At 43.4% G+C, this 213,909-nt stretch overlaps 7 protein-coding genes, 1 long non-coding RNA gene, 1 other non-coding gene and 7 pseudogenes across 12 annotated transcripts; 5 read left to right on the top strand and 11 right to left on the bottom strand.

Annotated features, from left to right (window-relative positions):
* Nucleotides 1-3,006: 3,006 nt before the first annotated feature.
* On the bottom strand, nt 3,007-3,542 carry LOC136488624 (uncharacterized). The gene is made up of 3 exons (XR_010767400.1): nt 3,484-3,542; nt 3,293-3,403; nt 3,007-3,200 (listed from the first exon to the last, which is right to left on the bottom strand). It is a non-coding gene; the product is annotated as an uncharacterized lncRNA (long non-coding RNA).
* Nucleotides 3,543-4,082: 540 nt separating this feature from the next.
* LOC136488246 (uncharacterized) lies at nt 4,083-6,487 on the bottom strand (annotated as a pseudogene).
* Nucleotides 6,488-11,461: 4,974 nt separating this feature from the next.
* On the top strand, nt 11,462-13,223 carry LOC136488247 (uncharacterized; annotated as a pseudogene).
* Nucleotides 13,224-13,266: 43 nt separating this feature from the next.
* Nucleotides 13,267-16,718, top strand: LOC136488248 (uncharacterized; annotated as a pseudogene).
* Nucleotides 16,719-31,739: 15,021 nt separating this feature from the next.
* On the bottom strand, nt 31,740-32,303 carry LOC136488249 (vacuolar iron transporter homolog 4-like). The gene has a single exon (XM_066485246.1). It carries the CDS (start codon nt 32,301-32,303, stop codon nt 31,740-31,742), a length of 564 nt encoding a protein of 187 aa, XP_066341343.1.
* A 1,553-nt stretch (nt 32,304-33,856) lies between these two features.
* On the bottom strand, nt 33,857-40,315 carry LOC136486380 (serine/threonine-protein kinase STY46-like). 2 transcript variants are annotated; one of them, XM_066483257.1, is made up of 15 exons: nt 39,875-40,315; nt 38,854-38,968; nt 38,447-38,529; nt 37,494-37,563; nt 37,022-37,132; nt 36,544-36,594; nt 36,271-36,404; nt 36,073-36,180; nt 35,775-35,848; nt 35,332-35,507; nt 35,058-35,153; nt 34,714-34,794; nt 34,542-34,592; nt 34,191-34,331; nt 33,857-34,104 (listed from the first exon to the last, which is right to left on the bottom strand). In XM_066483257.1, exons 1-15 carry the CDS (start codon nt 40,117-40,119, stop codon nt 34,042-34,044), a joined length of 1,599 nt encoding a protein of 532 aa, XP_066339354.1. In that variant the 5' UTR covers nt 40,120-40,315; the 3' UTR covers nt 33,857-34,041. The 2 variants fall into 2 exon arrangements, with proteins under 2 accessions (XP_066339354.1, XP_066339355.1); XM_066483258.1 differs by having other exon boundaries at nt 33,857-34,094; nt 39,875-40,311.
* A 6,194-nt stretch (nt 40,316-46,509) lies between these two features.
* LOC136486383 (disease resistance protein RGA2-like) lies at nt 46,510-49,246 on the bottom strand (annotated as a pseudogene).
* Nucleotides 49,247-70,239: 20,993 nt separating this feature from the next.
* Nucleotides 70,240-70,683, bottom strand: LOC136488250 (uncharacterized). The gene has a single exon (XM_066485248.1). It carries the CDS (start codon nt 70,681-70,683, stop codon nt 70,240-70,242), a length of 444 nt encoding a protein of 147 aa, XP_066341345.1.
* A 5,207-nt stretch (nt 70,684-75,890) lies between these two features.
* Nucleotides 75,891-81,667, bottom strand: LOC136486381 (scarecrow-like protein 23). 3 transcript variants are annotated; one of them, XM_066483261.1, is made up of 5 exons: nt 81,205-81,326; nt 79,263-79,325; nt 79,069-79,152; nt 78,370-78,540; nt 75,891-77,691 (listed from the first exon to the last, which is right to left on the bottom strand). In XM_066483261.1, the coding sequence occupies exons 4-5, from the start codon at nt 78,411-78,413 to the stop codon at nt 76,017-76,019; spliced, it is 1,719 nt and encodes a 572-aa protein (XP_066339358.1). In that variant the 5' UTR covers nt 78,414-78,540; nt 79,069-79,152; nt 79,263-79,325; nt 81,205-81,326; the 3' UTR covers nt 75,891-76,016. The 3 variants fall into 3 exon arrangements, with proteins under 3 accessions (XP_066339358.1, XP_066339356.1, XP_066339357.1); XM_066483259.1 differs by lacking the exons at nt 79,069-79,152; nt 79,263-79,325 and adding an exon at nt 81,450-81,667 and having other exon boundaries at nt 81,205-81,371; XM_066483260.1 differs by having other exon boundaries at nt 79,069-79,325.
* Nucleotides 81,668-83,783: 2,116 nt separating this feature from the next.
* Nucleotides 83,784-88,907, bottom strand: LOC136486384 (transcription factor VIP1-like; annotated as a pseudogene).
* Nucleotides 88,908-100,786: 11,879 nt separating this feature from the next.
* On the bottom strand, nt 100,787-116,750 carry LOC136488251 (protein NRT1/ PTR FAMILY 5.7-like; annotated as a pseudogene).
* A 7,176-nt stretch (nt 116,751-123,926) lies between these two features.
* LOC136490451 (small nucleolar RNA Z247) lies at nt 123,927-124,065 on the bottom strand. The gene has a single exon (XR_010767732.1). It is a non-coding gene; the product is annotated as a small nucleolar RNA Z247 (small nucleolar RNA).
* Nucleotides 124,066-128,250: 4,185 nt separating this feature from the next.
* Nucleotides 128,251-132,420, bottom strand: LOC136488252 (probable potassium transporter 9; annotated as a pseudogene).
* Nucleotides 132,421-157,011: 24,591 nt separating this feature from the next.
* LOC136488253 (MADS-box transcription factor 23-like) lies at nt 157,012-167,152 on the top strand (the record flags this gene model as incomplete). The annotated part of the gene is made up of 7 exons (XM_066485249.1): nt 157,012-157,193; nt 160,623-160,698; nt 165,500-165,561; nt 166,414-166,513; nt 166,580-166,621; nt 166,699-166,782; nt 167,057-167,152. Coding segments are annotated over exons 1-7 (642 nt in total), but the record flags the coding sequence as incomplete, so codon positions are not given.
* Nucleotides 167,153-170,409: 3,257 nt separating this feature from the next.
* LOC136488254 (uncharacterized) lies at nt 170,410-170,931 on the top strand. The gene has a single exon (XM_066485250.1). It carries the CDS (start codon nt 170,410-170,412, stop codon nt 170,929-170,931), a length of 522 nt encoding a protein of 173 aa, XP_066341347.1.
* Nucleotides 170,932-183,789: 12,858 nt separating this feature from the next.
* Nucleotides 183,790-208,672, top strand: LOC136488256 (MADS-box transcription factor 23-like). Its single transcript, XM_066485251.1, has 7 exons — nt 183,790-183,971; nt 186,030-186,105; nt 190,702-190,763; nt 203,710-203,809; nt 203,876-203,917; nt 204,359-204,510; nt 208,507-208,672. The coding sequence occupies exons 1-7, from the start codon at nt 183,790-183,792 to the stop codon at nt 208,670-208,672; spliced, it is 780 nt and encodes a 259-aa protein (XP_066341348.1).
* The last annotated feature ends 5,237 nt before the right edge of the window (nt 208,673-213,909 follow it).

The raw sequence follows: 213,909 nt of genomic DNA on the forward strand, positions 1-213,909 counted from the left end.
GCCGTGGTCGTGGAACCGCCAGTACATGGGCGATAAGGTCGTTCCCGTCGGCGACAGGTTGCTGTGCTGGGTCGCCTACAGCCACGGCTACGTCTTCCTTTGCGACATGGCGGAGGAGCGTCCCAGCAGGCTCCGTTACGTGCGGCTGCCCGTGGTGCCCCCTCCATGGACGGACCACTACGAGGACGGCAGGCGCCCGGAGACCGAGTATTCTCGAGACATATGCGGCGTCGTCGGCGATGCCGTCGGCGTCGGCGCGTTGAAGTACGTCAGCATTGACCTCCGCTGCTGTTGCTGCGCGCGGTCCAGCAATGCCTTCTTGGTGACCACCTGGACTCTGGCGCTCAGGACGGACGACGGGCCAATGGCGTGGGTCAAGGACGCCGCGCTCGACTGTGAGGAGCTCTGGGCGCTGCCGGGCTACGACGGACTCCCGCGCGTGCATCCGGCTTGCCCTGTCGTGAGCTTGGACAACCCAGACGTCGTCTGTTTCAGCGTCGGTGAGATCGAGTTCGAAAGCTTCGAGGAAAGGAAGGTATGGATGGTCGAGGTCGACATGAGGAAGAAGGCGTTGCTGTCCCTGTCCGTTGTCCGCTGCACCCACTTTGGTCCACACTACATAAACCCTCATTTGCCGGTAAAGCTTCAGTACTAAGCGGTCAGCTAGCGCCTAGTAGAAAATAAATTCGAATAAGAAATTTGTGCTGGTTTCTAGCAATTTTTTTTTTGAATTTGGTTCACGGAATTACGTCAGATCTAATAAACATCTTCATCTAGCATCCTGAACCTGAACTAGTACGCTTATATTGCTTGATATTTGGAATTTCAGTTGGTTACAAGTTAATTTGGAATTTCAGGAACCGCACAGGTTCTAGCAATGCTGTAGCTTAATAAACAGATCGAGCACACTACCTTTGTCCCTAAATATTTAACGTTTTAGGTTTGGACACAGGGATTAAGAAATAGTGAAAAGGTGCAGTGCACACAAAATAGAAAAGTAGAGAGACGGAGAGGAATACATATAGAGATGTATTGGAAAAAGAAAAAAAGATGTACTCCCTCCATCCATAAAAGAATAGAATTCTTGTTTTTCGAGAAGTCAAAAAGTTTGAACTTTGACTAAATTTATATAAAAAAGCGCAAACATTTATGATACGAAGTAAGTACTATTAGATTAGTTATAGAATATATTTTTATAATAAATTTATTTAGAGGTATAAATGCTAATAATATTTGCTACAAACTTGGTCCAACTTGAACTTCTTTGACCGGCACACGTCCCATAATTACATTCTTTTGCGAATGAGGTAGTATTTTGAGAAGAGAAAGGTTGTATTGGAAAATGAGAATGACTACAATTTTGAGAGAAAAAAAAATTAAATGCTACTCTCTCTGCACTTTGATTTTTTTGTACATCCATTTTGTTATGCATCTAGATAAATAATATGTCAAGATACATAGTAAAATGGATAAATCAAAAATATTAAAACGATTTGTAATTTAAAATGGAGGGAGTATAAGGTTAAGTATTTTGGGAAGGAGGGAGGAAGAGCCGGATGATTGGCCTCTACTATTGCCGCGTTCGACTCTCAAATGGAGGGAGTATAAGGTTAAGTATTTTGGGAAGGAGTGAGGAGCGTGTTGTGGCGACTAGGATTTAAGTGTTGTGGTGACTGGGATTTAAAGGTGGGCAGTCATGTGTGAACGTGTGTGGGCCTGGAGAGGGCGTGAGGCCCACATGTCAGCGCAAAAGAAAGTCACATGTTGAGGCATGGGGCGCGCCGGGCGCGTCACCAAGGTGGTGGTGGTAGATGGCCGGGTCCTGGTCGATCTTTTTACTACAAGTAGTACATATATATATGGAAGATCGAAGAAAGATGGGTCCTTCGTGTACAGTGCCGGCGGTGCCACGAGGCCGCGCCGGCGCTGACCCAGCTCCCCGCCCGCGATGTTTTTACGACGGAGGAGCGGCTGCTTGGGCCGTCGCAGGTTGTACCATGAGAACACCGGCCTCAGCTCCTGCGGCGCGGCGAGGACGAGCGAACTCCTTTGTGGATCAGCTCGAGTTGACGCCCGGTCGTGATGGGGACCATCATATGGCGGCCCAGCTGTGCGTGCTGCACGTTGGCAGTGGCATTCTACTACAGCGCAGGGATATAGTAACACCAGCTTGTGTTACTGTATATATGGAAAAAGTGTTACTAGCTCACTTAATAACATATTTTCTTTTGTGTTCCAATTGGCTATGTTACAATAGACTGGTTTATTGTAACACAACTACTTGTCTACAGGAACACTTGTCTAGTGTTACAATGATTTTTGTTGTAACACTTTTTTTTTCTCTAGTAACACTTAACAATATGGTAGAATGCATAGTGTGGAACATATTTATTTATCTATCGTAACATTTGCATAGTGTTACAAGAATGTCTATTGTAACACTTTTTTTAGTTCTAGTAACACTTCCACATTATGGTAGAGCACAATATATGAAACAAAGCAACACATGGTTTGTAACACTTTTTTATATCTATTGCAACATATTCGGATTATGAAACACATATTTATTTCTCCAATACATATGGCACAAGGATTATTATATAATCGCACAAATATGACACACTGTAAAATCACATAAACCACAAATTTCCATAATCATAGCATGATCCACATATTGTGGAATGATCTCAAACATAGTGCTTGTTTAGAACAAATCGTAGTATATGTACATAACGATATGGCTCAAGAGAGCAAACACACGTAGTCCATACTAGAAAGAAAAATTAAAGAACTAGCTATGATTCCTAAAGTCCACTGCTTCTTCCAATGCGCATTGATGTAGGAATTCAACCATTAATCATTTCAACCTGCAAAGAAAATTTAAGTTGTAACATTACAAATTAAGGCACATATATACATTGATGTAAAGTTAGGAAAGCTAGTTTTGAACATACAAACATCAAAGGCCAAGAAATTTGGACTCCTTTGGCATGAGCATCACCAATATTGTCGCACCCAAGCATAGGCCTCACTAATGGCTCATCTTTTGTTATAGGATGATTGATACGCACTTTGTAGAATTGACTTCCTATCTTAACTCCACCAACAAGGGCTTCTGGATTAGTGCTCAAGAGAGTTGCATATGCCACATTAGCCTTATTAGGATATTTCGAAGTCATTAGTAGCACTGTGGACCCAACCTACATTAATTTGACATAATCTCTTAGTGACCAGCAACCCTTTAGTTGTACATCATGATCATGCATTTAGAACAAGTGATATGTTCAACTACCTTCATTAGAGAAAGTCGTTTAGGTGTTTGGCGCCTGTAGCTTGTAGCCTTGTCATGAGCCACCTCCTGGTGTGCAATGGTTCTAGTATCTACAAGCCCTCCGTGATGTCCCTTACACATGTCAAATGAAAGTACAAAATAATAAGACACAAAATCTACTATAATTATAGCAAAGTGTGGTTCATAGATACCTTTTGTTTCTTTGGTATTATTCTACTTGTGGCGGAACTCCTTTGACAAGAATCAAACTGAACTGAAGAGAAAGGCAATTGTATTTATACACTGCTATAGACATCTTAAATAACTAGCATTACAAGTCTAATATATTTTATTCAATGGTACATTGAAATAGTGTACCTCTGTTGGTGCATAATTATTATGGAGGTGTCGTTCAAATATTGCCTGTGCTTCTGCTTCTTCTACTTCCTTGTCATTATTATCACTTTGGCACTGATTCCAATTCAAAATCGTTCAAATGATAATTAGTAGGTAAAATATTAACATGTACTAAACTAAGAGTATATTGTTGTTCTTAAATACAAGAAACCAGTTGATAACCTTTTCTCCAGATAAAAGTACATTGTCATCATCACTAAATTCAAACTCACATGTTTCTTTATTCTAGTAAACAGAAAAGACAGTAGCATTAGCTGTTATAAAAATCCTTTATGGATGCATAAGCATTAAATTCACAAGCAAGGGTGACTTTACCAATTCATCCCTATGTTTGAGGAATCCCTCATTCTGGTTGGGTGCACCACACTGGACTCTCCAAAATTTTGAAAGGATATTAAAGCCAAAATACTAGTTTAGGTGAAAACATGGAAAATAGTGCAAATACCTTTCTTTTAGAATTCAGTACTTGATTCTGAGAATTGTTGTGATCACTCCTAGCACAATTTCCCTAGAAAAGATATAAAGTTTGAATAACGCATTTCAATACAGAGTTACAAAATTAAGCTGTACATTCTTACCATTGTTGCTTCTTGGTTCTCATTGTGCCTCTGATTGTTTTTTAGTTCTTCGATAACTTTGTCTTACATTCTAGAATGCTCTTTAAGTTGGCTTATTTCCTCCAACATGTGAACCTCTACATCAGATGATGAGCCATCTAGTGAAACTATATTAATGTCCTTAAAATGGTGTGTTTTTCGACCATAAACTTGTTTAGGAACCGGAAACAATCCCATGCCGTGCACTTGTCCAGCTTTTTCTTCTCCCAACACCTGATGTAATGCATCACCTTCCCATGCAACTCCGCCCTCACTATTTTGTGCTAACTCTGGTTGTGTGTCTAGGAGATTTTCCAATTGAACCTACAACAATGAAATCCAGACATCAGAAAACAGAAATAATTATATATTGCAAAAAAGTTCCCATGTGCATGTAGCATACCACTGGCTCATTTATCCCTTTTCCCCTTTTCCTGTGAGTGGCTAGATAAACCTTTGCTCTATGTGGCTGTTTTTTTTCAGGATCAGCTTGCCTCTGCAAAAATAGTAGTAAAGGAAAAGCAAGAAGAATCATATATAATTTTTTTACGAGAAGATGTACTCACCATGTCCTCAGACCAACGAGCATAACTCTTTGTACTTGCTGTATGAGTTGTCTTCCTCATTTCACGACTTATTTTGTTCTTTTCACTAAGGGTCTACAAGAAAAGTAAATTATTAAATAATGAACCATTATACATGTAGAAATCAACAATAGTAGATGATGATAGTAAAAAATACCAAACAGTGTAAATAGTGGTGCCTTACTTTTCCTTCTTTGGACTTCCAGTATCCTACTAGGGCCTTCCATTCAGCTTCAACAATATCATCTGGACAACGCTTGTTCAAAACAGACCTTTTCTTCTTTGGATTAAATAGTGTCTTTTTTAATGTTGCCTTGTATTTTCTCCAATCTCTTCCAATCGATTTGAATATCCATTTCTCACATGGATGAGGATACAAGAACTTTGTCTAAAATAAGAAAGTCACTAAAGAATGAATTTGACTTCATGACATGATAACAATCATATCTTTTAAACAAAGAAATCTGCACCAAACACTCTTGTCTATCATCTGGCCACGTGGGCTCACAATATTATATGAGCTAAACGCTACTGCACTCAACACTTAAGATGTAATTCACTTCACAAATTCAATTACACTTGAATAAAAAGACCAAATCATCATCCCAAATAACCTCTCATCTATTCAAGATATATCAGGTTTATTTTCGAACTGAAACAAAAACAAAGATGGCTAGAGACAAACTGATGTAGGTGCTAAGAGCGAAGAAAGAGCTAACCTGTACAAATTGAATGATGGTTTCTCCGTAGTCTTTCTTAACTTTTCTCCAATCTTTGGCACCAACCGGACAGTAACCACCATTTCTTGCTATGGTGCCAAAAATTGGCCTAAAAGGCCACCTTCTTTTCCAATGGGCTGTCCAAGCTTATTACATTTTACTACTATACTATCTCCGTCAAGTAGATCCCAAACATGTGTTAAAACAGTCCCCTTTCGCTTTTTAGGTTCTTTGTCGCCATCAGCTATTAAAAATAGAATGACAGTGATAGTAACTAGTTAAGATACAATCCATATGAATGAGATTGATCTAACTACATTTGTACCTGATGTGTTCTGGTTCTCATCATCGCGCTGCTCAACCTCGTTAGCATATAGTGCTTTAGTATGCATTAAATTTAATGCTTTCTTTTTCTTTGTACCTCCTCTTCCTGCTAAACAAATTTTGAATAGGCTAATCTTGGATGAAAATAAATCATTGATAACTACCATGATATGGAATAGTTAAGTTGTACTTGAATAATCAGATATACATACAGAAGAGTAAAATTATATGTTCATTCTAATACCTTTATTTTTTTGGTTTAGATTTGGATGGTTCTTTGTTGGACTTGGTAGGCGCTAAAGTGGCCAGTCTGTCCTTTGTCACAAACAAGCTAACCATCTTTTTGCTCTCACACTGGTTAAGCATTTTCATCACTTCAGGATCTTGTTCTAGTACAACCAAGCTATCTTTTCGCTTGTAGTATAGATAGTCAACTGATGAGTATCCATGATCCTTGATCAAATCAATCAGGTTCCAGTAGCATATCACATCTCTGTCCATTTCCGTTTTCACATGTCTCTCTCCTTCAGGTGCCCCATCACATTCAAGATTTATGGTCCAATTATCCACCGCCATGGTTGCACAATCTAAATAAAATATAGTACCAATAGAAAATTAAGAATAAAGATAACAGAAGAGTAGCAATTAGATTAAAGTGCATATATGTAATGTTATTTGAACTTGGAGCTTGAGAACAAGTGAAGTGCTACGGTTCAGATAGAATGGTCAAAAGGATGGCATATTAGCTTTATATATAATACTTGTGTTTTTGCTCAGGTATGTAAAGATTTGATGCCACTAGGCAATAGAATTTTGAAACCTTATATCAGCACATAGCAATATCAGATTGCTAAATTTCCAACCATTGCAAAATATGACAATTAATCTTTGCAGGCACCAACAACTAATTTTACATGCAGGAAAACAGAACTAGCCAAAATTTTTAATCTTTGCAGGCACCAACAAAATATTTTTACATGAAGAGAAATAAATTAGACCCTGCACACATATCAAGATGTAAGAAAGAACAATCTTTTTATTCATCTACAGGTCTAGACCAGACATGCAAGATTTTTTTTGAGTTGTAAAATAGACATCCACAGTCAAAATAAATTGTCATAATGATCAATCAGTTCACAACCTATATGAGGCAAATACCACTTGTGAGGTTGAGGAAAACAGAGCAGAACTACATACAGCTGCAGACTTTTGTCACCCAGCGTATCTGGCATATTCAAGTCATTGCCTTCAGTACTACTACCCCAACTTGACTCCAGTAGTTAAAATCTTGTGAAAAGTGATTCTGAAATATCTTTTGTGTGAAAAGCGGTGCATTTAAGTATTCTGAAGGTGGAGGCACAACTTTAGTTTCTAGTTTTACAGAACCAAAATCATTGATCTGTGCAGACTAAATTTACAAGGGCAGGGACAGAGCGGCTGCGACGAACTTTGCCAGCGGGTTCAAGGTGGCCGGGAACTGCTTGGGCTCGGACACGCAAGCAGCTGCGTGGAAGCGTGCGCGAGCGCGGCACCGGCATCGGGTACCTCGAGCGGCACAGGGTTCCGTTCGCTGACTGGCCCGCTTGTGAAGAGGGCCGATGATTTGGGAATTGTGGGAGCGGACGAGGAGTTGAAGAGAAGCATACCTAGCGATCTGGGCTGGACGGACGAACTGATCCGGCCGCCACGAGCATGGATCAGCTGCCGGCGGTCGGTCCTCTGCTTGACCGAGATTCTCTTTTCTGATGGGGTCGGGGAACTCGACGACGCGCTCGCTCGGCCGGCAATTGGCCACTTCGCCTCCGTCGAGCCCGTTCGCCACCGCCGGCCTTGGAGCTGCGGTCAGTTACTCAGTTCGTGGTAATGAGGAGGGAGTTGGAGTTTTTTCAGCTAGATTCAATTATTCGATACGATTGAGTCACCGAGAGGGGCATCTGTTTGGTAGCAGATGTATTGTTCGGAGGGAAAATTTGGTGGGAAATACTTTGTCTATTTTTTTGGAGGGAAACTAATGTTCCATGTCTCTTGATTCTAGATTGGTTTTGTGATAATATTAATAATGACACGTATATTAGTTTTGTGATAATATTAATAATATGTACCAAATTAGTGTATTTTAAACTAATGTCTAATAATAATTTTAATTTTTACATTAACACATAAATGAATTTTTATATAACTAATGGCACCAAATTAATGTGACCAATTATATTACTATTATTAATATGATAAATATTAATGAAAAATAGTTTCTTGAAACGAGTATTATTAACTACCACTACACTTTCACTTATGGCTATAGAGCATATGGTTTCATCCAGGATAATGCCTACGCGTGCAGGTGAAAGTTGCTCGGTCTGCACACCTTTCCCCCTCGTCTTCTCCTCCTCACGTCTTCCCCCACCACTGGCGCCATGTCGTTCCCCTTCCACCTTCTCGCCCCGTTCGGCTCCATACATTCTGCACACCTTCCGTCTCGTCTTCTCCTCCTCGCGTCTTCCCCGCCACTGGCGTCACATCGTTCTCCATCCACCTCCTCACCTCGTCCGACTCCATATTTTTTTTGAGATCTCAACTCTTCATGTGCAAATTGTAGTATCCGGGACTCACGCAGCAACTCACACCACAACAAACGCACACACACACACACTCACAAACACACCTAGTGCGCAAATTAGATCTACACCTATACGAAGAGACTGGACGTGGCTAAGAGGTATATGAAGTTGTCACCTTGTCTTCGAACGTGACGAGCACGTCACCCTGACGACGAATGTGGCATATCCACGTCTAAGGTAGCTAAGCCAGGACCAACCACGGGCTCTTGCCATCCAAGCTATGCTCGGTTCTCTCCAGCTCTATATCTAGTGCCCCTAAGCTCGCCCCCGTCTCCACCACCTCCGACCGCTGGTGACGACCACCTTCTTCCCCTTCCCCCTCTCTTGATGCGGCCATGGCAAACTAAGGCGACCTCCTCAACAAAATCCTATGCGGTGACAATGCTTCTTCTCCGGCGGCGGCAACAGTGCTTCTTCTCTGGGGGCGGCGGTGTTTCTTGTCCGGTGGCACCAGCGAATCGATGGCCAAGGAAAGCAGCAGTGAGCATCGCGCGATGGATCGGGTGTGCGCGCCGAGCGGCGAATTTGTACGCGCTTAGAAGCTAGCATTTCCCAAAATCTTGAGTTCCATATTTGACATCCGAAAGTTCTCAAATAATGGGATCAGATGAAAACAAAGTTTGGAATAAAAAGCTATAAATTTTAAAATTTGAGGGATTTAAAATAAAATTTCAATATGTATTTTTCAGAAATAATTATGCACTTAAAAACATTTTTTCTGATGTCAGCATAACCGGTTGTTTTGGGCTTTCAAAACAACCGGATTCTCGGCCATCGGATCTATACTTGCTGCCATCTGAGGCGTAGTTTGCTTCCCATTCCCTCTGGCTTTGTCGCAGAACGGCCGCCGCCGCCGCCCAAGTCCAGGCCGGTTTGCTCCGCTCGTCGTCGCATAGGTCCTAGGCCGCCACCGCCCAGGCGCAGGCTTCTCCCCGCTCCCTCCTTCGTCGTAGCTCCCAGGACGCCGCCGCCCAGGCCCAGGTGCGGGTGCAGCCATCCATGGTCGTCGTCCCCGGCGCGGACGCCGTCGTTCCCTGCCGGCGTCCCGGTGCAGGCGGGGGCGCGACTGTCCCTGGCTGGCGTCCACGGCGCGGTGGCCGTCCACGGTGCGGAAGTTACCGTCCCCCGGCGGCGTCCCCGGTGGTCGTTCCTGGCGCGGACGCAGGTCGGGCCCCTCCTGTCCACCATTTTTTTTTGAAAATTCTGAAGAATATGAAGAATCTGTGGAATATAATAGCCTACTTAAAAGCGAATGCAAGAGGTAGTAAAGATACAGTTACTGTAGCCTATCGTGTCTGCTCACTATCAGGTAGATATGGTGGAAGAGCTTCTTTCTGAATGCAAATCATGTATTTTCAGTGTACAAAGATTTAAAAAGTGGTCAATGCACATCTCTCGGCAGATGATCTTCTTACTAACAGATGTGTTAGTAGTTGCTAGAATTAGCATGCTAAAATATTAATTGGACTGAAACAGGCCATGGAGATCAGAAACAAAAAACAACATTAGAGAAAAAGAATCACATATATCTTGGTCTTCATAGCTCCGAAGAAAACACATAAAAGAACTAATTTGGCCAAACACTAAGCCACTCAAGTCTCAAACTTTAGATACAAACTCAGATTATCCAGCTGACCAGAAATAGCAAGCAATCAAAATAGGTTGAATTCCATGTTCAGAAGTGAATAACGGCTCACTGAATTATTGGGGTGGTCTAGCAGAGCTTTCAACAGGCAGTAGGTACCCAGAGCTCTGTTTTATTGGAGATCAGCAGCCAAAGCTAGCAGCTGCACAATTGTAGCTACTCACTGTTTGTTCAGTGATCTGTACAGGCTGCCATATATCCAACATCCTTTGTTTTTTGTGGAATTATCCAATTTTCTTATTGCCCTAGGCATACATCATGAGGCAATAATTAGCAGGCTGTACACTTTCTCATTTATCATCAAAGGAAAAAGAAGCAAAAGTTCATGGATTTTTTTACAATTAATTTCAGCATTGTCCATCAGCACACAGCACCTTGACTACAGCTCCTTCAGGCAACACTATACTACTTCAGATAGGATTCATTATAGTATCATGGAAAACATAGCTGAATTGTTTTAAAAGAAATCATAGCTGAATGCATATAGTGATGCATCCTGCAACTCTGAGCCATATATTTTCATACTGACAACTAGAGCACATTTTATTTCAGTGAACCAAATCCAGAGGTCCAAGTTCAGAGAACTAAATTTGTAGAAACTATTATGAACATTTTGCAAGAGCATTGCCAAGTGAGTGAAATCTGAAGTCTTTCCTGTACATGCTATATTGGCAAAGTATTCTGATTCATTGTAATTCTCCTCCCAAACTTTTTTCTTTTAGCAGTCCTCTGAAGAAATAGTCAAATTGTTTCATCATCACAGTGGTTATATTTCGAGGAGGCTATTAGAATCATAGCAGACAGTCCCATCGGAAGGCTATTGTGGTTCCTGTGAAGTTAAAACAAGGTGGACGATCCAAATCTACTTTCTTTATTGCTACTATTATAGATTTTTCATCGCTCGTAACAAGGATAAATAAACTAATGCAGTGATAGTATTTCTTGTTTTCAGTGAATTAATGGACTTAAATGCTATTAAGAGGTTGTTGCAATCTAAAAGACCAAGTGATGAGTACATAGCTGGAATAAAAGGTTTTATTAAGTTTGCCTACAGTGGAAAAAGGTCCGATGCAAAGATTCAGTGCCCATGTGTCAAATGTGTCAACAGACGGTTACAAACGCAAGAAACAGTGTATGAGCACTTACTGTGTAATGGAATGCTGCGTGGATACACTATATGGGGTTGTCATGGGGAAACATCTTATATCTCTGCTAACAAAGATTTAGAGCCATGTTCAAAGAAAAAACAAAGATTCAGAGCCAGCACGTCCAAGTTTCAACACTAATATGCGGCAAGTAGTTCAAGAAACCTTTGGATATATAGATACTGAACATCACACAAATGGACCTCATGCATCTGGTTCCCCTGAAGATGGACTAGATGCGGAAACAGAAGCTTTCTTTGATTTGCTTAGGGCTGCTGATGAACCTTTATGGGAAGGATGTGAGCTGTCAAAACTTTCTTTCCTTGTCTTATTGTTTCATGTGAAATCAACCAACAAGTGGAGCAATAAATCAATTAATGATCTACTTCAAATCTTACAGCTAGCTCTCCCAAAAGGTTCAAATATTCCTGCAACATTCGTGGAGGCTCAAAAGATCGTTGCAAAGCTTGGCCTTAAATATGAGAAGATTCATGTATGCCCAAATAATTGTCAGCTCTATTGGAAAGACAAGAAAGATGATGACTTCTGTTCAAAATGCAAAGCTTCAAGATGGAAAAATAAGCCAGATGAAACATCATTGACAAAAAAGGAAAGAAGAAAGGCAACCCCAAACAAGGTATTGCGTTACTTTCCAATCAAACCTAGACTTAAAAGGCTTTTTATGAACAAGGAAACAACCAAGTTAACTAGATAGCATGATGAGGAGCGTACAAAGGATGGTGCTTTGCGCCATCCTGCTGATTCAGAGGTTTGGAAAATGACTAATTCCCTCCACCCTCACATCGCATCAGATTCTTGAAACATGAGGTTTGGACTAGCAACAGATGGTTTTAACCCATTTGGGAAGTGCAATTCTACCCATAGTTGTTGGCCAGTTGTATTAGTACCATACAACCTTCCACCATGGTTATGCATGAAAGCTTCTTCTCTTATGCTCACTCTAATAATTCCTGGTTACTCTGGAAAGAACTTCCATATATTTATGCAGCTAGTTTATGACGAGCTAAATGAGTTGTTCGACACTGGTATGTCTACATATGATGCATCTCGACATGAGAGATTTCAACTTTATGCTACAGTATTGCATACTGTGAGTGATTACCTTGGGATAGGGATACTGGCACAGTACAGTGTTCTGGGACAGCTGGGTTGTGTGTCCTGTGATGATGAAACAAGTTCAAGGCGCTTGAAACATGGTGTCAAGCAATGTTTCATGGCACACCGACGATTTCTACCCACTGACCATGAGTTCTGTTATGATGCTAGTTCATTTGATGGAACCGAAGAGCATCGGTCCAGACCTATTTCTTATTCTGGAGAATCTCTTTTGGAAAAGATAAAATCAATTAGTGACTTTGAGAAGTCTAAAACCTGGAAGGGTGTTAGTGGCCTATTTTCTTTGTCTTACTGGAAGTATAATTTGCTACGGCACAATCTTGACTTTATGCACATAGAGAAGAATGTGTGTGAAAATATATTTGGGACACTTTTAGAAATGGATGCCAAATCAAAGGACAACCTACAGGCAAGGAAAGATTTGCAAGAAATGAACATCAGGCCAGATCTACATCCACAAAAAAGGCTAATGGTAAGTATTACTTGCCTCCTGCTTTGTACAGCATGTCTAAAGAGGAGAAGCAACAATTCCGTAAAGTCCTTCGTGACATAAAAGTTCCAGATGGTTATTCTAATAACATCTCTAGATGTGTAAATGTTGATCAACCAAAAGTTTCAGGCCTAAAAAGTCATGACTGCCACATACTAATGCAACAACTTATGCCACTTGCTTTGAGAGGTCTTCTTCCAGATGAAGTTACATCCATCTTATTTGATCTGTGTGGATATTTTAGAGAACTGAATGCAAAAGTTCTCCACATCAATGAACTTGAGAAGTTAGAAGAACGAATCATAATGACATTATGTCGGATGGAGATGATATTCCCGCCTGGGTTTTTCACTATCAATGTGCATCTTGTTCTTCACTTAGCAACAGAGGCAAAAATAGGTGGTCCTGTATGTTATCGGTCAATGTATTTTGTGGAAAGGTATGTTCTCCTTATAAAAATCTAAGAGCCATGTTTGGTTCCTTCTCTTTGCATGCTAAATTATCATTTTTATTAATTTATACTAGTTTGTGCAGGTACCTTGGTGTTTTGAAGTCAACCGTGAGAAATAAAGCTCATCCAGAGGGCAGCATTGCAGAATCAGTTCTGGCAAAAGAGGCTATGCACTTTTGTTCAACATTTCTTGATGGTTTTCAGACCCTGTCTAATAGGCTTTCACGGAATGACGAGAATGATGAGTCACTTGGATGTTCTACTAGACATGCATCAACTCTTTTTCCTCATCCTGGGAAACCACTTGGAAAGCCAAGTAGTTATGTCCTGAGAGGTTTGGCTAAAGTACAAGCACATAGATATGCGCTATTCAATTGTTCTGATGTCGATCCATACCTTAGGTAATATCTCAAAATTGTAAACATAATTTTTTTTGCCTCCCATAAATTTTCCTACATGTAAATTATAGAGCTCATGTTGAAGAGATCATCGGAAAAGGAACTGGACATAGAGCCAGCCATAGAAATGTTGAGAACATCCAAAATCAGAGGTTCCATCAATGGTTTAGAAGTCATGTAATTACCTTAACTCAAAATGCTTTACTTGTAGCACTAACATGCAGACTAAACTTGTGTATAATTGTACAGATAATGCAGTTAGAGAGTGAAAATAACATTCATGATGTTAAAGATGACATTAGGTGGCTAGCTCGTGGCCCAGTTGAAGCTGCAAAAAGGTACCGTGCTTTCAACAATCGTGGTTTCCGTTTTAGGCCTAAACGGTTGGATAAGGTGACACAAAACAGTGGTGTAGTGCTAACTGCAAAAACATCAAGTTATGCCAGTGCAAGTGATGGCAGGCCAGTTTTAGGTGATGTGACTTACTATGGGAGGATAATTGATATTATTGAGCTTAACTACCTGGGAAATTTTCTGTGGTACTTTTCAAATGTGAATGGGTTGATGTTATTTCCAAAAGAGGAATAAAGAAGGACAAGTATGGCTACACACTTGTTAATTTCTCACACTTGATACATACAGGAGAAAAGATTGATCATGAACCGTATATTTTTCCTAACCAAGCTGACCAAGTGTTTTATTCTGACGACAAAGAAAACCCTGGGTGGTCTGTAGTCACAAAGATGAAACCGAGAGATATATATGACACAGGTTGTGAACAATGGGAAGATGATGTAGAAAATGAGCCATTCCATGTCACACACCTTGAAGATATGTTCAATAATGCAACTGTAAGATATCAATGGGCAAGAAGAGACATTGAGGGAACCACGGTGGATGCTAGTGATGTTGCAGATGCTGGTGGCAATGGATTGAATGACCAATCATAGTTCATGAGGTGCAGTACGTGACTCTTATTGTGGATGCTCATTTGTTGAATTTATTGAATTCTTACTATAATGACAATTTGTTCAATGGATAAGACACTGAGACTGTACCTGTGAACTTAGAGCAAAACATCATTTCTTAATTTTTACGTAGGTGTACAATTATAAGACACTGCATGACAATATTGTTACCATACAATAATATTTTATAATATTTATCATACATCTAATTGTCGTACCATACTTATGTGCAACCGGCTTGTGTTCATACTAGAAGAGGGTATTCTTCACAAGCTGACACCAGTAGTCCTGCGGGGATGTCGTCTGCACCAAAGATGATGACACTAAAGGGAAGGCTACATATTGGATAAATGATTTTATCTGTGATGAGATGTATCTAGAATTTTATTTAATATGTGATGGAACTCGTTTAGAACAAAATTATGGTTATGTGAGATGAACTTGTTTATGCGAACTTCGGGGATTTGTGAGATCAACTCATGACTATTGTGTTTATTATTGTGTCATATGCCTAGAATTTTTATTGTATTTAATATTTTGGATTTTTTATTTGCTCATTATTCCATAAAAAAAATTTATGCTCGGCGGCTGTGGCGACGATTAGCTTACGAGCCTGCAGCGGCTAGCCGGCCTTAGCCTGCCTGCTTACCTGCTTGCCCTATATAGGACACGGTGCTACGCATCAGTACATAACATGCAAAAGAACAGATAGAAATATATGGAGAAATACTACAAAAGGGAGAAAATATACATAATAGCAAAAAAAGTAAGTGTCCAATGTTAGGCCTAGTTTTTGCAAAGTCTACGAATGGAGTCTGAGGTCTACAGACGATTGCAATCCCAAATATGCTATTTTCTCACGAAGAGGCAAAGCTTGCAAACAGGTGCGTGGTTCGTGTATGTCTGGGTCCGTCACGTGGGGACGCGCGTGCACAAGCGCGAGGAAGCGAGCGAAGCGCCTAAGGGACGATTGCTCTCCATTCTTTGTAACACTAGGACTGTAACACTATTTTATGTTACTACAGGGCATGTATTTGTAACACATTTTATATATATGTTCTATTCATGTGTTACAACGTAGCACACTTTTGTAACATTTTGCTTGTAACATTAATTTTGTGTTACTATAATTATTGTCAGTAACACATTTTATAAAAAATATGTTTTGTGTTACCATCGAATCCTGTAACGCACTATTTTGTGTTACAATATACTTTTACTGTAACACATTGACTAATATGTTACGAAAAAGTGATACAATATCCCTGTTGTGTAGTAGGAGGTCAGGCCGGTGGCGCCCGTCGTCTTCGACGAGGCCTGCAGCGAAGGGGAGGACACGGTCTTCGTCGACACGATGAGGTACTGGCACCACAGGGGCCACCAGGTCGTCCCCGTCGGCGACCGGTTCCTGTGCTGGGTCGACTACTGCGCCGGCATCGTCGTCTGGGACACGGTGGAGGAGTGTCGTCCCATCCAGTATTTCCTGTTCCGGAACCTATATATGCTGCACCGGCGACGGCAGCGGCGCGCGGCGGCGCGGCGGTGAGGTTCGTCACCATCGACCGGCGCTGCTGCTGCGGCGGCCACGGCACCACCTCGTGCCCGTGGTCCCGCTCCGCCTCTTCATTGTGACCACCTGGACCCTGACACTGAGGACGGACGACGAGGAGCCAATGGCGTGGGTGAAGGACGCCGTGGCCGTGCTCGACTGCGAGGAGCTATGGGCGCTGCTGGCCAGCGAGGGCCTCCCGCGTGTGCAACCGTGCTGCCCCGTCTTGAGCGTGGACAACCCCGGCGCCGTCTGCTTCAGGGTCAGTTACCCTGACATCTTGGAGGGGAATCAAGTATGGATGGTCGAGGTCTACATGAGGAAGAAGACGCTGCTGTCGGTCGTCAGCTGCACCGGCTATGTACACGACAGAGGCTATCATGTTCTGGTTAAACTGCACTACTAAACGGCCAACACGAGGTACAAAAGGAACTCGAATAAGAAAAATTAGGGTTAGTTACTATTTGTATTTTTTTTAATTTTTATTTTTATTTACGGAGTTAGAGCATCTTCAAGAGAGTACCCAAAACAGTCTCCCAATCTAGAAATTTTGGTAAGATTGAAAAAAAAATTCATCTCCAACAACTCCAAAATCCATCTCCCAATGTTTTGGCAGTTGAAAAAAACCTCCCCCACGCGCGTAAAATTACGCGTGCATATCGTGTGCCAATCTGGAGGTGGAAGTACGTGGGAAAAAAGTAGGGTTTCTGATGCAAATATACAAGAGAGAAATAAAATATAAAAGTGGCTATTATAATTTAGAAATAGTTTAGGATTCCTGATGTAAAATATAATTCCCTTCTATCTTTGAGATGCGAGATTTTAGAACTGTTAAGTTGTAGCTTTTTTTTTGTCTCCCAATATATTTTGCAAAGGTTGGAAAACCTGTTTTTGAGAGTATTTTTTTAATACTGTTGGAGATGCTCTTATGGCAGATCATACATCAACCTGAAGTCGTATTCGATATCTAGTATTGCTTTGGAAAACATTAAGGTTAAACTTTTAGAACTTTTGAAATATCTAGTTTCAAGAGACTAAATCACCATGTATAGATAATGCTTTATAGATAAACTTTAATAATTAAATATTTATTGAGTTGCATATACTGACCAATAACTTTTGAAATATCTAGTTTCAAGAGACCAAGTCACCATGTATAGATTAGGCTTATACAAACTTTAATAATCAAATAAGGCAGAACAGCCGTTTTGGTCCCTGAATTATTGCTCGAGGCTTAGTTTTATTTCTAAACTTTCAAACCGGCCGTTTTAGTCCTCAAACTTTATTTTAGGCTCAATTTCATCCCATAACTATGAAGATAACCTTTTCAATCCTCAAGCTTTGTATTTTGGGCTCAATTTCATCCATAAACTACCAAAGTGCATTTAGATCCTTAAATATTTTTTTCAACTCAATTTTATCTATCTAAAAAGAAAACTTTTATATTTTAGACACAATTTCATCCATGAATTATCAAAATGTATTTTGGCACAACTTCGTCCTTTGTCTGGCACCACTCACGATTTGAGATGGACAGTCATCGTTAGGTACTATTGTCCCTAGCTAGCGTCGTCCCAACTACCAAATCGGACAGCACACTTTCAACATTTGTATTCATATTCCAAAATCCACTAAAGGACTAGATGCACTTACAAATGGGTACTAAAGTGTTTTTGGATGAATATTATTTTTTTATCTCCAATTGCTGGTGGTGTTGAAGCTGACCAGGTGCAAACAACACAACGCTCCACATAGAGCGATAGACAAAGTTGAGTTTGAAAATAAAAGTTTAAAGACCGAAAATGCAAAGTTTGAAGCCTAAAATGATATCTTTATAGTTCTAGGATGAAATTGAGCCCAAAATGAAAAGTTTGAGGAATGAAATGATCATCTTCATAGTTCTAGGATGAAACTGAGCCTAACAGTAGAGTTTGAGGACTAAAATGACCGTTTTGATAGTTCAGGGACGAAATTGAGCCTTGAGTAATATTTCAGGGACCAAAATGACTATTGTGCCATCAAATAACTATTTAGTTGCATGCACTGACCAATTCAACATAAAACCTTATTGGCAATTCACTTATATTCCAACACTCCCCTTAGGCCTTATCAAACGTGAAATAGGAGCGAGCAACAATTATTTAATTTAATTGCACTAACTAGGATTCGAATTCGAACCGAGACCTCTAAATCTTGTACCATATTGAGTTGCATGCATCGACCAGTTTAACCCAAAAGATTAAGCTCATAGAAAGAGGTGGTCAATTCACTTGTATTCCAACAATAACATCCGGATGTTAATAACGTTGCTATCCTATTCTAAATGTGATCCTGTTGTGGCGATGGATATCAGCGGCTATGTGCACGTCTAGAGGTCTTTATATGGAGACTGTGGGAGCAATGTTCTTTATCAAAATCGTAGATTCTAAAGCGGACAAGGGTTTTTAAGTGAGATTGTAATCGTAGTAAACATAGAGGTCATAGAAATATAGACTCTACTCCCTCCGTTCCAAATTATAGAATGTTTTAGTTTTTTTTAGATATGAAGATTTATTTATACACTTAGATCTACACTATGTCTAAATATATAATAGACTAATGTATTTAGAAAAGTCAAAACACGTATTATAATTTAATCAAACCCGCTTAGTTAACATCACAAACATATAAATAGCATAGAGAATCACGGATTTTACAACTGTATGTGTGGGAGGCAAGCCAGCTTTGGCAGTGGCGGCATGCGCAGCACGGCAGTGGTGGCGAACATTCACTGGGGTGCTAAATCAGCGAAGTGAGATCCACTGATATTTCCGGCCCATCAAACTCCATGGATCCTGAACAGCTTCATGAGCCCATACGTGATCCCCATGGCCACCAGGCCTCCCACCACGGCTCTCAGCCCGGCCCATCCACCGGGTGCCCGGCCCAGCACGGCCCCTAGCCAGCCGAAGACCGCTAGCGTAGCGGCCGTCGTCGCCACGACCACCGCGGATTTTTTTTTAACATTTTTTGTAAACTAATTTTAAATCTAATACTATTTTTTCTTCAAAACTAACACTTTTGGCCGCGCCTATTGCCATGGCACGGCGAAACGTCTGTGCTGTGCTATGCATGGTGGCGCGGTGGGAGGCTGACGTGGCGACGACCAAAATGCTGACCGGTGACATGGCAGGGTCTCTCGCGCCACCGACCACGGAGCGGCAGTGACGCACCGTAGCCCATGGCGCGGCAGGACCTGGTCGCAGATAGAACATCGGCTGCTGTCGGTGAGGATCGGCAGCGACGCGACCATAGACTCTGGCTTCGCGTCGCAGCTGAACGGCACCTACAGCTCCGACCCCAACGCCTTCGCCTTCCTCGACCCCTCGCCGGTGGCTCCGAGCAGGTGCTCTAGGCTAGTCCGACATGAGGTCACGCATCACGGTCGACTACTGCACGTCCAACCAGGGTGCCTTCTTCGGCGATTTCTAGGTGGCGATGACCAAGTTCGGGAGGATTGGGATTAAGACGCCGACCACTGGCGGCGAGATACGCCAGGACTGTCGGTTTCCGAACTAGTTGCTAGTTAATCTCGTCGGCAGTGCTGCCGCAATGCATTGAAACGAATATGAAGCAAATAAATAAAGTCTGTGCGCAAGTTGACAAGCTGTCACATAACATTTTCATTGGTTCGACATAAGTTCGACATGACATAACCAACTAAGCCTGCAAGTTTCGGACTGAAAGGATCAAGATGCCCAAGAGGGGGTGAATTAGGCTAATTCTAAAATTCTTTACAATAATTAAACCCTACACTTAGCCCACTTCACCTCTTGTGCCAAGAAAGTAATTCTATTGATCTAGCGCACAAAAGTTTAGCACCCTGAGTTCCAATCATACTCTAGCATAACAATTCTAAGAATGTAAAGACAAGAATTGAATTGTTCAAATGTAAATACTTAAAGTAAAGAGAGGAGAAGGAACGCGACGATGTTTTGTTGAGGTATCGGAGAGTCGCCACTCCCCACTAGTCCTCGTTGGAGCACCCGTGCAAGGGTGTAGTTCCCCCTTGATCTGCGCAAGGATCAAGTGCTCTCTACGGGTTGATTCTTTGACACTCCGTCGCGGTGAATCATCCACAACCGCTCACAACTTGAGTTGGGTCATCCATAAGCTCCGCTGGATGATCACCAAACTCCCAATCACCACCAAGCCGTCTAGGTGATGGCGATCACTAAGAGTAACAAGCAAGAACTCTCACTTGACCACAACAAGCCTAATGAGAAGGGTGGATGCACACTTGCTACTCTCTTTTCACTAATGAGGTCTTAATCTTGGATTCTCAAATCTCAATCACCTCACTAGGCTCTTGCTCTCCTTGGCACTCTCAAGGGTGTTTTTTGGCTATTGAAATGGGCAACAGTACTCCCTTGAATGAATAGAGGAAGTATTTATACCCCCTCATTCAAAACGATCCATTATGTGTCTGAGTCAGCATTCTATGGGGTGATCGGACACTCCGATCAGTTCTCCCCGCCACTGAGCCATTAAGTTGTGACTGGACTCTGACCAGCGTTCGGTCAGCACTGACCGAACGTGTCCGGTAGTGAAAACTGCTCTCTAAAACCTTACTGATGTTGACCAGATGTTGGAGCCCAGAGTCCGGTCACTTCGCTGTTCAGCGTCCGGTCAGTAACCGGAACCCGACCAGCGTCCGATCAGCACTGACCGACACGTCCGATCAGGATTCTCCCTCTCTAGAACCTTACTGGAGTTGACCAGACTCTAGCACCCAGCGTCCGGTCACATTCCACTCAGCGTTTGGTCGCATCCAGATGACTTCACTTAATCAAATGAACTGACCAGACTCTACTGCCAGCGTCCGGTCACACCGGGACCAGCGTCCGGTCAATATTTGACCCTCCATTCACTTCCAACTTGAAATCATATGTGAATGAAGTTTTCTCGAATTGATCTAAAGGCTACTTCGGAGCTACCTAGTGCTAGATTTGATAAGTGTGCACCACACCTAACCCACTAGACTCACCTAGGTCAAGCTACTAGTCTATACCCCCCTTAATAGTACAGCCAAAGGAAAAACAAAGTCCTAAAACTACTTTAAGTGTCTCTTCAACACCAAATGACACTTAGAACTAGTCCATCCTTAACCTTGTCATCCATCCTTTGAAAGCCAAAATGATTTCCATCGTAGGGGCATGACAACCGTGATTGCCCAATCAATTGCCATTACCATGACCTAACTTAATTGCTTCTGCAAAACACACATTAGTCATAGTAATCTCGTATTGTCATTAATCACTAAAACCTAACTAGAGGCCTAGATGCTTTTAATCTCCCCATTTTTGGTGATTGATGACAATACAACCTCGAGTATGTAAAAGAGATGAGGTTTCCAACATGCTTGGTTCATATAAGCTTTTGATAATAAGAACAAAAGAGTTAGGCAAGCTTATATGACCCAAGCCAACATGATGTACTCAATAGATATGAAATAAGCATGAGTACAAGAAGTAAAGATCATTTGCATCGGAGTAAAATACGGAAGCAAAGCAAATGAGCATAAACAAGTGACATGACATATATAAAGATCAAAGTAGAGAGCACACATGTCACATATCACATAAATATCACTATCATATAAATATCACGATCACATAAATATCACGATCACACGTATATAGTTCAATGCATGAAAGTAAACATGAATGCATAATAATGTATCACACATAAAAAGCCAAATATAATAAATAAGCTCCCCCTAGATATATCGCTCCCCCTAAGTCTATCATACTCGATCCCTCTCCTCCTTTGGTGTTAAACACCAAAACCTAAGGGTCGGTCGGCGGGGCTGGAGCAGACGAGTCGGGCACTGAGTCGCGATGAGCGATCTGAAACTAGGTAGCATCATCATCTAATCCTAAGCTCTAAGTAGTCTGATCCTCTGTCGCTGGAAGTGACACTGAAGTAGTCTGGGTCGGATCTAGAATTGGTGCGACATGTGACTCTACAGGTATGACTGTAGCAGGTGGCTCTGATGATGCAACTGATGATGGGAGCGTCTCTATAGTCCTAGTAATAGGAGTAACTGTGGAAGGACTAGGGACATGTAGCTCTGGTGGTGTAGGCTACCCTGTCAACTCACTGAATGTAGCACCAAGGCTCCTGGAAACTAGGGTGTCTGTCACAAGCATCGATGAACTCTGAGTCGGTGTGAAGCCCATATGTAGAGGTGTGAAGGAAAGACCTAGGGCTGGCACTGGCGAAGCAAACCACTGGGACACCTGCTCTATAGGTGAGGCGAACATGGTAGCTGGTTGTCCCTAACTCTGAAGCCCACTGGGCTAAAAACTTAGAGTCATTGTAGTGGTGGCAGGCTGGCCGAGCTGAGGTGTAAGCTATGGCGGTGGAGCCCCAATAGTAGAGATGACATGCTGCATGAATCCAAGTAATTGTTGCTGCATGAGGAGTTGCTGCTGCTGCATGGCCTGCTGCTACTGCTAGATAGCCTACTACTATCGCTGGAACTCGTCCTGTCTAGCCTGAACCTATGCTAGAGTAGCTACGGTCTCCTAGGTCTAGCGAGCCTGATCCTGCCTCATCCTCTCAAGTATAGCAAGAAGAGTGGGGTCTATCTACGGTGCCTATGGAGCTGAGCTAGAGCCACTGGCCTCACCGTTATGTCGTCGTGGAGGCATCTAAGGGATATCCTAATAATCATCATCTGAGCTATCACTAGGATCACTCTCAACCATACCCTCTTGCTGTGCATCTAACTACTCCTCTGTCGCTGCAACGCCCCTAATAATCTCATCCTGCTGGGCTACAGACTCTAGCACCTCTAGGCGATGGCGTGGCTAGCTAGGTGTCCTTGTTGTACTGTGGCAGAGCATCTAAGTCATGTTATATGCTAGAAACTCTATAGTAGCTCCTGAATACTCTGCCAACATCTCAGGAGGCATCATTGTAACTGCCCTATGAATCATAAATGTGATCTAGTGAGCATATGGCAGCTGCCTATGACCTCTGAATCCCTCTGCAAGTGTATCCTCCATCTCAGAAAGAATAGCATCCCATATATCAAATATTGTTTGCTGGATCAAGGAGTTCAGTAGCCATAGCTGAATGCGAGTCAATCCTTCATGATATCCCATCCTCGGTAGAGGGTCCTCCTCATAATGGCATCAAGCAGTCTAGCTGTAGGAGTAAGATCTCTAGGTGTCCTGCTCGACCCCTCGCTGAATGGCTCTATGAAGCAAGGTCGGATGAGATCTGTGGGAGGCACAAGACCATCGTGAGGGCGTCTAGGAGGCTCTGTGTGTCCATAGCAAACCTCATGAAGGTGGATGGGTGACTCCTATAACCTGAGGATCTCTCTGACCCTGAAGCTCATCAGCCTATAGTCATAGCCTCTGAATGCAAAGTGTATGAACTATTGAGCTGGGTCAATCCAAAGTATAGCATAGAACTCATGGACCCAAGATGAAACATATCTGCCTGTCCGTCTAAGTAAATCTATCAGCCCTGGCAAGTAAGAGAGATGAGGGTGGATCTGCTGTCCAGCTGCTGCTATAATGGCCTCAATGGAACAAACCCTCTATGATCTAAAAGCTACATCACTGTTCATATAAGCATTATAGAAGTCCTCCTACAGTGGTGTATAGAAACCCTCTGAAGCACGCTCAACCCTCCTCGATGGGAACCAGTCCTCGAACTACACAAACCTGAGCTACTTCACCTACTTGGCCATAGTGGCCCTCAAATCTAGGTGAGTCACTGGAGGTGGACCCTGTGGTCTAGGAGGCAGACAAGAACCCCTCCTCTATGTCTCTAGCCTCGGTGTCACCTAGGTACGAGTATGACTAGAGCGATGTAACTGTGGCTGAGGTGCCTGCTCTGTCTCCTCTGCTGGCTGAGCCTGCTGCTATGGCTCCCCTAAGGCTGACTCTCCTTTTGTGCTCTCTTAGCAAACTTCTTAAAGCATGATGCAACCTTAGTCTTATCATGAAGGAAGAACGCCCATGTATATCTTGAGTAGTCATCAACAATCACAAGACAATAAAGATTTCCTCCCAAACTCTTGTAAGTTGTTGGTACAAATAAGTCCATGTGAAGGAGCTCTAGCACTCTTGTGGTTGACATGAAAGCTTTTATAGGATGAGTGTTTGCAACTTATTTGCTGGCTTGACATGACTACAAAGCTTGTCCTTCTTAAATTTCACATCCTTCAACCCTCTCACCAATTCATTCTTCATAAGCTTCTTGAGTGAACTCATCCCAACATGAGCAAGTCTTCTATGCCATAGCCACCTAAGTGATGTTTTGGTGAATAGGCATGTCTTCAAGTTAGTATCTTCGAAGGTGAAATCCACTAGATATAGGTTGTTGTATCTAAATCCCTTGAATATAACTTGATCATTATCTTTCTTAGATACAACCACTTCCTTCTCAGTAAACAAGCATTGGAAGCCAAGATCACACAATTGTCCAACGAATAGCAAGTTGAAACTCAAAGAAGCAACATATAGCACATTTGAGATAGAATGATCATTTGATATTGCCACTTTGCCCAATCCTTTGACTTTGCCCTTTGAATTATCTCCAAATGTAATTCTTTCTTGGCCGTCTACTTCTTCATCTAGTGAGGTGAACATACGAGGATCACTGGTCATATGTTGTGTGCAACCACTATCAATTACCCAATTACTTCCACTGGTCTTGTAGTTTACCTACACACAAGAGATCAAGCTTGTTTAGGGACCCAAACTTGTTGAGGGCCCTTGACTTTCTCTACAAGTGACTTTGTAACCCAAATTTTCTTAGACCTGTTCTTGTTGGGAGGTTCTAAGAACATGACTTTTATTTTACCACTAGAATCCTTTCTAAGCATGTAATGAGCATTGAAAGCAAAAGGTCTAGCATGCTTGGACAAGGGTTGTGGTGGTGGAGTTTGACACTCATGAGTAAATTGACCTTCTTATCCACACTCAAAACACCTCTTTGGCTTTGGCTTTTGACTTGTGTTGTTGTTGTTGTTGAGCTTGAGCCTTCTTCTCTTGATTTGCCAAGTATCCAATTCCCCTTCTATCCATCTTCATGATGGTGTTCATGAGTAGCTCACTTTGAAGATGTTGTCCTCTTGTAAACTTGCTCAACCCAGTCTTGAGATGCTCTTTTTCAAGCTTGAGCTTCTTGTTCTCTTCTTTGAGCTCATCATGATTCTTCTCCTTCTTGAGTCTCTTATTTTCTTCTTTAAGCTTCTTATTCTCAAGAGCTAGATCACTATTATGGTCAAGGTTCTCTATCATTATGGTGTTGGTGGTTGATAGCTTCTCAAAAATTTTCTTTAGCTTCTCATTCTCATTCTTGATCTTGACATACTCATTATAGTCATCGGACTCAACCGCTTGCTTGCCTTTGCTACTAGAACCATGCTCAATGCTCTCAATAATCAAATCATCACATGATGTAGCTATATCAATCTTAACAACATTGTTAGTAGCATCATGTGGCTCATTGGATAAAAACTCATGAGAGATAACAAGATTATCATGATTAACCTTGAGGTTGGTATACTCTTCTTTTAGCATGTTATAGCTAGTGATGAGCTCATTATGTATCCCCGTCAAGTTTATCATGTTTTTCTTTAAGCTCTTTCTTAGAAGATTTGAGCTCCTTGAGTTTGGATGACATAGCATCATTTGCTTCTCTAAGCTCAACACTAGTATTTTCTGCTATGTCATATTTAGCTAAAAGAGAGTCATTCTTAAGTTCTAGCTTTTCATTCTTAGCTCTTGACTTTCTAAGGATCTTAGTGTATTGATTTAGCAATTTAACAAGATCATCATATGAAGGTGATTCAAATTCATCATCATCACTATTACTATCATCATTGCAAGCATTTTCATCACCACTACTTTCATCATCATTTGATACCTTTTGTTCACCTTTGGCCATAAGGCATATGTGTGTAGAGGATAATGGCGGTGGTGTTAGTGAAGATGATGAAGAGTCAATCACAATAGCGGCCACCTTCTCATTCTCATCATCAGATGAGCAACTTGATGAATCAATATATGTAAGCCAATCACCGATGATGTATGCCTTGCCATTCTTCTTGTTGTGGAAGTTCTTCTTCTTGCCATCCTTCTTGTATGGCTTATTTTTCTTCTTCTCATCTTCATCTTCATTACTTGAGTCATCTTTCTTGCCCTTGTACTGCTTCTTGTACTTGTCTTTCTTGGGCTTGGGGCATTGATGTGCTAGATGACCAAGTTCTCCACAATTGTAGCAATCCATCTCCGAGATTGGCTTCCTTCTATTGCTAGTGAAGAACTTCTTTTTCTTGCCATCAAACTTGACGCCATTCTTATTGAGCTTCTTTAGCATCTTGGAGGTTCTTTTCACCATGAGAGCAAGACTTACATCGTCAATTTCATCATCACTTGAGCTCTCATACTCAATTCTTGCTTTGCCCTTCTCTTGGCTAGCCTTGAATGATAATTCCTTGTCTTTCTTCTTAGTAGAGGATGAGCCATCTTATGGTGTGATGTGCATATACATCTCATGAGCGTTGATCTTTCCCAAGATTTGAGTTGGTGTAGCGGTGAAAAGATCACCTTGATGAAGCACAGTCACAATATGCCCATATTTGTCGATAGGGAGGATACTCAAGATTTTTCTTACAATATCGGATGGTTGTATTTGAGTGAGTCCAAGCCCATTGACTTCCTCTACAAGAAAATTTAAGTGTGAGTACATTTTATTAGCACTTTCTTTTGAAAGCATCTCAAATAAATTAAGCTTTTTTATAACAAGATGGTATCGTTCCTCACGCTCGCTCTTAGTTCCCTCATAGAGCGCATAAATATTCGACCATAGTGCATGGGCGTCTTTGTGGTTCCTCACCCGGTTAAACACATCTTTGCAAAAGCCTCTAAAGATGGTGTTTCTAGCCTTTGCATTCTATTTTTCATAATTCACTTCATTGTCTTGAAGGTGTGTGGGATCCCTAGGTTTTGGAAAACCTTGAGAGGCGGCTCTAAGAATTTCAACATCTAGAGCTTCTAAATACGTCTCCATGCGGATTTTCCAATGAGGAAAATCATCTCCCTCAAAGATAGGAGTAGGTCCATCCCCGTGAGACATCTTTCTCTAGGTGGTTAAGCCTAAATACGTGAGCATGAGGCTCTGATACCAATTGAAAAGATCAAGATGCCCAAGAGGGGGGTGAATTGGGTTAATTCTAAAATTCTTTGCAATAATTAAACTCTACACTTAGCCCACTTCACCCCTTGTGTCTAGAAAGTAATTCTAATAATCTAGCGCACAAAAGTTTATCACCCTGAGTTCTAATCCTACTCTAGCATGACAATTCTAAGAATGTAAAGACAAGAATTGAATTGCTCAAATGTAAATGCTTAAAGTAAAGAGAGAAGAAGGAACACGGCGATATTTTGCCGAGGTATCAGAGAGTCGCCACTCCCCACTAGTCCTCATTGGAGCACCCGCGTAAGGGTGTAGCTCCCCCTTGATCCACGCAAGGATCAAGTGCTCTCTATGGGTTGATTCTTCGACACTCCGTCGCGGTGAATCACCCACAACCGCTCACAACTTGAGTTGGGTCATCCACAAGCTCCACCGAATGATCACCAAACTTCCAATCACCACCAAGCCATCTAGGTGATGGCGATCGCCAAGAGTAACAAGCAAGAACTCTCACTTGATCATAACAAGCCTAATGAGAAGGGTGGATGCACACTTGCTACTCTCTTTTCACTAATGAGGCCTTAATCTTGGATTCTCAAATCTTAATCACCTCACTAGGCTCTTGCTCTTCTTGGCACTCTCAAGGGTGTTTCTTGGCTGTTGAAATAGGCAAGAGTACTCCCTTGAATGAATAGAGGAAGTATTTATACTGCCTCATTCAAAACGAACCGTTATGTGCCTGAGTCAGCATTCTATGGGGTGACCGGACGCTTCAGTCAAGGTGACCGAACGCTCCGGTCAGTTCTCCCCGCCACTGAGCTGTTAAGTTGTGACCGGACTCTGACCAGCGTCCGGTCAGCACTGACCGAACGCGTCTGGTCGCGAAAATTGCTCTCTAGAACCTTACTGATGTTGACCAGACGCTAGAGCCCAGAGTCCGGTCACTTCGTTGTTCAGCGTCCGGTCAGTAACCAAAACTTGACCAGCATCCGGTCAGCACTGACCGGACATGTCCGATCAGGATTCTCCCTCTCTAGAACCTTACTGGAGTTGATCGGACTTTGGCACCCAGCATCCAGTCACATTTGACTCAGCGTCCGGTCGCATCCAAACGACTTTACTTGAACAAATGAACTGACCGCACTCTACTACCAGCGTCCGGTCACACCGGGACCAGCATCTTATCAACATTTGACCCTCCATTCACTTCTAACTCGAAATCATATGTGAATGAAGTTTTCTCCAATTGATCTAAGGGCTACTTTAGAGCTACCTAGTGCTAGATTTAATAAGTGTGCACCACAACTAACCCACTAGACTCACTTAGGTCAAGCTACTAGTCCATACCCCCCTTAATAGTACGGCCAATGGAAAAACAAAGTCCTAAAACTACTCTAACTGTCCATTCAACACCAAACAACACTTAGAACTAGTCCATCCTTAACCTTGTCGTCCATCCTTTGAAAACCAAAACGATTTCCATCGTAGGGGCATGACAACCGTGATTGCCCAATCAATTGTTATTACCATGACCTAACTTAATTGTTTCTGCAAAACACACGTTAGTCATAGTAATCTCGTATTATCATTAATCACTGAAACCCAACTAGGGGCCTAGATGCTTTCACGAACGACAATATTCGTTCGACCTAACAAACTAAGTTCCAGAAGTGTAAGGATCCCTCGGATGCCTATGTCTCTTTGGATTTGTTGGCAATACATTGGGAGTGTAGCCAACGTCAGTGTGGTCGCGTTGTCGGTGCGTACGGCTCGTACCCTGCAAGTATATGATATGCACGATTACTTATAATATTTATGATCGTTAGTTCATGGAGCCTACGTATTTAACTCTGCTTCCATCCAGATATACAGAGTTATAGGGAGTGTATCCTACCCGTTCCATTGCTGCATTGAACACGATAATGAATTAGTCATTAATAATTTATCATATGTAACTGCCTCGAAGAATATAGTGAACCGAAGTACTTATCAGTAAACCAGTATTAAGGGGGCCTCCCAACGGGCCATCGTTCCCAACTCCAAACCTGGAGTAGGTAGGAGCAGCCCTCAAGGTTCGCATACCCTGAGGTGCGATGGTAGGCAATGCATAGTTGTCGATATGTCCATGTCAGGACTGCGCTGCCCTAGTTGTACGCCGCTATGTTCTTCCACGGCTGGCATAGTATGTCAAGAAAGATCCAACTGATGATATTATCTTAGGCGTCTAGGAAGAGAAAAGCACCAAAGAAGTGCCAAAGCCACACTCTAGCGAACCTGTCAATCACAGCCTCATTAGTCTGTGGGTCCAAGTAATCAAAGCGCTCTATGATCTAGGATGACGAAACATCGGAACTTTTCCTGAAATTCACCAAAGAAAATGAGACCTGATGGCTGCAGGAAAGAAATGCAAGTATTAAATAGGCTTGAATTGCTCACTTATTTTTCTTAAAAACCTCGTCGTCCGGTGGAAGAAAGCCAGTGAACTGAGCCACCAGCTCCCTCCAGTGATCGTTGTCAACTATACCTGTCACTAGAAGTCCCCCCAACCGAAAGCCAAAGATAGCCTTCACGTCCTGCATGATCAAGGTCATCTCGCCGCAAGGTAGGTGGAACGTGTGGGTCTTAGGTCTCTACCTATTATAAGAATAGAACGACTGTTAGTTGTCTCAAATTTATTATAAAAATATTTACGTACAAAGAAGGCACTCGCACCTATCTACAGCTGCAGTAAGTAGTGCTGGATCAAGGGACAAAAGACCGTAGTTGACAACACGGACAAGCTTAAGAAAACCGGCACGCCGTATGTACGGCACGTAACGCTCGTCCCACTGATGCGCCCTGGTGTGCATGCGGGGCCTCAAAGGAGGCAAGGCCACCTGTGCGTCGGTGTCACTCAAGATGTGTGCTCGGTGCTGGTCGTCGTACTCCACCTCAAGAAGGGGGTACAACGGGTGCTGCATGAGAGGGGTCATCCTGTTACAAATTGATAGACAAAGGGTTAGAGTATTCAAATTAACAGTATTTAAATTAACATTATGTAGCATTGCAAAATTTAAACTACTTGTTATGCAATACGAACACAATATGAAAGCACATGTATATATTTAAAGTAACATTAACAGACATCTTAAACAACTTCACTAGAAAAAGAAGCAACTTCTACATAAGGACCTGCTGTCCACCATTGTTTCTTATTAAATTATTATAATAGCTTGTCTGTATCTGCTAGAGCAGCTCATTATAATTTTAACCTACGGATGAGTAACCCAATATAAGATGAATTGATTGAGAACTATCATGTGCGTTATACTTAGTCATATACTCTATACTAATATGTCTAAAAATACAAGTTGTCTACTTTTTTTGCACAATGCTATGATGGACTCATAGCAGTACGATATCGACGATGTTGTGCATGATTTTGGAGGTTATAGTGCTTTCAATATATGCTTGAGTAAAATGATCATTTGGATTAATGTTTTCACGTAAGAAAACAAGCATATAACAATTTAAATCATAAAAACTCAACCAACCAAATTTGTCGCTATATATATATATATATGTCTAGTGCACAAAAAACACATAAATAGATTTATATTCCACGTGCCTTTTAATTAGACATTTGTTTTTGCTATAATTAATAATACATTGTAAGAAAATTAACAATTAAAGTATATAAATAATAATACAATGTAAGATAAATTAACAGTGAAAGTATATTTTAAAAGAATCTCTCGATCTAATGGCTAACGATTAATATAAAGGGGTAGTGAAGGTATGAGAGTTTTGATTATGAAGAAATAGGTATCAAATTTCACCTCAGCGAGGGTTGAACTGTAGTGAGGACGTCCGCGTTGCGCCGGCATGCGTGGAGCGGCAGACGCGGCATTCGGCGTGCAGGCGCAGCGACGGCAAGCGCGGCGGGTGACGCTGAGGTGTGGCGGGCGGCGCTGCGGGCAGGGAGGGCGACTCGCGAGCGTTATTTATCTGATCCTGTCGCGCCGTGGGCTATGGCGCGTCATTGCTGCGTCAAGATCGGTGGCGCGGCAGACCCTGCCACGTCACTGGTCAGCGCTTTGGTCGTCGCCACGTTAGCCTCCCGCCGCGCCACCATGCATGGCGCGGCACAGGCGTTTCGCCGCGCTATGGCAATAGGCGCGGCCAAAAGTATTAGTTTTGGAGAGAGAAAACAGTGGTAGATTTAAAATTCGTTTAAAAAATGTTAAAAAAAATCACCACCGCCACCCGTGAACTGTATCCCGTGACGAACCAGGACGGCCGCCCCGGCCGCGAACGACACCGCGGAGGCCGCCGCCGCCTGGCCCGGGCTCGAGAGGCCCGCGGTCTGGTCCACTGGAGCTCCGTCACCCACCGCCGCCGCCTCCACCTCCTCCTCGGCCGCGCGCTTGAGCTCGGCCAGCTCGACGTCCAGCTGCGCGTGCACGGACACGTACTCGCCGATGGCCATGCTGCAGGCGCCACCGACGAGGCCCGCGAGCCCCGCGAGGAGGACCGCGCGCCCGCCGCGCAGGTCGTCGGCGTCGGCGTCGGCGTCGGCCGGACGCGCGGCGCCCACGCCCAGCATGAGCGCCGCCGTCGACACCAAGCCGTCGCTCGCGCCCAGCACCGCGGCGCGCAGCCACTGCACGTGCTGCGCCGCAGGCGGCGGAGGCTTGGTTGCGGCAGAAACTGCGCTGGCGGCGGCGGCAGCGGCGCCCACCGCGCCCGGGCCGAGGACGACAACGGTGAGCTTACTGGCGTCGTCGTTGGAAACGGCGGTGGCCATGGCCGATGGCCCCCGGGCCCGGCGGCAGACTGGACAGTGTGTGTGCATTGGATGGAAGGAGCACGCACGGTGCAACGGGAGTACGTACGGGACGCAGAAAAACGCTTGCGGCCACCACACGCCCGGACGCAGAGGAGTGTGGAGAACACAAGACCACCTGAGGCCGGAGGAGTACGGGAGCACTTGTTGATGTTTTTATATACTAGTATTGATTTGCTAGGTACTCCAGATCACACATCGTGCCTGCCGCCATGCTGATGGCTACTTTGATGTTACCGTTGATGTCAGCACCCTCATTGGCAACTTTGGAAGCGTAGGAATGGAGTGGTTTTCAGAGCTGAGAATGCAACGATTCCAAGTGTAATGTAATGTAATGTAATCAATCTATCTCTACTATACAAAGAAAACGGTGTAATTTGTAAAATCCAACGCCTTAAAGGCGGGTTATTATCAATAAATAGCCTGTTTGCTTGGTCGTATTCGGCTTATAAGCCATGGCTTATCAGCCAACAGATAATATTTTTCTCTCACACCAAATCAGCCAACAGTACTTTCAGTCATGGCTTGTAAGTCAAACAAGCCCAAACGAACAGGGCGAAAATTCAGATGGAGATCCTCTCACCGCGGTGGCCTTAAAAAAATGTAGTTGATCGCCAATTTGAATCTCGGTACCCCGGAGGGCGGAGCGTGGGTCTAGAAGATCGAACCATTGATGTCGTTGTATAGTACTCATGCTAAAAATCATGGAATCATTTCTTGCCAAAAAAAAATGTTTACCAAGTAATTAGTCCAAAGTGATTGTTGTTAACAATGCTTGAACACTGTGTGTTATGTTCTCCCATGCTGGCGAGCACCACTGAAAACATCCTAGCCTGGCCCCTTCTCCTTAGGCTCAACACTATTCAGGAAGATGCTGCTGCTACAAAGCCAACACCGGCTCCTGGTGGAATTTTCAATCCAATCCAAAACAGCCAGCACGATTTGGATTCCATTTTGTCCTTATCACTAACTACAAGTGTTCGACTGACGGACACAAGGAGGCAGATGCTCTAACAAACTAGAGGCAATCTCTCAGCCCTCGGTACAATCAGTATCTCTTGTTCCTCCCATTTTGTTTTTTGATTGAGAAATGAAGACGGAGAACATCATATGATACGGACCCATCGTCGTCAGGTTTCGAGCTCTTCTGAGGCATCTCCAATAGAGAGGAGTTATAAAACTCAACTGCTGTAAACACCGCCGCGCATTGCACTGCATTTGTTCTCGCAGGAATGATGCAACTGAGATGAACCAATCAGTGTGGTGGTTGCAGGAAGCCAGGAGACCCTGAGGATGGAGGCACCTCGCTTCCAGAACCAGTCACCTACAGGCATCCGTAACACCTGACATAATCATGAAAACCTCAATATGCAAACTCAAGAAACTCACAAGCCTCGACAAACATGCAGTTTTGCGTGACGACCAGCAGTAAGTTCTCATTCCAATATTCACATATATCAAGCCGCAACTCAAAGACATCCTCCTCCTATGCAAGAAAAATGGGACCTAGAGTGTGAAGCAAGGATAATACCAAGAGCTTGGCCGTTGGCCATTGGCCCCAAGAGTTGCAGACAAAACTAGAAATGACTCGCTACGTTCTTTTCTCTGGCATCAAAACTGATGATATGCTATTTTCTCAGCTGTTAGTGATCAGATGAGAGAATTTGCCAACATGTATGTGCAGAGGAACAATCAATCTTTACTGCTTGAGCAGTCGTCCTTCTGTTTCTGGCTCGTCTCCCCTGATGTTCTCTGTAACAGGCTAACAGCAGTGAGGCATGGCATGTTCTCAGAACCAACCAGAGTAGGATCCATTTGAAATTGACTGCGAGGGCTTTGGGGTGATACCTGCACTTGTGCTTGAATATCCTCTAGTTCAGGAATGATCTCCGCAAATGAAGGGCGATCAGACGGGATGGCTTCCCAACATCTCCGCATCAAGTTTATGAGCCTGGGATGCGCATTTTCTGGAACTTGTGGCCGTAATCCCTGGTACAGTCAGCATAATATTTAACACACTTGACACATCTCAAAATATACTGTTTCTAACAACTGTATTTTTCTCAAACAGCTGCTTGTGGCTGCATTGAAATCAAATCGGGAATTAATCTCTTGTTCCCCCTTCAAGTAGAGTAACTTCTGAAAGTGGGAAAGTGTATGAACAGATAAAATCTGCTACACAAGATTGTAAGAACCGACCTGCCTCACACCAACAGCTGCTTGGAGGGGGCTCATGGTATTATATGGAATCTGGAAAATTGGAAAACAACATTTTAATGGGCAAAAGCACAGGTATAGATAACTGATAACTTTGTTTAATTTTTTTTGTTCTGCAAGCCTGTAAATATCCCATATGAGATAGCATAGAAACCTTGGATGTCATGAGCTCCCAAAGTACAAGAGCAAAACTGTATACATCTGCTTTGTTGTCATAGGGCTGATGATTTATAACCTACACATGAAAAATGGAAGTGATTAAAGACTTTCCATTTCTTTTCCATATTATTAGTTGGAAATTATATGAATATGACAATTTTGTAAACCATTAATTAGTACACAACTGGTAGTAAATATTCATGCTGTGAATATACACTTTCAAATATATTATAAGTCCAGTTCGGAAAACATCAGCGCAGATAAAACAATGACACTATAAATTGTATTTTGAACTTTGGCTAGCTTTAACAGAAGTCAAATTGTTCCAGCGTCTAATACCTCAGGTGCCATCCATCTATAGGTCCCAGTTTCAGCAGTCATAGCACCCCCTCCATCCTGAAAACGAGCTAGACCAAAATCTGCTACTTTAACAACCTGGAGAAATGAGCATAAAATGACTTATATTGACATATTTAGTACTTTTAAATGCATATCCATGACCATAATATGGGCAAAGAAACGAAAAATATAATCCGTGTCCACAAATATTTTCCACAACTGCTTGCAAAATACTCAGCTCCAATAAAGAACTTAATAATCATTGGGTACATACATGATCTTTATCCAATAAAAGGTTGGCTGACTTTAAATCTCTGTGGATAATGCCTTTCTGATGCAAGTAGGACATCCCTCGGCATACATCTAGTGCGAACTTCAGAAGTGTTGGGAGGTCCAACACATTATGCTCATTGTGCAAGAAATCAAACAGACTTCCTCTAGACATGCACTCTGCAAGACAAAAAACAGATATTAAAGTTACTACCTCAAATGAACTCTCTAAGACATATATATACTTCAAAGGGGCAAACAATAACACGACCTCCATCACAGAGGAAAAATACAATTTCCCAAGGAAAGGCTATGGTATTTCAACAGTAGCTTCTTCTCACTTTAAGTCATGGTACCAAATACTTCTGGAAGTCTGATTATTGATGCAAAAGAAAATTCAGTTGTTATCCTTTCTAAAATTTTGCATTTGCTTGCATGAAGCCTCACCTGTAATTATGTAAAACTGAGGTGGCTTTGTGCATGAACCAATGAATCGGACAATATTCGGATGATCAACTTCCCTGAAAAGAAGTGTGGAAGGTGAAGGCTTAGGTATATATCTTTGTTTGTGCTTGCAACAGACAAGTTGGTGGAGGTAAAAGCATGCCTACTTATGCCGATTTTTAGAGATCGATTTCTGAACACAATATAATCAGGTGTACAACTTCAAGAGTGCACACAACAATGATAACCTCATGTTATAAAAAAACAATGGCACACAATTATTCATAGAAATGTGGAATACCTTAACATGTAGATTTCTTGCTTAAATTCACTCCATGCATTTTGATTCAAATTCTCAGGATTAAGAACTTTAACAGCAACCTCCTCACCACTGTAGGTCCCAAGAAACCTTCACACAAGAGCACATGCATCATATGAAGAAAACACTACTAGATATGACAAATCTGCCACTAAACTCAGCAGTGTAACAGTGACTCACATGTCCCCACAAGATCCAGAAGCAACCTTCTTTACAATCTTCAGAAGTCTTGTGTCAATATCTGTTTCACAATCCTGTGCTAGGAATGGCACCGATCTTTCGGAAGCTGAGGATTCAGAGCCAGACCATGAACCCTTATTTATTTTACAAAGATCCAGAAATATGATATTAGCTTGAGGATATTGAATCGCAGGATCAGTACATATTGAATATATCGAGTCCCAATTGAACAGCAAGAACGTCGTAAAGCTGTGAATGGATTATGCAGCATACCTCATTTCTCAAAATTGATGCTTCTAGTGCCTTATGCAAACCATCAGTTTCCTACTCACATGAAGCAGAATTAACATCTTGAGCAGTGAAAAAAATGTTCATACAGAAATAGGACAACAATACTCTTTTGTAACGATAAACATTGTAGTCATATATCATTGTTGTTCACATAGAAATAGGATCAATTGTTTTTCTGTGCATCCCAATAAGGACATCACGCTCATTCAAGCAAGACAACTCTAGAGATCCATTTGACTGCCATGTCAATAGAGGAAAGTAGTCGTCACATAACAGCATTAACCTAAAACTTATCCAAAGACTAAATCCTTTAGAATCTTGAATTTTCCTAAATAACCACAAGCACATTAGTTCAAAAGAAAATATCAAGTAAAACGTTACGAGATATCAGTATGCATCGTCACTACAATTTTGTCATCTAAGCAATTTGACACATAACATAATAAGAAACTAAAATTACCTCAATGGGCCAACCGTCAACAACAAAAACATCAAGAGAATAACCATCTGTTGTTGAGAACACATGTGCCTCCCTGATGTTCAGTCCGATGTCAGAAAGCAAAGCAGACAACTGTCAGAACAAGAAGATAAACATGGTTACATACGCCGTGGTGCCCAGGAAATCAAAAGGCGCACACAGTAACAATCATTGTTAGCATTTACACATAAGATAAATAAGAGACAGCTAATGTTATTAAAGGCATAGACAAGCTCATTTTTAAACAGAAACTACTCCCTCCATACCAAATTATAAGACGTTTTGGCTTTTCTCGATACATACCTTTTGCTATGCACTTACATATACACTAATCTAGATACATAGTAAAAGCAATGTATCTAGAAAAGCCAAAACGTCTTATAATTTGGAACAGAGGGAGTAGTAAATAGTAAAGATGTTTTAGGTTTCCATTCATAACTGTAGTATTGCTGACCTGACTCAGGAGCTTGGGTTTGTCCTTAGTGGAGAATAGTATCTCATGAATGTGTGTGTATGTCTTTGACCTGTGAAATATGCAGATAACCAGAGAGAAGGTTAGTCCAATCATAAGAGGCTTGAGCACTGGGACTTTATTAGACCAAAAGGTGGTAGTTCTGTGTGTATGGGTGCATGGTGTGAACGCGAACTAGTGCAAGTAAAAGTAGTTTCTAAATTTGATAAGAGTTAACTGTGAGGTGATGCACTCATGCACCTCTGTAGTGTACCATGTTTATTGTTCCATTCCACCTATGAAACAATAATATATAAAAAGTTGTACTTATGTATATACCTTAAGCTGTTAACATGTTAAGCCTCAGCCCAATTAGTGTGCAAAAACAATTAACAACAACAAAGCCTTTAAGTCCCAAACAAGTTGGGGTAGGCTAAATAAAAATGATTTGGATTCTCATGGAGCACTATGATTTCACATATAGCATGATATATAAAAGAGGGCAAACAAAGCACATGGATTTATGTGGTAAAATAAAATAGCTACTGTCAATCCAGAGTTGCATTAAGTAACTATGGTTCGGTGGTGTGTTGGTTCATGATCTCAACATCTAATAACACTTCTAACTTCAGTAACTCACCAGAAAAATAGTGAGATCAATAGCATATTTCTACAATTAGTCTAGAACATCAAGTACATTACTTACCAAATCCAAGGAAACTATGGAAAGCAACCAACAGTTACCATTTTGTTTAATTTGTGAATATTTTTTCCCCTTTGTTCTTATGCATGTTCTGCTGCTACACTGTATATCTCAGATCACAATCTAACAATAGGTTGTACCTTCAAACAGTCTGGAAGTAAATGCTGGGTTGGAAACAGCACACAACTTGTCGGTCAAGGTCACTCAAGAGTCAAAACTACAAAAGCACCACACTAGCACTGTGCATGAGTACCTGGTAGAAAGAGATTCACCAATATCAGCCCCTTCTTCATGTGCATCAGAGTTAGTTGTCTCGTCCACATTTACCTCTTCAAGCTTTGATCAAAGTTTTAATGTCAATAATTAACTCTACTTTTTGCTGGTGATACCAGATATAAACAGGCATCAATTAATAAAAAAAAGAATAAGCACGAAATGGTAAAATGGTTATTGCGCAATGATACACTGGTTCAAATTGCTTTCAATACGAAATTTTAGGAAGGAAAAAGAAAGATATCTAGTACTAGCTTGTTCTTGTAACTTCTACTTACAGTTTCCTCATAATACCCAGAATTTTACAGAGCCCTTAACTAATTGCTGAGTGTAAACAAAATCCAGCCCATAGGACACATAACGCAGAAAGAAAGAAAAAAAAGTTACCCTGAGGAAACGGACAGCGAACGCTGGGCGCCTATCAGGATCCTTTGCTTCTGCCAAAATTTTCTGATGGATTAACACGTCCTCTGCTTTGTCAATATTCACATCCAGCTTGTAGCTACGCGATAGTGAAGTAGAAGAATAACATTAAATAAAGTATTGGAGGTACCAATGAAATAATAGATGACCCTACTGAGAGAATTTGAAACATTAACTTGCAAGACAAAAATGTCTAAAATAAGATGTAACAAGAAGGCTTCCAAGGAACCAAATATTCTTCCTGGAAGTGGGAGTGTGGAACACACCCATCAGTGTCAAATAAAAAAAATGGCACTGCTGATCCCACAACAGTCTCTGAGTTAGTCCAAATCCAAAGATCAAATTACAAGGCTACAGCCATGGCAGGCATACTAGGCAAACACTTCAGAAGCACGTCCCTCGGACAAGCGGAGCACACCCATTCAAAGTCAAATAAACAAATGCTCGTTCTTAGTAGTTTAATCTGGAAACCGACCGTTCAAAGTCCACCGAGCAGAACTGAACAAGACCGGTCGTTGGACCAAGGCCCAGTTTAGATGCAAAATTTTTTGGCAAAATACACTGTAGCGCTTTTCGTTGTTATTTGGCAATTAGTGTCCAATCATAGTCTAATTAGGCCTAAAAGATTCGTCTCGTGGATTTCGTCTAAACTATGTAATTAGTTTTATTTTTTATTTATATTTAATGCTTCATACATGCGTCTAAAGATTCGATGTGATGGAGAATCTTGAAAAATTTGGCAAAATGAAGTGGAACTAAACAGGGCCCAAGTGATATTCCACTGGCATAAATCTAGTAAAGCTGAACGCCTAGATGAGTCCCTAAGCATACCAACTGACGCGGATTTCGTGAATCCGGCCACAAACTCCAGGGATTCCCCCAACCATTTACAACACCCAAATCGTTCCACCCGAACTCCGCAGGCTGGAGCATGGAAGGGGAAGGCGGAGACGAGACGAGACGAGCGAGTCTGCGAGGGGCTCACCTGATGGGGAGCCGATTGAAGTGGGCCTCGAGCTGGGCGAGGAGCTCGGAGCCCGCCGCGTGGCCATCGCTGACGAGGCGCTCGAACACCTCGCGGCAGATGTCGCGGAGGCCCCCGCCGCGGCAGCCGCCACCGCTCCCGCCGGAGGCAGCGGGCGCGGGCGCGGGCACGGGGTCGCGAGGCGGGGACGAGCTCTCTCCGACGCCCTCCTCGGGCCCACCACCGCCATCCCCCGCCGCCGCCATCGCTGGGGGCACCGCGCTGTCGCGCACCGTCCTCCTCCGGGGCTAGGGCTTCTCCCGCCGCGGCGCGCGCTCTACGGAACCAAGGGTCGGCACTGCAGTGGGGCCGCGCGCGGTCGTGGGAGTGTGTGTGCTCGAAGTGGAAGGAGGCGAGGCGGGGAAACAATGGAGCTTTAAGGGTCGTGCGGGCAGCGGGCGCTGGGGGCGAAGGACTCCTGTTGGAAATACGATGCGGCTCAGGGGGCATAATGGTAAAATGCGTACGCGCTGTCATGGTCGGGGTGAGACGTGGGACGGCAGGAATGTTTCGGGAGGTCCAGGGGTTTCCTGAGAAATGTTCCTGTGGGCTCCGTCCTTTGTGGACCAGTTGGTGTGGGCCAATCGAGTCAGTGGGCAGCTTCCGTGGACGCGGTGTACGGAGGAGGCCGGACAGGTGAGAAGTGAACAGGGTCAGGGTCAGACTGTCCAACAACCGTGACCCAAAATATAAGACACATTCGTCCTTTGTGTAACGCTACGAATAAAGAGTTCAATAACCATTTTTTATCTTCTCCAACAATATGACCCAAAAGACAACCGTTTCTGTAAATATGTCTTAAAGAGAGAGGATACTTATATTTGTGTTATGTCTCTCCTGATATCTCAAATAAGTTTTCTGTATAGGTATTCTGTTGAAGGCTATAGCTATTTTGTTAGAGATCCATTTTAGTTTGAATGTTGCAAGTCTTTGAGACAGCCTCACACACTCGCAAATGGAAAGCCTACCGTTTTGTGTCTGCTGGAACGATGCTGTTCCTCTTCCTCCCTGCTGCTCGACAGCTCGAGGAAAGAGGCAAGAGAAAACATCTCTTTGACAAGTGTTTAAGCTCCTCTAAAGATAGTAAAGCCAAAAAATCATGTTTTTTTTGCTTCGGTTTCTAGATAAAAATGGCTTCGGTTTTATGAGTTTTGGCTTCGCAAACCGTTCCCATGTGTGCACGTTTAGCTACCTAGATCTTTCTTTTTCTTTGGGTAATTTCAATCCTTTTTGGAGTTATAGATTATTTTTTGCAAATTACACCCTTCTGTCAAAAAAGAAGAAGCAAGTATCACTTCCCGAAAAGTTAAACAATTTTAAGTTGACCAAATCTGTACAAAAAATTACTAACATTTATAATATGGAATAAGCATCATCAAATTAGTTATGAACTATATTTCCGTAGTAAACCTATTTGAAGACATAAATGTTGATATTCTTTTTTTATAAACTTGATCATTTGACCTATCCAAAACCTAGAATTAGTTTTTTTTAGGAGAGGGCGCCAGAGGGAGTACAGTATGGACACTCATATATGTACGCACACTTAGATTTACGGTCAAAGAGATATAAATTTGCAGTCACGAGAAAGAAAAGGTATGTTGCGACTAGCAATAAGAATTTTGAACATTACATTGCATCTAGTATCACGCTACTGTCAGATTAAATGTCATAATAATCAGATTTTTCTGTCTGTGTGTTTCCGTTGTTGTAGCAAACATGTTAAGGTTTCTGTTTGTTTATCATGATAGTTATACTAACAACTTATGTGCATGAATCCAGAGAACATGTGGAACATTTGTCTTGTTGATCGATGTGGAGTGGAGAAAAAAAAGGCACGGAGCTTCACTGCTGGCTCAAAAAGCACGGCATTAGGTATGAAGTTGCTTTCATATGGCACACATGTATTGTAGTTAAAGTTAGTCACAAAGCCTGATGACATAGAGTATATGGCACCTTTGTGATATTAGGTTGTCGTCCTCGCCTTTTTCAAACTTTGTACTATATATTGTGATAAATTGCTAGTGATTTGTACGCGTGCAATAAGTTCCCTTAGAATTTGCATGAGAATTTTTCATGGAATATGCTTGCCAATAATTTGCTGGACGTTGCATCAAAGAAATAAAAAAGTTTCTTAAAAATTGACTTGATTTATCTATATATGTTTATAGAAAATTACTGCTAAACCATTTTTGCTCACAGAGATCGAAATCCTTAAATCACTAGTGACATGTGACTACGTGAGCTACCAGCAGGGAGCAGAATAGTTTGTTGAATTCGGGCACATTTTTATATAAGCAGATATATTCATCCTTTTTCTTTAGGGGATATATAGTCATCTATTCGTCTACTCCAATCAATTACATACATGGACTTCAACACTTTTGAAAGTGACTATGAAATTGCTAGGAAGATAGCTAGAATTTCTCCTACATGTTTCCAAATCCTTGTATAGACAAGGATCCAAATCCTTGAAAACAAGTTGCACTTGCACAGTTCCTTGTAACTTTGTGTTCCTGTCATTATCAATTTGTGGTTGCAATAGTATTGTACATCAATAATGGACGAAGGAGGTGCTGGGTGAACAAGAAAGGCCAAGATGCCCTCGATGTTGACTTCACTGACGACCTTCGTCATGGCTTCTATCTAAAATGCGGATTGAACCAATCCATATCCATACAAGTGCCCATTGGGAAAAAAGGTTTTTTTATTTTGCGAATAATTGGAAAAAGGTTGATATGATGTGAGTGAGGGAAGAACTTGGTGGGATATGTAATGAATCTCTGACTGGGTCCACCGGAACTGCAAGTGATGAGATTCCCTAGTAGGCATGTCGCTTGTCATGTCTTCCTTTTACTCTCTCTCGGTCTAAAAAAAATTTATAGGTAAAACTTTCTTAAATAATGTGATTAGATTTATATAAAATATTTATAACATTTATATCTTCAAATAAGTTTATTATAAAAATATATTCAATAATTAATCCAATGATACTTATTATGTACCATAAATATTAATAATCTATTATATATATTTGGAAAAGTAGAAAATATTTAACTTCTCTAGAACTGAGAATGACACTCTTTGAAGAACCGGTGTTGACGTTAAAGATAAACTTTCGAAGGAGCTTTTTTCCCCCTTTGTGATTCCTCACTACAATTTTTAAACAAAATGTTGTGATGGGTATCCATGATTCTGTGCTTCCGTTGGCACTAGTGTTCTTTTTCCCCCAATAATATATTAGAAATAATCTAATTATAATCTATCTACAAGCAGAAAGAAAATATAGGAATATGAAAATGAATTTGACACTGTTATCTTTTTTAATCGTCTGAATGGATTGGGATTACTTCTGTTGTTTGAACCTATAGCGACAGGTACTATGGTCAATCCGAATGTGGACCATGCTTGTCGAATAGTTATTGTTTCCTACGTTCTAGATTTTATAGAAAAATATAGCATGTAACACAAAATGAGTTTCATTAAATTTTCGATGGAATATGTCTCCATAGTATATTTATATGAACTCGTAAATGTTAATATTTTTTCTAAAACTTAGCCGAAGTTAAAAGAAGTTTGACGTATGATGAAGTACCTATAATTAGAATGGAAGGTGTAGTTTACATATATACCCATAGGTGAATGTCGTAGTCACACCCCTACCGGCCCTGAACATAATTTTGCATGAATTAAGGTCTGGCCTTACTAATAGTTTAGCTAATTGTTAATTGAATACTTAACTAATAACTATTTCACTAGTTGAACCAAAGTAGCTAATAGCAGCTAATAATAGTTGTGACCTTTTAGCTAGCTAACTATTATCAGCTAATGGATCAAATAGGCCCTAATTTTGTAGGCACAGTGCAAGCTTACGAGTATACATGAAGAAATATTATCTGAGTGAGCTAGGAAAAAGGTGAAAGGAGCAGGCTGATGTGTTAGCTCGCTCTACTGGATGAGAACTAAGGTTCAACGTCACTAAGACCTGCCCACAAAAGAAAATCTTTTGGATGTTGATGTGGGCACACGTAAGATTGAGACTGAAAGAGCACTATGGTTGGATAGTATTCTAGATATATAAACCACAAAGAGAGTTTCTTCATGAACCTATCTAGTCCATCCGTTAATAAACATGTTACTCAAGGACTTCCTTAGAAAGATCACATCAACTAGTAATACTCTATTTATGTAGCCTGTTCGCTTGGCTTATCAGTCATGATACAATATTTTTTCTCTCACAACAAACCAGCACTAGCCGAGCTTATCATCCCAAAAACCAACCAGCGAGCAAGCTAATGAACTATAAATCTGGCTCACTTGCTTGCTAGGGGTGTGTGGATTTACACCTCTACCATCATCTAAGGCTTTAAGATAACACATTTTTTCTTTGTTGAGCCTCCTTTAAGATAGCACATTAGGAGGTCGTTTTCTTCCTAGTATACAAAATCACATACATAGTTCCTCCCAAGCGCTGTAGTTTTATTGTCCAGATTTGGATGTTAAACCCAATTAGCTAGAACCATCGTATTATGAGTTAAGATAATTTGTTACTGCCTTTGTCAAAAATTGTAAGGGATTTTGTCTATGCACTTATATTTTTGGACGAAGGTAGCACTAATTTTTTTCTACAAAAGAAATATACTACTCCTAGTAAATTAGTAAAAGATTCAACTAACGAGATACATCCGCATCCTAGCACATCAAACACAAGCTGTGTTTCTTTTTTTTTTTTTTGGAAAAAAAGAAAATAAAATTCAAACCCTCCATTCGTTTCAAATTATTAGTGTCACATTGGCTTTGTCTTAAATCAGGTTCCTCTAATTTAACTAACTTAGACCAGCCTTAGTAGTGGGTTTCATTTTTCAGTTTCCAAGACTGTCATGTCAGCTCTTAGGGCCTTGTTTAGATTACAAATTTTTGCAATCCGGACACTATAGCACGTTTCGTTTGTATTTGACAAACTTTGTCCAATCATGGACTAACTAGGCTCAAAAGATTCGTCTCGTGATTTACAACCAAACTGTGTAATTAGTTATTTTTTTTACCTACATTTAATGCTCCATGCATACGTCCAAAAATTAATGTGATGGAGAGAGAGTGAAAAAACTTGGAATTTTGATGCTATCTAAACAAGGCCTAGATTGAGAAATGAAACTGGGTTTCTTAGTGGGAGGTTTCATTTCACTTTTTTCAAGACAAGCTGCAACAGTTAATGTATGCATGATGTTATGATCCTATGTGCTATGTAAACTAGGTAGCCATTTAAAAATATATCTAAACTAAATATAGTCACTTTAGAGCTACAGTATATCTCATGCCGACAAATAATCATATAAAATAAAATATATCTCATATTATATATGGACGTCAAGGAAGCTTTCACACTACAGTTAGCTTTCGTTCACACATACACCAGTAATAAGGACAACTACAGTTAGCTTTCACATCCAAATTTTTATCCATACGTGAGAGCACGTTCCCACACTAGAAATGTCAGGTTCACATGAGATTAACTGAAGATAGCACCAGGTTCACCCATGCGTCAGGAGAACAGTGTCCAGTGGGTTTCATTGTCCCGATGAAACTCTTTTTTTTTTCTCTCCTCATAAATACCTTGCCAACTCAGCAGATTTGATGATGTGGCATATCATTAATTGAAAATGAAACTCCAATGAGACAGGCCTTAGGGCAGTCCCAATAAAAGAAACTAGTAGTTTCTATAACATAAGATATCGCACAAAAAAAGTACTACTTTCCAACCCATGGTTTCTATGAGTAATAATTATTTTCTCTTTCTCTCTCCCAACTCTATCTTCTTCCTCCAATGGGAGCACGACACGAGCTCCATAGAAACTGGTGGTTTCTCCCCAATGGCGATTTCATGGTTTCTTGGTGCATTGGGTCAAGAGTAGACCTGATTTCTTCATGAAGAAACCATTTCTATGATTTTTGCTCTCTTTCTTCATTAATTACGCTGCCATGTCAGCATTTTGCCTACGTTGTAAGTCATTTAATGAGGATAGAAACCATCATCAATGCACCGTTGGGACTGCCCTTAGAAAAATGCGGCAACACATACAACATCAAAACAGTTTCACTTAATTCTTCATGAAATATCTTGAATTCTTGATGATGCATTTATTTGAAAACTAGAGAAGTTTGACTTGGTACAGAGTCTATAATTTTAAACAAAGGGTGGAATTATATATATTTAAAAAAGTTATCCACTGGTCACCACTTGCTCGGTAATCATGGCATCTTTATTTAATTTCATTTCCCGATATGCTCGTTGCTGACATGATCAAACACTATCAATCTCCCAGCACAAAGTTTAAACGTGGGTCTGACGTCACAGCCATCGCCGCACCACATTGCATCAACACCTGCTTTTAATCTTCTACTAGTATTTTTTTGCTTGGTTTGGTTGTCATGGTTAGATAACTTCATACGGATCAAGATGTTCATATATTCTGTTAACAATAGGTTTGTTGGTATAATACACTTCTATTGTTCTTCGCCGTAAGCATTACGTCTCCAGCAAAGCATTCGACGAGACCAGGAGCATAGACCGGTTGGGCCCGTTCCATGATGCGACATTGGGATCCCACAACTTTCCAATCCTGGCCCAAGTTGAAGTTACAGCTAGGCCGGTTTTGCAGTATTTGTGCACAGGTAGAGTCGAATACAAAAGTTGTACGTTGCTCAAAAAAAGAAAAAAAAACAACAAAAGATGTACAGACAACAGCAACAGCAAAAGGTTGGGAGAGGTTACATACTGCAACGTGTTCTTCGTACAAGGCATTGGAGTGTATTTTAGGCATCCAGAATGCTAACAACAAGAGCAGCCTAAGAGGCCACAGTGGGCACTGATACGCAGTTCACAATGCAGTTACAGTTACAGCAATATGTTTCTTCTCCAAACAAGATCATGCTTAGAGCTGGTTAACTACCAGGTGATTCTAGGCATACGCCTGATGACCAGAGCTTTGGCTTCACAGTCACAGAGGTAGAAAGGGGGGAACGTAGAGAGTACAAACTTCCATGCTGGCATATGAAGCCTCCTATCACAAGAAAACTTCCAATTCCAACCATTCACCAATGCCATTTTGATGTTAATCTGAGCAGCTCGCTATGGACATGCCTGGGCTACCCTTGAGATCATACAGCAGCAGACAGTCTCGATTACTAAAATGCCTGAGGATGCATGCAACATGCACCTTTCTGAGAAATCTGTTTGCCAGCGAACAACTACGATGATATTTCTGTCAGAGCCAGACGATTCTTCTTGCCAACTATGCGCTGGGGCGCCTTCTGTCTCTCATAGGTAACTATGTAGCTGCAGTAAGGTGGGATGCGAGATTTCCATACCAGCACATCAAACTTGTCCTCAGCAGGAACCTTGACACCCGTCAGTACTTCTCGCGACGTCGGCAATGGTAGCTCTTCTTGTCCAGGGCCAGCCTCCCTGAGATCATACACCAGACACCCCTGACTCTGAGCACCCACAAAGGAAACGTTAGAGAAACCAACAGGAACATTTCTCTCAAGGAGGTCTTCAGGGTGTACTCCAAGGGAAAACGTGTGTTCCTGTACCAGCGCTCTTACGCTTGACAGGATGGCGCGCCAGAACTGAGAGTTAGGATTGGACCTTAACATCTCACCAAGTATGTTTGCACCCAGGAATGAGCCTTTTAATTCAGCAGCCAGCTGCATGCCCAGAGATGCAAGTTTCGGATGCTCATCAGGATCCATGCTTCCGAAAGCAAGTGCCTTGAAGTAGTACCAGTACTCTTCCTGAGACAAACTCTTCATCCAGATTGGCATTGTTGTCCCAAATTTAGCAACTTCATGAGTTCTTCCTATCACAACAACTTTACTTCCATGACCCGCCACCTCCTGAAAAGAGGATTTGAGGTCTGCCCATGCTGCCTCATCCACATTCCAACTGAACTCAACAACAAACAAGCACTTCTTCCCGGAGGCAGCCTTTAAACTCGCTGCGAATTCTCCGTTCTCTAGATCATCCCCTTTGAAGAAGGATATCTCGGAGAAGAAATCGCGTACCCTATCATCCTTGCAAGCATGTTGCACAAGGGTTTTCTTCCCAACTCGGTGCGGACCGATGATCGGAAGGATGCCAAGATTTGGGCAGTCATCACGAGTATCATCATTGCACAGCAAGAAATTGATGACATGCTCTTTCTCGGCGTGGCGACCAAACATGCACTTGTCCATGAACAGATATGTACAGTATGGCTGACGAGGCAGGCGTGGGCAGCTGCCAAGTAGCATGACGAACTCCCTCATATCCTGAATCTTTGCTTCTAAACTGTCAAGAACTCCTTTCAGGCTTGCGGTGCTCCCGGTACCAAAAGTTATTGGTGTGCCCTTTGTGGTAGCAGAAGTAAAACGAAGGCGCTTGGCAGCGGTAAGAATAGATATGTCAAACTTTCGATTCTGATGGCTCACCTCACCTTCAGCAGACTGAATCTTGAACCTGTCAAGAACGTAGTGCCCTTCGTACATGCCCTCCATGAGCATCTTCAGCTGTAGCAGCATTCCTCTTGATTTGTGATGCACCGCCCCTCTGCTTCCTCAACGATGGTATGAGTCCTTAGCAGGACGTGCTCCAACCTTGTATGGTCATCCTCATTCAGCGTACGATCACAGAAGTTCTGTGCCACGAAAGAGATGAACCGGCTGACAAGTTCACCTGCAACTGCTGAAATCAGTGCCTCCATGATGAACCCTCCTTGGGAAGAAGTAACCAAATGGATCTGGAAACTGAGCCAGGACTTTTGAGATGACCAAAACCAAAATGACTATAAGCTCTTGTACAAGCTAGCTGAGTTTTCTAACTGCCCACGCGTAAAGAAGCTGCTATCAAAAAAAGCAGAGGTGTTTTTTACCGGACCCACATGTCAGCAAGTACACAGAGGGAAGGGGGATGGCAGCGGATCTGGCGGAGGCGGAGGCTGACCGAGCCAGTGTCGCCGCCGGCGCGGCGTCGAGAGGAGCTGGTCGCCCTGCGCGAGGCTAAGGGATGAGGGAGGAGCAGCAGGGCCCGTCCCTGCTCACCTGCTGCAGCTGGTAACCGTCGAAGCACGTCCTCGCGCGCAGCAGCAGCCTGGTCGACCTCGGCCTCGTCGTGGCAGGAACGTGGAGGCAGAGGGGGACGGCCGGCGCGGCCGTCGTGGCTGAGCAAGATGGCCTCGCCGTGCCCAGTTGTGAGGAGGGAGGCGCGGCTTGGGCAAGGTTCGCGGCGTACGGCATTTTTTATGCGGTGGCGAAGCAGCAGCCCCAAAAGCCGGTTGTCAATCAGGGCATAGTCAAACAAGTTGCAAGCTCTTTATCAAAAATAAATAAAAATAAAGTTGCAAGCTCGCTTAGATATACAGAAAAGCTATTTGCCTGTGTCACTCGAATTCTGGATCGTTTGATTTGTTTTTGACTTGATCTTGGCCTGCAGTTTTAGAAAAGCTATGCGTTAAATGAGTGTTTTGGTGCGTGCTATTTATTCTGTTTGGGTTGTATCTTTGATTCGGAAGGCCCACTTTATCGGTGCTGTTGATTCATTTCCCCATTGTTTTCCTCCTCGCGATGGTCTGCCCCGGTGAGAGGCAATTCGATTAGTCTCTCAGGTTTGCTTCCTTCCGTTTGCTTCCTTCGATTCCATGAAATCTTCGTTGTTGGGGTATGCTCATGTGTTCTGCCTCGTTCTAGAGGTTAGGGTTCGAGTTTATTCCAAGGATTTGGTCGGTATTGCGATTGGGAGTGGATGGAATTTCTGGCTTCCTTGTCTGTTCTAGGGTTCGAGCAGGCATTTGGCATTGATGTTTAGGTCGGATTTGTGTTGGATTTGAGGCTTTAGGTTGCAGTACTTGTCACCCTGGGCCGGCCATGCGCCGTCGCCTTGGCCGCCCGCACGCTACGCTCGGTGGGCAGCCCAAGTTGCGCCGCCCTGGCCAGGCGGCCGCTACCGTGGGCACTAAGCCAGTGGTTGCTACGCCCTGCCTCCAAGCCAAGCTGCTGCTGCCACGCCCCACCTCCCAACCAAGTTGCTGCTGCGTCGCTGCATTCATCTCTCCCTGCCCTGAGCACGATGTCGCACTTGATTTTAAGAACAAAACCAGATACACACCATATGTGAGCTTAGAAAGTCAAATCTCATATATAGCTACAAATAAAGGTAATATCGAAAGACAATGCTCAATATATAACGTACTTAGTATAAATGATATAACCTTAGATAGCAAACAGCGGAAAGACACTCCAATATTCGGGTGAAGACTCCAATTCCACAGGAACAACTGACTGGTTGAGCACAAGCCTAATTCCTCCAAACTCTAGCAATCTGGTACCCATCCGGGATTTTTACAAAGATTTAAAAAGTAAAGCAAGCGTAAGTACATGTCGTACTCAACAAATATAACATGTGGTTCATGAAGCTCAAAAGGCTAACACTGGTTTAACTGCGATTAGCTTTTAATGAGTCATCTTTTAGCAATTGGGTGGCAACAAGTTTATTCACAAGCCCATATAAACATGTGATCAGGTAAACATGAATAATGAATCGCATAAACAATAATCATTAGTGAGCATCTTTATCATCAATATCATCAGTGTTCATCATCTATTCCGTAAGGGTCCAAGGCCGCTCGTGACTGTGAGCATGGCTGATATAACATTTTTACACTCTATAGAGGTTGTATACTTTCACTGTGAGTCATGATTTACCCTTTCGCCTGAGGTGATCAACCTCTTGACCCACTACCAAGGAAGGTCGACAGAGTTCACTATGAAGCCTTTCAAAGGTTCGTCTAACAAGTTAGGGCCGCTAGGTTTCTGTGCCCTGCGAATGTAGGGCTCCCCTTCTGACAGGCACAATGACGCGCAGCCTATACACTGACGGACTAAGGTCGTACTATATCCAACCTGAAACACACCCCTCTTACGCCATAAAGGTAACCTCTTACAAGCTAGAAAATGTTCTTATACTGAGCTAAAGCCATAGCCATGTAGCCCTTACAGTTGTACTGTAAGTCTCGGATGATCACTTACAGATAAGTCCTTAGGAAGAGAAATCTAGAGCACAATAAAAATAGCTCAATGCTCTAGCCCCCTTATTCCATGTTGCTAAAAAACATCTTTTAGTGTTTATTGCATGTATCATTAGTCAAGTTACAAGATCATAGCTTTAGTTGAGCACTAGCATCATACTACCCAATACAATACCCCATACGTATCAAGGCACAAGATACAAAGTACTAGGAAATCTTTAGTGATAATCAAGGTAGACACATGCAGTATGAATTAAATGATTAAATGTGTATAGGTCAACAAGGAAGATCCCATGCTATACTTGCCTTAAACTCTGGTCTTCTTCTAGTGAATTATAACCTCTAAAGGACTTCTTCTGGATCACCAACTTCTTCTATGTCACCAACGCAAAGCTCACCTATTGAACATGATCATAAAGCACCACACAAGCATCCATGCAGTCATATACGAAGCAAACAATAGAACTAAATTAGAACAATACACCAAACATATGAAACAACAAGTAAAAAGGTTTTAAAGATGTTCTACACGTAGCTACGAACACATAGACACGAAAAGCACGCTAATCGGAACTACGGTTTGAAAGAAACGGCTACTGAAAGATCTACTCATTAGAGAAAATATAAAACTATAAGCTTCATGTGTTTTAACTATATAAAAGCTTATATAAATTGAATTAAGTCAAATTTAGATTTGAATTATAAAACTAAAGTAAAACAAATCATATTTTATTTATAAAATCTAGTTGTATAATTATTATCCAAATTAGAGTTTAAACCATGAAATAACAAAAATAGTGACATGATAAACATTGTTACTAACGCGTAGATCTCGTTGTAATGAATCTAACGCAACTTGAATAGGTCAAATCAGAGCTAAAACGTAGAAGTTATGGCCTACAGAAGATAGTGACAAAACTGTAAATAGATGAAAACGTATTTTGAATCTAAACCGAAAGAAAATACGCTTTTAAATAAAGAAGACGTATTTGGTAAATACGCTTTGGACTACGGATTAGATTAAGGAATAGGAGGGTGTCTCTTATGCAAATATTCTGTACGAACCGGTATTATCAATTGTAGGCCATTGCATTAGACTCAGGCGGTCGGGATTGATTCGGGAGGGGGAAGTGGCCAGCGGCGAGCTGGACTACGGTGGCGCCATGGCCGAATAACGATAGACCTCGCCGGAGTTCATCGATGTCAATGCTCCGGACACCGTTTGGCTCGGAAAAATAACGGGGAGCAAGAGGAGAACGAGGCGAACACGATGGAGGGGGCTAGGGCGGCGGCGATGGCTCAGGGGTGATGCGGTGCTCGACGGGGTGGCTTGAGCTCACCGGAGAAACATCGGCGGCGTGGCACCGGCGGTAGAAAGCGAGGGAGAGGACAAGAAGGGTACCCGAAACTCTCTTACCTACCGTAAAAGCTCGACAAGGGAGTTGCGACGGTGGAGGAGCAGCAGAATGGCGAACGTAGCAGTGGGGCTCTCCTATGGTGGCGGCGACTTCGTGGTGGCTCTAGGCGAGACGATGGCTGCGTTGGGGCGAGATAGGGAGAACAGCGTAGCGTCGTAGCTATTTAAGGGGAGGAGCAGCTTGCCATGCCAATTAGGGAGAGGAGCGGCGGGGAAGTGTCTGGCTCAGACACGAGCCGGAGGAAGGGGAGGTCCTAACATGTAGGCCCGGGCCATCGGCGAGATAGGAGACGCGGGGCTGGCTGCCAGAGATAGAGGAAGAGGAGTGGCTCGGCTGGGCTGCGGCTTGCTTTGCTGGGCCGCGCGAGGAAGCATGGGGAGCGATTGGGCTTGCTGGGCCGCGAAGAAAAAGGAGGCGCTGCGGCTCTGCTGGCCTTGCTAAGCCAGCCCAAGGCGCTCCATGCGGGGAGGAAAAGAGAGGCGGGCCGCGGGGAAAGAAAGGAAGCGATCCAGTGGTGCGAATGAGGCCGAGCGGGCCAGAACTGAGAGAGGGAGGAAGAGAGAGAGGTAAATTCATTTTTTTCTTCTAAATTCTATTTTCAAATCCATTTTCAAAAACATTTTAAATGAATTTGAATTTTGGATCAACCACTCATCACAATAAATCAAATGCATCGGCATGTATGCACATCCATGTTGCTACTCCTTATGATGAATTTTAATATAATGAAAAATATTCTTTTTCCTATAATTTATGAGCACAAAATACAAAATTAAATCAATTTATATCTTTTTTGAAAAGAGCAATTTTTAGGGTGTTACTCATGAGCAGCACCACTATCTCGACGAACTGTATGCACTCAGAGATAGGATCTCCACTCTGCTAGCTTCAGACTATTCTGAGAAACTTCAAATGCATCGATTGCAATTTGCAGATGAAGGGTGTGGCTAGACTGAATGCAAGGGAGCAAATTTCGTCCACTCGTGGCTTGAATTGTTCGCATACTGAATATTCTATTGGGGCTGTTGCAGTTCCTTGCATAGATTACTGTTGTTCCAGATTACTTTATTCATCTGTATTTGCTGCTGTTATTTTGGGGCTGTTCTACTGAATATTTTTTCAGATTAGTTTAGAGTATTTGTTTATATTAGTTTTAAAAGTGTATATTTCCTTTGGATCATTACTTTGCTTGTGAAATGTTTGTTCTGTTTGTCCAATAGTTAAAAGACATATGAGGTATTTATCATTTATTTAGTTCTCGAAATTAGTAGTTCACTATGTATGTGCTGATTCTTGTATTACTAGTGTTTTTCCCATTGGCTTTCTCTATGTGTAATCATGATAGAATTTTGATATTTCTGATAGATGGCTAGGAAGACGCGTCCTGGTTTTGACGTTTTGTTGAGATATCGAGCTCTAATGATTTAGAAGGCCAGGATGTTGAAGATGTTAAGTGCTCGTAGTTTCCAAGTGTTGATTCGGATCTCTATCACTCCATCTCTAACTCTAAAACTGATTATAAATGTGATGTAAGTGTACTGTATTTGTTCCTGATTTTTGTCCTTCTGTATGTTGGTGTACACAACATCTAGGCTTAAGTTGGTAATATTGAATTGATATCTTTGACTCAGCATGTTTTTTTCCCTCCCAGCATTGTTGGGCAATAGCCTTGTTTGACTTTATTTGGCATGCCTTTCTAACCTGTAGTAGAGAAGTACTGAGCTGTCAATTATGAATAGTTTAGTAGAGGGCAGTGATGCCATCGTTTATGTTATTTCTGTATGGAGCACGGAGTTGTCATACCAGTCTTTTCATTGTAGCACTTTAACCCCAACCCCAATCCTCTCGCTCTGTGTAGCTGATATTTTTTTTATCTCTAACATTAGTGTGACCTTGCTTTTTCTTCCAATTGTTTGTTAGTAATGATTTATGATATGTTTTAATTTTTTGATTAAAATTTCATACTGTAGGACTCTTCTTCAAGTGGCAACTCAAGTTTCAATAATACATTGTACCAGCAATGCTTGAGAGATGTACGTATTGTTATTATTCATGTACTGTACCAGCAACTCTGTGTTATTCTTTCTGTATATTTTAGATCACTCATGGAATCTATTATTTGTGTTTGTTTTGTGTAGTACAAAAAAAATTAAGGATCTAAAAAGGAGATTGACAATGTCATTGTAAATTGTAATTTGGTCCATCTGTTATTTAGTTTATAATTTGGCATCTTCAACTCATTCCACTACATTTCTAAATATATGGAACCCATAGAAAAAATTTGATTATTTGTTATATTTGGTATATAAGTTAGCTTAATTTCAATTTTGGTCCATCTGTTATTTGTTTTGCAATTTGCTTAGTTGTCCGTATCTACCTCATACGTCATTCTTGACTCTCATACTGACATGTTAGTTTGTACTCCAAAGATTCTGATAGCAAGATTCTGATAGCAAAGTGAGTTTAGGTTGCAATTTTTTGAGTACCTTCTTATTTTATTTACACTAATTAGTTCTGTGTATATAGCGTGATAGGTTTTTGTAAATTGTGTATACGGCTTGCTTTATATTAAACTTGTAGACAGTGATAGGCTTGCTTTATCCCTATTGTTTTCAGACTAGAGAATTATAATTGATTTAATCTGGTTCTGGAAATTTTGAGTGATTCTATACCTATTTTAGCTAATTTTGGCTCATGCAAATATTTTTGTGATGCAGATATGTATTATGAAGGGCCATGGTGGTTCTGATGATGAAAAAGTAAGTCGGTTTCTCTCTGAATGTATTCCAATTTTCTTCTATGTTTTTTGGTTATATTCTAGAATTTTGCTACTGCTCTAGCTCTAAATAATGGTTTTCTAGTTATTGTTATCCTAGTTATAGTGTAGTTCTACTTCAGTTATAGTTGTTCATCATGTGTAATTTATAGGTATTATTTATTTAAGTAGTACTAAGTGCTAAAACTTCATTACTTATATAGTACTAAGTTGTTTGTTTAATATAATGACTTCATTTTTTTTTGTTTAGCTATCTATATTAGAAATTTGGTTTTCCTTATGTTTGTTTGGGTGCAGTTCCCTCATTATATTTGTGATTTTGTCTTTCATAGAAAATTTATGGTTTATGATATTTGTTTTTTTTTGTTTTTTGGTATGTGTGTTCCAAGCAGTTCTCTCGGGTGAATTTACAATCCTTTTAAAAATTTTGCATTCTATTTTTTTTATTTTAATTATTTATTTTTCTAGTGTTTGTAGTGGTAAATTTGTTAAGGTTGTTGCTGTTTTTTTGGTCATTCGAGTTGAATTCAGGTATGTTTTGAATTTTTTTCCTTTGTTTTTTTATTCCTTGGTTGACCATTCAGGTGTTGTTTGTTTTGTTGGATGTAGGTTAAGGCAGAGGTGAAGTTGGAGGCGCAGTCGTTTTTGGCCTCCATTTTACTGTCTTGTTAGTCTAGTTAGAAGGTTTGGCTCCTCTTAATACTGCACTTACACTACAGTCTACTACACTACAGTGGTTAATCAGGTGTAATTCCTAGGTATTTTTTATGTAACTAGTATTAATTGAAAATTTTTTATTAGGCCTATATTTGGGTAATATATTTTGAATGGAGTATGTTTCCTTTTGCTTTATTTTTGGCCTATGATGCAAAACATAAGATTTAGATATGAGGTGGGTGCTTATTTGTTTTTTGTTGCTTCTGTTTCTCATGACTGTCATCAAAGCCATCTGACCCATCCATTCCCTAGCAGCAACAGTTTCATACTTGGCTGATGGCAGTGAATGGATGGGCAGAAGGGTTCCATGGCAGCCATGATCTTTACCTTGTTGTTCTTCTAAAATTTGTTGTTACATGTGCAGCCACCTATGATTCAACTTGTTTGAATTGCACTCCCAAGCATGGAATGCTGAGGCCATTCTTTTCATGATAATACACTTACACTAATTTTATGATATTATTATTATAACAACAACAGTAGCCTTTCAGTCTCAAGCAAGTTGGGGTAGGCTAGAGTTAAAACCCACCAAGAGCCCAAAGTCACGGTTCAGGCACTTTAATAGCTGCTTTCCAAGTACTTCCATTCAAACATAGATCTCTAGGTATATCCCAAGCTTTCAAATCTCTTTTTATTGTCTCCCCCTATGTCAATTTTGGTCTTCCTCTACCTCTTCTCATATTATTAGCTTGGCTTAAGACTCCACAATACACTGGTGTCTCTGGAGGTCTCATTTGGACATGGCCAAACCACCTCAATCGATGTTGGATAAGCTTTTCTTCAATTGGTGCTACCTCTAGGCGATCATGTATATCATTGTTCTGAACTCGATCCATTCTTGTATGATCGCAAATCCATCGCAACATACATATTTCTGCAACACTCAGTTGTTGAACATGTCGAATCTTTATAGGCCAATATTCTGCTCCATACAACATAGTCGGTCTAATCATCGTTCTATAGAACTTGCCTTTTAGCTTTTGTAGTATCCTCTTGTCACAGAGAATGCCAGAAGCTTGTCATCACTTGATCCACCCTGCTTTGATTCTGTGGCTAATGTCCGCATCAATATCTCCATCCCTCTATAGCATCGATCCTAGATACCGAAAGGTATCCTTCTTAGGCACTACTTGACCTTCCAAACTTACGTCTCTCTCCTCCTGTACAACTCCACCAAAGTTGCATCTTATGTATTCGGTTTTAGTTCTACTCAATCTAAAACCTTTAGACTCAAGGGTTTACCGCCATAACTCTAGTTTCCTATTTACTCCCGCCTGGCTTTCATCCACTAACACTACATCATCAGCGAACAACATACACCAAGGGATATTCCCTTGTATGTTCCTGGTAACCTCATCCATTACCAAGGCAAAGAGATATAAGCTTAAGGCTGACCCTTGATGAAGTCTAATTTTAATCGAGAAGTAATCTGTGTTACCATGGTTTGTTCGAACACTAGTCACAATATTGTTGTATATGTCCTTGATGAGGGTCATGTACTTTGATGGGACTTCATGTTTGTCCAAAGACCACGGCATGACATTTCTTGGTATCTTGTCATAAGCCTTCTCCAAGTCAATGAAAACCAAGTGGAGGTCCTTCTTCTGCTCTCTAAACCGCTCCATAACCTGCCTTATTAAGAAGATTGCTTCTATGGTTGACCTTCCGGGCATGAAACCAAATTGGTTTGTTGATATTTGCGTTGTTCCTCGCAGGCGCTGATCGATGACTCTCTCCCATAACTTCATAGTGTGGCTCATCAACTTAATTCCCTAATAATTAGTACAACTTTGGATATCTCCCTTGTTCTTGTAGATTGGTACCAATATGTTTCTTCTCCACTCTTTAGGCATCTCGTTTGATTGAAAGATATTGTTGAACATCTTGGTTAGCCATACTATAGCTATATCCTCGAGACATCTCCACACCTTGATTGAGATACCACCAAGGCCCATCGCTTTGCCCCCTTTCATCCTTTTCAAGGCTTCTCTGACCTCCGCTCCTTGAATCCTCCGCACAAAGCGCCTATTAGTGTCATCAAATGAGTCATCTAGTTGAACGGTGGTGTTCTTGTTCTCACCATTGAACAATTTATCAAAATACTCTTGCCATCTATGTCTGATCTCATCCTCCTTCACCAAGAGCTACTCCCTCTCATTCTTTATGCACTTGACTTGGTTGAAGTCTCTTGTCTTCCTATCGAGGGCCCTAGCCATCCTATAAATGTCCTTCTCTTCTTCCTTCGTACTCAAACGTCGGTAAAGGTCCTCATAGGCCCGTCCCTTTCCCTCACTCACCGCTCGTTTTGCAGTCTTCTTTGCCACCTTGTGTGTCCTTATTTGGTTTTGGTAATTGAGTGACAATTTAGGTGGACTAATTGTGTTTATGTGAGATACACAGGTGATTAGTCCATAGGTACATGTGTGTGAGCAACATATGCCATGAAGGTGAAAATGGCTTGGAGATGTTGCAAAGCTCACACATGTAATGATGAAGGAGCTTATTGCACATGAGACATGCCATTGAGTCATGTGATCAAGGTGGAGAAGATCAAGACAAGACTTGGCTTGATGGACCGGTTACAAGCATGAAGGGCAAGTCGAAGGCTTTGGAGTGATGGACCGCGTGGTGGTGAAGCTTGAGCAAGACTTGGCGCCGATGGACGATGGCAATGGTGAAGAGCAAATAAAGTCAAGATCGATGAACCAATATGATCATGTGATGATATGAAGTGGATCATATCATTGTTGATCGTGTTGGTGCATATGTTGCATCGACGTTGAAGGAGATGGAATGGAAATGAGCAAGGCAAAGGTATAACCTAGGGCATTTCATTTCATCGGTCATAGGTATGTAGAGAAGTTTATGACTGGGTTTAGGATTGATGGCCGTACTATCAAGAGGAGCAAACTTGTTTGCATATCAGTCATCTAGTGCCACTCGAGTAATCTAACTTTGCAGCGTCGCTAGGATCGAGTGGCATGGCAAGTTGAGTGGCTAACATCCTTTGGGAAATGATTGTGAAAAGCTAACATATATACACATGGTGATGTACACTTGGTGGTGTTGGCACATTTACAAAGGAGATAAAGTTGGAGTTGATGTGGATCAACTTGGTGAAGAAATGGAGATGAGAAAGGTCCCACAGAGTGGACCGGACTCTGGTCACGCAAGTGATCGGACGCTGAGGGCCAGCGTCCGGTCAGTTGTGGTTGACAGCACGCAGCGTCGGTCTTCGACTAGACGCTGACGCTGGAAGTGACCGAACGCTGGCAGGGTGCATCCGGTCAGGCTGACGTACGATGATGTAGAAGCTGGAGAGTGATCAGATGCTAGGCTATGTCCGATCACGTGCGATCGGACACGTCCGGTGGTACCTTACCGTAAATGACCAGACGCTGAGGGTCCAGCGTCCGGTCAGTTGAAGCTGCTGCGTCTGGTCAGAACATGACCATTGAGATAAGAAGAATGCCGTTGAACACAGGTGACACATGGCTGTCATCGGGTGACCGGATGCTGAGGTCCAGCATCCGGTCAACACGACCGAAGCGTCCGATCGACCCGACAGTTGCCCAGTGAAGAGATAACGGCTAGTTTAGCCCTTGGGGCTATAAATAGAAGTGGCCTTCGGCCATGGCTGGTGTTGAGCACCTAAGGGGACTTAGTGTCCATGCTTGTGAGTGCTTGGGAGCCCTCCATCACACATATACTTGATAGTGATCATTCGATTGTGTGAGTGAGCGATTCTAGTGCAATTGCATCGTGAGGTTGCATCGAGTGGCACTAGGTGATCGAGTTGCAAGCCTATGGTGCTTGTTACTCTTGGAGGTTGCCACCTCCTAGATGGCTTGGTGGTGGTCTTCGTCGAAGCCCGCAAGAAGCTTGTGCGGGGCTCTAGAGAAGAGCTTTGTGAGGGTGAAAGCTCTAGTTTGGTTTTGGTGAATTGATGAAACCCTAAGTGCTAACCTAGTTTATCAAGTGCTCATGACATAGGTAGCACACTTCAAGTAGAAGAAGCTAATGAAGATCATATCATGACAATGGTGATGGCATGGCGATGATCAAGGGCTTAAACTTGAAATGAAGAAAGAGAAAAACAAAAGGCTCAAGGTAAAGGTATAAACCATAGGAGCTATTTTGTTTTGGTGATCAAGACACTTAGAGAGTGTGATCACATTTAGGTTTGATAGCCGTACTATTAAGAGGGGGTGAAACTCGTATAGGAATGCGGTTATCAAAGTGCTACTAGATGCTCTAACTCATTGCATATGCATTTAGGATCTAGTGGAGTGCTAACACCCTTGATAACTTTTGTGAAAATATGCTAACTCATGTGCACAAGGTGTTTGCAGGGTTGAGATGGGTTTGGGTCCCTCTATTGTGCCGGATGCAAAATTCTTGGTGGTTGGCATATTTGAGCAAGGGTGAAGAAGTTAGAGTAGAAATGGAGTTGGTCGAAATGATGCTGGCGTCGGTCTACTGACCGAACGCTGGGTCACTCAGCGACCGGACACTGAAAGGCTACGTCCGGTTGAGCTGTCAGACGGCATAGTGGGTAGGGTTGAGCACCGGACGCTGGTCTGCGTCCGGTCAAGGTGGACCGGACGCGTCCGGTCGAAAAAACATGCCTCGGGGAGCTTACTGGAAACGACTGGACGCTGGGGCTTCAGCGTTCGGTTAGTTTTGACCGGAGCGTCCGGTCAGCTTCATAGCCGTTGAAATCTGACGAACAGCGTTTGAAGGCGATGACACATGGCGTCCATCAGACGACCGGACGCTGAGGGCCAGCGTCCGGTTAGTATGACCGGAGCGTTCGGTTAGAGTGCGTTTTGCCCAGTGAAGGGGTATAACGGCTCTATTTGATTGGGGCTCTATTTATAGCCCCATGGCCGGCTCAAGGGAAGATCTTTGGCCATTTTCATTGACATAGCAACCTTGTGAGCCTAGCCAAAGAACTCCCACTCATCTACATCATTGATTCATCATCATAGTGAGATTGAGAGTGATCCAAGTGCATTGCTTGAGTGATTGCATCTAGAGGCACTTAGTGATCATGTTTCGCTGCGGATTTCGCTTGTTACTCTTGGTGGTTGCCGCCACCTAGACGACTTGGAGCAGCGAGGATCGTCGAGCGGAGGTGGTGATTGTCTCCGGCTCCGATCGTGGTGATTGTGAGGGGTTCTTGACCTTTCCCCAGTGGAGCGCCAAAAGGTACTCTAGTGGATTGCTTGTGGCTTGTGTGATCCTCATCTTGTGTTGGTTGTGCGGCACCCTATTGAGGGTTTGGTGTGTGAAGCCAATTAGCGTGTGAACCTCCAAGTGAGTGAATCGCCACAACGAGGACTAGCTTGCCAGCAAGCAAGTGAACCTCGGTAAAAATCATTGTGTTCATCATTAATTCTGAGGTGATTGGTCATCATTGTTATTCATCTTCGTGATTGATTGGTTCATTCATCTACACGGCGGTATAACCCTCTTGATCACTCTCTTTACTTTACCGCAAATTAGTTGACAAGCTCTTTAGTGTAGCTAGTTGTGAGAGCTTGCATGCTTGGTTGGTGTGGCTCTTTAGTTAGCTTTTGAGAGCACACTAACATAGGGTAGTGTCATTGCTCTTATGTGAATTGACACTATCTAAACTAGAATTGTGGTAGGTGGCTTGCATTTTGAGTAGGCTAGCGCAACACTCGCTTTGCCTCATAATTGTCTAACCATTTGGTTAAGTGTTGTTGTAGAAATTTTTATTAGGCTATTCACCCCCCTCTAGCCATTAGGACCTTTCAGAGGGGTATTGTGCTCGCCCCGTGGGAGCCACAAAGAGCAACTCTAGTTGAGTGTGTCATTGAGCTACCCTCACTTTCGGGGTAGGTTCTTGCGGCGCTCGACGTGCAGGCTTAGCATGTGATGCTAATTAGCCGCCGAACTACCAAGTGAGCGGTCGACACAATGGGGACTAGCGTGTTGGCAAACACGTGAACCTCGAAAGAAAAATCACCGTGTCAACCTTGTTCTTCCCATTGGTTTGCATCCTCGTTACACAAGCTTATGCTTATATTTTATATACATTGTGCTTATGTAGTTGCTCTTGGAATTAGTTAGCTTGTGTAGCTTACTAGTTGCCTTCTTGCTTGTATAGCATAGAAGTAGCTCCCTTGCATGGCTAATTTGGTTTGTGTAACCTTGTTAGTCACATTGCTTAGTTTGTGTAGTTAAGTATTTGCGCTCTCTAATTTGACATTGGTTGCCTTGTTATTGAGCATTGCTAGTGAGCTTAGTTGGCTTTGTGCTTTTGCTTACTAGCATGTGTAGGAGCTCCCTTATTGCTTAAAGTACTAGTGGCATAGGTTTGTGTGACCTTGCTTCTAGAATTGGTTAGGAGAGCTTTAGCTAGCCTAGCACCTTATTGCTTAATTAGTATCTTTGCAAGGTGCTAGTGAACATAGATAGAGGGGTGTAGTCTTGGCCAGACCGATAGTCTTAATTTTGTACTTGTTTCGGTTAGCCAACGTGATTAAATTTTAAAAAAGGACTATTCACCCCCCTCTAGTCGCCATCTCGACCCTTCAATTGGTATCAGAGCCAGGTCTCTTATTTGTGGTCTTCACCGACCCGAGAGGATGACGTCTAATGGGCTAGATGATTGTCTATACATTTTTTATGGCACACACTTTGCACGATGGAAAAATTGGATGATATGTAATTTTAAGTATGTATGCCCTCAAATATGGTAGATGGTAGATGTAGGCTTTTCTCATGTGTTGGATGAAGATAATCTAACTCAAGCACAAGAGAAATGCCTAGATCACGACATCCATGCTACTAACATCATGTATAGATCTTTGCATGATTGCATATTTGGAGAGATCATGGAGTTGAAGACCGCCCATGAGATTTGGAGTTATCTCAATGAAAAGTATGGTGCGGTCTCCAATGATGATGATGAGCCCAAGAAGGAGGCACATGAGTGTGTTGAGCATGACCACAATTCGGTGATTGTGGAAGATTGCTCCACCTCATGGTCAAGTGATGATGATGATGATTGATCAACTACAAGTTCACTTAACAAGGTTGATGATGATGCCACAAGTGTTGCAAGTGATGATGCTACCCCATGCACACTTGATGGTGATGATGGTTCATGCTCAAGCCATGATGAATATGCTACTACATGCTCTCCAACTACACCACAGTGTCTCATGTCACAAGGTGACACCAAGGTATCAAATGATAATGTGGTTGATCATGTTGATTCATATGATGAGCTTGTTAGTAGACTTGCTAGCATAACCATGTCTTTAGAAAATGAGAAAGCTAAAACATTGAAATTAGAAAATGAAAACTCATTTCTAAAGAATTCTTGTGAAGAACATAAGAAATTACTTAATGCTTATAAATCTTCACATGATGAGCTAAAATTTAATCATGAGACACTACTTGCATCTCATGATGATTTATTAGAAAAACAAGCATCTCTCATTAAAGTGTTTACAAAGAAACTTAAAAATAATGAGAGCTCATCATATGGGTCAATTGATCAATCACATATTATTGCTAACCCTTGTGATGTAGGCAAGAAGCATGTATCCACCTCTTGTGATGATTTATTAGAAATGCCATGCTCTTCACATATAGATGCTTGTTCTACTTCTATGTTTTGTGAGACTATCCTTTTGAAGGAGAACAATGAGCTCAAAAATGAAGTGAAGAAATTGAGCAACAAGTTAGAGAGGTGCTACAACTCTCAAGTCACCTTTGAGCATATGTTGAAGACTCAAAGAAACTTTGGTGACAAGAGTGGAGTCGGCTTCAAGACTAGCAAAGTCAATCATCAAGAAAGCCGCAATGACATAAGTGGCATTGGTTTCAAAAAGAGCAAGATCAAGGGCAAAAGATGGGGCAAGAGAAGATATGAAAGAGAGACGAAGAAGCAAGAACAAGAGAAGCTCTCTCATTTCATGTGCTTCAAGTGTCATGAAATGGGACATCTTGCTAATGGTTGCCCCAATGAAGAAAAGCTCAAGTTGAAGAAAGAAGAAGAGAGGCTAAGGCATGTTAAGTGCTTCAAGTGCCGCACTTGGGGTCATCTTACCTCAATGTGCCCAACCACGCAATTGGTGAAGCAACAAGTGAAGCCTCAACCAAAGCCACAAGTTGAGCAAGAGAAGACACCCCAAGGGCAAATCAAGATCAACCATGAAGATGGTGGTGATTTGATGATCAAGAAGGAAACAAGAAGGGGTGGAAAGGCAAGGCATCCAATGCAAACACAAGATGCCAAGATGATGAGCAAGAATGAAGATGAGAAGAAAGATTATACTCACATCAAGTGCTTCAAGTGTGGAAGTATGGGACACTTTGCCTTTAAGTGTCCCACCAAGCTTGAGAAGAAGGCTCAAGAAATCCATGGGAGGCAAGGCAATGAGAAGCACCACATAAGCAAGGAAGAGAAGGCTCAATCAAAGAGAAAGTGCTACTCATGCCGGGAAAGGGGACACATGGCACATTCATGTCCCCTAGGTGATATTTCTAAGCCTATTTCAATTGTTGATAATAATGTGCTTAGAAAGGATAGTAATGATACCTCTATGATTGCTATTGCAAAACACCCCGCTACTCATACTAAGGCGTTGCCTAAGTATATTGCTCCTAACTTAAGAGGACTCAAACTAGTTTGGGTACCATCAAAAAGTGGATGAATGATTGTAGGTACCATTGGCATTGGAGGCTTGATTCAATTGATTTCATATTGATCATCAAATGTTGAATCAAGATATGAAGCCAAGTGCACATCCTAACCCAATGCCATGATAGTTGAATGAAGTCCAAACGCTACAACATACAAGTGTCATATTCAAGTTGTGGTGATTTATTGGATTATTTGATGGCTTGCAAATATTCGAGTTGAAGCTTGCTAAATGGATGATCATGAGTTAGCCAAGGTGTATCTCTTGTTGATCATTTCATTTGGGTGCATATGAGTTGATTGAATTAGATAAATATGCAATGTTGCTTGCTATGAGATGTTTGAATGGATAAATTGATTAGTAATCAAGTTTGGATTGATTTGTGTTGGATAAATTCATGAGATGACATTTAGTGAGTGGAATTGAATGGATATGTCTTGTGAAAGTATTCAAACAAGTTAGTTTCAAGTTTGATTCATATTTGATGAAGTATAGCTCAATTGTTGAAATATGTCCTATATTGCAAAATCTGAGCTAGCTGTGATCTTAGCCATGTTTGAGTGATCAAAACTTATTGGATTGACATAAAAATTGGTGTACATGCTCTAAACTTATGGTATAAGATGCTGAAATTTTTTCATGAGAATTGGATAAGAAATGCTTCAGTTTTGGAGTAGATCTTGTCAGCTATAGTGCAGTAGTTTTCATCATGTAGCAGTGGTGGAAGAATTGAAATCTGGTAGCAATCTAGAAGTCCAATGAATCTCAAATTTTTACAGCTACTATATAACTTAGTAATGCACACCTCCACCAAATTTCGTGGTATTTGGATTTGTACTTTGAGAGATATGCTTATTACTTTGAAGGGTATAGAATCTGTTAGAAAAGTAACAAATGTTGGATTGATCTAGAGTCACTTTGATTAAAAGGTCCTCAAGTTGGAAATATCTTTACAAGTGATTGAGGTACCTAAGTTTGGTTTTGAGATGATCTAGAAGCATGACAAACAAAGAGTACAAGGTCATTTGATTGAGAAGTGTATTTTGCACACTTTTAGTACTCAAGGTAAAGATCAAGATCAAACTCAAGTTGAAGATGAAGTTTAAGTTCTAGATATGATTGGAGATCATTTGGTAGAAAGAAAAGGACTTAAATAAGTAGAAAGAAAAGGACTTAAAGAAGGAATCAAGGTTACTCATCAAGTTAAGTCCATTACTTGGATCAATCAATTAAGTTATTTCAAGTGAGTATCAAGAATGGTTCTTGGAGAGAGACCACTTCTCCCTAGTATAGGGGCTTGCCGCCTATGAGTAGGTAAACCAAGTGTGGTATTTGGAAGGCTAACATGGAAGTGGTGATCCGAGGGACATTTAAGATGCTTAGTTGAAGAAATCAAAAGGATTGATCAAGAAAAGCAAGCAACACCCAAACAAGAGCTAGTTATTTCAAGTGGTATTCCAAATAGTTCTCTCATGCAAGCAAGAATCAAAAGATGAAGCAAGTCAACAACAACAAGAAAGTGCACTTGATCATAAGTGGTATTCATGTCATATGGGTGAAGAATGAAATTCAAATTGGTATCTATTGGTCTTCACCAAGCTTCAAATTGGACTTCACATTGCTATTGGAGTAATGAATTAGAATCTATGTGACTATCCTCTACTCCAACATAGCAAAGGTATCATTGTAATGTGCATGATCATTTCATCCCTTACTAGTATGCGGTTAGTGCATATAGTACATGCTTCATAGGATCATGCGTTACAAATAAAATATTTAAAATTCATAACCTACCACTATTGCTTGAATGATTATTTAATCTAGTGGTTAGTATGTGAATTTGTTCATGAGCTATTGAACCCAAGTACTTGATTTAAATTTGGATTGCTAAACAAGTAACAAGTACAACATTGGCAAGATAACCCTTACAAGAGGTGTGAAGAAGCTTGTCATTGGTTCAAACCGGACTTGAAAGCTTAAGCAAATCAATTTAGTTCAAGTCACATAAGAAGCTCATGATAATGATAAGAGTACAAGCACAAGACAACGATACAAATGGATATCTAATTTGTATATTTCAAGTGGTATCTAGACTTAACTATTTCATCAAGAATTCATAAGTGATGTCTAGATTAACTCACAATTGATATCCTATAAGTGGTACTCATAAAGATAACAAATGTTCAAGAAATGGTTTTATGGAAAAATCCAACAAATGGTTCCATACTATAAAATTATCTCAAATGATATCCCATCTACATATAGTATAAATCATACATGTGATATCAATCATGCAAAAGATGGTTCCACAAGTGATCCTCAATTTTAAGCGATCATCAAATAAAGAATGCATCCCTCACCTACAAGAGCTTAAGTGCAATAAAATGGATGACCCATACATAGAATGATAAGATACATGTAGTAAAAGTTACAAGTTCTAAATGGTATCTACAAGTGGTATCATTCCAACAATCAAGTGATGTCCATAAAAAATACAAGACTCAAGCCTCAACCATCTACCCCAAAGTGCATACCTTTTCATCAATAAGAAGCATACCTTTTATGGAAATTGATGACAAAGGGGGAGAAATTATACAAAGATATGAGGGGGAGAGATGATATGAAAGGTATGTGGGAGAGAAGATTGTACAAAGGGAAGAGATAAGACATGGACATGGACAAAGAGGGAGCAACATTGGAGAAAAGAAAAGGATCAAAATTATTGGACAAGAGAAGCACACAAATAGGGGGAGCAAGCTCATGAACTTTGATTGATTGCATTTGACATGTGCATATTCATGTGCTTGCTTGCATTGCATAAAACTTTCAAATTCAATATGCATGCTTGTGTGGTGTATGCTAGTTGTAGAACTTGAATGATGATTTGATAACTAGCATGCATAGGATAATAGCTAGACACTTGGTATGCTTTACAAGTAATGCTAGTACCTTGCTTTTAATGTTGATCTTACGAGGTATCTAGTGATTTTATTTCCAAGTGACATCTAGCTAACCATGGTGCTAAGGATGAACTTAAAGGTGCAACTCCGATTGGTATCACGCTTCAAAGGTTTATTCTATACACCTTAGCATCATTCGGTAGTAATTACTCTCCCACAATTTCAATCCATGCATATGCGCAAGCTTCAAATTAAATACTCTAGCACATATGTAGGGGGAGCTAATACTACCATTTCGGGTTTGTGGTACTTATCCAAAATCATTTACACATGGTAAAATTGCTTGGGCAAGCAACATGAATCCAAAAGAGCTTAATTTATATATCTTCGTAGAGTTGTCATCAATTACCAAAAGGGGGAGATTGAAAGGTCCTTGTTTAGTTTTGGTAATTGAGTGACAACTTAGGTGGACTAATTGTGTTTATGTGAGATACACATGTGATTAGTCCACAGGTACATGTGTGTGAGCAACATATGCCATAAAGGTGAAAATGGCTTGGAGATATTGCAAAGCTCACACATGTGATGATGAAGGAGCTTATTACACATGAAACATGACATTGAGTCATGTGATCAAGGTGGAGAAGATCAAGACAAGACTTGGCTTGATGGACCGGTTGCAAGCGTGAAGGGCAAGTCGAAGGCTTTGGAGTGATGGACCGCGTGGCGGTGAAGCTTGAGCAAGACTTGGCGTCGATGGACGATGGCAACGGTGAAGAGCAAGTAAAGTCAAGATTGATGAACCAATATGATCACGTAATGATATGAAGTGGATCATATCATTGTTGATCGTGTTGGTGCATATGTTGCATCGACGTTGAAGGAGATGGAATGGAAATGCACAAGGCAAAGGTATAACCTAGGGCATTTTATTTCACCGATCATAGGTGTGTAGAGAAGTTTATGACCGGGTTTAGGATAGATGGCCGTACTATCAAGAGGAGCAAACTTGTTTGCATATTGGTCATCTAGTGCCACTCGAGTAATCTAACTTTGCATCATCGCTAGGATCGAGTGGCGTGGCATGTTGAGTGGCTAACATCCTTTGGGAAATGATTGTGAAAAGCTAACACACATACACATGGTGATGTACACTTGGTGGTGTTGGCACATTTACAAAGGAGATGAAGTTGGAGTTGATGTGGATCAACTCGGTGAAGAAACGGAGATGAGAAAGGTCCCACAGAGTGGACTGGACTCTAGTCACACAAGTGACCAGATGCTGAGGGCTAGCGTCCGGTCAGTTGTAGCTGACAGCACGCAACGTCGGTCTTCGACCGGACGCTGACGCTGGAAGTGACCGAACGCTGGCAGGGCTGGTCAGGCTGATGTACGGTGACGCAGAAGCTGGAGAGTGACCGAATGCTGGGCTACGTCCGATCATGTGCGATCGAACACGTCCGGTCAAGGTCAGTACCTTACTGTAAATGACCGGACGCTGAGGGTCCAGCGTTCGGTCAGTTGAAGCTGCTGCATCTGGTCAGAAGATGACCGTTGAGATCGGAAGAATACCATTGAACGTAGGTGATATGTGGCTATCATCGGGCGACTGGACGCTGAGGTCCAGCGTCCGGTCAACACGACCGGAGCATCCGGTCGACCCGACAGTTGCCCAGTGAAGGGGTAACGGCTAGTTTAGCCCTTGGGGCTATAAATAGAAGTGGCCTTCGGCCATGGCTGGTGTTGAGCACCTAAAGGGACTTAGTGTCCATGCTTGTGAGTGCTTAGGAGCCCTCCATCACACATATACTTGATAGTGATCATTTGATTGTGTGAGTGAGCGATTCTAGTGTGATTGCATCATGAGGTTGCATCGAGTGGCACTAGGTGATCGAGTTGCAAGCCGGTGGTGCTTGTTACTCTTGGAGGTTGCCACCTCCTAGATAGCTTAGTGGTGGTCTCCATCGAAGCCCGCAAGAAGCTTGTGCGGGGCTCCGGAGAAGAGCTTTGTGAGGGGTATTGTGCTCGCCCCGCGGGAGCCATGAAGATCAACTCTAGTTGAGTGTGTCATTGAGCTACCCTCACTTTCGGGGTAGGTTCTTGCGGCGCCCAACATGCGGGCTTAGCAGGTGATGCTAATTAGCCGCTGAACCACCAAGTGAGCGGTTGACACAATGGGGACTAGCGTGTTGACAAGCACATGAACCTCAGGAGAAAAATCACCGTGTCAACCTTGTTCTTTCCATTGGTTTGCATCCTTGTTACACAAGCTTGTACTTATATTTCATATACATTGTGCTTGTGTAGTTGCTCTTGCAATTAGTTAGCTTGTGTAGCTTACTAGTTGCCTTCTTGCTTGTGTAGCATAGAAGTAGCTCCCTTGCGTGGCTAATTTGGTTTGTGTAACCTTGTTAGTCATATTGCTTAGTTTGTGTAGCTAAGTATTTACGCTCTCTAATTTGACATTGGTTGCCTTGTTATTGAGCATTGCTAGTGAGCTTAGTTGGCTTTGTGCTTTTGCTTACTAGCATGTGTAGGAGCTCTCTTATTGCTTAAAGTACTAGTGGCATAGGTTTGTGTGACTTTGCTTTTAGAATTGGTTAGGAGAGCTTTAGCTAGCCCGGCACCTTATTGCTTAATTAGTATCTTTACAAGGTGCTAGTGAACATAGATAGAGGGGTGTAGTCTTGGCTAGACCGATAGTCTTAATTCTACACTTGTTTTAGTTAACCAACATGATTAAGTTTTAAAAAAGGACTATTCACCCCCCTCTAGTCACCATCTCGACCCTTCACCTTGTACTTCTCTATGTTGTTTGCACACCTGTCATGATACAAGCGTTTATAGCACTTCTTTTCCTTAATAGCCTTTTGCACATCTTCATTCCACCACCAAGTGTCTTTTGAATCGCAGCCGCTCCCTTGGGTCACTCCAAGCACCTCGAAAGCAACCTTTCGAATGTATGTTGCCATCTTCTCCCACATGTTGTTTGCATCGCCTTCATTATTCCAAGGGCCCTCTTCAATGATCTTTTCTTTAAAGACCTTTGATGCCTCCCCTTCTAATTTCCACCATTTCGTTCTAGCAACCCTAGCTTGTTTGTTCCCATGAGCTTGCACTAGAAAGCGGAAGTCAGCCACCACCAGCTTGTGTTGAGCGACCACACATTCTCCAGGTGTCACCTTGCAGTCCACGCATGTTTGTTTATCCCTCATTCTTGTAAGGACAAAGTCGATTTGACTAGAGTACTGGCCGCTATTAAAGGTCACTAAATGGGACTGTCTCTTATGGAAGAAAGTGTTAGCTATCATCAGATCAAAAGCTATGGCAAAGTCTAAGAATTCCTCTCCCTCCTGGTTCCTACTACCATATCTGAAAGCCCCATGAACCGCCTTGAAACCTGCACTTGATGTACCTACATGGCCATTAAGATCACCTCCTATAAAGAGCTTCTCGCTACTAGGGACAGGTCTAACCAAGCGATCTAAGTCTTCCTAGAAAAGCCGCTTAGCACTCTTATCATGGCCTACTTGGGAGGGGGCATACGCACTAATTACGCTTAAGACCATATCACTAATGACAAGTTTAACTAAGATGATCCTACCCTCTTACATTCTCACCTCCACCACACCATCCTTGAGGCTCTTATCAATTAGAACTCCTACTCCATTTTTATTTGAAGTTGTCCCTATATACCAGAGCTTGAAGCGGTATTGTCCACCTCCTTCGTCTTCTACCCCTTCCATTTAGTCTCTTGGACGCATAAGATATTTACATGTCTCCTAACCGCTGTGTCCACTAACTCTCTTAACTTACATGTAAGGGATCCTACATTTCAGCTACCTAAACGGATCCTACTTGGCTCGACTAGCTTCCTTATCCTTCGCACTCGCCGAGGTAGGTGTGAAGACCCTTGCTAATTTTGCACCACACTCGGGCGCCGATGTGGCGCGCCACTAAGGATATGACGAACCGATCCTTGCTCACTTGACACCGTGTCTAGATCGTGACACGACGCGTCACAGGGGTGACGACCTGGCCCTAGCTCATTTAACACAATACCCGAGTTCCGAGATGGCGCGTCGCTAAGAGGGTTACGCCCCAACGGAAGAATTTTATGATATTATTGGTGTAACTAATTCGAGACTTCAATTTATACTTAAAGTTTTGTTTATCTGGCCTTTTTTTCTTTTTTTTTGTATTAGTAGTTGTAGATGTTTCTACTGTCGTTGTAATTTTTTATTTGTAATATTTCATGACTATTTTTTTTGTTTAGATTTTGTTCTCTTTGGTTTATCCTATTTTTTAGTTTTTCTTGTTTTTCTTCTTCTTGTGTTGATATTTGAGTTCTACAGATATTCATGTAGAGGCTGAGATTGGCCCGGTTGTTGATGTTCTTTCTTTGTCTTTGGCGATTTTTTAAAATCTGAGGTACTTCTCTACTCATAAAATCATCCCGTTTGTGTTCTTTGTATTACTAAAATTATTCCAATTTAGGTTAGATTTTTGTTAATCCAGCTGCCAGTTTTTTTATATTCCAGTATTTGTCCTAATGCTCTAGCTCTAAATAATGGTTTTCTGGTTATAAGTATACTAGTTACACTATAGTTTATCTACACTTAAAGTTGTTAATGATGTGTAATTCCTAACTATTATTGATGTAACTAGTACTATATGCATAAAGTGTATTATGCATTTCTTTGAATGTAACTCTTTTTGTATTATAATTGTTTCTGTTCTTCTGGTATGCTGAGGTTGAGCTGGATGCGGGGGGAGGCAGAGATGGAGTAGTTTCCTGTGCTGAATTTTTTGGTCGATGGATGTGGTTGCTGATGGTCATTTTGCGTTGTTCATGACATTTCAGAATTTGAGATACTACTCTACTCCTATATATTTGTGTTCTGGAGATGTTTGTTTGTTATCCTTTTCTTCTTTGCTGACTTAGTTTATCCTTTACAGTTGGTTTCATGCCTTCCGGGTTTTGAAATGTTGGATTACTAGCTTTTGGTATTATTTAAAATCTTGCTTCATTTATATGTTGGTACTTTTCAGGTCATGGCCCCTCTCCTATGTGTAGGCTGAGGTGCAGGTTGATGCGGAGGTCGAGGCAGAGGCGCAGCCATTTTTCAGCGTCAATTTGGTTTCATTGGTGAGTATTTCATTCATTTTTATTTTTTTAAAATTCTATTTTTTTGTATTTGTATTGTTTTTTTGGTTTTGTTTTTTTAAGGTTTTTTAGTTTTGTTTTGATGTCCTTCAGGACATATTTCTCTTTTATGCTTAATTTTGATCTCTTTAGATGCTCGGCATATTACGAAATTCTCTATGCATATTTTTCCTGTCCTGTGTTTATTTTTTTTTGTCCAGAGGTGTTGTTCTTGTTTGTTTGGTCGAGCCTAGAGATTATCGGTGTTGTTTTTCGTTTGTTTGGTGCCATCCAGTTTTTTAGCTCATTTGGATCCATTTGTTTTATATGAAATTCATCTCGATCCATTGGTATTGTGCATTTTTGCTTTAGTAAAATCTAGATGTTGCTGTGATCTCTCTTGGTTTGACCTCATGTGTTGTTCAGTCTTTAATCTGTCAATCTTTGATCAGTTTCTTGTACTAAGATTCCTTGTAGTAATTTATCAGTCTTTTATTTGATTGTTTCAATGTGCAATTAGGCCTTGTTTTTCATCATCCATCTGTCTATTTTCATAAGACAGCTGAAACAATTTTGGGCTCCATACATTTTATCTCCCATCTGTTGCCGTGCAGCAGTTATAATCTTCTACAGTAGGTGTCGTGCAGCAGTTATTTTGCCTTTCATAGAATGTTTTTTTGAAATTTTGTTTTTGGTTTGTTTGTTTCATGTAGTTCCCTCAGATTTTTTGTGATTTTGCATTTCATAGAAAATTTCTGGTTTTTGTTTTTTAATATTTTTGGTATGTTTGTTGTAGGCACTTCCCTCAGATTTTTTTGTTTTGCATTTCATAAAAAAATTAGGTTTTTGTTATTTGAAATTATGTTTTTTTTGTATGTTTGTTTATGGCAGTTCCCTCAGTATTTTTGTTTTTTTTTTCAATTCATAGAAAATTTCTGGTTTTTTATATTTGAAATATGTTGTTTGGTATGTTTGTTTATGGTAGTTCCCTCAGAATTTTTGTGATTTTGTATTTCATAGAAAATTTCTACTTTTTTGTTTTTATTTTAATTATTTTTTGTTCCAATGCTTGTAGTGGTGATTGCGTGAAGGTGTGGATGGTGTTCTCTCGTAATCCGAGTGAAGTTCTGCTATGTTTCACTCGAATTTTTCTATTTGGTTATTTGTCTGTTTTGTACTGGAGGATTAGGCCTTGTTTAGTTGGCGATTTTTTGGGGAAATGGTACTGTAGCACTTTCGTTGTTATTTGATAATTAGTGTCCAATCATAGTCTAATTAGGCTTAAAAGATTCGTCTCGTAAATTTCGTCTAAACTGTGTAATTAGTTTTATTTTTTATTTATATTTAATGCTTCATGCATGCGTCCAAAGATTCGATGTGACAGGGAATCTTGAAAAATTTTACAAAATTTTGGGAACTAAACACTACCTTACTCGTGTGAGCATCATGCTTCCATCACACAAATTTTGCTTTTTGTCTCATTTGTGTGATTTGTGCTTTGAAATTGCTTGAGTGTTTAAATAGGTCAAATCACCCAAGTTCCAAATAGACAGATCCTAGATATATATGTTTTTTCTGGGGGGAATATTTGTTTGGAGAACAAAAGAAAAATGCAAAACCAAAACACAAGCTACTCTGTAAACAGCAGCAGCAGCTGAAGCCAACAGGCCGGACTCATAGAGGCCTGTTTGGTTTGAGCCCAGGCTAATTTTGGAGACCTGATTGCTCTCTGGGCTGAGAGCTGCCTGGGAGGTCTCCAAACAAACAGTCCTTAATAGCCTATGAAGCCTGAAACTGAAAGTCTGAAAGGCAGGATAGAAGTTGATACCAGCAACCTGGCGACCTCGTCGTCTTGGTCGCTCCCATTCCTGGCGACCTGCAGTGCCTGCTGCAGATCCTTGACCTGTTCGCCGGAGCGTCGGGTCTCGTCACTAATGTCGATAAGTGTGTGGCTTCCCCAATCCGCTGCTTGGAGCAGATGATACTCGAGGTACAAGAGGTGTTCCCGTGTGTGGTGACCACTGGCGGCAAATGCAAACTTGCATGGACAAGGGTCTGCCGACCAACTTGCTACGGTGGTCTCGGTATCCTGACTTGCGCTTCTTCGGGTTTGCCCTGTGACTGCGTTGGGAATGGCTAAGCAGATCGGCGCCAGGAAGCTGCTGGGCCAGCCTGCCGGTTAGGCCAGAGCGCGCGGTCACTGCGATGGCCGCGGTGAGCATGTCCGTCGTTCTTGGGGATGGGTCCTCAGCCAGGCTATGGACCGACAACTGGTCGCCGTTCGGACCACTGTGCCGCTTCGCTCCTGACTTGTTCGCGGCGGTCTCCAGGACAGGGAAGAAGAGATCAGTGAGGGACGGACTTTTCCAGCACCGGTGGGCGAAGGACATTGTGGGGGCGCCAACGACTCAGGTGCTCTGCCAGTACCTGCTGGTCTGGCGTCTCCTCCGCGACGTCGACGTCGTGCTTGACCAGTTGCAGGTCGACCGCTTCGTCTGGAAGTGGTCACCAGACGGGAAATACTCAGCCTCGTCATCCTACCGTGCCTTCTTCAACGGTTGTACGTCGTTACTAGGCGCGGCTGAGCTCTGGAAGACGAAGGCGCCGCCTAAAGTAAAATTCTTCTTCTGGCTTGCGCTGCATCGCCTTCTTTGGATTGATGAACGTCGGAAAAGACACGGCCTTCAAGATGATGATGTTTGTGCCCTCTGTGGTCAAGCGCCCGAGACCGGGGAGCATTTGTTTCTGGGCTGTATGGTCGCACGGGAGCTCTGGTTCTCCCTCCTGGCGCCGCTGGGGTTGTCCTCGCTAGTCCCTGATGAACCGGATGAAATCACCTCCTGGTGGCTGCGACAACGGGATAGGATCGACTCGTCGGCGAATTCGACTTTCGACTCACTGTTGCTGCTGGTCTGTTGGAGCCTCTGGAAGGAACGGAACAATAGGACGTTCCAGAGAACGACGCGGCGAATGCATGAACTGCTCGGGGCGGGTGGTCGCGGAGGCGGACGACTGGGTGGCTGCTGGTTACCGAACGCTAGCCTCAGCTCACTCCATCTGGTCGCAAAATTCAGGAAACATGTAGCCGCAGTATTGTAATCCAGTAGCTAGGTTCCTTCCGTCACCTCTCATAATGGTTCCTCGCCGTTGTGACTGCGTGATTGTGGCTGTGTGACGTTTATTCAATCCTACTAATGAAAAACGGGTGAATGGCTCGATCGAGAAAAAAAGTTGATTCCAACCTGATAATAAAAGTCAGATGAATCGACCCAAACATCTAATATAATTCTGGCATTGAATAGTTGCATTCTACAATAATCTTCCAGGCAAAAAAAAAATCTCCACTGCAAACTATTACAAGAAAATTTACTCCTAATGAAACAATCACAAACTCATTTCCTTTCATACAGGAGTCCAAACAGACACAGAGATCAAAGGTCTGGACTTCCAGCACAGCTGAAGCCTGCCCTTCTCATGCGCAACCCCAAAGCTCCTATTGAACAGCCCAACCAGCATCCTAGCCTGAGCAATATTGCAAGCACTCAGCTCACAAGATGTAAACCCTTCCAAAGCCTTTGGAGCACCAGCAGCCTCCGGTGTCACGGACCCGTAGTGCCCCACGAAGTCCTGTATCTTTGGCCCCACCATATCCTTCTCCACAAGCCTCAGGCACGCCCTGTTGTTGCTACTACTGCTGAAACAGCTCGACAGGGACTCGAACACCGTGGTGAAATGGTGCAATGCCTCAAAGAAGAAATCCACAAAGGAGGCCTGGGATAAATAGGCCTCTTTTCCGATTCTGACCAGCTCCTCTTCTATGACCACCACTGACTTGGGTTGTAACTTCCTCACACAGCCAAGTAGTAGCATCTGTAACTTGCTACCTGATCTGTAACACAGATTGGTTGTGTCACATGAGACAACCACTGAGCCTCCACAGTTCCTGGAGAAGTCATCCAGGTCCTCCTCATGGCGTACACAGAGAGAGTTGTACTGGAAGGGAAGGTTCAAGGACTCGGCAAACTCCGAAAGACGCCGTGCAGCTGCCTGATGAGTGTCGTCGCGGTAAACAGCATCTGTTATGATTGCTGTAAGGTGGAGTGACTTGCCACCAAGGCGAGCAAGGTCTGACATGAGCGATGGCCACTGTATGCCCTCACCAAGGTTGAAGTCGATGACATGAATATCCGTGTCGCTTATGGTGGCATCTAGAATGGCTTGATTGGCGGTGAAGTGTGCAAACTTGACATATGGCGATAGCTCTTGTATCATCTGGTGCGCTGACATGATACCAGACTGCAATGGATCTGGCGGGTAGCATGGAGAGCATGCACCAGATATCCGGGATTGCAGGCCTTGGGCAAAGTGGTAGGCCAGGCGACCGAAAGAGCTGGTTGCAGCATTCTCACAGGTGCCAGCCAGGAGGCCATGAAGTTTTGAAAGCACTGCCAAGGCAAGGCTTGAATCCCCAGCCTCAACTGCATCTGCACCAGTGAGAAGGAGATCGCTTAAACTGTTCTCCTCCATGAGCTCATCTTGGATAGCTGCCAGGTTAGCACTCTCTTGGCACAGAAATCTCTCATCACAATGGGTAGACACATTAACATCAAAGGCATGTTGGTCATGGGAATCACTAGAATCAATAGCAGTGGTGTCAAAGAACTCACAATCTTCTCTTACATCAGGAGAAGGATCAGCAGGTATGGCGGCATTCTCATGGAGGGTGAGTTGAGGAGACCATAGTGAATAGCTACTCTCTTCATGTGTAGGAAAGAAGAGAAGAGGAGAACAAGGATATGAAATGGTCTCCATTCGCTTGCGACTACCATAAGAGTTGGTTTGGCCTATGTGATTTAGTTCACTTATATACAGAACAAGGAGGCAAAGTGGGGAGGCAAGGTTGGAAGAGAAAAGTGTGCGGACCCTCGTGCTAATGCAAGCTAAACTGTCTGCATCTGGTAGCCATAGTGTAACATGGATATGACCAAAGGTGTTTGGCTCTTTGTGTGCCTCTACCAACTTCAGGGCCGGTATACATACTCCCGAAAATAAACTGTGCTGTATCATTTTTGGTGGCCTGCCAGAAAGAAGCAGAAGAAACTCAGAAGGCGTGCTGGGGGCATATTCCTGTAGCGCTTCTTGCTACGTGTCAGCATTTTGTCATATAGTCCATATACGAATAAGAAATTCTATATATGCTGTGTTGCTATTTGCTGTGTGATCTTAGAATGTAGTCAAGTAGCAATTATAATTAAAAAAAAGCAATAAATGCAACACTAGATGCAGAGCATATGCTTCAAACTTCAACATTGTGCACAGTATGTATTCCAACAATATAATCTGATCCATAAAAAATGTGACGCTTAAACTTCATCTATGATGTGTCTTATATAAAAATAGTATACACACTTAAACTTTATATTTGATATGACCAGCTGAAACACAATTTACATATATCATACAATGTGTGTTCAATAACTACCAGTGAGTCAGTGACCAATGAGCTCATGACACCAACTTGCTTCCAGACTGAATTCTTTATTTCTTGTCAATCAGGCAATCATACAGCGCCGTTATTGTAGGATGATAATTAAGTAGTTATGTTTTGGCAGATTCTTAATATAGTCATTTCAGTCTTTTTCTCTCTTCATATTAATAATTACTAGATGTTGCTAATACAGTGGAATTGAATGAGGACAATCCAACAATGCTGCTTGTTTTAAAGAGTGGAGAGTTGTTGCAAAGAGGAACTTACAGAAAACAATATCGCCACACAGACTTCTTGGTTCCAAGCTGCATGTTCCTATTGATATGAACCTTTTGTCCTGGCAAGAAATATGATTGATTCCAGAGAACGGCAGTGGCACCAGCTTGGGGATGGAGTATAATGACGCACAGCAGAGCTTCAGCTGCAAACTTGCAAATGCTGATGTGTTGATCCCATCACCCCCCCCCCCCCCCCCAACAACCCCCCAACCCCAACAACAAATAAGCATTAGTCAGAAATGTTTTTGGTACACAAGGACAAGCTATAAGATGTTGGAACCAGCACATCGTAAGAGATTAAGTCTGCACTATGAATTCATTTAGCACTCTAATTCTCATGTTCAACATAGAAAGGATTTCAGAGCACAATTTAACAATACTAGGAAATAAAAACGAAAATTGAATACTTCTAAAATGAAATTGACAGATTGGGATAGTTACAGAACACAGTCACACAACTACCTTCAAAACCAAATATATAAAAATGTAACAGGTGCACAGGTTTTGACAGAAAAAATAAGTAACTGATCTGTTGCCAGAGTTATATGCTTTAGTGAATTCAAGTATCATATATATATATGTCCCAGGTTTCATCATGGAGGGCTCTAATTAATTGCCTGAAACTGATAGGGACAATAACTTTATGGTCCATTTAGTCAACCATGGCTTCAGGCACTTAGTAGCTTACCATGCTCATGGAACGCCTTCTGTCAATGACATCAGATGAGTTAAGGCCGGCAGGTGGAATGCCTCAGTATCATCCTAATCATAGCTAAGCAAGCAATGCAATTGGAAAAGGAAAGAAAGCATTTAAATTTAAGTATAATATACGTGAAACCTTCGTGATGATTTCAGGAGACATTGATGGAATTGGCCATTTACATAAATGTTTGTAACGAATTGGCCATTTCAGGAGTCATATATTGGGGGATCTGAAGATCATCACTGAGCATGAAAGAAAAAGTTGCAACAAGTGAGAGAAGACTTCGAGCATATGAGCTAAACTTATCAGCATTTTCATCAATGTGACATAACTTAACTTAGTGGACAAAGATCATTAGGAATTCCTCCAATCAAATGCCTTAATAAGTTGTTGTAAGCATCTCTAACGATAGCAGAAGACAACAGCAGCATACCAAACTGTTGTCTCGTATATTCTGAGCATCAGCTCAGTGTGGTCTCCTTATAACCAGCATGGCTGAAGGTTCCTTAAGTATACCTTTGATTACCATTATACACTTCCTAATACAGCATAAGTTACACGAAGAAGAAATGAAAAATGAAGAATCACCAAGTGGCCAATGAAGTAAAGATGACCACACCAATACCGCAGAGTCTCCTTTCGGTTTTTATGAAAAAAGATGCACGCTATTGGCTAACTAGTTGAAATAATGCAGACAGCCTGTCAGGCTGAGCATGGTGCCTGTATCTTTTGAAGATAAAAACATGGTTCTCGGTCAAGATGCTAGTCTTCCTCTAGGTCAAACAAAAGGCAAGTCTAGATTGGCACATGTTAAAGGCTATGCTATTTTCTATTTTGCTGCTTCAGTGGTTAGTTTATCAATCGGCTTGTGGTAAACGATCGTAAATTTCCAGCCGAAACATTATTTTTCTCTCACACAAACTAGCTAGCAGTACTTCTTCACGAACCAGCAACGATACGAACCAGCCAACCGAACAGGCTGACTAATGGTTATGTCAGCCTTTTTTTTTTCTGTCAGCACAAATTTTCTAGGGGGTACAAAACTAATACTACAGCATGGCCCCACCAATGACATAATGCAGTATGAGGTAGCTAAAGGTAAAGATTCCAGCATCAAGTCCAAAATGTAAGTGTGACAAAGCGGCAGTAGAAGACAACTGATATTTTGTCTATATAAAGAGCAAATTGGGCTTGTGTAGATATAAGTAAAATCAACTGGCAACTGTGGTGAATAGTTCATTTTCATCCTAGCACATAGAGAAACAAGAAGAATCAGGTTTGGTTATCCAAGCAGCACATCATGGAACAAGGGCGACAATGGATGGTCAACTGATTTCTCTTTCAGAAGACTGGGCTGTACCTGAAACTGAAAGATGAGACTAGCCATAAATAAATAAATAAAGTTTTCACAGCTGCGAATAAGCAGACGCATAGTGAACTTTGAAAAGGGACATAGTAACAAAAAAAAAGAACTTTGTCAAAGTCACTTGCATGACCTATCTGCCTAACTACTGAAAACAAAAGGACTACCAAGTTGCACTCGGTAGATTCCTGCTAACATGCTTAGCAAGCTAAGGTCCAAGGCAACAATCAGTCTCCAATGTTCAAATCGATATCTAATTCCTCCCAGAGCTGATGTTGCAATGACTCGTGACTTGGACTGGACATTTGTATTTGAGAGGTGGCATCATGTATGGTAGGTCCTCTTCAGGGGAAAAGAATAGCTTGGCTTTCTAAACAAGATTGGAATGATATTTCCACCAGGTAAGTTGTACCTCGTCACTCTTAACCAACACCCTTTGTTGTTTCTTACCCTCATCACCCCCCCTGGAGCAGTAGCAAAACAAAAGTGCCTAGAGCAGTGTGGCATGTGTTTCTCTGCTATTTCTAATCAAAACTCATATAGTTGAGAGCCCAAGAAATTTGTAAAGCATGTACGGTACTAGGCAGCACACCTACCCATGATTTGATCCGAGAATCCTATCACGGATAACGTGGTTAGAACAGCAAGAACACGAGGCGATGATCATGCGTGCGTGCGATTCGCTTACGTAGTGAATCCTTACGTAGGAGGTATAACGACAATCCCATGATTGTTCGTGCGATTCGCCTGATCCTCACCTGCAGCTGCAAATCGCGCACGACGAATCGCCTCGCCGATAGGCAGTAGGCACAGAAACCTCCCCGGCTCCTGCTTGATTGCTTCCCCCAATATGATGGCCCCCATGTGCGGACCACCAACCGTGTGAGCCACGCGACGCGCGCGCGCCGTGCCGCGACAACGAGCCCTGCACGCGGCGGGACAAGAGAACGCGGCGCGAGTCAGAGAATCTCCATGTGGAAAGCGTGGTTCGAAGTGCTGCTACCTGCATTGGGGTCGGAGCCTCGTCAGAGGTTGGACCGTCGTCGGAGCAGGCCAGGCCAAGTCGGGGGGCAGTTTGCTGTCGCTGGACGGCTCACTCGGCGCCGCATTGGTGGACGGAGAGGGTCAAGTCGGAGGTGGGACACCGGGACCCGTGATCTGGTCCGATCTCCAGCGCCGCCTCGGCGGGCGCCGGAGATGGGGGGGACTGGGGGAGGCGGCTTCGGCGCGTGACGGGTGGAGGGGCCGAGCTGGACACGTGTCGCCCTCACCAGGTGTGCGTGCGTTCGTGGGCTTACTTAGTTGGGCTTCATTTTCGTCTCTCATGTACGGGGTATGGGCTCCCCTCAAAAAAAAAATGTACGGGGTATGGGCTGGGCTGGTTTATAACTGGTTCCCTAGGCGAATTCTATTAAGAAAAAAGTCCACATTACCTCCTCAACTTTCGCGAAAGTCCGTTTTTCCTCCCTGAACTTCAAAATCGGGCAAAACACCTTCCTCAACTTTTAAAACCGTTCATCTTACTTCCCTGGTCCGGTTATAAGCGGTTTTGAAGGCGGTTTTGCCTTTTTTATTTATTTCGGCTGCATCTTTGAAAAATCATAGTAAATCACGAAAAAATCATAAAATGGAAAATCCAATTTTGTTGGACTCCACATGAGTAGATCTATATAGTAAATGTATAATATAGTATGTTTTAGTACAAAATTTTTATGGTAGCTTTAGATCTATGCTTTTCTATAATTAAATGGAATAATTCATAGCTGCAGTTCTATGGTCCAATTGTGATGAAATTTTTATGGTGGACTAATTATTGTATGATTGAACTGTAGTAAAATTTTAATATAAATAAATCTATAATTAAGCTATACATGATCCAATGAGTATGGAATTTTTACTATAATTCAATCATACAATAATTAGCTCACTATAAAAATTTCATCACAATTGGACTATAGAAACTACAGCTATGAATTATTTCAAGTAATTACAGAAAAGCATAGATCTAAAGACAGTAAAAACTTTATACTAAAGCATATCATATTATGTGTTCACTGTGTAGATCTACTCATGTGAAGTCCAACAAAATTGGATTTTCCATTTTATGATTTTTCTGTGATTTACTATGATTTTTCAAAGATCCAGCCAAAATAAATAAAAAAGAAAAAGACAAAACCGACTTGGGCCAGAGAGGTAAGATGAATGGTTTTAAAAGTTGAGGGAGGTGTTTTGTCCGGTTTTGGAGTTCAGGGAGGAAAAATGGACTTTCGCAAAAGTTGATGGAGGTAATGTGGACTTTTTCCTTCTGTTAATGGTCTAGGTTTGTTTCAGTGCACTGATAGGCTCGATACTCTAAAAATTCAAAATCATTTATCTAAAAAGATACCTCATCGACAGGTATGGACCAATTGTCTGAGAGATAAATGTTAGAAGAAAAAGTTTTACTAGAGCGGATTTCGTCTTTGAAGGACAAAAGTCAAATATCAACGCTCATATATTAGTAGAAGCTCTTTAAATTTATCGATAGGTAGACATGTTTAGTTTTTGAGTCTCCGGATAGAGTTTGTAACATCCTACTGAATAAATAAAGTCAGTGCACCCCTCAAAAATAAATCAAGGATATAAAATAAACTTGATCGGAATTAGACAATTTTGAATTAGAACATATCTAAAAAACTTATAATTTAACATAGAATGAGTAGAAATAATTCGACTAAATTTAAACCACCATCCACTTATACCAGACCTAAAGGCCCATGAGGCCATGACACTTTTCAGAAGCGTGTGACAACTTAAACCACCAACATCTCGTACAATTTTTGCGAAATCTTCGGTTCTTGGATCCTTTTCATCACCTCTTTTATTTATGGGCTCCTGTGCCTCAACTGATTGTGAGACTGTGACAAGAAAAATGACAATTCGCCTTTAAAAAATTGGTCCACATAAGAAATCCAAATGTTTTGGTTGAAGAAAATAGTGTTCGAACTAAGAAATTAAATAATGGTTTATGAAAAGAAATTCTGTCCAACTGGAAGCCATTAAAAGTATACTTGGCCTAGGAATATAGCATAGTTGTTCCTCATAAGCCATAAATTTTTTCCAAAACGATAAAAATATTCTAAAGAAGTATCACAACTATATTTGGTGCAAACTGAAGCATGTCTTGTCTTTAAGAGATTTATCGCTTAATATATAGTAACACATTTGCTTGGTTTTGCTCTAGATCCATAATAATGAATTAGTTGTGTACAAACTCTTAGAGACCAGAGTAAAAATTCCGTTTTCTTAAAAAAATGGGAAAAAATCAGTACAAAAGATAAAACAAAGAATAGAAGACTTCATAAACTGAATCTGATGATTTTTATGCCGATGGCTTTCAGCAGCCTGAGAACCACGAGTTTCGACCGGAAACCATTCCTTTACTATTACAGGGAAAACTTTACAGGGCAACAACGACACGCAACTCGTCAACCAGTCAAGCCATTTTACTTTAACCCCCAGAACAAAAGCGATGATAGGTTGTCATGCATGAATGAATTTTTGATTAATGGTACAGGGAACAGCTAGCTAACCTACAATGATTCATATCATACTGAATATGGTATACATCAGCTACCTTTACAGTACTTTAATTGAAGTTGGTATGTGATCTCAGGCAACTCCTGAGCTTCTCTCCTCAGTCCTCACATGAAATCCATGGAGTCACTCAAGGACTGGCCACCACCGTTTGAAGAGTTCTGGGGGTGATGGTTCGGATTGTGATGCTGGCCCTGGTGGCTGCCGAAGTATTGCATCTGCTGTGGTTGTGAGGAAATAGCTTGCCATCTGCTGCTGCTGTGGTAGTCCTCCATTGAAGGGATTCCCGTTCATATTAGGGACCTGCCCTACAGCTATCTTGAGCCGCTGGACTTCTTCTCTCAGGGCATCATTTAGAGCTGCATCAAACACAACCGGGGTTTCAACAAGTTGCTTGATAGGCTAGTTCAACTAATATCTACTTATCTGCTCAGAAGAAAACTATTTTTTTAGGGGAATAAAGTTTGGTCAGGAGATAACTGACTCGGTTGATATCATTTGTCCCATGATGTTCTTGAAACAGGAAAAGTGAGTCTCTTTCTGGGCCTCATATGACAGTGGCTTAACACCTTCCAAAGAAAGACTAGGACATACCATCTCGAAGTTTAGCTTGTTCTTCCATGGCCTGCAACCGGAGTTTCAGCTCCCTGTTCTCGGTGGTTAAACCAGAGGTGTCCCTCTGCATTATAAGTAAATTGCAGCATGATAAAGGAAACAATATTAGAATGTGCTGAACCATAAATATATTAAGGGCAACAAAACCAACAATTGCACGAGACGATGACTAACTAAAACAAAGAAATGCATAAGCTAATAATCCTGACAATAAACCACAGAGAGTTCTAAGGATGATTACCAGTGGAGCAATTAATTTGAATTCATTCCAATCCAAAAATATCAAAATAGCTAAAAAGGTAGTTTTACTCACCAACAAATTCTTAATCCAGTTTAACACTTCAGAATATGTTTTTACTCTGGTTCTTCTGCCGTTTAAATGACTGGCCAAATTTTGTATATAGAGAGATAAATAAAGGATAACTGTCCCCTACCACCAAAACCAAAGCTTCTGGCCTAACACCACCCCATCTGATTCCTCATCTCCAATCAATTCAGCCTTCAATCAGAACATCTATTTGTGACATGACCCTATCAACAAGTACAGAGGCATCTCCACTATGACCCTACTTTTAGGTGTAATAAATCCTTCAGCAGTCACATCAACTAAAACAATACTTGCAGGCAAGATTGTTAAATAGAGAACTTAAAATTTATTGCAATGTTTGAGCTGTGTTGGCCATGAAGTTTGGCCACGCATATAGAATTATTGTTGCTTGGCTGCAAAATAACATGGCAACTCTTAGTTCACACATCCACTGGCACATCATTCACAATCCATATAGGACAAGAAGTTCAAGATGCAACTACACTTGCATGAATCAGGTTATTCTGCATCAGAGCATGCAGCAAAAAGAAGTGTTCTAAGTATCCCCTGAACATACAGCTAGACATAGTATCTACTCTACATCCATGAGGACCATACAAAATGAAAAGAAAAACAGTATACACAATGTAATAAGGTTTATCCAATGCTACTATATGCCCATTTATTACTTACTAAGTTCCTAGTATATCTAGTAATAAAATATATCAGGAATGCTACTTTAAGAGCGTGCACGCTACCCTCCTCCTCGCCCACACACCCCTCGCGCACACCCCTGCGTCCCGCGCCCGCACTTGTCCCCTCCCCGCTCGTACTCTCTCGCTCTCTCTCTCCAGCCGCCGGTCTTTCTTCTCCCCGGCGCCCGGCGGCCTCCCCCCGCGCGCGACCATGGCGGATCTGGCCGCAGCGGCGGCGGCGGATCCGCCACTAGGAAGGCCCCTCGTCCTCCTCCTCCTCCAGCTGCTGTTGCTAGATCTGGATTTTAGGGTTCCGGCGAGCTCTCTCTCCCTTCCTCTCCAACTCCGGTGGGGTATAGAATGGCTGGCCAGCCGGGGGGAGGCATGTAGGCCAGGCGGTGGGGAAGGTCGAGGGGCGGTAGGAGCGGTTTGGCCAGTTCGGGGCGGGGGAGGCTCGCTGGAGCTGGAGAAGATGGTGGTGGTGGGGGTGGGGGGGGGGGGGGGGGGGGGGGGGGGGGGGGGGGTGCGGGCGCTAGGGTTCGCCGGAGCTCCGGCGAACCCTAGCGACCGTAGCGGGGTGGTGGCCGGCGGCGGGGGCGAGGGCGTCAGAGCCAGCAAACCCTAGATCTGGTCTGTTTTCCCCCCTTTTTTGGCAACCAAAATAGTTTCTTTCCTAAATTGGGGTGTGCAGTCGGATGATTCAAATACTGCACGCGCAGGCTGTAGTAAAATCCAAAATATATATATGTCTCGGGAGATACTTCATTTGACGTTTCTTTAGTATAAGACTCATAAGATAGTGTATCAAAATCTCAATCTTGTAGAGTGGATAGCTACATAAACTAATGTGTTATGCCTAAGAAATTTGGCAATCAAGGCAACTTGGAGGGCAACTTTTCTGCTGATAGCATAATACATTAATACTCATGATAGTTTCAGCAAAGACAGAACATAAAGCGGGTGAGTTTATCATCAAAATTATTCACCTACAATCCTACAATATAGAGAGAAAAAAGAAATGTAATGGCAGAAACATTTTAACTTCTCACGAGAAAAACAAGTTTGTGTGTACAGAAACATTGAGTACTAACAAGGAATGCTAGAACTCAACCAAATGACACTGACAATCGGTCATACTAACACCAAAAGGCACTAATAGCAACTCAAAACATGGAAAGAACTTGGTGGGTAGGAAATAGCATGCATTCACTAAGTATAATAAAACAGTTTCCAACATACACCATTTGTAATCAAAGGTTCAAAATCTCGAGTTCAAATATTCATAATAGAATGCCTATAAATTGGTTGTGACCTTATCGTTTACAAAATGGTCAAATAAAGGAAGGTACAATATCCCTGTGACGCAGGAGAAATTTATCCGAGAACTAGCCAGGAGAGAATTCAAATTGACCCTGAAGATCAAAGGTAGTTAAATTTGGAAGAAATCCTCAAGAAACAGCAAAACTCTAGTAAGGAGAAGATATAAAAGGTTTTAAACCCAAGTTAGCTGAGTGAAATTGATAAGCCAGAACAGAAAACCATTACTCTAGCCAATCATAAGGAGAGGATGTGAGTGATGGTAACATTTTGCTTTCTTTATATAGTTAATCGTATCAAGCCAAGGTTTGAGTCAGCTAAGTTCGTTTTCCCACTTGAGAGAGCAAAGGATTTCGAGCGGTGGGATAAAATAATAGCTGATCTCCTATTGTGGTACTTGTAGCACGAGACAAGTACGCCGAGACAAGCCCCAGTCAAATAATTAGCGCTGGCTGGAGCAATGATACGTTTCGTACACCCAACCACAAGATTATCATTTTTTTTCTGTCCAAGGATAAGCGGGACTTTGGAAGGGGTCACAATAAGCTATGATAGTGCCTGGTCAAAGCAACCAAGGAAATATTCGTTACCTGAAGAAGCGTGAGCTGTGCCGAAAGCGTGGTGGCCTCTGTCTGCAGCGTCTGCACCTTCCTCTCCAGCTCACTGGTGTACTTGATCTTCCTCTCCTTGGACCTCGCCGCGGACTGCCGGTTCGCCAGGATCCTGCACACCGAGGACCACCGCGGAACCAGAAAATTACACCTCAGTTCGACCACGAGAAATTCAACGCGCGACAAGGATACGGATCTTGAAACCAGGACAGGACTTGACCAGATACAGGACAAGGTAGCGCGTCCCAGCTACATCGAGCATCTCAAGCTGCGGGCGGGGGGAAGCAATTTCAAGGGGGGAAGACAGCTCGCGGACGCGGATGGCGTTTGCCCGCTCACCTCTTGGCGCGCTTGGGGTCGAGGAGCGCGAGCTTGTCGTCGGGGACGGCCTTCTTGGCGTAGTCCGGCAGCACGGACGACGTCGGCGCGGACTCGCCCTCGAACGACGAGGTGGACCCGTCCATGGAGCCGCTCCTCTTGTGCCCGGCCACGCCACCTCCGCCTCCCCCACTTCCCTGCAGCGAGAGGCCGTCGAAGAAGGCGGCGTCGAGGGAGAGGCTCCGCATGTGCGCCCCGCTCGGCGGCCTCGGCGGCGCCGCAGACGCCAGGGGAAGCCGCCTGCTGCTGCGGCAGCGGCTGCTGGGGCGGCGGGGCCTGCGGCTGCGGCTGCGGCGTCGGGTCGGACGCCGCGGGCGAGTCGTCGGAGAGCGAGGGGAAGTCGATGTCGGAGAAGCCGAAGTCCGCGTCCGGGTCCAGCAGCAGGTCCGCGTCGGGCAGCCGGATGAACGTCTCCGATTGCGCCCGCCGGTGGTGCCCCCGTCCCGGGAGCCCCCCGCCCCCGCCCCCGCCGAAGCAGGACGACGGCGCCGGCGGCGGGAAGCGCGGGTCCATGGCAGGCGGCTGGCCGGGCGGAGGTCAACTGCGGTCAACGCGACCCCAGCGGAGGCGGTGGTTGCGGTGGCGCGGCCGGTGGGGTGGGGACTGCGGGTAGCAGCAGCCTAGCGGGCGTTGCTCGGCGCGGGGCGGGAGGTGGGGGATGCCGGGATGTAGGTAGGTGCGCCTCGAGCGGTCGCGGTGGCCGGTGGGAGTAGTGCAGCGCAGTGCCGGGGGCTGCGCGGCTGACTTCTGCGTGGACGCGTCGTATGGACCAGGCCCGCGCCACACGAATCGCGACACGGAGCTGACGGTGGTTGGAGGCCACGGGCTCATGCGGAGGGTGCAGGGACGGGACGAGCCCGCGGCGGTCGAAACGGGCTGCCGGGCGCCGACTCCGCGTGGGGGGGGGGGGGCCGCCAAGGTCCCCGAGTGGACCAGGTGCGTGCGCCAGTCGCAGCGCGCGCGGATCGTGAGGTGGTCTGGGCGGTGGGATGTGGCCCATGTCCGTGCGCCGCGTGCACGGGATCGGGGGACGACAGGGAGGGGTGGAAGGGTAACTTGCCACGCGTGGAAAAACTGCCGCGTGGTTCCGGGGTAAAGAGAGCGGCGCGCGGCCTGTGTCCTGTCGCGGGGCCCGGCCACCGGCAACTCGTTGCCGCTCGGCGGTGGACCGGCGCGTTCGTGTGACAGGTGGGGTCATGGTAGGTGGGGCCATGTAGTCAGTGAATGGAGGACCCGTGTGGGGTGCCTCGCGGCGGGCTTGCCGGTTGCTGCGGGAGCCGGCGGGGCCCGTGCGTGGCGCGTCACCAGCATCTGTCGTACGGCGCCGAAAGCCACAGTAGCCTGCCCACGTGTATCTCTCGAAGACATTTTATAGAGATATAAGATTTTTTTTATGGTAACAGGAGGGATTGCCGACTACTGGATTATAGAGATAAGATGTGCATGATGCCTATGTTCGTAAAGGACGAGTATGCATGGTTAACGTGGGCGTTAGCATTTATACTAGTTTGGGAAAACAAAAGGCGTGTAGAATCGAGATAATCCTCATTTTGCTTGTGGTGTGTCTGCAGTTCCTGGGGTAGGCATGCTACTAAATGGAAACGTGACAGGGATGCTAATCAGCCTGTCTATCAAAACTTGTATTCTTATGAGAAATTCTCTGCGGTCCTTTTCCGCGCGTCACGTCAGGAGCTCTTCAAGTCATTCCGATTGGATCTCAGACGAAAAGAAGCCAAAAGAGTAGCAAACCTTTCCAATAGGTGCTACTAATTCCTAGTTATAGATATAGAGTAGAAATTATGGTCTAGGTCATAGATATAGAGTAGAAATTATGGCTCCACATCGTACACGTGTTTTCTTGCACACATCAAAAAAAATTGGAGTATTGTACATTTTAAACTACTCGTATATAAGTAGGTTATTTATTGTACAAAAACTTTCATCACCATTCTTCATAATCAGCCTGGGCATTCGGTTTTAACCGAGATTTCGGTTCGGTTTAATCGGTTTATAGAAAGTTCGGTTTTCAGAAAGTGACACCCGATCGGTTCTTCAGAGCAGCAAAAACCGACAACTTCGGTTTCGGTTTTTTAGTTCGGTTTTTTGGTTTTAACCAAAAAAACCGATGAAAACAGAGGCAAGCGCTCGAACCTCCATCAGTCCATCTCCATGGTCGCATGACCGTCCTGCTCGCGCACCGCGCCGCTCCCGCTCGCCCCTGCTCGCGCCGGCACCACCGTCGCGCCATGGAGCAGCCGCACGGTGTAGCCACCAAGCATGCCGCGCCCGCGCCCACGCCGTGGAGCAGCCGCGCGGCGCAGCCACCGAGCATGCCGCGCTCGCGCCCGCGCTACCGCAGCTCGCAGCACTCGCGTCACCGCGCCTCGCCTCGCCCGCTGCCGCTTCCCCATCCTGCTAGGCTGCCTTCCAGTCGCGCTGCCGCCGTCGCTAGGTTTTAGGGTTCGGATAGGCAGCTCCGCGGCCTCCAGAAGCGCGAGGCTCGCGGGCTCGACCGTCGATGTTGCATCTGGCACAGGGGGGGAGGAGGGCTCGGGGCTAGGGTTTGAGTGGAGAAGGGGAGGAGGCGGCCGGGGACCCGGGCGCGGGGGCTGGGGAGGCGAAGGGTGGAGCGGCGGGAGCGGGAGCGGAGAGGCCTCAGATCTGCCCAGAGCAGTGCATTGTGGGCCTTGGTGGGCTCTGGGTTGAAGCGGAGAATTACGGAGAAGCAGGCCTGCATAGCGGAGATTGCTGCTAACTTCGGTTCGGCGGTTGTTCGGTTCCATTCGACTCAAAAACCGACACCGTAGCCGAAGACTGAAGTTCCCAGGATCCAAAACCGAAGCCGAACCGAAAAACCGAAAAAACCGACACTTCGGTTTGGTTCGGTGCGGTGTTTGGTTTTCGGCTAAAATGTGCCCAGGCTGACTTCATAACATGTCAGTGACAACATACTCTTTTTTTTTAAAAAAAGATGGAAGCTAAGGTAGTCGGTGCTGTGGCACCACTCCTTTTAGCGTCCACGTTGTCAGCCTACGTGGTGAATCACAGTACAAGGCAGATATTCATATATGTGTACACTTATCTATGAACACAGAAACATACTTATTCTATTAGTATCTCTAAAGGACGATTTCGAGATTAACATCATTAAATCTTAAAATAAATTCAGAAAAATATGAGCACCCACATCGAGTCAATAACTTAAAGTCGGATTCACCAGTAAAAAACCCAATTGATTTCTATGCTAACGGCTGAGATATGCTAACGAGTGGACACAGTTGAGATATGCTTGATTTGCACGTCACCGTACTCTTCGAATGAGGTTTCTATGCTAACGGTGAAAGAATTTATTGTGGCAGAATCACCTATTCTAATGTCTTCTAGGAATACTTGCATTTCATTAGACACTAAGTACCTAAGGGAGGACACTAAATTACGTGGTTCCGTCGAGCACACCCCATAGGAGAACCTGAAAATTCATATTTTTCCATCAAGATCACAAATGAGAGAATAAAGCTTGCATTATTCTTAACCATTTCTTACATCTTTAATGTAACATCATAGTTTAATATTTATTGTTTATAATAGCGGAATATAATCGTGTTATTAGACTTATGAACAATTTAATTTAACAATGGAATATAAATATGTGATCAGAGTTACAGCGAAAATAAATATCTATTCATGACCTGATGAAGCATTGATATATAAACTATGACAACAGATTATAAAACTTCTATTTATTAAAATATTTAGTGAGAGTTATAAATAAAAACTATGATCGCAACGTAAAGTAATCCTTTTTTAGCCCACCAGGAGGGATCCACACACAAGAATCAGCTCTAGCATCCACCTGTCACTTGCAACAGAGGGGAAATAAAACCCTGAGTACTCAATTGTACTTAGCAAGACTTACCTGACAGGAGGAAAGAAAAGACTCCAAGAGTATGCAAGGCTATCTGGCTTGTGGGTTTATGGCATCTGCAGGAGCATTACTAAACGTGCGTCGTTATATTCAATTTTATTAGGAGTCATCATTAGTTCATTAACTAACCATTCTATGTAAATACATGTACTACTTTTAAGCAGGTGGTAAGCAATCAAAACCAGTTTTATATCTTTCATATTCCAGTTCTTACTATGGTGCTAGATTGTAAACAAGTCATACCGGATCACCCGACTATTCGCGAATCAATGTGCCCAGCTGGGTACCTCGAAACACACGCCCTGCTTGTACCCTAGGCATAAACAGGATCAACCCACCACTCTCCTGTCATGGGGTTCAGATTCCAATCTAAACTTGGACTCTAAGACCCCGCTCCTGAGTTCTAGACTCAGTGCGGTGCTTAGACCTCCATCATCACCGCCTCCAATCAGTCGGTCCGGAAAAAGTCAGAACCCATGACAAGAGAGCAATGAGTCTTTTCGCGCCCATACACAAGTATGTGTTCAGGATAATAAGTCTGCGGCCTGCCTAGAACCCAATGCAACGGTCAGCCCTTAACCGACACAGGCGAAACAAATGCAATCCGAGCCTTGCTCGAATGCCAAACTAAGTCCATATCCAAAGTACCATTCCGTCCGGTCTCCAATTATTATTCATATATATATATATATATATATATATATATATATATATTTATTTCAGGTGATAATAATATAGTAACAATAATAATATATTTCCTATCTCTCACGAGTGACAGGCAATCACTCGACTTCTACCAAAGTCCTAGAGCATAGCAAACTACATGTTCCTGTCATACTAGTAAGACTCATAGGATAAATATGTATATATGTAAGTGGGTTCCATTTGAAAGCATCTAGGCCCCTAGTTGGGTTTCGGTGATTAATGACAATACAAGATTACTATGACTAACGTATATTTTGCAGAGTCAATTAAGTTAGGTCATGGTAATGGAGATCAATTGGGCAATCAAGGTGGTCATGCCTCTATGATGAAAATCGTTTCGACTTTCAAAGGATGGACGACAAGGTTAAGGATGACTAGTTCTAAGTGTCGATTGGAGTTGGAGTGACACTTAGAGTAGTTTAGAACTTTGTTTTTTCTTTGGCCATACTATTAAGGGGGGTATGGATGGTTAGCTTGACCTAGATGAGTCTAGTGAGTTAGATGTGGTGCACACTTGTTAAAACTAGCACTAGGTAGCTCCACAACAACCCTATGATCCTATGGAGCAAACTTCATTCATATATGTTTGAGAGTTGGAAGTGAATAGAGGGTCAAATGCTGACCGGACGCTGGCTCCTGTGCGACCGGACGCTGGCCGCAGGGTCCGGTCAGTTCATTTGATCAAGGAGATTGCGTTTGGTGCGACCAGACGCTAAGTGGTCAAGTGACCAGACGCTGAGAGGCAGCGTCCGGTTGACTCCAGTAAGGTTTCAGAGAAGGAATTCTACGACCGGACGCGACCAGTCAATACTGACCGGACCCTGAGGATCCAGCGTCCGGTCAAGTACAGTAAGCATCCAGTGAGGGTTTCATGTGACCGGACGTGTCCGGTCAGTGGTGATCGGACCCTGCCAGTGTTCGGTCAACACTTAAACACTGGTGTGTGGGTTGAACTGACCGGAGCATCCGGTCAACATGACCAGAGCATCTGGTCACCCCGCAGAGGCACATAACGGTTCATTTTTCAGGCTGCCTTATAAATAGAAGCTCCACTCGTGTGTGGAGTCACTTTTGCTCATTCCAACAGCTGAGAAACACGTTTGTGAGTGCCAAGAAGAGCAAGGTCCTAGTGAGTGATTGAGATTCCTGAATCCAAGAGAGTAGCCTCATTAGTGAATCAAGAGTAGCAAAGTGTGCATCCACTGTTCTCATTAGGCTTCGAGTGGTCAAGTGAGAGTTCGTGCTTGTTACTCTTGGTGATCGCCATCACCTAGACGGCTTGGTGGTGATTGGGAGCTTGATGATCACCCGGCGGAGCTTGTGGGTGACCCAACTCGAGTTGTGAGCGGTTTTGGGTGATTCACCGTGACGAAGTATCAAAGAATCAACCCGTAGAGAGCACTTGATCCTTGCGTGGATCAAGGGGAAGCTACACCCTTGCGCGGGTGCTCCAACTAGGACTAGTGGGGAGTGGCGACTCTCTGATACCTCGGCAAAACATCACCGCGTTCCTCTCTCCCTATTTACTTTGAGCATTTACTTTAAGCAATTCAATACTTGTTCTTACATTCATAGAATTACTATGCTAGAATAAATTTGGAACATAGGTTGCAAGTCCTTTGTGCGTTAGATTGATAGAAACACTTTTCTAGGTACAAAGGGTTAATTGGGCTATCCGTAGGATTTAATTATTGCGAGAAAATTTAGAATTAGCCCAATTCACCCCCCTCTTGGGCATCTTGATCCTTTCAATTGGTATAAGAGCCTCGTGCTCACGTTTTTAAGCTTAATCGCTTAGAGCAAGATGTCTCACGGGGATAGACCTCCTCTTATCTTTGAGGGAGATGACTTTCCATATTGGAAAATCTGCATGGAGGTGTACTTAGAAGCTCTAGACGTTGGTATACTTAGAGCCGCCTCACAAGGCTTTCTAAAACCTCGGGATGCTACTAACTTACAAGGCGATGAGGTTAATTATGAAAAGTGGAATGCAAAGGTCCGGAACACCATCTTTAGAGGCCTTTGCAAAGATATGTTCAACCGTGTAAGAAACCACAAAGACGCCCATGCACTATGATCGGACGTTTGTGCGCTCCATGAGGGAACCAAGAGTGAGCATGAGGAACGCTATCATCTTATGATTAAAAAGCTAAATTCATTTGAGATGCTTCCCAAAGAATGTGCTAATGAGATGTATTCATGTTTGAATGTTCTTGTAGAGGAAGTCAATGGACTTGGACTTACTCAAATGTCACCATCCGATGTTGTAAAAAAGATCTTGAGTGTCCTCCTCATTGACAAATATAGGCATATTGTGACCGTGCTACACCAAGGTGATCTTTCCACCGCTACACCGATACAAATCTTGGGAAAGATCAATGCTCATAAGATGTACATGCACATCATGCCACAAGATGGCTCATCCTCTATCAAGAAGAAAGAGAAGGACATAGCATTCAAAGCTAGCCAAGATAAGGGCAAAGCAAGACTTGAGTATGAGAGCTCAAGTGATGAAGAAGATGAAGATGAAAATCTTGCTCCCATGGTGAAGAAAGCCACCAAGATGCTAAAGAAGCTAAACAAGAGTGGCATCAAGTTTGATGGCAAGAAGAAGAAGTTCTTCACAAGCTCTAGAAGGAAGCTAATCTCCGAAATGGATTGCTTCAATTGTGGTGAACTTGGTCATCTAGCACATCAATGCACCAAGCCTAAGAAAGACAAGTTTAAGAACAAGAACAAGGGCAAGAAAGATGACTCAAGCAACGAAGATGAAGATGAGAAGAAGAAGAACAAGCCATACAAGAAGAGAGATGGCAAAAAGAAGGACTTTCACAAGAAGAAGAAGAGTGGAAAGGCCTACATCGTCGATGATTGACTCACGGATATTGATTCATCTAGTGGATTATCCGATGATGATAGTGAAAATGAGAAGGTGGCCACCATTGCTATTGATCTTTCATCTTCACTACCACCATCGCCATCATCCTCTACACATCTATGCCTTATAGCCAAGGATGAACGCAAGGTAACTAATAATGATGATAGTAGTGATGATGAGCAAGCTAGTGATGATGATAGCGATAGCGATGATGATGATTCACCTTCATATGATGATCTTGTCAAAATACTAAGACAATACACTAAGATTATTAGAAAGAGTAGAGCTAAAAATGAAAAGCTCGATGCTAAAAATGATTCACTCTTAGCAAAATACGATACATTAGAAAAGGCTAATGTTGAGCTTAAAGAAACAAATGATGCTATATCATCCAAACTCAAGGAGCTCAAATATTCTAAGAAAGAGCTTAAAGATAAACATGATAAAATTGAGTGGGTGCACAATGAGCTCATCACTAGCCACAACAAGCTAAAAGATGAATATACAACTTTAAAGATCAATTATGACACTCTTGTTATTGCTCAAGAATTTTTACCAAATGAGCCACATGATGCTACTAACTATGTTGTTAAAATTGATATAGCTACATCATGTGATGATTTGATTGATGAGAGCATTGAGCAAGGATCTAGTGGCAAAGGTAAGAAAGTGGTTGGGTGCAATGACTATGATAAATATGTCAAGCTAAAGAATACAAATGAAAAGCTCATGAAAGATCTTGAAGAGATGAAAAGCCACAACACCATTGTGCTAGAAACTCTTGATCATGACAAAGAGTTGATCCTTGAGAATGAGAAGCTCAAAGAAGAAAACAAGAAGCTCAAGGAAGAGAAGAAAGATGATGTTCTAAAGGAAGAAAATAAGACGCTCAAGTTGGAGAAAGAGCATCTCAAGATTAGGTTGAGCAAGTTTGCTAGAGGCAAGCACCTCCAAAGCGAGCTACTCATGAACACCGTCATGAAGATGGATAGAAGTGGCATTGGATATGTGGCAAGTGTAGAGAAGAAGAAGGCTCAAGTTCAACAACAACAATCAAAGACAAAGCCAAAGCCAAAGAGATGTTTTGAGTGTGGACAAGAAGGCCACTTTGCTCATGAGTGCCAAACTCCACCGCCACAACCCTTGCCCAAGCATGCTAGACCCTTTATCTTTAATGCTCACTACATGCTTAGAAAGGATTCTAGTAGAAAGATAAAAGTCATGTTCTTAGGACCCCCTAACATGAATAGGCCTAAGAAGATTTGGGTGGCTAAGTCACTTGTTGAGAAGGTGAAGGGCCCTCAACAAGTTTGGGTTCCTAAAGCTTGAATCTTTTGTGTGTAGGTGAACTACAAGACTGGTGGAAGTCATTGGGTTATTGATAGTGGTTGCACTCAACATATGACCGGTGATCCTCGTATGTTCACCTCACTAGATGAAGAGATAGATGGACAAGAGAAAATAACATTTGGAGATAACTCAAAGGACAAGATTAAAGGATTGGGCAAAGTGGCAATATCAAATGATCATTCCATCTCCAATGTGCTATATGTTGCTTCATTGAGTTTCAACTTGATATCCGTTGGACAATTGTGTGATCTTAGCTTCCAATGCTTGTTCACTGAGAAGGAGGTTGTTGTATCCAAGGTAGATGATAATCAAGTGATATTCAATGGATTTAGATACAGCAACTTATATCTAGTGGACTTCACCTCCGAAGATGCAAATTTGAAGACTTGCCTATTCACCAAAACAATACTTGGGTGGCTATGGCATAGAAGACTTGCTCATGTTGGTATGAGTTCACTCAAGAAGCTAATGAAGAATGATTTGGTGAGAGGGTTGAAGGATGTGAAGTTTGAGAAGGATAAGCTTTGTAGTGCATGTCAAGCCGGCAAGCAAGTTGCAAATACCCATCCAACAAAAGCTTTTATGTCAACCATAAGAGTGCTAGAACTCCTACACATGGATTTATTTGTACCAACAACATATAAGAGTTTGGGAGAGAATCTCTATTGTCTTGTGATTGTTGATGACTATTCAAGGTATACATGGGTATTCTTCCTTCATGACAAATCCGAAGTTGCATCTTGTTTCAAGAAGTTTGCCAAGAGAGCTCAAAATGAATTTGAAGTGAAGCTCAAGAAGATAAGAAGTGACAATAGAAAAGAATTTGACAACAGAAACATTGAAGCTTATTATGATGAAGTTGGGATCAAGCATGAAGTCTCCGCAACTTATACTCCTCAACAAAATGGTGTAGTTGAGAGGAAGAACCGGACTTTGATCACTCTTGCAAAGACAATGCTAGATGAGTACAACACCCTCGAAGCTCTATGGGCGGAAGCAATCAACACCGCATGCTATGCATCAAACCGTCTATTCCTTCAAAAGTTCCTTGGCAAGACACCTTATGAGTTGCTCAATGGGAAAAAGCCAGACGTCTCCTTCTTTAGGGTGTTTGGTTGCAAATGCTACATCTATAAGAAGCGGCAACACCTAGAGAAGTTTCAAAGACGTTGTGATACTAGTTTTCTTGTTGGTTACTCATCAAAGTCCAAAGCATATAGAGTATTTAATCATGTAACCGGCTTGGTTGAAGAAACATATGATGTGGAATTTGATGAATCTAACAGCTCCTAAGGAGCACATGAGAATCTTGATGATGTAGGTGATGAACCATTGAGGGAGGCTATAAAGAATATTCCGGTGGGCGACATCAAGCCAAAAGATGATGAAGATGATGTACAAGTCATTGATCAACCTTCTTCATCAAGTGTGCCACAAGATGGTAAAAAAGATGGGAGAGTAGAAAATAAAGATACTCATATCTCTCATGAGCAAATGGTGGTACAAGCACAAGATGTTGATGCTCCACAACCACCGCCTCAAGTGGTCAATAGAAGAAATACACCTCTCCTACAAGATCATCCACAAAATCTCATCATAGGGAGTCCATCAAAGGGTGTAATGACTCGATCTCAAAAACTTACTTCATTTATTGCTCATCACTCTTTTGTCTCTTGCTATGAGCCTACTAAGGTAGAAGAAGCTCTTAAAGATCCAGATTGGATCAATGCCATGCATGAAGAGTTGAACAACTTCACTCGCAATGAAGTTTGGACTCTTAAAGAGCGACCAAAAGGTGCAAGAGTCATTAGAACAAAGTGGGTGTTCCGCAACAAGCAAGATGATCAAGGTATTGTTGTGAGGAACAAGGCAAGACTAGTTGCAAAGAGGTTCTCCCAAGTTGAAGGTTTGGATTTTGGAGAGACCTTTGCACCGGTTGTAAGATTAGAAGCCATCCGTATCCTACTTGCATATGCATCACATCATGAAATAAAAATATATCAAATGGATGTGAAAAATACATTTTTAAATGGCTTTATTAATAAACTAGTCTATGTTGATTAACCTCCCAGGTTTGAAGACCCTAGATATCCTAATAATGTTTATAGGTTGTCCAAGGCACTATATGGGCTTAAGCAAGATCCAAGAGCTTGGTATGAGCGCCTTCGGGACTTCCTCATTGAGAAGGGCTTCACCATTGGGAAGGTCGACACCACACTATTCACCAAGAAGCTTGATGGGCATATCTTCATTTGTCAAGTATATGTTGATGATATCATCTTTGGATCATCAAATGAAGACTTATGCAAAGAATTTGGTGAATTGATGTCGAAAGAGTTTGAGATGTCCATGATTGGTGAGCTTACATTCTTTCTTGGTTTTCAAGTCAAGCAAATGAAAGAAGGCATCTTCATCTCTCAAGAGAAATACACAAAAGATCTTCTCAAGAGATTCAAGATGGATGAATGTAAGCCAATCAAGACACCAATGTCTACCAATGGACATCTTGATCTAGATGAGGGAGGTAACCCGGTTGATCAAACTCTCTACCGTTCCATGATTGGTAGCTTGTTATATTTAACCGCATCTAGGCCCGACATCATGTTTAGTGTGTGTATGTGTGCTAGATTTCAAGCTAATTCTAAGGAAACACATTTAATTGCCATAAAAAAGGATCCTTAGGTATCTTAAGCACACACACCAAGCATTGGCCTTTGGTATCCCAAAGGAGCTATATTTGAATTAGTTGGCTATTCCGATTCAGATTATGTCGGTTGCAAAGTTGATAGAAAAAGCACATCCAGAGTGTGCCATTTGCTTGGTAGATCACTTGTGTCTTGGTCCTCCAAGAAACAAAATAGTGTGGCTTTGTCCACCGCCAAAGCGGAATATATTGTCGCGGGTGCTTGTTGTGCACAAATATTATACATGAAATAAACTTTGCTAGACTATGGTGTAGTTCTAAAAAAGATACCTCTTTTGTGCAACAATGAAAGTGTGGTAAAACTTGCAAATAATCCGGTTCAACACTCTCGCACCAATCACATAGATATCTGCCATCACTTTCTAAGAGATAATGTTGCTAAAAATGATATATCACTAGAAGGTGTAAGAACTGAAGATCAATTAGCGGATATCTTCACTAAACCGCTAGATGAGGCTACATTTTGTAGATTGCGGAATGAGCTCAATGTACTTGATTTTAGTAACTTCACTAAAAATTGAGCTTGTGTTGTCCCTTGCATTCATTGTAATATACAACATGTTTAATTTTTGGTAATGCATATAGGGCTTGTCTAACATGGTTAAGATAACCGCCGAAAAGCATGTGAAGAAGCTTAACCTTGGATCAAACTTGACAAGCAACTAGATTTACTTACAAGTATTGCATATGCATGGATGTTGTTTTGTCGTTTTGTTCTATTTGCCCTCTTATTGCCTATTTTCTTAAAAAGAATTATAGCCTAAGGCAAAATATTTTGAAAAATATGAGGGTTTGAGAGATGTCACTCACATCAGTCCCAATTGGTGTTTATTTGGATCTTAATCAAGTTGGGACTTGATTGGGAACAGGCAGCGTGGAGGAACATTGAAGATTTGCTAGAAAAGAGTGACCGGACGCTGCACCAGACTCTGCTGTCCAGCATCCGGTCAGTTCATAGGAGGTGAACAGAAGCTAAAGGAGTGAGTGGACTCTGCTTTGGAGCATCCGGTCAGGAAGGGTTCCAGCGTTCGGTCGATCTACATGGCGTTAAAGGCGACTAACCGGACTCTGGTTGCGTCTGGTCATGGACCACCAGACGCGTCTAGTCGCGATTCCAGAGGAATTGGACCTCTCTGGAATCGACCGGACACTGGGTGGTAGCGTTCGGTCGCTACCACCGGAGCGTCTGGTTAGTAGATATCGTGTGGCATCAAGTCTCTTTCTTGTTTTGCGTTTTTGATCCGCTAGGGGCCACTATATAATGTCGCGTGCTCTTGACCTAACCACCGTCATCGCCGTACGCCCGTGCCCCAAGCCGAATGCTGCCGCTGCCCGCATGCGCGCCGCCAAGCCCCACTCGCCTCTGCCCACGCTGCTGTGCCTCCACCGCCGCCGCACCCACACAACTCTTCCCCACACCAGCTCGCCACGCCAGCACCACCGCTCGCCCGCGCGCACACCGCTGAGATTCACTGCTAGTTCTCATCCATTGCTCCGCGTCGATAACCCTTACTCCAACGTCGTCGTGACCTAACTCGATCTGCTTCAGAGCTTTGACTTCAATTGCATCTAGGGCTATCAATTCATCGCAAACCCTAACCCTAGCGGTCCTGGTGTTCCCCTCACGTGTCACTTCTCTTTTCATTGGATCACCATTTCGTCAGGTAGCAAGCCAGTCGATTCAATTTCGTACCTACATTGCTTGCTCTCATAGGGTTTCGCATCTATTAGATATATTGTATTTACTTGTATATCCATCTATTCCATCGTGCAGCAAGTCGGTGCCGTTGAGGTGATAGGAGCAGTTGTCAGTTAACTCGAAGCCAAGCTCGCGAGTACGGATCGAGGCCAAGCCTCAAAAGTGTCTGTGGATAGTTGTTCTTGTCAGCGGCAATGATTCTAGTCAGATCAGATGGCTCGCACCAAGAATGTAGGTGGTGGTCCAGGAGATGATGATTGGAGGCCTCTGCCTTGCTTGCCCGTAGGAACTAAAGGCAAGGCGACGAAGCAGGTTGCATCAAAGAAGCGCAAGTACCCTAATGCAGAGACAGTGAGAGCAGCAGCAGTAGCTGAGGCTGCAGAGCATGCCGAGAGAGGAGGTGTCCGCAGTGGAGTTGTCACTGCAGATCATCTAGCACCAGACGTGTAGGGCAGACTTAAGGAGATTGAGTGACTTCATGGTAGTCCATCTAGGACTGTCATGATGGCAGGCCGATGTCTTCCCATTGTGGATTCTCAGCCTCAGGGGGAGTCATAGCAGGAGTCACAGTAGCAGCCCCCACCAGCAGAGCCTCAGCCAGCTCAGGAGACATAGGAGGGACAGCAGTCACAGTAGCCTCAGGAGGGTGAGGAGGGCCAGCAGGCCGAGGAGACCGAGTAGACACCCCAGCCATAGCTATGTCGCTCTGGTCGTACCCAGGTTCCAGTGTCACCGAGGCCGTCGACACAACGAAGGGGATCACGTCCACCACCTCGTCCATAGGGTCCGCCTCCAGTGACCCACCTTGACTTGAGGGCTGCCACGGCCAAGCAGGTTCAGCAGCTTCGCTTTATAGAGTTTGATGTGTGGTTTCCACCCAGGAGGGATGAGAGAGCTTCAGAGGGATTCTATACACCGCTCTAGGAAGACTTCTATAATGCATATCTGAACAGTGGAGCAGTTTTCAGATCCCAGCGGGTTTGTAGCATTGAGGCTATAGTCGCAGTAGCTGGAGAGCATATTCGCCCCTACCTTGCATATCTGCCGGGGCTGACAGATTTGATTAGATGGACTGGAGTATATGTTGAAGGGTCGAGATGGCGACTAGAGGGGGGGTGAATAGTCTTTTCTAAAACTTAGGACCTGTTTGGAGGAGCTCCGAGGTGCTCCGGCTCCGGTACTGTTCATGCACTGTAGCACAGAGCCGGTGGAGCTCGAAATCGTGGCTTCGCCGGCTCCTCCTCTTTTCGGCTTCTTTTCAGTTCATTTTGCGCCTCGATTTCCGAAATGGCTCCTGCTACAGTGTCACTATAGTACCCGAGGTGAGGAGCCAGAGCCGCCGGGAGCAACGCCAAACGCGTCCTTAATCGCGTCGGCTAACCGATACAAATGCGGAATTAAAACTATTGGTCTAGCCAAGACTATACCCCACTATATATGTTCACTAGCACCTTGCAAAGATAACAATTATGCAACAAAGGTGCCGAGCTAGCTAGAGCTCTCCTAAACAATTCTAGGAGCAAGGTTACACAAACCTATGCCACTAGTACTTTAAGCGACAAGGGAGCTCCTACATATGCTAGTAAGCAAAAACACAAAGCTAACGATGCTCACTAGCAATGCTCAATAACAAGGCAACCAATGCCTAATTAGAGAGCGCAAATACTTAGCTACACAAACTAAGCAATGTGACTAACAAGGTTACTAAAACCAAATTAGCCACGCAAGGGAGCTACTTCTATGCTACACAAGCAAGAAGGTAATTAGCAAGCTACACAAGCTATCTAATTACAAGAGCAACTACACAAGCTTAATATGTATAAAAGTAATTGCAAGCTTGTGTAATAGTGATGCAAACCAACAGGAAGAACAAGGTTGACATGATGATTTTTCTCCCGAGGTTTACTTGTTTACCAACACGCTAGTCCCTGTTGTGTCGACCGCTCACTTGGTGGTTCGGTGGCTAATTAGCATCACCCGCTAAGCCCGCATGTTGGGCGCCGCAAGAACCTACCCCTTGAGTGAGGATAGCTCAATGACACGCTTTACTAGAGTTGCTCTTCGTAGCTCCCGCGGGGTGAGCACAATGCCCCTCACAAGCACTTCTCCGGAGCGCCGCACAAGCTTCTTGCGCGCTTCGACGGAGACCACCACCAAGCTGTCTAGGAGGTGGCAACCTCCAAAAGTAACAAGCACCATCGGCTTGCAACTCGATCACCTAGTGCCACTCGATGCAACCTCATGATGCAATCGCACTAGAATCGCTCACTCACACAATCGAATGATCACTATCAAGTATATGTGTGATGGAGGGCTCCTAAGCACTCACAAGCATGGACACTAAGTCCCTTGAGGTGCTCCACACCGGCCATGGCCAAAGGCCACTTCTATTTATAGCCCTAAGGGCTAAACTAGCTGTTACCCCTTCACTGGGCAATGGTCGGGCCGACCAGATGCTCTGGTCGTGTTGACCGGACGCAGGACCTCAGCGTCCGGTCACCCACAGACTGCCATGTGTCCTGATTCCAATGGTCACTTGACTTGACCGGACACAGCAGCTTTCAACTGACTGGATGCTGAACCCCCATCGTTCGGTCGTTTCTAGTAAGGTACCGACCTCGACCGGACGCGTCTGGTCATACTTGATCGGACGCAGCCAGCGTCCGGTCACACTCCAGCTTCTGTGTCACTCCACGTCAGCACGACCGGACGCAGGCAGGTAGCATCCGGTGCTTTTGGATCCAGCATCCGGTCACTTGACCGACGCTGGCATCTCCTCCATTCTCTTCACCCTTGCTCAAGTGTGCTAACCACAAGAATTTGCATCCGGCGCAATAGAAAATAGGCATCCCATTTTCTCGAAAGCGCCGAATCTCGCCTCGCAAGCTCGGCGGGAGGGAGAGAGGGACCCAAACCCATCTTAACCCTGCAAACACCACCTCCTTTGTAAATGTGCCAACACCACCAAGTGTACACCATCATGTGTATGTGTGTTAGCATTTTCACAATCATTTCCCAAAGGATGTTAGCCACTCAACTTGCCACGCCACTCGATCCTAGCGACAATGCAAAGTTAGATCACTCGAGTGGCACTAGATGACCGATATGCAAACAAGTTTGCCCCTCTTGATAGTACGGCCATCTATCCTAAACCCGGTCATAAACTTCTCTACACACCTATGACTGGTGAAATGAAATGCCCTAGGTTATACCTTTGCCTTGCGCATTCCATTCCATCTCCTCCAATGTTGATGCAACACATGCACCAACACGATCAACAATGATATGATCCACTTCATATCATCACATGATCATATTGGTTCATCGATCTTGACTTCACTTGCTCTTCACCGTTGCCATCGTCCATCGGCGCCAAGTCTTGCTCAAGCTTCACCGCCACGCGGTCCATCACTCCAAAGCCTTCGACTTGCCCTTCACGCTTGCAACCGATCCATCAAGCCAAGTCTTGTCTTGATCTTCTCCACCTTGATCACATGACTCAATGTCATGTCTCATGTGCAATAAGCTCCTTCATCATCACATGTGTGAGCTTTGCAACATCTCCAAGCCATTTTCACCTCCATGGCATATGTTGCTCATACACATGTACCTATGGACTAATCACCTATGTATCTCACATAAACACAATTAGTCCACCTAGGTTGTCACTCAATTACCAAAACCAACAAGGACCTTTCATATGTTCCATCCTGGGTTTATCAGTTTTATGCTTCTCTCTATATTGACCCATAGCATAGATATATTCACTTTGCATTCAGTGGCAGAGACTACAAGATGATGAGTCAGAGGGCTAGGGAGATACTAAGGTTACAAGAGCAGCCTGTCAGGTTACATGAGGTATGTTATGGACAGCAACAACCTCCTAGGTGCCCTCATGGTGGTTTGGTGCCCCCTACAGATCTTGTGCGTCATTGCTTCAAAGAGCCTTTTGGTGAGGGGTCGAGGAGGAACCCCAGTGATCTTACCCCTACAGCTCGAGTGCTAGAGGCTATCATCAGGAGGACACTACTTCCTAGGATGGGATACAGAGAGGGTCTGACTCGCCTATAGTTTTGGCTCCTCAATGCCCTGATGCAGTAGACAGTGTTCGATATTTGGGATCTTCTTCTGTCTGAGATGGAGGACACGATAGCTGAGGGCTTCAAGGGTCGCAGGCAGCTTCCATATGCACATTGGATCACATTTCTTATGCTTAAGGCTATGCATGTTAGGACACCTGAGATGGTTGCAGAGTACAGAGGTGCCACTATAGAGTTTCTAGCTTATAACATGACACAGAGGATCAGGCATAGCACACCACAGGCACCCACTCAGCATCGCCGTCGTCCAGATGTTCTAGAGTCAGCAGCTCAGCAGGACGAGATTATCAGAGGCATAGCCGCTACTGAGGAGCAGCAGCTTGAGGCTCAGGAGGAGAGGAGCAAGTCCAGTGACAGTTCAGATGACGACTACCTGCCTATTCCTCAGATGCCTCCATGCAGACACGATGCAGAGGCCGACAGTTCTAGCTCAGCTCCACCTGCACCGCAGATGGACCCCGCTTTGATTGCTATTCTTAAGCGGATGCAGCAGGATCAGGCACGATAGGCTCAGGAGACCGCTGCCAACTTTGCACAGTTTTAGGCTCGTCAGGATGAGTTCCAGCGACAGCAGCATGTCCTCTAGCAGCAGCAGCAGATGCATCAGCAGCAGTTACTCATGCAGCAGCAGCTTATGGGATTTATGCAGTATGTAGTAATAACACTTGGGGCCCCACAGCCACATCTTTTGCCCCAGCTTGCTCAGCCTGCCACCACTACGATGACTCCAGCAGTACAGCCTAGTGGGCTTCAGAGTCAGGGATAGCCTCTAGCTTAGTTTGCCTCTCCCACAGTATAGGTGTCCCAGTGGTTATCCTCGCTAGTGTTAGCCCCGCGTTTCACACCACTTTAGACGGGCTTCACACCGGATCAGTCACCCTCGCTATTTGTGCCTGACACGTCAGTCTCTAGGAGTCTTGGAGCATCTTTTAGCGAGTTGATAGGGATGCCTACACCACCACATATATATGACCTCGGTCCCTCTACAGTAGCTCCTATCGACGTGACTACTCAGAGGCTCCCTTCTTCTGTTGCATCTTCCGATCCTACGATAGATATACCAGCAGCATCACAGGCAGCACCTGCCCCAGCTGAGACCCAGACCGCTTTAGAGACACTTCCGGTCATAGAGGGTCAGTCAGTACAGAGCTTAGGGTCAGATGACGATGGCGCCCAGTTTCAGCTTGCTCCTCGTACCTCAGCGCCCGGCTCGTCTATTGTAGCCCCGCCGACTGACCCTTAGGTTTTGGTGTTTGACGCCAAAGGGGGAGAGGGTTCGAGTATGTAGACTCAGGGGGAGCGAGTTTTAGGGGGAGTCTAGTTTGCTATTAGTATATTATATACATTTGGAGTTTTATTTATGTGATACACTATTACTATTATGCATTTGTGTGTTTACTTTCATACATACTATTATATCTATGTGATAGTGATATCTATGTGATTGTGATATATGACATGTGTGCTCTCTACTTTGAATTCCTTTTATGTCATATCATGCTCATTTGCCCTTGCTTCCGCGCTTAACTCTGATGCAAATGAGTTTTATTTCTTGTACTCAAGCCTATTTCATATCTTTTGAGTACATCGTGTTGGCTTAGGTCATATAAGCTTGCCTATCTACTTTGTTCTTATTGACAAAAGCTTATATGAACCAAGCATATCAAAAACCTCACTCTTTCACATACTCAATGTGGTATTGTCATCAATCACCAAAAAGGGAGAGATTGAAAACATCTAGGCCCCTAGTTGGGTTTCGATGATTAATGACAATACAAGATTACTATGACTAACGTGTGTTTTGTAGAGGCAATTAAGTTAGGTCATGGTAATGGAGATCAATTGGGCAATCAAGGTGGTCATGCCCCTACAATGGAAATCATTTTGGCTTTCAAAGGATGGACGACAAGAGTCAGCTCTAGCATCCACCTATCACTTGCAACAGAGGGGAAATAAAACCCTGAGTACTCAATTGTACTCAGCAAGACTTACCTAACAGGAGGAAAGAAAAGACTCCAAGAGTATGCAATGCTCTCTGGCTTGTGGGTTTATGGCATCTGCAGGAGCATTACTAAACGTGCGTCGTTATATTCAATTTTATTAGCAGTCATCATTAGTTCATTAACTAACCATTCTATGTAAATACATGTACTACTTTTAAGCAGGTGGTAAGCAATCAGAACTAGTTTTATATCTTTCATATTCTAGTTCTTACTACGGTGCTAGATTATAAACAAGTCATACCGGATCACCCGACTATTCACGAATCAATGTGCCCAGCTAGGTACCTCGAAACACACGCCCTGCTTGTACCCTAGGCATAAACAGGATCAACCCACCACTCTCTTATCATGGGGTCTAGATTCCAGTCCAAACTTGGACTCCAAGACCCCGCTCCTGAGTTCTAGAATCAGTGCGGTGCTTAGACCTCCACCATCCCCGCCTCCAATCAGTTGGTACAGAAAAAGTCAGAACCCATGACAAGAGAGCAATGAGTCTTTCCGCGCCCATACACAAGTATGTGTTTAGGATAATAAGTCTGTGACCTACCTAGAACCCAATGCAACGGTCGGTCCTTAACCGACATAGGCGAAACAAATGCAATTCGAGCCTCGCTCGAATGCCAAACTAAGTCCAGATCCAAAGTACCATTCCATCCGGTCTCCAATTATCATTCATATATATATATATATATTTATTTATTTCAGGTGATAATAATACAGTAACAACAATAATATATTTCCTATCTCTCATGAGTGACAGGCAATCACTCGACTTCTATCAAAGTCCTGTAGCATAGCAAACTACACGATCCTGTCATACTAGTAAGACTCATAGGATAAATATGTATATATGTAAGTGGGTTCCATTTGAAAGCATCTAGGCCCCTAGTTGGGTTTTGGTGATTAATGATAATACAAGATTACTATGACTAACATGTGTTTTACAGAGGCAATTAAGTTAGGTCATGGTAATGGAGATCAATTGGGCAATCAAGGTGGTCATGCCCCTACAATGAAAATCGTTTCGGCTTTCAAAGGATGGACGACAAGGTTAAGGATGACTAGTTCTAAGTGTCGATTGGAGTTGGAGTGACACTTAGAGTAGTTTAGAACTTTGTTTTTTCTGTGGCCGTACTATTAAGGGGGGTATGGACGGGTAGCTTGACCTAGATGAGTCTAGTGAGTTAGGTGTGGTGCACACTTGTTAAAACTAGCACTAGGTAGCTCCACAACAGCCCTATGATCCTATGGAGCAAACTTCATTCACATATGTTCGAGAGTTGGAAGTGAATGAAGGGTCAAATGCTGACTGGACGCTGGCTCCGGTGCGACCGGACGCTGGCCGCATGGTCCGGTCAGTTTATTTGATCAAGGAGATTGCGTTCGGTGCGACCGGACGCTGAGAGGCAGCGTCCGGTCGTCTCCAGTAAGGTTCCAGAGAAGGAATTCTACGACCGGACGCGACCGGTCAATACTGATCGGACCCTGAGGATCCAGCGTCCGGTCATGTACAGTAAGCATCCAGTGAGGGTTTTATGTGACCGAACGCGTACGGTCAGTGGTGATCGGACCCTGCCAGCGTCCGGTCAACACTTAAACACTGGTGTACAGGTTGAACTAACCGGAGCGTCCGGTCACCCCATAGAGGCACATAACGGTTCGTTTTTCAGGCTGCCTTATAAATAGAAGCTCCACTCATGTGTGGAGTCACTTTTGCTCATTCCAACAGCTAAGAAACACGTTTGTGAGTGCCAAGAAGAGTAAGGTCCTAGTGAGGTGATTGAGATTCGTGAATCCAAGAGAGTAGCCTCATTAGTGAATCAAGAGTAGCAAAGTGTGCATCCACCGTTTTCATTAGGCTTCGAGTGGTCAAGTGAGAGTTCGTGCTTGTTACTCTTGGTGATCGCCATCACCTAGACGACTTGGTGGTGATTGGGAGCTTGGTGATCACCTGACGGAGCTTGTGGGTGACCCAACTCAAGTTGTGAGCGGTTTTGGGTGATTTACCGCGACGGAGTGTCAAAAAATCAGCCCGTAGAGAGCACTTGATCCTTGCGCGGATCAAGGGGGAGCTACACCCTTGCGCGGGTGCTCCAACGAGGACTAGTGGGGAGTGGCGACTCTCCGATACCTCGGCAAAACATCGCCGCGTTCCTCTCTTCCTATTTACTTTGAGCATTTACTTTTAGCAATTCAATACTTATTCTTACATTTATAGAATTGCCAAGCTAGAGTAAATTTGGAACATAGGTTGCAAGTCCTTTGTGTGTTAGATTAATAGAAACACTTTTCTAGGTACAAGGGGTTAATTGGGCTATCCATATGATTTAATTATTGCGAGAAAATTTATAATTAGCCCAATTCATCCCCCTCTTGGACATCTTGATCCTTTCATCATTCAACTCCTTAAAACTTAATGCACAAACATAATATAAAGTGCAGAAAAGTAGGAGTTATTCACCGGAGCTTGCCTGGGTAACATATAACTAAAAGTTAGTATTCCATCTTGGTGACACGATCTCCAAAAGTACCATCTCACCAGTAACTCCCAATGACTCCGTGATTCATCGTCGTCCCTATTATGGTATGCAATGCGATGCAAAGATGATGCAACAGTTAATTAACAAGGCAACAACAACTCTTAAAACAGAGTACATACTACTAACTAACAAGCTAGCTCTAATGACTAACGTACTAATCTACATATCAACATCGTCGAGAAAGGTGTCATTTCCCAACAAGTGTTTCAGTTATATAAACCCAAGTTGTTTCTTTATTCCATTCTATAGATTTAATCTTTATTCAAAATAGAGCATCATTATCTATCTAGCAACTAATTATTCTGGAGCTATAAAAATTACAGTGAGCAGCTAATAATATTAGGAATTTACTGTAAAATTTTCAGAGTCAACACTATCACCATTTTCTCACAAAAATTACCACAAGTTCACATTTTAACAATATTGAACATTTTAAAATAATTAGAGCAACACTAAAACTAGATGAACCAAATACGCTAATCGATAGATCATGATTTTAGAAGACTAACAAAATTGGTTTTGTATTTTTGTGATTTTTCTATACTTTTTGGCGGATTTATGAAGTTTCTGCAAATAAGAAAAAGGAAATGAAATTTCCTCCGGGCACTGGGCTACGCGGCCAGCACGCAGCCGCGGTGGCCCACGCGGACGAGCGGCCCAGGTACACAGCGCGCGCACGCGGCCTAGGCGTGGGCGGCACAAGACCGGCCCAAACGGGGCGCGTGGCCGGCAACCCATGCCATGGCCCACGGTGCGGTGAGTGCGGCCCAACGCGGGGGCGGGGCGCGAGCGGCCCAGCAAGCTGGCCCACGCGTGGCGCAGGCGCGATGACAATAAGTATCTATAGTCATGCTATTGTTAACAGAATGATTAGTAGTAGGATTCAGGAATCAATTGGTTAGATTACTTGCAGCTGATATCGTATATCCAAGATTTAAGTACTAATTGATCTTTAAATCTACCAATTGTATCTCTCGAAGACATTTTATAGAGATATAAGATTTTTTTATGGTAACAGGAGGGATTGCCGACTACTGGATTGTAGAGATAAGATGTGCATGATGCCTATGTTCGTAAAGGACGAGTATGCATGGTTAACGTGGGCGTTAGCATTTATACTAGTTTGGGAAAACAAAAGGCGTGTAGAATCGAGATAATCCTCATTTTGCTTGTGGTGTGTCTGCAGTTCCTGGGGTAGGCATGCTACTAAATGGAAACGTGACAGGGACGCTAATCAGCCTGTCTATCAAAACTTGTATTCTTATGAGAAATTCTCTGCGGTCCTTTTCCGCGCGTCACGTCAGGAGCTCTTCAGTCATTCGGTTTGGATCTCAGACGAAAAGAAGCCAAAAGAGTACCAAACCTTTCCAATAGATGCTACTAATTCCTAGCTATTAGATCTTAAAAAGATGCTAATCCATAGTCTCGTCTAGGTCATAGATATAGAGTAGAAATTATGGCTCCACATCGTACACGTGTTTTCTTGCACACATCAAAAAAAATTTGGAGTATTGTACATTTTAAACTACTCGTATATAAGTAGGTTATTTATTGTACAAAAACCCAATTGATTTCTATGCTAACGGTTGAGATATGCTAACGTGTGAACACAGTTGAGATATGCTTGATTCGGACGTCACCATACTCTTCTGAGTGAGGTTTCTATGCTAACGGTGAAAGAATTTATATAACTGCAATATGTGATTGACATAAATCTGATAAGTTTCCACAACCAACACAATTGGGTTCTATGATTTGTTTATCTGTGTACGTTGAAACTGTCATGCGGTGCCCGAGGACAGATGAACGGATGGTTTGTGCGTTAGTCCGCTAGCACGCATGCTCGAGCTTCGAAGAGCTATTGGGAGTCCTAGAGACCTGGACTCCTAAATGTATGTTTATGTGAAAAGGTGCTACAATCGGGGGTAAAATATGTAGCAGAAATTACATACTAGGTCAAAACATGAAAACGAATTCAGAAAACATATTTTGGTCGCTAAAAGAGTTTTAAAATTTGGCACATCTATAATACATACAAATATGTACTCCATGTAAAAAGTTGGGATGCAAATTTTCTTTTGAGAAACTCATACAAAAAAAACAAATTTCAGATGTGCGTGCATTAGAAGATGAAATTTCTAGGATTACGTCTTCCAGTGCATATGCACCTCAAATTTGTTATTTTTATATATATATATATATTTTTTATTTTTTAGTTTGACTCTGTATCCAACTTTTACATGTGAGTAATATTTATATGCACCATAGATATGCCAAGTTTTTTAAAAAAAATAGGAACGAAAATAAATTTTTAAATTGATACTGTATTTCCATCTAATATGTAGTTTTCACTATATATTTTGCCACGATCGGGTGTGTCCACCAGAGGTCCAGAGGCGTTCCTGAAATCTTCAGCAGTTCGTTTCTCAGCAGCACTTACACGTGTCGAGTTGAGTTTTTTTTTTTTTTTTTGTGATACTACGCAGTCTACGCACGAAGGCTGGGCCAGTTTTTTTTTTTTTTTTTTTTTTTTTTTTTTTTTTTTTTTAGGGGAACATTGAAACACACTAGTCTCTGCCCATCAATGGATCATTCAGCTCAATAAACTCGGCTGCCTCTTTCCAGAAGTTTGTTTTAGCCCAACTAGACCGAACCCTGTCAAGTGTCAACCACCAGGCCACCCCAAGGCCCAAGGCCCAAGGCCCAAGGCCCCAAATCCCTGAAGGCCTGAACCCCGTCCCTGCTGATGGCTAAACGCTACAGCGATGTGGGAGTTGGGAACGCCGCTCGCCGCATCGCATTGCCTAGGCCACCGGAGTCGGAGACGAGTGCCCAGTGCCGACGCGCACGTTTGCCATTTGTTCTTTACAAATTAATTAAGCTCACGAATGTGAATATGTGATGATAGGTTGGTTTCATAACCACCAACGCGGCGAAGCCGGCGCACTCGACGTCGCCAGCGGCGGACTTGTCGTCACCGACCGACACTGTCGGCGGCCTTGACGACGACGGTCTGCTTGTACGAGTACTTGACGGCGACGAGAGCGTAGAAGGCCAGGTTGACGGCGCCGATGCAGGCGAGCAGCCAGTAGAAGAGGTCGTGCCTGCTGTGGTCGAGGTCCTTGGCGAACCAGCTGGCGCGGCCTCCCAAGGAGCTGGCGCGGTCGTCCGCCGTGATCACCAGGCTGCTGAGGAACGTCCCCGCGCCGAAGACGCTGAGGTAGAGCCCGATCGATGCCCAGGCTGCGCATGCCGTCGGGGACCTGCTCGTAGAAGTACTCCTGCAGGCCCGCTACCGCGAACGCGTCGCCCACGCCCATGATCACGAACTGCGGCACCAGCCACAGCACCGACACCGACACCGGTGCCGGCGACCGCAGGAAGCGCCGCCGCCACGCCGAGCGCCACGGTCGAGAACGCCATGCAGACGCCGACGCGCTTCAGGATGCTGAGCCCGCTCTCGCCCCCGCGGTGGCGCAGGCACGGCACCAGCGCCCTGTCGTAGAACGCCACCGTGGCGATCATGGCGACCGCGGACAGCGCGAAGATGGACGCCGCAGCGAGCTCGAACTCGAAGCCGTCACTACCGGAAACCGGCGATTTGCCGAGTGCCGAGGCTTTGCCGAGTGTATTTTATCGGGCACTCGGCAAATACCGTGTTTGCCGAGTGCCAAATAAAATACACTCGGCAAACAAAAACACACGGCAAAATACGTCTTTGCCGAGTGTTTTTTTCTGGCACTCGGCAAAGAAGCTTTTTGCCGTGTGCATTTTTTTTGCCCTCGGCAAATCATTTTTTCGAAGCAATTTTTGAGGCCCTAAATGAATTCAAATGAAAAACTTTTCAACTACAAAGTTGTATAACTTCTCAAGATCTACAAAGTTTATTTTGGTCATTTCTTCATTTGACAAAGCGACAATAACGTTGTTCATAAAATCTACATATCTCATATCTCTCATATTAATTTCATGAAAGTAGAAGATACATATATAAGATTTGTGAACAATGTTACTACCACTACGTAGGATGAACAAATGACCAAAATAAACTTTATAGATCTTGATAAGTTATGAAATTTTGTAGTTGGCAACATTTTGATTTGAAATCATCTGGTCATGCAAAAACGACGTTTGAATTTGAAAATTTTAAAATTTGAATTTTTCAAACGACCTCGGATGAAAAAACTTCCTAAATGAAAATTGTAGATCTCCAAAAGTTATGAAACTATGTAGTTGACAACTTTTTGATTTGAAATCATCTTATCATGCAAAACTATGTTTGAATCTCTCAAATTTAAAATTCAAATTTTTCAAACGACCTCGGATGGAAAAACTTACTAAATGAAAATTGTAGATCTCAAAAAGTTATGAAACTTTGTAGTTGACCACTTTTTGATTTGAATTCATTTAGGGCCTCAAACAAGCAATTTACTCTCAGTTTGCCGAGTGCCTTTTTTCTAGCACTCGGCAAAGCCGTATTTTGCCGAGTGCCTATATTTTGGCACTCGGCAAAGAGGTATTTTGCCGTGTGCATTTTTTTGGCCCTCGGCAAATCAGTTTTTCGAATCAATTTTTGAGGCCCTAAATGAATTCAAATGAAAAACTTTTCAACTACAAAGTTGTATAACTTCTCAAGATCTACAAAGTTTATTTTGGTCATTTCTTCATTTGACAAAGCGACAATAACGTTGTTCATAAAATATACATCTCTCATATTAATTTCATGAAAATAGAAGAGAGATATATATGATTTGTGAACAATGTTACTACCACTATGTCGGATGAACAAATGACCAAAATAAACTTTGTAGATCTTGAGAAGTTATGAAATTTTGTAGTTGGCAACATTTTGATTTGAAATCATTTTTCATGCAAAAACGACGTTTGAATTTGAAAATTTTAAAATTTGAATTTTTCAAACGACCTCGGATGAAAAAACTTCCTAAATGAAAATTGTAGATCTCCAAAAGTTATGAAACTATGTAGTTGACAACTTTTTGATTTGAAATCATCTTATCATGCAAAACTACGTTTGAATCTCTCAAATTTAAAATTCAAATTTTTCAAACGACCTCGGATGGAAAAACTTACTAAATGAAAATTGTAGATCTCAAAAAGTTATGAAACTTTGTAGTTGACCACTTTTTGATTTGAATTCATTTAGGGTCTCAAATAAGCAATTTACACTCGGTTTAGTATAATATATTGGGAACTAAAACGGAATCCAGACACAAGTGACAGTGTGGTGTAGTGGTAGAGGAGGTTTGTGCGCAGCGGGAGGTCTTGGGTTCGAATCCCGTCGGCCGCGTAGCCGTGAAATTTACGCGAAAAAAGCCGGAGATGGATGGGCGCTGACCGGTGGGGGCCTCCACCAATTAAAAAAAAATTTTCATTTTTTTTGGGTAAAAATTCCCATTTTTTCGGCTTTTTTTTCGGTTCCAACTTTGCCGAGTGTCGGCACTCGGCAAAGGCTTTGCCGAGTGCCCGACAAAAGACACTCGGCAAAGACGTCTTTGCCGACTGTTTTTTTGCCGAGTGCTCTTTGCCGAGTGCAGCACTCGGCAAAGCCTTTGCCGAGTGCAAATTGGGCTTTGCCGAGTGCCCCTGGCACTCGGCAAATTCACTGAGTCCAGTAGTGCGTGCGCGCCGCCGACGCCCAGGCGCTTGTCCATCACGCTGCCCTGCTTGATGAAGAAGGTGGAGCCCTGGCGCCCTGCGCCACCGTCATCCCGAAGTTGAGCGTCGCCACCAGCAGCTTCGTCTCCTTCACCTCCGTCACCGTCGCCAGCCGCCACGCCCCGCTCGCTCCCTCGCCGGCGCCGCCGTGCTCCACCATGGCCGCCCTGTCGAGGAACCTGCACGTACGTACGTACGAGCCACCGTTGCAGCACTTGTAGATTTCTAGGGAGCAAAGCATGCAATTGCATTTCGCGATCGCTTTAGTTTATTACCGTAGTCGGTCGGTGTGGCAAAGCAGCCTCTTGTTGCCACTCTGCGGCGGCCCGACCTCGTACAGGTCGGCGGTGTCGTCGGGCAGCCGGAGGCGCCTCTTCCTGAAGGCGGCGACGAGCACCCTTAGCCGAGGCGCTCCTGCGCGTAGACTGAAGAATCTGAATATAAGGGGCAGGGGGCGCGGCAGGAGACTGAAGAATCTGAATCTTTCTATGTACACACAAATAAACAAAAGGATATGGATCGATCTCCAGTCCTCGTCCGACGTCCAAGAGATCAGGTTATGACTCTGTGCCTTCAACTGTAGCTTCCACTGCGAGATCGGTTGTCAGCTACTACGGCCTTGTTTAGATTGCTTCAAAGTTCCAAGTTTTTTCACTCTCTTTCTATCGCATCGAATCTAGGGACACATGCATACAGCAGTAAATATAGATAAAAAAATAACTAATTACACAGTTTGATTGTAAATTACGAGACGAATCTTTTGAGCCTAGTTAGTTCATGATTAAACAATAATTGTCAAATACAAACGAAAGTGCTATAGTGCAGGATGTCAGAGGTGCAATGCAATGCAAGGGCCAGGGCGCCAGGCAAGGCATCCATCGCCCATCGGCAGCAGCCAGCATGCCAGCAACGCGCGGCCGCGGTGCCGTGTTGCAAACTTGCAATGCAATGCAATTCGCCGGGTGGCGGGTGCGTTTCGATCTCTTGCCGGTTGACACTTGACTGCGTGACCAACCTCCAACGTCGTCATCGTTTGTTTCGTACCCCTTTTGTTCCAAATTATTTTTTATACAAGGGGCGGCAGAAATTTTAAGGGGATTGCTATTATACAAGTGCCTGATTTTTTTGAAACGATCAGGCGACGTTGTCAGCCATCTATCAGGCTTCTCTTGTTCCCTACGTCAACTCAACAGCAAAGAGCAGCAGACAGTACATGAATACCCATCGCCTGAGATCTCAGGCGACTAAATTCTAGCATTTATGAAAATTTAATTACCTCAGTTTTACTAGACGATAGAAAAGAGTAGAAACAGAATTAGATATTCACAACTGGAGTTCCACTAGGGTCCACAGCTACCAACTATATACCGAGAAAACAACAACAACAAAATGCTGCGTATAAGGCGTCCGTACACCCGAACAGTGCCGATGGTGGGCCGCGGCGCAGCCCAACGACCGCTCATCCACTGGCCCTCGCCCCTAACCGTTCTAAAAAAAGAAAAAAACATTCTTAATGTAGGCGAACGTCGTAAGGTGTCCACCTCTGTTAATGGTCTCCCTAAGCAGCCCGCTCTGTTAATCGATTAACCGAGCCGGCCGCCTCAGTTTAAGGATTAAAGGAGGCAGCCGGTTATTATTTGCCCGTCTTCATTGATGATTTTTTTAGTTTTAAAAAATAATTTCCTGCAATTTAATTTGAATTTGACGTTTTGACGACTTAAACGTAAACAATGCACCTCAAATTTCTAGGGTTGCGCCTTCTAGACTTCTAGTGCATATGCAGCTCAAATTTGGTATGTTTTATATAATTTTTTAGTTTGAGTTTCAATCCAACTTTTACACGTCAGTATAAATTTATATGCACTATAGATTTGTTAAGTTGTTTTTTTAGAAAAACATAGAACTACTTGGTTTTTGTATTTGCATCCAATATGTAGTTTCCACTATATATTTTGCCACGATCCGGGGTGTCCACCACAAACACGTGTCTAGTTGAGTGTGCGTTTTTTTTTTTGAAAAGCAGTCGAGTGTTGATACCACGCAGTGTACGGACGAAGTCTGAGCCCCAGTTTTTTGGGCTTGCTAGCACCCACATGTTGGGATGGGCGGGGCGCCTGGACGTCCACGCCTGCAGTTTATTTCTCGCGCCCGAACTTCACCAGCATCGAGAAGAGGGAGAGGGAGCGGCGAAGGTCCAGCCGGCGCCGAAAGGAGGAGGAGACATTGAAACGAGACAACAAAAGGCGAGGAATTCCTTTGAAACACTCGATGCAACACTTGTAATCTAATTGCAACACCAGATCTACTTTCGAAGGAGATGCAACACTAGATCTATTTTTGAAACATCTAGATGCAGCACTTGTAATCTACGTCTGAAGATAGAAGAAACACTTGAAATATGCATCTGAAACATTTGTAAAAACACCTGAAAAACACTTGAAACCATTATAAAAAATATATGCAACATTCGGATAAAACATTTGCAACATATATGTGTAAAAGCATATACAACATCTAAATAAATACACTTGCAACGTACGTCTGAAAAAACATATAAAACATGGAACAGAAACTTGCAACATACGTGTGCAACAATTGCAATATATGCAACATTCCAATCTACTTTTATAATATCTATATAAAATATTTGCAACATATATTTGGAACATTTGAGACCTACATCTGAAACGCATGAAATATACGGAGTTCGACATCGGCATGGGGCTCGATGCCACGGAGTGGCATTGGGTCGCCGGTGCAGAGCTCATCGACGGCATGGCCAGACCTCAGCACTGGATCTCGCCAGTGGGGCCTTGACGCGGGGAAGGAGAACGCACTGGCAGGCGTGCGAGCCGCTTGACGCTGGGAAACCAGCGTCGGGCCGCGGGTGGGGATTGCTATTCACGGGCGGATGGGTTGGCGTCCGTGACCCGTTTTTTTAATTAGAAAGCCGGTTGTTCCCTCGTGTCACATTGAAACACACCAGCAATCAATGGATCGTTCAGCCCAACAACTCGGCTGCCTCTTTCCACCAGTTTGTTTTAGCCCAACTAGACTGAATCCTGCCTCATAGGCCCTGTTCGGCTTACCCCATATTCGGTTTGTTCGGCATCTTTTTTTAGCCGGAACAGTATTTTTCTCTCACAACAATTCAGCCGAAACAGTGTTTTTCAGCCAAGTTTCAGACCAGCGAACGGGGCCATAGTAAGCTTTTCTATAAAAGTTACCTCATACTTCTATCTTACCTTTAAGCCTACATACCATTGAAAGTCTTTTCTTTTAGTCGAATAAGATTTGTTTCAAGTATTCAGGGTTTGTTAACCCCTGTTGCAGGTTTTGACTTGTGCTTCTAGTTGAGGTCACGTTGGTGGGCTCAACATGGTCTGAACATCTCTTCTACCTTAGATGCTTTACCTTACCTAAGTCGCTTCCGCAATTTTATTCACATTTTGGAACTTAAGTCTTCCGCACTCCGATGTAAGTTAATTCTTGTAAGTGTTGTAATGTTGTGGTAAGTCCATATGAGTGGTAAAATGTGGATGATTCGAAGTTCCCTGAGGATACCCGACAGACTACCAAAGTTATCTCGCTCTTGTATGCAACTGTCGGAGGTCGAGGTCTTTCGGACAATGACATGTGAACCATATAATTAGGAGGTTCTGTGCCACACGGAGACTCTTCAATCTTCGAGATGATGACGCAGGCCAGGGCAAGAGGAGTGGCTGGGCGCACAGGGGTTGGGAGATCCTTGATGACGATCTTGGGGGCAGCAGGGCGCCCACCTGTAAGGATAGCACCGGAAACCACAGAAAAAGCAGAGGATATGAACGAGAACGACCAGAGAGGGATGGAGGGGTATAGGGGAACCCCTAGAGCAGAGCAGGTAGCATGGCTCCGTCCGCCGTGGCCAGCCGAGCCACGGAAGAGGCGACGGGCAACGGAGACAGAGCCCCCGCTGCTGAGGAAAGGCGCACCAGGCCCCCCCGTGTTGCTGTCCGGCTCCTGGGGAGTGAAAGAAAGGAGGGAACCAAGCCAACCTATCTTGGCGAGGCTTGGGCTTCGTGTTTATATATAGTCCAAAGGACAACAGATTACATCCAGGCGTTTACAACTTCAGGAGCAAGTCACGGTCTATCTCTACCATATTTGGTTCTACCATAATTAGGAGTCCTAACTCAACCATGACATGCATACCTGACGGTTCAACCGTGAGTACTACTCACGTGTTGTTACATGTTACAGCCATGCCATACTTTAGATAATTACATGTTTAACACCCTCCTGCAATCTTAACTTGGTTTCTTAACCAGATTTAGGCCCTGTTTGGTTGGGCTTTTGGCTTTGGCTTTTGGCCCTAAAAGTCAAAAGCCCAACCAAAGGGGTTACTTTTGGAGGGTGCTTTTTCAGAAGCAGCTGCTTTTCCGTAGTTCATTTTTGAAAGCTGGGTTGACCCTGCTTTTGGCTTTTGGCTTTCTGCTTTTCGAAATTGGTGGAATAAAAAGCTCTTCCATAATTGTTTCAAGAGAGATAAAGATAAAAGGTATATTTTATACTTGTTTAACCAAACAGCTTTCAGCTTTTCTACAGCTCACAGCCCACAGCAGCTTTTCCACAGCTCACAGCCCACAACAGCTTTTTCCCACAGCCACAGCTCAACCAAATAGGGCCTTAGATTGTTTCTAAATCTCTCAAACTCCCGACTAGGCAATGCTTTTGTAAATCCATCAGCGAGTTGATCTTTCGAAGGAATAAATCTGACCTCCAACTGACGCCTTGCAACTCTTTCTCTTACGAAGTGAAAATCAATCTCAATATGTTTTGCTCTAGCATGAAACACGGGATTTGCTGATAAATATGTCGCACCGAGATTGTCACACCACAGACACGGCAGCTCCTTCAGTCTTACGCCCAATTCAGTCAATAGTTTCTGAACCCACACGGTTTCAGCAGTGACATTGGCCAAGGCCTTGTATTCTGCTTCGGTACTGGACCGAGACACTGTTGGCTGTTTCTTTGCACTCCATGAGATCAAATTTGGACCGAAATAGACTGCAAATCCTCCTGTAGATCGCCTATCATCAATATCACCAGCCCAATCCGCATCGGAAAAAGCACTTAGCAAAGTTGAATGAGAACTCCAAATCTTAAATCCCGTATCAATAGTTCCTTTTACAAATCTTAAGATCCTTTTTACTGCCGACCAATGAGCTACGGTTGGAGCATGCAGAAACTGACACACCTTATTAACAACAAATGCTAAATCAGGACGTGTGAGTGTTAAATATTGTAATGCTCCAACAATACTACGATATTTTGTACTGTCTTCAAGTGATAGCAATGCCCCATCTCTGACAGATAGCTTCTCGGTTGCAGCTAAAGGAGTCGACACTGGTTTGCACTTCGTCATGTGAACCCATTTTAGGATATCCGACGCATACTTTGACTGCGATAGCACAATACCATGTTGTGTCGGCTTGACTTCAATTCCAAGAAAGTAATTCAGATTTCCCAAATCTTTCAGCGCAAAATCAGCTCGAAGATCCCTTAATAATGCGGAGATTGCTTCCATAGAAGACCCGGTAACAATTATGTCATCAACATATATGAGCATAAATATAACTGTATTTGACTTTGAATAAATAAAGAGTGATGTATCTGATTTAGACGCCACAAAACCGAGGCTAAGCAATTTTGAACTTAGCCTCGAGTACCATGCTCTTGGTGCTTGTTTTAATCCATAGATCGCTTTATCAAGCTTACAAACATAATTGGGAAACCTTGCATCTTCAAATCCTGGAGGTTGTCGCATATAGACTTCTTCCTCAAGAACGCCATGAAGAAACGCGTTCTGCACATCTAACTGCCGAAGGCACCATCCACGTGATACTGCAATTGATAGAACAAGACGAATCGTGGCAATTTTTACCACTGGGCTGAACGTGTCTTCATAATCAATACCGTATCGCTGCTTGAACCCTTTTGCGACCAACCTTGCTTTGTAGCGATCTATACTACCATCAGCCTTCCTTTTCAATTTATATACCCATTTGCAATCAATAAGATTGTTACCTTTGGAGGGAGGCACAAGATGCCACGTGTTATTTTTGTGAAGTGCTGTGATCTCATCCTGCATTGCATTTGCCCATCTTTGATTCCCAAGAGCTTCTTGTAATGTCTGTGGCTCTCCTGTAGAAGAGAAAAATGTATATCTGATAGTACCATCAGTAAAAATATTAGGCTTGCTAATACCGCTTTGAGAACGTGTCCTGGGTCGAGGTGCACTTGATTCGCCTACAGTTGTGTCCTCTGTGGCGGATCCGGCCTGGAGAATACCATGCCCAGTGCTGCGAGATGATCCTCCCGGGGGCTCGTGCGCCGTACTGACACGAGGCAGCCCTCCTGCACTTGGAGGCGAGGCGGACACAGGACTGGTGCTCGGCAAATTTGCGGTTGAAGAATGGGAGTCCAGGGCTGGTGCGCTGCTGTCGCTCACAAAATCCTCCGCGGAATCGAAGCCATTGCTGGCAGGCAAATCAGGCTCGATATCTGCACTAGTAGGAACCCCTTCTGCAGCGTGTTGTTCTAGAGTCAAATGAGCACCAAATTGAGCACGGTTTTCTTCAACAAGCTCCTGCACACATGGCGAATCACTGGAAGCATCATTGTGATTATGATCATTAGAAGCATCAGCATTACAACTTACATCCCCCATATTATTCAAAAGATGAGAAGGCAAAAGAAGGATCTCATTGCGAAGGCGAGCACCGGCATTTTTATGGAGGCTCTCAAACGGAAAAACTGATTCATCAAAGACCACATCCCTTGAGATGTAGACACGGCCAATCGAGATATCAAGGCATTTATATCCTTTATGCATAGAACTATATCCAAGAAAAGCACATCGCTGGGATCGAAAAGCAAGTTTTCTTGGATTGAAAGGTCGAAGGTTTGGCCAACACGCGCATCCAAAGACACGCAAGGAAGAATAATTCGGTTTCTCTTTGAACAGAAGCTCGACCGGTGTCTTGTAATTGATAACTCTGCTAGGCAAAAGATTAATCAAATATGTGGCAGTGAGAAAAGCCTCGTCCCAGAACTTGAGAGGCATGGAAGCGTTTGCTAAAAGAGCAAGGCCAATTTCTACAATATGCCGATGCTTTCTCTCAGACGAGCCATTTTGCTGATGGGCATGAGGACATGACACCCTATGGGCTATTCCAATTTGCTGGAAGAAGGAATTTAGGCTCTCATATTCTCCTCCCCAGTCGGTTTGCATGGACAAGATTTTCCTATTGAATTTGCGTTCAACGAGACTTTGGAAATTTCGGAAAACATGGAAAACATCAGACTTCTTGCGCAGGAGGTAGATCCAAGTATACTTGCTATAGTCATCTATAAAACTTACATAATAGGTGTGTCTACCAACGGACTCAGGAGCAGGCCCCCACACATCAGAGTGAATTAACTGGAGAGGATAGGTAGACATATTATTTGTATTCGCATAAGGCAATTGATGACTCTTAGCTCTTTGACACGGATCACAAACTGACTTCTCACTAGCATCATCTAAGAATGATAACTCATTATTCTTTAAAACATGCCTAACAATGGGAAAGGAAGGATGACCTAAACGACTATGCCATCTATACATAGACGGCTTATTGACTCCAAACACCACTCTGGATTTTTTTTCTTTGGTTGCGCCAGGAACAAGGGGATAAAGGCCGCCTTCACACTTTCCTCGATGAAGAGTTTTCTTCGTTGCCTTGTCCTTAATGAGAAAAAAATTGGGATGAAACTCCAGAAAAACATTATTATCGGAAGTAAAATGATGAACGGAGGCAAGGCTTTTATGAGCACTAGGCACATGCAAGATATTCTTAAGCAAAAAAATTGCGAGATGGGGTATGTAAAGTTGAATGACCAATGCCACTAATTTTCATACCTGAGCCGCTGGCGGTGTGAACTTGATCATGACCACCATATTTTTCTCGAATAGTCATCTTTTCCAATTTGCTTGTAACATGGTCGGATGCTCCACTATCCATATACCAATTGGTGTCAATGCCATAAGCAGCTGTGCTGAATTTGCTGCTATTATTGCTGTTGGGTGGCTGATAGTCCTCCTCAAATCTGTAGTAACAATCTATGGCCGAGTGGTTTGTTCTTCCACAAATCTGGCAAGGGGCACGGTTGGATTGATTTCCACCTTGTGAATTCCTGTTTCCTGAGAAATTTCCATTGCCTCTTCCTTGAAACCCGCGGCCTCCAGGGCGCCCACGGTTGCTGTTGTTGCCACGACCCCGTGGATTGAATGAGCCACGACCTCTTCCACGAGAAGCCGAGTTTGCTGATGATTGATACTTGCTGCCTGAACCTTGATCAAACATCTCAAGACGCATCTCAAATGCCATGATTTGGGCATACAGATCATTAATACTGATTGGATCTGTCCGACCAAGAATAGAAGATACAATGGGGTTATACTCAAAATCTAAACCATTCAGAATAAAGGATACCATCTCATCATTATCGATGGGTTTTCCAGCAGCAGCGATTTCATCTCCCAATGTCTTCATCTTGTCGAAATACGCAGCAACGTTCATGCTTCCCTTCTTGAGGCTTGCAAGTTGCATACGTAGGTTTGTCACTCGTGCACGAGATTGTGCCGAGTACATGTTCTCCAGAGCCGCCCAAACTTCAGATGATGTTGTCAAGGTTGCTACCTGCGCCAGAATTGTAGGTGACAGGGAGTTGACGAGGAAGGCAAGCACCTGCTGATCTTGTGCCAGCCATGTCGCATATGCTGGATTGGGGACTTCTTCTGTTTTGTCTCCCTTTTCTGCCTTAATGGTCTTTGCTGGTGGAGGCGTGGTACCATCGAGGATGCCGAGAAATTGTGCTCCCCTGATTGGCGGCAACACTTGAGCCTTCCACAAGATGTAGTTGTCCCTTGTCAACTTTTCAGAGACCGCCAGACCAAGATGGTTTGTCGACGATGATGAGGATGAAGCCATGGCAGATTAGATGTGTTTCTTGAGGGGTTTGGCTCTGATAACCATGAAAGAAAGGAGGGAACCAAGCCAACCTATCTTGGCGAGGCTTGGGCTTCGTGTTTATATATAGTCCAAAGGACAACAGATTACATCCAGGCGTTTACAACTTCAGGAGCAAGTCACGGTCTATCTCTACCATATTTGGTTCTACCATAATTAGGAGTCCTAACTCAACCGTGACATGCATACCTGACGGTTCAACCGTGAGTACTACTCACGTGTTGTTACATGTTACAGCCATGCCATACTTTAGATAATTACATGTTTAACAGGGAGGACCCTGGTCGGTGGCGGCGCATCGTCTGGGTGGGCCCAGAAATCGATGACACGAAGGCGAACCACCGCAGCAAAGCCGTCACCAAGGTTTGAGAGAAGGAGCCGAGTATGGACATCCTCCACGTCGTCCACCAGCAGCGGCACCCGAACAGTGGGGAAGTCGGTGCCGAGGAAGCAGTCCGGGTCCACGCCGATGGAGCAGAAGGCTAAGGTGGTGATGCGCTCCAGAGTCCAGTGTTCGAGGGGGAAGTCAAAGGCCACAACCTCCACCACCGTGCGGTAGCGGGCGACATAGCGGAAGTCCACCTCCTCGTGAGGCTCGATCACCAGCGGGTGCTCGCCAAGGCGGATGGGGGCCTGGCGCACGGTGGCTTCCCTGTAGTAGGGGTGCCTGAAGACCACGATCATCGCGCCCCAGGAGGAGGTAGCCAGGGGGGTCCCCCGCGGCACTCTAGAGCCTGGCAGATGAAGAGGCCAGGATCCGCAACAGTCGGCTCCACATAGGCGTAGGCGTAGCAGCGGCTTGTCTCCAGATCGATGAAGGGCATGTGGACTTCCGCATAGCCTGCGATGGAGGAGGAGGATTCTACCACGAGCAGAGGGGACGCCAGGCGCCCAGGGACAAAAGGGGTCGCGACCCACCAAGCAGGGTGGCGGGCCGAGCCGAGCTCCATGCGGCCATCGTCGAGGAAGTGCACCCTAGGAGAATGGCTCCGCTCTTGGCGAGCCAGGGGAGAGCGAAACCGGGAGCCCCTGGCCGATGGAGGCGAGGGGGCCTGAGCCCTGGCAGAGCGGAGGTCCAGGAGGGGGGAGCACCAGGCAGCGCGGTCCACGCCCGACTAGCGCGTCGCCGCAGTCGAGGAGGTCGGGGCCCTGGTCAGAGAGACAGGGCCGCGGCGTCGCCCGGACATCCTCTCCAACAGGAGGCGCGGGGAGGAGCTCGACATGGTGCACGCGAAGCTACGATGGCCGGATTGAAGGCAGTCCCGGCACTTGATCGGTGGAGAGACAACGAAAGCACTGGGAGCTGAGTGGAGGAAGAGAGTGAGTGCGTCTGCTCCGGCGGGTTGGGGGGGGGGGGGGGGGCTTCAAGGTAAGGCTGAGTTGAGCGGGAGCGGGGGGTGATGGCGGCCAGTCCTTGCCCGGGGGGCGCGGGGGCCCCGGGCGTTCCGGCGACACCCGTTGGGTCAGCAGGCGGCTCGGGGGTCGCGAAGCCCTGTGGAGAGCACTGCTGGGCAGCCGCGCCATGTTGAGGAGGACAGGCACGCTGTGTGACAGTGAGGGAGCCAGTGGAGGTGTTAACGGGAGGAGCGGTGGTTGCTTGAGTCGCCGGATTCGGGGGCGGCCTCGGGATTGCGCTGCTTTGAGTGGAGGGCTGCTGGGCGGCAGCACCGTGGGTTGGATATCGAGCTGGCTTGGCTCTCGTTCTGACTCATTAAGATAAGGGGCTAGCTTAGCTCGGCTCGTTATTCTAACGAGCCAGAAAGCCAGCTCAGTTCGGCTCGTTAAAAGCTCGAGCTGGCTCGTTAAGCTCGTGAGCCAGGTATAAAAAATACATAAAATATAATATTTGTATTTATCTAAAGTTTGAGAATAATAATAATATAAAAAATAGATTTAGACTAGTTATCAGTCAATTTATAGGGTCTAGACCAGTTACCAGTCAATTGTAAAGTGCAAGACATGAAGTAATACAAAAACTAATATAAGTTTTGATATTTTTTTTTCTTAGAAGCTTGGCTCGTTTAGCTCGCGAGCTGACTCGTTATAGCTAACGAGCTAAAATTTTGGCTCGGCTTAGCTCGTTATCATAACGAGCCGAGCCGAGCCGAGTTGAGCCAGCCACGAGCCAAGCGAGCTAACGACCTTCGAGTTTTTCGTCCGGCCTTAACCGTGAGGAGCAGGATAGCACCGCTGTGGGAGGGAGAGGGAACAGGTGATTGGGGTGTTACGGCGAGTAGGGAGAGTGACCGCAATCGCCGGATATGCGGGAGGCGCCAAGATCACGGCGACGTGCGGCGAGCACTGATGGGTGGCCTCCACCTGTTTGACAGGATCGCAGGCACGGTGAAGGGAGAGGGGGTGGGAGGCAGCGAGCTTTAGGGCCCGTTTGGCACGGCTCGCAGCGGCGCCGGCTTATCTGACAAAACGATGTAGAATCACTGTAGCAAAAGACGGTTTGCTCTCTCCTACTTTTCTGTCTCACTGTAGCAAAAACACTGTAGCGCGCGGGGGAAAGCCACGAAAACTGGCTTCTCCGGCTTCGATGAACAGCGCCGATGTCAGTGAGAGGGGAGGAGAGGAGAGAGAAAACCGGCTTTTGCTACAGTGATGCTACAGTGTTGTCAGGTAAGCCGGAGCCGCTGCGAGCCGTGCCAAACGGGCCCTTAAAGAGGAGGGGGCCCTGGATCGAGCAACTGGCCATTACTCCACTTTTCCCCCTTCCGTCCAGCTCATCATCAGCAGGGAAGCTGGCCCGCCGGGGGCCGTCATCAGGAGCATTCGGAGCAAGGTCACGGGGTGGAGAGGTTGGGAAGAGAGTTTGGGCTGGTCCACCTAAGCCATCAAGCCCATCCGGCCCATCCCGCGCAATGGACCCAGCGGAATTCAAATTTCCTGTGGACCCCACAGCGTCGTCCTCGGCGAGCTTGAGCTTGGCCATGGCGGTGGCCAGGTCCGAGAAAAGGGTCAGCTCCAAATCCCCAAGCTTGCAATGACCGCGGACCACCAGAAAATTGGCAACATTTTGGTTTGCAGCGGCAGAGCAGAAGATTCCCGGAAGGGGCATGGTTGCCGCAAAGAGGTGGGGTGGGGAGGAGAAGGAGAAGTTGAGAGCGTTCCGAACCATGGAAGAGGTCACACGACGTCGGGTATCTAAGGAGATGACCCAGAAAAGCCTGGCGTCTTTGGCATCCAGGGGGACAACAGCCGGGGAAGGCAGACGAAAATTAGTCGCGATGAGGTTCTTGAACAACACACCAGGCTGAAGATGGGGGCGTATTGGCGATGCAGCTTCCATCCGTGCGGGTGGCAGCTTGATGCCAACAGCAGCTCCCTTTTGTGCAGGGGCGGTCCATGGCAAGCGCCGAAGTCTCCGCGTGGGGCTCTGGCCCGTGCCCCAGGCCGGGAGCGACACCATGGCTCCAATCGGCAAGAAGACAGGGGTGGCAGAGGTTGGGATGGGGAGCAGGGGCGGGAGGGGTGAGAACAGCCTGGGAAACACAGGGGGGTTCGCCGGAGTGGGGTAGTTCGCCAGGCGGAGGTGAGGCGACTCGGGGTCGCCCCTGTCGGGGCCGAGCTCCGACCCGCGCCTCATCCCCGTGGCCTCCTAAAAGGGGGAGATCTAACTATTTGCCACTCTTACGGTGGCTGCCTCTCCGTTTGCCAACTTTATCGTGCCAATTACAAAATTGCCCGAGAAAACAGTAACCAGACTAATATTTTGCCATTTTCGCTGATGTGTCATGCCAGATCAGCGCGCCAGCGTGGAAGTTAACGCCTCCGTCTCCGCTGACCAACGGCGCCCGCAACTGTTCGCCAGCTCTCCATTTGTTCTGTTACAGATCGCAATCACCCATCCCCGCCATGTTCTGTTATAGCACGTACACCATGCCCACCTCGAGCAGCGACGCCGGCGGCACGCGCAGCGCCACGTCCGGGCCGCGGCAGTTCCGACGCAGGAAGTTGTAGCCGACGCAGACTACCAGCCTCTTGAGCAGCGATGACCCGGGCTTGGTCTTCACATGCGAGTGCCCCAGGATGAACGCCGTGCCAGCTTCCCGCGCCTCGCACAACTCGTGTAGCTCCTCCAGCACGCTCTCGTCCACGCCGGGGCTCTTGGGCGGCGCCACCGCGAATCTCACCTGCTTCTTCACGACCACCGGCTCCGCGGCGAGCTCTATGCCGTCCACGCGGTCAGAGGCAGACGACGTGCCGTCGTGGGAGTGGGATTCGTCGTAGCCCAGGCTCATGTGGCGCCGCAGTGGGTTGCTGCCGATGACTGTCAGCGCGTTCTCGCCCTCGTAGTAGCTGCTGTTGAAAGCTCTAGTTTGGTTTTGGTTAATTGATGAAACCCTAAGTGCTAACCTAGTTTATCAAGATGATTATGAGATAGGTAGCACTACTCCAAGTGATGAAGCAATGGTGAAGATCATGACAATGATGATGGCATGGTGATGGTCAAATGCTTAAACTTGGAAAAGAAGAAAGAGAAAAACAAAAGGCTCAAGGCAAAGGTATAAAATGTAGAAGCCATTTTGTTTTAGTGATCAAGACACTTAGTGAGTGTGATCACATTTAGGATAGATAGCCGTACTATTAAGAGGGGTGAAACTCGTATCGGAATGCGGTTATCAAAGTGCCACTAGATGCTCTAACTCAGTGCATATGCATTTAGGATCTAGTGGAGTGCTAACACCCTTGAAAATATTTGTGAAAATATGCTAACACATGTGCACAAGGTGTTTGCAGGGTTGAGATGGGTTTGGGTCCCTCTCTCCCTCCCACCGAGCTTGCGAGGCGGGATTCGGCGCTTTTGGAAAAATGAAATGTCTATTTTTTATTACGCCGGATGCAAAATTCTTGGTGGTTGGCACACTTGAGAAAGGGTGAAGAAGTTAGAGTTGAAATGGAGTTGGTCGAAATGATGCTGGCGTCGGTCTACTGACCGGACGCTGGGTCACTCAGCGACCGGACGCTGAAAGGCTGCGTCCGGTCGAGCTGGTAGAGAGGTCGCCAGTTTCGGTGTTGCACCGGACGCTGGACCTAAGATGCACCGGACGCTGGTTTCTACGTCCGGTCAAACTGACGGGTCTGCACAGTGGCTAAGGGTTGAGCACCGGACGCTGGCTGCGTCCGGTCAAGGTTGACCGGACGCGTCCGGTCAAGGTTGACCGGACGCGTCCGGTCGGAAAAATATGCCTCGGGGAGCTTACTGGAAACGACCGGACCCTGGGGCTTCAGCGTCCGGTCAGTTTTACCGGAGCGTCCGGTCAGCTTCGTAGCCGTTGAAATCTGACAAACAACGTTTGAAGCCGGTGACGCATGGTGTCCATCGGGCGACCGGACGCTGAGGGCCAGCGTCCGGTCAGTATGACCAGAGCGTCCGGTCAGAGCGCGTTTTGCCCAGTGAAGGGGTATAACGGCTCTATTTGATGGGGGCTCTATTTATAGCCCCATGGCCGGCTCAAAGGACAACTCTTGCACATTTTCATTGACATAACAACCTTGTGAGCTTAGCCAAAGCCCTCCCACTCATCTCCATCGTTGATTCATCATCTTTGTGAGATTAGGAGAGAATCCAAGTGCATTGCTTGAGTAATTGCATCTAGAGGCACTTGGTATTCGCGTTGCGCTGCGGATTTCGCTTGTTTCTCTTGGTGGTTGCCACCACCTAGACGGTTGGAGCAGCGGTGGAGGATCGGCATGAGTTGGTGATTGTTCGTGGCCGTCTCCGGTGATTGTAAGGGGAGTTGTACCTTCCCCGGCGGAGTGCCGAAAGGTAACTCTAGTAAATTGCTCGTGTCATTGAGTTACCTCACTTGTGGGTCGGTTCTTGCGGTGTCCAATCGTGTGGACGAGGTTTGTGAAACACCTCTTAGCCGCCGAACCACCAAGTGTTGGTCGACACAACGGAGACTAGCGTGTTGGCAAACACGTGAACCTCGGGAGAAAAATCGATTGTCTCTTATCATTTGCATTCTCCCGGTGATTGACTTGATCTTCATCTTGTGATTGGTTCATCCCCTACATGGCGGTATAATCACCCTACTTGCTTGTTTATATTCTTGCAAACTAGTTGATACAAGCTCTTTAGTGTAATTAGAATTGAGAGCTTGCTTTGTTATTTACATTCATCTAGTTGAGCTCTTTAGACTAGCAAGTGTGTGTGCCTAAGTAATCATTGCAACTAGAATTGTTGGATAGGTGACTTGCAACCCTTGTAGAGCTAGAGCAAGTTTGCATTACGCTATTTGTCATACTAATCAAATTGCTCTAGTTAATTTGTAGATTTTTAAATAGGCTATTCACCCCCCCTCTAGCCATATTAGGACCTTTCAGCTGTCCCGCTGCTCGCCACCGTCGGCGTTGCTGCAGCGGAACAGCGCGTCCAGCTTGATGAACGTGGCGAGGCTCTCGACGAGCTCCGTCTCGAAGGAGTCCACGTCCTGGTGCACGTCGCGGTAGCCATAGCACATGATGCAGCGGTAGGAGCGGTGGCCCGGCGGGCCGACGCGGCCGACGAGGTAGCGCTCGGCGGGGAGCATGTGCGGCACCGTCACGGACTTAATGCAGACAAAGACCAGCACCCGATGGAACGCCGGCAGGTTGGTCACGAAGCGGGAGAAGTTGGCTGGCACGCCGGAGGTGAGGTCGGTGTAGACGAGGCTGATGCCCGGGACGTGCACCATGCCCAGCTTGTCGTCCAGCGCCAGCAGCCACTCCAGGGTTACCTTGTTGTGCATGTTGTACTCGTACTTCTTGATCGTCGTGTGGTGCCACACGAACATGACGGCGAGCAGGATGAGCGCTAGGAGGATCGGCAGCCACGCGCCTTCCAGGAACTTGATTAGCGACGCCGAGAAGTAGAGCGCCTCGATGGAGCCGAAGAAGAGGAAGAAGGCGAGGGCCAGCCATGGAGACTGGTCCTAGCACAGCATGATCACCAGGGACATGAGGCACGTTGTCACCAGCACCACCGTGATCACGGCCAAGCCTGCACAACAATTCAGAAGCAAAAGTTCAGGTATATGGTTGGATCAGTTTTCTGCACATGATCATCAGTGCCAGGAAAGCAAGATACTCTACTCACCAGACGCGTTTCCCATGTGCTTGGTGTTACGGAAACCAACAGTGACAGCAATGCAGAGGACCATGAGGATCCAGTTGACCTCAGGGATGTATATCTGGCCATGAACTTTGTCAGACGTGTGCACGACTTTCACCCTGGGGAAGCAGCTCAGTGACTGGCTCTGGCTGATGATGGAGAACGTGCCGCTGATGGTGACCTGGCTGCCGACCACCGACGCCAAGATCGCCAGCACTAGCACTGGCCATCTTACACTCTCTGCATTCATCACAGAGGCAAAAGCCTGTGAATGTCTGAAACTCTGAAAGCGTAGTGTGATGTGAGAATAAACCAGCCATGTAGTAGTGTGGCGTACCAGGAACTGCAATGTAGAATCCAATTTGGTAGCTTGCGTCAAGGTTATGGTGCTGGGACAAATAAGCAACTTGGCCCATGTATCCCAGGATCAGTGAAGGGTACACCAAAGAAGTGAAAGCAAGCTGAAAAAAAAACGACAGACTTCATCAGTAGGAGGGATTGAGTGCCCTGTAGACCTGGGGGTTCCAGCGGATGATGTTGTACAGGCCGATCGTGCTCATGCAGAGCAGCCAGGCGAGGATGATCTGCGCGAAGAGGAACCCTACGCGGTGGGTGCCGTAGTGCGCGAACAGGAATACTAAAATGGCGCAGGTTATCGGAATGACGAACAGTTGCGGGCGCCGTTGGTCAGTGGAGACGGAGGCGTTAACTTCCACGTTGGCGCGCTGATCTGGCATGACACATCAGCGAAAATGGCAAAATATTAGTCTGGTTACTGTTTTCTCGGGCAATTTTGTAATTGGCACGATAAAGTTGGCAAACGGAGAGGCAGCCACCGTAAGAGTGGCAAATAGTTAGATCTCCCCCTAAAAGGTGGTATCTTATTACAACTAGTATTACAGAAAAAACCCGAAATAGAAATATTCTTCAACATGTTTTTAAAAGAACTTGAACTAGGGGAATGCTTCCCCTGAGATATTTCATTAAGGAAAAAATCTCAACCACAAGGTCAAGAAAAGGCCATGAACCCCATCTATTGAATAGCACGAGTGGCCTTTTTTTTTTTTTTTTTGGAAACGGAGAGTTGAGCTCCCAACCAGTAGGTCCAACACATTCTCAATATTCAGTTGCGAGTTTAATCCTATTTTGTTTGTTAGGTGAATGTACAGCAAGGAGTAGATGGGGGAGATAAAAGTTCTGCTACTGAGTACAACGTTGCTGGTCCAGATGAGGATTTAACTTCAGTTCGTCTGGAGCTAGGTCAGCCACAGCACGTAGCCAAAGAGCAACTGGAAGAACCAACATTGAGGTAAGTGTTTCATGCTAATCTGACAAACTATTTTTTTTGTTTGATATCAGTGCATATCAAATAATATGTTGACCAGTCACTGAAATTTCAGACGGCTTTGACTGCGTTGAATGGGAGAATCACGAGCGGGCTTACAAGCTGGAGTTACCTTACCATTACTACAGGCGTTTATCAACAGTCCTGCTACTGTTCAAGATCAAGTGCTGTGAAACCAATTGCATTAACTGTACTCATCACTCATCAGTATCATTTGAACACATTTGTCCATAGTATTCAGTATGATTGTTGGAAAGTCTATTTTGTATTGTCCGGTAAAAAGATGGCATACCTGTCAAATCATGGATGAAATTTGTAAAGTGAAGTCAGCAGGTGTAAGATTCATCTAGTAAAGTTTTACATCCACAAGTGTATTCATCATACACGCTTCTGGTGTAGAGTCTGCAGGTTACCCATCTACTCCTTGCTGTACATGCACCTAAGAAACAAAATAGGATTACAACTTGCATCAGAATATGGAGAACAAGTTCTGCTATACAATTTCTAATTTTTCATAACTTTATATACAACAAGATGTCAAATTTTAAATAGGACACTATAATTCTCTGTAGCCAATATATTGAACATGGGTTTTGGTGACAACCCAGCTGGACATTTTCTTAAGCATCCGGTCGTCTTTGGTGAAACAATCTTCATGAAGCAATGACAAATCAGCGCTCATGCATGCCGCCCCCTTTGCCAGTAATTCGCCATGGACTAGCAAGTTACTCTGCTTCCGTCCCTCATTGGATTGCTTGTGCACTCAAACCGGTTAAGCTATTTGTCACTATCCAGATCCTGTCATCTTACTCCCGGTGATCACCGCCAGTGAGATCTTGAATACACCAAAGAACACAACACATGTGAAGTTAGATACAGAAGAGTCATTTTGGTCCTGCGGGAAGAGACAATTTTCTGTTCTTCTTAATTATTTCATTTTTATTCACAATTACAACAGGCGCCTGATTGATTCGACGTCACGCGATGAGCGTATCCATCCCCACACAGCACAATACATTTACTCTACAAGCCCAGGCACGATGCGAGCGATTCTGGCCACGACATCCTATGTGTGCGTGGTGTCCACAAGCCCGGAGCTCACTCACATGCGACCAACAGGGAAGGTAAACATACAACTAACTAACATGCACAAGTTTTAGCTAACAAATATCCCCCTAAACCTTGCACATTTTCTTTGCTTTGATGAGTCCGATCTTGGAGCAATCATGCCCCAATTTCTTCGTCAGAATGTCTGCCAGTTGCTCAGTGGTGTCGATGGACTCGACCTTCACCCTTCCTTCCTCGATACACTCTCGAATGTAGTGTTATATCGTGTCAATATGTTTACTATGACCATGGAAGACAGGGTTCTTACTGAGTTTAATGTCATGATTGGTTGTCGATCTTTAGAGCAATTGCACCCACCTCCTCTCCTCTGAGATTAGCAAGGGCGGTGCTAGCCAGACACCTTGATTGGTTGCAGTCATCGCAGCAATGTACTTAGCCTTGAAGGATGACAGTGCCACGACCTTTTGCTTCTAGGACTGCCAATTGATCGAGTTGTCGCTGAGGAAGAAGAGCATTCCAATGATACTCCTCTTGTGGGTGTCAATGTCGCTAGCATGGTCACTATTATTGCACCCAACTAGTTGTGCTTTACCCTATTGTACTAATGGCCATAGTTGATGGTGCCGACAACTCCCTCAGAACCCTCTTCACAACTGCCATGTGCTTGGTGGTCGAATTCTCCATGAACCAACTGACATAGCCCACTGATAATCCTAGGTCCGGACTTGAATTTACCAAGTAATGGAGCAAACGACAATCCTTCTATATTGAGTAGAATCACCAATAGGAGCAATGCTCAACTTACTGTTTTAGACGGTGTTCCATCGGAATGTGGCTGGGGCACATGTGAAAAGCTTCAAAAGGCACAAGCTCAAGCCATTCTGGCTCCTTCAAGAATCTTTGCCACCTATGCACTCTGGTTTGCGGTAATGCCGGTTGTAGACCTAGTTCGTGGTAATGCCGATTGTAGACCATGTCACCTCTAGGCCGAGGTAATAGTGTAGTGGCCCCAAGTTGCTCGTCAGGAATGTGCCCTTCATATCCAACTTGAATTGGTCAATGTTGACTTGGTTGCCACTAGTGAACATGGGGTCATCGGCATACACTCCCACAACATGCTCGGAGTCACTTCGATGGAACCCAAGTGACAGTAGTGAAGCGTCTAGCTTGGCGTACCATGTGCATGGGACCTGACGGAGTCCATAGAGTGTCTTGCCGAGGTGGAGGACCTTCTGTTCATGGCCCTTCTGGACATAACTGAGTGGCTGCTTGACAAAGACCTCCTCTTGTAGCTTGCCATTGAGGAATGCCGACTCAACATCCATATGATGCACACACCAACCCTCAATACTCATGGCATGAGTGTTGATATTTCTTATGCTCAAGAAGATAATTCAGCAAGCATACATAATATCGTTCTAGTACTTCACCCAAGAATATTCCAGAGTATCATATTTATCCTTAGAGAAGCAATGGTTTAAGAGTATTGATAACTAACAAGGATGTATCTACTAATTAATATACCAAGTAAACTAAAGTGGGGGTAAGTGATATGATAGAAGCTATGATTAATGACACACAATAGAGAGTTTCACAATAAGGATAGAAGAGTAGTCTAGCTAGCTGAGAGGACAATGAGTGAATACTAAGATTCCTAGGATCTTCCCTATTACTAAGGACCAACACTATCATAGAACATAGAAGATACAACCACGATCAAGATGTTGTATAGTTGACCATCCATGGCACTTTGGGGCACGACCCAAACCAACAACGGAAAGGATGAGAAGGGTGTTTGGGCTAAGCCGCAAAGAGCCGTACGATTTATGAACCAGCCCTAACATGGTGGACTATGTAGGCCAGACAGGGTTGTCACGACGTGCTGACTACCACGCATCCGTGGGGCATTTCGTAAACCAAGGTACTAGATAGTAAAAACACCACGGTTACACTTTATAATACTATTCTAATCTCGTAGGATGAATCAGATTAGAGAATTCACTAAGGAATGATGAAACTTGTGATATGGAAGGATCCAACTATACCAACCAAGACTAAAGTTATACTGGTCTAACTAGATGTCAAGGCAACTACAACAAGTATGTAGCACACAATGAAGTACTAAATTAAAATAGAGAAGATATTAGGATAATTCAAATCTTACAAAAGAAAGATGCCAGAGCTATATCAGACTTTCGAAAGCTACTTATAGAAGAAACCTGAGACTAACTCAATTCAACGCTAACTCCCAATTAAGATATCCTACTTCTACATATTGAGAGTAATGGAGGCTTGCTCCCCTTGTAGTGTGTGTTGAGAGTGGCAACAACACCCCTATTTATAGTGTGGAGGAGTAACGGGTTACTTATAGTGGAGTGTGAGGTGATGGAACTGACATGTGGGTTCGTGCGAACTCCTATGAGTCTGGTCGAACCATGGAATCCACCTCCATCACATCCAACGCTTCATAGTGATCCTCTAATTCGGTTGACAGGTATCCAAGGTGGTTCTATAACTGATTGTGCTTTCTTGCATTTAGGGTGAGCACACGAATCCTTAGATGCCTTCATCTTGATCCTTGATACAATCAATATCAAACCAATGCTCCACATTACTTCCAAGTGTGTTTCTTGGCCATGTCATTTGGATCCCATGTCCTGCAGGCCTTGATTGGCATTGTGTATGTTAGCAAAACAGAATGTATTTATATTATTCTTCCTTTATAATTTATTTAGTGGCTTGAAAAATGTATTTTGTTCCTAAGTTTTCTAGAGTTAAGCGACCTCATCATAAGAATATCATATAACCTACTTTGAAATTAGTTTTGTTTTCAAAATATATAGTACTTGGCCTTGTGCAAGTCACTAAATCAAAATTTCGGGCAAAAAACATAGCAAAAAAAATTAATCCCTAGAGACCCCACTGGCCAGCCACACGCGCCCGCCGTCGCTAGTCACAAGTCACAAGATTATTCACGTGAAAAACGCGCGGTGCACGGGCTCTCGAACCCGCAACCTGTGTTTTTGTGTCTTCATCTCCTAACCACTCCACCCATACATCACTTATGTCTAGATGGGATATTCGTCCTCCTCCTTTTATCTTCATCCGGTTTTGAAATGAGTATTTGGGACTTCAAAAAAATTCAAATGAAAAAGTTGTCAACTACAAAGTTTTATAACTTTTCGAGATCTACAACTTTGGTTTTGGTCGTTTCTCCATCTGAGGTCATTTGAAACTTTTGAATTTCAAATGCGAGAAATTCAAATATACTTTTCCATACATAGATAAATTCAAATGAAAAAGTTGTCAACTACAAAGTTTCATAACTTTTTGAGATCTACAACTTTTGTTTTGGTCATTTCTCCATCAAGATCATTTCAAAAAATTGAATTTCAAATGTGAGGAAATTCAAACATAATTTTTCTTGCAAAGATAGTTTAAAGTAAAAAAGTTGTCAACTATAAAGTTTCGAGATCTACTCCTTTCAATTTGGCCGTTTCTCAATTCGAGGTCGTTTAAAAAATTTGAACTTCAAATGTGAGAAATTCAAACGTAATTTTCCATGCATAGATGATTTCAAATGAAAAAGTTGTCAACTACAAAGTTGCATAACTTTTTGAGATCTACAACTTTTGTTTTGGTTGTTTCTTCATTTAAGATCATTTGAAAAATTTGAATTTACTATGATGCTCCTGTTTTTGGAGGCGGCTAGAAATCGATTTTTAGAGGCAGCTGGAAATAGAGTCGCCTCTAGAAATCGATTTTTAGAGACGGTTGGAAATAGAGCCGCCTCTAAATAGAGGCATTTGTAGAGGCACTATGCATTTCTAGAGGCGGCTTGTTGTGGAGGCCATTATAGAGGTGGCTCAATTTCCAGCCACCTCTACAGTAAAAGGCCTCCCGTTGCTACAAATAGAATCTGTAGTAGTGTTTAGCAGAGAAGTCTGGGCAACCAAGCTAAGGAAGTTGCATCTGGATGTTGTCGTCCCTGTGCAAGAGGAGAGAGTTCTGCATTGGTGGCTACGCTATAGGAAGACGGTCCCAAAGCAAGTGTGCTGAGGGTTAATTTGATTCACTCTTCTCCCTAGTTGGTTGGATGATCTCGAAGGAAAGGAACTTTCTGTAACTCATCAACCTCAGCAGCTCAGTTAACTCTCCTGATTGTGTACGAGGCCAATTTGTGGTGTCTGGCGGGGTTCAGGCATCTGCGGTCGCTGCTGATGCTCCTCTGATGACTTAGCTATGTCTGTAGGTTGCAATAGTCTTGTTTGTAAGTACAACCGCGTGATGTCTGGGTGTTTGTGGCTCGGTAATCTTGGGATTACCGTGCAATCTTTGTAAGTTTAAAGCTCTGCTTATGCTTAATGAAAAAACATGTCAAGGCATAGTCGCGAAAAAATAGTCATCAATTTGCTACAACAAAGCCCAGAATCAAAGTCAGCGTGTCTCCCTGAAAAGTACCCGCACAAAAGTTTTTGTTTGTCCATTGTTAAATACAAAATACAAAATCATTCCTACTAACCAAATTGCTCAGCAAACTGCTTACTCATCTAGTAAAAGAAAGAAGGCGATGCTCCTCCCTCTACAATGATAAGGTGATGTTTAAAAATCTGTTTCAATCAAATTTTGTATCTACTGTAGTGGATGTCATTCAGAGAAAAGACATGTCGACATAATGTAGCCACATGCCATGTGCCAAACGTAATTGACCATTTAGATTTCGAGGCTGTGATCTTGCTCTACTAGATTTTTTGTCTTCGCATATGATGTCAGGTATCCGTACATTTGTTTCCGTGCAAACACATGAAAACAGTTCTGTTGCCATCATAGTTTACATAATCTATAGTGAATAAAAAAAAGGGTACTTGTTTTGAGAGGGGGCATCTTTCGGTTTGTGCGTACTGCCGTACATCATGTAGTAGGTATAAGTAGTTGATAATTAAGATCGATTACTATGTGAAATTAAAGCATCTAGTAGTACGGTTGCTCAGAAGATAAGCAGATCGAGCTAACTATAGTATGTTATTAAACCAGTAAGATGTGTCCTGGCGTGGCTGTAAACAGTATTATGTGTCATGTGCCAGCGATTATAATATAGGCCCGGCATCGGACTTCAACACTAAGTGCCAAATCAAGTTGACGGCAGACTTCTTGAGCATTCAAGTTGACTGCAGGCTCTAACCGAGACTAAAGGTCAGAAACCGGGACTAAAGAGGTTTTAGTCCGGTTTGTGGATTCAACGGGGACTAAAGTTTCCTAGCCTAAAACAGGCCATTGTTTTGAGAGGGGGCATCTTTCGGTTTGTGCGTACTGCCGTACATCATGTAGTTGGTATAAGTAGTTGATAAGATCGATTATATGTGAAAGCATCTAGTGGTTGCTGAGAAGATGGGCAGATCGAGCTAGCTATAGTATGTTATACCAGTAAAGATGTGTCCTGGCGTGGCTGCAAACAATAATTATGTGTCATGTGCCAACAATTATAATATATATTGGGCATCGGACTTTAACACTAAGTGCCAAATAAAGTTGACTGCAAACTTCTTGAGCATTTAATTGAATATGTTGAATTAACTAGTTGAAGAAGCTGAATGAATAAATAAAAAGCGGAATCGAATTCAAGTAGTTTCTAGTAAAAAAAGGAATTGAATATATTTTGAATTATCAAGAAATACAGTCATACACTTTATTTCATGAGCGGATCCCGTATTTAACAGTGAAAGCCATTTATTCTATCAAAAAATGCTACTACATAGGATTGAATAGATACAAGGCCCCTCAAAGCTCGGCGTCCATGGTAGTTAGCAGAGGGGTGGTCGAATGACTGACAATTCTAGGGGTCAGGATTCACAGTGAAAATCAAGGTATGGTGAGTGCCATACCGCGCCCTCAGCCCCAGGCTTCAAGTGTGTCCCCACAAAACCACAAGTCCTAGTCCCATCAGCGTGGCAAGAAGAAAAGGGTTACAAGAAAGAAGAGAAAATGATGATTCCCATTGAGGTCTTTATCATGTAAATGCTGCTCAACCATAGGAACAAACAATACGTCCTGAAGAATGTAAAAAATGGGAAGGTTGTTGCCCACAAGGCTGAGTGAAAGCAATAGATATGGAAACAACCCATTTTGGTGTCCAAGGATATCATCGCCACTAAGGATGAGCCTTAAAAACTTTGTGTTCCAACGGAATATATACGAAGCCCATGGCATGTATTCAGGGGATTTATTGGAGGCCGCCGTCGTCCCCGTCCCCATCCAGGTCTGTCACACCCAATTTTAAGGATAAAATGGGGTGCAAAACCTTATGTGCGCTCAGAGATCAGTCACACACATAAGCCGACAAATTATGAATAGTATCATCACCAATGTTTATTACATCACAAATAAGATAGAGTTATTACATAAGTATAGCGGAAAATAATAAAAAGATCTATCGCGGAAGCTCCAATTCACAGGGACGTCGACTGGTTGACCACAAGTCTAGTAGTCCTCAGAAAAATCCTTATTCTCAAGGTCATCTGTTACCCATCCGGGATTTTTATCCAAATAATGAAAATAAACAAGCGTAAGTACATGTCGTACTCAACAAGTGTAACACGGGGTTCATGAGGCTCAAAAGGCTAGACACAGGTTTAACAGCAGTCAGCTTTTAGTTGTCACAATTTTAGCTTATGAGTAGCATCAAGGTGTTTCAGTTCCCAAAGTAGAACAGATGATCAAATGTAAACATGAGTAATGAATAGCATAAACAGATATTACTTAGTGATCATCTATTCCATAAATGTTCCAAGGCCGCTCGTGACCGTGAGCACGACTGATATACCAGTTTTACACTCTGCAGAGGTTGTACACTTTCACTGTGAGTCGTGATTCCCATATGCCCGGGTTTATAACTCCCAAAACACTTCCAAGGTGAGTAGACAGGGGTCACTATCAAGCCTTTCAAAGGTTCGTCTAACAAGTTAGGGCCATTAGATTCACTCGGCAAACAGTTATAGGAACCCCCTATCAAATGGCACAATTCCTTCACGGCTATACACATAAGAGTAGAGGCTGTCCTATACCCGATTCGTCAAGCCATTCTTACACCAATAAAGGTAACCACTAACAAGCTAGAAAAGGTCCTCATACTGAGCTAAAGCTAGAGCCATGTAGCTCTCACAGCTGTACTGTAAGTCCCGGATGATCACTTACAGATAAGTCCTTAGGAAGAGAAATCCGAAGCATTTAGAAAGTAGCTAAACACTCCAGCCCCCTGTTTCCATGTTGCTAAAAAGTCACATTTTATGTTTATTGCATATACCATTAGTCAAGTTACAAGATCATGGTTTAACTGAGCTCTAGCAAAGCTACCCATATGCATAACCCATAGGTGATAAGGCAATAGTCCAATTCTAGGAAATTCCTAACAAAAAGACACATGCAACATGAATTTATTGAATTAAAGTGTATAGGAAACAAGGATGATCTCATGCTATACTTTCCTTGAGCAACGTACTCCTACTGGTCCTGCTTATCAAAGTCGTACCCTTGATCTTCTGAGAACTGCTCACCGTCTATACTCGATAACCACAGCAACATACAAGCATCCATGAACAATCATGCAAAGCAAACAAGGCTACAGATTAGAACAGTACACCAACAGCAAAGAATCAAGATGAAAAGTTTGGAAAACGAATCTACGTCTCGCTATGAACACACAGACGCGAAGATCACAAAAATCGGATCTAAAACAGAAAAGTTATGGATTAAACAAGCTTTAATTTAGCAAAATAATAGATTAAATCTACTCTCGAATTTTGAAAGTTGAAAATCCACTTTACAGTAACATAAACATGTAGATTACTTGATTACGAACCTAACGCAACTTGAACGGATCAAATTGGAGTTAAAACGGAGATTTTATGGCTAAAACAAGTTGAATGGCAAAACTGTGAATAACTGAAAACATATTTCAATAAAACCGAATCAAAATACAATTTTATAAAGAGAAAACGAAATCTGGAAACACGCTTTGGACTGCGGGTTAGATTAGGGAATAACTATAAGGGCGTATTTGAAAGATTGGCAGTGAAGGGGTATCATCTTTTATGGGCCGTCGGATCTCAACCGAACGGCTTAGATTAGAAGGGAAGGGGGAGAAGAAGGCTGGCCGGTCGGCAACAGGACCGAGCGCGGCGGCACCATGGCCGAAGAGCAGGGGAGCTCGCTGGAGTTCACGAATCCGATGATTTAGGCCACGGTTAGACTCGGGAGAAGTACGGGGAGTGATAGGAGATGATCGCGAACTCACCAACAGGCTTTTTGCGGGTGGAGAAGGAGTGACGACGACGGGCGGCTCAGGGTGGCTGACGGCGGAGCTCCTGTACAACCCTACGACACAAGGTAAGCAAAACAGAGCGAGAGAAAGAGAGAAAAGGGGCTCGGTAGTTCGCAGAACTGACACAAAGCTCGGCAACGTGCTTACGGAGGTGTTGACGCGACGAAATCGCGAAACAAACTCGGCGGCGGCGACGCTTAGGGCTACAACTGCTACGGGCTAGAGCAGGGACGTCGCTTGCTCTAGGGTTTGGATAGGGAGGAGGCACAACTTGGGCGGTATTTAAGAGGGGCGAGGCATGGGGCGCATGCTGAATCGAGGAGGAAGCGGCGCGGCCACGGACTCCCAGTCGCGGATATAGTCCGGCTCGAAGCCGACTCAAGGTAGGAGAAAACCGACAGGGTGGACCCACCAGTCGGCGAGGGAGGGCATGGGACCGAGCGGTCAGCGAACCAGAGGAAGAGAGGGGTGGCTGCTTGCGCTGGCCTTCGGCTTGGCTGGCCACGGTGACGTGCTGGGCCAAGCCAGGAGAAGACGGCCCGAAGTGGCGCCCTGGCCCAAGTGGGGAGGAGATAGAGCAGGCCCGAGAAACCAGGCGCTGGGCCACGGAAAAAAATAGAAAAGAGAGAGGGAGGAAGGGTGTTGGGCCTGCTCGGGCTAAAATCAGGGAGGAAAGAGGAGAAGAGAAAGAAATCTCTTTCATTTTCTTTTTCCAAATTCCCAAAAAAAATTCAAATCAAATTTAAACCAATTTGAAGTTTGGTTTCAACACACACTACAAAAATTAATATGCAGCAGCATGAATACACATACATATGTTGATTTTATATTTAACTTTTAGTTTTAATAAAAATGATTACTTTTCTAAATTCAAATGCTCACAAAATACATAATTAAATCATATTCACCTATTTTAAAATGTTGCAAATTTTAGGGTGTTACAATTCTACCCCCCTTAAAATGAATCTCGTCCTCGAGATTCGGACGATGCTTACTCAAATAGCTGTGGGTATGTTTTTCTCAGTTCCTCTTCTCTTTCCCATGTAGCCTCATCCTCGGTATACCGATTCCATTGAACCTTACACATCTTTATAACTTGGCTCCTTGTAACTCTTTCTGCTGTCTCTAAAATCTTTACTGGAAACTCCTCATAAGTGAGATCTTCCTTAATAGTGAGCTCCTCTAATGGTATCTGCTCCTCAGGTACACGCAAACACTTCTTTAATTGAGACACATGGAACACATCATGCACACCTGATAAAATCTCAGGCAATTCCAACTGATAGGCTACTTCACCACGTCTCTCAATGATCTGGAAAGGTCCAATATACCTTGGTGCTAACTTTCCCTTCATGTTGAACCTTCTCACACTTCTCATTGGTGATACCTTCAGGTAAACATAATCCCCTACTTCGAAAACTAATTCTCTTCTCCGAGTGTCAGCATAACTCTTCTGCCGAGACTGTGCTACTCTCAAGTTATCTCTAATCATCCTGACTTGTTCCTCTGCATCTCTTAGAACATCTGGTCCGAACACTTGAGTTTCCCCCGTTTGATTCCAAAACAATGGGGTTCTACACTTCCGTCCATACAAAGCTTCAAAAGGTGCCATATTGAGACTTTTCTGATAACTGTTATTATATGAGAACTCTGCATAGGGCAAACTCTTATCCCAACTTGTACCATACTGCAACGCACAAGCCCTCAACATATCCTCCAGTATCTGATTAATCCTCTTAGTTTGCCCATCTGTCTGAGGATGATACGCCGTACTAAAATTCAACTTGGTTCCCAACGAACTATGTACTTGCTGCCAAAAATAAGATGTAAATTGAGTACCTCGATCAGACACAATTTTCTTGGGAACTCCATGTAGACAAACTATTCTCTCCATATATAACGCAGCCAATTGGGGTCCAGTATAGGTAGTCTTAACCGGTAAGAAATGGGCAACTTTAGTTAATTGATCTACTATTACCCAGATTGAATCATATCCTCTCTGAGTACGTGGTAACCCAACTATAAAATCCATACCAACTTCTTCCCACTTCCACTCAGGTATCTTCATTGATTGTAACAATCCTGCAGGCCTTTGATGTTCAGCCTTGACTCTCTGACAGGTATCACACAAAGCAACATATTCAGCAACACTCTCTTGAGCCCGTACCACCAATACTTCTCTTTTAAATCTAAATACATCTTGGTACTTCCAGGATGAATAGAATAAGCAGACTCATGGGCCTCACGAAGAATTGCCTCTCGTATAGCCTTATCCTCAGGCACACACAACCTTTTCCCAAACCACAGAGTTCCATTGTCATCCATACTAAAACCTGGTGCTTTACCAATCACTATGTTTTCCGCTATCTCCTTCAACTTCGCATCCTGTAACTGTCCCTTACGTATTTCTTGCTCCAATTTAGGCTCCAACACCAACTCCACTGCATTGGTAACAAAGCCTAAATTCAGTCGCTCAAATTCAACACACAACTCTCTTGACATCGATGTCACTTGCACCTCATTGACATAACTCTTCCTACTAAGAGCATCCGCAACAACGTTCGCCTTCCTAGGATGATAATGTACCTCCAAATCATAATCTTTGATCAACTCTAACCATCGACGCTGTCTCATATTCAGATCTGTCTGAGTGAAAATGTACTTCAGACTTTTGTGATCAGTATAGATGTCACTCTTATGTCCAATAAGATAATGCCTCCATATCTTCAAAGCATGAACCACTGCTGCTAGCTCCAAATCATGGGTAGGATAATTCAACTCATGCTTTCTCAACTGCCGAGATGCATAAGCCACTACTCTGCCTTCTTGCATAAGAACACATCCAAGTCCCTGACGGGATGCATCATAATAGATCAAAAAGCTTTTATTCAGGTATGGCAAAGTCAACACTGGGGCTGTAGTCAACCTCTTCTTCAACTCTTTGAAGTTAGCCTGGCACTTCTCGGACCACACGAACTTAGCATTTTTTCTCCAATAAGGCTGTCATTGGCTTAGCAAGCTTAGAGAAACCTTCAATGAACCTTCTGTAGTATCCAGCTAATCCCAAGAAACTACGTATCTGTCCCACATCTGTTGGTGGCTTCCAATTCAGCACATCCTTCACCTTACCGGGATCTACTGCAATTCCACCGTTGGAGACAACATGACCAAGAAAGGAAACTTCCTTCAACCAAAATTCACACTTGCTTCGCTTGACATACAACTTGTGTTCTCTGAGCTTCTGCAGGACCAACCCCAGATGTTTAGCATGCTCTTCTTCTGTTTTGGAGAATATCAATATATCATCTATGAACACCACCACAAACTTATCCAAAAACTCCATGAACACCTTGTTCATCATGTACATAAAGTAGGCAGGTGCATTGGTCAAACCAAATGACATAACAGTGTACTCATATAAACCATACCTCATAGTAAAAGCTGTCTTGGGTATATCTGTTGCACGAATCCTCAATTGATGGTAGCCAGAACGAAGATCAATCTTAGAGAAAACACAGGCACCTCTCAACTGATCAAACAAATCATCAATTCTAGGCAACGGATACTTGTTCTTGATAGTAACCTCATTGAGTGACCGATAATCAACACACATCCTCTGAGTACCATCCTTCTTGTCAACAAATATAATTGGTGCTCCCCAAGGTGATGAACTAGGACGAATAAAACCTTTCTCCTATAACTCCGTAATTTGTTTCTTAAGTTCTTCTAATTCTTTAACCCCCATTCTATATGGACGCTTAGCTATAGGCGCAGTTCCAGGTAATAATTCAATAATAAACTCAATATCACGGTTAGGCAGCATACCTGGCAAATCATCGGGGAACGCATCTGGAAATTCATCCACCACTGGGTCCTCCTTGTTGCCGCTATCATCAAGCTGGTTCACTGTGGCGGTCGGCTGTGCTTGTATGACAACATCAACACTGATTCTTTCTCCACTAGGTGCGGTCACAACAACTACCTTTTCTTTACACTGGATCACTGCTTGTTGTTTCATCATCCAATCCATACCTAGAATCACATCTATACCAGATGCTCTCAACACCACGGGGCTCACTTTGAACTCTACCCCCCTTAAAGTTAAACTAGTCGGCAGACAACGATATGAAGCTTGCATACTCTCACCCGGTGAGTTTACTAATATGGGATTTTGCATGGCACATAATGGTATGCTATGATTTCTAACAAATGCTTGCGATATAAATGAATGCAAAGCTCCAGAATCAAAAAGAACAGTGGCGGGGGTTGAGTTGATGTTGAACGTACCGAGCATGACTTCTGGTTCTGCAAGCGCCGTCTCGGTAGACACATGGTTCACTTTTCCTGTGTTGGGTGCTGGCTTCTGCGGCGTTCCCTTCTGATTACTCCACTGACCCTAAGGTGTCTGCTGATTCTGCTTCCGGGGGCAATGATTAGCATAATGCCCAACTTCCCCGCAACGATAGCATACGTTGGGGGTATTAGGTGCGCTCGTCTTCATGGGGGTGCTGTTGGGGGTTCCCTGTCGTGGTGTCTGTGGACTACTCTGCTGCTGAGGACGTGCATTGCTAACTTGCTGCTGGTTAGGGTTGCGCTGAGGGTACTGACCACAATTCCACTGACTGGGAGGTCCCTGGAACCTCTACTAGAAGCCTTGCTGAGGATTGGTACGCGGACAAGTATTGCTCCCAGAGGCCTGACCCTGAAGCCTCCTCTTCTTGGCCTCCATTTCTTTGCGCTTGTTGTCAATAACAATGGCGCGATTTACCTGCATCTAAAAATTAGGATAGGTATTGGACATAAGCTGGAGCTGCAGACCATCATACAAACCTTTGAGAAAGCGGCGTTGCTTGTCAGCATCGTCAGCCACTTCATTTGGAGCATAACGTGATAACTGAGCAAACTTGTCGCGGTACTCAGCGATAGACATAGATCCCTGCTTCAGAGCTCTGAACTCCTCTTGCTTGAGCTCTATCAGTTCCTCAGGTATGTGGTAGGATCGGAAATTCTCTTTGAACTCCTGCTAGGTAACAGGAGGAGCGTTGGTGGGACGTCCATACTCGAATGACTCCCACCAGTCTTGAGCTTCTCCCTGGAGCTGTCCTGAAGCGCACAACACCTTCTGTTGATTATCACATTGTGCTATGTTGAGCTGTCTCTCTACTGCACGAAGCCAATCATTTGCTTCAAGTGAATCAGTGGCACGAGAGAACACCGGGGGACGGCCCTTCAAGAATTCACTACGCTTATCACGCGGTGCTCCACCACCCTGTTAGTTCTGCTGATTCTGCACCAACGTTTGCATGAGCTGCGTCTATATTGCCAAGAGTTGTTCAATAGTCGGTGGTGGTGGTGGTGGATGTGGGGGAACACCTCCACGACCTCAGCCTCTTCCTCTTCCAGACATCTGTTATCAAACATTCAAAATTCAGAAATCTCCAAGTTAGAATACATTCTGAAAATTTTCTGGACGAGTCTCAACAACAGCAGCTCTGTAAAACAGTCATATCTCGAGTTCCAGAAATCCAATTAGAGTGTACTTTATATGGTTGGAAAGCTTACGAAATTTTCTACAACTTTTATTCAGACCACTTTCCCAGATTCTGTCGTTAGGTTACTCAAAAACAGGATATAACCGAAACTGTTCCTAGATTCCAGACTGTGCAGTAACTTCAACTTGAAACAGAGATATCTCACGAACCAGATCAGATATGGGGGTGATTCTAGAGGCATTGGAAAGATAATTAAGTCTAGTTATTCCCACAACAATTTCATAATTTTTGGTCATGTATATTTTATTCGGCATTAAGATAAAGGCAGACTGCTCCGAAAAACAGATTCCGAAAGAGCGAGATGTAACAAACCCAACTATTTATTTATTAACCCAAACTTTAATATTCTTAAATATGAAACTTGTGGACATACCCACAAAGTTCCAGCACACATTACAAAGATCCAACTCATGCATAAACATAAGAACAGATCAACTGAACACACAATGTTCACACCGCACTAAAACTCGACCCAACTCGACTCACTCGTTCTACTATCGTGTTATTACATAAAGAGGGACTCCAACATCTAGGGGCAATACTTATGAGGAAGCTCCTCATACATCTTGGGCAAATTGAGGCACACCCTTTGCTGTCTATCACTTGCTGGTGCCTCATGATTGCTTCCTGCTACGCCTTCAATTGATTTTCCAGTCGGCGAATCCTTGCCACAGACTCGTAACCAAAGTGTACCATCGCTTCAGTGGTTGGATCCGTGCCCTGCGGGTCCATCATCACCCATCCCAATTCTGGGTGTTGATGAGGAAGGAATCGATATTGATCATCCTTCATGTCCTCGAATCGGTGACCACGGAGGCCTATGCAAGCTTCAGCGGCTGCATCTTCTATGCTGTCCTCCATGGTAGCGCGGTGACCATGGTGTGCGTAGTTTGAATTCAGCTGATACGCATCTTTCTGCTCATCCTTGATGGTGATGCACACCCTAACCTTCCAGTAGGTGTCTTCAAGAGGGTGTGTATGCTCTTCGCAAGCATATTCTATAGCTGCATCCCAGTCACTGTAGTATGTCTGAAGCAGGCTCATGAGTCGGTGATGTGAAACGAAGAATTCACATCCCGGCTTATACCACACCTTTATTGTCTATCCCAATGGCGGGATCGGCTCATCCTCTTCAACAATGTCTTCCTCTTCATTTTTGGACAAGTCAACGATCTCAACTTCTTGAGGGTCATCCTGGGCTGGCTCAGGTGTGGACTCAGGTGTTGGCGGTGTTGGCGAATCCAATTCCTGTTCCTGAGGTTCTTCCTCCTCAGGATCCATGGACAAACCTTGTGGCGGGTAATACCCTCCAGTGCTCATGCGGGCAATCTTGTGGGCACGAGGCATCTACAGAATTAGATTTAGTTAGGTTAGATTAGAAGCAATAATTTTCATAATAGAATAAGGCAAAAGAAGCATAAAACTTTAGCAAATAACAAGGGTGTGATAGAAAGCATGAAATGAGTGAAGCAAAAGAAGCTAAAAATGACCATTGCTAACTAGGCTTGCGTCCTACAATCAACATGGCTCTGATACCAATCTGTCACACCTAATTTTAAGGATAAAATGGGGTGCAAAACCTTATGTGCGCCCAGAGATCAGTCACACACATAAGCCGACAAATTATGAATAGTATCATCACCAATGTTTATTATATCACGAATAAGACAGAGTTATTACATAAGTATAGCGGAAAATAATAAAAAGATCTATTGCGGAAGCTCCAATTCACAGGGACATCGACTGGTTGATCACAAGTCTAGTAGTCCTCAGGAAAATCCTCATTCTCAAGGTCATCTGTTACCCATCCGAGATTTTCATCCAAATAATGAAAATAAACAAGCGTAAGTACATGTCGTACTCAACAAGTGTAACACGGGGTTCATGAGGCTCAAAAGGCTAGACACAGGTTTAACAGCGGTCAGCTTTTAGTTATCACAATTTTAGCTTATGAGTAGCATCAAGGTGTTTCAGTTCCCAAAGTAGAACACATGATCAAATGTAAACATGAGTAATGAATAGCATAAACAAATATTACTTAGTGATCATCTATTCCATAAATGTTCCAAGGCCGCTTGTGACCGTGAGCACGGCTGATAAACCAGCTTTACACTCTGTAGAGGTTGTACACTTTCACTGTGAGTCGCGATTCCCATATGCCCAGGTTTATAACTCCTAAAACACTTCTAAGGTGAGCAGACAGGGGTCACTATGAAGCCTTTCAAAGGTTCATCTAACAAGTTAGGGCCATTAGATTCACTCAGCAAATAGTTATAGGAACCCCCTGTCAAATGGCACAATTCCTTCACGGCTATACACATAAAAGTAGAGGCTGTCCTATACCAGATTCGTCAAGCCATTCTTACACCAATAAAGGTAACCACTAACAAGCTAGAAAAGGTCCTCATACTGAGCTAAAGCTAGAGCCATGTAGCTCTCACAGCTGTACTGTAAGTCCCGGATAATCACTTACAGATAAGTCCTTACGGAGAGGAATCTGAAGCATTTAGAAAGTAGCTAAACACTCCAGCCCCCTGTTTCCATGTTGCTAAAAAGTCACATTTTATATTTATTGCATATACCATTAGTCAAGTTACAAGATCATGGTTTAACTAAGCTCAAGCAAAGCTACCCATATGCATAACCCATAGGTGACAAGGCAATAGTCCAATTCTAGGAAATTCCTAACAAAAAGACACATGCAACATGAATTTATTGAATTAAAGTGTATAGGAAACAAGGATGATCCCATGCTATACTTGCCTTGAGCAACGTACTCCTGCTGGTCCTGCTCGTCAAAGTCGTACCCTTGATCTTCTGAGAACTGCTCACCGTCTATACTCGATAACCATAGCAACATACAAGCATCCATGAACAATCATGCAAAGCAAACAAGGCTATAGATTAGAATAGTACACTAACAGCAAAGAATCAAGATGAACTGTTTGGAAAACGAATCTACGTCTCGCTATGAACACACAGACGCGAAGATCACAAAAATCAGATCTAAAACAGAAAAGTTATGGATTAAACAAGCTTTCCTTTAGCAAAATAATAGATTAAATCTACTCTCGAAATTTGAAAGTTGAAAATCCAGTTTACAGTAACATAAACATGTAGATTACTTGATTACGAACCTAACGCAACTTGAACGGATCAAATCAGAGTTAAAACGGAGATTTTATGGCTAAAACAAGTTGAATGGCAAAACTGTGAATAACTGAAAACGTATTTCAATAAAACCGAATCAAAATACGCTTTTATAAAGAGAAAACGAAATCTGGAAACATGCTTTGGACTGCGGGTTAGATTAGGGAATAATTATAAGGGCGTATTTGAAAGATTGGCAGCGAAGGGGTATCATCTTTTTTGGGCCGTCGGATCTCAACCGAACGGCTTAGATTAGAAGGGAAGGGGGAGAAGAAGGCTGGCCGGTCGGCAACAGGACCGAGCGCGGCGGCGCCATGGCCGGAGAGCAGGGGAGCTCGCCGGAGTTCACGAATCCGACGATTTAGGCCACGGTTAGACTCGGGAGAAGTACGGGGAGCGAGAGGAGATGATCGCGAACTCACCAACAGGCTTTTCGCAGGTGGAGAAGGCGTGACGACGACGGGCGGCTCGGGGTGGCTGACGGCGGAGCTCCTGTACAACCCGACGACACGAGGTAAGCAAAACAGAGCGAGAGAAAGAGAGAAAAGGGGCTCGGCAGTTCGCAGAACTGACACAAAGCTCGGCAACGTGCTTACGGAGGTGTTGACGCGATGAAATCGCGAAACAAACTCGGCGACGACGGTGCTTAGGGATACAACTACTACGGGCTAGAGCAGGGACGACGCTTGCTCTAGGGTTTGGATAGGGAGGTGGCACAACTCGGCGGTATTTAAGAGGGGCGAGGCGTGGGGCGCACGCTGAATCGAGAAGGAAGCGGCGCGGCCACGGACTCCCAGTCGCGGATATAGTCCGGCTCGAAGCCGACTCAAGGTAGGAGAAAACCGACAGGGTGGACCCACCAGTCGGCGAGGGAGGGCGTGGGACCGAGCGGTCAGCGAACCAGAGGAAGAGAGGGGCGGCTGCTTGCGCGGGCCTTCTGCTTGGCTAGCCACGGTGACGTGCTGGGCCAAGCCAGGAGAAGACGGCCCGAAGTGGCGCCCTGGCCCAAGTGGGGAGGAGATAGAGCAGGCCCGAGAAACCAGGCGCTGGGCCGCAGAAAAAAATAGAAAAGAGAGAGGGAGGAAGGGTGTTGGGCCTGCTCGGGCTGAAATCAGGGAGGAAAGAGGGGAAGGGAAAGAAATCTCTTTCATTTTCTTTTTCCAAATTCCCAAAACAAATTCAAATCAAATTTAAACCAATTTGAAGTTTGGTTTCAACACACACTACAAAAATTAATATGCAGCAACATGAATGCACATACATGTGTTGATTTTATATTTAACTTTTAGTTTTAATAAAAATGATTACTTTTCTAAATTCAAATGCTCACAAAATGCATAATTAAATCATATTCACCTATTTTAAAATGTTGCAAATTTTAGGGTGTTACAAGGTCCCTTCCACACCGTGCGCCGCCGTCCTCGTCATCCCCGTCCAGGACCCTACCCCACTGTGTGGTGCCGCTGTCGTCCTCGTCCCCGTCCAGGTACTCGTCCTCGTCCGCCGTCATTTGCATAGTTTAGAAAATAGAAAATATAAAGTTGTAGACAATATATGTAGAAAAAATAGAACAATTTTGATATATGGATTTAGTGATATGAATTTTTATATATTGACTTTAGTGATACATTTGTATAGAAAATATATATTTTGATATATCGACTTTAGTTATATATTTTGATATATGATTTTTGTTATATGAAAAAAGATTGACTTTAGTGATATGAATTTTGATATATTGTCTTTAGTGATATGAATTTTGGTATATGAAAAATATTGACTTCAGTGATATGAATTTTGATATTTTGTATATATATATCAATTTTGATATATTGGCTTTAGTGAGAAGAGATGGCCGGACGTCTCCCTTCGCTGGATATATCAGGTTGGGGCTATTGTCATAATCAAGGATTCGATCCAATATTGCCAAATGTAGCGTGCAATCATCCCAACATAGTAAGCAACAATATAGTTTTTCAGTAAATTAATATGTTTTAAATACGCTTGTACATATATATAGTTTCTGATATGTATATATGTGATTCTTAAATGTACCGTAGATAATTGAGTTGATCTATTGGTTCAAAGAGACACTCTCAAATTTCGGGGCTGATGACATGAATGTTGAGAGCTTCGATGTAGAAAATGGACGATTCATCCAATGTCGAATTGGCTTTTCCATCACCGCTAGGAGGGGTAGAGGTGTGGTACAAATTTTAGAGACGGGAATGAAGGTATCCCTCAAAACTACTGTAGAAAAATATGCTGTCATGCATGTTTAATAACGCTTGCGAATATTGGGTACAATCTGCCTACATTATCAACCATGAAGGTACAAGCCATAGATGCGGCCTCCTTTCATGATGTTTCGGGCTTTTGTGCACATATTGCTCGAAACAACCGAAATGATGTGGTAACTCGAAGTGGATCGCATAGCTTATATTTATTATTATGTCTACAGGTTTGGTTCTCATATCCATTTTTTGTCAACACTTACAGGTTAAAGACTATGACTTAACCTACGCAGGCTGCAGCTTTGAAGCCATTCTAAACCAGATAATGTATCATTTGGGTTATAATTGGTATGCCGTGGAAAGACCAACACTCACTACACAAGGATTTCAGAACAAGTTGCCTGTGACTAAAAGAGATTCTTACGCAACCACTTCTCGACCACCGCTAATCGTTGTTAGTAGACCCTATGCTCATACTTGTGAAGCAAGGTAGAATGCACTATTTAATGCGTTGCTCTACATCGAAGATATTTTAGCATACTACATCGGTGACCTACACTTCGCCGAGTTCATAGTACAAAGTAGTTAAGCTTGGTGATCTACTTATGTTTGCATGAACTTTGGTGTGTACTAGTACTTGAACATCTAGTTTGTATTAACTTGGTTTAAATTATTATGGTTTGTATTAACTTGATGAATGGGAATGATCTCATTGTAATATATAAGCTCTTATTAATTAGTTTCATTCTTATTTTGAAATATATGTATAGTTTATGGATATACAATAGTAGCATATAATACATATACGAAATACTATTTGAAATGAAAACGAATTGAATAGAAAAGGAACCATAAAAGAAAAAAGAAAAGAAAAAGAAAAGAGACCTTTAGTGCGGTTGGTGATACCAAACATTACAAGGAACATGTTAATCCATGATGAAAAATTTTCGTCACATATCACCAAAAAATTATGTATCTACTGTGGTGGATGTCATTCAGAGAAAAGACATGTCGACATAATGTAGCCACATGCCATGTGCCAAACGTAATTGACCATTTAGATTTCGAGGCTGTGATCCTGGTCTACTAGATTTTTTTGTCTTCGCGTATGATGTCAGGTATCCGTACATTTGTGCGTACTGCCGTACATCACGTAGTTGGTACAAGTAGTTGATAAGATCGATTACTATGTGAAAGCATCTAGTAGTACGGTTGCTCGGAAGATAAGCAGATCGAGCTAACTATAGTGGCCCTGTTCGGCCGCTTACCCCGTATTCGGGTACTTGTTTTGAGAGGGGGCATCTTTCGGTTTGTGCGTACTGCCGTACATCATGTAGCTGGTACAAGTAGTTGATAAGATCGATTATTATGTGAAAGCATCTAGTAGTACGGCTGCTCAGAAGATAAGCAGATCGAGCTAACTATAGTATGTTATTATACCAGTAAAGATGTGTCCTGGCATGGCTGTAAACAGTATTATGTGTCATGTGCCAGCGATTATAATATAGGCCCGGCATCGGACTTTAACACTAAGTGCCAAATCAAGTTGACGGCAGACTTCTTGAGCATTTAATTGAATACTCCAATGTTGAATTAACTAGTTGAACCAGCTGAATGAATAAATAAAAAGCGGAATTGAATTCAAGTACATGCTGCTCAACCATAGGAACAAAAACAATACGCCCCGACGAACGTAAAAGATGGGAAGGTGGTTGCCCACAAGGTTTGAGTGAAAGCAATAGATATGGAAACAACCCATTTTGGTGTCTGAGGATATCATTACCATTAAGGATAAGCCTTAAAAAGTTTGTGTTCCAGCGGAATATATATGAAGCCCATGCCACAGATTCAGGGGATTTATTGGAGGCCAAGGTAGAAGGACTAGCAATGGCGTCAAGATATAGGGGCAAGATAAAAGCCCTAATCAGGTCACTGAGATTTTGTTAGACATCCATGACATGTCATTTCTTCCACTTTATAAATAAAGGTTTAACAATACAATCTAATTTAGCTACAAAAGAAAATAAACCAGTGTACCTAGGCGTCATATGATGGGATGATGGTCAATTGTAAAGCACGCACAACAGGAAACGGCTGATTTGCCGGGAGCAAAAAAATTTGCCGGGTGCTTTTTATCGGGCACCCGGCAAAGAAATTCTTTGCCGGGTGCCAGGCCTAGCGGCACCCGGTAAATAAAGGCCTCCGGCAAAGCAGCCTTTGCCGGGTGCGGGCACTCGGCAAATTCCAGCCGTCGGCAAAAATTGGTTTTTGCCGGGTGCCGGCCACTCGGCAAAATATGGCCGCCGGCAAAAGTGTCCGGCTTGACGGCGGCCAGCTGCCGTCAGCCTTTGCCGGGTGCCACGCCGTTAATTATAAGCCTCCTGCATATTACAGTGATTTATTTAAAACAGGCCATTGGTCCCATTTTCTTTACAATTCTCCTAACATGTTGTTTGCATCTAAAATTGGCAAATCCCGACTGTTCAGGGAAAACATGGCCTAGCCAATTTTCCACTTATGCAAATTTGTCAAACTACAAATTGCACTTCACCATTATGATCGAAATGCACATATATAACACTCAAATTAAAGTTCCAATGAGAGAATTACGGTTTTGGGCAGATCCATGCCCACGGGAAACTGGTTATGCTGGTTTTGGTCACCGGAAATCGAGTTGGATTAAAGTTGTATTCTGACATAGTTTTTATAAGAGTTTCATCTCCCAACAAGATAAGTCCATCGACCCTATAAATATAAAGGGCCACGACCAATTGCAGGTATGTAATCACATCGCATGTAACAATACAAATCTACCTTTTTATCTTTTCTACCTTACAATTTCAAAGCATCTGCTATGCTTCTCTCGTATCCATGATATATATGAGATGACAACCTAGTTGGTCTGCTAGGTGCGCCGCTCCTGTGTGGTCCCATCCTGGAGGTGTTTTTAGGTTTCCGTGGCGAGTCTTTCGAAACCGGCTAGACTGGTTTGGGATTCCATCCATGCCGCTACAAGTTGATCCACGAGCGAGCTACCTCTTTAGATGTAGGACCAGATTTGCATCAACACGTATGCCGAGTCGGGCTCTTGCAAAACTTCCTCTTCTCTTTTCTTGTTGTCCCTATATCCTCAATGTAAGCAAATGTGTGACGTGTGTGTGTGTGTATATATATATATATCCATATTGTACGACACCTAAAACAAATTTTGGAGAAGGCAACATCCATCAATTAAGCAACTAGTGGAGCAGTTACCTAGCTAATCTTCATACCTTTTTTTTAAAAAAAAGATATGTCAAACTTTTCAAGTTCAAGGAGCATGTGCACGCAGCAGTAGTGCAGTGCTCTGCACGTGTCGGTCACCAATGGGAAGGAAGGAGAGGAGACCAAAGACAGAGAACAGATCGATACCGCATACCAGCTTTAAAAAGCTCGCAGGTACGTAGTCCTAAACTCCTAATTTCCAAACCTACTAGAGTATGGTGCAGATACCAATAAGGCAATAACAAGGCATTTCTCTCTCCCTCTCCCCCTCTATTCTTCTTCTTCTTCCCCTTCTCCTCTCTCTACTAGCTAGCTAGTCTCCAGATCCAGCTGCTTCCTGATCGATCGGACTTGCTCAGCAGATTAATCTCCGAGTGAGCTGAGCTCCGTGTGCCATCATGGTTAGGGGAAAGACAGTTATCAAGCCGATCGAGGACAAGACGAGCCGGCACGTGACCTTCTCTAAGCGGAGGAGTGGGCTGTTCAAGAAGGCTAGGGAGCTGGCCGTCCTCTGCGATGCGCAGGTCGGCGTTCTCGTCTTCTCTAGCGCAGGTCGCCTCTACGACTACTCCAGCACCAGGTAATATTTGATTATTCTTGTTCCAGTTTCAACTCCCCGGCCTCGAAGTATTCACAGGATGAAACATCGTTTCACTGAGTCAAACAATCTGATAACTGTTCAATTCTCGTATGTATTTCGGACAACACATATGTACTCTCTCCATTATAAAACAATAATGCCTATCTCTCTTTTTAAGGAGTTAAATTTTAATTAACTAGATTTTTAAAAATAATAATATCAACATTCATATCACCAAATTAAATATTTTTATTATAAAATAGATATTTCCCTACTAAGCTAATGATATTTATTACGCATCATAAAAATTAGTATTTTTCTGTATATATATTTGATCAAGCATAAATCAAATAGCCGCGTGCAATGCAGTCGTAGATGCATGCAACATTAGCTAACTAATGCATGTGCAAATTATAACCTGACAACGTTTACTAGTAAGTTGAAGCAGTAACAACGTAGTTTTTCCTATCTTAATAAGCGATATGATTCAGCCAGCTGAAAACACTTAGCATATGTATGAACGTATATATATCAGAAATATTTGGAATATCGAATGAACTACAAGCTTTTATTGATAGGAAAACTGCTTAATCTTGTACTTGAATAATGTCTGCAATACGATTGCATGATCTATATATCAGCCCTGCTGGGTAGAGCTCCACCAGCTCCAGGTTCACTAAAATCAGATCTGGATCCAACTTTTGTAGCCAAACGATTTTGAATCCAGCAGCTCCACCGTGGATCTGCTTCACCAAAATGATGGTTCAGCCCCCCACATTCACCAAATTGACGGAGCAGCTCAAGGGGTGCTCTACCAAATCTAAGTTTGGTGGAGTTGAAAAAAATTACCCACCATGCCACTCGTTACACAGAAAAATGGTTCGATTCATTTTCTTCTCCTCGCTTCTTCCTCCCGAGCTCCGTCACAAAGACCCTACCGAGCCTCCACGCCGGCCGCACCGCACCCCCGCCGGCCAGCCGTCCCGCCCACGCCCCCGGCGAGGCAGCACCGCCACGCTCGCAAGCCTGCCGGTCAGGGCCGCGCCCCCGCTGGCGGGGGCCGGGGCCACCGTGCCCGCTCCTGTCATGGCCGCGCCCGGCGAGGCCGCGACTCCGGCTCTTAACTGCACGAACGTCTGCCGGAGGAAGAAGAAGGCTATGATTTTTTTTTGTATTTTGCACCCAGACGCATGCACTACCGGAAACCGGCACTTTGCCGAGTGTATTTTATTGGGCACTCAGCAAAGACGGTCTTTGCCGAGTGCCAAATAAAATACACTCGGCAAAAAAAAACACTCGACAAAATGCGTCTTTGCTGAGTGCTATTTTTCGGCACACGGCAAAATGCGTCTTTGCCGAGTGCCTTTTTGCTGGCACTCGGCAAATATGTATTTTGCCGAGTGCTATTTTTCGGCACACGCAAAATGCGTCTTTGCCGAGTGCCTTTTTTCTGGCACTCGGCAAAGAGGCATTTTGCCATGTGTATTTTTTTGGCCCTCGGCAAATCAGTTTTTCAAAGCAATTTTTGAGGCCCTAAATGAATTCAAATGAAAAAACTTTTCAGCTACAAAGTTGTATAACTTCTCAAGATCTACAAAATTTATTTTGGTCATTTCTTCATTTGACAAAGCGACAATAACGTTGTTCATAAAATCTACATCTCTCATATCTCTCATTAGTTTCATGAAAGTAGAAGAGAGATATATAAGATTTGTGAACAATGTTACTACCACTATGTCGGATGAACAAATTACCAAAATAAACTTTGTAGACCTTGAGAAGTTATAAAATTTTGTAGTTGACAACATTTTGATTTGAAATCATCTTGTCATGCAAAAACGACGTTTGAATTTGAAAATTTTAAAATTTGAATTTTCCAAAAGACCTCGGATGGAAAAAACTTTCTAAATGAAAATTGTAGATCTCCAAAAGTTATGAAACTATGTAGTTGACAACTTTTTCATTTGAAATCATCTTATCATGCAAAACTACGTTCGAATCTCTAAAATTTGAAATTCGAATTTTTCAAACGACCTCGGATGGAAAAACTTCCTAAATGATAATTGTAGATCTCGAAAAGTTATGAAACTTTGTAGTTGACCACTTTTTGATTTGAATTCGTTTAGGGCCTCAAACAAGCAATTTACTCTCGGTTTAGTATAATATATGAGGATAGATAATGGAATCTAGATACAAGTGACAGTGTAGTGCAGTGGTAGAGCAGCAGACACGCAAGGGAGAGGTTGTGAGTTCGAATCCCGCCGGCCGCGTTAGCCGCAAATTTAGCGCAAAAAATGCAGCGACTTCGATGGAGACGGGCATGCGCTGGCCGGTGGCGGCCTCACCCGAATTTTTTTTTTGAAAATTTTTGCTATTATTTTTGGGTTTTTTCGCATTTTTATTTTGCCGAGCGTAAATCTTTGCCGAGTGCTTTTTCGGCACTCGGTAAAGGCTTTGCCGAGTGTCCGATAAAAAACACTCGGCAAAGTCTGTTTGCCGACTAAAATTCGCAGAGTGTCGTTTGCCGAGTGTCGACACTCGGCAAACCCTTTGCCGAGTGTTTTTTAGGCTTTGCCGAGTGCCAGGGCACTCGGCAAATATCTTGATTCCCGTAGTGATGGGCCCAGGTGGAAGTGAGATAGAGAGGGAGCTAGAGCTGTACCAAACACTTCAGTGAATCCTAGATCCACGGTGGAGCTGCTCCACCGTGGATCCAGATGAATCTCAGATTAGGATTCACTTTTTGCACTGGTGGAGCCCAACCAAACAGGCCCATATTCTAGAACAAAGATGGTCGAGGATAAAATCATATATATAATTCTTTAATACTCTCTGATTAGAAAATGGATTTTATTTCAAATAAAACAATATGCCAATTCTAGGGATATAATTTCTTCCTTTCTCTCCATTTACCATTGCAGTTGACAAGTTCTTATTTTCTGTTGGATCTCTCATATTCAATTATCTGTTCAGATAGCAACTCTAGCAAAGGCCCTCAAATCAAGGCCCCTACTTAAGATTTGAGAACTAAATAAAAGACTGAAATTATAGAGAAAACAAAACTATATATAATTCATTAAAACTATCTACATGTCTCAAAACCAAGCCATAGCCATTAGACAAAGTAATCAATTTACTGTTGCCAATAGAAAGTCCACTTCTTTTTTATCAACTCGTCACTCTGTTTGTAATATCAAACATCATCTCATTAGCTTACAGTCAGTATTTGAGGTAATTAAGGTTAAATTAGAAGAATGCCATGTATATCATAATGCGAACTTTAGTTTTAGAAACTTGCAGTTATGGTAGAAACTTACATAAATTCGTAACATTACAGCAAATTTACTCGTAATGTGAACTTCCTTTTATTTTTGAGCTAACAATAGTTTATTTGATAAAATGACATGGTTGCTCGTTGTGTTTGACCAGCACAAGATCTATTGTCGAAAGATACCAGGATACAAAAGAGGGCAGTCAACTCATGAGCGCGAGCACTGAATCTAAGGTCTTGTGCAATACTATCAATATTAATTTTAAGTGATTCGCATCATTAGGGTTCATATTGACGCATTACTTTTATGTTAGTATATAATAGTAGGCAGAATTTTCCGTAACTTCTTTCAATCCACATTATGCATGTTGTGGTTCTTTTCACCAATCGGTTAGTTAAGCCACATGCTTAATAATTGATCTTAAACAGCTTATATGTTTAGGAGTCCAGAAAGCTCAGAATTGCAAAAATCATGTTCGCTGCAGCTATTGCTGCACTTATTTCGGCTGTTCCTACAGTAACTCATGAGAAGAAGTTCCTGCAGCTGCAGCCGCGCATAAGCTGAAGGCAGCACAGCCAAGCAGGCTAGGTAGTCAGAGCAATCACATATATATGTGGCAACTAAGTAAACCTTTTTACTGTAGACTTTTACATTATTATTGTTATCCTTAAATAATATTCATTACCAAGGGATTACATAATTGAATCATAGAAAATCTTAAACAGAGTCCTAAAATGTATGTTTTTTTAAAAGAAAGACTGTGGAGCAGAGTTCCCCCAGTATAATCAAACCTAGTCTGAAATTCGCTCCCACAGGAAGTCGAACTCAGGACCCGATGAGTGCTCCTAGAATCATCTAACCAACTTAGCTAGAGAGCAGTCCTAAAATGTATGTTGACTAATGCTGTGGCAATTATATACAAAACATAATTAAGGATCCATTAGACTAACAAAACCAGAATATGTAAGGAATTAATATTCTAACCACATTTCTACAGAACTTCATTATTATAGAAGATACATAGAACAACGATACAATATAAGAATTGGGTGGCCCAGAGGGGGGAGGGGGTTGAATCGGGACTCTAAAAATTAATGCAAATCGGAACCTATTTTCAAATCTAACTTAACCCACTTGCACTAACAATACCTAGAAATAGAGGATCACCTAAGATCAATCCTTAGGGCCAACACACTAAGCCAAGTCTTAAGGCATGATCACACTAGCAATAGACCATTAGGTGTGCAAAAATATAAACTATGGAGAACAACATACTAAGACAAAAACAAGTCCATGATAAGCTTCACACAAAGGTTCAAACACATACGAGATAAGCAACAAAAGCAATGCTCATGAATGAAACAAGAGGACAATAGGCAACCGGATTTTCCCCCTTTGGTCTCAGATAGTTGTGACTATCTCCTAATCCACGTTGGATCACCTTTATGTCACCAAGACCACAGTTAAGCTCCCTTGACAAACCAAGCCTCAGTCTCCACTCTAGATTGACAGCCGAGCACAAAGGTAGGATCCTTCCAAATAAGAACTACACCAAGACGGTCACCTAATGCTCTTGTGGGCCGTCTAGGTGGTGGAAAATACCATGGGTAACAAGTCTCCAACTTCGACTTGATGAATCTGCAAGCCAAAGATCTCAAGGATGCACACAAAGATGTCTCCTAAGCGCTCTCATTGACTTGAAATGGCCTCACACCCTTCACAAAGTCCCTCAATCCCAAGGTGAAGACACATCCAAGTGACCAAGTGTAAACATATATATAGCCCACGGGCGGGTTGCTAGCCATTGGACAAAAGTGTGCAGACACAATGATCACCGGATGAACCACTGGGTACCAAAACCCTATGACAAATCATATGGTGATGCGACACTGCCCAGTTTTCCTATGATTAGAAAAGAATATGCCAAAATATTCCTCACCAGATGATCCACCTCTAACACTAAGATATGCCACTAGAACATACAGTGAACACCAGTAAGCATGGCCAACGCAACTCAGGTTTTTCATAGTTCCACTAGATGATCTGCCAGTCCCGCAAAAGTGCCATATATAGGATCGTATGGTTGTCACCAGTACACATGGCCACCTTTGAACTAGCTGTTACATAGTTCCACCAAATGATCTACCGGAGGCCGCAAAAAAGACACCACTGGATCACATGGTGAACACTATAGGAACTTGGCCAGGCTGAGTTGAAGTCTTGCGTAGTGCCATAGGATCATCTGCTGCCTTTGAATGATTGAAACAGTGCACAATCTAGTGCACTTTCTGGCTCTGTCTTAAGTCGAATCTTGTCCAATTCAACTTTGCTTCTTTGAGGTCCATCTGAAATTCTCAATCCATTAGAGCCACTTGTGAGCTGACTTGGTATGAGTTGCTCATTGTGTGCATACAATTGCTCTGAATTCAAACTTCCATTAAGCTACTCGTCGTTGATCCCCAATAGTACGTACGACCAAAGATATTATAATAAAATCAGGGCTGATATCTTAAAATTGATCCGGGTGATATTTTTTCACGTAGTTTTCAAAAATGAAGAAAAAAAATCACCAATCCAATCAGCGTGCACCACATGCAAGCCTGAGCAGGGATGAAACCTCTTTGTACATTGTCATTTAAAAAACATTATAACAAATAGTTGTGATGGGATTGAGAAACTCACAAACTAAACACAATCAAGCTTGTTTAAAGTAATGTGTCCAAAGTTGGTTTGTTAACACATACGTACATGCTGGGAACTTATAGGGCCACAATCTTGTATTTTGATTAGCGTGTTACATGACGTGAAATTCGGACATGCTAACACGTATGGATATTGGGAATAACAAAACCGTGAACTTTGGACATGCTAACACGTACGAAAAGTTATAAACAGACACGTTAGATGCATGGACAGCTAACACACTAATCAAAATATGGCATGTCCAAAGCTGCTAAATAAAAAGATTTACCACATCTAACAAATCATGCATGCATCAATAAATCTAGAAAAAAATTATATCTAAATGTTTTCTTATTTATCCTATTTTATAAAAAAACTAAATAAATATATATTGCCTCCTAGGAGGTAATATGTGATCGCAATCATCCAATCTAACTAAATGAACAGCTCAGCTATTTGAGAGTACCGCAGCAAAGCCCTCATCCTTTAGACTAGAAATCTCCTGAAGGTAATTCTCAAAATCCTTAGGAGTAGCAGACTCTATATACTAAAAGCAAGTAAAAGCTCTAGCCGAGTGGACTCCATGTGGAGAAAAAAAACAGACTCAGTCTTTGTAGGCTTCTATGTGGCCTGGTCAAGCTTAGCAGTAACAGTGGTGGCCTTGGTAGAGATACACGAAGAAGCAACACCAGCCATTGTAGCAGTAGAGGAATCCTGAAGACGAGTCACCAACAGATCATCAGAGTCAAGTGAGACAGCGCTAGGGTGTCAAACAACATAGAGATAGAGTGATAGACGTGTCAAACTAAAGGCTGCTTGGCAAGAGAAGGGACACTAATCCAAGTATAATGTTCAAGGTATGGTCCCGGCGAATCTGGACTAGAGGAGGTCCTATATCATGTCCAACAGTAAACTAAGGTGCTGGAGGAGCCATCAAGCCAAACTGTAAGCCCTACTGCTGTAAGAACAAGATATGAAGAGCAGCAAAGGGCGGGGTTGCACTGATAAGTGAGTGAGATGTCATGGCCTAAGCTGAGGTATGGCAATGCCAATCTGCTGAAACAGGTGTGAAATTATAAGAGTGTTCTATTGTTTGTCCTCATAGATTTGATCAATCAACAAGTTAGGATACAGCAGGTATTGAACGTATGGATTCAAATCACTACTACTGAGAGTATTTGTAGTCTCTAGGTGGTTATCTAGTCGCCTCTACAAATCTGATTTCTACAGGCAGCTAGGAATAGAAGATGCCTTAGAAATAGAGTTTGTCGGGGCAGCTCGAAATACAGCCACCTCTACAAATCATTGTGTAGAAATCATAAGTCTAGGCCCAAAAAAGAGCAATTTTTTAAATAGAGGAGATCCCACCAGGCTCAAAGTCAAAAGTTACGTGATTTTTTGCGCGAAAAACGTGCGTTTTGTGGCGACAAGGGATCGATCCCGCGACCTAAGGCATTACGCGTTACTCCTCTAACCACTGTACCAAAAAGACAGCAGTCTTCATAAGGCATATTCATTCTCCTCATATTATCTACATCCTATTTTAAACTGAGCATTGGGATCCTAAACAAATTCAAATGAAAAAAGTTTTTAATTGCAAAGTTGTAGATATCGTCAAGAACTATAATTTTGCTTCTGGTTGTTTCTCCAGTAGAGGTCGTTTGAAAATTTTAAATTTGAAATATGAGAAATGCAAACGTAGTTTTTCTTGGATAGATGATTTTAAATGAAAAGGTTGTCAACTATAAAGTTGTATAACTCTTCGAGATCTATAACTTTGTTTTTGATCGTTTCTACATCCAAGGTCATTTGAAAATTCGAATTTTAATATGCTGCACCATTTTCAGAGATGGCTCTAGATCTAGCCGTCTCAACAAATTGATTTTTAAAAGCGGATCTAGATCCCGCCGCCTCTAGAAATCCAATTGTAGAGGCGGTTGCATTTAGAGCAGCCTCTAAAGATAGGAGCATTTGTAGAAGCGGCCGAAATGAATTTGTAGAGGCAGCTCGTTTCGAGACCGATTTGTAGAGGTGGCTCTAAATTAATTAAGCCGCCTCTATTAAAAAATAGAGGCGTTGCTAAAAATCAAATATGTAGTAGTGGATATAAATTATCGATTAAGTATCTAAATCCCTTGGGTTAGATACTCTCTCTGGAAATAACCATACCATTTACACCCCTATTCACGATACAATTAACTGCTCCCATTTTTTTGCCTTTCTGTTAAAGTGTTAGTGTTGCAAAATTAAAGTAGTACACACATTTCTTCAAATACATTTCTATTTTCAGTATTTATTTTACAAAGTAAGATATAAACTGTATGCTTCTTTGCTATCTGTTCCTGCATGCAGTTTTGGGAAGCTGAGGCAACAAACTTGAGGCAGCAACTGCATAACTTACAAGAAAGTCATATGTATGATCCCTTCCCATCCCCCCTTGACCCACCTCCCCTCCCCTTTGAATTATACGGATGTGCAGTGTTTGGAAACTAACAAGCATATTTCAGTAGTGTGCATCCACAACTCGACAATATGGTTTAATTATAAGCATGAGGAAGAAGAAAATACTACTTGCCATTCCCCAACAACATGGCTGTTCACCTGTAATGCTGTCTCGGTGTTATGTCCAATATGAATGCGGACACTTTAGTATGTAATAAATGAGCTCTCTGATTTCCCCAGAAAGAGAGAAGAATTAAAAACGTAAAAAGCAAGGATAATGTTGTAATGCGGACATTTTAGTAAGTGATACAATAGTGTGGCACAATAGGAGTAAAAAGCAAGGATATAGCAGTGAAACAATATTCCAACATATGTCCATTAAGTGCTATCAAAATTTACTCTGAGCGGATAGATGTGTTCCATTATCCATTATCCATTATCCATGCTTCATGCATTCTATTCATTGCCCACGAGAAATGCTGACAAGATAGAGTCAATCTTTTCTAATACCAGGGTCAGACATCCTAGGACCTGCCGTATAGAAAACAAGGACGACAGATCTTCTCACATCGTATAGTGCACCACTGCACAACGATAATGTTGAAAATCTATGTTTGAAAAATGAATGACTTTGTATGATAACAAACGAGAGCATCAACATAGATAAAATGCTACCAAAAGCTGACTGTCCATTTTTGTTATACTAAAGGTTACATACATTAGGAAGTCGAAACACACAAATAAAAATCTAAGAGAAACTTAAAAATTACTTTGGTGTGCAATAAAGTTGGAATGATACGTTGTCTCAATAAGCTATACTGCAGGCAATTGCTGGGACAAAATCTTTCTGGCCTGGAAGCAAAAGAGTTGAAAAATTTAGAGAACCACCTGGAAATGAGCCTCCATAACATTCGGAAAAAGAAGGTAATATCTGCTTCCCGATGTGGAGATCAATCACCAGATGAGAGTCATTAACACCTCTCTTCACAGGATAGCGTAATAATCAATCAAATTCAAGAGTTGAACAAGAGGGTTAGTTGATCTATCTAGTTTCATCATAACCACTTTGTTAAATAGATTATGGTCAACTCTCCCTAATTGAATTTCAGGAAAACATTATGCTTCAAGAATACAAGGAACTAGAGCATCATTTTGACATCAATCACCAGGAGAACATGAATTTGCAGAAAAAGGTGGGATCCTATTACAACTAGTATTACAGAAAAACCCGAAATAGAAATATTCTTCTATATGTTTTTAGAAGAGCTTGAACTAGGGGAATGCCTCCCCTGAGATATTTCGTTGAGGAAAAAATTTCAACCACAAGGTCAAGAAAAGGCCATGAACCCCGTCTATTGAATAGCATGAGTGGCCTTTTTTTTGGAAACGGAGAGTTGAGCTCCCAACCAGTAGGTCCAACACATTCTGAATATTATGTTGCGAGTTTAATCCTATTTTGTTTCTTAGGTGCATGTACAGCAAGGAGTAGATGGTGGAGATAAAAGTTCTGGTACTGAGTACAACATTGGTGGTCCAGATGAGGATTTAACTTCAGTTCGTCTGGAGCTAGGCCAGCCACAGCACGTAGCCAAAGAGGAACTGGAAGAACCAACATTGAGGTAAGTGTTTCATGCTAATCTGACAAACTATTTTTTTTGTTTGATATCAGTGCATATCAAATAATATGTTGACCAGTCACTGAAATTTCAGACGGCTTTGACTGCGTTGAATGGGAGAATCACGAGCGGGCTTACAAGCTGGAGTTGGCTTTACCATTACTACAGGCGCTATATCAATAGTCCTGCAACTGTTCAAGTTCAAGTGCTGTGAAAACAATTGCATTAATTGTACTCATCAGTATCATTTGACACATTTGTCTATAGTATTCAGTATGATTGTTTTTTTTCGAAAGGATGGCAAAAGCTTTGCCGCAAATTTTATTAGATGATAAGAAGAAAAACCTTTACACACGAAAACAGGAAGCAAAACAGAAACAAAACCTTTTTACAACTAGAACTACTGGAACTGAACTGTCCATGACAACTGAAAAAACCTGGATTGTTCAACTGCTAGGCGATGGCCATAAACGAAGCTTGCATCAGCTATGATTCCGTCATTCCATTGGTTCTTATTGATTTGGCGTCTCCATTGCCATGCGGCACTGGGTAATATCATCTTTACACAAGCCCACAACCTGTCTTGGGTTTAAAGATTTTTGTTGGAAAGTTCGCCTGTTTCTCTCCTTCCAAATGTTCCACCAAAAATAGATTATTATCCCATCAAACTTTCTTCTCAGTATGATTGTTGGAAAGTCTATTTTGTATTGTCCTGTAAAAAGATGGTATACCTGTCAGATCATGGATGAAACTTGTAAAGTATCTGAGTCAGCATGTGTAAGATTCATCTAGTAAAGTTTTACATCCACAAGTGTATTCATCATACTCATACACGCTTCTGGTGTAGAGTCTGCAGGTTACCCATTGCATAAACATCTTTTATGAACAAGTTCTACTTTACGATTTTTCCTGCTGTGTGATTTCTAATTTTTCATAACTTCACAACAAGATCCTAATTTTTTAATAAGTGTTGTTGGGCCGAACACGTGGTCAGAATGAACAATATACAAACCGGTGAATTTTGGGTGTCTACGCCTTTGTATGGGTAGGCATTGTCCACGAACGAGTGACCCACGGATGAAATTAACAATATACAAAAATGAATTGAAAAAGTCACTACTGGAAACCGGCACTTTGCCGAGTGCCTGCGGCACTCGGCAAAGCCTGAAATACACTCGGCAAAGGCTTTGCCGAGTGCCGCACTCAGCAAAGGGCACTCGGCAAAAAATTAATCGACAAAGAAGCCTTTGCCGAGTGCCGGAAAAGCACTCGGCAAAGATTTACACTCGGCCCGTTCATCCAGCGCCACCGGCCATCAAAGTTGCTGCATTTTTTGCGCAAAGTTCGCGGCAAACGCGGCCGGCGGGATTCGAACTCACGACCTCTCTCTCGCGTGTCTGCTGCTCTACCACTGCACTACACTGTCACTTGTGTCTAGATTCCGTTATCTATCCTCATATATTATAATAAACCGAGAGTAAATTGCTTGTTTGAGGCCATAAACGAATTCAAATCAAAAAGTGGTCAACTACAAAGTTTCATAACTTTTCGAGATCTACAATTTTTATTTAGGAAGTTTTTCCATCCGAGGTCGTTTGAAAAATTCAAATTTTAAATTTGAGAGATTCAAACGTAGTTTTGCATGATAAGATGATTTCAAATCAAAAAGTTGTCAACTACATAGTTTCAAAACTTTTGGAGATCTACAATTTTCATTTAGGAAGTTTTTCCATCCGAGGTCTTTTGAAAAATTCAAATTTTAAAATTTTCAAATTCAAACGTCGTTTTTGCATGACAAGATGATTTCAAATCAAAATGTTGCCAAGTACAAAATTTCGTAACTTTTCAAGATCTACAAAGTTTATTTTGGTCATTTGTTTATCCGACATAATGGTAGTAACATTATTCATAAATCTTATATATCTCTCTTCTACTTTCATGAAACTAATATGAGACATATGAGAGAGATGTAGATTTTGTGAACAACGTTATTGTTGCTTTGTCAAATGAAGAAATGACCAAAATAAACTTTGTAGATCTTGAAAAGTTATACAACTTTGTAGTTGAAAAGTTTTTTATTTGAATTCATTTAGGGCCTCAAAAATTGCTTTGAAAAAAATAATTTGCCGAGGGCCAAAAAAATGCACACGGCAAAATGCCTCTTTACCGAGTGCCAAAAAAAAGGCACTCGGCAAATTACATCTTTGGCGAGTGCCGAAAAAAAACACTAGGCAAAGCCATCTTTGTCGAGTGCCAAAAAAAACACTCAGCAAAGCCGTCTTTGCCGAGTACCCGATAAAATGCAATCGACAAAACTTCCGGCACTCGGTAAAGTGCTGGTTTCCGGTAGTGAGTGCTTCTAACCCTCTTCAATTATTACTCTGATTTGATTTACCTCCTTAAACTAGAAAATTGGATGTTTTGGCTCCTTCAACTATATCTGCACGAGGAAGGTAAATCAGACTACATTGATAGTTTATTGGTTCAAATAGACTTTACCAAGGAAATGATGGACCGACCTGGGTGGCGATTCTAGGGCGACTATGGGGCGACTTCTAGGGTTTAGGCTGCCGCCAGTTCCTTTACTGCACGGTGACCCCCGGTCCCTGTTGGCACACCAAAGCGCCGGCTTCTACGTGCCCTCTACCATGACGGCAAGCCTACTAGGCTGGCCAGGAGTGGATCGCGTGTTTCTCATCGATCGCATCTCATCATTTTTATGGATTCCATTTGAGGTGATTCCCATCACCGTCGGATCTTGTTTGGTGGGTGGATCGGTCCGCCTAAGGCACCTTTAATTCCAACCAACAGGAGTTAGGGTTTAATTATCCTTTCGGCTGGGTTCCCAACTCGGACGTCTCCATCTTTGCTATGTGCATCTTCCATGGTGGGGTAAAAAGGGATCTCCTATGAGGAGATTGCCCATCCGAACTACGGTAAGGTGTACGTGTAGATCGGGAGACAGTATGATGGTGGGGATAGATGCGAGGAGGACGCGGTGAAGGATCTGCAAGACCTGGTCCATGCTAAAGACAAAACCCCAGAAGACATGGGGAACTTGACTACACAGACTGGGTTAGAGACACCAGTGATTGATAGAAGACTCATAGTGCACGGCAATGGCAATTTGGGGGAGGGGAGGTGAGTGATGAGGAGTTTGTGTTTGACGAAGAGGAAGTGGTGGTTGAAGTGTAGGATAGATGGATGGCGGTGGCACTCTACTACTCGAGCCAACTGTACAACACCAAGGATATGTTTACAGAACTGAGTATTGCATGGGGAGTGGAGCCGGTGAAGGTGAGGCTAATAGGGGACCTAGTTGAATTTGGTTCAGAGCAGATGCTGAATTTCATGGTGAATGAAGGGTCGTGGAAACACAAGGGGTACGCCCTCATCTTTGTAAGGTATGATGGCTTTTCAAAGTTGTCAAACATGATCATCCTGAATCTCCCGGTGTGGACTCGTATCTATGACATCCCGGTGGGCATGATGACCAGCTTCTTTATTCGGGCACTTGGCAATAAGGTGGGACTGGTCCTAGAGATTGGGGAATCCATCAAAGACTTCAAGAGAGTGAAGATCAATTTTCCCCTGGCCGATCCACTGAAAAAGAGCATTCCGATTAAGGTGAAGAGTTGTGGTGTCATGGAGTTTGTGGTCAAGTATGAAGGAGTCCCTTTGTTTTGCTTCAATTGTGGCCACATTGGCCATGCGATGAGGGAGTGAACTAAAGAGAACATTAAAGACAGTGCTAAATTTGGGAAGGAGTTGTGTGCCTCACCGCTCCATAGGCAGTTGGGTCGGTCTATCTCCATTCAGGTTGTGGCTTCTAATGCCAAAAGAGGTCTGAACTTCAGCGGCCCACAAAGGGACTATGTGGCATCAATGCACAGCTCCTCTGGTGTTTGGCAACAAGGAAACACTACTAAGGGTGCAACAAGTGGTCATGGTCCAATGGGACCAACGATGGGTGAGGAAGATGCTTCTGTAGTACCACCAAAGGCGGGCGTAAGCCAGGACATCACCAACGATCTTGCTCACGGTGTTCAGAAGATGGTGGTGGATGGCAAAATTCCAAATCTCAATGTGTCCCTGCCATTTTCAATGGAGGCTATGGTGAATGTGAAGGAAAGAGTCTCATGCTTTGACTCTTTTGTTGACTCTAGTGGTAATTCCCAGTCTCTCTCTCAGAGTATTGGCGCCAAGGTGGGACAAATAGCAAAGTCTTCTCTGTAGGAAGGGATGGCTACTACCAAACATGGCAAAGCTAGCGGTGTGGAGAGGAAGGGAACCTAGAAAGGACCTAGTGTGGTCAAGGATACTGATGAAAGGATCAAGATACCCAAGAGGGGGGTTGAATTGGGCTTCTCTAAATTTTCTCGCAACAATAAAGTCCTATCGCTTAGCCCATTTCACCCCTTGTGCCTAAAAGTGATATCTATTTTACCGAACAAAATTTTTACACCCTAGGTTCCAATCCTACTCTAGCATGGCAATTCTAGGAATGTAAATACAAGAATGTAATTGCTCAAATATAAATACTCAAAGTAAAGAGAGGAAAAGGAACACGGTGATGTTTTCCCAAAGTATCGGAGAGTCGGCACTCCCGACTAGTCCCCATTTGAGCACCTGCGCAAGGGTATAGCTCCCCGATGAGTCCACGAACAGCCACGCCCGCCAGCTTGTGGCAAACCACTAGGGCAACTAGCGAGGCATCTCCCTATTGGGGGTTGTGCACACGCACCGACCCTGATGACGTTGGGGAACGATCATGTCCCCTCGACCGACTAGTGTGGTCCACCACACTCGGAGCCAACGATGCCTCCGAAGGGTGCGGCGACCGTGCCTGCTTTGCCTCTCATTCGATGGTGGTGTCTTCGCTCACAGCACACTTCCTTGATGTAGGAACATCGTCGTGCGTCTCTATATCACGCCCGCCACTGACGGATGCAGCCATAGGCTCATGGTGCTCCATCGAGGTCACGATAGCACCCCTGCCTCCTTCATCCTCAAAGGCACTCACATCGCTACCCATCTCCATGGGCCCCTCTGACTCGAGCTCTGCCTCCACGTCGCTTTGGCTCTCGCCCACCTGGACCCATCGGCTGATCTCCTTCTCCTTTTTGAACCTCCTCTAGGCCTTCTTAGCTTTCTTATTCTTCTTGGCAAGCGCCACCTCCCTCTAGGCAGCTTGCCGAGCTATGCCTTCTAGCCCCCTTGGAAGATGCGGCCAAGATTTATAGCCCGAGAGTCCCTTCGAAATGGGCAACTCGAAATCAATCGCAACATCAAAAACAAGGAGGATAAGGTCACATGAAAAGAGGGCATACTAGATTGGATAGCTTCACAGCGTGAAGAGGTCCGGGCGTCCCTTTGTGGGAATCTTTCTCCCTTAGTTGCAGCACCCGATCGAGTCGACTCCAGACTTTGTCCTTTGGCAACTCCTCCGGCGACGCGTGGTTGGGATCCATCGGGTCGGAGTACTCTCACATCGGCTGCCTTCTCTCCGCCAGTAGGGTGACCCAATGACGGAAGAAGGTATGAAAGACCCGCAACCCATCGAGGCCATGCTGCACCAACTTTTGAAGCTCTATCTCGATGACCTCCAACTCATTCTACCGATCGGCGGGACCCCACGACCAGCTTTCCCTCCTCTCTGGCCTTCTTCTGGTAAACATCGGGAATGGCACCTCTGCCGGGTTCTTGATGTAGAACCACTCACCGTGCCACCCCGGTTGGAGTCATAGGGGGAGTATGTAGGGTAGGGGTCCGACATCTTCGGTTTCTTCTACAAAGCGAATCCCCCAACCAACACGATTCTGGGTGGCCTCCCCTTGGACAGGGCTCACCCACTGAAGACCCGACGTAAGAAGTCCACATATGGCTCCATCCCGAGGAAGGCCTAGCAGACGGTGATGAAGCCAGCGATGTGCATCACCCCAATCAGATTGAGGTGCTACAACTCCAGGCCCCACTCATTGAGGAGCCCACATAGGAACTAGTGCACGGGATAACTGAGCCCACGCTCGTGGAAGGCAAGGAAGGATATGACCTCATTGGCATGGGGGTGCAGAACAACCTCCCCTAGCACAGGAGCACTCCAATGCACCACCTCCTTCGATGGGAGCAGTCCCTTCTTGGTGAAGGCGGCTAGCACATCTTCATCCACGCTAGAAGGCCTCCAGTTCGACATCGTGCCTTGGATTTGTGAATGAATCTACGAGTTTTCTCTCCCTCACTTTACCGTCCTCTCTCCTAGAAACCGCCGTGGCGCACGAATGGGCTTGACAAAAAAGAGAAAGGAGAAGAGGCAACAGTTGGAGAAAGGCGAAAGAATGGGAGGAAAACCCTCTCCCTTCCCCCTATTTAATGCGGAGAAGCGTGCGGTGGGACGCATCCTGGTTGATGGGACGTGCCCTGCCCAATGAAACATCGTCTGGTTAACGGGATGTGGCCTAGGCTAGGCCCACCACTAACGCAATCCAGGCATAGGAAACAAGGCGCAACTACACGCAAATGACCCTCCACCTTCCTAGGTAGGGTTTGGAAGGGCCCACCAATAGAATCTCCATCAAAGAGAGGCCAATGAGTCACTCGAGTTGATCGGACGGCAGCTAGGTGATAGGTAAGGAGCAATGGGATGCCCCATGCGGGTTATGCTGGTCCCATCATGAACGATGGACACGGATCTCTTTCACACATATCCGATAAGAGCTCCCTAGACCCGTCACTCGAGCCATTGAGGTAATTTTACCAAAACCCCCTTTTTGTTTTCTAGTGCATGATCATTCATTCATTCATTCTCATGCATGCATTCATACATTCATCCTATATATCCAAGCATCGCATATGCAACTATTGCATCACAACTCTTCGCATTGCATCACGAAGTGGTAGTCACCTCATTCGACATGAGCGAGGACCAATCGGGGTTCGAAGGCTGGCCCATGAAGGGCTCAAGGCCACCTCACGTCAAATAGAGCCAGGGGAGAAAATGTAGATGAGCCCCAGCGGCCCTCGCCCAATCCGCTCTGAAGCAGACAGGGTCACCTAGACCTTCTTGTTCGATCCTAACCTCGAGCCATGCCCATAGAATCTCCATCGAGGGGAGGCCATCGGGCCACCTAAGTCAGTCTCTAGAATGGCTCGGGCATCTATCGGGAGGTAGGTTAAGGAGTAGTGGAATGCCACATGAGGGCTATGCCAACCCTATTACGAACGACGGACCCAGATTCTACTTGAACGTACCCATTATTGAGCTCACCGAGCATGTCACATGAGCCATCGAGGCAAGCAACGTTAGCTTAACACCTATAGTTGCAGAAACTGCAGACAGGGTAACACATGAAACTAGACCGATGCCTAGGTTGGTGCCCCAAAGCTTGGGTTGGCGACTCCGCCTTGCCCGACCCCTCGGTCATGCCCGATGCCTAGGTTGGCTCCCCAACACCTCGGGGTTGGCGCTCTGCCTCGCCCAATGCTTGGGTTGGCACCCTGACACTTGGGTTGGCGACTTTGCCTCACTCTACCCCTCGGTCATGCCCGACACCTAGGTTGGCTCCCCAACACCTCAGGGTTGGCGCTCTGCCTCACCCGATCCCTTGGCCACGTCCAACGATTGGGTTGGCGACTCCGCCTCGCCCAACCCCTCGGTCATGCTCGATGCCTGGGTTGGCCCCCCGACACCTCGGGGTTGGCGCTCCACCTCGCCCGACCTGTCGGCCATGTCCGACGCCTAGGTTGGCTGCCCGACACCTTAGGGTTGGTGCTCCACCTCGCCCGACTCCTCGGCCACGTCCGATGCTTGGGTTGGTGACTCCACCTCGCTCGACCCCTCGGCCACGCCCAACACCTAGGTTGGCTCCCCGACACCTCAGGGTTGGCACTTTGCCTCGCCTGACCCCTCGACCACACCCAATGCCTAGGTTGGCACCCCGACACCTCCGGGTTGATGCTCTGCCTCGCCCGACGGTGACCCACAATCTCACACCCACCGTGTGCACTCATAAAACGAGTATAAATAGCCCCTTTATGACTTCATAGAAGTCCCAAAAGGGCTTGGGAGCTCCTGTCAGGTTCATAAACTTGGGGTCCCCAATGGAACTGTTTCCCAGCAAAAAAGCTCAGCCCAGCAGACGGTGTCATGACAACGTGCACCTCTTGGGCTGGCCCAAATACATAATGATAGGCTGGGGCAATAATCTGGTCCCCAACCGGAAGGCCTGGCCAAGGTGGGGACACAGTCTGACTCTGACCTCCTTTTCTGACCAGGGATATGCAGGACCTCTGCCCGCAATTCTTCCTTGACCGGCACGATCAGGGCCAACTAGGAATGACCGACTAGGGACACCCGCTCGGTGAGGACCCAGGGATCTGGCAGAGCCGATAACGCAAGGCGCTCAAGTCAACCGCAATACCGAGGATCGTACCCTGCCATACCTATAGGACGGTGCCACCCAGCCATGCCAGACGGGCACTATGCAACCTTCTAGGCGTGTCAGAGTACAAACAGTATTGTAGGCACTGACATTTGCCATAGCAGGCGAACACGGTAGAGCCTACCACATGCATCTGACATAAACAGTATTATGGGCGTCGACGATCGTCTCATACTCAACAGCTTGGGCAAAAAGACTAGGTAGCACACGTATCCATTCTCTCTTTCTCTGACTTATAAGGCCATCCCCTTCAAACTATAAAAGGGGATGCACTCTCTCCTCTCTGGAGGACATTCTCTCTGGCTATTTTAACTCTGGCTCTCTGGCTCTCCTCAAGATAGAGAACTTGAATAGCTTAATAGCTCTAGAACTCTAAAGCTACATAGAGCATACGCTCCAATACTTAGCGCATGTTAGAGTCCCCATCACTCTTGGCCCTTCGGTCTAGAGTCTGACTAGGCCTTTAACACCCTTATCTTATTCCTACTCGTTTATAACCCCACAGCAAACTTTGAGGACATGGGCTTAGGAATAAAGTCATCGACCGACCAAAACTGGACATAGGGCACGTTGCCTGAACCAGTATAAATCCTATGTCATTGAGTGCTAGGCCACATCCGATCACAACGCATGGCAAAACTACAAATATTTACTTGTTGGTCACTTTTCGCACCGACAGGTCTCAATGGAGAATGAGCAACTCAAGCAAGAAGTGACTTACCTCACCAAGGACTTGACTCAAGTGAAAGCCAAGATGGAGCAAGCCCAACTTCATCAAGATAACACCATCAATGGAGTGAAGAAGCTTGATGAAGGACAAACCATGGTTTGCTACGTGTGCCACAAGGAAGGCCACAAGTCCTATGAGTGCAAGGGGAAGAATGGGGGAGGACCTAAGAAGAAAGAGAAAAACAAAAAGGAAACAATCAAGCTCTCCAACACCTACACCAACAAGGTGGACAAAAAGGCCTCCACACCTTGAAGAAGAAGAAAATAACAAGATGGTGGCCATCAAGGTGAACAAGCAAGTCAACATTGGGGCCAAACGCATTTGGGTGCCAAAGGAGATAATTTCCAACATGAAGAGCACCAAGAAGGTTTGGATCCCGAAAGGGAAGTGAGAAGTCCGATGGACTTCAGGGAATTTGGAGACTTGGCAAAGTATGGGTGCATTTCATGGGGTGCATCATTATGGACAAGGAAATTGCCAAGTGGGTTAGTGAATACTATGGACCCAAATTCCCCTTCCCATGTTAGGTAACTAGATTTAATTTCTTGCAATTTCAATGTGCATCTAGTTCCTTTTCATGCCTAGGTTTGCATTTGCATATTTAATCTTTTGTCTTGCATACACTGGGTATATCTTATGGTAGGCTTGCTCGGTTTTATTCTTAACCCTTGGAGCAAACCTACATGATTTAAATTGTTTAGGAGCACGGCCATATATTGTTTTATAATTGTTCATCTAATATGTGCCAAAGTCCAAATTGTAGATAATTTCTCCCGAATATCACCTTCAAAAATGATTCTCACATTCATGTGATGTCATCTTTCAAGTGGTATTTTTAATTCTAAAATCAATGTGCATGTCTCCTACAAGTATTTCATACTTGTGTGCACAAATTTAGGGGGAGGTTACTCTACAAGTTGGATGCTTTGAGACTAACACCTTTTCAAGCTTACCATGTGTGTAGTAGTCTCATTGTAAGGAAAATGGAGTCCTCGGAGTTAAGCATCATACTTCAAATATCCACCACCTATTGCAAGTGGTATAAATCAAATTGATTTCCACATGTGGTATTTCTAAACCGACATCATCATGTTGATTTCACTTTGGAATTTACATGCCTTCTCCATGCATTATATAGATTAAACTCCCTTAAACATTAATTTGCCAATTATGCATAAACTACATTCTCCATAATATGTATGCATATATTTAGGGGGAGCTTAGTCTATGTAATGTAAGAGTCAAATTTTGTGACCTATTCCACTCCACATACAAAGGATCACAAAGTTTGACCCTCCCTTGTGCTACTAATGTCTTCATTTTTGGTGTTTGATTCCAAAGGGGGAGAATTTATAGGACCAAAAGCAAGCCCGATCATAATAATTTACATGTGGTAATGGTCCGAGAAAGGGAGGATTGTGGATTATGGAGTTAGGGGGAGCCTTAAATCTATAATGCCACATGGGGACATTTGTAAGGGCAAGATAAGTTTCCAAAGATATTTACATGTGGTATCTTTTAGCATCATAAAACCTTGCCCTTTGCATTGCATCCTAGCAAGTAAATAGTTTTTAAATTCCAAAAAATTTATTATTTGCTTGTTTTGGTCGTGTTGTCATCAATCACCAAAAATGGGGGAGATTGTAAGGAAAATGGACCCTAGGCCCATTTACTTTGGATTTTGGTGTTTGATGACCAACACAACCAAATTGGACTAATGAATTTGCAAGTAATTGTTTTGTAGTTCAATAGGGAGCAAGACCTGACTTGGACGAAGGTGACATGATGATCCCAGGATCAACACCACAAGAAAGACCCTAGAAGCACAAGAGAAGACCCAAGATATCAAGCAAAGTCCAAGCACAAAGATAGGAACCAAGACGGACATAAGTTCACGAAGAAACGAGCTTCACAGAGGTGACCGGACGCAATCCTTTTAGTGATCGGACGCGTCCGATCAAGATGCTCGGCAACGGCAGGTGTCAGCAGCAGCGACCGGACGCGACGATGACACTGTTCACCATCACGACAATAGCTCAACACTGACCGGACGCTGGAGGGTAATTGACCGGACGTAGGAACTATAGCATCCGATCGAGTCCAGAGAGGTTCCAGAGCGGCGCCAACACGATCGGACACGTCCGAACGACAGTGACCGGACTTAGCGCCGAGTCCGATCAACACGCTAGCCTCAATGGTCGGGACGACCGGATGCGTCTGGTCAGGATGACGGTAACGTTCGGTCAGTAGCAGAAAGGTGGGTTTCGTCCCCAACGGCTACTTTCTCAGTGGGGCTTATAAATAGACCCCCCAATCGGCCATTTGAGAAGTGGAGAGCTGAGAAAACATACCAAGGGTGTTGATACACTATTTTAGTGATCTTCATTGTATAGTGCTTAGTGATTCATTAGGTGATTAGCGTAGTTGCTTTGCGAAGTGCTTAGGTTGATTAGACCACCACTTATGCGCTTGCTCTAGGTTTAGGCCTAGTGTTTAGTGAGGTTTGCACACTTCTTATCACTCGGTGTTTGCGCGCACCATTGTTGTACATCGGAGGGGCTGTAGTCTTGCAAGATCACACCAACAACATTTGTGGTGTGGCCGCCACTGTGTATCGGAGGGAACAAGGCCCGCGGCGTTTTGGCCGGAAGCTTGATAGTGAAGATAGTGCGGAGCATCCAGGAGAGGCTTGATAGAAGGCACGTCGGAGACCCACTTGCGCATGGGGAAAGCCTGAGGCTATCCATGGAGTTACTCGACCGGGAGCTTAGCCCTTGCGAGGGGCTTTAACGAGGACTAGGGGGAAGCTTGCGCGCTTCTCGATACCTCGGTAAAAATACCGCATTCGTCGACGGAAGTTTGCATATCTCTACCTTACTCTTTAGCTTCTGCATTTACATTGTTTGCATTACTCTTATGGTAGAGATAGCAACACACTAGCAAAACCATAGTTGCACATTTAGATAGTTTATCTTTTTTTGCATATGTTTTACTAGGGTTAGAAAAAGAGGCCATAGTTTAGAATTAGAATTTTAAGTTGCCTAATTCACTCCCCTTAGACGTCACGGTCCCTTTCAATTTGTTTCCATGCAAACACATGAAAACGGTTCTGTTGCGATCATAGTTTACCAAATCTATCTATAGAGAACAACAAAATGGCCGGGTACTTGTTTTGAGAGGGGGCATCTTTCGGTTTGTGCGTACTGCCGTACATCATGTAGTTGGTACAAGTAGTTGATAAGATCGATTATTATGTGAAAGCATCTAATAGTACGGTTGCTCTCATAAGATAAGCAGATCGAGCTCTAACTATAGTATGTTATTATACCAGTAAAGATATGTCCTGGCGTGGCTGCAAACAATATTATGTGTCATGTGCCAACAATTATAATATATATTGGGCATCGGACTTTAACACTAAGTGCCAAATAAAGTTGACTGCAAACTTCTTGAGCATTTAATTGAATACTCCAATGTTGAATTAACTAGTTGAACCAGCTGAATGAATAAATAAAAAGCAGAATCGAATTCAAGTAGTTTCTAGTAAAAAAACGAATTGAATATATTTTGAATTATCAAGAAATACGGTGATACACTTTATTTCATGAGCGGATCCCATATTTAACAGTGAAAGCCATTTATTCTATCAAAAATGCTAAGGTGATGTTTAAAAATCTGTTTCAATCAAATTATGTATCTACTGTAGTGGATGTCATTCAGAGAAAAGACATGTCGACATAATGTAGCCACATGCCATGTGCCAAACGTAATTGACCATTTAGATTTCGAGGCTGTGATCCTGCACTATTAGATTTTTTTGTCTTCGAGTATGATGTCAGGTATCCGTACATTTATGTAAGAAAAATGGACCCTAGACCTATTTACTTTGGATTTTAGTGTTTGATGATCAACACAATCAAATTGGACTAATAAATTTGCAAGTAATTGTTCTGTAGTTCAATAGGGTGCAAGACGTGACTTAGACAAAGGTGACATGATGATCCCACGATCAACACCATAAACAAGACCCTAGAAGCACAAGAGAAGACCTAAGATATCAAGTAAAATCCAAGCACAAAGATTGGAACCAAGCTGGACGCAAGATCGCGAAGAAACGAGCTTCACAGTGGTGACCGGACGCAGTCCTTATAGCAACTAGACGCGTCCGATCAAGATGCTCGGCAACCGCAGGCGTCAATAGCAGCGACCGGACGCTGAGGATTCAAGTGACCGGATGCGACGATGACACTGTTCAATGTCGCGACAATAGCTCAGCACTGACTGGACGCTGGAGGGTAATCGACCGGATGCAGGAACTGCAGCGTCCGATCGAGTCCAGAGAGGTTCCAGAGTGGCGCCAACGCGACCGGACACGTCCGGCCAAACTCAGCGCCGAGTCCGATCAACACACTAGCTTCAACGGTCAGGATGATCAGACGTGTCCGGTCAAGACGACGACAGCGTCTGGTCAGTAGCAGAAAGGTGGGTTTCATTCCCAATGGCTACTTTCTTAGTGGGGCTTATAAATAGATCCCCAACCGGCCATTTGAGAAATGGAGAGTTGAGGAAACATACCAAGGGTGTTGATACATCATTTTAGTGATCTCCACTTGCATAGTGCTTAGTGATTCATTAGGTGATTAGCGTAGGTGCTTTGCGAAGTGCTTAGATTGATTAGACCACCGCTTATGCGCTTACTTTAGGTTTATGCATAGTGTTTAGTGAGGTTTGCGCATCTCTTATCACTCGGTGCTTGTGCTCACCATTGTTGTACATCGGAGGTATTTGTAGTCTTGCGAGATCACACCAACCGCGTTTGTGTTGTGGCCGCCACCGTGTACCGGAGGGAACAAGGCCCGCGATGTTTCGGCCGGAAGCTTGATAGTGAAGACATGTCGACATAATGTGGCCACATGCCATGTGCCAAACGTAATTGACCATTTCGATTTCGAGGCTGTGATCCTGCACTACTAGATTTTTTGTCATCGCCTATGATGTCAGGTATCCGTACATTTGTTTCCGTGCAAACACATGAAAACGGTTCTGTTGCGATCTTAGTTTACCTAATCTATCTATAGAGAACAACAAAACGGCCGGGTACTTGTTTTGAGAGGGGGCATCTTTCGGTTTGTGCGTACTGCCGTACATCATGTTGTTGGTACAAGTAGTTGATAAGATCGATTACTATGTGAAAGCATCTAGTAGTACGGTTGCTCAGAAGATAAGCAGATCGAGCTAACTATAGTATATGTTATTATACCAGTAAAGATGTGTCCTGGCGTGGCTGTAAACAGTATTATGTGTCATGTGCCAGCGATTATAATATAGGCCCGGCATCGGACTTTAACACTAAGTGCCAAATCAAGTTGACTGCAGACTTCTTGATCATTTAATTGAATGCTCAAATGTTGAATTAACTAGTTGAACCAGCTGAATGAATAAATAAAAAGCGGAATTGAATTCAAGTACATGCAGCTCAACCATAGGAACAAACAATACGTCCCGACGAACGTAAAAGATGGGAAGATGGTTGCCCACAAGGTTTGAGTGAAAGCAATAGATATGGAAACAACCCATTTTGGTGTCTGAGGATATCATTACCACTAAGGATAAGCCTTAAAGTGTTTGTGTTCCAGCGGAATATATATGAAGCCCATGCCACAGATTCAGGGGATTTATTGGAGGCCAAGGTAGAAGGCCTAGCAATGGCGTCAAGATATAGGGGCAAGATAAAAGCCCTAATCAAGTAACTGAGATTTTGTTAGACATCCATGACATGTCATTTCTTCCACTTTATAAATAAAGATTTAACAATACAATCTAATTTAGCTACAAAAGAAAATAAACCAGTGTACCTAGGCGTCATATGATGGGATGATGGTCAACTGTAAAGCGCGGCATTAATTATAAGCCTCCTGCATATTACAGTGATTTATTTAAAACAGGCCATTGGTCCCATTTTCTTTCCCATTCTCCGAACATGTTGTTTGCATCTAAAATAGGCAAATCCCGACTGTTCAGGGAAAACATGGCCTAGCCAATTTTCCACTTATGCAAATTTGTCAAACTGGAAATTGCACTTAACCATTACGTTCCTGTCATCGGGACGATCGAAATGCACATATATAACACTCAAATTAAAGTTCCGATGAGAGAATTACGGTTTTGGGAAGATCCATGCCCACGGGAAACCGGTTATGCTGGTTTTGGTCACTGGAAATCGAGTTGGATCAAAGTTATATTCTGACATAGTTTTATAAGAGTTTCATCTCCCAACAAGATAAGTCCATCGACCTTATAAATATAAAGGGCCACGACCAATTGCGGGTATGTAATCACATCGCATGTAACAACACAAATCTACCTTTTTTTATCTTTTCTACCTTACAATTTCAAACCATCTGCTATGCTTCTCTCGTATCCATGATATATATGAGATGACAACCTAGTTGGTCTGCTGAGCCTAGGACACACCCTGCTAGGTGCGCCGCTCCTGTGTGGTCCCATCCTGGAGGTGTTTTTAGGTTTCCGTGGCGAGTCTTTCGAAACCGGCTAGACTGGTTTGGGATTCCATCCATGCTGCTACAAGTTGATCCACGAGCGAGCTACCTCTTTAGATGTAGGCCCAGATTTGCATCAACACGTATACCGAGTCGGGCTCTTGCAAAACTTCTTCTCTTTTCTGGTCCAGCTATAAAATAAGTTATTCTGTAGCCACCTCTATTTACGATAATTTTATATACTAATTTACGATAATGTCAATACATATTTACGATAATTGGGTTACTATAACACATGGGGATATTTACCATAATGTTATAGTAAACCACTTAGTAAGGAGTTACTATAATTTCGTAAATTAACATAGTAATTATCGTAACTCAAGGTGGCTACAACCTAAGTTATTTTATAGCCAGTATAGTAGTTATATATATATATATATATATATATATATATCCATATTGTACTACACCTAAAACAAATTTTGGAGAAGGCAACATCCATCAATTAAGCAACAAGTGGAGCAGTTACCTAGCTAATCTTCATACCTTTTTTTTAAAAAAAAAGATATGTCAAACTTTTCAAGTTCGAGGAGCATGTGCACGCAGCAGTAGTGCAGTGCTCTGCACGTGTCGGTCTCCAATGGGAAGGAAGGAGAGGAGACCAAAGACAGAACAGATCGATACCGCGTACCAGCTATAAAAAGCTCGCAGGTACGTAGTCCTAATTTCCAAACCTACTAAAGGTGCAGATACCAATAAGGCAATAACAAGGCATTTCTCTCTCATTCTTCTTCTTCTTCTTCCCCGTCTTCTCTCTGTACTAGCTAGCTAGTCTCCAGATCCAGCTGCTTCCTGATCGATCGGACTAGCTCAGCAGACTAATCTCCGAGTGAGCTGAGCTCCGTGTGCCATCATGGTTAGGGGAAAGACAGTTATCAAGCCGATAGAGGACAAGACGAGACAGCAGGTGACCTTCTCTAAGCGGAGGAGTGGGCTGTTCAAGAAGGCTAGGGAGCTGGCCGTCCTCTGCGATGCGCAGGTCGGCGTGCTCGTCTTCTCTAGCGCAGGTCGCCTCTACGACTACTCCAGCACCAGGTAATATTTGACTATTCTTGTTCCAGTTTCAACTCCCCGGCCTCGAAGTATTCACAGGATGAAACATCGTTTCACTGAGTCAAACAATCTGATAAACTGTTCAATTCTCGTATGTATTTCGGACAACACACATGTACTCTCTCCGATCCATCATAAAACAATAATGCCTATCTCGCTTTTTAAGGAGTTAAATTTTAATTTACTAGATTTTTAAAAATAATAATATCAGCATTTATATCACCAAATTAAATATTTTTATTATAAAATAGATATTCCCCTACTAACCTAATGATATTTATTACGCATCATAAAAATTAGTTTTTTTTCTGTATATATATTTGATCAAGCATAAAACAAATAGCCGCGTGCAATGCAGATTTTTGTCGTAGATGCATGCAACATTGGCTAACTAATGCATGGGCAAATTATAACCTGACAACGTTTACTAGTAAGTTGAATCAGTAACAACGTAGTTTCTCCTATCTTAATAAGTGATATGATTCAGCCAGCTGAAAACACTTAGCATATGTATGGACGTATATATATCAGAAATATTTGGAATATCGAATGAACTACAAGCTTTTATTGATAGGAAAACTGCTTAATCTTGTACTTGAATAATGTCTGCAATATGATTGCATGGATCTATATATCAGCCCCGTTAGGTAGAGCTCCACCAGCTCCAGATTCACCAAAATCAGATCTGGATCCAACTTTTGTAGCCAAACGCTTTTGGATCCAGCAGCTCCACCGTGGATCTGCTTCATCAAAATGATGGTTCAACCCCCCACATTCACCAAATTGATGGAGCAGCTCAAGGGGTGCTCTACCAAATCCAAGTTTGGTGGAGTTGGGAAAAATTACCCACCATGCCACTCGTTACATAGAAAAAACGGTTCGATTCATTTTCTTCTCGTCGCTTGTTCCTCCCGAGCTCCGTCACAAAGACCCTGCCGAGCCTCCACGCCGGCCGCACTGCACCCCACCGACCAGCCGTCCCGCCCAGGCCCCCGGCGAGGCCGCGCCGCCACGCTCACAAGCCCGCCGGTCAGGGCTGCGGCCTCGCTGGCAGTGGCCGGGGCTGCCGTGGTCGCGCTGGCCGGGGCCGGGGCCGGGGCCACCGTGCCCGCTCCTGCCGTGGCTGCATCTGGCGAGGCCGCGACTCCAGCTCTTCCCTGCGCGAACGTTTGCCGGAGGAAGAAGGCTGTGATTTTTTTTTGTATTTTGCACCCAGACGCATGGGCCCAGGTGGAAGTGAGATAGAGAGGGAGCTGGAGCTGTACCAAACACTTCGGTGAATCCTAGATCCACGGTGGAGCTGCTCCACTGTGGATCCAGGTCAATCTCAGATTCAGATTCACTTTTTGCACCAGTGGAGCTCTACCAAACAGGCCTATATTCTGGAACAAAGATGGTCGAGGATAAAATCATATATATAATTCTTTAATACTCTCTGATTAGAAAATGGATTTTATTTCAAATAAAACAATATGCCAGTTCTAGGGACATAATCTCTTCCTTTCTCTCCATTTACCATTGCAGTTGACAAGTTCTTATTTTATGTTGGATCTCTCATATTCAATTATCTGTTCAGATAGCAACTCTAGCAAAGGCCCTCAAATCAAGGCCCCTACTTAAGATTTGAGAACTAAATAAAAGACTGAAATTATAGAGAAAACAAAACAATATATAATTCATTAAAACTATCTACATGTCTCAAAACCAAGCCATAGCCATTAGACAAAGTAATCACTTTACTGTTGCCAATAGAAAGTCCACTTCTTCTTTTTTATCAACTCGTCACTCTGTTTGTAATATCAAACATCATCTCATTAGCTTAAAGTCAGTATTTGAGGTAATTAAGGTTAAATTAGAAGAATGCCATGTATATCATAATGCGGACTTTAGTTTTAGAAACTTGCAGTTATGGTAGAAACTTACATAAATTCGTAACATTACAACAAATTTACTCGTTCTAATGCGAACTTCCTTTTATTTTTGAGCTAACAATATAGTTTATTTGATAAAATGACATGGTTGCTCGTTGTGTTTGACCAGCACAAGATCTATTGTCGAAAGATACCAGGATACAAAAGAGGGCAGTCAACTCATGAGCGCGAGCACTGAAACTAAGGTCTTGTGCAATACTATCAATATTAATTTTTAAGTGATTCTCATCATTAGGGTTCATATTGACACATTACTTTTATGTTAGTACTCCCTCCATACTGGTAAAAAATGACATTTAGGACAGCATTTAGCATACCAAGGAGTAATTAATTAGGGTAAAATTTTCCCTGTCTACCCCTATTAAATACAGTTGTGGCTGCATTCCATACAAGAAAGTTGCACACCCTTACTGGCTAGCGCAGCGGGGGCTAGTGTCTGGTGTTGAGAGCGGTGCGGGTTTGACTCCCCACTGTCTCCATTTTTTTTGTAGTTTTAGGACGCAGACGACCACACGAGAGGGCGAGCGTCGCACGCGCGGCGTGAATCGAGGAGAGCGTCCCACGCGCAGCGCTGAGTAATTGCATGCAGAGATCGATGAGCCAGGGGCAAACAAGTCCAGGGGAGGGGCTGCGGCGCTAGAACGACGTTTTATCCGCAGACTACGCGAGGAGCCAGGACGTCGTTTTATTTGTATACGGAGGAAGTATATAATAGTGGGCAGAATTTTCGGTAACTTCTTTCAATCCGCATTATGCATGTGGTTCTTTTCACCAATCGGTTAGTTAAGCCACATGCTTAATAATTGATCTTAAACAGCTTCTATGTTTAGGAGTCCAGAAAGCTCAGAATTGCAAAGGTAGTCAGAGCAATCACATATATATGTGGCAACTAAGTAAACCTTTTTACTGTAGACCTTTACATTATTATTGTTATCCTTAAATAATATTCATTACCAAGGGATTACATAATCGAATCATAGAAAATCTTAAACAGAGTCCTAAAATGTATGTTTTTTAAAAGAAAGACTGTGGAGCAGAGTTCCCCCAGTATAATCAAACCTAGTCTGAAATTCGCTCCCACAGGAAGTCGAACTCAGGACCCGATGAGTGCTCCTAGAATCATCTAACCAACTTAGCTAGAGAGCAGTCCTAAAATGTATGTTGACTAATGCTGTGGCAATTATATACAAAACATAATTAAGGATCCATTAGACTAACAAAACCAGAATATGTAAGGAATTAATATTCTAACCACATTTCTACAGAACTTCATTATTATAGAAGATACATAGAACAACGATACAATATAAGAATTGGGTGGCCCAGAGGGGGGAGGGGGTTGAATCGGGACTCTAAAAATTAATGCAAATCGGAACCTATTTTCAAATCTAACTTAACCCACTTGCACTAACAATACCTAGAAATAGAGGATCACCTAAGATCAATCCTTAGGGCCAACACACTAAGCCAAGTCTTAAGGCATGATCACACTAGCAATAGACCATTAGGTGTGCAAAAATATAAACTATGGAGAACAACATACTAAGACAAAAACAAGTCCATGATAAGCTTCACACAAAGGTTCAAATGCATACAAAAGCAATGCTCATGAATGAAACAAGAGGACAATAGGCAACCGGATTTTCCCCCTTTGGTCTCAGATAGTTGTGACTATCTCCTAATCCACGTTGGATCACCTTTATGTCACCAAGACCACAGTTAAGCTCCCTTGAGAAACCAAGCCTCAGTCTCCACTCTAGATTGACAGCCGAGCACAAAGGTAGGATCCTTCCAAATAAGAACTACACCAAGACGGTCACCTAATGCTCTTGTGGGCCGTCTAGGTGGTGGAAAATACCATGGGTAACAAGCCTCCAACTTCGACTTGATGAATCTGCAAGCCAATCCAAAAATGATATTTTTTCACGTAGTTTCCAAAAATGAAGAAAAAAAATCACCAATCCAATCAGCGTGCACCACATGCGAGCCTGAGCAGGGATCAAACCTCTTTGTGCATTGTCATTTAAAAATCTTTATAACAAATAATTGTGATGGGATTGAGAAACTCACATACTAAACACAATCAAGCTTGTTTAAAGTAATGTGTCCAAAGTTGGTTTGTTAACACATACATGCTGGGAACTTATAGGGCCACAATCTTGTATTTTGATTAGCGTGTTACATGACGTGAAATTCGGACATGCTAACACGTATGGATGTTGGGAACAAAACCGTGAACTTTGGACATGCTAACACGTACGAAAAGTTATAAACAGACACGTTAGATGCATGGACAGCTAACACACTAATCAAAATATGGCATGTCCAAAGCTGCTAAATAAAAAGATTTACCACATCTAATAAATCATGCATGCATCAATAAATCTAGAAAAAAATTATATCTAAATGTTTTCGTATTTATCCTATTTTATTATAAAATAAAAAAACTAAATAAATATATATTGCCTCCTAGGAGGTAATATGTGATAGTAATCATCCAACCTAACTAAATGAACAGCTCAGTTATTTGAGGGTACCGCAGCAAAGCCCTCGTCCTTTAGACTAGAAATCTCCTGAAGGTACTTCTCAAAATCCTTAGGAATAGCAGAACTCTATATACTAAAAGCAAGTAAAAGCTCTAGCCGAGTGGACTCCATGTGGAGAAAAAAACAGACTCAGTCTTTGTAGGCTTCTATGTGGCCTGGTCAAGCTTAGCAGTAACAGTGGTGGCCTTGGTAGAGATACACGAAGAAGCAACAGCAGCCATTGTAGCAGTAGAGGAATCCTGAAGACGAGTCACCAACAGATCATCTGAGTCAAGTGAGACAGTGCTAGCGTGTCAAACAACATAGAGATAGAGTGATAAACGTGTCAAACTAAAGGCTGCTTGGCAAGAGAAGGGACACTAATCCAAGTATAATGTCCAAGGTATGGTCCCAGCAAATCTGGACTAGAGGAGGTCCTATATCATGTACAACAGTAAACTAAGGTGCTGGAGGAGCCATCAAGCCAAACTGTAAGCCGTACTGCTGAAAGAACAAGATATGAAGAGCAGCAAGGGGCGGGGTTTCACTGATATATGAGTGAGATGTCATGGCCTAAGCTGAGGTATGGCAATGCCAATCTGCTGAAACAGGTGTGAAATTATAAGAGTGTTGTTATGTGGCTGCTAGGATTTGAGAGGGAGAGAGCTGAGGGAGAGGCGGCGATAGGTAGCTAATGTACCCGCGGCGCTACAGTAAAGCGGGTACTTTTCACAACCATAATTGTGGCGGCTAGGGCTGCGGGGGAAGCCGGAGGCCTTGCCCATGACCGAGCAAAAGGGAAGGGATTTCCTTCTTAATTCTTGCTTGATTAGATTAATACATCTCCTCTCCTTATATAGAGAGGTTTACTTCACTCCCAAGCAAGGCTTACTTGACCCTTAAGCAAGCGATCCTTATCTCTAATTAACCCTAACACTAGCGGGCTATACCGCCTGCCCAGGCCCAATAGGCTCATGACGTACTCTAACAAGTGTTCTATTGTTTGTCCTCATAGATTTGATCAATCAACAAGTTAGGATACAGCAGGTATTGAACGTGTGGATTCAAATCACTACTACTGAGAGTATTTGTAGTCTCTAGGTGGTTATCCAGCCGCCTCTACAAATCTGATTTCTATAGGCAGCTAGGAATAGAAGATGCCTTAGAAATAGAGTTTGTCGGGGCGGCTCGAAATACAGCCACCTCTACAAATCGTTGTGTAGAAATCATAAGTCCAGGCCCAAAAAAGAGCAATTTTTTTTAATACAGGAGATCCCACCAAGTTCAAAGTCAAAAGTTACATGATTTTTTGCGCGAAAAACATGTGTTTTGTGGCCACAAGGGATCGATCCCGTGACCTAAGGCATTACGCGTTACTCCTCTAACCAGTCTACCAAAAAGACAGCAATCTCCGTAAGGCATATTCATTCTCCTCATATTATCTACATCCTATTTTAAACTGAGTATTTGGGACCCTAAACAAATTCAACTGAAAAAAAATTTAACTGCAAAGTTGTAGATATCGTCAAGAACTATAATTTTGCTTTTGGTCATTTCTCTGTTAGAAGTCGTTTGAAAATTTTAAATTTGAAATATGAGAAATGCAAACGTAGTTTTTCTTGGATAGATGATTTCACATGAAAAGGTTGGCAACTATAAAGTTGTATAACTCTTCGAGATCTATAACTTTGGTTTTGACCGTTTTTACATACAAGGTCATTTGAAAATTCGATTTTTAATGTGCTTCACCATTTTTAGAGATGGCTCTAGATCTAGCCGTCTCAACAAATTGATTTTTAAAAGCGGATCTAGATCCAACCACCTCTAGAAGTCCATTTGTAGAGGCGGTTGCATTTAGAGCAGCCTCTAAAGATAGGAGCACTTGTAGAAGCGGCCGAAATGAATTTGTAGAGGCAGCTCGTTTCGAGACCGATTTGTAGAGGCGGCTATAAATTAATTAAGCCGCCTCTATTAAAAAATAGAGGCGTTGCTAAAAATCAAATATGTAGTAGTGGATATAAATTATCGATTTAGTATCTAAATCCCTTGGGTTGGATACTCTTTCTGGAAATAACATACCATTTGCACCCCTATTCACGATACAATTAACTGCTCCCATTTTTTGCCTTTCTGTTAAAGTGTTAGTGTTGCAAAAGTAGCACACACATTTCTTCAAATACATTTCTATTTTCAGTATTTATTTTACAAAGTAAGATATAAACTGTATGCTTCTTTGCTATCTGTTCCTGCATGCAGTTTTGGGAAGCTGAGGCAACAAACTTGAGGCAGCAACTGCATAACTTACAAGAAAGTCATATGTATGATCCCTTCCCATCCCCCCTTGCCCCACCTCCCCTCCCCTTTGAATTATACGGATGTGCAGTGTTTGGAAACTAACAAGCATATTTCAGTGTGCATCCACAACTCGACAATATGGTTTAATTATAAGCATGAGGAAGAAGAAAATACAACTTGCCATTCCCCAACAACGTGTGGCTGTTCACCTGTAATGCTGTCTTGGTGTTATGTCCAATATGAATGCGGACACTTTAGTATGTAATAAATGAGCTCTCTGATTTCCCCAGAAAGAGAGAAGAATTAAAAACGTAAAAAACAAGGATAATGTTGTAATGCGGACATTTTAGTACGTGATACAATAGTGTGGCACAATAGGAGTAAAAAGCAAGGATATAGCAGTGAAACAATATTCCAACATATGTCCATGTCACACCCAATTTTAAGGATAAAATTGAATGCGCAATACTCATGTGTGCCCAGGAATCAGTCACACACACAAGTCGACAAATCATATAAAGTATCATCACGGTATCCATTACATCACATCCATAATACAACTTAGTCTTACATCACACAGCGGAAAATAAAAGATAATAAACTCTCGTGGGCTTTATCACAGGGAAGGTCAACTGGTTGACCACAAGCCTAAAAATCCTCCGGGACTTCCTCATACCCGTTGCCATCTGTTACCCATCCGGAATTTTTATCTAAATAAAGAAAATAAACAAGTGTAAGTACATCCCGCACTTAACAAGCTAACATGGGGTTATGAAGCTCAAAAAGGATTGACTCTGGTTTACTGCAGTTAGCATTTTTAGTACGACAAGCTTTTATTATCAGATATTATCAAATTATGCTTAAGCTCCCATTTAATCCCATAAGAACATATATATCAGGGTCAAGTGTACCATATATCATCGTAGAACAACTTAAATGATCATCGTCAAGTATCCAGTTATTCTGTGAGTTTTCCGGGCCGCTCGTAACCGTGAGCACGACTGTTATAACAGTTTATTACCCTCTGAAGAGGTGGTGCACATTCACCGCGAGTCGTGATCCCCATATGCCCGGGTTAATTACTCCCATGTCACTACCAAGCTGAGCGGGCAGGGTACACTATGAAGCCATTTCATAGGTTTCGCTAACAAGTTAGGGTCGCTAGGTTTCCTTGGCAGACAGATGTAGGAACCCCCTTTCCTATGGCACATATCCATCGCGGCTATACTCATAGGAATAGAGGCAGCCCTATATCCAATGTGGCAAGCCCCATTTGCGCCAAAAAGGTAACCTCTAACTAGCTAGAAAAGATCCTATTGCTGAGCTAAAGTCAGAGCCATATGACTCTCCCGGTTGCACTGTCAGTCCCAGCTTTTGCCGACAGATAAGTCCTTATGGAGGGCTGGGAGCAACATGAACAAAGGTCATTTGCACCTTCGCCCTATGAAACAGTTGTTATAAATTATGTTAAACTCTTAGTTCCATAGTATCATTCATCATCATGTATATCAAGTTCAGTTAGAGCACTAGCAATCTACCCATATGCATTTAACCCATAGGAGACAAGGAACAGGATAATCAATCACTAGAATGTCCTTACGGGTATCAAAATTAGACACATACAAATGAGTAATTGATTAAGGTGAAATAGGACATCAAGGTAGACCCATGCTATACTTGCCTTGGTTCACAAACTCGTGCTGGTCCTGCTGGTCATCGAAGAATTCCTGATCCCCAACGTTCTCCTCACCGTCTGAACGCGACCAACACGGCAACATTCAACATTCCAAAAGCATTCATGCAAAGCAAACATTTTCTATTATTAGAACAGTACACCAACAGTATAGAAAACAAGATAAAATGTTTGTGAAAATAATCTACGTCTCACTACGATCACGTCAACGCGAAATTCACGAAATACGGAGCTAAAATGCGAAAGTTATGATTTAAACGGGTTTTCCTGTAGCAATATATTTAATTAAATCTAACCATGAATTTAAAAAGTTCCAAACTTGACTAACAGTGGTTCTAACATGTAGGTTATGGAATTACGAAGCTAACGTGATTTGAATGGATCAATTCGGAGCTAAAACGACAATTTTATAAGCGAAACAGTTCAAATAACATTTCTGTAAATACTGAAAACGTATTTTTGACTTAAGCCGTGAAGTTTACGTTTTCCAAACGAGAATGTGCATTCGGGGAACTACGCCTTGGACTACGGGTTCAATTAGATGAAAACCGAGGGTCTCTTTAGAAAATTAACCCGCGAAGGGTATCGGATGATCTCGGTCATTGGATTAGAAACGAGCGGCCAAGAATGATTCCGGGGGAAGGGAGAAGAAGGTGGCCGGCCGGAACAGTGATGCCGGCGGCAAGCACCATGGCCGGCGGCGCGGAGGTCTCAGGCGTGCGCGGTTAGGGGGCTAGGGTTCACCAAATGCGAAACCGAGAGCACCGGGGTAGGCGGGGGAAGTAGGGGGTCTCGGCCATGTCGATACGGCGACCGGAAGACGCGGGTAGCACGGTGGCCACCATGGCCGGCGACCAAGGCTTGCGGAGCTCGTGGCCAGGGCATCTAGAAGCCAAGCAAAATGAAAGTTACGGTACCGGGAAATAGAGGGAGGCCAGGGGGTTCTCACAACGGGGAAAAACGAGGAAGGGGAGGCTCGACGGCGACGGTTCGTGCGAAGGTGAGCACGGCGGATTCCGGCCATCTTCGGCTCGACAGTAACGGCAGCGAGGGCGAAGAGAAAGGAGCGGGGAACAGCAGGGGGCGTGCGGGTGGGCTCGGCTGCTATTTAACAAGGCCGAGGAGCGTGGGGGGGGGGGACGCTCCCACGACGCACGTCATGGGCGACGGTTGCTGCAGCGCCGGGCGCGGGCGGTTCCGAGCCGCGCGGGGAAGAGGACGGCGCTGACATGTGGGGGCCGAGCGGTCAGCGGCTGCGGGAAGGGAGCGGCGGCGGTTGCGGCCAGGCCGTTCGGTAGGGATGGGCCGGCAGCGGTGCTGGGCCGAGCGAGGCGGGGAGGCGAGCTGGGCTGGGGCTGGTGCTAGGCTGCGGGAAAGGAGAGAAGGCCAGCGGGCCGAAATTCAAGAAGGAAGGGGAAAAATGATTCTTTTCTTTTTCTTTTTCTACAATTTTCCAAATTCCTTTTTAAATTCAAATTTCAATTCTTTTTGAAATATTTAATAAATTCCAAACACTCACAAAATGATATGCAGCAACATGTATGCCTCAAAAAGTTTCTAACCTTATTTTTAAATTTTAATTCCACAAAATTTATTATTTCCCTACCTTTTAATGCTCACATATTTGCATAAATAAATCATATTTACTAATTTTAAAAGAATGTTATTTTTAGGGCGTTACAATTCTACCCCCTTAAGATGAATCTCGTCCTCGAGATTCGGGTGATTGCTTACTCAAATAGTTGGGGATAAGTCTTTCTCAGATCCTCTTCTCTTTCCCAAGTAGCCTCATCCTCTGTATATATCGATTCCACTGCACCTTGCACATCTTTACAATTCGGCTTCTTGTAACTCTTTCGGCAGTTTCCAAGATCTTTATCGGATACTCTTCATAAGTAAGATCTTCCTTGACAGTAAGTTCTTCCAAAGGAATCTGTTCTTCTGGTACCCTCAAACACTTTTTCAATTGGAAAACATGGAACACGTCGTGCACACCTGACAAACTCTCAGGCAGTTCCAACTGATAAGCTACTTCTCCACGTCTCTCTAGGATCTTAAAAGGTCCTATATACCTTGGTGCTAATTTTCCCTTCATATTGAATCCTCTCACACTTCTCATTGGTGACACCTTCAAGTACACATAATCACCAATCTCGAAAGTCAGCTCTCTTCTGCGAGTATCAGCGTAACTCTTCTGTCGGGACTGAGCTACTCTCAAATTGTCTCTAATCATTCTCACTTGTTCTTCCACGTCTCTAAGGACATCGGGTCCAAACACTTGAGTTTCTCCAGTCTGATTCCAGAACAAAGGCGTTCTACACTTACGCCATACAACGCCTCAAAAGGTGCCATCTTGAGACTCTTCTAATAACTATTGTTGTACGAGAACTCTGCGTAAGTGCACAAGCTCTCAACATATCTTCCAAAATCTGGTTGATCCATTCAGTCTGTCTATCAGTTTGCGGGTGGTAAGCAGAACTGAAATTCAACTTTGTTCCCAAAGATCTATGTACTTTATGCCAGAATTGCGATGTAAATTGGGTGCCTCTATCCGACACAATTTTCTTGGGAACACCATGTAAGCACACTATTCTTTCCATGTACAACTCTGCTAATCTTGCACCATTATAGGTACTTTTGACTGGTAAAAAATGAGCAACCTTGGTGAGTCGATCCACTATTACCCATATTGAATCATAACCTCTTTGAGTGCGGGGCAGTCCTACAATAAAATCCATACCAACTTCTTTCCATTTCCATTCAGGAATCTTCATTGGTTGTAGTAACCCTGCAGGTCTTTGATGCTTAGCTTTCACTCTTTGACAAGTGTCACACAAAGCCACATATTCTGCCACATCTCTCTTCAAACCATACCACAAATACTTCTCCTTGAGATCCAAGTACATCTTGGTACTTCCGAGATGTATAGAGTAAGTAGACTCATGGGCCTCTTGCAGGATTGCATCTCGGATAGCTTTCACTTCAGGTACACATATCCTTTTCCCGAACCAAAGAGTACCATCCTCATCCATTCTGAATCCGGGTGCCTTTCCAAACACTACATTCTCTGCTATCTCTTTAAGTTTTTCATTCTCCAATTGTCCTTTGCGTATCTCTTTTTCCAAGTAGGCTCTATCACCAATTCCATTGCATTAGTGACCAGGCTCAAGTTGAGATACTCCATTTCAGCACACAACTCTGCTGACATAGATGTTATCTGAAGTCCATTGGCATAGCTCTTTCTGCTAAGTGCATTAGCTACGACGTTTGCCTTTCCCGGGTGATAATGCACTTCCAAATCATAGTCTTTGATCAATTCCAACCAACGACGTTGTCTCAGATTCAGATCTGATTGGGTAAAGATATACTTCAAACTCTTATGATCAGTATAGATATCACTCTTATGTCCAATCAGATAATGTCTCCAGATCTTCAAAGCATGAACCACAACTGCCAATTCCAAGTCATGAGTAGGATAATTCAACTCATGCTTCCTTAATTGTCTAGATGCATATGCCACCACTCTTCCTTCTTGCATAAGCACACATCCAAGACCCAAATGGGATGCATCACAATATATAGAGAAGTTCTTGCTTAAATCGGGCAAGATTAATACTAGAGCTGTAGTCAATCTCTTCTTTAGCTCTTCAAAGTTTGTCTGGCATTTATCCGACCATACATACTTAGCATTCTTTTCCAACAGAGCTGTCATGGGCTTGGCTAGCTTGAAAAAACCTTCAATGAACCTTCGGTAATATCCAGCTAATCGCAAAAAGCTATGAATCTCACTTATAGTTGTTGGTGGTTTCCAATTCAGTACATCTTGCACTTTGCCGGGATCCACTGCTATTCCACCATTGGAGACTACATGACCCAGAAAAGAGACTTCCTTTAACCAAAACTCACACTTGCTCCGCTTAGCGTACAACTTATGTTCTCTAAGCTTTTGCAAGACCAACCTTATGTGTTCAACATGTTCTTCTTTAGTCTTGGAGAATATTAGTATGTCATCTATGAATACTACCACAAATTTATCCAGAAACTCCATGAACACCTTATTCATTAGATACATGAAGTATGCAGGTGCATTGGTCAATCCCAAAGACATAACGGTGTACTCATATAATCCATACCGTGTAGTGAATGCTGTCTTGGGTATGTCCGAGTTCCGAATCTTAAGCTGATGATAACCAGATCGGAGATCAATCTTGGAGAACACATGAGCTCCTCTCAACTGATCAAACAAATCATCAATCCTAGGCAAAGGGTATTTATTCTTGATGGTAACCTCATTAAGTGAGCTGTAATCCACACACATCCGTTGACTACCATCCTTCTTATCCACAAAGATCACAGGTGCCCCCCATGGGGAAGAACTGGGGCATATGAAACCTTTTTCTTGCAACTCTTTTAGTGTTTCTTAAGCTCTTCTAATTCATTAACTCCCATTCTATATGGACGTTTAGCTATTGGTGCAGTTCCAGGTAATAATTCAATAATGAATTCAATGTCTCGGTCAGGTGGCATACCTAGCAAGTCATCGGGGGAAGACATCCGGGAACTACTCCACGACATGATCTTGTTCATTGACTTCACCATCTAGCTGATTCATTGTGGCTGTAGGCTGAGCTTGCACTACCACTTCTACACAGATTCTATCTCCATTGAGTGATGTCACAACCACAGATTTCTCCTAACACTGAATCACTGCCCGGTGTTGTTTCATCCAATCCATTCCCGCTGTTCTCAACACAATAGGCTTCACTTTGAAGTCTACCCCCTTAAGGAAATGCTAGATGAGGGCTCCAATAAGAAGCTGGCATACTACCTCCCGGAGAATTTACTAGTACGGGGTTTTTCATGGCACACAAAGGTATGCTATGCATTCTAACAAAAGCTTGGGAGATAAAAGAATGCGAAGCACCAGAATCAAAAAGTACGGTAGCAGAGATAGAGTTGACGCTGAACGTACCCAATAAGACCTCAGGCGTCTCCTGAGCTGCATCAGATGACACATAGTTCACCTTCGTAGTGTGAGTTGGTCGGGCGTTGAACTTCTGATTGCTGGTCTGGTTCTGAGGTGCTTGTTGGTTCTGCTTCTTAGGGCACTAATGAGCATAGTGACCTACTTCTCCGCATCGGTAGCAGACATTGGGATTGTTGGGTGCACCACTCTTCATAGGAACATTGTTGGGCACTCCCTGGCGTGTTGTAGGATTGCTGGTCTGTTACGGGGGACGCTGATTTCTAAACTATTGCTGGTACTGAGGGCGTTGCTGGAACTGGTTTCGCTGAGGATACTGACCATGGTTTCCCTGGTGAGTTGGTCCTTGATTCCTCTGCTGGAATCCTTGCTGGGGATAAGCACGTGGGCGAGTGTTGCTTCTAGAAGCTTGCCCTTGGAGCCTTCTCTTCTTAGCTTCCATCTTCTTGCGCTTATCGTCAATCACGATAGCGCGATTCACCAAAGACTAGAAATTCGGGTAAGTATTAGACATCAGCTGGAGCTGCAGTCCATCATAGAGTCCCTTGAGGAAACGACATTCCTTATCCTTGTCATCCGCTATATCATTTGGAGCATAGCATGATAGTTGTGTGAACTTGTCCCGATACTCCGCCACAGTCATTGATCCTTGCTTGAGAGATCTGAATTCTTCCTGCTTCAGTTCCACTAGTCCATCGGGAATATGGTATGACCGGAAATTATCCTTGAATTCCTGCAGGTGATAGCAGGAGCATTATTGGGACATCCAAACTGGAATGATTCCCACCAATCCTGAGTAGCTCCTTGGAGTTGTCCAGAAGCATACAACACCTTCTCAAGGTCGTTGCATTGTGCTATGTTCAGTTGTTTCTCCACAGCACGCAACCAATCATCTGCCTCCATAGGGTCTGAGGCATGGGTGAACACCGGTGGTTGACCTTTCATGAACTCTCCACGCTTATCTCTGACCTGAATAGGCGGTGGACCTCTTGCAGGTTCATTGTCCAAGCGCTGCATCATAGCTTGCATCAGCAATGCTTGCATCCCTAATATTTGTTCCATGGTCACAGGTGGCGGTGGTGGTGGATTTATGAGAGCATCACGTCCACGACCACGGCCTCTGCCTCTTCCTCCTCTTGCGTCCATCTGTTCTCCAACAAATATGCAAAATTTAGAGATTTTTCCAATTATAGAGAGCTTACAAAAGATAAGAAACAATGCTGAGAATTTTCTGGACAAGATTCAAATTCAGCAGTTCAGTAAAACTGTTATAACTCGAGTTTCAAAGATCCATCAGAGGTGCACCAAGATTCGTTAGAAAGCTTAGGATATCAGCTACAATTTTCATTTAGATCACTTTTACAGATTCTGACACACACATGGTCAAAAGTAGAGCTAAACCGAAACTATTCTGAGTTCCAGACAGCGCAGGAACATCAACTTGTGTCAGCTAGATCTCCCAAACCTAAACAGCTATTGATGTGATTCCTGTGACATTTGAAAGATAAAGAGGTCTAGTTATCTCCACAAAAATTTCAGAATTTTTGACAGCCCAGATTTCGAGATACCAGATAAAGAACACAGGCTGCTCCAGAAATCAGCACAGCAGAGATAAGATAAAGCGAAGCATCTGCATTAAGATTTCATTCTAAACTTAAAGTTCCAATCTAAGGAAGTTGTGGACATGCCCACAAACTTCCAGCAATCAAGCAAATACCAAATCAATCAAGTTCACAAATTAAACATCTAATCATCCAAGTTCACAAGACCAACAAGACTAAATAAGAAACACTAACTAACGACGTGGTAATCTAGATCGAGGCACTTAACACCTATGGAGTGGTGTCAATCATGGTGAAGGACCGGCGCTTCTTCTTGTAGATGGAAGGCTGCCCAAGTTGTGCTCGAAGTTCACCCACTTGCTTCTGGAGGCATCTCTGAGCCCTCTGAGATGCACACAGTTCTCCTTTGACTTCCTTATCCACTCCCTGCATAGCGTGGACATGTTGCACCATTGCTTCCAGAGTTGGGTCATTCTCTGGTGGAGCCAAAACCTGCCAACACCCTCATGATCATTTTGAGGAAGGAACCTGAAGCGATCCTCCCTTATGGCCTCAAAGCGATGACCATGGTAGTGGATGTAGGCGTTCTGTGCTGCATCCTCCATACCATCCAAGGCATGGGCTCTCCTGGCAGGGGCACAGTGGACAGTCTCCACCTCATGTCCATTCTTGATGTCGTTCCAAGCGGTGACCACTAGCTCTACCTTCCAGAAGGTAGCCTCCAATGGATGCTAGTACTCAGCGCAGTGGTAGCTGATGGAGGCGTGCAAGTCGGGGTAGTAGTCGTCTAGCACGTGAGTGAGGAGGGTGTGGTAGTAGTCTATCTCTAGGGCTGGCTTGAAGTAGTACTTGCACTTCCAGCCAATCTCCTCCACCACGGGAACAGCTGGGGTTGGTGCAGGTGTAGGGGAAGTAGCTGTCGACTCCTCAGGTGTAGCTACAACAGGATAGACTGGCACGGCGACTGGTGTAGGAGTAGGTGTAGGCATCGGTGTAGCCATCTCCTCATCGTCGGAGATGATCACAATCTCCCTCTCCGCCTGTGGGCACACAGGGTGAACATGGCACGATAGCCGGCGGTGCTGAGGCGAGCAGGTCTCGGATTATGAGACATCTATAGATTTAAAGTGAGATAGAATTAGAATCAACAATTTTAATAATAGATAAAGGTATGAAAAGCATAAATGTTTTAATAAATTAACAAGAATAAGACAGTAAGCAAGAAACCAGAGGAGCAAATATGCTAAAACGACCATTTTCTAACTAGGCTTGCGTCCTACAGTCAACACGGCTCTGATACCAATTTGTCACATCCAATTTTAAGGATAAAATTGAATGCGCAATACTCATGTGTGCCCAGGAATCAATCACACACACAAGTCGACAAATCATATAAAGTATCATCACGGTGTCCCTTACATCACATCCATAATACAACTTAGTCTTACATCACACAGCGGAAAATAAAGATAATAAATTCCCATGGGCTTCATCATAGGGAAGGTCAACTAGTTGACCACAAGCCTAAAAATCCTTCGGGAATTCCTCATACCCGTTGCCATCTGTTACCCATCCGAGATTTTTACCCAAATAAAGAAAATAAACAAGTGTAAGTACATCCCGTACTTAACAAGCTAACATGGGGTTATGAAGCTCAAAAAGGGTTGACTCTGGTTTACTGCAGTTAGCATTTTTAGTACGACAAGCTTTTATTATCAGATATTATCAAATTATGTTAAGCTCCCATTTAATCCCATAAGAACATATATATCAGGGTCAAGTGTACCATATATCATCGTAGAACAACTTAAATGATCATCGTCAAGTATCCAGTTATTCTGTGAGTTTTCGGGCCGTTCGTAACCATGAGCATGGCTGTTATAATAGTTTGTTTCCATCTGCAGAGGTGGTGCACATTCACCGCGAGTCGTGATTCCTATATGCCGGGTTAATTACTCCCATGTCACTACCAAGGTGAGCGGGCAGGGTACACTATGAAGCCATTTCATAGGTTTCGCTAACAAGTTAAGGCCGCTAGGTTTCCTTGGCAGGCAGATGTAGGAACCACCCTTTCCTATGGCACATATCCATCGTGGCTATACTCATAGGAACAGAGGCAGCCCTATATCCAACGTGGCAAGCCCCATTTGCGCCAAAAGGTAACCTCTAACTAGCTAGAAAAGATCCTATTGCTGAGGTAAAGTCAGAGCCATATGACTCTCCCGGTTACACTGTCAGTCCCAGCTTTTGCCGACAGATAAGTCGTTATGGAGGGCTAGGAGCAACATGAACAAAGGTCATTTGCACCTTCGCCCTATGGAACAGTTGTTATAAATTATGTTAAACTCTTAGTTCCATAGTATCATTCATCATCATGTATATCAAGTTCAGTTAGAGCACTAGCAATCTACCCATATGCATTTAACCCATAGGAGACAAGGAACAGGATAATCAATCACTAGAATGTCCTTACGGGTATCAAAATTAGACACATACAAATGAGTAATTGATTAAGGTAAAATAGGACATCACGGTAGACCCATGCTATACTTTCCTTGGTTCACAAACTCGTACTGGTCCTGCTGGTCGTCGAAGAATTCCTGATCCCCAACGTTCTCCTCACCGTCTGAACGCGACCAACACGGCAACATTCAACATTCCAAAAGCATTCATGCAAAGCAAACATTTCCTTTTATTAGAACAGTACACCAACAGTATAGAAAACAAGATAAAATATTTATGAAAATAATCTACGTCTCACTACGATCACGTCACCGCGAATTCACGAAATACGGAGCTAAAATGCGAAAGTTATGAGTTTAAACGGGTTTTCCTATAGCAATATATTTAATTAATCTAACCATGAATTTAAAAAGTTTCCAAACTTGACTAACAGTGGTTCTAACATGTAGGTTATGGAATTACGAAGCTAACGCGATTTGAATGGATCAATTCAGAGCTAAAACGACAATTTTATAAGCGAAACAGTTCAAATGGCATTTCTGTAAATACTGAAAACGTATTTTTGACTTAAGCCGTGAAGTTTACACTTTCCAAACGAGAATGTGCATTCGGGGAACTACGCCTTGGACTGCGGGTTCAATTAGATGAAAACCGAGGGTCTCTTTAGAAAATTAACCCACGAAGGGGTATCGGATGATCTCGGCCATTGGATTAGAAACGAGGGGCCAAGAATGATTCCGGGGGGAAGGGAGAAGAAGGTGGCCGGCCGGAACATTGATGCCGGCGGCAAACACCATGGCCGGCGGCGTGGAGGTCTCAGGCGCGCACAGTTAGGGGGGCTAGGGTTCACCAAATGCGAAACCGAGAGCACCAGGGTAGGCGGGGGAAGTAGGGGGTCTCGGCCATGCCGATACGGCGGCCGGAAGACGCGGGTTGCGCGGTGGCCGCCATGGCCGGCGACCAAGGCTGCGGAGCTCGCGGCCAGGGCATCTAGAAGCCAAGAAAACCGCAAAGTAACGGGTACCGGGAATCGAGGGAGGCCAGGGGGTTCTCCCAACGGGGAAAAAGACGGGAAGGGGGAGCTCGGCGGCGACGGTCCATGCGAAGGTGAGGGAACGGCGGATTCCGGGACACCTTCGGCTCGGGCAGTATTACGCGGCCGAGGGGCGAAGAGAAAGGCGCGGTGGAACATCAGGGGCGCTAGCGGGGGGGGGGGGGGGGGCTCGGCTCCTATTTAACAAGGCCGAGGAGCGGGGGGTGGGGGGTGGAACGCGTCCCAACGACGCACGTCGTGGGCGACGGTTGCCTGCAGCGCCGGGCTGCGGGCGGTTCCGAGCCGCGCGGGGAGAGGACGGCCGCTGCCATGTGGGGCACGAGCGGTCAGCGGCTGCGGGGAAGGGATGCGGCGGCGGTTGCGGCCAGCCGTTCGGACTGGTGAAGGCCGGCAGCGCGGTGCTGGGGCCGAGCGATGGCGGGGAGGCGAGCTGGGCTGGGCTGGTGCTGGGCTGCGGGGAAAGGAGAGAAGGCCAGCGGGCCGAAATTCAAGAAGGAAGGGGAAAAAATGATTCTTTTCTTTTTCTTTTTCTACAATTTTCCAAATCCCTTTTTAAATTCAAATTTCAATTCTTTTTGAAATATTTAATAAATTCCAAACATTCACAAAATGATATGCAGCAGCATGTATGCCTCAAAAAGTTTCTAACCTTATTTTAAATTTTAATTCCACAAAATTTATTATTTCCCTATCTTTTAATGCTCACATATTTGCATAAATAAATCATATTTACTAATTTTAAAAGAATGTCATTTTTAGGGCGTTACAGTCCATTAAGTGCTATCAAAATTTACTCTGAGCGGATAGATGTGTTCCATTATCCATTATCCATGCTTCATGCATTCTATTCATTGCCCACGAGAAATGCTGACAAGATAGAGTCAATCTTTTCTAATACCAGGGTCAGACATCCTAGGACCTGCCGTATAGAAAACAAGGACGACAGATCTTCTCACATCGTATAGTGCACCACTGCACAACGATAATGTTGAAAATCTATGTTTGAAAAATGAATGACTTTGTATGATAACAAACGAGAGCATCAACATAGATAAAATGCTACCAAAAGCTGACTGTCCATTTTTGTTATACTAAAGGATACATACATCAGAAGTCGAAACACCACAAATAAAAATCTAAGAGAAACTTAAAAATTACTTTGGGTGTGTAATAAAGTTGGAATGATACGTTGTCTCAATAAGCTATACTGCAGGCAATTGCAGGTACAAAATCTTTCTGGCCTGGAACTAAAAGAGTTGAAAAATTTAGAGAACCACCTGGAAATGAGCCTCCATAACATTCGGAAAAAGAAGGTAATATCTGCTTCCCTATGTGGAGATCAATCACCAGATGAGAGTCACTAACACCTCTCTTCACAGGATAGCGTAATAATCAATCAAATTCAAGAGTTGAACAAGAGGGTTAGTTGATCTATCTAGTTTCATCATAACCACTTTGTTAAAGAGATTATGGTCAACTCTCCCTAATTGAATTTCAGGAAAACCATTATGCTTCAAGAATACAAGGAACTAGAGCATCATTTTGACATCAATCACCAGGGAGAACATGAATTTGCAGAAAAAGGTGGGATCCTATTACAACTAGTATTACAGAAAAACCCGAAATAGAAATATTCTTCTACATGTTTTAAAAGAACTTGAACTAGGGGAATGCTTCCCCTGAGATATTTCATTAAGGAAAAAATCTCAACCACAAGGTCAAGAAAAGGCCATGAACCGCATCTATTGAATAGCACGAGTGGCCTTTTTTTTTTTTTTGAAACGGAGAGTTGAGCTCCCAACCAGTAGGTCCAACACATTCTCAATATTCAGTTGCGAGTTTAATCCTATTTTGTTTGTTAGGTGAATGTACAGCAAGGAGTAGATGGGGGAGATAAAAGTTCTGCTGCTGAGTACAACATTGCTGGTCCAGATGAGGATTTAACTTCAGTTCGTCTGGAGCTAGGCCAGCCACAGCACGTAGCCAAAGAGCAACTGGAAGAACCAACATTGAGGTAAGTGTTTCATGCTAATCTGACAAACTATTTTTTTTTTGTTTGATATCAGTGCATATCAAATAATATGTTGACCAGTCACTGAAATTTCAGACGGCTTTGACTGCGTGAATGGGAGAATCACGAGCGGGCTTACAAGCTGGAGTTAGCTTACCATTACTACAGGCGTTATCAACAGTCCTGCTACTGTTCAAGATCAAGTGCTGTGAAACCAATTGCATTAACTGTACTCATCACTCATCAGTATCATTTGAACACATTTGTCCATAGTATTCAGTATGATTGTTGGAAAGTCTATTTTGTATTGTCCTGTTAAAAAGATGGCATACCTGTCAAATCATGGATGAAATGTGTAAAGTGAAGTCAGCAGGTGTAAGATTCATCTAGTAAAGTTTTACATCCACAAGTGTATTCATCATACACGCTTCTGGTGTAGAGTCTGCAGGTTACCCATCTACTCCTTGCTGTACATGAACCTAAGAACAAATAGGATTACAACTTGCAACAGAATATTGAGAACAAGTTCTGCTATACAATTTCTAATTTTTCATAACTTTATTTACAACAAGATGTCAAATTTTAAATAGGACACTATAATTCTCTGTAGCCAATATATTGAACATGGGTTTTGGTGACACCCAGCTGGACATTTTCTTAAGCATCCGGTGAGAACATCTTCCCACTACGTAGAAAACGATTTGTAGGAACGGTTCAATTTTTTTTGTAGGGGCGGCTGGTGATGGAGCCGCCCCCTACAATGGCGTGCTCGGGTGCCCAGACACCAGCCGCCCCTACAAATGGAACAGCAGGGGCGGCGGTGATACGAGCCGCCCCTACAAATGGAGTATGATTTTTAGGGACGGCTCAATCACCAGCCGCCTCTAGAAATGGTATTTGTAGAGGCGGCTGGCGATTGAGCCGCCCCTAAAAATGGCCCGTATTTATAGCTTCTATTTGTAGGGGCGGCTCAATCACCAGCCGCCCCTACAAATGACCCCCATATAAAACTGAAGCAGCACCTTCTTCCTCCTCGGGTCATTCACTCCAATCCGTGAAAGAAAGTTGGGGAGGGCTTGGGCACCTCCCAAAAATTGCTCTACTAAGGGGGGAAGGTTTTGGTCTCAAATCCTTTGGTGGAGAGGTTGTAGAAGGTAAGAAAATGATATTCCACACTTTTTTTTGAAGTTTTAATGGTTGATTAGTGAATAATTAGAGTTTTGTTTTTCTCTCTCTTCTATGGTGCTTGAGCTATTTATGAGCAAATTAGACACAACTTTTAAATGTACTAGGGTAAATTAGGAGGGGAACATGATCATACCCTTATTTGGTCCATGTTTCTTGATTTTAGTGAACCATTAGTTAGTTTTATGGATGTTTCATGTGCATGTGATCTAGATCTAGGGTTTGGTTTTTTTATTAATTTCGTTTTTTTGTAAATTTATGTTTGATAAAATTGACTAGGGTTTGTACGAAAGATATTGTGTAAAGTATAATTATTGCTAATTGTTGTCTTTGAAATTGTTTATTGTAATCAATAAATATGTATTTAATTATTTATGGATTAAAGGGCATTAATTAATTTTCCTCTACCATGGTGTGTTTGTATGCTTCATGTAATTATATTAGATTTATATTCATATATATATGAGGTATATACAATTATTCTCAAATAATTATTACTTTGATTAATTTTTATATATATCTGAATAAGTAGTCCTTTAATGTTTATTTTGTTGTTGTTGTAAAAGATGGAGTACAGGAACTCTTGGATGTATGGTTCGTTAAGGTTCAAGGCATGTTTCGTGAAGAGGTGGATAAATTTATTGAAACCGCAACGAAGCATGCAACGACATTGAAAGAGAATAAGGATACAATTATTTGCCCCTGTAAAGATTGCAAGAACCGTATGGCATGGACAGATGTGACTATCATCAGATCACATTTGATTATACGAGGATTTGTTGAGGACTACACAGTGTGGATTCATCATGGTGAAACGGTTATTGTTAACGACGAGGATGAGGAGGAATACGACGATGAAACCATAGAATCCCTGTCCCAATATTCAGCCGAGCTTGATGCACAAATGGATTTCGAGTTTGGCAATGAACAAGGTGGTGATGCTAGTGGTTGGGATGGTAATGACGAAGGTGGTGCCAATAATGTTGGTGGAGCACGTGTCGGAGTTGAAGATGATTTAGATGACATGATTTGAACCCTTGGACCAGAGATTTTACTAAATAGCCCAAAAGATCTAGAAAATTTGGAAAGAGTGACAAAAGCATCGAAGGAGACTGTGTATGGTGTTGAAAAGGGTTGTTCGACACATTGGACATTGCTACGTTTCGTGCTTGAGCTGCTCATCCTGAAGGCTAAGTACGGCTGGTCAGACTATAGTTTCAATGATCTATTGCATCTCCTGTCATGGGTGCTGCCACAACCAAACTCAGTTCCCGCCAACACATACCAAGCGAAGAAGATCATAAGTCCATTGACAATGGGGGTTGAAAAAATACATGCATGCCCCAACCACTGTATACTTTTTTGTGGTGAAACGTTCAAGTCATTGGATAAATGTCCCCGGTGTGGGCCAGCCGGTACAAGAACAATGACCTTTACGGTGGGGACGAACCATCCACGGGGAAAAAAGAGGAATAAGAAGGGTACAAAAAAGGTGGTACAAGAATCTCAGCCCCCAGAGGACACTCCATTAGGCAACGATGCAAAGCAGAGAAGAATTCCTGCCCTGGTAATGTGGTACCTGCCAATGACCGACCACTTGAGATGTATGTTCCTAAACCCTAAAGAAGCCGCACTCATGACATGGTGGGATGATGAGCGCAAGGTGGATGATGATAAGATTGCACACCCGGCTGATTGTAGTCAGTGGCAAAGGTTTGATGAGAAGCACAAAGAATTCAGCGATGACCCAAGGAATGTACGGTTTGGCCTGAGCACTGATGGAATGAATCCCTTCAATGAGAGGATGAGCAACCACAGCACATGGCCAGTGATCTTGACCATGTACAACATCCCAACATGGTTGTGTCAGAAGAGAAGGTACCTTCTCCTCACTATTCTTATTTCTGGCCCTAAACAACCAGGCATTGATATAGACGTGTTCCTCGAGCCCTTGATGCAAGAAATGGAGAGACTATGGAGGCATGGGGAGCAGATGTACGATGCGTTCCGAAAGGAGGACTTCATATGTAGAGCAATAATATTTGTTACTACCAATGATTACCCCGCGTTGTTTGCTTTGTCTGGACAGATCAAAGGGAAGACGGGATGCTTGGTTTGCTTGGATGGTACTACATGGGTGTACCTGGATGCATCCAAGAAGATAGTTTACCTAAGGAACTGACGCTTCTTAAAGACAAGTCACAAGTACCACAGCAAATTGTTCTTTAGATTTTATGACAACGCCCTGGAGATTGAACCCCCTCCGGAGAGACGTTATAACGGAGAACATGTGTACAGAATGGTGAAAAATATACGCGTCATCTATGGAAAGAAGAATCTAGATGGGACGAACAGAGATAGAAGCACACCTCCTATCGAAGGCGTACCTTTCAAGAAACAATCGATCTTCTTTCAGTATTTGCCTTATTGGCCAGACTTGGAGGTCCCCCATGCCATTGATGCTATGCACGTATAGAAGAATGTCTTTGAGAGTCTCATTGCTACCTTGATGGACATAGGCAAGTCAAAGGATGGTCTGAAAGCACGGAAAGACATGGTGCAGTTAAACATGATGCCACAGCTTCACCCGGTACCTGAGTCTAATGGAAAATACACTCTGCCCGCGGCGTGCTTCAACCTAACACCAGACGAGAAGAGAGCTATATGCACTTTCCTGAGGGGGATCAAAGTCCCAACTGGGTTTTCAGCAAATGTGAAAAGCTAGTGTCGATTGAAGGACTTTGTCAATAACACACTGCAAGGCTCACGATTGCCATGTGATGCTGACAGTGTTTCTATTCCTATTGCAATCAGGGCTAAAGCCAGAGTTCTGAAACTGGCCATCACCCGACTGTGCTACTTCTTTTCGAAGATCTCACAGAAGACGATTGGCAAGGAAGAGCTGAGTGACCTACATGAATTTATGGTGGAGGACATAAAACCAACTGGAGATGTGTTACCTCCTATTTTTTTGATATAATGCCACATCTCATGATTCACATGGTTCATCAGATATAGACGCTTGGCCCTTGCTACTGCATGAAATTTGGTCCTATGAGCGGTTCAATGTCGGTTTTTAAGTCGATACGTGCATAATCGAGCATACCCAAAGGGCTCCATGAATAGAGGGTTACAGTACTGAAGAAGTCGTCGAGTGCTATCAAGAGTACCCTAAAAGTACAGAAGGGATTGGTAAACCCGATTCTCGTCACAAGGGTAGGCTGGCTGGGAAGGGCACTAGTGGTAGAAAAGTGTTCATCGACCATGATTACAACAGAGTGAGTCGGGCGCATTACAGTGTCTTGCCAGAGTACACAACTTGATTGCAACCGTATATTGATGAACACTTGGCTATCATATGGCGGAGAGAAATGGCCGTTTGGATGATTGGGTCATGAAACAGCACAAGCAATGACTAACTATATGGTTGAAGGACCAAAACATACCGCCTGGAGAAAACCATAGACTCTATTACCATCAGTAGGTTGGCGGAGGGGCCATCGAGACACGTTACATCTTGGAATACTTATGATATCAATGGGTACACGTACTATACCCATGCAAAGGATAGTAAATATGTGAACCAAAACAACGGCGTTTGAATAGAGGCTCTCGATGGATTAGGCGAAAGATCCAATACTTTGGCATCATTGAAGAGATATGGGAACTTGACTATGGAAGGGATATAACGGTGGCCCTGTTCGATGCGCTGGATCAAACAACACCAACTGAACGAGATCGGATTGAGAGTCCTGGACCTCGAGAATCTAGGCTACCAAGATGACCCTTGGGTGCTCGCTTCACGTGTCGCACAAGTTTTCTATATGTCTGATCCACAAAGTAACCACCCCCCAAAGAAGAAGACAAAGCACGTGGTTGCCTCTGGGAAACAATACATTATTGGAGTTGATGGCGTGGACGATGTTGAAGCTTACAATAACTATGATGAGATGCCGTTATTCATAGACTTTCCTAAGAAGATCAGTGTTGTGGAAAAGAACATCCCCAAAGATATAATGCCATGGGAACGAAAAGGTTGTCAACGGGAAAGTCATTACAGCGGGCTAGATAGTTGTGTGTGTTTGTAAGGCTTCATTTATGCATGCGTGTGAGACTATATATTTGTGTACATGTGTAAGACTACATATTTTTGTATGTGTCAAACTTGCTCAAATGAGACACTAAATGACCTCAGATAAAAAAACTCTGAATAACAAGGTTGTTCATCTCATCAAGATCTACAATCCTTACATAGCTTATTTTCCCATTTGAGAAGTTTTATCAAACACTAGTCACAACTTCTTGAATCTCATATAGCACTTTCTGAAACTATGTCACCCACTTGTGAAATTTGATCTCCATTTTTGTTCAAACTTTCTCAAATGAAAAAATGGACTATATCAGGATTGTAGATCTTGATGAGATGAACAAACTTGGTATTCAAACTTTTCAATTTGAGATAACCTAGGGTTCCGAAACTAGATTGTAGGCATCGAAATTTAAAAATCACAAGTTGAAACCATCCAAACTTTCTCCAAATGGAAAAGTTGACCAAAACAACAATTGTAGATCTTGCTGAGATGATCAAACTTGGTATTCAAAACTTTTCAATTTGAAGTATTTAGAGTTCATAATACTAGAGTCAAAGTGTTGTTTGTTTCATTTGACCAAATTTAACTTGGTCAAACTTGCTCAAATGAGACAGTAATGACCTCAGATGAAAAAACTCTGAATAACAAGGTTGTTCATCTCATCAAGATCTACAATCTTTACATAGCTTATTTTCCCATTTGAGAAAGTTTTATCAAACACTAGTCACAAATTCTTGAATCTCATATAGACTTTCTGAAACTATGTCACACACTTGTGAAATTTGATCTACATTTTGTTCAAACTTTCTCAAATGAAAAAATGGACTATATAAGGATTGTAGATCTTGATGAGATGAACAAACTTGGTATCCAAAACTTTTCAATTTGAGATAACCTAGGGTTCCGAAAACTAGTTTGTAGGTGTCGAAATTTAAAAATCATAAATTTGAACCATCCAAACTTTCTCAAATGGAAAGTTGACCGAACAACAATTGTAGATCTTGCTGAGATGATCAAACTTGGTATTCAAAACTTTTCAATTTGAAGTTATTTAGAGTTCATAATACTAGAGTCAAAGTGTTGTTTTTTCATTTGACCAAATTTGACTTGGTCAAACTTTCTCAAATGAGACACTAAATGACCTCAGATGAAAAAACTCTGAATAACAAGGTTGTTCATCTCATCAAGATCTACAATCCTTACATAGCTTATTTTCCTATTTGAGAAAGTTTTATCAAACACTAGTCACAAATTCTTGAATCTCATATAGACTTTTCTGAAACTATGTCACACACTTGTGAAATTTGATCTACATTTTATTCAAACTTTCTCAATGAAAAAATAGACTAATAAGGATTGTAGATCTTGATGAGATGAACAAACTTGGTATTCAAACTTTTCAATTGAGATAACCTAGGTTCCGGAAAAACTAGTTTGTAGGCGTTCGAAATTTAAAAATCACAAATTTGAACCATCCAAACTTTCTCAAATGGAAAGTTGACCAAAACAACAATTGTAGATCTTGCTGAGATGATCAAACTTGGTATTCAAAACTTTTCAATTTGAAGTTATTTAGAGTTCATAATACTAGAGTCAAAGGTTATGTTTTTTCATTTGACCAAATTTGACTTGGTCAAACTTGCTCAAATGAGACACTAAATGACCTTCAGATGAAAAAACTCTGAATAACAAGGTTTGTTCATCTCATCAAGATCTACAATACTTATTAGTCCATTTTTTCATTTGAGAAAGTTTGAACAAAATGTAGAATTTATAATTGTGTTTTTATGATATAAAAAATATAGAATTTATAATTTAAAAAAATATTTGTAGGGGCGGTTGGATCGAGGAACCGCTCCTAAAAATGTATTTGTAGGGGCGGATGGATCAGGAACCGCCTCTACAAATGATACCTAGTTATAAATTGGAGGGTAGCGCACGGGAGTCATCGTCTGGGCGCTGTTCTTCTTCCTCCGACGCCGTCAGGCTGCCTAGGGTTTCCACCGCTGCCCACACTGCCGGCCCCGCCGCCTGGTCCCCGCGCCCCACCCACACCAGCCCTCGGCGCTCGGCGTACCTGCCCACCGGCACATGGCGCCAGACCCCAGCGCGCCGACGACGCAGGCTCCCTGGCGCCACGCGCACGCTACCGGGGAGGATTCCAGCGCCGTCGAGCAACGGGACTCTAGCGCCCGACAGACACCGAACCATAGTAGACGCTGCCGCCGCCCTCCTCGCTCCTCATCCAATCCACACCATTCCGATTGGATTGGATTTGGTTTCAACTACCCTGCACCCCGCGTGCGCAAGCGCTAGATCCTGCCGCCAACCGCAACCGGCGACCTGCCGCCCTCCCTGCGCCAGGAGGTCCCCAGGTCTAGGAGGTCCTTCGCCTGGCGACGAGCACCCACCAGGTATGCCTTGCCTGCGCACCCCCTTCTCCTCCCTGTATTCGGATCTGATCTAGCTGTAGTAATTACAAGTGTATTGTATGCCTACTACTACTACTAACTTCGTTTTCCCCCTTTTTGGTTGATCAATTGATTGACCCATAACCCACCAATTCCAGCAGACCCAACCGCAAGGGCATGTGACAAGCTGCGCATGCCTTTGCTCGTAGCCATTTGCTCCGACCATGTCGGATCAGCACCACCACCACGCAACCGGGTATTCGATTCTCTCTCTTCTCTTCTCTTCTTTGCGTTAAGTTTAATCAATCCTCAGCCTCCTCCTCTGGCTTGGCTAGGTTGTAACCAATTCATCAGGTTAACAAATTTACTTTACTTGCTTGCTTCATTGGTTAACCTTCATCCCCTCGCAATCAGGTCCAGGCTATCATTCATATTACTGGACCTCTTCCGCAGAATACTCTCCCCTACCTTAGCCTTTTATTTTTACCATCAACATGTTATGTTATTATGCATCATCTGTTTCTTAAGCACAAGTCCTTTTTTTCCTAGAAAGCAGTGTTGCACAGCTTGAATCTAAGTCAATTATTCACTGGCACTCTATGTGTTGATAACACTGAATATGGATCTTTCTGTTTCTTTGCCTGTCAACAACTAGCAAAACCTATACAGCTTTAGTTTTTGACAATCCGGTGTAAACTGTAAAGCGCATAGATATGTATATGGCTGGTGATTCTTGCTAGCTTTGCCTTGCGAGTCTGCTCAATAGCTTGTGTGTTAATCTAGTAGAACTGCTCGGTCATCAAGCTGTTAGATCTGGTTTGATGCAACTTCACTCAAGGCTATGGTGAAAATGATTCGTGAAAACCATGAAGCTGTATGATCTTGCATGATCTGTTCTTAGTAATTTTGCCTGCTAGATGTCATTCTGAAGTAGGGTGGCTTGTTCTTGAGGTTGCCATACATCTGTTGAGCATTTCCTCCATTTTGTGCCAGTTGTTAACTCTTTATGTTGTACATCATGATTTAACCTGCACTCTTTCTGTTCTGGTAAAAGGGTTAAGGTTCCAAGGGGTTATTGTTGTGCTAGAAATTTTTGCCGCTGTGTATGCTAGATATGTATCTATTAAAGGTTTCTCTTCCGCAATACACAAAACTAAACCATGATATTATTAGGACATTTGCTACTGACATCTAGCTAAGAACTATTTTTTTTCAAAGAACTGCTTGTCGCTGTTATGGCAACATTGATTGTTTTATTGCTTGGGATGTTGCATGCCAACATTTTTAGTTACCTAAACTGCAGCTATCCACTATCTTAAAATGTCTGTTGTTCAATGAAAGTTGAATCTGTCCTTGTAACTATGAGCTAGCTGCTGCTATTGGCTCATTTCTGCTGGTGGTACCTAGTAGTTGATGGTCTGAATGATCATTTGGTGTTTAGGTCACCATTCAACAACCATGTTTTTCCTTTTTCTTCCACTAGCAACTCTATGAAAATATTTGGTGTTTAGGTCACCATTCAACAACCATGTTTCATGGGATCTGTTATACCAATATAGCTCTTCTTGTTTAAGAAGTCTAAGATTTTCACTGATAATCCAGGTTTTCCTTTGCCACTGGTCTGTAGAAAGAGAGTTTGTTTCCTCTAAATTTTCAAGAGTAATCAATTCTTCTTGAAGTTCTTTCCTAAGCTTTCTAAGTTCCCCTGAGATTGA

The sequence above is a fragment of the Miscanthus floridulus genome, chromosome 10 (assembly GCF_019320115.1).
Source record: "Miscanthus floridulus cultivar M001 chromosome 10, ASM1932011v1, whole genome shotgun sequence".
Lineage (NCBI taxonomy): Eukaryota > Viridiplantae > Streptophyta > Magnoliopsida > Poales > Poaceae > Miscanthus > Miscanthus floridulus.

What these genes read in the sequence shown, in the direction of transcription:
- LOC136488256 (XM_066485251.1), top strand. Translation starts at nt 183,790, where the DNA reads ATGGTTAGGGGAAAGACAGTTATCAAGCCGATAGAGGACAAGACGAGA. An exon ending in AACTTACAAGAAAGTCATAT is followed by an intron (nt 190,764 to 203,709) that starts GTATGATCCCTT and finishes GCTATACTGCAG; the next exon opens with GCAATTGCAGGTACAAAATC. An exon ending in TTCAAGAGTTGAACAAGAGG is followed by an intron (nt 203,918 to 204,358) that starts GTTAGTTGATCT and finishes TTTGTTTGTTAG; the next exon opens with GTGAATGTACAGCAAGGAGT.
- LOC136488254 (XM_066485250.1), top strand. Translation starts at nt 170,410, where the DNA reads ATGGCGGTGGCACTCTACTACTCGAGCCAACTGTACAACACCAAGGAT.
- LOC136488250 (XM_066485248.1), bottom strand. Translation starts at nt 70,683, where the DNA reads ATGAGGGATAAACAAACATGCGTGGACTGCAAGGTGACACCTGGAGAA.
- LOC136486380 (XM_066483257.1), bottom strand. Translation starts at nt 40,119, where the DNA reads ATGGCGGCGGCGGGGGATGGCGGTGGTGGGCCCGAGGAGGGCGTCGGA. An exon ending in TCAGTTTTACATAATTACAG is followed by an intron (nt 35,508 to 35,774) that starts GTGAGGCTTCAT and finishes TTTGTCTTGCAG; the next exon opens with AGTGCATGTCTAGAGGAAGT. An exon ending in TTTTATTGGATAAAGATCAT is followed by an intron (nt 35,154 to 35,331) that starts GTATGTACCCAA and finishes TCATTTCTCCAG; the next exon opens with GTTGTTAAAGTAGCAGATTT.
- LOC136488249 (XM_066485246.1), bottom strand. Translation starts at nt 32,303, where the DNA reads ATGGCCACCGCCGTTTCCAACGACGACGCCAGTAAGCTCACCGTTGTC.
- LOC136486381 (XM_066483259.1), bottom strand. An exon ending in TGCGCGATTTGCAGCTGCAG is followed by an intron (nt 78,541 to 81,204) that starts GTGAGGATCAGG and finishes TCAACACATCAG; the next exon opens with CATTTGCAAGTTTGCAGCTG. An exon ending in GTGTGGCGATATTGTTTTCT is followed by an intron (nt 77,692 to 78,369) that starts GTAAGTTCCTCT and finishes TCTTTCTGGCAG; the next exon opens with GCCACCAAAAATGATACAGC.